This window comes from Spea bombifrons, chromosome 2, assembly GCF_027358695.1.
Source record: "Spea bombifrons isolate aSpeBom1 chromosome 2, aSpeBom1.2.pri, whole genome shotgun sequence".
NCBI classification, from domain to species: Eukaryota; Metazoa; Chordata; class Amphibia; order Anura; family Pelobatidae; genus Spea; species Spea bombifrons.
Window position 1 is genome coordinate 114,650,166 of NC_071088.1, and position 281,657 is coordinate 114,931,822.

The window sequence follows — 281,657 nt, forward strand, 5'->3', positions numbered from 1 at the left end:
TTGGTTTGGTTGGTCGGTTAGATGGTTCCCAGTCGCATACCAAATGTAGACTTTCTGGAACTGTGGTCAGCAGCTCTACTGAGAAAAACGCAGTAGGCTAAATAGGGCTGGGCATTGTTATTCAGGTACCAGCTGAAGCTGCTACAAGTATTAACCCTAGAAGCTGTGCACTTACCAAGAGCTGACTTATGTACCTGTCCTCAACTAACCTGCCACAATATATATATATATATATATATATATACATACATATATATATATATATATATATACACACATATAGATATACACACATATAGATATACACACATATATATATATACACACACACACACACACATTCTACATTCACTGGCCACTTTATCAGGTACCAAAATTGACAAGTGATGAAAACCAGTGTAAAAAGGGTATTTTAAGGAAGTTTACATATACTTTCCTTTCTCTTGTTTGCCGGATACCCAGCGGCAGCCCGTAATAACACTAGGGGGCGCTCGTGTATACCGGTTAATAATGAAAATAAAAAGAGAAAAATAATAAGTGTAGTAGTTCACACAGATGATCCTATGGTGGGTCCATTTATGCACTTACAGTGTGTATGTGTTGGTCTAGCCTCGTGTAAGTCAGAGCCTCAGGGTCCGTACGTGGGATATATGAGGAGGGAAGCATAAACATACGAAAACACAATGGTGTAGTATTATAATATCCTGGGACACGCCAGGGTGGATGTGCGATGTGCACTTACAGTTCATGAAGATAAACAGTGCCTGTAGATACTGGTAGCCTTTTCAGGATGTTTCTCCCCTCTTTCCTCCGGATTCCCTGGATCTTTCCTGGCCTTCAGCCGGTGTAGATGTGCACCAAAATGGTGAGTAAGTAATGATACACCAAAAGAGTGTATAAATAAAAAATCAGATTTATTCCGGGCACGTGCCCCACTGATAAAATATAGTGATTAAAATAGTATTTATCTATAAATGCTATTCCTCAGTAAGAGGATTCTAAAAGAATATTAAAACGTCCAGTGAATAAAAAAGAGCTCTCAAAAGTATTTAAAACTTTCTCAACGCGTTTCGCCGCAAAAGCGGCTTCTTCAGGAGTATCTTCTGTGCTTCTTCGTGATCTTTTCATCTTGTGCGTGGCGCCATCTTGATTAGTCGACGTTCCTACGTTCGTGACGTCAATAGTCTGATGCTGTTGTTCGTTGTCCCGATGGTCTGCGGATCTTCATCGTAGGACTCCAAGGTAAGTGAAAAACATTTATTAGTGACGGTAGTAAAATTGTGTCCAATATAAACATAGTAACATAGTAACATAGTTCATAAGGTTGAAAAAAGACCAAAGTCCATCAAGTTCAACCTATATACATATTGTGTCCCTACCGTGTTGATCCAGAGGAAGGCAAAAAACCCTTATGAAGCAGATGCCAATTGCCCCATACCAGGGGGAAAATTCCTTCCCGACTCCAAATATGGCAATCAGAATAAATCCCTGGATCAACGTTCTGTCCCTATTAATCTACTATCCATAACTTGTGATATTATTGCTTTCAAGAAACACGTCCAGGCTCCTTTTAAACTCTTTTATTGAGTTTACCATTACCACTTCCTCTGGCAGAGAGTTCCATAGTCTCACCGCTCTTACTGTAAAGAACCCCCGTCTGTGCTGGTGTAGAAACCTTCTTTCCTCCAGCCGTAGAGGATGTCCCCTTGTTATAGATACAGTCCTGGGTATAAATAGGTCCTGGGAGTGATCTCTGTACTGCCCCCTTATATATTTATACATAGTTATTAAGTCCCCCCTAAGACGTCTTTTCTCCAAACTAAATAACCCTAATTCTGATAATCTTTCTGGGTACTGCAGTCCTTCCATTCCCCTTATTACTCTGGTTGCCCGTCTTTGAACCCTCTCCAGTTCCACTATATCTTTCTTGTACACTGGTGCCCAGTACTGTACACAGTATTCCATGTGTGGTCTGACTAGTGACTTGTACAATGGTAGAATTATTTCCTTGTCATGGGCATCCATGCCCCTTTTGATGCACCCCATGATTTTATTTGCCTTAGCAGCAGCTGCCCGACACTGGTCGCTACAGTTAAATTTACTGTTAACCAAGACTCCTAAGTCCTTTTCCATGTCAGTCGTCCCCAGTGTTTTCCCATTTAATACATATTCCCAGCCTGGATTTTTCTTCCCCATGTGCATAACCTTACATTTATCCGTGTTGAACCTCATGATGATTTCTTATCCAACCAGACGTACAGACGCGGAAGGAGAGAAGAAAACTGCCGTTGGCCATCATACAGGGGGGACCAAAAAGATCCCGTATGACACCTCGGGAGGAGAAGACACAACGAGGTGTCAATGATATTCGGGAGACATTCAAAAGAGTGTGGGAGACAATGACGCTCTATTTGGTGCGGTATGAATAAAAGTAAGAATAGGTTTTAAGAGATCCCGATAGGGTGACAGAGAACAAATAAAATAATAATGTGCTATGGTGGAGTAGATGGGAGTAGAAAATCCCAGACGGAGAACGGACAGAACGGAAAGACATCCTGCATTTAGCTACATGGTATAAAAATAACTTCTTGATCTTTTCTACTATTAGTATTTGTGATAGATAAAGATGTAATGTGATTTTCCTGAGATTTCAGTTTTATTGAATGTGTAATTATATGTGTTTATTCAAACAGTTTATACAGTAATCCATTTAGATGTTATGCATTTAAATGTGTTGCACTTATATATGATGAATATTCCTTCTATCTATGTTTATACGTATTCATACATTGGTATTTTTTATGTAATGTTTTAATAAAAAATCATCAATTAAATCATTTTGGATATCATCAATAAAGCGGATTGTATTTAACCCAATCTCCTGATTTTTATTTCTGTTACTGGTCTATTGCTTTTTCACACAAATAGCTAATCAACCAATCACAAGGCAGCAACTCAATGCATCTAGGCATGTAGGTATGGTAAAGACTACTTGGTGAATTTCAAACCGAGCATCAGAATGGGGAAGAAAGGGGATTTAAGTGACTTTGAACGTGTCATGGTTGTTGTTGTCAGGCAGGCTGGTCTGAGTATTTCAGAAACTGCTGATCTGCTGGTATTTTAACGTACAACCATATTTAGGGTTTACAGAGAATGGTCCGAAAAAGAGAAAATATCCAGCGTCAGTTGGGTGGATGAAAATGCCTTGTTGATGTCAGAGGGGAATGGGCAGACTGGTTCGAGATGACAGAAAAGCAACAGTAACTCAAATACGTTACAAGGAATGCAGAATACCATCTCTGAACGCACAACACGTTGAACCTTGAAGCAGATGGGGCTACAGCAGTGGAAAACCACGCCGGGTACCACTCTTGTCAGCTAAGAACAGGAAACCGAGGCTACAATTCGCACAGGCTCAACAAAATTGGACAATGAAAGACTGAAGAGCGTTGCATGGTCTGATGGGTCTTGATTCCAGCTATGACATTCAGATGGCAGGGTCAGACTTTGGCATAAACGACATGAAAGCATGGATCCACCCTGCCTTATATCAACGGTTCAGGCTGTTGGGTGTCATGAAATGGTGTGGGGGACATTTTCTTTGGGCCCCTTAATACCAATTGAGCATCGTTTAAACATGGCATCCAACCTTAGTATTGTTGCAGACCATGTCCATCCCTTTATGACCACAGTGTACCCATCTTCTGATGGCTACTTCCAGCAGTATAATGCACCATGTTACGAAGCTCATGTCATCTCAAACTAGTTTCTTGAACATGACAATGAGTTCATGGATGTGCAGCCGACAAATCTGTGATGCCATGGACCAAAATCTCTAAGGAATGTTTCCAGCACCTTGTAGAAAGTATGCCACAAAGAATGAAGGCAGTTCTAAAGGCAAAAATGGGTCTAACCTGGTACTAGAAAGGTGTACCTAATAAAGTGGCCATTGAGTGTATATACACATACACTGCCCTTTCTCCCCATCTCTTACCTTTCTCATCCTCCAATCCATTGTGGGAGTGTGAGGTCTGTCATTTCAGACCTCTGCTTTAGTGCTCCCTAATCACTATGCACCGCGTGGGGATGATGTCATATCCTGGCGCTCAGCATCATTTGCCAGCATGTAGTGATTAGAGAGCACGGAAGCCAAGAAGTGAAAGACCTAATGCTTCTTAATGTTGGACCGGTTAGAGGGGGATTGTGATCTCCCCAACCAGACCTGCAGGCTGCAGCTGCTGATCGGGAGGCATTGCGCCCCCTCGCAGCTGCACCCAAGGTGAGTGCCACTCTCTCCTTACCTTTCATTCGGCCCTTCTTTAAAATTCCCTTTGAGTACTTTATTTTTGAGGTTTTGGATGGAGTGATCATTCTGGGTAAAGTGATGTCCTACTAGGGTGCTTCCTTTTTTCCTTCTGTGCAGATTCACTCTGAGATGCAGCTTAAAGCTAGTTTCCCTGATGCAGCACCCTTTGTCACATGCTGAACACTGTATCATGTACACCATTTTGCAGATGTGCATGAGTATTATTCCTTAATGGTGTGTGTTTTGTTGTTGTGGCTGGCTGTGCTATTGTCACATATATGTTGGCAAAGTTTGTAGCGGGATTTGTTGCATCGTTCTGGGGTCAGTTTGCTGCGGATCAATCCTTTTTTCAGGTTTAATGGTTGTTTTAATGCCAGTATCGGGGGCTGAGGGAATTTTTTTTTAAGTATGGGGACCTCTGAGAGTATTGACAGTAGTTAATAAAAGTGCTTTGAGTCCCACCAGGACAAAAGCGCTATATAAATACTTGTTGTTGTTGTCTTTAATAATTTTGCCGATTTAGTCTGGAGTTGGGTTGTAGGTAACTACCAGATGGATACTGGTTGTGCTTTTCTTTTTTTTACCTGTAGCCCTTTATCGGAAATTACTCTGAGCTCAGGTGATTGTCTCAGCCCTCGATGTCAGAACAAATGCAGTGGTATCCGATACTCTGGCTGTAGATGACACCTTGTTTTGTGTGATTGGCATGAACGCTCATGTTATCAAACAGCGAGAAAGCTTGTGTATGTTTAAAGAAATACCTGTATGTTTCTATGACGCTGCATGCTACAGCCACCTTTCTTTTCCTGTCAATCAGTTGGTGGCATTTCACTCATTATTAAATGGTACATATTGACAAATCTTAGTTGGTTTCCTTAACAGATCAACTGTCTGAAAACACGAACTGGAGTAAAGGCAATGCAAACTAATGAAGTGAGGCCTTAGCAACTTTGGATTGTGTAAATGTGGCCAGAAGGAGTAGGAGATACAGCATAACAATTACCATATTTGCTCGATTATGAGGCGACCCTCATTATGAGATAACCCCCCAAAATCTGAATATTAATTTAGTTAAAAAAGAAAAAGCCTGAATATAAGACGACCCTATAGGAAAAAAGTTTTACTAGTAAATATTAATTCATGTAAACTTTTTTTTTCATATTTAATAAAAGCTATGATTAAGAAAAATATTTTGTTGTTGCATACGCGTATTACGTAGATGTCCCCCGCAAGACACCCGGGAGTCTGCTCCGGTAAGTCGGGGGGGGGCTCAGAGTGGCAGCATATCGCGGGGGAGGGGGACAGTGGCAGCATATCTCGGGGGGGAGGAGAAGGACAGTGGCAGCATATCGGGGGGGGACAGAGTGGCAGCACATCGGGGGGGGAGGAGGACAGTGGCAGCATATCTCGGGGGGGAGGAGAAGGACAGTGGCAGCATATCTCGGGGGGTAGGAGGACAGTGGCAGCATATCTCGGGGGGACAGTGGCAGCATATCGGGGGGGACAGAGTGGCAGCATATCTCGGGGGGGGGCAGAGTGGCAGCATATCCCGGGGGGGTAGGAGGACAGTGGCAGCATATCTCGGGGGGGTAGGAGGACAGTGGCAGCATATCTCGGGGGGGGACAGTGGCAGCATATCGGGGGGGACAGAGTGGCAGCATATCTCGGGGGGGGTCAGAGTGGCAGCATATCTCGGGGGGGGACAGAGTGGCAGCATATCTCGGGGGGGGACAGAGTGGCAGCATGTCTATTAAAAAACTTTTCTTTAAAAAAGCACCAAACTTTTAGGGTGCGGCCTATATACGGGGGCGGCCTATATCCGAGCCAATACGGTAATTATTTATTATTTGTCATGCTTAGCGTGCCTGGCTCATCAATTTTCATCAAGGGGTTAAAAATGGTACATATATAACCAATTCTCCAAGGGTATACAAACTTTTGATCACAACATGCTGAGGGTCCTTTAGAAATGCTCATGAAATCAAATTTTCACAACCAAATTAGTGTAAAAAAAAAAAAACAATAAAAAATCAAAAGAACTAATTATACAAGCACCCCAATGTAGGTATGCAAAACTGTATTATAAAAAAATATTGAGAAATACATTCACAAAATAAAACACTTTAAGACCAGTAAAAAGATTATAACATCAGTCCAACAATAGATCTGATAGTCATCTATATTGTTCGGCACACTGGGAGCCAGATTGTTCAGCCTATGGAACCTGAATACAATGAATAGCTGGATACATAGCCTGTATCCTAGCCAGGACAGCATCCTGGTGGATGTCATGCCCAAATTACTTTGCCCCTGGTGGCTTCATGAAGGACACTATCTTAGGTTTAGGAAAACCGTTTAAATGCTGTGACCAATACAAAACAAAACTATGCAAGTAACACAGTGGGGTCTCCAGCTTTCATAATTAGGGGGGGCACATTGGGGGACAGGGACCAAAGGGTGGGCAATTATAAAACGCTACATATACACTATATATATATTTGTATCGAGTATAAATTTAAAAGTTTTACCAGTAAATGTTAATTCATGTAAACTATGTGAACAATTGTTTGTTAACCCCTTCAATCCCCTATAGACGTACCGGGACGTCCAAAAAACGCCCACAAAGAAACCCCTATGGACGTCCCAGTACGTCCAGCCCTTCGTGCAGCGTCAGGGACACATCCCTGCCGCTGCGCGGGAGACCAGGCTGTCGTTTGACAGCCTGGACTCCGCACTGACAGCAGAAGCCGGCTTTGCCGGCTTTCTGCTGTCCGATCGCCCGTAACAGCTTCCGGCATGAAAGCCGGTAAGCTGTTACCGGTAAACTTCCCGATCGCGCGATCGCGCAGTTGTAAACGCGCGATCGGGCATTCCCTTCCGGGTTACGTCACTGCTGACGTAACCCGGAAAGTCATCGGAGGACAGGATATCCCCGCAGGGCACAGAGACGCTGCGATCTCTATGCAGGTCTGTGAGGACCTGCATAGAGATCACAGTGTGATCGGTGCAGGGGGATCGCGGGGAGGGGAGTGAGAAACCACCTCTCTCACTTCCCCTCCCGTCCTGTAAGAGAAAAGCAGAAAAAAAAAACGTTAGCATTTAAAAAATAATATTAAATAAATCATTAAAATAATAATATAAATAATACTAAAAAAAAATATAATGTGAGCTGTGATGTCACTGTGACATCACTGGTATGTTCAGGAGGTCCCTAGGAGGACCTCTAACCATTAATGTGTAAAAAAAAAATATAAAAAATACAAAAAATGTAAAAAAAAATAAAATAAAAAAAATATTTTAAAAAAATATATAAAAAAAGATAATAAAAAAAATTCTTAAAAAAACCTTACATCCCATTGCCCTAGCATAACATCTAGCCAGTATAACCCTCCTGCCCCCGTTCACAACCCCCAAACCCGTTAAGCCATAGGCATAAAAATTATACAAAATTGTACACCTAATAGTATGCTCCCTGGTGCTGGGAAAGTCTAGAAAATCTATATAAATTAGGTATTTCTGAAATCAGGACACCTGAATTGATAAACTTGGAGGGGATTTTCCATCACTTTACCTAATTTTGTGAGGATTCAGAGGGAAAATGTAAAAAAAATTAGTTTATTTTTCTAATCTTCGCTAGTTTTTACTAAATTTCTCATTCTAAATTTTCAGCTAATCATCCAACTATGGTATCAAACGAAAGCTCTATCTCTCCTTGAAAAAACAATATATAGTTTACATGGGTACACTATTCACAGGAAAAGAGAATCATCGCTAAACTGACATACCCCAAAAATGGCAAAATTGCTCTGGGCTTTGAGGTACCAAAAACCCCTGGGATTGAAGGGGTTAATAAAAGCTAAAATTGAGAAAAATATTTTGTTTTTATTTCCTTTTTTTTTCAATCTGCCCCCCTCCCAGTTATGCACATCTGCCCCCAGGCTTGCCACTCTGCCCCAGAAATGCCTTATACCCCATATATGCCACTGTGCCCCATGATATGCCTTTTAACCCTCTAAATGCCACTGTGCCCCATGATACACCTTTTAACCCTCTATATGCCACTGTGCCCCATGATACGCCTTTTGACCCCCTATGTGCCACTCTGCCTCCAGAAATGCCTTATACCCCTATATGCCACTCTGGCATTTAGGGGGTTAAAAAGCATATTATGGGGCAGAGTGGCATATAGGGAGGTATAAGGCATTTCAGGAGGCAGAGTGGCGTATAGAGGGTTAAACGGCATTTCTGGCGGCAGAGTGGCATTAAGGGGGTTAAAAGGCATTTCACAGAGCACTCTGCCTCCAGAAATGCCTTATGCCCTCCATTTAACACTCCCTCCCCCTCCCTCCTCCAAACTTACCAGAGTTCTACACGCTGCCCGGACTAAGCACCGGGGACTCAGATGCAGGGGACCTGGATCTTCCTGTGTTATGCCACCCCCCAACTTACCGGTGCTTCTGAGAGGTCCTCTCCCCCATAATCATCCCCCGAGACCCTTTGCCCACTAAGCCACACCTTTCTTTTACTTCCTGCAGTTCAGGTATAGATCAAATAAACAACACATAGAACAGCACGTGCATGTATAGATCAACGGAATAAGACATAAAAACTCTGTATTTGCATGTATACATAAATAATGTATGGAAACATAGCATTGCAGGTATAGATCAACAGAACACACAAACCCAGCATTGGAGGTATAGATCAACTGTTTTGTTTGTAACAAAGCAGGGCACCTTCTTAATACGTGCCCAGCTAAGAGGAAGCCTGCACCCCCATGTGGAGAGAGTCGCCCCTCAGGATCACCATCTTCGGTGTTGTTCGTCTCAAGTGCTCAGAACACCCCAAATGTGAATATGCAACCTGTCACCATGGGAAACAAGGTACCTGTGGGGCTCAGAGACACAGGGGCAGAAGTGACTCTTGTGCGTCCAGAGCTAGTGAGCTCCAAGGACTTTATTCCTGACAAGACCTTAACAGTGACAGGAATTAGGGGAGTATGTCCTGCAGTGGCAATGGCACAAGTATTTTTGGATTGGGGAGCAGGGAAGGGTGTAAGAGATGTGGGGGTATCAGATAACATTCCTACTAATGTGTTACTGGCTACTGATTTGGGTAGGCTGTTATCAAAATATATGCCAGAGGATGATACTTGTGATTTATCCAGGTCTTCTAGGGGCTGTACCATAGAAAGGGCAGTGTGTAAAAATGTACCAGGGCAGCCTCATGGGGAGAGTAGGCAGAAAGGTTGTGCGTGTCTGTCTGTGCTAGAACCCAGAATGTCTGAGGTTCCATGTGAGAATGTAGAGGTTTTGTATCCTCGGGAGGGAGGGCAGAGCAAATCTGTGCCAGAACCAGGTGTGTCTGAGGTGCCGTGTGAGAATGTGGAAATTTTGCTTCGCTGGGAAGGAGGGCAGAGCAAATCTGTGCCAGAACCAGGTGTGTCTGAGGTGCCGTGTGAGAATGTGGAAATTTTGCATCGCTGGGAAGGAGGGCAGAGCAAATCTGTGCCAGAACCAGGGGTGTCTGAGGTGCCGTGTGAGAAGGTGGAGGTTTTGCATCACTGGGAGGGAGGGCAGAGCAAATCTGTACCAGAACCAGGGGTGTCTGAGGTGCCGTGTGAGAAGGTGAAGGTTTTGCATCACTGGGAGGGAGGGCAGAGCAAATCTGTGCCAGAACCAGGGGTGTCTGAGGTGCCGCGTGAGATTGTGGAGGTTTCGCATCACTGGGAGGGACGGCAGAGCGAATCTGTGCCAGAGCCAGGAGTGTCTGAGGTGCCGTGTGAGAATGTAGAGGTTTTGCATCACTGGGAGGGAGAGCAGAGCAAATCTCTGCCAGAACCAGGGATGTCTGAGGTGCTTTCTGAAAGTGTGAGAGGACCACCCGACTGTGAAGAAGGGCAGAGAACGAGTCCGTCTTTGCTGCAACCCAGAATGTTTAAGGTGCCGTTTGAGAATCTGAAGGTTTCACATCACTGGGAGGGGGGGCAGAGTGAATATGTGCCAGAACCAGGGATGTTTGAGGTGCTGTGTGAAAATGTGAGGGGGCCACCCGACTGTGAAGAAGGGCAGAGGGTGAGTTAGTGTTCCTCTGTGTCAGGATTATCTGGTTCCCAGGGTCCTCTATGTATGCCTTCTTGGAGTGGAACAGGTGGAGTGACAGATGTTTCAACCATAGCTGTGGTAACCTGGCAGTAGTCTCCCCAGAATAAAGGGCAGGGGCTAACTTGGCCTGTGGACTCAGAGCATTTGTCCCCAGGGAAGCACACTGATGGTAAGACCAGGGGAACTGGCCCCATGTTACCCTCCCCTCCAGCAGCTCAGGGGCAGGAATCTATTGCAGAGATGCTGAAACTGAGGCATAGAGCCCCGAATTCCAGCAGGCCCAGCAGACAGATCACACATTAGAAATACTCAGGGAAGTGGCCTATGCCACTGTAGAAAATGAGTGTCTTGTTATCGTTTGGGCTTTGCAAAGACTACAACCGTACCTACATGGGTGCCAGTTTACTGTGATTACTGATCACAACCCCCTACACTGGTTACACAGGGTGTCTGGGACAAATGGGAAGCTTCTAGGATGGAGCCTAGTTCTCAAGCAATATGAGTTTACCATACAACACAAAAAGGGGTGTACACATGGCAACCCCAATGGTCTGTCACGCCAAGGGGAGGTTCCCATCTAATACGCAAGGTAGAGGCATGTGAGCCTCCTCCCACTGTGACTCTTATTTGAGGGAAGTGTCACACCAACTGGTGTAATGCATACATGGACCTGCTACCTGGTAGAGATGGTATGGCCAATTTCCGCATGAGAGGGGTTAATTTGATTATATAGGCATATGGTGGCCTTTTGAAGCTGGGACTCCAACCAGGGCCCTCTGCAAGGTGTGAAATGTTACAGCGGCGGCGGTGCCTTTACGGCACTAGCTGAATCATTCACCATATGCTTGTATCCCCTCATAGATAGGGGATTCCTTTGATATTCCTTTGATAAGTGACCACTAGCAGTCAGGAAAACCATTGCTTCCAGGGTCATATCCAACACATATCAATAATAATAATAATAATCAAAAATAAGACAAACATGGCCAGTACAACGTAAGCCGTTTGGGAGAAATTGTGAAGTCTGTGGTATAGCAAGTGTGACATATCTATGGACTTCATAATTTACAAGAAATTCATAAATGCAAGAAGTATTGCTCTGGCGAGCACAGGAGGGAGAATAAGATGAAAATGAGTTATTTTGATTGATTTGGTTCCACCACACAAGGGGGGGGGCAATTATGGTTCCTATGGGTACACCTTCCCTCCACTTATACCACCTCTGGGCCGGCTTGGAAACGTGAGAACTGGGAAAACGCATAAATTTTAAAGTTTTACCAGTAAATGTTAATTCATGTAAACTATGTGAACAATTGTTTGTTAATAAAAGCTAAGATTGAGAAAAATATTTTGTTTTTATTTCCATTTTTTTTTCAATCTGCCCCCCTCCCAGTTATGCACATCTGCCCCCAGGCTTGCCACTCTGCCCCAGAAATGCCTTATACCCCATATATGCCACTGTGCCCCATGATGTGCCTTTTAACCCTCTAAATGCCACTGTGCCCCATGATACACCTTTTAACCCTCTATATGCCACTGTGCCCCATGATATGCCTTTTGACCCCCTATGTGCCACTCTGCCTCCAGAAATGCCTTATACCCCTATATGCCCCTCTGGCATTTAGGGGGTTAAAAAGCATATTATGGGGCAGAGTGGCATATAGGGAGGTATAAGGCATTTCAGGAGGCAGAGTGGCGTATAGAGGGTTAAACGGCATTTCTGGCGGCAGAGTGGCATTGAGGGGGTTAAAAGGCATTTCACAGAGCACTCTGCCTCCAGAAATGCCTTATGCCCTCCATTTAACACTCCCTCCCCCTCCCTCCTCCAAACTTACCGGAGTTCTACACGCTGCCCGGACTAAGCACCGGGGACTCAGATGCAGGGGACCTGGATCTTCCTGTGTTATGCCACCCCCCAACTTACCGGTGCTTCTGAGAGGTCCTCTCCCCCATAATCATCCCCCGAGACCCTTTGCCCACTAAGCCACACCTTTCTTTTACTTCCTGCAGTTCAGGTATAGATCAAATAAACAACACACAGAACCAGCACGTGCATGTATAGATCAACGGAATAAGACATAAAAACTCTGTATTTGCATGTATACATAAATAATGTATGGAAACATAGCATTGCAGGTATAGATCAACAGAACACACAAACCCAGCATTGGAGGTATAGATCAACTGTTTTGTTTGTAACAAAGCAGGGCACCTTCTTAATACGTGCCCAGCTAAGAGGAAGCCTGCACCCCCATGTGGAGAGAGTCGCCCCTCAGGATCACCATCTTCGGTGTTGTTCGTCTCAAGTGCTCAGAATACCCCGAATGTGAATATGCAACCTGTCACCATGGGAAACAAGGTACCTGTGGGGCTCAGAGACACAGGGGCAGAAGTGACTCTTGTGCGTCCAGAGCTAGTGAGCTCCAAGGACTTTATTCCTGACAAGACCTTAACAGTGAGAGGAATTAGGGGAGTATGTCCTGCAGTGGCAATGGCACAAGTATTTTTGGATTGGGGAGCAGGGAAGGGTGTAAGAGATGTGGGGGTATCAGATAACATTCCTACTAATGTGTTACTGGCTACTGATTTGGGTAGGCTGTTATCAAAATATATGCCGGAGGATGATACTTGTGATTTATCCAGGTCTTCTAGGGGCTGTACCATAGAAAGGGCAGTGTGTAAAAATGTACCAGGGCAGCCTCATGGGGAGAGTAGGCAGAAAGGTTGTGCGTGTCTGTCTGTGCTAGAACCCAGAATGTCTGAGGTACCATGTGAGAATGTAGAGGTTTTGTATCCTCGGGAGGGAGGGCAGAGCAAATCTCTGCCAGAACCAGTTGTGTCTGAGGTGCCGTGTGAGAATGTGGAAATTTTGCATCGCTGGGAAGGAGGGCAGAGCAAATCTGTGCCAGAACCAGGTGTGTCTGAGGTGCCGTGTGAGAATGTGGAAATTTTGCATCGTTGGGAGGGAGGGAAGAGCAAATCTGTGCCAGAACCAGGGGTGTCTGAGGTGCCGTGTGAGAAGGTGGAGGTTTTGCATCACTGGGAGGGAGGGCAGAGCAAATCTGTACCAGAACCAGGGGTGTCTGAGGTGCCGTGTGAGAAGGTGAAGGTTTTGCATCACTGGGAGGGAGGGCAGAGCAAATCTGTGCCAGAACCAGGTGTGTCTGAGGTGCCGTGTGAGAATGTGGAAATTTTGCATCGTTGGGAGGGAGGGAAGAGAAAATCTGTGCCAGAACCAGGGGTGTCTGAGGTGCCGTGTGAGAAGGTGGAGGTTTTGCATCACTGGGAGGGAGGGCAGAGCAAATCTGTACCAGAACCAGGGGTGTCTGAGGTGCCGTGTGAGAAGGTGAAGGTTTTGCATCACTGGGAGGGAGGGCAGAGCAAATCTGTGCCAGTACCAGGGGTGTCTGAGGTGCCGTGTGAGATTGTGGAGGTTTCGGATCACTGGGAGGGAGGGCAGAGCGAATCTGTGCCAGAACCAGGAGTGTCTGAGGTGCCGTGTGAGAATGTAGAGGTTTTGCATCACTGGGAGGGAGGGCAGAGCAAATCTCTGCCAGAACCAGGGATGTCTGAGGTGCTTTCTGAAAGTGTGAGAGGAACACCCGACTGTGAAGAAGGGCAGAGAACGAGTCCGTCTTTGCCACAACCCAGAATGTTTAAGGTGCCGTTTGAGAATCTGAAGGTTTCACATCACTGGGAGGGGGGGCAGAGTGAATATGTGCCAGAACCAGGGATGTTTGAGGTGCTGTGTGAAAATGTGAGGGGGGGCACCCGACTGTGAAGAAGGGCAGAGGGTGAGTTAGTGTTCCTCTGTGTCAGGATTATCTGGTTCCCAGGGTCCTCTATGTATGCCTTCTAGGAGTGGAACAGGTGGAGTGACAGATGTTTCAACCATAGCTGTGTTAACCTGGCAGTAGTCTCCCCAGAATAAAGGGCAGGGGCTAACTTGGCCTGTGGACTCAGAGCATTTGTCCCCAGGGAAGCACACTGATGGTGAGACCAGGGGAACTGGCCCCATGTTACCCTCCCCTCCAGCAGCTCAGGGGCAGGAATCTATTGCAGAGATGCTGAAACTGAGGCATAGAGCCCCGAATTCCAGCAGGCCCAGCAGACAGATCACACATTAGAAATACTCAGGGAAGTGGCCTATGCCACTGTAGAAAATGAGTGTCTTGTTATCGTTTGGGCTTTGCAAAGACTACAACTGTACGTACATGGACGCCAGTTTACTGTGATTACTGATCACAACCCCCTACACTGGTTACACAGGGTGGCTGGGACAAATGGGAAGCTTCTCAGATGGAGCCTAGTTCTCAAGCAATATGAGTTTACCATACAACACAAAAAGGGGTGTACACATGGCAACCCCAATGGTCTGTCACGCCAAGGGGAGGTTCCCATCTAATACGCAAGGTAGAGGCATGTGAGCCTCCTCCCACTGTGACTCTTATTTGAGGGAAGTGTCACACCAACTGGTGTAATGCAAACATGGACTTGCTACCTGGTAGAGATGGTATGGCCAATTTCCGCATGAGAGTGGTTAATTTGATTATATAGGCATATGGTGGCCTTTTGAAGCTGGGACTCCAACCAGGGCCCTCTGCAAGGTGTGAAATGTTACAGCGGCGGCGGTGCCTTTACGGCACTAGCTGAATCATTCACCATATGCCTGTATCCCCTCATACATAGGGGATTCCTTTGATATTCCTTTGATAAGTGACCACTAGCAGTCAGGAAAACCATTGCTTCCAGGGTCATATCCAACACATATCAATAATAATAATAATAATAATCAAAAATAAGACAAACATGGCCAGTACAACGTAAGCCGTTTGGGAGAAATTGTGAAGTCTGTGGTATAGCAAGTGTGACATATCTATGGACTTCATAATTTACAAGAAATTCATAAATGCAAGAAGTATTGCTCTGGCAAGCACAGGAGGGAGAATAAGATGAAAATGAGTTATTTTGATTGATTTGGTTCCACCACACAAGGGGGGGGGGCAATTATGGTTCCTATGGGTACACCTTCCCTCCACTTATACCACCTCTGGGCCGGCTTGGAAACGTGAGAACTGGGAAAACGTATAAATTTAAAAGTTTTACCAGTAAATGTTAATTCACGTAAACTATGTGAACAATTGTTTGTTAATAAAAGCTAAGATTGAGAAAAATATTTTATTTTTATTTCCTTTTTTGTTTTTCAATCTGCCCCCAGGCTTGCCACTCTGCCCCAGAAATGCCTTATACCCCATATATGCCACTGTGCCCCATGATATGCATTTTAACCCTCTAAATGCCACTGTGCCCCATGATACACCTTTTAACCCTCTATATGCCACTGTGCCCCATGATATGCCTTTTGACCCCCTATGTGCCACTCTGCCTCCAGGAATGCCTTATACCCCTATATGCCACTCTGGTATTTAGGGGTTAAAAAGCATATTATGGGGCAGAGTGGCATATAGGGAGGTATAAGGCATTTCAGGAGGCAGAGTGGCGTATAGAGGGTTAAACGGCATTTCTGGCGGCAGAGTGGCATTAAGGGGGTTAAAAGGCATTTCACAGAGCACTCTGCCTCCAGAAATGCCTTATGCACTACATTTAACACTCCCTCCCCCTCCCTCCTCCAAACTTACCGGAGTTCTACACACTGCCCGGACTAAGCACCGGGGACTCAGATGCAGGGGACCTGGATCTTCCTGTGTTATGCCACCCCCCAACTTACCGGTGCTTCTGAGAGGTCCTCTCCCCCATAATCATCCCCCGAGACCCTTTGCCCACTAAGCCACACCTTTCTTTTACTTCCTGCAGTTCAGGTATAGATCAAATAAACAACACATAGAACCAGCACGTGCATGTATAGATCAACGGAATAAGACATAAAAACTCTGTATTTGCATGTATACATAAATGTATGGAAACATAGCATTGCAGGTATAGATCAACAGAACACACAAACCCAGCATTGGAGGTATAGATCAACTGTTTTGTTTGTAACAAAGCAGGGCACCTTCTTAATACGTGCCCAGCTAAGAGGAAGCCTGCACCCCCATGTGGAGAGAGTCGCCCCTCAGGATCACCATCTTCGGTGTTGTTCGTCTCAAGTGCTCAGAATACCCCGAATGTGAATATGCAACCTGTCACCATGGGAAACAAGGTACCTGTGGGGCTCAGAGACACAGGGGCAGAAGTGACTCTTGTGCGTCCAGAGCTAGTGAGCTCCAAGGACTTTATTCCTGACAAGACCTTAACAGTGAGAGGAATTAGGGGAGTATGTCCTGCAGTGGCAATGGCACAAGTATTTTTGGATTGGGGAGCAGGGAAGGGTGTAAGAGATGTGGGGGTATCAGATAACATTCCTACTAATGTGTTACTGGCTACTGATTTGGGTAGGCTGTTATCAAAATATATGCCGGAGGATGATACTTGTGATTTATCCAGGTCTTCTAGGGGCTGTACCATAGAAAGGGCAGTGTGTAAAAATGTACCAGGGCAGCCTCATGGGGAGAGTAGGCAGAAAGGTTGTGCGTGTCTGTCTGTGCTAGAACCCAGAATGTCTGAGGTTCCATGTGAGAATGTAGACAGGGCCGGCCCTACAATGGAGCCGACTGAGGCAATTGCCCCAGGCGGCACTTTAGAAGGGACGGCACTTTGCCGCCCCAAGCGTTTTTTTTTTGTTTTTTTTTTGAAGCGGAGAAGAGAGAGAGAGGGGTGCCGAGTGGTTTTCGCTTACCCGCTCGGCGCCCCTCTCTCTCTCCTCTGCGGCGAGTCTCCCTGTTCGGTCTCGGTGCCGGCTTGTAATGCAGAGCACCGGAAGTGACGTGAATTTCCGGCGCTCAGCATTACAAGCCGGCACCGTGGCAGAGCAGGGAGACTTGCCGCAGGACTGTTTAAAGGGAAGTACCGGGGGGGGGTAGATAATGGTGTCGGCGAAGTTTAAAATGCCGCCCCCCCCTGGTGTCGGCGGGGGGGGGGGTCCGGCATTTTAAACTTCGCCCCAGACGCCGTTATGTCTTTGGCCGGGGTTTTGTATCCCCGGGAGGGAGGGAGGGCAGAGCAAATCTGTGCCAGAACCAGGTGTGTCTGAGGTGCCGTGTGAGAATGTGGAAATTTTGCATCGTTGGGAGGGAGGGAAGAGCAAATCTGTGCCAGAACCAGGGGTGTCTGAGGTGCCGTGTGAGAAGGTGGAGGTTTTGCATCGCTGGGAGGGAGGGCAGAGCAAATCTGTACCAGAACCAGGGGTGTCTGAGGTGCCGTGTGAGAAGGTGAAGGTTTTGCATCACTGGGAGGGAGGGCAGAGCAAATCTGTGCCAGAACCAGGTGTGTCTGAGGTGCCGTGTGAGAATGTGGAAATTTTGCATCGTTGGGAGGGAGGGAAGAGCAAATCTGTGCCAGAACCAGGGGTGTCTGAGGTGCCGTGTGAGAAGGTGGAGGTTTTGCATCACTGGGAGGGAGGGCAGAGCAAATCTGTACCAGAACCAGGGGTGTCTGAGGTGCCGTGTGAGAAGGTGAAGGTTTTGCATCACTGGGAGGGAGGGCAGAGCAAATCTGTGCCAGTACCAGGGGTGTCTGAGGTGCCGTGTGAGATTGTGGAGGTTTCGGATCACTGGGAGGGAGGGCAGAGTGAATCTGTGCCAGAACCAGGAGTGTCTGAGGTGCCGTGTGAGAATGTAGAGGTTTTGCATCACTGGGAGGGAGGGCAGAGCAAATCTCTGCCAGAACCAGGGATGTCTGAGGTGCTTTCTGAAAGTGTGAGAGGACCACCCGACTGTGAAGAAGGGCAGAGAACGAGTCCGTCTTTGCCACAACCCAGAATGTTTAAGGTGCCGTTTGAGAATCTGAAGGTTTCACATCACTGGGAGGGGGGCAGAGTGAATATGTGCCAGAACCAGGGATGTTTGAGGTGCTGTGTGAAAATGTGAGGGGGGGCACCCGACTGTGAAGAAGGGCAGAGGGTGAGTTAGTGTTCCTCTGTGTCAGGATTATCTGGTTCCCAGGGTCCTCTATGTATGCCTTCTTGGAGTGGAACAGGTGGAGTGACAGATGTTTCACCATAGCTGTGGTAACCTGGCAGTAGTCTCCCCAGAATAAAGGGCAGGGGCTAACTTGGCCTGTGGACTCAGAGCATTTGTCCCCAGGGAAGCACACTGATGGTGAGACCAGGGGAACTGGCCCCATGTTACCCTCCCCTCCAGCAGCTCAGGGGCAGGAATCTATTGCAGAGATGCTGAAACTGAGGCATAGAGCCCCGAATTCCAGCAGGCCCAGCAGACAGATCATACATTATAAATACTCAGGGAAGTGGCCTATGCCACTGTAGAAAATGAGTGTCTTGTTATCGTTTGGGCTTTGCAAAGACTACAACTGTACGTACATGGACGCCAGTTTACTGTGATTACTGATCACAACCCCCTACACTGGTTACACAGGGTGGCTGGGACAAATGGGAAGCTTCTCAGATGGAGCCTAGTTCTCAAGCAATATGAGTTTACCATACAACACAAAAAGGGGTGTACACATGGCAACCTCAATGGTCTGTCACGCCAATGGGAGGTTCCCATCTAATACGCAAGGTAGAGGCATGTGAGCCTCCTCCCACTGTGTCTCTTATTTGAGGGAAGTGTCACACCAACTGGTGTAATGCATACATGGACTTGCTACCTGGTAGAGATGGTATGGCCAATTTCAGCATGAGAGGGGTTAATTTGATTATATAGGCATATGGTGGTCTTTTGAAGCTGGGACTCCAACCAGGGCCCTCTGCAAGGTGTGAAATGTTACAGCGGCTGCGGTGCCTTTACGGCACTAGCTGAATCATTCACCATATGCCTGTCTCCCCTCATACATAGGGGATTCCTTTGATATTCCTTTGATAAGTGACCACTAGCAGCCAGGAAAACCATTGCTTCCAGGGTCATATCCAACACATATCAATAATAATAATAATAATCAAAAATAAGACAAACATGGCCAGTACAACGTAAGCCGTTTGGGAGAAATTGTGAAGTCTGTGGTATAGCAAGTGTGACATATCTATGGACTTCATAATTTACAAGAAATTCATAAATGCAAGACGTATTGCTCTGGCGAGCACAGGAGGGAGAATAAGATGAAAATTAGTTATTTTGATTGATTTGGTTCCACCACACAAGGGGGAGGGCAATTATGGTTCCTATGGGTACACCTTCCCTCCGCTTATACCACCTCTGGGCCGGCTTGGAAACGTGAGAACTGGGAAAACGTATAAATTTAATGAGAGGAAATTGGTCAGTGTGCTTACTAGGGACCAAGATCTAATTTTGAGTAAATTGCCATCTTTCCTTGCTGGAGCCCTACAGACTGGTACTTTACCATTCTAGTGAGTAGTTAGGTTTTCTGTAATTTCTCCTTTTTATTTTATCTGTTTGGTGTAAATAATCTGTTTATCATCTTTTTTGTATGCACTGTGACTATTTTTTGTTCATAATAAATATTCCTTTATTAAGTTCTGCCTTTGTATGGTAAAGACTCACGTTACCTGATGAGACCATTTTATTGGGACATACTAAAACGAATGACAAAATGGAATGCCCATAGACTTTAATGGGGAGGAATGCCCATAGACTATAATGGAAGGGAAAAGAATAATTGATTTTGAAATAAAAGCTTAAGAAATAGCATTTAGATATTTGGCACACATACTCCCCTAGCACACACATGTGATCTAAAACTCAGATTACGTTGGATTATAGCTGTTTTCTATGGAATGACAGGTGAATGACAGTATTGATGGAATGCCCATAGGATATAATGGGAGAAAAATCAAACCTGTTTTTCAGACAAAACCCTCTGAAATATCATATAGATCTTTGGCACATATACTCCCCTAGTACAGAGACAGGATCTAAAACTCATATTATGTGGGATTATAGCTGTTTTCTATGGAATGACAGGTGAATGACAGTTTTGAGTGAATGCCCATAGGATATAATGGGAGAAAAATCAAACTTGTTTCTTAGAGAAAACCCTCTGACATATCATATAGATCTTTGGCACATATACTCTCCTAGTACAGGTATAGGTTATAAACCTCATATTAAGTGGAATTATAGCTGTTTTCTATGGAATGACAGGTGAATGACGGTATTGATGGAATGCCCATAGGATATAATGGGAGAAAAATCAAACCTGTTTTTCAGACAAAACCCTCTGTCATATCATATAGATCTTTGGCACATATACTCCCCTAATACAGAGACAGGATCTAAAACTCATATTATGTGGGATTATAGCTGTTTTCTATGGAATGACAGGTGAATGACAGTTTTGAGTGAATGCCCATAGGATATAATGGGAGAAAAATCAAACTTGTTTTTTAGAGAAAACCCTCTGACATATCATATAGATCTTTGGCACATATACTCCACTAGTAAAGAGACAGGATCTAAAACTCATATTATGTGGGATTATAGCTGTTCTCTATGGAATGACAGGTGAATGACGGTATTGATGGAATGCCCATAGGATATAATGGGAAAAAAATCAAACCTGTTTTTCAGAGAAAACCCTCAGACATATCATATAGATCTTTGTCATGTATACTCCCCTAGTACAGTTATAGGTTCCAAACCTCATATTAAGTGGAATTATAGCTGTTTTCTATGGAATGACAGGTGAATGACAGTATTGATGGAATGCCCATAGGATATAATGGGAGAAAAATCAATCCTGTTTTTCGGACAAAACCCTCTGACATATCATATAGATCTTTGTCATGTATACTCCCCTAGTACAGTTATAGGTTCTAAACCTCATATTAAGTGGAATTATAGCTGTGTTATATGGAATGACAGGTGAATGACAGTATTGATGGAATGCCTATAGGATATAATGGGAGAAAAATCAAACCTGTTTTTCCAGACAAAACCCTCAGACATATCATATAGATCTTTGTCATGTATACTCCACTAGTACAGTTATAGGTTCTAAACCTCATATTAAGTGGAATTATAGCTGTGTTATATGGAATGACAGGTGAATGACAGTATTGATGGAATGGCTATAGGATATAATGGGAGAAAAATCAAACCTGTTTTTCAGACAAAACCCTCTGTCATATCATATAGATCTTTGGCACATATACTCCCCTAGTACAGAGACAGGATCTAAAACTCATATTATGTGGGATTATAGCTGTTTTCTATGGAATGACAGGTGAATGACAGTTTTGAGTGAATGCCCATAGGATATAATGGGAGAAAAATCAAACTTGTTTTTTTAGAGAAAACCCTCTGACATATCATATAGATCTTTGGCACATATACTCCACTAGTACAGAGACAGGATCTAAAACTCATATTATGTGGGATTATAGCTGTTCTCTATGGAATGACAGGTGAATGACAGTATTGATGGAATGCCCATAGGATATAATGGGAAAAAAATCAAACCTGTTTTTCAGAGAAAACCCTCAGACATATCATATAGATCTTTGTCATGTATACTCCCCTAGTACAGTTATAGGTTCCAAACCTCATATTAAGTGGAATTATAGCTGTTTTCTATGGAATGACAGGTGAATGACGGTATTGATGGAATGCCCATAGGATATAATGGGAGAAAAATTAAACCTGTTTTTCAGACAAAACCCTCTGAAATATCATATAGATCTTTGGCACATATACTCCCCTAGTACAGAGACAGGATCTAAAACTCATATTATGTGGGATTATAGCTGTTTTCTATGGAATGACAGGTGAATGACAGTTTTGAGTGAATGCCCATAGGATATAATGGGAGAAAAATCAAACTTGTTTTTTAGAGAAAACCCTCTGACATATCATATAGATCTTTGTCATGTATACTCCTCTAGTACAGTTATAGGTTCCAAACCTCATATTAAGTGGGATTATAGCTGTTTTCTATGAAATGACAGGTGAATGGCAGTATTGATGGAATGCCCATAGGATATAATGGGAGAAAAATCAAACTAGTTTTTTAGAGAAAACCCTCTGACATATCATATAGATCTTTGGCACATATACTCCCCTAGTACAGAGACAGGATCTAAAACTCATATTATGTGGGATTATAGCTGTTCTCTATGGAATGACAGGTGAATGACGGTATTGATGGAATGCCCATAGGATATAATGGGAGAAAAATCAAACCTGTTTTTCAGACAAAACCCTCAGACATGTCATATAGATCTTTGTCATGTATACTCCCCTAGTACAGTTATAGGTTCTAAACCTCATATTAAGTGGAATTATAGCTGTTTTCTATGGAATGACAGGTGAATGACAGTTTTGAGTGAATGCCCATAGGATATAATGGGAGAAAAATGAAACTTGTTTCTTAGAGTAAACCCTCTGACATATCATATAGATCTTTGGCACATATACTCTCCTAGTACAGGTATAGGTTATAAACCTCATATTAAGTGGAATTATAGCTGTGTTATATGGAATGACAGGTGAATGACAGTATTGATGGAATGCCCATAGGATATAATGGGAGAAAAATCAAACCTGTTTTTCAGACAAAACCCTCTGTCATATCATATAGATCTTTGGCACATATACTCCCCTAGTACAGAGACAGGATCTAAAACTCATATTATGTGGGATTATAGCTGTTTTCTATGGAATGACAGATGAATGACAGTTTTGAGTGAATGCCCATAGGATATAATGGGAGAAAAATCAAACTTGTTTTTTAGAGAAAACCCTCTGACATATGATATAGATCTTTGTCATGTATACTCCTCTAGTACAGGTATAGGTTATAAACCTCATATTAAGTGGAATTATAGGTGTTTTCTATGGAATGACAGGTGAATGACAGTATTGATGGAATGCCCATAGGATATAATGGGAGAAAAATGTAATTTGTTTTTTTAGAGAAAACCCTCTGACATATCATATAGATCTTTGTCATGTATACTCCCCTAGTACAGTTATAGGTTCCAAACCTCATATTAAGTGGAATTATAGCTGTTTTCTATGGAAATCAAACCTGTTTTTCAGACAAAACCCTCTGAAATATCATATAGATCTTTGGCACACATACTCCTCTAGTACAGGTATACGTTCTAAACCTCATATTAAGTGGAATTATAGCTGTGTTCTATGGAATGACAGGTGAATGACAGTATTGATGGAATGCCCATAGGATATAATGGGAGAAAAATCAAACCTGTTTTTCAGACAAAACCCTCTGAAATATCATATAGATCTTTGGCACATATACTCCCCTAGTACAGAGACAGGATCTAAAACTCATATTATGTGGGATTATAGCTGTTTTCTATGGAATGACAGATGAATGACAGTTTTGAGTGAATGCTCATAGGATATAATGGGAGAAAAATCAAACTTGTTTTTTTAGAGAAAACCGTCTGACATATCATATAGATCTTTGTCATGTATACTCCCCTAGTACAGTTATAGGTTCCAAACCTCATATTAAGTGGAATTATAGCCGTGTTCTATGGAATGACAGGTGAATGACAGTATTGATGGAATGCCCATAGGATATAATGGGAGAAAGATCAAACCTGTTTTTCAGACAAAACCCTCTGAAATATGATATCGATCTTTGGCACATATACTCCCCTAGTACAGCTACAGGTTCTAAAACTCATATTAAGTGGAATTATAGCTGTGTTCTATTGAATGACAGTTTTGAGTGAATGCCCATAGGATATAATGCGAGAAAAATGAAACTTGTTTCTTAGAGAAAACCCTCTGACATATCATATAGATCTTTGGCACATATACTCTCCTAGTACAGGTATAGGTTATAAACCTCATATTAAGTGGAATTATAGCTGTGTTCTATGGAATGACAGGTGAATGACAGTATTGATGGAATGCCGATAGGATATAATGGGAGAAAAATCAAACCTGTTTTTCAGACAAAACCCTCAGACATATCATATAGATCTTTGTCATGTATACTCCCCTAGTACAGTTATAGGTTCCAAACCTCATATTAAGTGGAATTATAGCTGTTTTCTATGGAATGACAGGTGAATGACGGTATTGATGGAATTCCCATAGGATATAATGGGAGAAAAATCAAACCTGTTTTTCAGGCAAAACCCTCTGAAATATCATATAGATCTTTGGCACATATACTCTCCTAGTACAGGTATAGGTTATAAACCTCATATTAAGTGGAATTATAGCTGTTTTCTATGGAATGACAGGTGAATGGCAGTTTTGAGTGAATGCCCATAGGATATAATGGGAGAAAAATCAAACTTGTTTTTTAGAGAAAACCCTCTGACATATCATATAGATCTTTGTCATGTATACTCCCCTACTACAGTTATAGGTTCTAAACCTCATATTAAGTGGAATTATAGCTGTGTTCTATGGAATGACAGGTGAATGACAGTATTGATGGAATGCCCATAGGATATAATGGGAGAAAGATCAAACCTGTTTTTCAGACAAAACCCTCTGAAATATGATATCGATCTTTGGCACATATACTCCCCTAGTACAGCTACAGGTTCTAAAACTCATATTAAGTGGAATTATAGCTGTGTTCTATGGAATGACAGGTGAATTACATTTTAAGTGAATGCCCATAGGATATAATGGGAGAAAAATGTAATTGGTTTGTAGAGAAAACCCTCTGACATTTCATATAGATCTTTGCCATGTATATTCCCCTAGTACACACAAATGATATAAAACTCAGATTATGTGGGATTCTAGCTGTTTTCTATGGAATGACAGGGGAATGACAGTATTGAGTGAATGCCCCTAGGACAGTGATGGCGAACCTATGACACGCGTGTCAGTGCTGACACGCGTAGCCATTTGGGGTGACACGCGCAGCATTTCCTGCGATTCATCCTCGGCTCCTGCACGGCCGCCGAGGATGAAAGAATCTGTGCTGGAGGACCCGTTCCTCCAGCACAGATTCTTTCATCCTCGGCCACCGGAGACCACCGGCTCCCTTGAGTGATTTTAAGCCGGTTCAAGGATCTCCCTTGAACCCGGCTTAAAATCACTCAAGGGAGCCGGAGGTCTGTTAAAGACCTCCGATACCGCTCCCTTGCGATCCGCGCGGCAACAGCTGTTGTGCGCCGGGGTTTGTTGTCAGATCCCGGCGCACAACACTGAAGCCGCGCCCACCGCTGTCCGTGCCCTCTGAACCCCGTGCCCTCGGAAGAAGAACTGAAGAAGAAGAGGAGCGAAGAGCAGGAAAAGGAGCTGTAAGGAGAAAAGAGGAAAGGTAGGAAAGCATACAGTGAGAGTGGATTGGTGTATGTGTGTGGATTGGTGTATGTGTATGGATTGGTGTATGTGTGTGGATTGGTATGTGTGTGTGGATTGGTATGTGTGTGGATTGGTGTATGTGTATGGATTGGTGTATGTGTGTGGATTGGTATATGTGTGTGGATTGGTATATGTGTGGATTGGTATGTGTGTGGATTGGTATGTGTGTGGATTGGTATGTGTGTGGATTGGTGTATGTGTGTGGATTGGTATGTGTGTGGATTGGTGTATGTGTGTGGATTGGTGTATGTGTGTGGATTGGTATGTGTGTGTGGATTGGTATATGTGTGTGGCTTGGTATGTGTGTGTGGATTGGTGTATGTGTGTGGATTGGTATGTGTGTGTGGATTGGTGTATGTGTGTGGATTGGTGTATGTGTGTGGATTGGTGTATGTGTGTGGATTGGTATGTGTGTGGATTGGTATGTGTGTGGATTGGTATGTGTGTGGATTGGTATGTGTGTGGATTGGTATGTGTGTGGATTGGTGTATGTGTGTGGATTGGTGTATGTGTATGGATTGGTGTATGTGTGTGGATTGGTATGTGTGTGTGGATTGGTATGTGTGTGGATTGGTGTATGTGTATGGATTGGTGTATGTGTGTGGATTGGTATATGTGTGTGGATTGGTATATGTGTGTGGATTGGTATATGTGTGGATTGGTATGTGTGTGGATTGGTATGTGTGTGGATTGGTATGTGTGTGGATTGGTGTATGTGTGTGGATTGGTATGTGTGTGGATTGGTGTATGTGTGTGGATTGGTATGTGTGTGTGGATTGGTATATGTGTGTGGCTTGGTATGTGTGTGTGGATTGGTGTATGTGTGTGGATTGGTGTATGTGTGTGGATTGGTATGTGTGTGTGGATTGGTATGTGTGTGTGGATTGGTGTATGTGTGTGGATTGGTGTATGTGTGTGGATTGGTATGTGTGTGGATTGGTATGTGTGTGGATTGGTATGTGTGTGGATTGGTATGTGTGTGGATTGGTATGTGTGTGGATTGGTATGTGTGTGGATTGGTATGTGTGTGGATTAGTATATGTGTGTGGATTGGTATGTGTGTGGATTGGTATGTGTGTGGATTGGTATGTGTGTGGATTGGTATGTGTGTGGATTGGTAAATGCGGATTGGTAAGTGTGTGAGAGTGATGGGTGTTATGCTGTACCATTTCCAATGTATTTTTCATTATATAATTATGCTCTAAAGTACATCATAACCAGGGGTTGCCCCCCAGGCCGCCCTAAATCCGGGCCGGTGGGCCAGACAGACGACCGGCAGACAGGCATTCAATGCGGCTGCGGCCGCAAAGTTAAAAACTAAGCGGCCGCGAGCAGGATTGAATGCGGCCGTCATGCGTACCTGGTGGGGGAGGGAGGGGGGCGGTCCGCCCCGGCTGCCGCTCATCTGAGGGCTGCCACCATGCCGGCACGCCTCCAGAAACGGTGCGCACGGCAACTGTGACTGTGCGCCGGGACTTGATATCAAATCCCGGCGCACAACACTGAAGCCACGCCCACCGTCTTCCGCGCTCAGTGCACAGGACAGGAAGAAGAAGAAGTAGAAGAAGAAGAGGAGGAAGAGGAAAAGTGAGAGTGAAAGAAGAAAAGGTAGGAGAGAGTTGATTAGTAAGTGTGTGAGAGTGATGGGTGTTATGCTTAATGTAAGTGTGTGAGAGTGATGGGTGTTATGCTGAATGTAAGTGTGTGAGAGTGATGGGTGTTATGCTGAATGTAAGTGTGTGAGAGTGATGGGTGTTATGCTAAATGTAAGTGTGTGAGAGTGATGGGTGTTATGCTGAATGTAAGTGTGTGAGAGTGATGGGTGTTATGCTGAATGTAAGTGTGTGAGAGTGATGGGTGTTATGCTGAATGTAAGTGTGTGAGAGTGATCGGTGTTATGCTAAATGTAAGTGTGTGAGAGTGATGGGTGTTATGCTGAATGTAAGTGTGTGAGAGTGATGGGTGTTATGCTGAATGTAAGTGTGTGAGAATGATGGGTGTTATGCTGAATGTAAGTGTGTGAGAGTGATGGGTGTTATGCTGAATGTTTGTGAATGAGGGTTTCAGATAGCATGGATGTGTAAGTGTTGGGGGATAGCGTGGCATAGGGAGTCCGTAATCACATTCCTTTCATGCCCAGATTCCAGCATGTAGTGGCTGCCTAGGCATGATAGGAGTGTGATTGCTGTTATAAATTATTTTTTGGTCCAACTTCGGTGTGTTAACACTTTTATTGGACAGAATAATTCAATGACAGTATTAATATATATATATATTTATATATATAATTGCAAACAGCAATCACACTCCTATCATGCTAAGTCAGCCAGCACATGCTAGAACCTGGACATGATAGGATTGTGATTGTTGTTATATATGTGTGTGTATATATATATATATATATATATATATATATATATATATATATGTGTTAATATTATTGTTGATTTTTTTGTCTAATTTTGGTGTTACTTTTAATTAAAAGTATTTTAAAGGTTTTTTTTTGTTTTTTTTTGGTTTTTTTTTTCAGTTTTGGCCAAGTGAATGCTGAATTTTTAGTTTCAGTACAGAATTTTCATTTCGGTGCATCCCTACTATATACTATGCCAGTCACTAAAGTGGTAAGCCTACACCACATCAATGTTTGGCTTAGTATATAGTGATAGGGGTTGTCAGTGTCTGGCTCAGTGTATAGGCACACATTGACGGTGGTACCGCGTAATCCCTAACTATATAATGATAACAGTTATGCTGTACCCCTGTCAATGTTTGCCTAACCATAGAAACTATGCAGTGTGTGTGTGTGTGTGTGTGGGGGGGGGTGCCACATACAGGGTCTGCCACAGGTGCCAAATACTCTAGGTACGCCCCTGCATCATGCGGCTGTCAGACCCAATGGCCATGCCTCAGCTCCTCTTCCCACGTCTTAAAAGGGGTGTGATGAAGAGCTGAGGCATGCGGTGTGTGCGCGCTGGTGGAGTGACTGCCGCACGACGGCCGCTTTCAATGTCGCTCGCAGCCGCTTTGATGGTGCAATGGGCCAGTTGACTAGACTTGCCCCCCAGGCCTTAGGCTGCCAGCCCTCCCCTGATCATAACTCCCATCACTCTATACTGTTCCATACAGTGGCAGAGCTGGGAGACAGAGGCCTTGCACCCCCACCGCAGGATTCCTGAAAGGTAAGTAGTTACTAAGCAGGTATGTTAAATAATTTGTTTTTGGTTTATTAAATACAATTATATATTGCAATTATAAATTTTTGTAGTTTAAACTATAAATTGCGCAAAATTATGTTTTTTTGTCGAAGTGACACACCACGCGAGTTATGCTCGATTTTTTGCCGATTTTTGACACACCACGCCAAAAAGGTTGCCCATCACTGCCCTAGGATATAATGGGAGAAAAATCAAACCTGTTTTTCAGACAAAACCCTCTGAAATATCATATATATATTTGGCACATATACTCCACTAGTACAGACACAGGGTCTAAAACTCATACTATGTGGGATTATAGCTGTTTTCTATGGAATGACAGGTGAATGACGGTATTGATGGAATGCCCATAGGATATAATGGGAGGAAAATCAAACTTGTTTTTCAGAGAAATCCATCTGACATATCATATAGATTTTTGACATTTTGAACACTGGTGACACTTGTAATATGTTGGTCACCAGAATGAGGAATCTGCACAGACACCAAAGGAACTCTGGTGCTTAACTGTGCCAGGAAGGGCCAGCTCCCCAGTAGATCAAAATAAATAAAGGCCCCAGGCACTCAAGGGTTCCAGCTCAGGCAGATTTATTAAAGAAAGACAGCAACAACGTTTCAACCTTACAATGAGGTCTTTATCAAGTTGATAAAACTGTTATTTTGTTTTATTGAGTCCTCACACAAGTATGCCTTCCACTCTTCTCTGATAAAACATAAGTTTGCCAGTTGGTAACAAGCAGCTGCAATAGACAATAATATGTCACAATTTTCTTTTGCTCTTTCTTTTTCCTTCATGGAATCTATGACTATCACCTCCCCGGTATTAAAAAGGACTACACCAAGGCACCAGTGCTGTCCGGAGCCCCAGGAATCCGTGTTAAAAGAAACCAACAAAATGTCTTTGTTTAAGGCGACATTTTCCCCCAAGAAGCTGTGGAAAATGTCTGCTCTTCCTCGTACCAAACTTTGGTAAATGTAGGTGGGGCACATCAAAATCTTTTCTGTAAGATTTCTCTGGCAGATGAAGTTGCTTATGGCTTCTTCAATAGCTTCATCACAAAGCCATTGTCCGGGATGAAGTGTTTTCAAAATCTGTTCTTTTACTGTTTCTAGCGATTTGTTATCTGAATCTGTTGGTGGCAGGTTCCAGGGGGTTAAGTCATCCCATGCAACAATTTCATTCATTTCATGCCCATCCTTCTTTGGTGTTGAGTGTTTAGGCAGTTGGCCCAAGGATTTGATGGAAATATCAAACTCAGGCTCCTCTTCGGTATTTTTGCCCTCCCTCCCTTCTCCCTTGTGCTTTTAATCACTCCTCGTGATCCGTCTGAGGCCAGACTCCACCTCACCAGACGGGTTTCAACACCTGCCACTGAGCTTTACCCTGGGAAATTCTATAGGCATGCTCTTCTACCCCGGCCAGCCCATGACCTGCAGATGATGCAGCCACCTGGGCCACAGGGCAGAGGAATGCCAACAGAAATCCTGCAGGCACTGCAAAGTGGTGGGGCACGAGACCAAGGACTGTCCACGAAAAAAGACCTGTAACCTGTGCGGCGATCCTGACCACATTTACAAGGATTGCCCCAAGAGATCGAGGTCATATGCAGCGGTAGCAGCAGCCAAGGCCCCAGCCATGGTCCCCTCAACGGCCCCGACTAAGGCTCCAGCCAAGGCACCGACACCACAGACACTCCCTTCGGCAACCCTGAAAGCGGCCCCCAGGAAAGGTAAGAAAGCAGCTCCCCCCTGCCAAGACAGTCGTGGCCCCGCCAACTGTCAAGGCTCCCTCTCCCCTCCCAGAGGCAGCACCATCCCTCCCCTGTGTTGCCTCCGACCCCCCCACTTCCCTCCCTCCCCCCTTCCACTGCAGCAGCTCTAACCCCGTCCCCAGCTGCTGCAGACTCCGACCCTTTTCCCCCACTTGTTTCCGCTGCAGACACCCCCCTGGAGAAGCCGCCAAAGGGAGCCGGAGCCAGAAAAAGGAAACATATCGACAAAAGGAGGAGGAAGAGGACAGCGAGACTGAGACGAGCCCTACCAGGATCTCTGTCCAGAAGAGGGGCGCCACCACCAGCCCCCACCGTTGAACCTGCGGACCCAGATGACCACCACCAGGGCCATAGTGATGTGAGGAGACATTAACTGCTGCTCAGAGAGATTGCCAAAGAGGCATCCTTAAGGGACACTATGGGCTCCATCGGGACCGGCTCCGTGAACTATTCTTGGAGCCGGGAAGATCATCAGCAGTGTTCCATGGTGCCCTGCTACTTCTCAGTAGAAAACCGACTTCCTAAAGATCCTGGGAGTCTGGTTCGGCAGAGACGGCGCGGCCCTGAAAAGCTGGGAGGAGAAACTCAATAAAAGTAAAGCAGAAATTTGGGCTGTGGAGCCTCAGAGACCTTACCATCGAAGGGAAAGTGCTGGTGCTGCGCAACGAGATTCTTCCCGTGCTGCAGTACATGGCTCAGGCCTGGCCCTTGCTGGTCATTCACCGAGCCATCAACCGAGCAGTTTTCCACTTCATCTGGGGCTCCAAAATGGACAGAGAAAAGTGCGCAAAGATGTACAAGGAACCCGGCAAGGGAGGCAGAGGCGTGCCTGGACTCGCAGAGACGTAGTGAAAGGCTCTGCTGGAAACTCCATGTCTCGCTTCTTCCTGCTTCCCCTGTGGAGGCAGCTCAAGTGGGAAAAGTGGGACAGCTCCGTCCCTTACAATTAGACTATGCCCTGGTTCTACTCGGACGTGGGCAAATTTGTAAGGGAGCACCAACTGGAGGGAGTTAAACCAGACCTGTGGTCGCCCCGTGTGATCCACAAACTCATCAGAGCCAACGACACTATCGAGAACATGCCAGGGCTCCCCGATGCCACAGTCAGGACTGTTTGGGCTAACGTGGCGTCGAGCAGGCTAACCAACAGGCATAAAGACATTGCATTCAGGGAGGCCTCCTCCTAAGGACATTTATGTATGCCAGGGATCTGTGCAGATATAGACACTGCCCACAGTGCATTGTGGAGGAAGAGACTTCCCTTCACTTGTTCTGGGAGTGCCCATTTGCACAGGCTTTGTTCAGAGCCCTGGAGCTGGAACTCGAGGACTCTAGATAAAGTACCTGCCCTACCACTCTATACTTTATGGACTTTTTCCAGGAACACACACAGAGAGCGCCACCAACGATGCTTGGCGTCTCATGTGCCGTGTAAAGGGCGGTCTATGGTTTGCCAGGAATCGCCTGGTGTTGAGGAGGGAGCAGGTCACTGTCCGTGACTGCCGCAGGCTTTTCCACAGCCTGCTGAGAGACTACTCTCTCAAAGACAGTCTAGAGGCTGAAGACTAGCCCCATTTCCCTTGGCCCCCTTTACTCCTCCCCCACCCCCACCACTCCTCTCCCCAATTTCCCCAGGCTGTTTCCATTAATGTGCTAACCATATGTACCATGTCTGGAAATGCGATTGTACACTGCTTCTACTGAGCTTTCCGTAAACTGAAGTCTTACTGTAACGTGTATTGCCCTGCCCTTCGTCGCAGTACTGCTTATCTGCTATCTGCATAACTGTACTAGGGGAGTATACATGACAAAAATATATTTCTCTGAAAAACAGGTTTGATTTTTCTCCCATTATATCCTATGGGCATTCCATCAATACTGTCATTCACCTGTCATTCCATATAACACAGCTATAATTCCACTTAATATGAGGTCTGGAACCTATAACTGTACTAGGGGAGTATACATGACAAAGATCTATATGATATGTCTGAGGGTTTTGTCTGAAAAACAGGTTTAATTTTTCTCCCATTATATCCTATGGGCATTCCATCAATACCGTCATTCACCTGTCATTCCATAGAAAACAGCTATAATTTCACTTAATATGAGGTTTGGAACCTATAACTGTACTAGGGGAGTATACATGACAAAGATCTATATGACATGTCTGAGGGTTTTGTCTGAAAAACAAGTTTGATTTTTCTCCCATTATATCCTATGGGCATTCCATCAATACCGTCAATCACCTGTCATTCCATAGAAAACAGCTATAATTCCTCTTAATATGAGGTTTGGAACCTATAACTGTACTAGGGGAGTATACATGACAAAGATCTATATGATATAGAAACATAGAAAGCGACGGCAGATAAGAGCCAGAAGGCCCATCCAGTCTGCCCAACCTCTGAGTACTCTCCTTTAGTACTTGCCCTTATCCTATATCTAGCTTGGCATTATGCCTATCCCATGCTTGCTTAAATGACTTTACTGTATTAACATCTACCACTTCCACTGGGAGGCTATTCCATGCGTCCACTACCCTTTCCGTAAAGTAATATTTTCTGATGTTACCATTAAACCTTTGCCCCTCTAGTTTATGCTTGTGTCCTCTTGTTGCGGTTTTATTTCTTCTTTTAAATAAACTTTCTTCCTTTACTTTGTTGATTCCCTTTAAGTATTTAAATGTTTCTATCATATCCCCCCTGTCCCGTCTTTTTTCCAGGCTATATAGGTTAAGATCCTTTAACCTGTCCTGGTAAGGTTTATTTTGTAATCCATAAACCATTTTAGTAGCCCTTCTCTGCACTTTCTCCAACATATCTATATCCTTCTGGAGATATGGTCTCCAGTACTGTACACAATACTCCAAGTGAGGTCTCACCAGTGATCTGTACAGCGGCATGAGCACTTCCCTCTTCCTACTGCTAATACCTCTCCCTATACAACCAAGCATTCTGCTAGCATTACCTGCTGCTCTACTGCATTGTCTACCTACCTTTAAATCCTCAGAAATAATTACCCCTAAATCCCTTTCCTCACACGTTGAGGTTAGGACAGTACCAAATAGTCTATACTCTGCCCTTGGGTTTTTATGCCCCAGGTGCATTACTTTGCATTTATCCACGTTAAATGCCAATTGCCACAGCTCTGACCATTTTTCCAGCTTACCTAGATCGTTTGCCATTTGGCTTCTTCCTCCAGGAACATCAACCCTGTTGCAAATTTTTGTGTCGTTCGGCAAATAAACATACCTTTCCATCAACACCATCTGCAATATCACTAATGAAAATATTAAAGAGAATGGGTCCAAGTACAGATCCCTGAGGTATCCCACTGGTAACAAGACCTTGTTCTGAATATACGCCATTGACTACAACCCTCTGTTTTCTGTCACTCAGCCACTCCTTAATCCATTCAACAACATTGGGATCTAAACCCAGAGATTGCAGTTTATTTATAAGTCTTCTATGTGGGACAGTGTCAAAGGCCTTACTGAAATCCAGATACGCAATGTCTACTGCACCACCTTGATCAATTACTTTAGTCACCCAATCAAAAAAATCAATAAGATTTGTTTGGCAAGATCTTCCTGAGGAAAACCCATGTTGTTTTTGATCTTGAAAGCCATGTGACTTCAGATGTTCAACAATTCTTTCCTTTAACATTGTTTCCATTAATTTTCCCACTACAGATGTAAGACTAACTGGCCTGTAGTTGCCCGACTCCTCCCTACTGCCTTTTTTGTGTATAGGCACAACATTCGCTACTTTCCAATCCCCAGGGACAACTCCCGTTACCAATGATTCGTTAAATATATCAGTTAACGGTTTTGCTAGTACACCCCCAAGCTCTTTTAATAACTTGGGGTGTATCCCATCAGGCCCCATCGACTTATTTGTCTTTACCTTAGACAACTGAAGTAAAACCTCCGCCTCGATAAACTCACATATTTCAAATGATTCAGTCTTTTTTCCCAACTGAGGTCCCATTCCATCATTCTCATCTGTAAAAACTGAACAGAAATATTCATTGAGGCAGTCAGCTAAACCTTTATCCTCTTCTACATATATGCCTTTTGTTTTTAGTCTAACTAATCCTTGTTTAACTTTCCTTTTCACATTTATATATCTAAAAAATGTTTTATCTCCATTTTTTACTGATAGGGCAATTCGCTCTTCTGCCTGTGATTTGGCAGTTTTTATAACTTTCTTTGCCTCTTTCTGCCTAATTTTATATATCTGTCTATCTTCCTCACTTTGGGTATTTTTGTATCTACTAAAGGCTAACTTCTTGTCTTTCACGATTTTGGCCACTTCTGCAGAGTACCACAGCGGTTTCCTTAATTTTTTACTCTTACTGACCAACCTAATACAATTTTCTGTTATCTTCGATAAAACAGCTTTTACAAAATCCCATTTCTCCTGAACACCATTTAAATTGTGCCAGTCTGATAATGACTCCTCTATACATTTTCTCATTTTAGAAAAGTCAGCTTTTCTAAAATCTAAAACTTTTGTTTTTGTGTGGTGTGACTCAGTCACTGTTTGTATATTAAACCACACAGACTGATGATCACTAGATCCCAAACTTTCACCTACAGAAATATCTGTTAACAAATCTCCATTTGTGAACACTAAATCCAATGTGGCCTCCTTACGAGTTGGTTCCTCAACCACCTGTTTTAAAGATAATCCCAATAAGGAGTTTAGAATATCCGCACTCCTGGTACAACCAGCTACTTTCGTTTTCCAGTTCACATCAGGGAGATTAAAGTCACCCATGATTATAACATCCCCCTTCACTGTCATTTTAGCTATTTCCTCCACTAGTAGATTATCGAGTTCTTCTACTTGTCCTGGGGGTCTATAAATCACACCTATGCGAGTTACTTTACTTTTGCCAAATTGTACTGTAACCCAAACCGACTCTAAGTTCTCTTCACCAACTTGTATTAAGTTAGATTTTATGTTATTTTTCACATATAGGGCCACCCCTCCCCCTTTCCTGCCCTTTCTATCTTTTCTATATAAAGAGTACCCCGGTATTGATATGTCCCAGTCATTTTTCTCATTATACCATGTCTCAGTAACAGCCACTATATCAACATTCTCAGTTGCCACAACTGTTACAAGTTCATGGATCTTATTCCCTAAACTGCGAGCATTTGTAGACATGACCTTCAGCTTGTCATTTAACACCGATGCTGCAATCACTTTCTGTCCTTGCTTTGGGGGGCAAAACATATGCTTCTCCCTATTATCTTTATAGACCAAGCCCCCAGATCCACCCACCTGGTTACTAAGTAAATCGCCTTCCCTTTCTATACTGTCTAACCCGGTATTTATTCCCTCCCCCCCCCATTCCTAGTTTAAAATCTCCTCCAACCGTCTAACCATTCTCTCCCCAAGCACATTGGACCCTCTTGCATTTAGGTGCAATCCATCACGACTATAGAGATTGTACCCCAAAGCAAAATCAGCCCAGTGCTCTAAGAACCCAAAGCCCTCCTTCTTACACCAAGACTTCAGCCATGCATTTAGCTGCCTAATCTCCTGCTGCCTTTCTGGTGTAGCGCATGGCACAGGTAGTATCTCTGAGAATACTGCCTTGGAGGTCCTTTTCTTAATCTTACTACCCAAGTCCCTAAAATTATCTTTTAGGACACTCCATCTTCCTCTTACTATGTCATTGGTGCCAATGTGCACCAAGACAGCTGGATCCTCACCAGCCCCTCCCAATAATCTATCCACTCTGTCCGCAACATGCCGAACCCGGGCACCCGGGAGACAGCAAACCATTCGGTTGCTGCGATCAGAGCTACAGATTACCCTGTCTGTTTTCCTGATTATTGAATCCCCTACCACCACAACCTGCCTGGGCTTTCCTTCCTTTCGGATCCCCTGCACATTGGATGAGCTGCTCTCCCGGCTGTTAGGGAGAACAGCTTTTTCCGCAAAGCCTACCTCTGAGTCTGCCTCCCCAACATGCTCACTTAAAAGGGCAAATTTGTTGGGAGGGAGAGACTCTGGGCTGGCTTGCCTCTTCCTCTTCCCTTCCCCACTGCAACCACGTCTTACTGTCACCCAGCTATGTGCCTGACTCCCTTCTGACTGATCTCCTCCCTCATTGCTAGGGGCCCCATCTAAACTTTGCTCAGTGAGCAACAGACTCCTCTCAAGGTTGTCAATCTCTCTCAGTGTTTCAATGTGCCTCTTAAGAGCACCAACCTCAGCTTCCAGAGAGACCAATTGATCACACTTACCACAGCGATATGGACCCAGGAACTGCTGTTCCAAGCATGCATACATATGGCATGATGTGCACTGAGTGAAATCTCCAAGCTTGCTCATTCTTTATAAAGGGACGCGAGTATAGAATTTAAACAGTTGCTTTATGTCACTTACCCTCCTTGCTCTTGCACTCTTGTGTTGCACTAACTGCTGTGGTGCACAAACTGGTCACTTACAGAAAGCAAGTCACTTAGAAAATGCAAGCCCCTTACAGTGAGCAAGCTCTGTGAGTTTAACCACTTCCTTATATACAGAGCAACACAGTTAATTGATTATAAACCCCACCCTTAACTAATTACACTATAGAAAATGGGAGAGAAAAAAAAACCAAACAGTTAATGCAAAACACACAGTTTTTTTTTGTTTTTTTACCACAAACCCTTCAACCCTCTTGTTGCTGGTTGAGATACAAACCCACTGTTGGTATACTTATAATACCACTTCTCTGCCGCTGCTGTGGTGCACAAACTGGTCACTTACAGAAAGCAAGTCACTTAGAAAATGCAAGCCCCTTACAGTGAGGGTTTTCTCTAAAAAAACAAGTTTGATTTTTCTCCCATTATATCCTATGGGCATTCACTCAAAACTATCATTCACCTGTCATTCCATAGAAAACAGCTATAATCCCACATAATATGAGTTTTAGATCCTGTCTCTGTACTAGGGCAGTATATGTGCCAAAGATCTATATGATATGACAGAGGGTTTTGTCTGAAAAACAGGTTTGATTTTTCTCCCATTATATCCTATGGGCATTCCATCAATACCGTCATTCACCTGTCATTCCATAGAAAACAGCTATAATTCCACTTAATATGAGGTTTGGAACCTATAACTGTACTAGTGGAGTATACATGACAAAGATCTATATGATATGTCTGAGGGTTTTGTCTGAAAAAAAGGTTTGATTTTTCTCCCATTATATCCTATGGGCATTCACTCAAAACTGTCATTCACCTGTCATTCCATAGAAAACAGCTATAATCCCATATAATATGAGTTTTAGATCCTGTCTCTGTACTAGGGGAGTATACATGACAAAGATCTATATGATATTTCAGAGGGTTTTGTCTGAAAAATTTTTTCTCCCATTATATCCTATGGGCATTCCATCAATACCGTCATTCAGCTGTCATTCCATAGAAAACAGCTATAATTCCACTTAATATGAGGTTTATAACCTATACCTGTACTAGGGGAGTATACATGACAAAGATCTATATGATATGTCTGAGGGTTTTGTCTGAAAAACAGGTTTGATTTTTCTCCCATTATATCCTATGGGCATTCACTCAAAACTGTCATTCACCTGTCATTCCATAGAAAACAGATATAATCCCACATAATATGAGTTTTAGATCCTGTCTCTGTACTAGGGGAGTATACATGACAAAGATCTATATGATATTTCAGAGGGTTTTGTCTGAAAAACAGGTTTGATTTTTCTCCCATTATATCCTATGGGCATTCCATCAATACTGATATTCACCTGTCATTCCATAGAAAACAGCTATAATTCCACTTAATATGAGGTTTATAACCTATACCTGTACTAGAGGAGTATACATGACAAAGATCTATATGCTATGTCTGAGGGTTTTCTCTAAAAAACAAGTTTGATTTTTCTCCCATAATATCCTATCAGCATTCACTCAAAACTGTCATTCACCTGTCATTCCATATAACAGAGCTATAATTCCACTTAATATGAGGTTTAGAACCTATAACTGTACTAGGGGAGTATACATGACAAAGATCTATATGATATGTCTGAGGGTTTTGTCTGAAAAACAGGTTTGATTTTTCTCCTATTATATCCTATGGGCATTCCATCAATACCGTCATTCACCTGTCATTCCATAGAAAACAGCTATAATTTCACTTAATATGAGGTTTGGAACCTATAACTGTACTAGGGGAGTATACATGACAAAGATCTTTATGATATGTCTGAGGGTTTTGGCTGAAAAACAGGTTTGATTTTTCTCCCATTATATCCTATGGGCATTCCATCAATACTGTCATTCACCTGTCATTCCATAGAACACAGCTATAATTCCACTTAATATGAGGTTTATAACCTATACCTGTACTAGGAGAGTATATGTGCCAAAGATCTTTATGATATGTCAGAGGGTTTTCTCTAAGAAACAAGTTTCATTTTTCTCCCATTATATCCTATGGGTATTCACTCAAAACTGTCATTCACCTGTCATTCCAAAGAAAACAGCTGTAATCCCACATAATATGAGTTTTAGATCCTGTCTCTGTACTAGGGGAGTATATGTGCCAAAGATCTATATGATATTTCAGAGGGTTTTGTCTGAAAAACAGGTTTGATTTTTCTCCCATTATATCCTATGGGCATTCCATCAATACTGTCATTCACCTGTCATTCCATAGAAAACAGCTATAATTCCACTTAATATGAGGTTTGGAACCTATAACTGTACTAGGGGAGTATACATGACAAAGATCTATATGATATGTCAGAGGGTTTTCTCTAAAAAACAAGTTTGATTTTTCTCCCATTATATCCTATGAGCATTCACTCAAAACTGTCATTCATCTGTCATTCCATAGAAAACAGCTATAATCCCACATAATATGAGTTTTAGATCCTGTCTCTGTACTAGGGGAGTATATGTGCCAAAGATCTATATGATATTTCAGAGGGTTTTGTCTGAAAAACAGGTTTGATTTTTCTCCCATTATATCCTATGGGCATTCCATCAATACTGCCATTCACCTGTCATTCCATAGAACACAGCTATAATTCCACTTAATATGAGGTTTAGAACCTATACCTGTACTAGAGGAGTATGTGTGCCAACGATCTATATGATATTTCAGAGGGTTTTGTCTGAAAAACAGGTTTGATTTTTCTCCCATTATATCCTATGGGCATTCCATCAATACCTGTCATTCCATAGAAAACAGCTATAATTCCACTTAATATGAGGTTTGGAACCTATAAATGTACTAGGGGAGTATACATGACAAAGACCTATATGACATGTCTGAGGGTTTTGTCTGAAAAACAGGTTTGATTTTTCTCCCATTATATCCTATGGGCATTCCATCAATACCGTCATTCACCTGTCATTCCATAGAAAACAGCTATAATCCCACATAATATGAGTTTTAGATCCTGTGTCTGTACTAGGGCAGTATATGTGCCAAAGATCTATATGATATGTCAGAGAGTTTTCTCTAAAAAAACAAGTTTGATTTTTCTCCCATTATATCCTATGGGCATTCACTCAAAACTGTCATTCACCTGTCATTCCATAGAAAACAGCAATAATCCCACATAATATGAGTTTTAGATCCTGTCTCTGTACTAGGGGAGTATATGTGCCAAAGATCGATATGATATTTCAGAGGGTTTTGTCTGAAAAACAGGTTTGATTTTTCTCCCATTATATCCTATGGGCATTCCATCAATACTGTCATTCACCTGTCATTCCATAGAACACAGCTATAATTCCACTTAATATGAGGTTTATAACCTATACCTTTACTAGGAGAGTATATGTGCCAAAGATCTATATGATATGTCAGAGGGTTTTCTCTAAGAAACAAGTTTCATTTTTCTCCCATTATACCCTATGGGCATTCACTCAAAACGGTCATTCACCTGTCATTCCATAGAAAACAGCTGTAATCCCACATAATATGAGTTTTAGATCCTGTCTCTGTACTAGGGGAGTATATGTGCCAAAGATCTATATGATATTTCAGAGGGTTTTGTCTGAAAAACAGGTTTGATTTTTTTCCCATTATATCCTATAGGCATTCCATCAATACTGCCATTTACCTGTCATTCCATAGAAAACAGCTATAATTCCACTTAATATGAGGTTTGGAACCTCTAACTGTACTAGGGGAGTATACATGACAAAGATCTATATGATATGTCTGAGGGTTTTGTCTGAAAAACAGGTTTGATTTTTCTCCCATTATATCCTATGGGCATTCCATCAATAACGTCATTCACCTGTCATTCCATAGAAAACAGCTATAATTCCACTTAATATGAGGTTTGGAACCTATAACTGTACTAGGGGAGTATACATGACAAAGATCTATATGATATGTCAGAGGGTTTTCTCTAAAAAAACAAGTTTGATTTTTCTCCCATTATATCCTATGGGCATTCCATCATTACCGTCATTCACCCGTCATTCCATAGAAAACAGCTATAATCCCACATAATATGAGTTTTAGATCCTGTGTCTGTACTAGGGGAGTATATGTGCCAAAGATCTATATGATATGTCAGAGGGTTTTTGTCTGAAATACAAGTTTTATTTTCCTCCCATTATATCCTATGGGCATTCACTCAAAACTGTCATTCACCTGTCATTCCATAGAAAACAGCTGTAATCCCACATAATATGAGTTTTAGATTTAGTCTCTGTATTAGGGGAGTATATGTGCCAAAGATCTATATGATATTTCAGAGGGTTTTATCTGAAAAACAGGTTTGATTTTTTTCCCATTATATCCTATGGGCATTCCATCAATACTGCCATTCACCTGTCATTCCATATAACACAGCTATAATTCCACTTAATATGAGGTTTAGAACCTATAACTGTACTAGGGGAGTATACATGACAAAGATCTATATGATATGTCAGAGGGTTTTCTCTAAGAAACAAGTTTGATTTTTCTCCCATTATATCCTATGGGCATTCACTCAAAACTGTCATTCACCTGTCATTCCATAGAAAACAGCTAAAATCCCACATAATCTGAGTTTTAGATCTTGTGTCTGTGCTAGGGGAGTATGTGTGCCAAAGATCTAAATGATATGTCTTAAACTTTTATTTCAAAATCAATATTCTTTTCCCTTCCATTATAGTCTATGGGCATTCCTCCCCATTATAGTCTATGGGCATTCCTCCCCATTAAAGTCTATGGGCATTCCATTTTGTCATTCGTTTTAGTATGTCCCCATTTTATTGGTAATTTGAAATCACGTAATTATTGTGTTAAAGTATATTGTGTGGGTTTTATAGTCTAGGGCAGACAGATAGTGAATTTTAACCCTTTTACCACCAGAACCAAGCCACGCGCACGCTTGGAGTAGGGTGCGTTCGTGACATTCACATACCAAGTTTTGGTAAAATCTTGCACCTTGCCAAACCCCCTTTCCCCCTTCCCAGCTATTCTGCACGCGATCAATATGTTGGGCAGAGGGATTACTCTGGTTTGCAGAGTACTTTAATATGCATCCTTTAGAGGAAGTGTCAGCGACATTAAACTGTCTCTGAAATAAATGACTTTTTTGAATTATTTTAGGTGTGTTCACTGCTAATCATTAACAGACCAGTCACAATCTTGACAGGTTTAACCTGTAAATGTCAAAACACAAAAAACTATGGGGTTAACAACAATTAAAGAAGTAAAGCAAATCTCTTTGAGCTGCTGCTTGTTTGCTCTATGCAGCCATATATTGCCCAGACCTGCCCAAATGACACAAACACTTGTAAAGCTAAAGCAGGCGGACCTAAAAAGCTATGTGAATACCACACCTATTATCCCTCCCCCTCCTCACTATAATACAATAGAGATGAGGTTCACCCACCTCAACCGTCTGCAAGCAAGGGATATGAGCAGCCAGTGCCTCTGAGGCAGGACAAGGTACTCTTACTATTAAGTATTCTCTATATTATATATATATATCTGCCTAAGAGTAAACATACCTAAATTGTTATGTTATTTGTAATTAGCAAAGTCTGGAGGTGTTTGAAATCATCAGGTAGGCATTGACGTATTCATGTTTTAGTTAATTGCGTAACTACTACTGCCAGTGACGAGGTCTGAGACAGCTGGTGAAGTGGACTGCATCTCCCACTTCTCCTGCAATACTTTTACTAGTGTGGCTGGTCCATCCTTAACGGCAGCACTTTTATCTATTGTGTAATACACCCTAAATCCCTCTAGACTGTAAGCTCGTTTGAGTAGGTCCCTCCTCACCAGTTGTCTCAGTAAGTCAATTTGTTATGTTACATACTACTTGTTATGTCCTGTCTACCCATTGTACAGCGCTACGGAACTTGATGGCGCTATATAAAACAATAAATAATAATAATAAATAAATAATAACTTTAAAGGGAAACTCCTCACCATTTTTCTGTATGTGGCATGTTTATGATGTCTGTGGAATACCTAGCAAAGTAGTATTTTTGTTAATTAAAATAGGAAAAATAACAAAAGTTTTGCATTGGTGATCAGATGTTCCTGTTTTTCACAGAATGATTTACAGGCAGTAAATCCAATGTTTACTACAGCAAGTTGGACTTGGGGCACTAAAGGACGATACTAGCTTGATCTGACATCAGAAACACTCAGTGGCGTAACTAGCCCTGCGACCCCTTGTTCCTCTCGTCTTGTACCAGTTCAAAGTTGTTCAGAAAGGGCCCTTCCGACCAGGACCACTCCATCAGAGTGTATGTTGAAAGGGGGTGGCAAGGGGCAAAGAAGGTACACACAAGCTGTTTGAGGGCAGAGGTAAGCTATTTGGGGACAGATATGGTACAGACAGATTTTTTTGGGGTTAGGATAGCACTGATAAGCAAAGGCACTCAAGCTGTTTGGGGCAAAGGTGGCAGTCACAAGCTGTTTGGTGATGTTGGGGGCAGGGTGACCACGTGTCCCTCAATGGTTCTCGGGCAGCCACAATCCGGGACAATGCCTTGTCTGAGGTGTCTGAGTGAAGGAGGTCTCAGCCAATCAGGAGAGACTTCTCAACTCTCCTGATTGCCTGAGAGTTCCGGCAGAAGTGCCGGCAGCAGCTGCGGAGGTTGTTGTGGTTTCTAGTTATGTCCCTGGAAACACCGTATGTTAAACCAGAGTATTGTCACAAATACAAGACAAAATTAAGACAATAGAAAAGACTGACAAAACCATGATGGTCTGGGCATATTTAGATGGAGTCCAGGAGAGATGGAGCTATTTAAGAGATGTCCTGCTAAAGGCAGCAGAACATTGCATTAAAGTTGTTACCAAGAGTAAAAGAAAAGGCAAACCACTGTGGTACTCCGCGAATTTGGCAAATATATTGAATAAGAAGAAGTGATGTTTTAAGAAATATGAACATACTTAAAATGAGGAAGCATTCAACACTGCCCCCCCCCATATAAGACTTACAAATAAATTACAGTCTTTGGATGTAAAAATAGTTGAATAGATAAGGCAATGGGTGAGTGACAGGAGGCAGAAGGTTGTAGTTAATGGTGTATGTTTACAGGAACTTGTTACTGATCCCCATAGTTTTCAATATTTTTGTTAGTAGTATTATAGAAGACCCAAACAGGGTAGACATTCCAGGTGGAACAACTCAAATGGCAAATAAATTAAGTATGTTAGAAGAATGGTCGAGAGTGTGGCAGCTGCAGTTTAACGTTGAAAAATGTTGAATAATGCACTTGGGACGTAAAAATCCCAAGCAAGAATTTAGCATTGGTGGCACTGTTTTACCAGTCATTAGAGAAGAGTGGGTCTTCTAAAAGGCAAATGCATATGTCAGCATCTGCGGAAGTCATTTGCAAGGGAGGCATCACAAAAAAGTAAATGGATCGCTAAGCTAAGTGCATATGATGGCTAGATTGTTTCTTTAATAACTGAAGCCACTACCTTTCCCCTTTCTGAAAAGTCCTATGCAAGGATTGGCCCTCCAATCCAACTAACAGATGGAAATAACGTGATTTCTTTATTTTAAGCATTCCTTGGCGAGCGGTCTTTGGAATGCAGGAGTTTGAATGGTACATGACTGCTCAGGCCTTTACCTGGTGAAAAAAACTCACCCAAATTACCTGCAGGTAAATAAACATGCAATAAACAAATCAGTGTTGATAGGACTTTGGCCGCAGCTTTATTTATAACCCCTATGACAAGTGGAACATAATGTGACCGCCGCGGGTCCCGTCGCATACTATCACCCCGGGTTCCGTGGGCTGCGGGCGTCCCCCCGCTCGCGGTGCACGGATGCCCGAGGCGCCGGTCCTCCGGTCATCTGTCACTCCTCTAGGGGCGCGGCTTAGCTGCAAGGCAGGACCCGGGGAGTTGATGTACAGCTTGAGGCGTGGCCATGACGTTACTTGGAGGTGGGGCTTGAGAGTGGCGCCAGATTTAAAAGCCAGTCTGTGCTACACTCAGGCACCCTGTTGTGGTCTTTCATGTGTTACAGTGAGGTTTAGGGCTGAAACAACTAATCAATAAAATCGATAATAATCGATTATGAAAATCGTTGGCAACGAATTTCATCATTGATTAATCGAATCAATTTTTACCGATTTATAAAAAGAGGTTTTTTTCAGAGCAAATGCTCTGAAAAACTCCTCTCCTTATAATAATCCGATCTCAAACAGAGATCGGATTATAACACTAGAATTCAGATCCCCCGCAACGCTGCAGGGGACCTGGATTCCCCTCACTGTCGGCCGGTCTCTCACTTCCGTCTCTGTGTATATATATATATATATATATATATATATATATATATATATCTCTATCTACGCATACTAACATACGCCTGTCCATACATACACATTTATACGCTGCCCTCACCACACACCCCTGCCTTTACACACACATATCACGATCTTGCACCTACCTCGGCGCAGCCCGGAAGACCCTCCCAGGGAAGGCGGCTTCTCTGCTCGCCCCTCCCCTAGAGATACGCTACGTTTAGGGGCTTCGTGGGGAATCGTGATTCTCCAGTCCAGCTCGGTAAGTAAGTATACCCGGCGTATAAGACGACCCCTGACTTTTGAGAAGATTTATGCCTTATACTCCTTATATGCCAGTGATATGCAACTGAGCCCCCTGATATAACTTTTACCCTCAGATATGTCTTATGCCCCCCCCTGATATGCCTAATATCGATATGCCTTATACCCCCTACATGCCACTGTCCCCCGATATGCCTTATACTCCTAATATGCCATTGATATGCAACTGAGCCCCCTGATATACCTTTTACCCCCAGATATGTCTTATGCCCCCCTGATATGCCTAATATCGATACGCCTTATACCCCCTATATGCCACTCCGCTCCCATAAATGCCCTGCACCACCCTGAAATTCATTATACTCCCATACACCACTCTGCTACCCTGAAATTCATTATAATACACCACTATAACTCACCCATACACCACTCTGCCTCCTCCCCCCTCCCATACACCACTCTGCCTTCTCCCCCCTCGCCATACACCAATCTGCCTCCTCCCCCCCTCGCCATACACCAATCTGCCCTCCTCCCCCTCCCCATACACCAATCTGCCCTCCTCCCAATACACCACTCTGCCTCCTCCCATATACCACTCTGCCTCCTCCCCCTCCCAATACCACGATTTATTTGTAGTCCACGTATGCAGATATATACAGCATTTCATAGTACACAAATTCCCTACAAACAAAAGCCTAGCTCGTCTGAGCGCTTACTAACATATAACTCCCTCACTACTCAAGGTCTAAAACTAAACAAAACGTAATCCCACCAACCTTTTTGATGGTCTCTTTTGTGCATAGCAAGCCCTGCTGCTTCCAACCAAACTCTCTCTCTCCCTCTGTCCAACAGGTCAGGTTATCTTGCAGTCAGTGCAGCTAATTACTTGCAGCTGACCAGTGCATTGGAGTCAGCTTAAACTCCTGGCCTGGATCCTGGGTCAGTCCAGGTGCATGTAAACTGCGGGGTGGAGCACCAGCCTGCCCTGTATGTCATATAAAACCCTGCAAAATCGAGGGGGAATGTATAACCCTTCCACAACAACACCCCGCACCTTGTTACAATATATATATATTATACAGCTGACCATATTGAAAGATTTTTTGTATAGTCCTTGCCATGTGGAATATAAATTATTATGCTAAATTATATCACTAAATAATATACGGCCACTTAATACTGTCAATTATTTTGATGTTTTGCCCCGAGTTTAAAATTAAAATTCACAGTAATTAACATATATACGAGCCTTGACTTTTGATAAGGCATCATATGACTATGCACTAATTATATGGGGGCATCTCACATAGATCTCCCTATCGGCACATATTTATATTACACTGACTATCTAGTTAATGCTAGTAAACGTTGCTTCTCATTTCCTTAATTAAACACAGTATAAATGCTAAACACATTATTCCTCTGTTATGTCCTGATGAAAGTCTAAAAATAAAAACGTTGACTTGTAAAACGTTGACTTGTAACACAGAGTTTCGTGAAATTATTTAAAACCAAGTCCCACGAGTGCCAGCAACTACATTTGGAATTTATATAGCTGGCAAGGAATATACAAAAACTCTTTCAATATGGTCAAATGACTCCAGAACACATTGAACATGAGCTGTACCTGTTTCAGGAAGAGAAAGAGGGTGACCCCCTCTCTCCCTCCTTATAACCCTGTAAAGACTGTTTACGCACGCCAATGATAATGAAGGCGAATGCCTTCTGAAGCTACAGCATTGGCTGTCGGAAAAGAACAAGATGCAAATGGTGAGACCTAAATCCTTAATTACACACCTCTTGAAAAGGTGCACTTGCATGGAGTATCTTTGTTCAGCTGTCGGCATTGTGAGTATTGTGAGTACGTTTCTGGGTGTCGTTTAGAATGTATTTGTCCAGGTTGACGTTCATTGTTAAAGTAGACCAATAATATATACTAGTAATACTTGATTTTCTGTTCATGGGGTTTGATAAAATTACAGTGCCCCATCTCTATATTTAGGTTTTAGTATTGGGTATATGACACACGTCTTATCTTTGAATTATTACATTGTATTCTTGGCTTTATATTTTTATGGATTAGTATAAGGGAAAGATTATCCCCTTATTGTTGCTAAAGTAGAAAAGGAAACCTGTAATATTATAAGGGACCTTGCTAGTTTAGGAATATAAAAGCAATACACATGTAAGAGCATTTTGGATTTAGAAGATGTGCTTGCATTTTGTTTTTGGTAATAGCATTAGGTAAGGAAATAGTTAACAGGCTAAGTTTTTACAGATAAATCATAAGATTTAAACATTCAGGGTTAACGCACGTATGAAACTCAGACAACTGGGATTGTGTTAAGGAAGGTTGCGTTTAGGGAAGTCTAAGAATGCTTAAGAAAATTTTTTATAATAATAATCATAAAGCAGAAGCCATATAAGCTATTTCTATATGCGGGCAATACCCCCCCCCACACACACCCTTTTCAGAGATGCAGAATATCTGGGGGGGGGGGACGAGTTTAACCATTGTTGATATTGTTTTAAAGAGTACTTGAGACCTGCAAATTTTTGTTAGCTTAAGCTTGATAAGTTATATTTGTTTCCATTTAATTTTGTTACTACTTTCGTTACCATAGACTTTTGAATACACGTGAAATCCAGTGCTTTCAGAGGTCACTTAGAACCATTTTTGGACACGCCTCCAATATATATATATATTTTTTTAAACCGAGACAAAAGCTGCATTTAAAAGGTACATTTGAAAAACGCATTGGTCGTCAATAAGATGCATATGAAAATACAGAGTTCCTAATATCACTGTGGCCTATGATATCATGTGACGGCCCAGGACCGACTGAGAGCACAGATATAGTTTTGTATTTATAAAAAATTACTGAAAACAGTTATTTAACCCCTTGATGACAATTGTCACAGAAATGCATCCAATTAAAAATTGATGTGCCAGGTGTGAATGAGCGCAGATTGCTTTCTTTGCTCAGCTGGTGTTGCTGCAACGCATGTGTACGCTTTGTGTTTCTGTTACCATGAATATTTGTGTATATATAAGTAGTGTGAGGGGGAGTGTCTGTGTTATGAGTGAGTATGAGTAAGTGTATGTGTTAGCATGTGTAAATATGTTTATGTATCTGTGCCAGGACGAATGTTGCTAGAGAAGAAGAAAGCACAGACAGGCTGTTTGAGAGCAATGATGGTTCAGGCAGATTTTTTTGGGGGTTAGGATGGCACCGATAAGCTGCTTGGGGGCAAATGTGGCACTGTGGGACATGTTGCCTGGTGAAGTTAGGGGGAGGGTTTAGGCTATTTGCGTACATGGGACCTGTGTTTTCCAGTTACGCCCCTGAGTGCAACATTAACCCCTTCAATACGTCGACGTTGTTAATATTGTAATTGACTATTGTAGCTGGAAACAGCTAATTTTTAATGGAATGTCTTCATAACATCTTGCATAACACAGGGCAAGTACTTTATAGGTTGTCAGCAACATGTAAGAAATAGATGTGTTAAGGGAAAAAAATGGATGACACGTCAGCCCTAATCCCCTATAAAAATGTGTGCAGGGATGGTTCAGTTTTTTTATAGGGAAATAATATGTGTTTTTTTTTTTTTTTTATGTAACTGATTTATGTTGTGACGGTTGCATTCCAGAAAATATTGTCACAATATAATTTACAGGTTGACTCATGTTTTATGATGCTCCAAAATCCGCTTATTGCAGCTGCATATCTGCTCTTTAACATCTAGATTGGGGTATAGGCTAATTGTTATAAAAACCCAAATGTCATCAATTATGAGTTCAGAAGTGCTTTCTTTTTCATTTATTTGTCTGTTTGTTTTCCCCTTAAGAACAATTAACAACGAAAAGCTGGATTAATGGCTGTAGTTTTATTAATCTTAAGGAACGTTTTAAAACATTGCACATAATTAATTGCAAGCTTTCCTGAATAGTGTTTGGAGCTCAGTAAATTGCAATATCACCTTAATAAGATAATTAAAGGAACAGGGTTATAAAATATTGCTGTTTATTCTTTAAACAGATTGGGGAAAAAGGCATTTTAAATCTATATCTGTGTTGCATTTTTGTTTTAAGTGTTAACTGGTGGTTCTCTTTATTCACACAAAAATTTTGGTGTCAGATCCCTGTATAACATCGGACTAAAACCAAGAAATGTCCTCCCCTTTCTTGCCAGTCAGATAGTAAACTACAGACCATATTTGCTGGATAAACAAAAAAATCAAACCGGCTGTCTGGCATATTCAAATGAATTCATGCTTGGAACCTACACCCAATCAGTGTGTGATGAATACATCTTAGTCTCCCGGGTAGAGGTAGGGGAAATTCTTTACACCTGCTGCCACAAACTATATTGACATAGGAAAAGAATCTTCCAAGCATAGTCATTAGTGTTGTTGACAAGAAACACTGCCCATCACCCACTGTTAAGCTACATTAACAGTCTAGGTTATATTTATTTTATTTAGATTTAATAAAAGACGCCCAGCTTATTGTGCAGGGCAGTCCTGCATTATACATTGGAAGTGTCCTCAGTTTTTTACTTAAACCCATAAAGGACAATGCGTTGTGAGCCTGTACATGTATGGGCTTTGTCGTAAAGGGGTCAGCATCACACCGACCCCTAAGGCTGTCTAGCAGGCAAGCAGTGGGTAAGGTTAACTGCGTGTACACAATGGTTTGCAAATCAAACACTTGCACCCATGTGGTATACTCATTTATTTACTTTATGGTTACTAAATCCAGTGAATAATTATCACCCTCCCCCAAAAGCCTCTAGGGATGTTGCTTGCCTGCTTTAAAGAAAAAGCAGACCAAATAATAAAGATCTTGTTTTGTCTGTATCTGCTTTTCAGATTTTTTTGTGCAATGTCCCTCCGTTGTGCTTCAGCCTCGTCGAAGAAATTTGTCATAGGCTTCATTGTAGGCTTCTTTACAACTTTGTATTTGGCCCACCATATTTTGGAAGTCTACAATGCACCACAACCGCTAAGAAGGAGGATCGTCAGGCCTTTGCCAAAACCAGGTAATTGTTTTATACATCTTGTTTGGATAGCCCTGACTCAATTTAGAAGTCAGGGCAGCATGTGGTTGTGGGGATAAGGGGTCAGATAGAGGTCATGATTAGTGGTAATAGGTTAGGTAGGTGTTATACAATAAAAAAAATGTTAGAAGCTTCTAGTTGCGCTCGCGGGTGCCTCACGCTGCGCAAAGGGCAGGAATTCGCCCTATAAATATCACCTGCTGAGGTGCACTTTACTTACGTGTGGTGAACTGCAAGCTGTCTGCACTGACCTCTTTGAGCGTCTGGTGAGCAACAGCATAGCGGGAGACCCAAGGGATGAACATAGAGGAGCTGTTTCTCACCCTCCCACCCATATAATAATAATATTTATATATATATTTACATTTAATCTTTTGTCGTGGCTTTTATTGGGTTAAGGTTGCCCCTTTTTTGTAAAAAATATAAATAAATATATATATATATATCAGGGCTTGACAAATTTGTTGTGAATCTAGGCGCCAGCTAAAAAGGTTATGAGCCAGGATTTTTTTTTAAAACTAACCGTTGGTCGGGAGTTATCTGGTCATCATCAGCCCACTTACTAAAATCACAGCATTTGACCTGGAAGCACCCTGGACTTTCAGGTCAGTGCTGGTTTTTTTTTATTTTTTTATTTTTATTTATTTATTTATTTATTTTAACTCTTTCAATGCTGATGTTCCATTGGAGCACAGCATTGACTGATATTTAGTCCCCACAAGCTTATGGGGACAAATGTTAACCCCTGCAATGCCACGAATGTGTCATACACATTACACTCATGTGGAGACCAAAGAACCCTCTCCCCCTGTCCCTGAAGCTGCCTTTGGCAGCTGGGATGCAATTGCTGGTCTATAGACCAGCCATTGCAGGGGGAGTCTCTGATGACTGCTGTAGGCTTCCATGCCTACAGGAGTCATCAAAGGGCTTGTGGGGGCTCGTTTTTGCTGTTGCTGGGCTTCCAGGCAGACCACCAGCAGCAGAGCCCCTTTACAAAATGGGAATTAACCCCTAAAATGCAGCGATCGCGGCATTGAAGGGGTTAACGCTGCACTGTCGCTGTCAGGGAGCGATCAGGCAGCTGGGGGGTGTTGGGTCAGGTGCCCACACTTGTGTGGGGACCCAATCAACACTCAACCCCCTTCCCTTCAGCTGAAAACGTGATTGCTGGTTTTCCTGCAACCGCGTTTTCAGCCTACAGGATCACAGGCTTGGGGGCGGGCTCGGAGTGGCTGTGCTGTGGATATAACAGGCTGACAAACACCTAGGCGCCAGGACAAAATTCTCTGTCGCCATGGCGACCAGGATTTGTCAAGCCCTGGGGGATCTTTGGGGCTCGAACAACCCTTTCACAGGGGTCGCCTAAGACCATCGGAAAACACATATTTCACAATATATAATTACATAATTTTATGGTTGGGGGTCACCACAACATGAGGTACTGTTTTAAAGGGTTGCGGCATTAGGAAGGTTGAGAACCACTGTCCTAGATTGTAAGCTCATTTTAGCAGGGCCCTCCTCACCTGTTTATTTCTGTTTTGTTGTTGCAATCAGGTACTGTGGGTGCAAGGGATGTTCGGGCAATAATGTAAGGAGGGCAGGAGAAATCAAGTGAAGGGCTCTGATATAGATAATGCATGTTACTGTGTGATATTAACTGACTAGGGCTCTGATATAGCTAATGCATGTTACTGTGTGATATTACCTGGCTGGGGCTCTGATATAGATAATGCATGTTATTGTGTGATATTACCTGGCTAGGGCTTTGATATAGCTAATGCATGTTACTGTGTGATATTACCTGGCTGGGGCTCTAATATATGATAATGCATGTTACTGTGTGATATTACCTGGCTGGGGCTCTGATATAGATAATGCATGTTATTGTGTGATATTACCTGGCTGGGGCTCTGATATATGATAATGCATGTTGCTGAGAAATATTTTCAGCATAAGTAGCATGGATTAGTACCAGTGTTAAGGCTTATCTGCCTTTGCTGTTGTACTTGATTAATTTAAATATATATATATTTTCTTAATAAATTGGTTTGGTTAAATTCAAGGTATTTTTTGCATGACTGTGCTAACAAAAATGAAACGTGTTTTAAGTGGCGATGCGAGCGCGACATTGTAAAGTGCAATGGCTTGTATTGGTGAGTTCTGCGAGAGCGATTTTGTTGGGAGGTACGGGATTACAACATAACATTTGTAAATCTGCTTTTGGCAAATTGGTCTGTAATCTTTAAGGGATATAAAAACAGAGGTGTTAACTCTACTGATGTAATTAGCAGTAAACATAAGAATTAGCATATTACTGACAGACATTGGGTGTGTAGAGTCAGAATTTTTTTTTACTTATTCATTATGTAACTAGAAAACATTTATATCAGTCGGTTTTTTTTTTCTCACCATGTGCAAGATCTCATGGTGAACATTCTGTGTCTTTGTGTGCACCTTGCTAAGGTCATACTCAATTTAGTTATTAAAAATTCTGATAAAGGAGGAACCATCCTGTGATGGACAGACAACATTACACTAACAAAGCCTTACGTCGACTAGAGGATCCACAACATTATATTAAATTTCATTTTAATGCTCCATCGGAATTGTAGGAACAAATCAGAATCCAAGTGAGGTGTGGGTAATTTCTATTAGCAACCATTTTAAGATTAGCATTTGCTCTTATGCTTTTAATGTTTAATGGTTTACTACAGTTAACAATGTTTGGTTTGCTTCTCACTCCTAGTGGACAATGTTGAGCTAGAGAGGTACATATATATCTTGCATTGGTTAACTTGAAAGGGTTAATTTTGCTGGTGTATATGAGGAGGCACTTCCCTCATGGTTACTTACCAATTTTAATATAAGATCCCAGTATCCTGTTATTTCTTTTCTAAAAATAGTTTTCGGTTATTCCGAAGTCTAAAGATACATCAATAATTTTACTTTAATGGGTTTCATTTAGTATTGATGTGTTTGAGATCATACGCACAAACCCTCCCTTATTAACCATTTGTTATGGGGTTGGGTGTGTGTACCTATGACTAAATCCAACAAAATGGACGAAACACGTCAAATATGGCCATCTTTGAGGTTTTTTTTATTTATGTCTTGTTATATACTAAATATGAATCTTTACTCTTTATTATGAGGGATTAAAAGTTAAGTTTTATTATTATGTATGGTCCCACTCGCTACCTTTTTAGCTGTTATAGGCAATGAACATACCTCTGAGCTCCAGCTACCCGGATCCTTCTTTTTGCGGGACGCGGCCAGGTCTGCCAACTGATGTCTGCGGGCAGTCCCGCTGACATCACCAGAAGCACCCTCGTTTAAAGGAGAAATGGGCGGGGAGCAGTCACGACCCCGCTCCCTCAACCCGGAGGATTCAGGTGTTGAACCCTGTAGCCCTTCTCCAGCATATCTATATCCTTCTGGAGATACGGTCTCCAGTACTGTACACAATACTCCAAGTGAGGTCTCTTCGGTGATCTGTACAACGGCATGAGTCTCCAGCTTTCATATTTAGGGGGGGGCACATGGGGGGACAGGGATTATAAAATGCTACATACATATATATATATATATATATATATATATATATATATTAGGGCTGCAACAACTAATCAATAAAATCGATAATAATCGATAATGAAAATCGTTGCCAACGAATTTCATTATCGATTAGTTGAATCGATTATCGATTATAAAATGAGGGTTTTTTCAGAGCAAACGCTCTGAAAAATCCTCCTCATTATATAATCCGTTTCAGTGACTCACCGTCTCACAGCAGCAGCTCCAATTTACTCCCCCTCCCTGTGATCACTGTGACAACTGGCCCCGCCCCTTCCTTCTCCAGGCCAGAACCACATGGCTGTGACACTCATCTAACTGGAAGTATAAAATTAATATTTGGGCTACTGAAAGTTAGGGGAGGTGGGGGTTAATTTAGGGGCAGTTATGGTTAATGTGTTTAGGGTTAATTTAGGGGCAGTTATGGTTAATGAGGTGTTTAGGGTTAATTTAGGGGCAGCTATGGTTAATGGGGTGTTTGGGGTTAATTTAGGAGCAGCTGTGGTTAATGGGGAGTTTAGGGTTAATTTAGGGGATGCTGTGGTTGATGGGGCCTTTAGGGTTAATTTAGTGGATGCTGTGGTTAATGGGGAGTTTAGGGTTAATTTAGGGTAGTTGTTTTGATGGGGTATTTAGAGTTAATTTAGGGGCAGTTATGGTTAATGGGGTCTTCTCTTCAGGGTTAATTTAATGATGAGAACTGAGGGTTAATTTAATTAATTTAATAAAGTTAACTTGAGGTGAAGTTAGAGATACAGGGGGGCAAACTGAGGGGAATCTAAATCCTGGGGCAGTGAAGTGACATATCTGGGGGTATAAGGCATATACAGCATATAAGGCATATGTTGGGAGGGCAGTGTGGCATGTCTGGGGAGGATGGAGTGGTGTATCAGGGGGTATAAGGCGTATCAGGCACAGTGGCATGTGGGGGGTAGAGTGGCGTGGCAAATGTGGGAGGCAGCGTGGCAGATGTGGGAGGCAGCGTGGAGTGGTATATGTGGGAGGCAGCGCAGAGTGGCATATGTGGGAGGCAGCGTGGCAGATGTGGGAGGTAGCGTGGCATATGTGTGGGGCAGCGTGGAGTGGTATATGTGGGAGGCAGCGCGGAGTGGCATATGTGGGAGGCAGCGTGGAGTGGTATATGTGAGAGGCAGCGTGGAGTGGTATATGTGGGAGGCAGCTTGGAGTGGCAGATGTGGGAGGTGGCGTGGCATATGTGGGAGGCAGCATGGCAGATGTGGGAGGCAGCGTGGCATATGTGGTAGGCAGCGTGGAGTGGCAGATGTGGGAGGCAGCGTGGAGTGGCATATGTGGGAGGCAGCGTGGAGTGGCATATGTGGGAGGCAGCATAGAGTGGTATATGTGGGAGGCAGCGTGGCATGTCTGGGAGGCAGCATGGAGTGGCATATGTGGGAGGCAGCGTGGCATGTCTGGGAGGCAGCGTGGCAAGCCTGGGCTCAAATGTGCATAAATTGGGGGGCTGGTTGGAAAATAAAGACAAGAAATGCATTTTATCAAAGTTTTTTTTATTCAGCTGTTTGTATTTAACATCATTTGTTTATTAAATTATTTTAAATAAATGAAAAATTTACATTCATTTTTTTATCCGATTAATCGAGGAAATAATCGGCCAACTAATCGATTATGAAAATAATCGTTAGTTGCAGCCCTAATATATATATATATATATATATATATATATATATATACGCATAAACGCTACATATACACTATATATCTCTTTGAAGTAAAGACCTTTGATTGAAATATTATTTAAATTACAGCTGAACTGGCAGTTATTTTTCATGCTTTAATATTAGACCATGCTGCTGATATATAAATAGCCCCTGCAGCCTATATATATAAATACCGTATTGGCTCGGATATAGGCCGCCCCCGTATATAGGCCGCACCCTAAAAGTTTGGTGCTTTTTTAAAGAAAAAGTTTTTTTCTTTAAAAAAGCACCAAAAAAACATACTGCCACTCTGCCCCCCCGCCCCCCGAGATATGCTACCACTGTCCTCCCTCCCCGAGATACGCTGCCACTGTCCTCCCTCCCCGAGATACGCTGCCACTGTCCTCCCTCCCCGAGATACGCTGCCACTGTCCTCCCTCCCCGAGATACGCTACCACTGTCCTCCCTCCCCGAGATATGCTACCACTGTCCCCCTCCCTCCCCAACTTACCGGAGCGGACTCCCGGGTGTCTTGCGGGGCTGGCGGGGGACATCTACGCAATACAACTTCCGGTGCGGCACATCCGGCACCGGAAGTTGTATTGCGTAGACGTCCCCCGCCGACCCCGCAAGACACCCGGGAGTCTGCTCCGGTAAGTCCGCGGGGGGTGCAGAGGTAAAACGCATCCGCACGATGCGCTTAGACAACCTCCTGTGCCGGCACCCCCCCCGTGGGAAGTGCTGGCAGGGGAGGCTGTCTGAGCGTATCGGGGAGTAGGATGCAGGTCCCCTGCACCGCTGCGGGGGATCTGTATCCTAACCCCGCTGCCTGCCCGGCGCCCGGGACTGCATGTCCCGGGCGTCGGGCGCTAGACCCCGAATATAGGCCGCACCCCCACTTTAAAGTCTTAAAGTGGGGGAAAAAAGTGCGGCCTATATTCGAGCCAATACGGTAATAGCCCCTGCTGCCAATATATATATTATTAGCCCCTGCTGCCAATATATATATAAATATTAGCCCCTGCTGCCGATATATATAAATACTGTATTTGCTCGATTATAAGACAAAAAAACCCTTGTCTTATAATCGAGGTTGTCTTCTAATCAGACCTCAGATCGAGGTCTGACTATGAGACTAAGATCCAGGGGACCTGGATCCTCCTGTCTGGTAACCTAAGCTGCTGCCGGCACTTCTACCGGGCGTCTATCACCAAGCTGCGCTGCAGGGAATTATCTTCTCTGGCAGCCAGGGAAGGTATGCACAATGCGCGTAGACAACCTCAGCTGCTGCCCGCACATTCCCCGGGCTTCTATGACGGAGCGCCGTCACATGACCTTCCGGTGCTCAGTCATAGAAGTGCCAGATGAACTAACTCTGGCCTCCACCAGACACCAGGGAGTCAGAAGCACTGGTAAGTTGGGGGGAGGTTATATGGTTGGGGCATAAGGCTTTTCTGGAGGCAGAGTGCCCCATGATATGATATGCCTTTTTACCCCTTTATGCCACTGCCTCCAGAAATGTCCCATGATATGCCCCTGGCATTTAGGGTTATAAGGCATTTCTGCTGAACCCCCCCCAATTGAAACCGTATTTTTTTGTATGTGCCATGGCCCCCTCTGCCCCCCCCACCGATGCCACTGCCCTATACAACCAAGCATTCTGCTAGCATTTCCTGCTGCTCTATTACCCACCTTTAAATCCTCTGAAATAATTACCCCTAAATTTCTTTCCTCAAATGTCCTAGGTGCATTATCGTGCACTTATCCACATTAAGTGCCGGTTGCCACAGCTCAGACCACATTTCCAGTTTACCTAAATCATTTGCCATTTGGCTTATCGCTCCATAAACATATTAAAAAGAATGGGTCCAAGTACAGATCCCTGAGGTACCCTACTGGTAAAAAGACCTTTGCTCTGAATATACTACATAGGCTACACCCCTCTGTTGTCTGTCACTAAGCTACTGCCTTGGATTATTCAACAATGTGGGGATTCAAACTCAGAGATTGCAGTTTATTTATAAGTCTTCTATGTGGGACAGTGCCTAAAGCCTTACTGACATATAGACACCAATGTCTACTGCACCATCTTGATAAATTACTTTAGTCACCCAATCAAAAAAAATAATCAATAAGATTAGGTTGGCATGAGCTTCCTGAAGTAAACTCTTGTTGATCGTAAAACCCACATAACTTTAGATGCTGTGCCGGGAAAATTGTATTCCGCAGTAACTGGACATTTATTTACAACCACATCCATCAATTTTGCAAGAACACACATTTCACATGTTGCTTACAAGCACATTTAAAGTGTTGCCCTACAGTTTGTGGAACGTAAAACAGTAATTGATACCATCAGAGCCGGCCTTAGGTGTTCCGGCGCCCTGTGCGAACTACTCCTCTGGTGCCCCCCCTCACTACCCCCCCTGTGCCTTCAAAGTACCCCTCTGCCCCTTCAAACTACCCCCCTCTGCCCCTTCAAACTACCCCCCCTCTGCCCCTTCAAACTACCCCCCCCCTCTGCCCCTTCAAACTACCCCCCCTCTGCCCCTTCAAACTACCCCCCTCTGCCCCTTCAAACTACCCCCCCCTCTGCCCCTTCAAACTACCCCCCCTCTGCCCCTTCAAACTACCCCCCCTCTGCCCCTTCAAACTACCCCCCCTCTGCCTCTTCCTTCAAACTATCCCCCTGCTCTCCCTACTTCTCCTTATCCTAACTTACCTTGAGGAGTCCTGCCGGCATTTCATGTTGAGCGCCGGCACCGCGACGGAGTCACGGAGAGTAAGGGGCGTCGAGCGGTTGCTGAGAACTTCACGAACAACCGCTCGGCGCCCCTGCCCGGGACATAAATGAAAACATTGTTGTTTTTTTTTGTTGTTGGTTTTTTTAACTTTATTTAACATCCTCCATGTTAAATAAAGTTAAAAAAAACTTTATTTAACATGGAGGTTGTTAAATAAAGTTAAAAAAAACAACAACAAAAAAAACCAACGTTTTCATTTAGGTGCAGAGGGGGCGGCGAGGAGGAGGACCCTGCGGCGGCAGCAGCGGCGGAGGACCCCGCGGCGGCAGCGGCGGAGGACCCCGTGGCGGCGGCGCCCCCTGGAGTGTGGCGCCCTGTGCGGTCGCACAGGTCGCACACCCCAAAGGCCGGCCCTAGATACCATTCTGCAAGTTTATACATCGCGTTTATTGGGTGGCAGCACTTGGAGCTGGTCCATAACATGTGAAATGGAAAAATCGATTGATGTGGTAACATCTATGGAAAACAAATTCTTGTGTAAGGCTAGGTTTCCATTTGGTTTTTTTTTGCTAAAAACGCCCATAAAAACGCCAATAGCGCCACCTGGCGTTTTTTTAGTGGAAAAACGCAGCAGCCAGATGTTAGCTGTTCTTCAATAGGAAATCGCAAAATGCCATTTCCACTTGGCGTTTTTCTGTCTGGCGTTTTTTCAGTCCTCTTTGGCGTTTTTCTGCTTTTTTGGGCTCTGTGGCAGTTTTTGAAAATCGCAGCATGTTCACACTCTGGCGTTTTTTGCAAGGAAATCATGGCGTTTTTCTCCAATAGAAGTCTATGGGAGAGAAAAAACGCCATGAAAAAGCCATGTGAGTTTATTGTCTTGGTGTTTTTTATGGCGTTTTTTCCACAGTTACAATGCAGAGGATGGACCCAGTATCTGTGTGTCCTACGAGAAATAGGCTGAAAACAACCAGTTTCACACAAAACAAAGTCCTGGTTCATATTGAATTTTACACCATTTGGAACTAACATGCCATTACAAACAAACATACCCGACGCATCAACTGGATCCTGCGTGCCAAAAGCAACAGCAAACAATTTGCACCATCATTTGGGGCCAATCTTCCCAGAGGAGCAGACATTCGAAATAAAGCATGCCTTACAAACCACAGAAAAGAGACAAAAGGGTCTACCAAGTAAATGACATCAGGAGAGGGCAGACACTTGCCATTTATCCTAATCCCTTTTTGCTGGGTGAAACTTCTAAGTTGTAAAGGCTGGAAAAACTGCCTAAGGTCAAAAAAAGCAATTTCCACAGAAAGGCTAAAACGCCAGAAAAAACTCCAGAAAAAACGCCAAAACGCAGGTAAATGCAGTGGCAGTTTTCTTGGCGTTTTTCTTGGCGTTTTTCCTGGCGTTTTTCATCAAGAAAAAAACGCAGGACAAAAACCCAAGTGGAAACCTAGCCTAAGTCTGTCGAGAAATATCATGGAACAGAAACAAACTATTTGTACTTAGATTTCAATATCTTCTGCCCCTGCTTTAGAGAGCGAATAGTCTAAAGTGTTAAGGGAAATGAGACATTAGGGATGGAGGCACATAATGCCTCTGTAAATTTGTGTTTTTTTAAAAGGGGTTTGAGGATTATGTGGCTAGTCTAATGTAGCAATTTAGAGGATTCCATAGACAGGCAATAGGGAGAAGGTGTGCTACTGAAACAATAAAGATGGCATATTTACTCTTATTCAGCTTTTTTTATTGTTGTGCATCTTGGACAACATATTCTTATTTTAGCAAGTCTTTATAGAGCGAGAATTTGATAAAATGGCTGGCACTTTTAGGCGTCCGTTGAAATCCAGGTGATCCGATCCATACTCGCAGCCTAACATATTGTTAAAATGTACTCCAATCCATCAGCTCTCAGTGTGCTATCAATAAGCAGTCGGCAACCCTGTTAGCTAGTAATTTATGCCTGTTACAGGGACACATTTATGGTTATTTTTTGTTACCACCATGCTGCTGTTTGCTATCATTTCATACAGTCGCTTTGTCATTTTTGATGTTACGGTTTATTTAGGCAAATTGGAATTAAACGTGTTGGCCTGTGAGCAAATTATAATATATGCTGGTATGTAGGGCTGCAACTAACGATTATTTTCATAATCGATTAGTTGGCCGATTTATTTTTTCGATTAATGGGATAAAAAAGTGTAAATGTTTAATTTATTTAAAATAATTTAATAAAGTAACGTAGGATGTTAAAAACAAATGGCGGAATAAAAAAACTTTGATAAAAATGCATTTCTTGTTTTTATTTCCCAACCCCTAGCTATACACATTTGAGCCCAGGCTTGTCACACTGCCTGCCAGACAGGCCACACTGCCTTCCCCACATATGCCTTATATACCCTATATGCCTTATACCCCCAGATATGTCACTCCGTCCTCCCCAGGTATGCCGTATACCCCCCTGATATGTGGACGCTACAGGGAATGGGCGGAGCCAATCAGCCATTTAGCCCCACCCCTTTCTCCCTCCCTGCAGTCACTGCTGATTTTCTCCGGCAGTGACTACAGGGAGAGACTGGTAAGTAGGAAGTGCTGCTGTGAGTCACATGATTATAAAACGAGGGGTGTTTTTCAGAGCATTTGCGCTGAAAAAACCCTCATTTTATAATTAATAAAAATCGATTCAACTAATCGATAATGAAATTCGTTGGCAACGATTTTTATTATCGATTTTATTGATTAGTTGTTGCAGCCCTACTGGTATGCACTTCTGACCTTATATATATTATATCTCTATATAAACATGTTAGCAGGTTTTGATACTAAATCAACTGTTTGTACCCTTGTCCCTACTAGTATTAACTGTCTAACTTTTGTATTCCAATATTATAGACAATAGCAATGTGAGTGAGGAGCTTTCACAAAAAGTCAGAGTGCTTTGTTGGATAATGACGGCACCAGTTAACCTACAGACCAAAGCTATTCACCTAAAATACTCCTGGACTCGACACTGCAATACAACTTTGTTCATGAGTTCAATTGACAGTGACTTCCCAACTATTGGTCTGGGTACAAAAGAGGGGAGGGATGCACTTTATTGGAAGACTATCCGAGCCTTTCATTACATACACGAACACTACTTTGACCAAGCTGATTGGTTCTTGAAGGCAGATGATGACTCATATGTGGTGATGGAGAACTTACGTTTGCTGCTTTCAAATTACACACCTGACCAACCTATCTACTTTGGCAAGCGTTTCAAACTCTTTGTTGACCAAGGCTACATGAGTGGAGGAGCTGGTTATGTACTTAGCAAGGAATCTCTGAAACGATTTGTGGACGGATTTCGTGCTGGGAACTGCACTCACAAATCTTCTGTGGAGGACCTTGAACTGGGGAAGTGCATGGAGACTATGGGCGTTACAGCAGCTGACACAAGGGACAGTGAAAAGAGAGAGAGATTCAATCCGTTTTCTCCTGAGTACCATCTAACTACTCACTTTGAAGCAAATGACCTCTACAAGGATTACTGCTACTATCCTGTTGTTGAGGTAAGTTCTTAAAATGTTCAACCATGTCAAAAAATAGAATTGGGTTTAACACCTTACAGTATGAACTAAACCCAGGAAATAAATCTTTGTTTAACCCCTTAACGACCAGTGACCTGGCAGGCACGTCATGGAAAAAGTCAGTTAACGACCAATGAGATGCCTGGCACGTCATGGCATTAAATAAGAAAGTGATCTAAATAAGCTTGAATGCCTCGATAGCCTGAGAAACCCATGCTTGGGGGCTATCACTGTACTCGGGAGATTTTGCTGAACACATATTGCAGTGTTGTTTGACAGGATCTGTAAATTCATACAAAAGTACAATTTGTGTGGAAAAAAATTACTGCCACAAAGTGGTAGTATTTGCCATGGAAAGGGTTAAGATACCAGCATTTAAAATACCTTGTGGTGTTTAGTTTTCAAAAATATATGGTTTAATGGGTGAAATTGCATAGACCAGTTTTAAAGATGTTAAAAAATAGCTTATCAGGACAGGATTACCAGATTTGGGAAAAAATGGTTTTGAAACAGCAAAACGCTGTACTTTTTGCACTATAACTTGCACTATAACATAAAAGCATTGGGAATTTCTAAAGTCAGGACAAATAGTGGAATTTAGCACGGTTTTTTTATTCATTATTGTTTGTAGATGAACAAAAGATTTTTCAAATAAAAATTAGTGCATTTTTAAAAATTTTTTTTTACCATTTTATTATTTTTATAGGAAATTAGATGTGATATAAATGGTATCGGAAGAAAGCCCTTCTTCTTCTGACAAAAGCACAATATCTCTTGTGTGGGTACACTAAAAACATTAAACACAAGCTCCGCAAAAGTGTTAAAACAGCGTTGGTCACGAAGGGTAAAAAATGAAAAAAAAACAGCCTGGTCCTGAAGGGGTTAACCTTTCTATAGAGGCATTCCCTTTTGGCAAGCTTTATTTGGAAAGTTCTGCTGTAGACCAATCCCGTATTAGCGCCTTAGCGTTGGCTTTACCTGTTGAGTGCCAGTTTGCTGTGCAATGCATAACATTAATCTGAAATGCTCGCTCGCCTCTCGGATACTCAAAATAATAAAATAACTTGTCAGAGACATCAGTCATCCATATTTTAAAAATACGATAGTTAATTTCTCATAAATACTAACTTAAATTAGCTTTATTGAATGAAACATAGGTAATAGCCACCTTAAGTGGACCATTTCCTCTTTGGTACGTAGCTTGTTAAATAACCTCAGTCTTTTTTTAAAATGTTTCTCTCCAGGGTCCCCAGTGCTGCTCAGACTTGGCCATATCTTTTCATTACGTGAATGCTGAACTCATGCACACGCTGGAATATTTCACCTACCACCTGAGGCCTTATGGATATCAGTATCGTTACCAACCTCCACTTCCTGAGAATGCAGAAAGACTCCCTAATCAAAGTCTCCACAAAAATGCTACAGATCAGAAACTAACCATGAAACCTTGTACAGCAACCAGAAGCTTAAAAGCAGGACTTTAGACCGTCTCTATACATTAAACCAACAAGCCAAAGGTGACCAATAAAATAAAGAAACGCGTTGCCAACGCAGGCTTTATACCAGACGTGTGAGCAGTAGCCTTGACTAAAACCTGGCTTCAAGCAAGGATTTTACTGCTAACGTACAGAAACCTTATGCAGGCACTGTGCATACACAGTATAAGTATATGTTGCCACCTGATGGTGCTTTACTTTACAACAATGGGGCGGTAAACCGATCAAACATTTTGAGCAGTGCTGTCTAATATATTTGGTGTGCGCTTTGCATCTTCCACACTCTTACGCTCTGGGCCTGGGTACAAATGATCCATTCGCCAGATATATCACGTCCACTGAAGAACTCCTTTTAGCCTCAACCAGGCCAGAGACTATACCTGTAAAATAGGACTTTTCTAATTTATTTGTAACATGGCATCTGACTTGTGTTTGTGCTGTCCTCAATATTTATTTCCCCCCTTTTATATTGAGAGGGTTTTATAGCTGTATCTATATTTATATCTATTTACGAATTCACATATCATTTACATGAGATACCTTTCTATGTATGTTTTGGCTTGGGGCCTGGTTACCTGCAAGTTAAAGGGGAACTACCATCCAACGTGTTGTGTAGCTCATATATTAGATAACTTGGGCTTTTGTTGGTGAACAAACCCCTTAAAGCTGAAATAATACCGATTGGTAAGATTTTTTCATGACAATACCTTTTTTATAGAGTACAATCCTTGAGTAAATTTTAGGAAATTATATAGTTCAAATCTTAAATTCCATTTATTTATTGCTGTAATTTCCATTTATTTATTGGTGTATAATACTTCAAGAGCACAATACATAGCTTCCCTCGCACTTATTTAGTTTATCTACTAAACTTACCATACTAACATTTATTTTCAGATGTTCATAACTTTTCAAACTAGATGTCTTTAATAAGGTATTAAGTTAATTACAGTATTCTAAATAGCACTCTCAGATTGCAAAACTGCCCAACAAAAGTATGTTTTTGAAAAGTAGGCAGTCTAGGTGGCAAACAAAGGTAATTCTAAATTGCACTCTGTATTCACACTTTTAAAAAGTTTTTTATTTTCCATTTTTTCACTTTGTCTTTGCACTGCTGTTTTAGAGAGCAGTGTAATACAATCAGAAATCACTTGTTGTCTTTGTAGGACACAGGGATCATTGTTGTAACTAGCAAGTAACCCATAATGATTTCCAAGTGACATCATGGGATCACTTCTATTTTTGGGACATAGTAGGAGAGGAACTGCTGTTCAGGCATTCAGTCATTTACAATGTACCTAATGCTCAATGAAAGTGCTTGCTACGTTCTCTCAATCATCTCACAGACTGCCATCTGCAGCTTAAAGCAGAGAGATCATCCAAATCTCCCTGCTGATGCTAAATAGCAGACGGTGAAATATTATGCCTTTTGCTTTAAGTGCTGGTTTTGCAGGGACTTTTTATATCCTCCATCCCTAAGGAGGTGAATTAGATCTATGGTTATCACAGGCTATCCTCTGACAAAAGGTTTAGTGACCAAACCATTTGGATATATAGAGTATTATTCCACAGTTATTCTTGGGCATCTAGAAGTATTTGCTTTATTATATTGTTGTTTATTGCAGGTTATGTTATGTAATAGGATATTGTGTAACTTAATCACATATTAAATAAAGTTGTATTTAATGAATGTATGCCTTGGTATGTATTATTTGGCATCCAACGTTAAACTGCATATTCTAAGTGAGGCCTAACTAATGCTTTATTTGGAATAAAGAAACTCATTTCTCCCCTCTTGCATCAGTAGCCTTTTTATTTGTTTTGTTTTAATACTAATAGTTTGAAGGCTGTAACTTTCGACTATGTGTGTCTAACTTCATTAAGTTCATATTAAGGTTGCACACTCTTATTACACAAATATACAACTTGTATTGGTGTTGAATGCCATTTGTCAGTTCTCTGATCATTCTCACGTTTATCGAGTAATCTGCAAAAACTATTTTGAACGGTTGGGGAACCGTTCATCTTTCATAGTCTGCCAGTTTTCTACCAGATAGAAAATCATATTAGCTCTTCTATAATCATTTTTAAAACAAAAGAAATGTAACCACACATATAATGCCACTTGGCTATTCATAATACAGTTTCGTAAATGAAAATCTAACTTTTTTTTTTTTTTAAGGATGGATTCACTGAAGTCTCTTCTCACTGAAGGTGTATTGAGAGTTTTTGCAAGTTGCTCAAAGTTTGGGAAGTCCACTTAGCAAATGAGGCCCATAGTATAGGGACAACTGAAACAGTTTATAAAGTTTTGGATATTATAAACCAGTACTTACTTACTATAAGCTATATGACTATCGTCTTAGAAAAAAATACAGTCATTATTATTAGTACAGACGTTATTATTTAGCATAATAATCTCCAAGATGGTCAAAGTCATAAAGTGTCTTCCGAAATGACAGCAAGTTTTTGCTAAGGCGATAGTCATATAACTTATAGCACCAAGCATTTGTGATGTATATGCAGTGATAACGAAAGGAGGTAATGGAGTATTCCATGTAACTAAGCTGCTTATACATTGTTTTAAGGAACCTTTCATCCCTTCATATTCTGCTCATGTTGTGCCCTTACTGGCCATTTCTAATGCATAATTACTTTTAACACAAATTGCCTTATGGAAGAAATTAAATAAAACCACAAATATCAATGGGAGTACATTTTATACATGCGCACAGGGGGTGTCTCTTGTCACCACTGGAACTGAATGGTGGAGAGTATACCAAATTGGCACGGACAGCAATGGGTCTTCTTCAAGCCAAGGAGCTCGGGGGAAATGGAAGAGGCACATGCATTAAGAGACAAGAAATGGCAAGAGAAGTTGCATAAAAGGAGACTTGGACACAGAAGTCGTGTTGAAGAAGGCTGGGAGTCCTTGAGAGAGTGAGTAAGAGTGAAAAAGAAAACCAAAATTTGTAGCTCTCTGCTTTGTCTACATTTGTTTCATTGGTGTTCCTCCTCATTTTTGGACATTCCTATGAAATGGCAAATTTCATTAAAATTCGTATGGGGAGAGGGTAGTAAAGGGATAGAGAAAAAGGAGGGGGCTTGAGAAAATAAGTAAATAAGAGATGTGCGAAAAAATTGCATGAGAATTAATCAGGAAAAGGGAGATGAAATACTAAAAGCAGAGAGGTTAAAAAGTGGAAGAGAGGCCGTAAAACACAAGATACTTTTATCTTATATTTGCAAGATAAGATTTATTTTTAGTAAGTATGTTTTTTTATTTGTATAGAGTTAATATAACATTTTCTAATACTACAGGCTTAGGGGGTTCTTTGGGGGTTCTTATTTTTGTATTGTTTGCACAGGTCCTAGTGCAAGATGGATAGAGATCCCTTTTGTGACATCACCGAGCTCCCCATAAAGTTTTTTTTTTAATTTATATATATATTTTTTTAAAATTTTTAATATATTATTTGTTTTACATTTTTGGAAGGGACGCCCTCTGATCACTTCTGTGCTGACCAAACCATTATTAGCAAGCAGGGCTCCATAACCCTCCATTGCTGAGCATGATGTGTGCTGTCAGCCAGCAGTGGGAGCCATCAGAGAACTGAGAAGTCTTCATTCCTCAAAAAACCTTCTGGCAGGTGCCAGGGAATGCCCGATCGCATCTGCAGGAAGTGAGCAGTTCTTGCTTCCACTGAAAGGGGAACGTCCAGGCTGCCTGTCACTGTTTACTGCTGTAAAAGGGGCCATCCTGCCACCTTTTATGGAAGTACCTGTACATCTATAGGGACCTAGTAAAAGATAATATAGCAAACAAATGAAAATGTCCACTGTAAAACATATCTGCGCCTATCCCTGCTGGCACCCAACCTTAACTGTAATAACATAGAATGTTAATTTATAGCATCTAGCTGCCCATAGTCTTTTTCTTTTAAAGCCAACTTCACACGTTCACATGTAAATAAAAAGGCCAGCCTAAGTTTAGGAAATAAGCTCCATTAACTTACACATACACACACACACATCAAAAAAATAAAACAATATGTAAAAAATCTACAATAAACATTTTGACACTTTATTGTATAAATCTTATATTACATCAGTTAATTGTTGCAAAATAAACCTGCCAATAAAGCATAAACACAAATAATTTCATTTCTAATTATTGGGACTTAAGGGTGGGGATAGTGGGTGGTCTGCCAAGACAGCACTGTATGTTAAGCTCTTCACTGTAAGAAAAAGTGACAGAGGTTTCAGGATCTTCTCAGGGTTACAGTCAAGGGCAAAAGAAACCATCCAACACAACAGCTGGTTGGTAAATGGTCAAAACCCTACAAACCGATGGGGAACTCTTGTTTTGACTTAATACTAAAATGGGTACACATCTCAAATCTAAATCTTTTATCATGGGGTAAGATTTTAGCAAGAGTGTGCATCGCCATCCCAAAAGTAATCATTTTGAGGTACTTAACCTCCAAACAAATCCCTTTCTTGTAACAATTTAGAATGCAATATGCACCAGAGAGCAAACTTCTACTTAATGAATCTGTAACAGTGATTCCAAGCAAGAGAGAAATCAGGATTGCCACTTAAATGTATATGAGGATAACTATTCTGGATTTTTTTATATATATATATTGCTATGAATGGACACTATATATATCAAGCTTTTTGACTGATAAATGTTCAATAACTAATTTTTATTCTTTCAGTGAAGGTGTTAGCAGGCAGTGTGCCGTCCTATCTAAGGGAGGGATTGCAAGAAGTCAGTCACAATCACAGCTCCTACAGTGTCACAGGTACCACTGGAAAAATGAAGAAGCCTGAAAAGCCAACATATATAAAAATACAATGCTGCTATATCTTTCAATAAGATGTTTTTCTCCCTTTTTTAAATTTTGAAACATTTTTTATTGTTTTTTTTATTTATTTTTTTTTACAACGGCAGTAATTCTTGTTTGAGTAATGGACACATGGTTATGGGTAGTCACATATACCAAGATCATCCACCAGCATGTTCCATAATCCAAATGTACACAGTGTATTCCAATACCAATTCTCAGAACCAGGGGTCCAGATATTGCAATGCAGTAATAGTGCCTTTGGATATCTAGCATGGTTGCAATGATTCCCAATTACCCAAGAATGTGATTCAAATTATTTTAAAAAACTATGTCAAAATGGTCCCTTTTAAGTAGTGGGAAGGCCTCAATAGAATTGCTTTCTGTATTAAAAGGCATCGTCGGTGCCTGTACATGTGTGAAATATTTTGTAAAAAAAACCTATATATTTGTGATTGAGCCCACTATTTTGCTATCATTTGAACATAATTCTATTTTGAATTGAAGGGGAAAACCATATCAAGATGTCTAACATTCTCAATTTTAAAGGCAAATGTTTTATTTGAAAGAGAAGTTAGCCATTCATAACTGTTCTTTTTGAGAGTTTAATATTCCCTCTTTATCACAGCACGTTTCTGGGGTCAAAATCCCCATCCACCAAGTGCTTTAAGGCTCTTCTGCTTACACTGCTGGAATCCCATACCTGTTTTGATAGACAACATAAGTTATTAATGCCATTTAATCCATGTGTAAAAATTGGGAAACAAAATGGCTCCTTTTATCAGTAAATACTGGAGGGCTGCATTACACCGTTTTTAGAAATGTGCCCCCAGCCATCTAGGCACCCTGTGTAGAAGGAAACCATGTCTTGCCTTTTGAATCAAAATTACCATCATCAAACTAGATTTGTTTACACATGGATTTCTTAATATAATGTATGTAGTATACCTATAATTGATCAGAGTAATGAAGGGAGATGTTTTAGTACTTCCTAGAGCGGGTGAGGAGGTGCTACCACAAAGGTCCTCTTCAATTTTTGTAAGCAAATGCATACAGTAGAGGGGCATCAGGGACAAATTATGCCTAGGGTCAACTAAATTTCCAAGAGAAATTGTGGCAGGCTCTGAGAAGGCATTTTATGAACGTTAATCTTACACCTAAAAAGAGTGAGAAGAGGCTCATTGATAATTATCAATAAAATCACTAACAGAGATATCTCGCCACAATTTGTTTTACATGACAGTAAAATGCAAAACTTCCTTCTCCAAACTCTAATTCTGCCTCTGAACCAGACCCCAGACCCGATGGCACTACAGAATTGTACAATGTTGGGCTACAAATAGGGCCAGCCCTATTATATAGTGAACCTAAGGGACTCCCTAGGGTGGTTTCCTGGTGAGATGACCACCACTAGGATCTCTCATGTGTTAACAAGCAAGTGTGAGCATAGTTTCCTGGGGGGCCTAGAAACCTAAAGGCCTACCATGTTAAACCGTGATACAGACGAGTGGAATTTGGCCATTATACAGGAGAGCCTCAATCAAACTATTTTGTTGTAAAATATTTTAACCCTTTACGTTTCTAAGGGTATGCTTTGTTGCCTTTCCCAACTGTGGCATATAAAGTAATACAACTTTTATTCTCAACAGAATATAGCTAAACACTGCTCACCGTTTTGTCACTCAATAGTTTAAAGTAAGGTAAAACACAAATGAGCTGCTTGATCTCCATCCCATATTTTTTTTTAACGTTGGGAATAGTCATTTACTGCAGCTCTTAAATATTCATCACTGTCTCGCACACCACAACATACATTTTGTAAAGATTGCTTAAAGCTGGGCCACTCCACGCAAAAAAAAATGAAATAGTCACATCCAACCAATGCCTTACTGTTCTGGAAAATCAATAAATTAAAACAACTCAGAAAGATCACAAAATATATTGTCATGTGTACAGAAACACAATTTCACCACTTTGCACCTGGGCACAGGCTGAATCTAATATTTAATAAATCAAACATAGACATTGATTTGCATTAAAAACGTCTGTTCTCATACATTCAAGGACAGTGAGAATCCACTGTTTGCAATGCTTCATGGGTAATTTAACAAGTTTTACGTCATCCATGCTTCCATTCAGTCGCATTCAATTCCCATTGATTTCATCTGCTTTCTTGCATGGGGGACTTATCCAAAATAATTATTATAATATATTATTTTCAAAATAAAGCTGTTCAGAATAAATGAACATTGGTAAATAAGACCGATAATATTGAATAAAAAGTAATATGATTGGTGATCTACCTGTCTAAGGGTAGAGGTAAATCTTTTACAATGTTTTATTTATTTTGAGGTATGATCACTGGAAAAAATATGAATCTTGCTTGAATAATGTAATGGTTACTGATATAAAGAAATAGTGATCCTCAATTTGGCAAAAAGGTAAAATAAGATCGAAGTGTTACACACCTAGTGGAGCAAAAGAAAAAGAATATTCTGAGTACCTGATTAAAGTGACAAATTATGAAAATCAACATCACTTTTGTTACTAGGATGTAAGCAGCTTTCTGAAACATGGAAACAGGTTTTGTGTAAGGTAATTTATAAATGGTGATCCAAAATTTAGATTATTAGCTAAAAGGGCAGAGCTATAGACACTATTGTCCATATGTTACTATGGACAATAAAAACTACACATGACTGCATTACATAAAATGATTTCTTTATATATGGGAAAATGAGAGGACTTTTTGTTAGCTCACCATATTTAACATGGGATTATTAACTAATTATAGACTATAGAACATGCTTCACAATGAAGTCCCTTTTATCGTGAAGGCAGATTTTAAATGGCTGTGTGGCCTCACATGACTTACAGGAAGTTGATGTGCCAGGTATAGCCAATCAATTGAAAAGAAGAACTTTTCACTAGAGAAAAACACTTTGGTCAATATGGCTGCCCAATTATATATTGTTGGGAATAGCACTTACACTGGAAATTCAAGCTTTTAATTCCCTTACATGGAACTTCCCCTTTTAAACCCATTTTTAATTTAATGTCACGGTAGTGTTCAGAGGCTTTCACTGTTCTAACAGCAGGAATTGCCCTTTTTTTAATTCATTTAACTGCATTAAATTAAATTAATTTAAAAATACTGGAGCAACCTGCCATATAATTAAGATGGTAAATTAAGGTTGCAAATTCTATTCAAAGTTTATATCACCAAAAATCTTCACTGACCCCATCATCTGTACCTTCAATGCTCATCGCTATTAACAGAACTGATGGCAACACCTAAAATTACATTCTTTCTGAATTAGGCAATGTAGGCAAAATTCAGTTTTCATTATTGTAAGTTTCGTTTTTGATGTGGCAGCTGTTAGAGAGACCCCACTAACACTGATGTGTCCAAGGCATGGTCTTAATGTGAAATGCAACTGTTTACATTCTGCTCCATAACAATTCCGGTTAGATGTGTCAGTGAAAAACGCCTGTTATTAACCATGTCACCAAGTGTGGGGTAGAGATAAGAGGTAGCATTATACTCCCTCAATGGCCAACACTTCTTCATAAGAGCTGGGCACTCTGAAAAACTGATTTGAATCAATTGACAGAAAAAGCATTTTTTGTAAACCTAATATTAAAATTGACTCATTCACTGATCAGTAAACTGATCGAAAATAAGGTGTTAATATAACTTAAATCCAAGAATACGACCCTCTCTTCTCTGGTTGACCCATTTCATACATTTTTCGAGTCAGATAACAAAAACACAAATCTCTACCTTAGTCACTGAAACTTGTTCTAGAAAAGTAGCACACTGCACAAAGATGAGATGAATTTAGCCTGTTGTAAACAAGAATTGTAAGGTTCAAAACGTTCCTTCACTAACAAAAGGGTTAAGGCATTAGATACTATCACACTGGATAATTGCGACAAAAAAGGTTGGAAAAAAACTTGAAATGGGTGAAGATCTTTAAAATGGCTAGCTATTCTTTTTTTTCTTCCAAAATATACACATTTTATCTGTATATACACTTTTTAACTTCTGCTTATCCATCACAAAGACAATCACATGTTGGCACAGGAGAGTAACTGGACAAGCCTGTCACTGGGAACATAGTCATTTGATTCCAGCCATATTGTCATTGATACTGACATGATTGGCTATACAAGGGCAGTTCGAGAATCAGTTCTTGGAATGCTGGCCGAGCTGCTTTTTCTTCTCAGGATGGGAGTGGCGAAAGCACTCGAAGCTTCATTGGGGCAGCCATGTTGCAGTAGGATTTCCACACACTCTTGGCTTCCAACTTTCTTGGCATAAAATAGGGCTGTGTGGCCGTTGCTGTCCCTAGATTTGACATCAATCCCATACTGGAAGAAAATCAAACACTTCTATTATTGGTGCAGGTTAATTATCTCTTTGCTTATATTTAGGCTTTACAACTAATTATCCCATATGATACACAAAAAACACTCAGTGAGAAAGATCATTCTAAGCATTTTGTAATGTATCTGACATTTTTTTGATGCAAATAGAAATACAAGGGTGAACTCACTATGGTTCAGTTCACAGTTATGGCTAAGAAAGAGGTGAGCTATAGAGAAAGTTATCAACCACTTCCTTAAAACATGTCTGTTATAGATGAATGTGTTATAGATCACATCTATGTCCTAGTGAATGAAATCAATGTGGTTTAGAAGTGGTAAGGGATACATTCTGCTATAAATTTTACTTTTTCTTCACACTTTTTGTAGACAGTAAATATTGTGCATAATATCACAATCTGTCTCCTGGGGGGGGGAGCACTGAAAGGTGAGTGTAGTCTATTAAGCCTAAAGATACAAAAAATACAAAGCTTCACCATTTCACTAACTCACATGCACCCTCTATAACATCATGATCTGACTCATCTGCTTGACATGTGTTGGGTTGAAGTTGATGTTTACTTCATCTGAGTTACGAGTCATCTTAAACCCATCTTGCCAACTCCCAAGGTGACTGTAGTTCCTTACATTTAACTCGCAGCCACTCACATTTACAAAACAGCAGCTCAGCTTTTAGCAAAGTTTAGATACTGTTTCTTTTGGGGTTGTTGAGTGTTGCCGAGTTAAGTCACATGAATTACCTCTCTAACATGACTGACAACATTTTTTTTGTGTAGCTCTAGACTTGAAACCTATCACTATATCTAAAAGAGAGAGAGCTCAGCGTTTATCTCTATCCATTTAGTTTTGTGCATACAATCCCAAACGTTAGCTTTCCCCTTAAAGACTGTTAATAAAATGCATGATCGCATCTATATCGCTTACCCACACCAGTAGTTGCGTGATCACCACATGAGGGAGCTCACAGGCCACATGAAGGGCTGTGCGTCGGTCCCTGTCGCCAGTGTTTCCATTGATCTGCTCCTTATTGCTGTGAGCCAGGAGTAGCAGTACATTGTAGAGGTTTTTCTCTTGCACTGCTCTGAAGAGTTGCTTAGCCAAGGTGACACCGGGGCTCTTTAAAGGAGCCAAAAATAATCGCTGTTCATACTTTGCTCTGATCCACGATTCTCTCTCTTCTCTATAGCAGAAAAAGTACACCAAAAAGTCTTAACTCAAACTATGTCTCCAATGATAAATGAGATAGAGTAACATATTTCGTTTAAACTAAACAGATAAGCCTGTATTAGTTAGTATTCACATGCTAACATCTATATGAATTATATATAAATAAATATATAAATAAATGTATTCTTTGGTGAGCATATGCCTTTTGTGGACAATATAGTTTATTACGGTTGTTACATTGACAAGTTATTTTGTATTTGGGCAGAGGAAATGTATAATACCTCTGATTTTTTACATAATAAGGGAGAGCATGAGTTAATGTGTGGATGAATTGTCTGAATGAGGGAGAGCATGAGTTAATGTGTGGATGAATTGTCTGAATGAGGGAGAGCATGAGTTAATGTGTGGATGAGTTGTCTGAATGAAAGTGTGAATTAGTGAGTGACTGTAAAAGTGTCTATGTATCATAGATGTATAATTGTGGAAGGGCAAAGATGGCACTAGCAGGAGGTTTGAGCCTTGGGGACCAAGATGGCACAGGCAGGGTGTATATGGGACAAAAATGGCACAGGCCGGACTGTTTGGGGACAAAGTTGACTTGTGCTGGGCTATTTGCGGACAAAGATGGCAAATCTTATGTGTGTTATCTGGGTGCTGGTCAGGTTCTATGTGGGCAGTGTGAATGCCAGGGCTGACTTTGGACTTCTGTAATTTAGGGGGTTTTAAATATACATTTAATGCCGTGTTTTTATGTGAATTCCAATTGATCTATACCTGCAAAGCTGGGTTTTTGTGTTATTCTGTAGATCCATATCTGTTATGCTATGTTTCCATACATTATTTATGTATACCTGCAAATACAGGGTTAATATGTCTTATTCAGTTGATTAATACCTGCAATGCTGTTTCCATGTATTTATTTGATCTATACCCGCGATATACCTGCAAATACAGGATTTGTATGTCTGATTATGTTTATTTGATATATACCTTCAGTGCTGAGATCACAAGTGAATTTCAATTTATCTGGGTTTGTGTGTTGATCTATACCTATAGTTATTTGGACCAGGGCGCAATTTCACTGCTTGCCATAGGCGGTATTTTCATTAGATACGCCTCTGCTAGCTCAGTAGCTCAAGATTATGCCAGAAGGAAGTATTTTGGATATTTGAATTGCGCACACAACACCCTGATTGCACAATTTGATGTAACAACTTTTTTCTTATTATGTTATTTATTTTATTATATAGTATTGGTATTTAAGTTATACTATTTAGCTTGCCTCGATGAGGGATATTCAATATACTGCTATATATTAATTATTAGTCTCTTCTTCATTTTGTAGTCATAATTATTTTGTATCATAATAATAATGATCTATTTGTAAATATTATATAAATAGTATATATTTATATAATAGTTACAAATAGATCATTATTATTATGATTGGTTCATATCCATGTAGATTCAATTTGTGAGAGATCCATGATTTTTTTCATTGCATTTAAAAGTTCTTGTTATATTTTGCTTATATTTACAATCTTTACAATATTTACGATCTGTTATATGTATGTTTAATTTTTAAAAGGGGTTGAATTTATTACATTTATTATATTTATTTTCTTTTTTCATCACTTTTATTTTATTATAGTTTGACATTATTAAGTATTAACACAATATTAATATTCACTTCATTACATTATACATTGTGTTTACAGTGTATTCAAGATATCACATGTTTGATCTATTTACCTAAAAGGAGGATTTTTTTTTTTACTATTTTTATTTGGTTCTATTACGTGGAGATTGTTTAGGATATTAAAAATGTGCTTCCTGGATTGGACACTTTAGTTTATGACTAACCATCTATGTCTGAAACGTGTTAAGCGTTGTCCGGCTCTTGTCCTTTTGGATACTTGATTGAAAATAAAAGAGATTTATACTATCTTCATTGGAGTCGCATACATTTATGGATAATTTGATTAATGTACAGATACATATTTTACCCTTATCCCCAGTGATTCAGTTGTACCTGGAGGCATCAGGGTGCGGTTTGGTCCTTCCTTGTGTTGTCATCTCCCAGATGCTGTTGGCCATTTCATTGCCGATAGATGTCAGCACAAGTGTCAGCTCCAGAGGCCAGTCATCTAGGTCAAGCGAGCGGACCCGGGATAAATGTGTACCAAGGTTCCTGTGGATTCCTGAGCACTCAATGCAGATCAGGGCACCCAGGTTCAAACTGGCCCAAGTTGGGTCTAGGGCGAGCAAACATTTCTATTAAAGAACAACCTTAATCAGGCTTCCCTTATCGTTAAAACATAATCCTCAAACTGAACGAAATGTAAGATGGGAAAAAAACAGTATTTAAAGGGACACTCCTGTCATTTCCCATGTTTACTCTCTTCTTTTACTGAAGTGGGCTCAAGTAATGGGGAGAATGAGATGTTCATATGAAATATTTCTGATAGATAATTCCCTTTAACAGTGTATATATATATATATATATATATATATATATATATATATATATCTGTAGCCTTTTATAGTCTATTTCATTATTTCAATTTCAGTGTTTTATGTGGTCATAAACAAGAGACTGGGTGTCTTATTAGTTTTAGTACATTTAATACCCGTGATACTTTATTAGTTTTTAAATACCTATAGTACTTATGTACCTACTTGTTTAGTATCTATAGTACCTATGTAAGTTTGTGTTCCACAAAGAGCAATGGTCGTTTTAAAAGGTGCCAGGTAGAAAAAAGTGATCTAAATTATGCTAACACAATTTAAGTATCTTCAGTATGTTGGGAAAACATGTGACACATACTTGGTGCACCACAGTCCACACAGAAGGCATTCCCTCTAGCATTTCGAATGGCTTGGATAGCTACAGCTTCACTTTGGCTGTCCATACGTGCCTAAAACAAGCCAAAAAAACACATAAAGTAGTGAATAACCTGCTAATCAATGCCGCTACGGCTAGCCGCTCATTTTGTGCCCGAGGCAAGAATGGAAAATTGTGCCCCCCAGCTATTTTTTTTTTACATAGGTCATTTTATTTACACTGCCCTTACACTGCCCTTACACACACCTGCCCATTAACACGCATATACACATACACTGCCCTTACACATGACTGCCCATACACACTACCTTTACACACACCTGTCCATAAACACACATATACACATACACTGCCCTCACACACGACTGCCCATAAACGCTGCCATGCACACACCTGTCCAAGCCCTGCCTCCTTGTTTGCAGTCATGCTCCTTCATGAGCAGGGGAGAAGGAACTACCTTGATATTTTTCGAGATACGCTACATAGAACTACAACAACTGCAGAAAGTTGAGTGACAAAAGGGTCTGGTTTTATGACTGTGAATATTACCTTGTTTTTACTGCTTTCACAGCACTGCAAACTGGCAAGGATCTGGCTTTCAATGGCCTGTACCCAAGAGTCTCTTTCTTCAAAACTACTTGTCTCAAAATGCCATGTTTGACCGGTACTGGAGACAATGATGAATTCAAAGTTCTCCTCTTCTGGAAAATACGAAAATGATTAGGCACCAGCATTGCTTGTCTCAACCCACTGTTTATGCCTGCTTATACATCGCTCAATAAATTGGCTCTAGTTTGCACAGTATTTCGTTTTCTACAACTATATGTACAACTATATATGTATATGTATTATATATCAAAAAGCATCAACTAACATCCAAACCTGAACCAAAAAGTGCAGACACAAGTAGATCATAGGAAAGTACCAGCAGGCCCATCTTGCTGGGCCACCCAGAAACCAAGTTTACTTACCACTAAAGGCATCTACCTATCTGTTTTTGTAAATAAGAATAGGACATATTTACAGGATATAAAATTAAATTTTCAAAAGAAGATGCAACTGAATTCAATGTTGTATAAGGCAGAGGATCATGGGAGTAATGGTTTATATAAGAATACAAATAAGCTGATTAAATTGTGTTTATATGCCATTTATACATTTTAAGGCTGTAGCAACTATTTGGTATAATTTAATTAATAATGTAAATGCTTGATTACAATTTTGGCTTGAAACCAGGTCAACTTCTTCTAAATTGGATTTGAACCCCCGCAATCTTTACATATTATTTAAGGGCAAAATATGTATTTGGGAAAAACTAACAGGTACGTGTAAATTCCAGACAAAATACTTACCAGAATGCACTTTGACCTCATATTTCTGGGTGGTAAATGTTTGCAGTTTACATGGGGTAATGTTTAAATGCTGGTCCAAAGTGATAAAGGTAGTGCAATCACTATGACAACCAATGGCATTCTCCAAGTGCCTATTGCTCCCATTTAACCACTCTGCATTATTGATATTTTTTTCTTTTAGGTGCAAGCCGGATGTAAAGCAAAATAAATTTTACATACTGCACAGTGCTCATGCATGCACACACATGCAAACATTAACACACAAATTATTCTGCGTTCTTTTACCTGTTTTATAAATATTTCTTAAACTACCAAATGTTTTTAGCTTCCACATTTTGCGTTTGGCTGGAAGAGAGTCCCGGACAGCGAAGCAGAGAGAACCAAGGGAAGAAAGTAAAAATGAAGATGTCCAGGTCAAAAGATAAGTTAAAAAAGAGGAGTGGACAGAAAAGAGATTGTAGAATTATTTCAGACACTAACAGTCTTACCACCTTTCCATTACCAGTTCCTCCTGATCATAATAAGATTCTAAGTATACCCCATACTAAACAAATGATGATAAAGAAAACTCAGCAATGACTTGTGCCGAAACAGCCTTAAATGTTGGCCAGTTTGTTGCTTCCCAGGATCAATCAGTTGTACATTTCAGGGAGATTTTAGAATCTTTTCTCTAAAGGGAAAGTTGAGAGGAAAGCTTGCAGGAGAGTTGTAGTTTCAGTCTACATGCATTATTACAATTGAAATCAAAGATTCTCCAAAGTCATCTCACTTATTGAATTATGCATTATGCAGAATCAGCACAGGCCTTCATACTGGAGAAACGCGTCAGGCCTTCATCCTCCTTCATGATAATATGAAAAAGGTACCTCAACACCTCCAGGTTGTGATGCTGCCCCACTTCACTACCTGCCGCTTGACCCTATCACCTTGCATCTCATACCTTCTCTTTACAGTCTCTTTACACCTTCCCAAAGCCATCTCTTCAACCTCTCGCCTTCCACTGGTGTGTTCCCACTCCACCGTCAAACAAGTTCTCATCTCTCCCACTTCTAAAGAAACCTTCCCTAGATCCCACATCACCTTCAAACTATTGCCCTGTCTCTATTCCCTCCCTGGTCTCCAAAATATTGGTAATTTTAACCTACAATAGCCTAATCCACTTTCTTTCCTCTAAGGCTGCTTGACCCTTTACAATCCAGGGGCAAGGGTAGCAATGTTTCATGGGTTGATTTAAATATGTTGGGCCCTATATTACCTGAAGCTGATTTACAAAAAGGCATTAAGGGCAAGTTATATAATGTTTATAAATATATTTCTATTGGTTGCAGGGGACCTGTATCCTCCTCTCTGGCAGCCGGGGAACTTCTGCGCGATGCACGCAGACAACCGCTGCTTCCACCCGGCACTTCCACTGGGGCTTCTATGATGGAGCACATGTTTAGTCATAGAAGCACCGGCGGAAGCGTCGGGTAGCAGCGTTGGGTAGTGCAAGCCTGGGGGTAGATGTGCACAACTGGGGGGCAGGTTGGCAAATAAAAAGGAAATAAAAACAAATGCATTTTTCTCAATCATAGCACTTATTAAATATGAAAAAATAGTTTACATGTGAATTAATGTTTAGTAGTAACATTTTTTCTTATAGGGCGGTCTTATATTTAGGTTTTTTCTTTTTTTCCTTAATTAATACTCTAATTTTGGGGGTGTTGTCTTATAATCAAGCAAATATGGTACATGTCATATTCTGGAGATTGGGTTGGATGAATACAATAAATGGTATAATGTAAGCACTAATAAAGACTGCACGGACAACAAAGGTGCATGTAAAAATACGTATATTTGTAAAACTGGGTGCAATAACATCAAAGTGCAAAATGCATACATAAAATATATAGAATAACATACTAAATGCATTACAAATAGTACAAGCACAGCACAGGCAGACACCCGGTGTGAGATCCCCCAACGTTTTGACTGTATAAGCCTTATGTTGGGTGAGCACATATATATGTTCCTTTTACAAGAAAACCACAAAAGTGCTCTCATCAACAAAGAAGAGATGGGTTTAAAGGAGAAGGGACAGGGTGTTATTGGCCTGGCATATTCGCCAGGCTAATCTGCTTATATACCAACCTCTGGTATTGTTAAACTCCCTTAATATTACATCTAAGCATCTGACCCTAGCTTTAGATGATGGTCTCTTGTTCTAACATTTCATAACATAAAATAAAATAAAAAATAATAATTCATTTCTTCATTTATAAAAAATAACATAATATTTCATGAATAAAAAAAATATCACAAAATAAAGTTGCCTCTTGTACTTTGTTAAATACCTTCAAGTATGTTAATGTTTCTATCACATTCATTCACTCCTCCAAGCTACCGTGTGTGATACATCAGAGATGATGTATCATTGATGGTAAGTATTAAAGGCATCAACATATCATCTCCTACGCTAGACTACTCTTTGGTCACTGGTGAAGTGGTAAGCACACAAAAGATGCATTAGTTCATAGAAAGAGGGTATGCATGTGATGCACTGGTCAACAGAGAATACATTGTTGCCACTTCTAGAGAAATGCATGGTCAAAAGATAATAACAAATCCACTCTATGTGACGGGTATACGGATATTTGGATAAATGCATTTCAATAATGCATTTTGTGTTTTAAAATCATTGTATAATAAAGTTGTTGCACCACATTGGTTTTTTAACTGCTCTTTAGGAGGTATAAACATTGACAAGATGTCCCCGACTTTGGGAAAGATTTTTGAATAAATTAACCATATGTAAATAAGGTTTATTTTTTTATTTTTCATTATTTTTAATTATGTTGATTTTCTCAGCAGTGTCCAGCTGTGTCCAGTGTAAGTAAAAGCTGCTGGATACAGATTCAGAATGGATGTCTGAATTTCGAGATACTAATCCTTCAAGCATTTTGGAGCAAAAGTCTGCATTTTCTAATGTATGAGGGATCAGAAACCAAGCCTTTTGAAAAAATCTAATCATTGTGTATTACATTTTAATTTACTTTTGGGGCTGTCAAACAAGCATGTTAATTACGGACCATAGCTGGTGACAATGATGTCCCAAGGGCTCACAGGTAACATCCTCAAAACACCACTTTGATGAACATACAGAAATCGTTGCATTAAAAATGGTCTGGGGATTTATTTCAAGCTTTATGTAAGGACCATATCATTTATTCATACACAATAGTGTATTGACATCTGCCGTGGGGGTCAGTCTATACAGTGCAATAAAGTATATGGATTATGGGTAAAAGCATATAATATGACACGTACCATCTGCCTGTCCTGTTGAACCTTCTGTTTTGGAAGGAGTCATGTTTTTCTTTTTCCTGTTTTTCTTTTTGTCGCTCATTGGGGAAGGCGGAGGCTCCTTGTTACTGGAAGGACTAGATATCACATCCCCTGTGGAATTGCTTTCTGGAAGAAAATGATACATAGTGTAGGCACTTAATGCTTCAATATAGTGATATACCATCTGTTTATCTTACTTTTTGTTAATGATGAGCACTTTGAACAAAATAATGTCAACAGATTATTCATCTGTGAGACACATCTTTCTAACTAAATACAACAACACTCAAATACTAATACTATTTTTGCAACAAATACCGTATTTGCTCGATTATAAGACAACCCTGATTATAAGATGACCCCCCAAAATCTGAATATCAATTTATGAAAAAAAGAAATAGCCTGACTATAAGACAACCCTATGGAAAAAAGTTTTACCAGTAAATGTTAATTCATGTAAACTATGCGAACTATTTTTTTTACTAAAACCTACGATTGAGAAAAATATTTTGTTTTTATTTCCTTCTATTTTCCAACCTGCCCCCCAGTTATGCACATCTGCCCCCAGGCTTGCCACTCTGCCCCAGAAATGCCTTATACCCCCTATATGCCACTGTGCCCCATGATATGCATTTTGACCCCCCTATGTGCCATTCTGCCTCCAGAAATGCCTTATACCCCTATATGCCACTCTGGCATTTAGGGGGTTAAAAGGCATATTATGGGGCAGAGTGGCATATAGGGAGGTATAAGGTATTTCAGGAGGCAGAGTGGCGTATAGAGGCATTTCTGGAGGCAGAGTGGCATTAAGGGGGTTAAATGGCATTTCATAGAGCACTCTGCCTCCAGAAATGCCTTATGCCCCCCCATTTAACACCCTCCGGCGCAGCGTGTAGAGGTCTAGGCGATTCGCGTAGACAACTTCCGCTGCAGCCGGAAGGAAGTGCGGTTAGCAGCGGGGGTTGTCTGTGTCCATCGTGCAGACCTTCCCCGGCTGTCAGAGATCAGAGTTCCCCGCACTGGAGCTGTCAGGTGTGCACTGGGGAATTCTCTCTGACAGCCGGGGTAGGTCTGTGCGATGGACACAGACAACCCCCGCTGCTAACCGCACCTCCTTCCGGCTGCAGCGGATGTTGAGTACGCGAATCGCGTAGACGTCTACCCGCTGCCCGGACAACACACCGGGGAGTCAGAAGCACCGGTAAGTTAGGGGGGGGACAGGAGGATCCAGGTCCCCTGCAGCGCTGCGGGGATCTGGATCTTAGTCTCATAGTCAGACCTATTTGAGATCTGATTATAAGATAACCCCGATTATAAGACAAGGGGTATTTTTCAGAGCATTTGCTCTGGAAAAAACCTTGTCTTATAATCGAGCAAATACGGTAATTAAAACATGTATTTCTCTGGTGCTGACACAGCTTCATGTAACAACACACCTGATAGAATAACTTTACTGAAAAAGTTATATCACAAAATAAGTCAAGATCCATTTGATTATTTCATGTGTCATGTTGTACCTTGAGCAAGATGCCTCTAGACCTAGATGATGTAGTCTATTCTTTTTATATGAACTACCCTATATGACCAAAGGCCTATATGGTCTTGTTGGGCCATTTCAAACCCATGAGCATTGATCTGGAGTTCCCCCACCCTTTGTGACTATTGCTTTCAATCTTCTGGGAAGGCTTTCCACAAGTATGTCTGCAGGAGTTTGTGCCTGCTCATCGAAAAGAGCTTTTGTGAGGTAAGACAATGATGAGAAGGCCTGGTTGGAAATTGGCATGCCAATTCACCCCAAACATGTTCAATGGGGTTACATTCAGGGCTCTTGGGTTAAACTAAGCCCCTTCACTACCCTTCACTGTAACTAAGGGGCCTCCTCCACCACACTTTGCAGTAGGCACTATGCATTCCGGGAGGTAGTGTTCTCCTGGCATTCGCAAAACCCAGATTCATCCACCAGACTTCCATATTGTGTGATTCATCACTCAAGAGAACACATTTTCACTGCTCTAGAGTCCGGTGTACTTTACAGCGGTCCAGACGATGCTTGGCATTACGCATACTGATCATCAGCTTGTATGCAGCCACTCAGCCATGGAATCTACGGAGCTCCTGACACACAGTGCTTGTGCTGATTTTGCCACTAGGTGCCACTGTCATTTTACAAAGTGAAGTAGCAGTCTAAGAGTCAATATTGTTTTTTTGTTTAATTACTAAGTGCCAACATATTATGTGATGCTGTATGTATAATATGCATGCTAAATTAAATAAAAAATGATGGCTATATACACAGTCAACTAAGGAATAAAGCTATGCTTTAATACAGGTATTCTATGAATTCTTCCCAGTGGTGTATTCTATGGATTCTACATTGAACAGGTTGAGTGGTTTCAATATTCAGACAATTAGCCAAAATTATGTATTAGGCTTATACAACATTTTGTTACTTTTTACTTTGTAACAAAGGATTTACATATATATATATATATATAAATATATATATATATATATATATATATATATATATATATATATGTGTGTGTGTGTGTGTGTGTGTGCATATATATATATGTATATGTATATGCAAATATAATATGCAGTGTCTAACATGTTTTGCCACATATAAATCTATGCAATATTATTGAGAGATTTGAAGTCCACACCTACCATCTCAAGTGTTTACAAATCCGATAGTGCCACATAAAACAGGTTGCATAAATTATCTAATAAGTATTTTCAAAAGTTGTCATATATATTGTACTGTACTCATTGTGTAACAGTGTCCACTTACTTGTCGTTGGCGTCTTGGTAACTGTTGTATCTGCTACTGAGGGGCTCACATCTTTCAGAAGACCATTAATGCTGGCTGATGGCCCACAGGCTGAGATAGCTCTGGGTGGTCTTTTACCTGGGACCTTCACTGTGGTTCTCAAGAGATCCATCTCCTTTCCATGTGTACTGTGTAGGTAATCCTAAAAACAGAAAGAAATATTATTAATGTCATCTTTGCGTGATAACAGCATGCACTCCATAGATACATGGACCTTAAACTAAAAGTTCAAAAACATGAACTAAACTATGGAGGCATAATCCTAAACAAATTAAAACTTCCTAAAATTGATGACTCGCTTTGAACCGTATCTATAATATTCGTTAACTTTAAGCAAATGTAGTTTTAGATTTTTTTGGATCAATGTGTAAGGGAAATGCAATTTTATTCTGGAAACAGCAGAGGCTTCTACTCTCGACATTTGAAATAACCTAGTTTTAGATTATCAGCTGTACCAGTTACTGGTTGGGCACATCGGTAGTACTGTGTGTTTGTGATGGAAGGATAAATTTGACTGCTCAGACTTTACAGCTCCTTACAAGAGAGCATTATATTTGTATTCAAACAAAGGATTTTTTAGCAAGACACAGCTATTAACTGCAGAGTGGGTCAGTCAAAAATATGTAAATTTGTGATTCTATTGTCAAGAGTCAATCATGTTGGTTAAATAAGCACACATCACTAATATCACTAATAAAAGCAAACATTTTGTTCATTAATTATGTAGAGTACAGAGAAACCGAAGGGAACATGGAACAGGCACTTACATTAATGCTGGGGTGGTAGAGCAGTACTCCATTGCTTGTCAGGGTAACATACTTCTTTTTCCACTCCTTATTCAGAGAGTTGCCGCTACGTTTCAAAAGAAAGCTCTGAAAGAATCATTTTACATGTGAATGTCTGCTGTGTTTCCAAACACAATTCTTCATCTTACAGACATAGACTGACCAAGATCACATAGCGAAACATTGTATAGTTATGTTATACACAGATTGGTAGAAAGATCAGATTATTAAAGGCATTACTAGCAGTCATGGAACGGTCACTGCATTCTCAATCAACAATCTGTAGGCCTTTGGAATTCTAAGGCCCTCCACTGAACTTGTTACTGACTCCAGCCTGGCGAGATCTAAATGAAGATGCGGTTATCTAAAACAGTTCCTAATGTTACTAGTTGGCAAGTTACATAAAAAACAATATACGTATATGCAACTAAAGACTTACTGTACATTATGTTGAACCCAGGGAATTGAGTGGTTGCATTTGATACTGACATTGAATGGCACGTTCACTATGCTAGTTACATGAACTAGATGTCAACATGAAATGTCATAAATATTGCAGAATAACCAGGATTTGAATTTGATAATGACATGTCCCAGATGGAAACAGTGACAGATTTTAAAGAGGCCTGCCTGGATCAGGCAAAAACAAGAAATTTGGAGCATTTGTCCTACATTCAGATTTGGCAAAGATACATTGAGGATATAATAGCCTCAATGGGGGCTCAATATTAATGGCCACAGTTTTGGAATGGGATGTCCAACAAGCTCATATAGGTGTGGTGGTCATATAGTGGAGTTCCCAACTTTAATACTGCTCATCTCCTTCTAATATTTATATATTTTATTTCCCTCTCCTGTATCATTACTTCTGTTTACTCTTCCTTTTTCTGCTCTTCGTTCCCACATATTAATATCTTTCGCCCCCTCAGCCACATATATTTCTTCTGTCTCTCAGCAAAGGACCTTTTAGGGTTGGTGCTCCAGCCATGATAACTTGCCAATCTCTTTATAGATGGAATCAATAGGAATTGTGTGTGGGTTTTCGGTGCAGCGACTCTTCCCACAGGAAACAGTAGGGAGCTGCTGTATGAAAGAATAAACTAAGGCACTCCACTGTGCCCTAACATACTCCTTACATCTGACATTATTTGCAGTATGGAAATGTAACAATTAAGGTGTTCACTTAAGAGTAGCTGTGTGGGTGTTTGTCATTTGCAGCCAGTGCATTAGCTAATCAAATAGTAGCGAATTAGCATGTTCTAGTGGGGACATTAATCCATACTCAGCAGGCATACATTAACCCCTTTCACATATTTGTATATATTTATGCGTTGCAAAAGAAACATTTATGAGGACTGAAAAATCCTCTACTTTCTACTTTCGAATCAGATACAAAATACACATCTACAGTCCTGTAAATGAAAAAAAGAAAGTATGACCCCACTTTTTTAGATTTATCAATGACATTGGTAATGTCAAACCATGACTAGTTATAACCAAATGCAAGGACATTTTAAAAACAAAGGCAATCAGCACTTGAAATGAAGCGGTACACACTTCAATCATATACCTACTCCACGGATTGCTAATTTATTTAAAGGCAAATCAGGTTAAATACATAGCTTAGTGCATAGGAATAAATGATACCTGATATGCATGTCTATATCTTTCTCTGTGAATTTTGGTCCACAAACAGGCAATACAGAATATAGGTCAGATTGACAACCCTGTGTAGAATTCAGGAGCTGGACAGAAAAATTTAGGATCTTTAGCTTTCCTAAGGAGCCACAATATGGCTATATCTAGAAAATGTATTGTAAAACTATCCAAAAGACACAGTTCGACTTTCGCAAGCCCTGTTACAGTGATGGATTGTTTTGTAGAATGTATCCTTTCAGCACATGAGCAAAGCGGTCCATCTTACCTGTTTAATTGGCAGAGCTCGGCCACTGGTAATGTGCTCCCCTCGACCATCAAAGCTTCTCTTCTCCATGTCACTTCCCCTGCGGTTCTGCAAGAAATATTATGAATAGTGAATAAACAAATAAAGCTGACCTTTGTGACCATATATAAGAAGTTACTATCACCGCCTTATGTTGTTTCCATCACAATAAATGCAATGATGAAGGTGGGAGTCATTAGAATGTATTCAAATAAAGAATATGATTATAAACATAAAAATACCCATAGTAATAAAAAGTCATATGGACTTATTCACTAAAGCTGGAACTTTAATAGGCATTATGAAGTGCAAACCACAGTCAGGTTCTTCTGCACGAGGCTTTGTTGGTCTTGTATAATCCACACTAATAACAATCACATTTCATTATTTTAATTAAACTATGCAATATGCAGAATTAGTGCAGTCATTCAATCAAATACAAAGTCCCGTTCTTCCCTGATCTTTATATTGCTGCTGCATTAGACAAATAATTCACTGTTGCAGGCTATCTATATGTAGACTCTTGTCGTATATATATTTTTAATTAAATATGTAAAAAGGAAATAGATTAATTGTTTGTTTTTAGAGTACACATACAAATTCAATTTGTATTTACTCGTTGCCCCATCAAATAAGATTAGCAAAAGTGGTAGACATGCTCTGAGGCTGATCTGTTGTTGGGAGCAGTGCGTGAGAGTAGGGAAAATGCAGCTCGTCAGATACATTACTGTCCCCATTCATTGCTTCACACCAAAGGACCAGAAATTATAACCAAGAGGCACAAACAGATTTTTTTGTTTGTCAATTAACATGCAAATTTAATTACCTGCTTGATGGAAAAGCTATTAATACATTTAAAGTTATTATCGCAAGCATATTTTGTAATTAAAAGTTATTGTAAATATGAGCTACCACCATTGTCTTTTATAATCATGTTTCCATTTCAACAGAAGTAGAAAGTAGTAGCAGTATAATTTTCACCTCACACTATTAAGGTGCCACTGTTAGGGGAAGGACCAGCCACACTAGTATGAGTATTGCAGGAGAGGGACGAGGTCAGAGAGATTGAGTTCTAGGAAATGTGCAGACATCCAGTTAGAGACAGATGCAAGGTAGTTAGTTACATGATCTAAGACAGAGGGAGAGAGATTGGGAGAGGATATGTAGATCTGAGTATCATCGGCAAAAGGCTAAGATTAGTTTGCCAAGTGAGGTAATGTAAAGAGAGAACAGAAGGTGTCCTAGAACTGAGCATTGGAGTACAATGACTGAGAGGGGAAGTGTTACTGGAGACAGACACTGAAGGTACAATCAGACAGTGAACCAGGTTAGAGCAGTGTCACGGAGACCAAGTTTGAAGGAGAAGAGGGTGGTCCACAGTGCCGAAAGCAGCAGGAAGGTCCAGTAGAATTAGCACAGAGTAACGGCCCTTGGATCTACAAGTGAGTAGGTCATTAATAACTTTGGGAATGTCGAGAGCAGAAAAAAAAATTGAAGAGGGTCAAGTAAGGAGTTGGAATCAAGAAACTTAGTTAATTGGGTGCAAACAATTATTTCAAGAAGCTTGGAGGCAAGAGGAAGAAGAGGAATGAGACGGTGGCTGGACAGATCAGTCGGGTCCAGGGAGGGCTTTTTCAGGATGCTTGAAGAATAATGATACAGATCCAGTAGAGAGGGAGAGGTGGAAGATATGAACTTTAGTAGGGACAAGAGTAGATGAAAGAGACTTGGTAAGATGAAAAATTCTATTTTATTTTTGAAGTATGTGGCAAAGTCAGAGGTAGTAAGGTTAGTGGAAGAGGTGGAAGGTAAGGGAATTGAAGGTACGGAAGAGACATTTAGGTTATGAGACAGGGAGGAGACTAAGGGGGTGAAGTCGGTTTCCTTAGCAAGGGTGGGAGGAGAGCAGTAGGAACGTCACATGAATTTAAAGTGCAGAAAGTCAGAAATCGAATGAAACTTCCCCAACTACATAAGCTCAGAAGAACAAAGCCCTCTTCCCATTATATACCAATGTGTTACTGTTGATTTTGTATAATTTTTTGCATAGTTAAAATTTTCAAAATGTTAATCTTGTAACATGGAATCTACTAGTATTTTTAAATAAAATGTAATGCAACATACTAAGCATAAATGTCTAGATCTGAAATAATCAAGTGTGAGCCTAGGGTTAGCAGCATCTGGGTACAGTATCCCCCCAATAATAAAACACATGCACATTAACCATGTAAAATCACTCTAACATCTACTCACTCTAACATCATACACACATGCTCACTCATACACCATACACCTACACATACAAACACTCACAGAGATCCTTAATGATTACGGTCTCAGTGTAGGGGTGGGTCAAGATAAATACACCCCTGCTGTGCAAGCTGCTTCTCTACTACTGCATGGTCATGTGGCTGGAGCACCTGCCTTGGCACCCCCTGCAAATCATTTCAGGATATCACTCATAGATTACTAAAATACAAATTAAAATAAGCAATCTGGTATTTCAGCTTTCCTTACATATTAAATGAACAGCCATAATACTTTATGTATTAAGAAGAATTTAAACATATTACAGTTTACGTTAAAATAATAGATAGCGAGATAAACAACATTCCTTCAGTCTGTTAGTTTAGTGATGTACGTCATAATAAAATAAGTAAATGTAATAAAAAAGAAAACAGAAAACGCCAAGCATCTTCTATTCTAGATAATGATGATAGCTCTCACGTTCGAGGTCCTCTTTCTCAGTATCTGTTGTTATTATACTATCATCATATAAAAAGTGCTTAATAAAATATACCTGCTTTGGTCAATGAATAAAGCATTCTGGATGAAGTCATAACAAAGAGCTTTTTCAAAAACTTGTTCTCATAGTAACTTACTGTAAAAAGGCTTGTGCGACGCTTAACACTACGGTGAAGGGAGCCAGGAGTGCTAACGCCTATAGACACTTCACTCCGGAGCTCTCTGTGACTTATGTTCGGGGTGGACGGTAGAGAAGATGAATAGTCACCCGCTGGTCCTCCATTGCTGGCCTACAACAAGCATTGGTTATAGTCAAAAGGCACCATTGTATATGAAAATGCTCTCAGAATGACAAAATGAAACATTCATGTGGGATTTGGGAAAAGTTTACGCATAGTAAGTACCGTATATTAAATACATTGAAGGTATCAAAAAGTATAACTGTGTGTGTATTAATCATTTCAAATGCAGGATGTGTATTAGATAATTAAAAGCATAGGATAGCCAATAACTGAATAGTGTGTATTGACCTTGAACGGCTGCTCATGTACCTGTACTGATATTGGAGTGGAGCCTGCAGAATGGCTGGGGGAGCTCGGCAATGATTTGCAGGACAGTAGCTGCTGCTGCCTTTTCAGAGCAATGGTCTTCTGAGCAACTGGAAAAAAAGAAAACAAAACATATTTTGAATGTCATCCATGATTCACAATTGCTAGAGCTCTGTGCAATTATACATATATATGTATATATGTATAACCATTTACATCCTGTTTTCAGAATATATGAACGTGTAATTTTATTTTGTTTTATAAATGAATCAAACATTAAGCTGTTTAGTATTTTAGTAACATTTTCATGACAGGTGAACTTTAAAATACTCTTTAGCAATGCCCCTTACTTAAAGGGGATGATTGACTGAAGGGACGATTTTGCAGTTTCAGCTTCTTGACTTAACGTATTTTGAAGGACCAACCTCAATGAGCTTCTGCTGCTAGAAGAGCTTAGTTGGCCATCTATAACGTTCAGGCATACCCTGCTGTAAGGACCTTAATTTTATGGACACTCGCAAGGTAGGACATACTTACATAGTTTCCCTGTTCATGTGCACTCGCTTCTCGAGAAAGGACACATAACAGCATGACGCCAGCACGTCAGTTCATACGTCTTTTGAGCGTTTTGTGGTGTAAATGACGAGACAATTACAGTGCAGTTCATGCATTGATAAGTGGAAAAAGGTGCTGCTTCACTTTAAGTACATTTTCATTTTACATACATGATCTGAACTCATTGTATACGTTAATGTGGGGTATGCCTGTATAGTTAAATCAGGAAAACATGTTGAGTCACCTGACGATTAAACTATGCATTAGGCAGGTCCTGCTTGGCCCTTCTTGTGCGATAAATGTGCAGAGGTTAGGCCTTTGTAACGCATAATGAAGTTAGTGAGTTGCCAACATCAGTTTCGGCAAAAATCGCCAGTAATCAGTAACCCTTTAACGTCCATTGACGGGTCAGACACGTCACGCAAAAACGGTCACTTAACAACCAATTTAATTAAAATAATTGGGGTGTTTGAAGCTACAATTTATGGATGCTTACCTTCATTAAACACACGGTCCACGTTGAGTCCATAGGTTGCGCAGGTTTCATAGTACATACATCGCTTCATGTCATTGCATAGACCTCTAGCCCGAACATCTTCTACCACCCTTTTGTTATTAGCGCTAATTTTATCTAAAAAAAATAAATAAAAAAAAATAGAGCCAATTTATGCCATGTATGTTTGAAATTAAATTATAATACAGTAAAAAGGTGAAAGTGCAGCTTGTTAAAACCTTTCCATTCTGTGGTTTGCTGTTATTTTCCGTAAAACTTATGTCACTTTTTCTTTTATGGGATTCAGGAGAGATGTACAGTCAAAAAAGAATAAAATAGTTAAAAATTCTGCACCAGCAGTAGGTTTTTTTAAGCTCTGGCTATGTTGGGTCTACTTAATGAAGGTCAAGTTGATGCATGTTGGCAGCCCAATGCAAATTTGCAGTAGTAAACTTATATATTCACTACTGCCAGCTCAACTTGCAGTGAACTCAACTGCAGTAATTTAAGAGATTATTTACCCATGAGTTGCTTGTGAGCTGAAACAAGTGAAATGAGAGTTTCCCATCCCTCATCCAATCTTCACAATTAATATAGAAAAGGTTTACGTGAAAAACAAAGCAATAAAGACAGCAGTCACCAAGACCCCCAACTAACCCCTCAACCCCCAACTAACTAAGTTGCCTTGGAAGTTGTAACATGCAAGTGCATTCAGCCTTAGTTGAATCATGTCAGTCTAGTTAACCCATCACTGACAACTCGCTTATTTAATGAAGACACCTTTGTTTCCTGTTACTTTGCTGAGTTACATAGAGTTAGCAGCAAAAAAGGTCAGAAACGTTACAAAAACCAGCAAAAAAAGTTTTGTCCCCAATGATGAGAATGTTTTGTTTTTTTATTGACATAAATTTACATTTTTATCATTACAAAATACATTTTTCTGGCCAAGACTACTGTTGCTGGCAACTAACTATTTATCACTTGTAATCTTTGACTTTAACAAAATGTGATAATGAGCATATCGAGGAGGAAAACACATTTCAAAATTCACAATTCGTGATCTCACAATAGACAATCATTTACAAGATCAAGCAAAGTGTCAAGGCAGAATATTTTATGTCACAGAAAACCTTTGATTTTATATATATACCGGTATGTATATATATATATATGTATATGTACTGATACTCAAGCACCTTTTATTGGTGGGTTTGCTCTGTATAGAATATTGACGACAAGTCTACAAGGCAAGTACACTTTAAACAGATCATTTATAGTGACTGATAATTAATATAAATAAAAAAGCTTACCCTGAGTTCCCACCAGTGCCACAGCAATGTCACAGACACTGCGATAGTTGGCCAAGAGAGCATAGTACTGAAATATATCTTGAAAGCTTGCCTCATTCTCCAGGCTGAACACAAAGATGACGGCATCCACCCAGTTTGCGAACTAAAAGGTTAAATCAATAAGCAATCTGTCAGGGAATAAGAGGCACTGCTGTCTACCATCCTAGCTTTCCACTGGGAATCATTTGGCTACCGTGTGTCTATGTCTAACTATTAAATACTTTTCGAAGGATTTAATCCATAAAACCATTGTGTTCAGCGGCTGGCCGCTCGTTTGTGGTTTTTTTTTATTGTAACTGGAAAAAGAAAATGGATATAACTGTATCGGCCCTAGAGAAGAAGGAGTCTGACGTGGAAGCTGATGCCTTTAATTGGGCCGACATGTCATAAAAGCTTTCTGGACTTCAGAGAGAAAAAAAAAAGATTTACTAATGTTTTCTCTATTTTATCTATGATTTTCACATGAGTAATACATCTATCTATTATCTATCATGCAGATCTACAGTATATTGTACAATTTGCAAATGGACATATGGGGGCTGACATTAATACTTTAATGGCACACTACAACAGAACACATTGCATTTTTAAAGAAAGAAAGATAAAATGCAACACAATTGTTCCTTCTTATCGCACGAGCATCTGACATCTTCCCTGTGAACATTTGCAAAAAGCAGAAAAGTTGAATGTTTATAGTATCAAATATATTGCAAAAAAATGTGTATTTTTTTTTCTTTAACAAAATGTATACTGGAAGAATATGTACTGAGGCATAGCAGCACTGGGGTCATTATATATAATATATACCTTGGCATCTGGAGCCCCTGCTTCTTCACGGATCAACAGGAGATAGCCCTGCCCTTCCACACTGATCTCTTTCTTAAACTGAGCACCTGGATAATGGAATAATAAAAGGGTTTTATGGGTCTGTAAATGTTGAATAATGGAGTCTTTCAATAAACTATGCAAATAATGTCCCAATTCCTAGAAAACATGGAGCTTTTTAAGCACGCCTTGATGTTATCAACTCACGCCTTGCAAAGTGTAATCTAGATTGCACATCTCATTTTCTTCAGGTTTTATTTTTACTTTCTTTGCCCTCTTTTGTAGATAGTATAAACAAGACACTTAGGATGTGCTACTTCCATCTGCCTTCATTCAGACAGAATCTGTTAATGACTTGCCCTTAGGCGCTGGCTGAGAAAGAAACCTTGCAATGTGATTATGCACGTAGTAGAACAGCCATACAACTAAGCAAGATGTGCTGTGGAACTTTAAAAAACTTGCAATCTCACATTAGCGCTTTCAGAGTTAAGCTTCTAATTAAAGCTAGACTTAAATAAAGAACACAAGGTCAAATCAAGGCAGGTATGATAGGCTTGATTTCATGCAGAAGCTAGATGTATCACAAGACAATCCTTTGTATCCTAGATACACATTTTAATATATATATATATATATATATAATATTATATTACGATATTATTAATATTAAATCTTAAAGATTAATTAACAGAGATGAAATGCATCATTGCTTTTTACATCAATTTTTTCATATGGGAGCATTGGTGATTTTCTCAGGGATTAAAATCAACTCAATGTAAGGAAAGAAAGACGTATAATGTGTATACTATGGGAATGGTGGTTCATGCTGAAGTAAGCACTGAACACCTGTCACTATACAGAAATTCTTATTCTTCTTATTATTATTATTATAAGTTATTGTTTTATATAGCTCTATATAATACATATTTTGTAGCGCTGTACAATGGGATATTATACAGAAATGTACAACAATGCATTTATATATATATACATATTGTAGAATACTAATAATCAGAATAGAATTTGGATGTGGTATAATTTTGGGTCACAATGTGATCTGTTTTTTTAACCCCCCCCCCAAAAAAAAACAGTGGGCAACTATCTTTAATATGTATTTTTTAGCATATTATGTGTTAATAATATTAGTTTAACTTTTATTCAGTCAAATGATTTTTGGGGAGTTGAGTTCACATTGACAATAATTGTGGTAGATAAATTATACAACATTGCAAATATTTAAAACAGGTTACATTTTGAAATACATTTCACCTTGGGGAGAGTTAGGACTGCCTTCATGGTTTGTGGGGCCTGGAGTAAGGAAGATTGCAGAGGCCATTTGTCCTTATGAAGGGACATGCAGACCTCCTGCTGTCCCTTACACTCTTGTGCTCTGCCTTGCTGAGAGAAATAGAGTGCTGGGTTATGATGTCATATCTCATATGTAGAGACACGAGCATAAGGGAGAAATCAATAAGCAGTAGAAATAGGAAGGCTGGATAGGAAGATCTTCTTGGCCCTGCTGAAGGGCAGACCGGGGGTTAATTCCAGGGCTTAAAACCAGGGGTCAAAGGCTCAATCAGTAGACCTTTACTTTAAATATCAGGGCATCTAGTCTAGTCTAGTCTAGAATTACAGAAGCGATTTGTAAAAAGGTAAGTACAGAATTACCTTAATAACAGCAAAGCCTCATTTTAGTAAATGGTACAAATTATTACTTTTTAAATGCTCTCATATTTTTTCCTGTTAGTTATATGAATTTCAGAATACAAGCTGCATACACTGAAAAATTGTGATGCAAAGTATTGAAAGTGGAACAGAAACACTTGGATTCTATGGTGACTCCACAAATGTTATCACTTTACACTAGACTCACACATAACCCCTGTCCTGCTTTGTGTATTTTATGTTTCTAACTAATAGGGTTCTCAGCAAAAACCGAATGAATCTGATGTGATATTGTGGATTGGAGAACACTTACTGAAGGTTAAGTAGCAAACACGATAAATAACTACCTGACACATTCATCACATTCATATTTACAGAAAATCGAATCCCTCGCACTGTTCTTGTTTATAATATCATCTAAATTAAAGATCATTTAAATTAGGCCTTTACTGGCCAGCTGACAAACTAGGCAAAGGCCTGATGGCCATTGGCGCTGCAAATTTATCTTTAACATTGCCCTAATGTTATATTCTGTCTTTTAGTTTGTGGCCCGCAGAATGGATACTCGTAGCTGCATGCTGAGAAACTGTAAGAGCCATACATGCAAATATTAGCGGCCGCTAATTCAGATACCTAAACCATAGTTAGTACAAACGGAAGCATAACATTTATTTATATAATAACATTTTGTACATTTAATCATTGTTAATTCCTTCAAAACACAACACAGAGTTAGGGCTAGCCCTAGGGTTTCTAGTGCCATAAGCACACTATGATTGCAGCAATCCTTCCTACAGACCTTTGCTTGTGCCTGCTTTCAAACCAATTGTGGATTATGATTGGTTCTGGATGCCAGTAGATGGGTAATATTGAATGGGATGGTTGGGGGTCATTTTTGTTTCAATGATTGCTTAAGACTTAAGAAGTATATCTCTTGAAAGTTTGGTTGGATATGCCCCTTTAACCATAGAGGGGCTTCTCTGGAGAACCTGGCTAAATATGAAAATGTATTTAGTTCTATTTTACCAAAGACACTTTTAAGAGCAATGGTCCATTTAAAAGATGTCTTCAGAGAAGATCTCCAGAGATGCATGGTTTGCTGATGAATGCTAATCTACAGTGCAGTGTAAAAAATGTTTGGTATTTAAGAGACAGATCTGTCATGTTATTAACCATTAAGTAACCATGAGGATAATCTTTTATATATAAAAAAATAACTCATTGAGAGATTTACCTTCATAGGCTAAAGTTTGATTATGTTCTGGGTAAAATCATGATACGGTTATTTGCACCGTGTAAAGCCTGTCTATTTTGGTGTTATTACCATAGTAACCAATGCAATGGTTCAATCATTGCAATGGTGATAATACCACATCTGCACCAAAATAACCTGAATGCCGCAACCAGCATACACTTTGAAGAAGGACTGGTTTGGCTAAATTTATATAAAATTAGGTTATTTTTGAAGCTATTACAAAAATACATATATATGTGTAGTGATTGCATTGTTTTTATAATAATATATCTAACATTATGAAGATTTGTTTTTATTGGGTCAATTCTTCTTTTAAACAACACCACATCTTATTGTGATCTTTAGTCGATATTACTGAACTACATACGGCAAAGTGGATTGAATAAATCAGGGGATGGGAAAGTATATTTAATGACACACAATGTTTAATGACACAGATTTAAAAAGCAAACCTAATACAAAGGTCATAACAATGCATCTTCTTTCATAGATTCATGTTTACATCTGGAATAGTCTGTCACAAAGCTGCGGTGTTGAAAATGGATTTTAAAAGTAATTGTATGTCTGTATTATAGCTCCCTCCCTTGCCATAGCCAGCTTGTGGTGACTTCATCCTTTTGTGTCCTTCCATCCATGACTGGTTACCTCCCAACTTCAGAGGACTTCCTTATCTCCATGGTTACTGAACCCAGAGACTAAGAAGGGATGTTGTCATATCGCATCCAGTGTTCGGTAACCATGGAAACTAACAAAAAAAAAAAAAGAAGCCATAAAGGAAGAAAATGAGATGCGGATGAGTGGGGACCTCCAGACTTGCAAGATTTTGGGTCAAGTGAAGTGTTGTAGAATGTGTAACCTTTGTAAGCTCTTGGAAAGAGGTCTACTTTAATTTAAGTGAATTACGTTAGACATGAGGCTCAACACAGGTCTAGATAAGTACTGATTCATCATGTTTTTTTTCTATCTTTTGGAAATGTAATCTTTTTGCAACTGTATCAATTATAAAGGGGAAAAAATGCAGTATTCTATAGAAACACAGAATTTAAGAGCAGATAAGAAATATTCGGCCCATTTTATCCTGCTTTAAAATTCGAATGACCGATTACTGAAATACTGAAAACTTCTACCGCCAGCTCAAAGCATACTAGTCAATTGCAGTGAGACGTCAGAGTTAACATGAACACACTGATTTCATTTGATTTAGGTTTGTGCTATTTATTTACAATGGATTAAAATCATCCAAAAATTCAAGCTTAAACAAGAGTAACTCTAGCATCAGCAGTGTTTCAGCTACAAATAGGTACTGTAAAGAAAGTAAAGTTATAACCAATATTAAAGATACTATTTAGTTAACCCCACGAGTTCCTCTCCCAACGTAACGTGAATTCTATATTCTTTTTCTCCCTGCAGTAAACACAAGTTCTTACGAAATAAGCAAAAACAAATGTTTTCTATAAAAAAAACTCAGCTGATATAATAGCAAAATGTTATAACTTAATTTCTTTTCACATAAGAAATTCAGCATTAAATTCACGTGAAACAATGATAAATCTGTTCAGAGGTTTCAGCACTAAGCTGGAGGGACAGCTCCCACTGGAGGCGTTAGGAGATTTGACAGTCTTTGTTCTGTGTTACAGATGCACTTGTGTTGTGCAGACGAGGAATTGAAGACAGATTTTCATGCTAGTTTTGTGACAGGTGCAGTGTTTAGAAATAATTGCACCGTGAAGTTTTACAGTATGAGTGAATATTTCGTGCTGATGGGCTTGCTAGATTTGAAATGGACTGTTCATTGTGGTTGGGGAGTAGGAAAACCTGAAGGAAAGCAGGAGAGTAAAGTGTGTGTTTCTTTTATACCATAAACTGACAACAGTGTAAGAGAAATAATTATATATACATATATATATATATATATATACATACACGGTATTTTAAAAAATAGAGAGAGAAATTTCTTTTTTTATAGTTGCCGGAAATAATCAGGAGATATGTGACTCCAAATTTTACAATCCTCTTTGTTTCAAATCAGGTTAGAGTAATGTGCCAGGGAAAGCTCCCCATGCCCAGGCTCCATTATTGTTCACATTTCTAAATCCACATATTCAGGTCTTAACTCTGATTGTTACAACGTGCACATGTATATATTTATACATAAAACTTAACAAAAGAGAAATGCATACATTACCCCTTATAGAAATGCAAACATTATAGCCGAACAAGGGAATGACTGCTTCTGATTAGGACGCAAACAATGAGAAAAAATCCTATCCTAAAGGGCTTTTATTCTAACAATGGTTTCTCCAGGACCGTGGAAATACTTGCTTATAAAGTAGCAATTTATATATAAAATCAGTGGAAATAGTCTTTTGTAACAATGCAAACACATTACACTTAAATTACCCTGTCTTTTACCTATGTTTTTTTATATATTAATAGCAGTTCTATATGTTACAAAAATAATACTTAACTAACTTTTTTCATACCTCTTAAGTGTTCCTTATGGGTGTCCCTATTTCCTATGACGATGTTCTATAAGCTCTGAATGTTTATGAACGTATCAAGGTGTTCTACAGTCCGATAAAACACAATAATGTGTGAAGAAACAGCAAGGAAAAATGGTTTATAGGTTAAACCATGTAAACAGGGTACATTGGGAGTAATGTATTGTGCTGTTGTCCTTCACTTTTTTATGTAATCTCAACAATATGTCTTATTTTGATAAAAAATAACTACAAATAGGTCACATAAAAGGCTTGATACAGCCAGAACCCCTCGCCACACATCTAACCACAACCCCTAAAACCAAAGGAGCTCTCTTTGGCCATTTCAAATGTTGGGAAACGGGCCAAGTTTTTTCTTTCCAAACTAGATATGCCAGGTTAGTTTTGTAGCGAATTAAGTTCAATGCGAGTTTGCACTCTTGTAGCCACAGTAAGACGCACAGTTTCTGTCAGATCAGAGCACTAAAAACAACACTGTCAAAACAACTTTCAAAGGCATTCATATGCACAGAAAATAAATATAAAATTCTGTGACGCTTTCAGCTTCTGTAGCTAATTTTTCAACAAAACATCAAAGACCTTTGATTTAAACCTTTAATTCTGTTACAGGTTCCTGTAACTACACGTAAACTTTCCAGGGTGTCTCCTTAAAAGGTCAGTAAAATGTGTAAGGGACTACCTGTTATTTAAAGGTTCCAGTTAAACATCACTAAGCATCACATTGGAACCATCGGCCCTGTAATGTTTCACTGCAATTAAAACTAATTCCCCATTATTGTGTTTCACATACATTGTTTTTTGGGGTAAGGAGGGTCGCAGTATTGCATTGTACTTCATCAACAGAACAGATACCACTGCGGAACAAAAACCCAATTTACGTTCAGCTAAACCACCTACTACAGTAATATCCCACATTCATTTTGAATTAAAATATTATTATTTATTTTTTAATACTTTTGGGTTGAGAGGCACTATTATGGTATTGGGACACCCGACCATTACACCAACTTTTATGACATCCCATTCTAAATACATAGACATTTATATATAGTTGGTCCCCCTTTTGCTGCTACAACAGCCTCCGCTTTTCAGGGAAGGCTTTCCACAAGATTTTGGAGTGTTTCTGTGGGAGTTTTTGCTGGTTCTGATAGAAAGGTGTCAGAACACACAGTGCATCGCAGTTTGTTGTGTATGGGACTGCATAGCTGCAGACCAGTCTGGGTGCCAATGCTGACCCCTGTCCATTTCCAAAAGCACCTACAATGGGCACGTGAGCATAAGAACTGGACCACGGACCAATGGAAGGAGATGGCCTGGTCTGATGACTCACATTTTCTTTTACATCGTGTGGATGGCCGGGTGTATGGCACCCGGATGCGAAAATGGTTCAGGGATGCTTTGAGGAACACAATTACGTGTTCAAGGTGTTGCCTTGGCCTCCAAATTCCCCAGATCTCATTCGAGCATCTGTGGGATGTGCTGGACAAACAAGTTCGATCCATAGAGGCTCCACCTTACATGATCTAACATCTTGGTATCAGATACCACAACACACCTTCAGAGGTCTAGTGGAGTCCCTGCCTTGATAAGTCAGGGCAGTTTTGTTTTTCACATTAAAATGTAACTGTTTTACTTTATATTATTATTGGGTTTCTGTCCCTGTTAAACATAAGTTATTAATCTTGCTTTTTGTGTGCTTCAGAAAAAAAAAATATTAAATAAGATTAAATATATTGTTCTCATAATGACATCGTAAATATTTAAATTTCCATAAGATATCTACTCCTTACTCACTTTATGTTGTTAAATGCAATACAGCTCATAAAAGTATTAATAAAATTATATATTTGTTTATCTGCAATTTACTGCAGTATTTGCAATATTTTTACTATTATCTGCACATTTGTTTGACATTATCACAATGACCTTGATAAGTGATTTCAGTTGGATTTGTATAAAGATACAGCGTTATTTTCTTAACTGCTTTGTGTTTTTCTGATTCTAATTCATACACTGTACCTGGCTAATTATTAAAAATAAGTCTTTACATTCACATGGGTCATCTGTAGAAAGTCCATGTAGTTAATGTACATTTAATACAGTCAAGTGAGTGCTTGTCATAATCACTATATAATTAGAGCAAAGAGTGAAGGAGACTTTGCAAGAAGACATGACATTGTTGACAGCTTTATACAGAAAGACTGACATGGCTTCTTATTTGTTTGGGCACCACTCTTTTAGTCAATTCATACTATATGATATTTAAGTTGATAAGGGGTATCATATAAACCTACTTTCTTTCATAGGATTACCCTGACATTTTCCACTGGGCTGTTCTGTGTGGTACATTTTACCTGAAGATTGAGAATCATTATAGAGATTGGTGTTTGTGCACACTGTGAGATCAAAGGTTTTGATTTCACTGTGATCTTCAACTACCTGATGAAAGGTTTACAAACATGGAAGAAAAACAATAAAAAACTGAAAAGGAAGGAAAAAGTGAAAAAAACACTACCTACTTAATAGTGGATAGGGAGTTCATGAAAACTGATGAAGGTAAAAAAGGAGATCAAATAGAATACAAAAGTGTAAAATATTTAATCACCCTATGCCATGAGTGATTCACTTGATAGAAGGATATGGAAGATAGCGTTGATAAAGGAATGACACTACAATGTTAATGCATATGAGAGCTAACTGGTCCCTTTGAACTTTTTTGTGGCCCCCTTGCAAATGCATGGAGGGATTCTGCAGAAGCATTTGCATCTTTCCCATTCAGCTTAACACATCTCCTACTGTCTGTGTCCACGTGGTATACTCACTGCCAGTCAGTGTTTCAATGGTTCTACTTTCCCGCCACTGATTGGACCTGCAGCTTCTCCCAAAGGTAAGCCTAATTTAATAAAATAAATATTACTCCTTATCTAAATGACTTTGTCCTAAAATGGTTTTGTTGCTTTTTAATACCTGTGACAGAGCTGTTGGCTTTTATATTTCACTGGGTGGCTGTGATTATTTTAATTAATAGCAGTTTTGTCTATAAACTGGCAAACAAGCATAAAAAGTGGTTGAGTGAGCAAATGGACTGACTGTGAAAAGTGTGACAGTGACTGAAGCTCAGAAGCTGGATTTGATGATCTGTACTAAGCTCTTAGTGACCTTGAATAAGTCTCTTGATCTCTCAGTGCCTCAAGCACATAAACATAGCTTGCAGTCCTGTCAAGACCATGCTAGAAAATTAAAATGTATGCATTATCCTTTCCTGTACTTAAACTGGGAAGCTTGGATAGTTTCCCTGGCAGAAAATCGTGATTATTAAGTAAAAATTTGTACTTATTCGTACACTTTACTCAGATAACAAAACGCATTATGAAACTGGTCTCCTCAACATATTAAAGAGAAGTCTTGCAAAGTAACTAGAGCTTTACTGGAAATGGGATTTATGACTTTGGGCAGGCAGGCAATGTACCAGAGCTGTGGAAAATGCTATGCTGTGTATAGGCAGGCATTAGAAGTAGAACTATATATATATATATAATGTTAAACTGCACCCAGATTGTTAGCTTTAATGCCTAGAGTCCATTGAATGTAAGGAATAGCCTTCTAGCAGAAGTGGTTAATACAGTATCAGATTTTAAATATGCATGGGATCATCATTTGGCCATTCAGAACATAAGGGAAAGCCAAGGGCCAAAAAACAATTAAAGCAATAATTAGGAAAATAAGCATTTTAGATGGCCCAAATGTCTGTGGTTCAATTCATTTTTTATGTTAATACAGTTTTTTTTTTGTAAAAGAAAATTTGTCCTCCTGCTAACAAAGCATAATCCATTTCATCACATTAAACAACAGTACGAAAAGAACCCATGGGAGTGAGTGGGTGTTTTCTTAAAAGGAAACCAGGAAATGAAAGAACTAGAAAGTACTTGTTTTGTGTATAAAAAAAAAAAACCCTGCCTATTATCAGAAAATTTTAATTTACAATGTACTGTATATCTTCAAGTTAACTCTGTAATAAAGATGTGATTGATGTAAATGGCAAAAATCATTGAGTTTTCATTAACACTTATAAAAGTTATATTGAGATGCCTTGCTTAAGTAAAAAGTCAGTTATAAAAAAAAATATCAAGAACTTACTTTCAGGTGCTTCTAGGGCCTGGTAGGAACCTGTGATGAACCGATGCACAAGGGCCGACTTTGCACTTTTAACGTTCCCCACAACTCCCTAAAAAGACAAAACTTTTAGAATTCTACAAAAACCTAAAGCTCTAGACACTGAGCTATCAAAGCAGTTATTGGTTAGAACACAATAGCTCTCGTGATTGTTTTTGGAGTATTCTTTCACTAAAAAAACAAATGGGTCATTTGCTATTTAATATTATAAATAATGTTAACAGAAAGTAAAGCAATTACCTTCAGTTCTAAATAACATAACTTGGAGTCCCGAAGGATAGATAATAAAAATTAATTATATGACTAGAAGTTTGCCAAGACTGCATAGCCCAAAAGTAATATAGTACAAATGCCAGAGTCCAATTTTCTTTAAAACATAGACGATTACGAACAGTCGTCAAAGACATTGTGACCTCTAGCAACTGGAAAATATCTGAAACTGGTTCCTAATGCTAAAAATGATCCAGACAACTCAGACAGACAAAGTGTTTGGTTACCAATAAACTGTGTAAATTGACCAGAATAAATGAATACATTGACGAATTTGGCTAATCCCCTCCTGCAGAGCAGATTGAAACGGAATTTTACCCACATGCTAAAAAATACATATCAGGCTTTGATCATGCTTTAACCTACAGCATATTTATACTTCGGTTTCAATAATCACTGGGTAGTAGTTAAAATAATTGTACAATAAATGCAGTTATATTGTAGGTCACAAAGTCATATATGACAAATTATTATAACATAAGTATTAAAGAGCAGTTTTCTTGGCATAGTATGTAAAAAATACTATAATTGTATTGCAGTACGATTTTTACTGGACAGATATACCAGTATTAGTTGTCAAAGAAAGACAAACATAACATTGTATTGTTAAGTTATTTTCTCTTGATCTGATATTACACTTTTTTGTCCCAGATATTGACAAAATCTCATTAATTTTAAAGAAAGCAAAATAATTTTCTGCACATGATTAGAAACTCTTTGGATTGTGTAGCCCACAGAGAACTTCTTGTAAAACTTTACTTTTACATTATTTTTTTTGTTCATTCTTAAAAAAGTAGTAAACATTACTTTAAACATAAAAGCATATTTACTACTAGAAGATACTTCAAGTACCATCCATGTTTTAGTTTGTCTTTCTCATATGGCCCTTAAACAGGACCTGCACTGGATTTTTTAAAAAAAAGCCAAAAATATAACTCTAGGTATATGTATTAACAAACTGATTTGCAGTGCAATCATAATACTTATAAAATAACAAATGTTTTCAATAGAAGCACAGTTAAAACCTCTTGGACCATTCCAATGGCATTTCAGTGACAATATAAGCAACACAGTTACCCAAGTCATCAAATCTGATATTTGTATGAATGCCATGATATTGCTTTCGCAAAAATAATGATGATGAGGGTCCTTAAATGAGAGTATAGGAAAAGTACTCACCACTCTTATTTCAGGTATAGAGCGACTTAGCGTCCATTCCTGGCTGTTCATCACACATTCTAGAAGAAGAAGATAATATTTAGAATATTAGTGAGTTATACATGTTTTTTAAGTTTTAAAGAGTGCATTGGAAGTTGTACCCAATAACACCATGATCATTTTGTGCAATGTGTTGACATTTCTTTGATTTGGGAAAAGCCCTGAATTCCCCCTGGCCTGTTTTTATTTCATCTCTAATAAATGTCTTAGTAGGCCACATTAAATATAGCCCTGGGCTTCTAAACACAGGGTTAGACAATCTTGAACCATTATAGCAGATCATAGTGTTGTCTGCACTTTTATTGTGTGACAGGTTGATCATATTTCAAAAGAAAGCTTTTTCTTGTCTCCCCTGAGAATTCAGTTAAGGGCATGCATCTGCTTTGTACCACAGGAGTTAAACAACTGTTAGATCTGATTAGTCTACTGCCATTGGTGAGTTTTGTCTTTCATAGAATCCAACGATGTTACCAAGAATGCAAAGGAGAGATATGATTAGATAATAGCCAGCTTTTACCAAACTCTGGAGTTTCTGGTTTGGAATTTTATGACAATGATTATGATCATGAGGTGATCTACTGATCTATTCACAGTATGAAATAACTAAAAGAATAAATATATGTTGCATGCTAAAATTATAATTATAGTACCAACTATATAATATTAATATAAACAGTGTGTATATGCTGCATGGATATAGGTAGCTTGGTACAGATTCAGACCTGGGAACAATCAGGGTTTTTATGTCAACCACAGGGTAAATGGCTAGATTCTGGGGAAAACCTTTTCATATTCTACTCTTATTTAATGATATGCAACCATCTTATTGGCTAAAAGCTAAAATCTACTGGTTTACTTTTCTGCTTTAACTGGCCTAATTCATAATATCTTTACCTCATGACAAATAATTGCTTTTATAAGGATCCTTATTAGAATAAATTGGTCACCACCTAGTCAATGAAGTAAAACCTTTTATGATTTACTATTAAAGTGTTATTATTTTTAGTCTTGGGATAAGCTTGTTTAATTTATAACTTGAAATTTGAAATGCGTTAGTCTAGATTTTTGTTGTTGTTGTTCTGTCTCTCACTGTTAAATAAAACTACCATTAAAATTATAGACTGGCTATGCCTTTGTCAGTGGGCAAACGTACAAAATCAGCAGGGGATCAAATAATGTTATCCTTCACTGTATCTACATCCATTTTCTTGAATTATCAGGGATCCACATCACATAGACAACGTAAGCCTTCAAGTCGTGGGCTTGATGGAACTTGTAGAAGAAAAATGGCAAAGCGACAATCTTCATGTTTAGTAGTCATGTTTTAAGTCTTAGACTTAAATCGGGTGTAGTCAGCAACAGGTTTTGTAGCAGATGTTTCACTAAAAGAAAGCGCTGACGCTATAATCACAAAAGCAGCATGGCTATAGTTATCTTCATCCGAGTAAATCCATACTAATACCTTGAACTGGTTAGAATTCAGTCATCTGTATATCTAAGCTGTATAACTATATAATTTTTCACGTACTTGTGAAGTTTGAATTTTATATTTTTTAGTCACAGCTGCAGCAGGATTTGACAGAAAATGGGAAGAGGATTATGGGTAGAGGCGGGGCTTTTACTCCTTGGAGTACAAACATTAATTGTAGAACATCAGCACGTAGTAGAGTAGAGATTTATTTTCTGAATAAATCTTGTGGCTATTTCTATCCCCATTTTTTGTCTATATGTATTAATGCATCATGCAGAAATATTTTTTGCAATTGATTTTAGGTAATTCATGTTTAACAAAAACATAATAAAGACCACAAGTCTGTTTGTTTCATTTCAAGTTGTCAGTTGAGCTACAAATGTATCTTGATTGATAAACCTTGACAGCTTTTGACATCAAAAGTCAAGTTGCTCCTCATGGGAGTTGAGCACTGCCAAGTTGCTTGTTGAGCTGGTCATGCAAGTCGATGGTCAAGTCTGCCATGCCAATTTTTAAGTTAAATTTGCACTTCAGTTGGCTGTCAGTTGTGTTAATCTTATTGTGTTTAATTTCGTTATAGGTCAAATCACCTCCTTCTGAGGTGCTGGTTGAGTTTAAGTGTAGGGTTCAAGCATTCAACTCAACTACTATACATGAATAATTAAGTTGCTACATCTTCCATTGCAATTCAGCTTGGGTTTAATGTGTTCTGAGTTGAGTCAGATTGATATTTGTGGATATGCTAGTTGGGCATTTTTCCACCTTGTGACAATTTGCCCCAGTTGTGAATAGATCCCTATGTAAAGGCTAAAATAACAGGACAAAATATTTAATTGAATGATATTTTTAGAGCTCTTTAACTCTTTCCACTCATGAGGAGTGTACTTGTTTGCATACACATACTTTTGTTTAAAAGAAAAACTCAAACGAAACCAGTTTAAAAAGATAGAAAGCATCATGTTGACTGCTAGTGGATAAGCTTGGCTAATTCACAACAATATTCTCAGAGTTTTCCCCTTTTAGTTTATATTTTAAAACAAAATGTCTGTTAACCCCCGAAGGTAGAGAATAATTACTAAATTCCACTGAAAGATGAAAAGCATTTGGACCATAAACATGCACGTGCAAGGTTTGCAGTTTGGGGAGGCTTGTGTTCACAGCCAAGAACTGCTTCAAAATCTGGAAAACTGAATAAATTGCTAAGTGTCAGAAGATCTAATTCACTTCCTTTTTTCAAAACCCAATGGAACACACATTTAAAAGCCTGGAAATTATTAGTTTAACAGTGTTTTTGGTGTAAAGTTTATTAACATCCATAGGCTTTGAATGGTTCACTGTATGCTCTTTCTGTCACTGTCTTCTCTGTATGCTTTCTCTGCTATAATAGCCTTTGTGCTTTCATATAATTTCAGACACGTTGCCAGGAAAACCTGCCTGGATACTGCCTCTTTTCAACGCCGACTAAGGACAAAGAACGGAGCTCTGGAGACATTAACCCACAGACCACTACAGACAGCACCAGGCAGAATAATGAATGTCGGGTCGCTTCTATTTGAATTTGTTGTACAGTAGGTGAAAATAATGCTGTAACAATTATGAGTAACATTTCTGCTAATCAACCTTAGAGGGCACTTCTTGAATATATATATATATATATATATATATATATATATATATATATATATTTAAATGCTTGGTAATGAAAGGACATGATTACTAAGAAGTCCTCACAAATGTAAGAGGTCTTCAACGATGATGTGTTGACCTCTGGCATCTCTCACGGCTCCGGTCTTGATTAGGATTCTTAGATAAGAAAATGGAGTGTTTTGTATTTGACAAAAAGATAATATAAAACTTAGAGCAACGATTATCATTTATGACAAGCCAGTTTAATAGAAATACATGGTTAAGTGGTGTGAAAAGCATAAGTGCTTTTTTGTAAAAATATCACATATTTAGTGTTTTACTAAATTGCATGTACTCAACTAAAGAATAATTTAAATACATTTGGAATTCTGTAATATTTAATATTACTGTGCTGCAAAGTTTATCAACATGTGGAATATATACCTCACTGAATATATCTGGTCAGCAAAAGAGATACTTTAATGGCATTTATTATACTGTATATGAGACAACTGCTCTTAGGGGTATACTGTACTTGAAAAGAAAAATGGTGATGGCAAGTCACAGGAGAGTGACATGAAAAATGCACTTAAGTGCTTATCAGTATTATTATTACCTTTTATTTATATAGCGCCAACAATTTACACAGCGCTCCTTACAATACATGTATTCAAGGGGACGAGACAAAAATTGACAGACTAAGACAAACCGATACAATAGGCGGAGAGGGCCCTGTTTACAAGCTTACAATCTCGAGACTTACATCAGTTCATAATTACTACTACTGTTGACAACGTTTTACAGAGCCAGTAATCATTAACAACCAAGAGCTACTATGAGCCTATAACTGAATCTGCCACAAACGGCCCTCTTTTCCACAAGCTTACATTCTAAGTGAATAGGGTTAGTAAAATAAAAAGGAATAATCCTTGTGAACCACAAGCACAGTAGAGAAACAGAGGTGAATGTGACATATCATGGACAGTTAAGTTAGAAAGAACAAGCTGTGTATGGGATTACAGCTCGGCAGGTAGGTAAGAATAAAGCCATATGCCATTCCAGATGGCAAAGCTGCCTTAAAAGGATGGCCACAGCTTTTACAGCAAAATGTATTTGGATAAACAGCCATGAGCCACTAATTGTCCCTTGACATATCACTTCATCAAATTTCTGTTTATTTACTCAGTGGAAGGAGCCATGTGATGCAATCTGTGACCAGTCTTCCCATTTGAGAAAAAAGACTAGCTCAGTGGGACAGCATCTTAAGGAAGATCTCTGATAACCGCACGGCCCATTGAGCAACAGCACACCTGAGAGCACAATCTCTCAATAGGCAGCAATTATTTAGCACCGGAGCAGCTGCCTTACTGTACCTGACACCCTTGATGTCCTTGAAATAGAGACCAAGTAGTCATTTTTTATTGGATAGCCTTGACTTTATGCGAACAGAGGCTACTTTAAATTCAGAGCCAAGGGAAATGCTCAACATTTAAAATTATGTGTAGCATAAATATGGCCTGGCACTATGAAAATGCATCAATAAGGATTACAGTAACATTTAAAAGAGTAACGAGAGACTGTGAGGCTATATGAACATTCACTGTTTTAAAAAAAATGATCATGGGCTTTTGGAAACGAATTTCAAGGAAAATCATTGTACTCTTGCTCAGAAAGTTAGAAAAGATAAACAATGTAAGTAAAACAGACATAAATCCTGTGATTGCAGGTCTTATTACTTATAATTAAAACAATAAAATGTGGACAGATCTTTAGATTATTCAAATGATAAATCTACCCTTCATGTTTACTGTTAATATCAGAAAACCTCAGAAAAGCTAAAAGTTATCTCTATTATATAACATTATATGTGAGTTTTTGTCTTACGAGATAAACAAACTAAAATATATGCAGCGTGTGTTAATAGATATCCATTTTATTTAAGGAAAGTAGAATGTACAGGTGAAATTGTGTTAAAATAAATATTATGCCCTGATTTGTCACCTGTATTCATCCATGTTTTTTTTTTTTTTTTTAAATCTCTTTGGCCAAAGTAAAAGATGATATCATGGCTTAGTGAATGTCTGCCTTGATACCAGGTGCAAATGCAATTTATTTTTGGCACATCAGCTCCTTAATGCTGTGTTCTGGAGGCACAAAGTATTGTTGCCTGGCAACAATAGAAGGACTGACACACACACAGAATAAGCAAGCCTCGCTGTGCACAGTCAGGTAACTAGGGAAGGTGGCAGGGTACATCTCTGCTGACTAAAGATGTAGGTGACTGTGTTTTATTTTCAGGGCAGCAATAAATAAACATACGCTGCTATTCCAAACTTCCAGTGCCCTCATTGTATTTCCATAGTTGACTTGGCTTAGTGGAACTGTGATCTGAGTGGCTCTTAGCACGTACTGTTAAAAGATATTTCAGGTCCCGGTGGTGGAATACAGGAGAGTAGAGCAGTTCTGTGCTTCATATTACCTTTCGGGGAATTCTTATTACTGGAATATATTGGCGGTAATTGGTTTACCTGCATCTTGTTAGGTAATTACTTGACTGTAGAGCTGAACTGCTGCAGGGCCTTCATTCTGCCCCATCAGCAGAGGGCAGTCCTGCTATGAACATACTTGGGAACGCTTTGAGTTTTGCCTAGAGACTCCGTGTGAGGCTCTGCATCTCCAGGTCATCAAAGAGATACTCCGGGTCACAGGAGCAGCCTTGTGGCACACCCTACTCCCCCATCAACAAAAGCATGTGGGGCCACCCACTGATGTCATCAAGACCCCCCCATCTACGTCAGCGAGACACACCCTACAAGAGGGTCACCGGGTATACCTGGTGCCAGAAAGTTCCCAGGTGTGAATTTCCTCGGTTCACAGGTTTTGTAGGGTGTAATTGTCGGTGCCTTGTGGTTTTTTTGTAGCCATTTGACTATAGATACAATGCTTTCACGTTCGACATGGTTTATATTCATTTTCTCTTTTTTCAGTAATGCAAGTCCTATTTTTACTAATTAAACAGGCACTTTATTTTTAGCACCTTTGTATGTTTTCCCTGAAACAATGTTGTAGCTATTGAAGAACCCAGAGACAATAAGCTCACAATATTCCACATTGAAAAACAACAGTTTTTATCGTTTTTTTCTATTTTATACTAAAATCTTCATCAATTTTTTTGGTGCAGTACACCATATGGAGTCACAGTGATCTATTTTATTGGAAATTGTTGGAACAATTGGTAGTCTCCTCTCACATAGTCAAGTAACCTTCATGTTAAAAGTTAGTCTCATCACCATAACAACCAATGAATCACTCCTGCTGATTGGACCATTCTATTGGTTGCCATGGTTATAAGACCACATTTGAAACTTTGCACTGGTGTTCCCCTTATGAGTAACTTTCGTTCTTCTATAAATGTGTGATACTGATACTGTTCAAATAGGGAAACTATTTCAAAGTTATATAATGCTTAATTCATTATGTATGTTCTGCTAATGAATCTTTCAGCCATTGTGCCTCCATCTTTCGGAAACTGAAACTTTTTTCAAGAAACATCATTCTTCTGTTTGCCAGTTGTCAAAATCTACAATATTACCTGTCATTTTGCTGTTATGTGTGACAAAAATAGCCGTAAGCTTGGAACAAGAAATAATTCTGACATGGAACCATCTGTTCTCATTAAACAAAAGAAAACACGATTCACATCATATGGGCTATCAGACCCAAAGAGCATTTTGTCATTCCTTCCATCCAGATGATGGAATCCAGTTAAAAGCCACTGTTTAATTTAGGAGATAAATATACCACAAATAATTGGAATAGCAATCCTCCCATAGACATATATGGGGGAAATTAAAAGAAACAAGGATATATTGGCCAAGATTAATTAACTGAAAAAAAATAATCATTGTTTTTTTTCAGTATCCATTGACTCAAAATGCGTTGTTTTCAATGGGTTTAGGGACCGCCCATTGTCCTTAAGGGGTTAATAATAATAATAATAATAATATTTGCAGTTCTATATATATATATATATATATATATATATATATATATATATATATATATATATAGGTACATGTATTGTGAATTGTGGTTGCAGACATGCCTGTTGAAAAATATTTTATAGGCACAGTGTGAGTGTATAGACTGACTTTGCTATCAGTTTCAAGTAACAAGCAGTATATTCTGCCCAGGGTAGCAGGTCCAGACAGCCCTTTCCCTTCATCACCAGGGATTAATTGCCCTACTGGGCCCCTATGTGGACCACAGCTGGTATCCCACCAATTTATACTATGGCGCTCTGGGCCTAGCTGGAACAAACCTCTGTAAATTATCTTCCTCTGTATAGTGCAGCACAAAGAAAATGACTTTGCAGGTAGGTCCTGTAAGCCTTTGGGGGTACGAATGGAAAAGTTCCTTTATAATTAAAAAGATTTGAAATTCGGGTCACTATATGGAAACTCATATCACTATATCACTATGTATAAAATACAATGTATAAAGTGTAAACATTCTAATTATATACTATTATTGTTAGATTAGAATATGTTGTGGATGTGATACATCCACTTCATGCGTGGCAGTTTAGTGTCTTTTTTTTAAAACAAAAAACATATCCAGCAGCCATCCAGCAGCCATCCAGCAGCCATCCATGTAAGTACTGGTATATTTTGTATCTGGAGTAGACAATATTATGTATGTATTAGGACAGCCCTGCTTTAAATACCGGTAATATGTTACATTGTTACAGTTCTTCTCATACAGTGCTTACTGTTTTCTTCTATTTGAACTTGAGAGAACTCTGCTCTACCAAGAAGCAAGTGAGCTTTAATATTTATCTTCACAGATCAAAAACATTCGCACATACAAACAAATAAAAAAGAGATCAATTGAGATCAATTCACAAGCAGAAACATTTTTTATGAATTCATTGTACAATGTGATGACTTGAGTAAGGAAGTCTGTTTGTTATTGTATGTGTTTTTGTATGTGAAATTGTTCTACTGACTGTAACAGCACTGCGTAATATGCCGGCACTTTATAAATACATGTAACGTACATATATAAAGCTGTGTATAATTAATATACATGTAAAGCTGTGAATAAGTATGTTTTTTTTTATTTGATTCATAAAAAAAGTTTTACATACATTGTGGGATCACAAAATGAAGATAGTTGATCTGGTCCTGTAACTTAAAAAAGCCCTGGTCCTTAATGGGTTAAGGTTCTGTTCTAATTGATATATACATTCTGTTAAAAACTTTATTTTCTAAAAGTTTTATAGATAAACAATGGCAAGATACACAAATATATTTTGGATGGTAATCTTGTACAAAGTGGTAAACAGAACAAAAACAAAGATAACAAAGGAAAAAACAAACAATCTGTAAAGCCCACAACACCATCCCAAACATTTGTATATCAGGCCATACAGAGCGTATACGAGGAAAGAATATAAAGGAAGGAATTCCTTACCCCTAAATGACAGTTCAAAGACCCCAAGCAAACATATATGATTGGTGAAAAGTCACCCACATAATCAAGGCACACTCTGCTTTGATTTCTTCTTTAGATTCTGTGCCGGGGAGGGGCTTTAATTAATTAAAATGTTCAATGCACAGAATAAAGTGAGTAGACAAAAAAAAAATATTTCAAAATCAAGAAGTCTATTATATTTCACCTTTCAGCAAAGCAATATTAATTAGTACTTATGTCAAAATATAAGTCAGAAGCTTATGTTAGCCCATATACACTTTGGTGCTCTCACGTATATAAATGCTATGTTTACCGCATTTGCCATTTGTCTTCTGCTCCCTAAGAAAAGAATACATCAATAATTTGCAGTTAAATTATGCTCCGCTTCTTTTATGTATAAATCGCCTCCTACTTCAAATATAATTTCAACCCCGAACAGAAAATGTGACAATAAGCCTCCTACACCTAATAGATTTAAAAATGTAGAATATATATAAATTCACGGTACTCTCATGTAGGATTTCCCACACATAAAGTTATATAATAGTCAATAAAAACGACTGGTCTCAGGGTTTGTGGGGCCATGGGCAAGGAGGATTTTGGGGACCCTTTTCATGTTTCAATCATGCTCTTGGTCTTTGCAGGTCTGATGGGTGGACCTCTGGTATTCGACATCATATCATTGTAGTTCATCAAAGGACATTTGAATCTTAAGGTCTTTTAATGATGTGCGGTTTTTAAGGGCAAACAATAAAGAAGGAATATGAAATATATTTGCTGTAGTGTTGAGCCCTTATAGTAGGTCAGGCGTCAACAAATTCCTGTAATAAAAAATGAGTAGTAACCAGGCTAATTACCCTGTGCACTTTATAGGTAGCCCTTAGAGAGACTTTTTGTTTTGTAGCATGTACGCTGGTAAATTAACAAGGTGTACGAAACCAGACTGAACAGTGGAATTTTTATTCATTAGTTTAAAGAATATATTTATAAATAGGCAACTTTAAACCAAAAATTCAGAAACCACTCATCAGACTCAATTTGAGTTTCCAATTAAGATGCCATTTTCTATTTATTTTTAGACAGATATGCATATTTAGGATGTTGCCTGACATTTATATTTTTATCCCCTTTATAACTTGGCCACAAGGCTAGATTTGCCCTCTGATGAACGTTGTCTGCAGTTTTGCAAAGTGGGTTTTACAGGGATATTTAAATAAAGAATATGCGGTATTTACGCATTATAACTGTAAACATATAAATAGTGTAGAAATGATGCGTTGTGCTGCACCCGATGTGACGTATGAAGGAATGTTTAGCTGGCGTTGTGTGCCTGCCACATGGGTTAATACTGTAGGTAGATGCACCAGTTTAGACTCTCGCTGGAAGGACTGAAAAGGCTTAGGGGAAACCATTTCACAGTTGACCGAGCTCTAAGTCAGTACCAGTAGCCTGTCTATGATTTGATGTCCTCGCATTTTTCTTTTCTTTCCAACTTTGCAGTGTTTGGCTCTATGCCTGAGGTGTATCATAACAAATTAGCCATTTCTATCTAGATGCAGCATCTCCTCTCAACTGAGTTACGATTAGTGATTTTATTTTATTTTTTTTTACAGAAAAAGGGAAAGAGAAGAACTAACATATTAGATCAATGTCACAACCCCTGCATATTTGCAGTATTTAGCAATCTTGCCTGAGGCTTAATTAGTTGGTTAACAAAACCACAACTACATTGCAAATGCTATTAGCATGTGTAGTCCACAGGTTACACGTACCCAAACTGTTCTTCTTCTGTAGCATGTATCTTAGCAAAGATGGTGGATAGTGGTACAGTTGTTAAAATACCGGTATATCATACATTTTATCAGTATACAAAACAACCAAACCATCATAACAACAAACATATCATAACCATCATAGTCCGCTAACTCAAGCCTAGACTGAGGATGACTGAGTGGTCTGGAACTTACATACATCTTACCGCCAACTGAATATGTGGGGCTGTACATTATGTTTCCATGCTCCCACAGGGTGCAGCCACCCACTGAAGGACATAGGGTCCTTCAGTGGGTGGCTGCACCCTGTGGGAGCATGGAAACATAGAGGCAGTATCTGTAATTATAAAGCACTATTGGCTATCGGTATGCCAGATGGCCAGTACATTCATACGGAACAACACGAGACAGAGGTAAATGTTAGGGCCAGAATGATAGTTATCTGGCTCCTGACAAAAATCCCAATTGATATCCTTTTACATTAATATATCTACTGTATATTTTATTATCTACACCTTAAACATAGGTCTGATTTTCTGAATTTGGGACATCTCTTTTTATGTTTTAGTGGCCTAGGCTCCCATTATAACCACTTATGTCCCCAGACATATAATTACTTCTTTTTGAAAGGTTTTTCCTAAAGCAATTGGTTTGACAGCCTTCTGTGATACTAATAAAAAAATAAAAATTATCAAGAAAGCATTACATTTTTTTTGCATTACAATAGGTAATTAATATTAATGTCATTAACATAAAGAAACCTTTGTTATGTCATACCCTTGATAGCTCTGGTCATGAAGTTCAGTCATATTTCTAGTTAAAAAAATAAAAGCAGCAACATGCAGAACTTATCTACAAAAAACATATAGCTCCAGACAAAGCAGGTTTTTGACTTCTACCTTTAGCTTGTCAGTGGGCAAAGTAGTATAAAGATGACAACCAGAAATGTCTTGCTAACGAAAGAATCAATGTCACAGCACCAATTATTAGGGAGTATATTTGACGGTAAAAATAAGAAAATATGGTTCATGATGAAGTGCCTGCTAAGCCTCTAGATCATATTGACATATAAGAAGAAGCGAACTCCCCCGTACCTGAAACAAGGTAAGTTTCAAACAGAAGTCACACTGTGAGTAGCACCAGGCTTATGAATGTATAGGTATTTGTGTGGGATCGAAACAGTATGGCTAAGTTCCTAGCATGCCAAATTGCGAGATCTAAGAAATGACTGTAAGTCATGCTGACAGACCTCAGAAAGAAAGCTGTCACGTCCTTCAAGTTAAACAGGCAAATGCGTACAATATTTAGATATGCCACATGAGATGACTAATTGAAGACTGATAAACCAGAACATCAATTTATCCTCCTGTCATACATACCTGTAGACATTAATACACTCTTGGGGCATTTTCAAAACAACAATAAGTATTCTAAGCTCGGTGCTGGGGAAGCTTGGTGAAAGCGAGTGGCGTATGGATGAAAATGTGCAGGGCTACTGGTTAGCCCCTCCCCCCTTGATTCCTGTGTTAGCCCTAAAAACATGGTGTCCTAGGGTGAATACTTAGTTGGCCTTGTGGGTAATCCAGTCCTAGCAACGAAAACAAAACCAAAAATATTTAAAGGTAGTAGAAAGTGTCAACTACCATACCAGTATGCAATGGAGTTGATTTGAAAAATAACTTAACCATATACCTGAATTCTCAATCTCCATTAACAACATGATTATCTCTCCTATTAACCAGGCCTGATGCTTTCAACTTAACCCCCTCCTTCATCCCCTGCCAGATCCTGCAGGTTGCACCTTAATAACATCTCTCGCTTCTGTCCATTCTTCAGCCAAGCTCCTTATTAAGTCAATTCTACTAACATATAAACTGCTCCCCCATACATTTCTGCCCTCATATTCCCCTACTCGATCTTTACGGCCTTCCCGTGAGCTAAGGCTTTCCTCCTTGCTTATCACCTTTTCACACTTATAACAATCCACTCGTGCCGCATCCCACCTCTGGGACACACTTCCACGTAAACTCTAGCTTTCACCGTCCTCTCAATAATCAAGGGGAAAAAAAACTTTTTCAGAGAAGCATAACATCTTTGCAGCGGGAATGTGTCTGCCACTAATACAACCCATACATCGATCTATGACACTATCTGTCTCATTTCTCCATACCTTAAGTTTCTCTTTACCCCTTTCTCTGTATATTAGAAGCTTGCAAGCAGGGCCCTCCTTATCTGTCTATCAATTCTAGTTTTATCAGACGCCTTGAATATACTTATTTTAAGAAGCACTGCCTAAATGGTTGGAGCTATATAAATATAAGATAATAATAATGTAATTCTGTAACTTCCTGTGAACAGATATCTGATTTCCAGTAGTTTTAAGTGCTTAGTGGCGTAGTCCTTAATAAGACCACGTGAGGTTTTCATAGGAGTGGCAGTGGATGAATTAACTGTAACAATAACAATAGTGATACAAGAATATGGGGAAAAAATACATATCTAAAAATTGCATTGGGTTTTTTAAGCAGTCGGGTCTTCGTTACAGGTGCAAATTACTCTTTTTAGTTTTAGATACCATGAGCTGGGCATGTAAAGCTTAACTGTTTCAGTACCATGGTTGCAAGCAATGGTCTTACCTTTGCCAGTCAGAGAGTTGATTTGCTATAAAATTGGCATTTAGTCGGCTAATCAGGCTATGTAGTTATTTCTCTTTCTATTCCAAAGACTGTTGTCTCCAAACTAAAATCAGTTTTACTGATGTTCTAAGAAGCCGTGATTGCAAAGCAATTTCACAGTCATTTCAGCTCCATCACCGCTGGATACTGACAAAGTATTGTAGGTCACTCCAGCTGTGAAAAGCTTAAAGCCTTGTTTTCTTCCAGTAGAATCATATATTAGCATACCACAGTAATGGTGCGCTTTAACAGGGGTCATTGTGTGCATAGGAATTGATTTTTTCTAGTCTTATATAAGATTAATCTTTAATTCCGAATGAGGTTCCAGTACGCTGAAACAAAAGTTGATGGCAGATAAAAACAAACCAATCAGTTCACCTAGTCTGTCCATTTCTACCTGCTGTAAAAACCTCAAACCTTAATCAGTTCTTAGTCTTGCCTTCAAGTCAGGAAAATCGTATGCCTATCCCATGTATGTTTACATTTTGTGTACATTACCGTATTAACATCTAAAGGAAGGCTTATCTACACTTATCTATCATAAAATATTATTAAATGAAAGGTAATAATAAAATAATAATACCAACTTCTCAGTAAAGTAAAACCTTACATTACATCTAAACATCTGACTTTCCAGCTTAAGACAATTGCATCATGTTCTTACGTTTGTCTTCCTTTGAAATTTACTTCACTCTACTTTGTTGAACCATATTTATCATATTTGACCACCATAGATCCTTCCTAAGTATTATTTCTGAGTAGAGTCATGTATTTATTTCTATCACATATTACAAAAAAACCCTATGTGAAGGAGGTGCACAATTCAAGCATGCCTAGAGCAATATCACTCTTACAATAAGTATTAGTAGTCAATAAAATATGGCTAAAAGGAGAGGCTTTATGTTTGGATTAAAAAAAATGGGATATGAGCAGCTACAGTAATCTAAGAGAGAAACGATAAGGGCATACATAATAGTTTAATAACGCAAGACAGATGAAGACTATATGTTGGGTAGAAAGAAATGAAAGCTATTGTGTAAATGAAAGTGTAGATGTGACTGATGAAGGAGATGGAAAACTGAAATGCCCCCCACCCCCAGGCACTAAGCAGTATAAACTAGGTTAATGCTTATTCAATCAACTGTGATTGTGAGACTCATACTCAGTAAGTGGGCAGCTGCTATGGAATCCTGTTTTCCGTTGATTTACTAGTTGTACCAAGTATCATTCCTTGGAAGTTAGCTTCAGTATAAAAACCTTACTTTAAAAACCCTTAAAAATGTGCTCATAACATAACTGTTACATTACATACTGTAAACAGAATAAGCAGCTGTTTATGGCATCTAGTAAATCTATATTGGGCAACCAACTGGGCACTGGAGAAAAAGACATGCAAACATGACACATATTAATAACAATGTTAGATCACTATTTTTTTTTTCTTAAGAACATGACATTTGTTGTCATTGCATTTATTTGTATATCCTTTTTTGGTGATGGAACCACTAAATCGATCAATACCCCAATGTTTATACCCATACTTGCACGGAACAGTGTAAGCCGATCACACCTTCTATGCCCCACGAGAGCACAAAAGTAAAAGCAGAACAATTAATTAGATCCAGTGATATTATTATAAAGTATATACAAAAATTATAAAGACAATACAGAGTTACAGACTTGACAAACTGTAACAAAACTAAAGGTGTTTATGAATGGATTGTATACATTTTTATATAGGGCTCTCCACATACAATCATTTTCTAATTTGTTATAGAGCTTGACTGTGCCCATACCAAAGGTATGTACAGGTGTGCTCAAAAGTTTGCACACCCTGCCAGAAATTGTTAAATGTTGGCATTGATTTTGAGTGTATAAATAGTCAATGAGCTCTCACGTGGATGCACTGAGCAGGCGAGATGCTGAGCCATGGTGAGCAGAAAAGAACTGTCAAAAGACCTGCGTAACAAGGCAATGGAACTTTTTAAAGATGGAAAATTATATAAAAAAAAGATATCCAAAGCCTTGAAAATGCCAGTCAGTACTGTTCAATTACTTATTACAAAGTGGAAAATTTGGGGATCTCTTGATACCAAGCCAAGGTCAGGTAGACCAAGCACAGTGTGGTTGTCTCAAGGAGTACAATACGGCGATACTTGAAAAATGAGCTGCATGGTCAAGTTGCCAGAAAGAAGCCTTTACTGAGCCAATGCTACAAACAAGCCTGCTTACAATATGCCCGACAACACCTTGACACGCCTCACAGCTTCTGTCACACTGTAATTTGTAAACGCTATGTTTGGAGAGGAGTCAACAAGTGGATAGAATACCATCCCCATTAACAACAATGATAGGTCATATGTCCATTTAGAAGACCAGCAGTTGGAAAATTGCTAGTTTACTGACAGTGGAAACTACGAACACAAATTATTATTTTTCTCATATTCTTTTAAGATGTTATTTTTTACACTTTTCTGTTATAACCTACAGTTGAATATGAATCCCATAAGGAATAAAATATATGTGTTTTGCATGCTTACTCATGTAATAAATGGTACATACCAATTCTCCAAGGGTATGCAAACGTTTGATCACAGCTGTATATACCTCTCAACACTTCACAATGACAGAGATTGATTCTTTTGTCTTAGCTATGGGGTTAGAAGCATGGTTATGAACAGGGCTGTACAATTTTTTGTTATATTGTGATCTATTGATTAATACAATTTTGTATATGAGGAGTTTTTATATTGTTCATTTTTACTCTATATATGAATCAAATGTAATGTAAAGAGATGGGTATGGATCCCTTTGTGAAACATTTGGGAGTTAGGTTTCAAGCCCTGCATATTCCATTCCATCGCTTCTGGCATTCCCTCCACTCCAATTACTGGGTATTGAGTTCCGGAATTTAATACTGCAACTGCCCATTATGCCACGGGTTAAAAACCTGTGACACAGGCTTACAGTACTATTACAGGGCAATGGTGGGTTAGGCTCTATTTTGTGATGTGCCTTTTTGCAATAACAACAACTTTGGTAATGATAGGGACTGCAATGCATCTTATTTGTTTTATATTTCCATTAACAAAAATGATAGGTCATATGTCCATTTAGAAGACCAGCAGTTGGAAAATTGCTAGTTTACTGACAGTGGAAACTACGAACACAAATTATTATTTTTCTCATATTCTTTTAAGATTTCATTTTTTACACTTTTAAAACAAAATATTTGAACTGACAAAAGCATTGATTAGGGCAGACTGGCCATGACAAGGGGGCCCTGGCACTTTAAGACCAGCGGCCACCTGATGATGAAACTGTGGGCGTCGTGTAAATGTGCAGCTGGACACTAAAATTTTATGTTGAAATATCGTGCAGCTGGACATATCCAGCCGGTGGCACACACTACAGCACCTGATCAGCCTCTGGAGTGGCAGACCGTCTGAGTGTATGGCACTGTTGGTGTGCCAGATGGGAAGTCCTGGTCTGGCATTATCCTAAATCATTAATTCTTAAACTGTAGTCCATAGATCACAGGTAATGTCCACATCCATTCATAGCAGTCTTATCTTGGACTTATCTAGGACTTTAATTGTTGCATTCAGTATGAAGTGATTATATGCGATCCTTTACATGAGGCAGATATCAAAGTGGATCCTAGTTGAGCAACAGTGGAATATATGCTGCAGATCATACAAATCATGTTGACATTTCCCTTTAATATTCATAGAAATAAGCAACAAGAGACTCTGAGGACATAAAAAAGATTAGATAATGCTCCCACAGACAGCTTCCATGAGGTGGGTGTTTAATCTAAATATCTTCAAAACAATTACTAGACAAACAAAAATCTCAAGTTGTAGGTAATTTAATTAAGTCATTAAGTTATGGCACAGTCCTGGACTGCCCTACATCCTAAATATCCCATAATGATTTGATGACAGTTACCCATTAAGCCTTAAATGTCGTAAAATGTGGGCACAAAGCCCATAAGGCACATATAAACTGACCATGTCAAATAGCCCTGGAAATCAATATGAATAACAAGTCCCTTGGTTCAGAAAGGTTAATGTGGATTAGCTAGTAATTGTTCAATTATATGCAATAAATTAAAAGATCAATATATGCACATCTATTTTCTATGTCATTACCAACATGAATTACCAACTACTTCAACATTTCATGGCTGCAGCTTTCAAGATAGGAATCATGAGTTTGCAAATCATGTTCCCACTCCGAGACTTCAATATATGTGAGCTTCCCTCGTAATGAAACCCACTAATTTGTATAATAAAGTAAATCTGTTTTACAAAATAGGTGTTCAGAAGCTACTTTACTTTATATTCATATATAATTCATATGATGGCTATAAGGTTAATCTTATAATTATATTCTTATACTAAGAAAATTAGGAATATTGCTCTTAGTAGAATAATATTATTTTGTTGTCTTCAAGAGGGGAAACTAGTTAACAGCTGCTAAATATACATATACTTTAGTGGGTGCTTCGTCATGAACCAATAACATCTAATATCTAAGCAGCTTTCAAAAAATGAGTGAATCACATCTAACGCTAACTGTATAGAAATACATTTTACTGAGCTCGGAAAGCTGCCATAGGATGGCTTAGTTTCCTTTCCCTGGGATGAGATTTTGCTCACGACCCGGCAGACGAAATCTCACAGCTAATTTGAAGTGCCAGCAGATATCCCTCGCTATATCCTAATACAAGCTTTACAGGATTTTAACATCAAACTTACATGCCTGCAACATCTACTTGGACAAGTCATTTGGGAACAGTATGCCTTTAGAAGACAGCATAATACCGAAGTGTTACAACAAAAATAAAACGCATATCCGCAATAAGGACATACAGTTTATTTAAATGCATAACAAACAAATTACCCAGCGGTCAAGTATGAGATAGAAGCGGGAAAGGGAAGGATTTCTGTAAGTACTGGCAAGGACAGTTTACAGAGGATTACATTAACCCCTTAAAGACAATGGGCGGTCCCTAAACCCATTGAAAACAAAGCATTTTGAGCCCGTACATGTACGGGCTTTGTCATTAAAGGGTTAACATAGCTGTAGAATAGCAATTGTGCTAAGTTTAGAAGCAATAATAACAGCCCTGAGATCGGCCCATTTTAAACATGAAAACACAGATTCCTCAAGACTGAGATGGAATTGGGAGAGATGCACCTCACCGAGTAATAATGTACTATTATGATAGTTGTTACAAAATGTAAGAATACATAACATAGCATAAGTTATTTGGGGAGAACACATAGTTTGATATGCCCCTAGATTGCTTAAGAAATACTTTAAAAAAACCAAAAACAAAGAGGATTTATATTGAAACAATTAAAGTTTATCATTGATGTCTGTACTTATATATTCCATGCATTTTACATTAAGCAAAATTATACAAAATATGCAAGATTTAAAGGCAAAAATAATAATCTTGTTATAAACATTAAGTGAAACTTATAGACTTTAAGAACATTAAAAGTCTATGTTGTTTATAAAAACTTCCATATATAAATAAGTTAAATAATTTGCTCACTATAAGGTGGGACTCTAAAACACAGATATATTTGATATTAGTCCGCAAACACAATTATATAGGTTTATTAAGGGTATTAAACTGTTCAATGTAGGATTTGAAAAAAAGTAACAAGAGTAACACAAATCTGTAAGCTCTGGAACCTATATTTTTATTTAACATGTATTCGTTTCCAAGCAACGTTGCCTTTTTGATTCTAAACAACATTCGGGGTATGTTCAGGGAAAAATGTCTGCGGCAGTCCCTGTAATACACTACACTAATCACTACAACTTCTCCAAGCCACCCTACAACAGCACATATTCTGCAGTAAAATAAACTATTAATTAACTTGCAGTACGGTAGGTGAGCGATGAGCATCAATTTCAGCCTCTGCTAAGCTAGCTGTCATTGTCTCACACTCCAACTCTCATCAGCCTGTAACTGCTGCTGACGAGTTAAAATGGCATCAGCACACTTGTATATCTAATGCTTGTCCCTTCCCTTGTAAATGCTGATTGGCCAGAGTGAAAAAAGTAAGGAAGAACTCCCACAGGTTTTTGGACCCATCAATCACAGCCATAACCACCAATGAGACCACCTCCCGCTTTTTTTACCTAATCAACGAGAATTAAAACAGCTTGTAATGGCGCCAAAGCGGCATGTAATGGCAGCAGCTACATGTAGCGATGGATGGACGAATTCGTCGGAGATCACCCTCGAACGCGTTAAAACGGGTAATTTTCGTTAAAAAAAAAGTTTGTACGAAAACAAATGGACAAGTCTTATAGATATTACTACTGAAACATGTTTGAAGGATTTCACCAGAAAGCTGTGTAGAAAATATAAATAAAAGCAGAGTTAGGTTATATACTTAGGACAAACGTGTGGATTCCCTATTCACAGAAAAAAATGTATTAGATGGAAAACAAAATTCTGAATAATGAGTGAAACGTTGTTTTTGTACCGTCAGACACAGCTTCCCATCTGTACGTCTGAGTATGTTAATGTCCTGACATGCTTTTCTCTTTTTTTTTCTACTGTACACTGACATCCCCAAAAGCTAGCCTTGCAATGATATGTTAATTTTGTTACTCCAAGAAAATAGGTAATTACCACCTTCTTGTCTTCTCTAGCGTCTTACAGTTTTTTTCCATCCTACAATAAATAAAAATGATTGCTGGATAAAATGTTCAGCAATTTTCTGTGATTATCTGTGCTGGCTTTTACTGCATGTACACTGCTACCATCCTCCAAAAGGGTGTTGTGGTTGGGTGATCACAGACATTTACATTGTAAATCTCTTTCTGCATGAGTCTTCATATTAAAAAAAATCTAAAACAAACCGAGCATTGAAACAGACAATGCAGCTTGTGTGTTTTCAATATTACTTTAATTACACTAATGTTAATACCCAATTATTCCTTTTTGTACATTATGTTATAATGCAAAGCTACTCCACTTTGTGGTTAGAATATTAACCCCTTAAGGACAATAGGGGTTTTTACTCGTAGTATATTGTGGGACAATGGCTCTTTTAACGTTTTTCAGTGTTACTGTTTAGCTGTGATTTTCTTCTCTCTCATTTCATGCTCCCACACATATTATATATTGTTTTTTTCAGGACAAACAGGGCTTTCTTTAGATACCATTCATTTTATCATATCATCTAATTTACTATAAAAAAAATGATAAAATATGGGGATTTTTTGTTAAAAAATTACTTTTTCTCACTTTTTAAACAGAAAACTTTTACTCATCTGCAAAAACTAATGGAAAAACCTACTAAATAGATTCTACTATTTGTCCTGAGTTTAGAAATACCCAATGTTTTTATGTTTTTTTGCTTTTTTCTGCACGTTATGGGGCAATAAGTACAGGTAGCGTTTTGCCATTTCAAAAACTTTTTTTCCAAATCTGGTAATTCTTCCCCCCATGTGCCATTTCGGGTATCTTTGAAGCCGGCCAATGCAATTTACCCCATCAAATCATATATTTTTAAAAACTAGACACCCCAAGGTATTTGAAATGCTGGTATTTTAACCCTTTCAATGCACTAATTTTACCACTACCCTTTGTGAAACTTTATGGTAGTAATTCTTTTTGTATTTTTTTCACACATGTTGTACTTCAGGTATAAATTTATCGCTCCTGGTGTATGTCCGTGTCACACAACACCCCAATATGTGTTCAGTAACATCTCCTGAGCGCAGCGATACCCCCCATGCATGGGTTTGTTGGGTTATTTGGGAGGTAAAAGGCCGCCTTTGTGAGGTGTGTATTTTTTTGCCATTTAGACATCTGCCCCATGTCCCATATTTGGGACATCTTTGAACCCGGCCAATTCAATTTACCCCATCAAATCATATATTTTTTAATACTAGACACCCTATGGGCATTTGTAATGCCAATATTTTAACTCTTTCCATAATGGAATTTTTGTAAAGATAAAAAATTTTAGGACTTGCTTATTAAAAACTTTTTTTTTTTTTTTTTGGTGACAATGGGTATTTTTACATGTTACCATATTTTTGACATTTTTTAATTTTTTTTTTTAATTTTTTTTTTTTTTTTTTTTACTAGTCACTCTCGTTAGTGAGCTGGGCTCCATTGACCTTGCATGGTTGGATGCAGTACCTGCATTCAACCTGCAGGAGGAGCTCGAGAGTTCTCAAGAGGGTCTGGATTGACCCTCTGTGAACTCATATCTATTGTTAATGCCATCCTGTGAATGACGGCAACGTCATTCACAGGATGGCACTTGTGGTTGCTCCTCGGAGCAATCACAAGGCGATCGGGGGTCGGGGGGTTGTGTTGCTGACATGCCTCGATATCGAGGCATGTCAGTAACACAGTTTATGCTTAGGAAGCGATTCCGATCGCTTCCTAAGCAGCTTTAGCCGGGCGCCGCCGCGATCATTGATGATCGGTGCGGCGGCGGCCATTTTTCTTCCGGGGAGGGCTGCCGAGGGCTGCCCTCCCCGGATCCACGGTCAGCCTCACTTGTGAGGCTTCCGTGGATGCTGCAAAGCCGCCGATCGCGGCGAAAACGCCGCGATCGCGGCGATGCAGCTATTTAACGGCAGCCCGTACATGTACGGGCATTGTCGTTAACCCGTTGCACGGCAACCCCGTACATGTACGGGGATTGTCGTTAAGGGGTTAAAATCTTAACCATGTAAGAACCACTGTTCATAGGATGTTAGCAACACACTTTGAAGGAAACTGTCATGCCATCAATTTCATCATTTTTACATCAATATATCCAATAAATCAAAGACTCCCAATGCCCTTCAGAATGTTTGTATCAGAGAACATTTGCAAGACACCTAAGCCTCACTCCTTTAAGCAATATAGCACTTTGGCCTCTAGCATCATCCCTTTAAGCAATATGGCACTTTGGCCTCTCTAGACGCCTAGCATGACAGTGGCATGGAGGAATCATGGGTGGTTTTGGTTCTGAACTCAACCACCAGGGGAGAATGGGAGAAACAATGCATGTATGCTCAGGACACCTGGCACAGATGGTAGTAGTCAACTAATGGGTACATGGATTTCCCTGATTTGGGGATCAGTTGAGCAAAACATTTCCTTTTATAAGAAAGTGATAAAGGAAAGAGTGGTCACCACTTAAATACTTACTTATTATACTCCAAGATCATGTCTAACGTTTTCTACATTTTAACAAATATCTGCTGGATTGTTAAAAACGACATCGCTATTAAAAACTATTGATTTCTCAAAATGTAATATATCCAATAGGAGTAGAAATGTGGAAAGTTTTGTCAAATATGATATTAATAAGCATTCAACAAAGTCTCTGCCTATTTACCTCAAGTGCAATCAATTAAAACCCAACATAAAGTCAGGTCAGTATTTAAACTTCAACACTCAAGAAACTCCACTCTCTTAAACTGCAAAGCAGGGTAAGAGTTTGCCACAACTGCCACAGGATAGAACACTCAGATACGCTGAAGCAAACTCTTCCAAACATAATTGGGCCTGTTTCATGTCTACTCATAGGCAGGGCCGGCCGAAGACTTAACGCCGCCTGGGGCGAAGTTTAAAACGCTGCCCCCCCGCCGACGCCGGGGGGGCATTTTAAACTTCGCCGACGCCATAATCTACGATCCCCCCCCCCGGTACTTACCTTTAAACAGTCGTGCGGCGAATCTCCCTGCTCTGCCACCGTGCCGGCTTGTAATGCTGAGCGCCGGAAATTGACGTCACTTCCGGCGCTCTGCATTACAAGCCGGCACCGAGACCGAACAGGGAGACTCGCCGCAGAGGAGAGAGAGAGGGGCGCCGAGCGGGTAAGCGAAAACCACTCGGTGCCCCTCTCTCTCTCTCCTCCGCTTCAAAAAAAAAAAAAAAAAAAAAGCGCTTGGGGCAGCAAAGTGCCGCCCCTTCTAAAGTGCCGCCTGGGGCAATTGCCCCAGTCTGCCCCATTATAGGGCCGGCCCTGCTCATAGGTATAACTATGTACGTGTGGTAGTATTTCAAGAAGAAATCCATTAGTCAACCAGGAATTCTGTTGGGCAACACTCTCCATACCGCAAATTATTACGACCAATTCTTTGTGCAGAATAATAAGTCTAAATGTGATGGGCCTTAAATTGTTCTTTGATTATTTCTTCCGCACAACTAATGGATTTGGTAATCGATTGAAACTATATAATATGATGACAACCAAAGAAATGAATGCCTCAGTTCACTAGTTAAAATGCTAAGCAGCAGCACCACAACAGAGAAGTGACCTTATATAAGTGAGCAATAGATGATGGCATTAAAAAGACAGTAGTGACCCATTTTGCCAAGCTGTAACTCATTTACTTCCAGTGCGTTCTCCTTTAGGGTCGGGACTAACACAGTCAGCACCCACCCAGCCTCACTGCATGCTATGAAGCTAAAGAGGCTAAAAGGCCATCAAGTAAAAAAGGTTTTGGACTAGAGCTCCCTGTAGAGTGCTTGACAAAGAAACCCTCTTGTGGTGATAGTAAGTATCAGAAGGGTAAAAGTTACTGGACTGTATACAACTAAATTGTATGCATTTAAATAGTCCACCCACGCAAGTGTCATGAACCTCTTCTAACTGAAGACATTTTAGCTCTTATAAATGAGTCATTAGTGTATATACATCCGATAAAGAAAATATGAGTTTACTGATCAGCCCCAATGTGTGTTAAAATAACATGCTCACTGACAGTGTGATAGGAGAAAAGAAAAGGGAGTAATTTTGTGTACAGCGTCAGTGCAAGAATTGTTTAATTGCCACCTTGCCTTCCACCCACACGGTCAAAGTATGTGGTTTAACTCAGGGCTTAGAGTTTTACTAGTTTACGTTTCCATTGCTGATCACCCTCCCCTGATGTTCCGTCTCTGTCAGCCGTGTGAGGCAGTCGTGGGTTGAACTGGATCTGACTCACAAACAATCTGTTTCTGCATGGCCCAAGAGCACAGAGGCAAATGTACAAAGGGAGCCAGAATAGCTTCCTGTCATCCCAAGCAATGCAAGATGTTGTGCTGCATTATTACTAAGCTTGAAACATTCTTAAATGTATCAGTATTTGGAAACCACAGTCTGTTTGCAGAGATAAGATGGAGCCCAGGGCACAAAATGAGACACCTTCAGGTTTCCCCGAATACCAGCTGTCATAACTACTCACATTGAGGCATTCTAAGGATTAAGTCTAAATAAAGTTAAACTGAAACTGTTAATCACATTTGACCTTTATGGAGGTAAAGTTCCTTAAATACACACATTTATACAAGAAACAGAAAAATGATCTGAATTCTGCAAGAAAGACTTATATTAAGTGAATTAACACGTGGTGCATCCATGTGGTTGATGAAGGTATTTAAATAAGCTGCCCCTACTATATGAACACTCACGTTTATTGGCATGACCCTTAGTTGCATTGATAAAGTCTCTCCTTTACAGAATAATGTGTCTTGATTTAAGTGAGGAACCTGAGAAAGCGTTACGCATAGAATCTAATCCAATTACGCAATGGAATGTGTTGAGGAAAATTACTGATTGCAGATAATGCCAAACAAATACCGGAAGTGTTTCCACTTCTAAGCGATATTTCAATGCTGCTACTGCCCTTGGACTTTCATAAAGTTCTAATAATGCTTCTGTTCCCCATTTCCAAAAATAAATCCGTATTCAGCTGCCAAGGACGATAGAACAAAAACGGAAAAAAGAAATACATATATATATATATAAAAAGAACAAAAATAATTTGAATTAACTGCTCCAAAATGCACTGATAGATCATTATTTTTTTAAGAGTCACTTTTTATTGTTATCTTTTTTACAAACGTAATGTTGTGAGCATTTACATTTACAATTTTTTTTGTTAATTAATTTTATTGGAGATTTGGTAAATGTGTCTCCTCCCCAGTGTCTCCTGTAATTGGTGTTGAAGGTGGTTACTGGCTAACCACTACTTTTATTGTAAAAAGGAGATGTATCTGACGCCATATTTACATGCTCTGCTGATCAGGCAAGCAGTTCTATTTTGAGAAGTACAGGTACATGATGCTGAAATTACAACTTTTACTTACTTGCTCTACTGGTTTTATCCAAGCCTCTACTGAATAAAAGTAATTAATATAATAACATATGGAAATTCAACAAAGCTACTATCCAGAAGGAAAAAAAAATATGGCACACAAACTGCTTATGGTAGAACCCATGCATTATCAAGAAAAGCACCTTAATGATTAAAATCACTTAAGCTGAGCTCCCCTTGCCTTTTGTTTCTGTCCGAATTGTTATATGATTGACTGTTTGCGTTGTCCTTTTACACCACTATACAGTGCCACAAAATATGAGGGTATTGCATGAATCAATAAAAGGTAAGAGAAGCCAGAGAATGTGTGGTTGCCCAATCAAGATATATTATTCATAAAGTTTACATTAATTTGTTATTTTATCCTTTCTCAATTTCACATTCTTGTTAATTTCAATCTGGGATGAACTGGTAACAGGTAACCAAAATATTATGTCTAATAGAAAAGTTGAAGCAAGGTGTACAAACTCCTACACGATCTACTAATACATGATCTACAAAAGCAAACTCTCTTGAGAATTAACTTGTCTGCTGCTAAATGAAGAAAAAAGTATATTTTTGTTTTGACTGAAATAATGTTTGGCAAACCTGGAAAGTGAAAAAAAAACCTGATAATTTTACAGCTGTGAAAAATATAAATATTTTATCGTTTCTATAATATATCTTACAGATTCTTGAGAAATAAATATTCTGGAGAACCTGTCCATTCTTTTGAGCCAAACCCTTCTGTCATTTTCCGCATTCTACAGATGCACTGAAAAATGTGATTGCTGTATGTGGGTGAGTGTGGACGTGTTCTTTCAATTCAGAAAATGTTCATATGGTTATGAGTTACAGCTTGTATAAATACAATATGTTTGCATGTGTATGAAAAATTTATGAAATTGACTAAATGATAAGGTTTTCATATCTCTTGGTTATAATAGCGAATGCAGCTAATAGGTAACTTCTTAAACACACTGGGGCGGGAGGCAGCGCGAGAGAATCCTAAACGGTGAAGAAAATATTTTTCCCCAAAATGAGGAAATTAGAACACTGGGAAATTAGATTTTCAGCAATCTTAAAAGAACATGTCGGCCCTGGCTGTTTAAAGTGCATATTGTAGTCGATATTGAATGGACTCCGGTGCATTTCACTGCATTTTGGTGCAGGCATTCACTAGTTACTAAAGTTAGAAAATGAGACTTCTGTTTTGTTCTGCTTACAAAGCATGCAGCTAGGCCTATCCAGCCGCTGCTCACGCGCTTCCGCACCCAATCTGCTGCTGGAGCATTTGCCCAGAGTGCGCCAGATGGCTAGTCCAGGCCCGTCGCAGGTCTTTCAAAGCTGGTTTTGGTGCCTTGTGACACAGGGATTAGCAACTATCCATACATTTTAAAACAAATATATCCAAAACAAATCCTTGTTATGGATTTGTTGTCCGACGGTTCTTCCCACTGACAGCACAACTACTGTAATTACAACAAGATGGATCCTCAAAGAGAGCTGACACTTAGATTCTTCATTTATTGGCTGACCAAGGCCTTTAATGCACCCATTACAAAGATTCAATTTTAATAAGAGGAACAGTGTCTATATTAATTCATTTATTGCTCGTCTAAAGTGTATTTATTTCAAATACTGATCACAACTAGAAATAAAATAGTTATTTTTTGTAGGTTGTATTATTTACTATAGGTACATTTTATCATACATGTCTTGGCAAAAAAAAAGGTCAGAGAAGCCAGAGAATGTGTGGTTGCCCAAGCAAGATATATTATTCATAAAGTTTACATTAATTTGTTATTTTATCCTTTCTCAATTTCACATTTTTGCTAATTTCAATCTGGCATGAAGACTTTGAGCTACAAACAAGCTGTGGAAGCTAATGATGACCTTGGCAATGTTACAATGCCTTGGGTATTGCCAGAAGTTGGCACGTGTGATTCTTCTGCATTTATTTACTGGTACATTCTCTAAACACCCAGTTTTATTTCTTAAATGATCTAAATAATATTAAACAGATATTGCAAATGTGATTCAAAGGCAGTGCTTTTCCACAAGTGGAAGCAATACATAGCAGGTCCTTGCAGAACGTATCCAATGTTAAACTTACATAACCATGACCTATAAAATTAAATACAATAAAATCTACTTTTTTTGTATACCCTACGCCAATATCATATAAAAAGTAATTGGTGTCTCGGCTACTAAACGCTCATTTAATTTCGTTACGCTGTAGAAGCACAATTCATGAGCAGAAAAAATGTAAGCAGAAAAAAGTAGCGTGTGGCTATTAAGTCATTTGGCTGCAACCACCATGGCCACCAAGTGCCAGGGCCTTCTAGTAATAAACAGTCTAGCCCGGCCTATTAAAACACATCGAGGTGAAGGGAAATTCAGATCATTTCAGAACATAAGCCAGTTATTTTGATTTTCAATAACTGTGGAACATGTAACCCTACTATACATATTCAAAGCATCATATTGTACAGTGCATTGGCTTCCAATTTGAAATTCAAATCGTTATTACAACGATTACACCATAAATATTACAGCATCATTAAATTCCATTGAAGACCCGGCTTCTAACTGCAAAAACCCCTCTTTATAGCATTTATACATGCAAAATAATGCATGGTCTCAACAGAATATAAGAAAATGGTAAAAAGAGCCAATGACATGTTGCGAACATCTTTTTTTTTTTCATTAATGCCAATGGACAGAAATCAGCTGACAAAGTAAAGGACTATACTAGAATAGTAGACAATACTAAAAGCTGCATTCCTGTCTGGAAACCAAAGGACAAATGGAAAAACCTATTGCACTTTTAAAATTTCCTGATAATTTTGTGATGTTAAAAAAAAATAAACCCTGAGAAATAATAATAGTGAAACACTCTTTAATCTTTCAGTTGAATCTCTTCACAGCATGGAGCAAACAAGACATAAGCAAAGAGCTGCACAGTGCTCAGTTGACTGCTGTGAACGGTGAGAGACATGACTAGAGGATTAAATAATGAGCTGTTATTTAAAGCCAATCTTTCCCACAAAAGGCACTGGCTACAAATGAAATCGCAGATGCACGCAGTTAGCACCTGTAGTACTATTCTTCTAGTAAAAGATGGGAGGACGTTGGACTCTTCTAAATATGTTCATTAGCAAGGACAGCAACAATAAAATAATAGCTAATAAAAATGTATCATATATAATGAGTTGTTGATTAGACAGAGCTCAGCAAATGCCAGCATAGGGAGATTGTTGCTCACAAAAGGATGTCACGTCCTTAGTTCTTTATTGTCCTTAATAAAAGCTTCTACAACTGGTTCCAAATGACAGTGTCATATTTAAAGCCAACTTCTAATACTGATATAGCATTCAAGGATGTAGACTTATTTCCTAAAGATTGATAAATCAGAAGTGACTTTATTTTGTAAGAACTAACCAAAGCATGAATATTTTCTTTGACTTGTAGAGAACTGTAAGCAGGGCTGGTCTTACTGGCAGGCGGCCAAGACATAATCAGGGGAGCCCTGTGTGCCAAAGGTTGGTGCAGGGCGTTGGGATAAAATGTCATATGCATACCAGGGAACTCTCCGGGTTTGCGTGGAGATTGCTGGGTGAAGCACCGCTTCTCCGGTTCTCCAGGTCAAGACCCAAATGCTCCGGGTTGCGCCCATTTTCCCTGGTATGGTCATATGGCGGCGCTAAACACTGAAAGGTTCCTCATGGAGCACTGAAACAAAGGTCTGTATGAGGGAATCAAGATGACAGAAAAGAAGAGGGGTAAAGGTAAGAGATGGGAAAAAGAGGAGAGATAATAGTAAGAAAGAAGAGAGATGGAGAGAGGTAGGTAGAGATAAAGAGAAGACAGTGTGTGCTTTTTTAAAGTGTTTGTACGTTAAAGCAAGTGCATCTACGGGCAAGTAAGTGTATGGCTGCAAGGGCAAGTGTAAACTACAATGTTTGTGTGTAAGGGCAAATGTGGGCATGGACAAGCATTTGTAAGGGTAGTCCATATGTGTGTATTTTGGCAACCTATCCATTACTATTGCTATTTTGGGCCTAAAAGTAATAGACTGATTTAAAGTCATACATGTTTAACCCAGTTTAGTATTGTTTTTAGATAGATAGATAGATAGATAGATAGATAGATAGATAGATAGATAGATTAGTTTAGCAACTGTGAAAATATCCCCTTCAATCATGTCCATGCCTATCCCTGGTTAAAATGGGTGTGTATGGTGTACTGTGTTTGTCACTGTATGGTGTTTGTGAAGTTAGTGTCAGTGAACAGTGCTAGAATGACTGTATTGGTGTGCAATGCTAGATTGTGTGGGGTGTAAATGTACGGTGTTACAATTAGTGTGATGGAAATTGTCAGGGTAAAATGTAAAACTATGTGCATCAGTGTAAGTTTTTGAGTGTGTGTCTTTTGGGAGATGGCAGTGTACAGTGCTAGACTGTGTTGGTGTATGATGTCAGAGTGAATGTGTAGGGTATCAGGGTACATTAGTGTGTGAGGGTGTCAGTGTAAAAGGGATTGTGTATGAGGGTATTAATGCATAGGGTTAGACTGTGTGGAGTGTCAGTATACAGTATTAGACTGTGTTTTAGTGTCAGTGTATGGTGTGAATGTGTGTTAGCGTATGGTGTTAGACTGAGTGTGTGTTAACATATAGTGTTAGATTGCATGAGCCATGTGAAGAAGCTGTACAGCTCTGCAGGGGACAGAGCAATTATTTTCTGTGCCTGAGTGTGATGCACCACATGTACCTGGCTCAGCTGCCCCTGCATTAGAATTAATTTCTCTGCAATAATTGCTCAGCTGCCCCTGTACCCAACTCTGTATAGCTTTTTCACTGCTTGATCCTACTAGGCTTTAAAAATATTGCCATCTATGTAAAAGAATGGGGGTGCAAGAGAATATTCTTGTCTCTTGTGCCACTTGATCTAGGACTGGCCCTGTACCAGTATGTCTTAACCCCCTTAAAATCTTCATGGCTTTCCATGCCACCACGAAAACATGTTACAGAAAACCCATTACGGAACTTCTTGAATAAAGTGGTGGTGTGCATGCAAAAAAGATCAGACATTGTGCCACAACCAGCCACCCCCTTCACTTGCAAATAAAATTAATAAAATCAGTCACATATAAAAACAAGTAATAAAAATAAGAAAAAATATTCCACGCCCAAATGTTCTAAAACGTTTTTAATTGGCTGTGTATTTTGAGCTGGTGGGCTGCTAAAAGCCCCAAATGAGAAATAGGCTGAAAATGTCAACTTTGGAAAATTGTACGGGGGGGGGGGGATTGTGCTCTGTAACTTGCAAAACCCATTAAAAAAAACCCTATGTATGTGGGATATTTCTTTAATCTGGAAATGCAGCTGAATACACTGTGGTGGGTTTTCTGCAGTTGCATGTAATCTGTGTAAACAATCCTAAGAAATATGAAAAGGTTGTTGGGAAAAAAGCAACAGAAATTAACGTTACAAAAGTTTGGTGACCAAGTGGCTACATGATAAGTGTCCAACTGCTCCTGGTGAAATATCTCGAGTTGTAATCTCTCCAAAAGTATTTACTTGTGTGGGGGTATTTTGGGCTGGTAGGCCTCGTAAAGTAAAATTGAAACATTTCATGTTTAGAAAAGGGAACGGGCATGTTTCATTTTTCGGTTCTGTAATTTTCAAAAACCATAAAAAAAAAAAAAAACGGACACGTTTGGTATTTTCAAAATCAAGGCACTTCCATTAATATATTCTGGTCAACCTAACTAGTTTAGGGACAATTAACATGGGGAAATATTAGAATATTCGTTTTTGTTAAATATTTTGAGTATTTTAATGTATTCTGCATACTTAATGTTGGACTATACATCTAAAATGGTATCAGAAGAAAACTCTATCTGTCCTTGAAAACACAATATATCGTTTGTGTGGGTGTATGAAAAAATAAAAAGGAGAATCAAGGTGAAAGCCCCAGGTTTTTGGTACAAAATACCCTCAGTAGAGAACGGGCCTCAGCCATTATTTTCTGAGACAGGTAAAATTAATAGGATCATTCCCAGGTATGCATTTATTTAACAAAAATGGTAAGAAATACACTGGTATTCACATTAATGCCAGGTTTAACTGAAAATTCTTTGCTTACGACATTTAATTCCTCTTCATGACAGGGATATCCCCCTTTATTGTGTAGTATTCATTTAGAAAAGTTTTTATGCAAATACAGAACTCATAATAGTAGCTCTCGGTATGTATCATTAATAAAAGATATAGACAGACAGATACATCCATGACTTTCACATCACAAAGTCATATATAAAGACGGAAACTTTATCATATACCTTTGCTTTTCAAGATATATGAATAAAGCTTATTGTGAAAGAAAAAGCAGTGGCATATATTTAATGTACATGAGCCCCTGGACAATACTTCGCTGGCAATACTCTAGTTTCTTTATTCTTCCTCCATGTCAGTACTACAAAATAGACTTGGGCGCCGGCCAACTCTTAGTGTTCATCTATATGGGGGGGGAATCTTCGTATTCCAAGAATATTTGCCCGTTCCTGTGTTCGGTTTGAGCGAATATTCGTTTACATTCTTTGTGTTCTGTTTTTTTCTTTGCTTTCTGCCGTTTTTTTAGAAGGAGTTAATACGGGGTTAACGCGCCTGCACTTCATTGGTTGATGGCAGACGAGCCCCCTGCCAATAGAGTCGCTCGTACAGACTTTTAAAAGCCTGGTGCCGAAACTCGGCCGGGGGAAACTTCCTGCGAGAGTCGCTCGTACGGACCTTTAACTCTTGGAGCTAGGAGACCATGGTCTCCCCAGGCCAAGTTCCGCCATGAGGAGTTAAAGGTCTGTGTGAGTGACTCTATTGGTCGCCTCCAGGGGCCTCCTCTGGCATCAACCAATGGGTTGATGATAGAGGAGGCCCCTGCCGTCGACCAATAGAGATGCTCTTATGGACCTTTAACTCCTGATAGCGAACCTACGGATTTCCGCTCCCGTTAACTCCTGCGATGCTGCGTAGATAACGGGAGTGGAAATCCTCCTCTAGCATCAAACCTTCGTGTTAGTTTTCATGTTCGCCCAAATACGAATGCACAAGTCCACTACAAAATACCAACATTCCTTCTCCACTTTGCCCTCTATTTCAGTCAAAAATGGAAAACAGTCTCGGTTTTATAACTCAATGTTGCATTAGATATATTCTCATTATTGTGTTTTGCTCAAACCATATTTTAATCATGTCAAATATTGCCATCATTTTCTCAAGGAAAGCTTAATTTTGGTTTCTAATCAAGTAACACAAAAATGAAGGTGCTGACTGAGAGTGCCAACTCTTTGTTGCCCGAGGAACAAGAAGATCTTAAACATGTATGTATTCCTTTTATGTAATTAAATATATTGAAGAAATAATACAATATTAATTGAAATTACATAGGCATCAATGAGTTAAACACTGTATGTATCCTTGATGCCCTTCATTCTGCGATGAGAGGTATTTCAATTATATACACCACTTATTCAGTTTTCTTACAGTGGCTGCCTGCTTCCTAGTAGGAAGCATCTCCGGTTCTACTGTACATACATGTGCAATGCTTTGCATACAGGCAAAAAAAAAATGGGGGCATCCATTTTGGCATCAATACTTTCTCGTCTGGATGCAGGTCTCACGATTGAAACCTGTCAATGGCACACTGGCATGCTAAACTTGGCTAAATCAAAACGACTGATTCACCTCTACAGCCCACACAAACATATTCAAGTGTTCGCAGGATTTCACCTTGCATTTTTGAAGGGTACCAATTATGTATATCGCAAAGCAGTTCACTGTCCATGCAGCAAAACATAATGAGGTAAACAGAAATTATGTTAAATATTTTTCGATTATTGTCTTTTGTGATGTATTTGTTTAAATTTAGCAAGGGTGATGCAACGTGTGAAGTTTGGACAAGCTGTGTAGGTGACTTCAAGGAGCAAATACATATTAGAACAGTAAAAGATAAATACCAGACTCATAGTGTACAGTATGAGCAATATTAAACATATTTTTGAGCCAATATCTGCTAAACTAAACATTATCTCTCTTATGAGCATATGGCATTGTGCTGCCAAAGTAAAGTAATACATTTGCAGGATACATAGGTAGCATATATCCCAGGTGTCCCTTTTTAAGCTAGACCATCTCGGTTTTGTGGGCAGTGGTGGTCATGGGCCAGTGAGGAAGGTCAGAGCTCCCAACTGCCCACTGACCTGTAAAATCAATCAAGATCTGTGCTTTTGAAGTACAGACCTATTACACCCCCCACGTGGCCACCTCACGATGTATTGAAGCTGAGTAATATGTAGTCATATCCCAGCATATTGCATCAATACAATTGTGAGGTGGCCGGACAAGTAGGCCCTACCTGTAACCATCACCTGTCCCGCCTATTAACCATGTCCCAACGTGCCCCGCTTTAGGCAACCGAAATGTTGCCTAATTTAGTCCACTTTTGAATCACTTTTTACTTAATTTTTTACGATAGCTTTTTTGCACATCTCAAGCTTTCCTTAATATCTTTAATAGGAAGATGGATCAAGAATATTTCCTAGCAAAGCCTTTGTTTTAATCATATCAATGTTAGAAGCCCCTTACGTCAGTCTGCTAGTGTCAACCTTTATGGAAGATAACTTGAATGTCCCGCACCACACCGATTCCTCAGATAATATTAAACTATTACCAAAAATACAACAACCGCACAATCATATTATACTAGGAAAATAACTTACTGTGCAAAGTATCTCTCTCATCTCCAGGGCTCAGTACACTTGGGGACACAGAGGTGGCCACAGAGGCTGTGTTTTTGGCAAAGATCCCACTGATGAACTTGAGCATCTTTCTATCCCTAGCAGCTGAGGATCTGGACTTATCCCCGGATGGGGAGCTTCCTTCACGGCCCTTCTTGACCTCTTCTAGTTGAGGGTCTAGGTCACTGTTGTCCACAGTCTTGCTTTTGTTCTTCCTAAAGCCCTTGGGATCGCAGGACGAGGGCGAGAGCAGGTTCTTGCTTGTCCCAGATAGTTTGGGGGTTTCTGCCCTAGGGCTGCTCTTGGTTGAAGACTTGGAGCGGCTTTTGACTCCCTCATTTTCTGGCCATGACAGGCGGTTGGAACTACCCTTCTGGTTTTTTTCCTGTGGTTCTGTAGATTTCTCCACTTGGCTCTTGGAGGCCTTGCTGAGCTTGAGAATCCTGTTGCCTTTCTCTTTACATGGTGTGAGCAAAACAGATGGTGGCTTCCCAAGATCCGGAGCCCCTGAGGAACCAGAAAGCACTGAAGTTTCTAAACCACAAGAAGGAGGCACTTTGGCCTTGGGTTCTATCCCTGCTGGGTCGGGATTTACTGCTAAGGACACAAATGCTGGGGCTTCTCGGTACGGAGTGCCAGGTGCAGGAAGCAGTGGGCTAGCGGGGGAGCTGAAGGAATAACGGGGCCCAGAGAAGAAAGTAGGGCTCGACTGTTGCCGAGGGCTTCCGCTGGGCCTACCAGGGGAGGTCTGCAGGAAATAGTCTGAGGTGACACTGGTGCTTATCCACATAGCATCCTGGCGCTGGAAGAGCCGCTCCTGTCTTTTGCTCTTAGCTGCATCCTCACTGTCTGGGGTGAGGTCTTCCTCTTCTCTGGGGAAAGAAGCTGGGGCTCCTGAGGTGAGTGGTAATGCTAACATGGCTGAGGGGACAGGAGGTAGCTCTACTGGAGCATGTACTATACTTGGCTGTTTCTCTGTAAGAGGCAGCTCAAGTCCTACTCCATCTGCTTTACTCCCTGGGGATTTAGTTATCCCCATAACTGGAGCTTTGGCCCCAGGATATGTCCCAGTACCAGTCACTGGCATTTTTGCTGCCGTTGAAGTTTTAATCCTTGTGGGAATGGCTGGGACATTCTCACCAGAAGAGCTTAAAGGTCTGGGAGCAGTGATTGATGTTTTTATTCCTGTGGTTTGTGTAGCCCCGAATGTCTTGTGTCCAGGGACATTGGCTTTTGCACCAGGATATGTACCAGTATCTACAGTATGTGCTCTTTCACCCACCAACCCAGAATTTGGCACTTTGCTGCCTGATGAGTCGATGGCAGACACCCCTGCGGACGCTGCTCTTACTCCCCTGGCTGCATTGCGTGCTGCATTGATCTTGGCCTCACTTGGTTTGGCAGCTATTAGAGGCCCTCCTCCAGACCGAGATGCATTGAAAAGAGCGGCAGCAGTACGCGCAGCACTGATGGGGGGAGCAGTGACACGAGGCACACTGGTCACAGGCGTACAGGGTTTCTCTAAAGATTCGGTCCCAATGCTTGGTTTATCTGGTAGCACAGGGGGCCCTGAAGTCCGAGAAGTTTCGGTGGATGATGCTGGTATCTTTAAAGCTTTGAAACTCTGCAGAACCACCTTAGTTTCAGTGACTGGTGTATCTGTGCTGAAACCTTTTTTGATCCGTGCACCTTGCACTGGTACTCCAAGGCCACTGACAAAATCTCTGGATACATCTGAATCCAAGGCTGGTCTCCTTATGAGGGACCCTCGAATCACTCTAGCTCCTCCAAATGGAAAATCTCTTTGACCCATTGGTACTGAGGTTGCAGTACTGGATGTTCTGGCCTCTCTTGGGACTGAAGTGCTTGACGTCCAAGAGTCCTTTGCTCTTACTGCTGCAGCAGTAGTGCTGGAATTGTCATTTGTTGCCGATACAAAGCTGGATTTCTCTTTGTCCAGTATAACTTGCGCACGGTCAGCAATGTTGGCAGTACCGCTCACTTCAGATACCTGGGATGTAACGCTGGAGGTCACTATGCCCTGACCTGCAGTGGCACAGGTCACAGTGTCCCTTACTCCAGATTCCAGGGCTATAGTCGAGGTTACTTTGTCAATTGCATCTGATTTCAAAGGTGCTGTGCCAGATTTCAGACTTTCCTTTATACCAGATTGATCAATAGCAGTGTTGAAAGCCACAGTGTCTCTAAGTCCTGATGCTGTGGGTGAAATGCTTGATGTCACAATATATCCTGCTCCAGACACCTGAGATGTAGTGCTGGATTTTACATTCTCCTTCACTTCCTGTACAGATGGTGTTGTGTCCAGTGTCCCTCTGCTCTTTACATCAAGTGCTGGAGCTGCAGGTTTACTTTCCCCTGTGCCCCTTCCAATTGGTACTGGGACTGTGGTGATGGATGTTCTAGCATCTCTCACTGGTGGCACTGGGGCTGGAGTTTTGGATGTCCTAGATTCCTTTATTCGTGGTACTGGGGCTGCTGTGCTGGTTTTACTGGTATTAACCACTGATGTTACTTGGGCAACAGTGCTTGGTGTCCGGATTTGCTTCTCACCCAAAGTTCCAGTGCCAGATGATCCAGTGTCTGTAGTAACTGGTGTTAGGTTGGCAGTAATGCATACATCTTTTTCCTTACTTCTTAGAACAGGAGCTACAGTACTGGATGCTTCAGTCTCCTTACAGTAGGTGAAATGTGTTCCTGTTTCGGGTTCATGTTTCTTGGTGGATACTGAGGCTGGTACATTGCTGTTCCCTTGGGTCCCAGTGGTTCCCGCTGTTATGTCTGCATTTGCTTTGTTACCCAATGTACTAGCTCCAGAGTCGGACGTATCCTTCACCCCGGTACCAGGAGAGGGCCCTCCCCACGCCCAGACATCTGGGAACTCCCTATCCAGTGAGAGGCAGTGGGCCAGCCCTGGGGTACTGCCGAGTGAGGGGGTGTCATGCCTTCTATATACCTCAGTGCTTTCTCCATTCTTTTCCTCTCCCACAGCCTCAAGTTTGACCAGGGTCAAGGAGATATGGTAGGTGGTCCTGCGCTGGAGGGTGGCTCCTCTGCTCATGGGGGCCCTGGGTGAGCAGACTGTATTGATAACTCGGTCTGCAGACTACACAGTTTAATCAACAACACTACCGGCTTTCAATCAGCTTTACATATCCATCTTCATCAAAGGTCCCCTTTTTGCATGCAAGCGTCTGTCTCCAAAGCATATAATTCAATCCACCGACAGAAATTCACACTGGGAAATGTCAGTCAATAGCTCTCTGCAAATAATGCAGAACGGCAGAGAGGGACAGCAACCGATCAGAGGTGAGATTTCATTGATATCTCATTGTGAAATAGCATCACTGCACAGATTCACAGCTGCATCCCCACTGCTGCTGCTGGTGACAGCTTCTCTGCATCTTAGGCTCATGGTTTTCAGGTGAAGAGATGGGTAAGCAGGTACCACCATAAGATTCTTGAAAAAGCAGGATACTTGCAATCTCCTCAGCGAAGCAGGGTCTTGAATTAGATGCAGCAGGGAGGAATATCAGGTTACATAGCGACTGGAAACTGCCTTGTTACAGATATCCACTCACAGAGACACAGGCAGCTATTCTTCTCTCTCCTCTCATGCGCTGCTACTGCAGCTTTACCGAGCACTTGAATTTTGCATCTCGCAAGAAGTGATTGGAAGGGAGGGGGCTAGGAAGTGCTGTAATCGCAGAATGATATACCACCCAGCCTCATTAAAAAGACTAGTCAGACTAACTATTCATTCTATAGAAATAGGAGGAGCACCAGTCAGTGTGTGCAACACCCATTGGTGATCCTAGAAACCTATAGCATACGTTGAAGGATGTATTTTACATCCAGGTAACAGATCAATGCACATGGAATATGTATGATGCGTCTTCAGTCTTGTTTTAGCCTTCCTGTGAACCTCAGTCTTTGTTCTTCTTTGATTTAAAAACCAGCTTGAAAGCTGCATTTAATTTATTAAAACACGAACAAAGACACACCCTCCGTTTATAGCACATTATGCATCAGAGCATGACACAAATTATCTAGATGATACCGGTAACCAAAACGGAGTGTGAATTTCATTGTGATGTATATAAACCAGCAAAATCTGACAGAGGAGCTCACAATAAATTTCAAATGTTGATTTAACCTTTTCTAGTTCTGGCTGTATGCAATGCAGAGTAAGATTCCACTATAGAACTCAAAGCTTAACATTCAAACAGAAGTTCCTTGATACTTTTCGTTTGCGCTTCCCAATTAAGTCTATATATCTTGGGAGGGCAGACCCTCTCTTCACCACACTCGAGTAACATTGTAACGTAGCATGCTCCAGAAAGTGACCAGCTGCCCCAAGGCAGCAGGAATGTGTAACCTGCAGAATCAATGTAGTGTGTTCCTAACCTATTTCACAACGGTGCATGTGCCATATCTTATATAAAAAAACAAAATAGTAGAGGGATAATTTTTTGATCTGATTAAGTTAATGGAAGGCACAAGCGGTCTAAGTAAAAGAACAAAAACAGAATAAAGCTATTTAGATACATGCATTGGAAGAGGTATTAGTTAAAAAAAATGGTGATTCCATTTTCTGTTGTACTTGTTCGATCTTATAACAATGTGGTTTACATATGAAGATAACTTCTTATGAAAAAAATGGCAAAAGTTGAGAAATCTGCAGAAGCATTCTATTTGGTTGCTATGGTGACTGCTTCACTTACTACTTTGCACCAGAATTGCTCTTTTTTTACATAACTCATACTGTGCAAGATAAATTTACTCTGGATGAATTTATCTCTGGCATGTGAATACCAGTTCACCCAAAGACCACAAAAGAAAATAGTAAGGTAAAAAAAAGGGCTGAATTTTAATTTACTTAATAGAATCTAACAATTATTTTAAAGAAAATGCAGTCCTTTTAAATTGTAATAAATGCACATGGTTATTCACAAAAACCGTGTTCAAGCAGTAATACTTGGTCGTTTACTTTTAGCTTTGCCTCTCCTTCTATAATGGGATAAGAAAAGAAAGTTAATCCTTCCCATATAATTATCACAATCTAATAAAATCCTCTCTCTCAATGCAATAAAATCTTCTTTTCAGGAATCCAAATAAACAAGTTAAGATTATAGATGAGAAATTCTGTAAAACCATCACCATATATATATATATATACACACAAACAAAAGAACTGAGGTTTTGGAATTATCCAGTATATTTAGATCAATGACTATGCTGTCCTGCTAATTGAACCAACATGTCTATACACTGCAGGCAAGGCATCAGGTTTACTATAAATTTAGAAATAGAACACGTTTTACATGTTAACAGAACATAAAAGTGAACAGAAGCAGTTATTACCTATACATAATCTTATAGGCACATTCTGAGAAGGGGGTTGACAATTTAGAAAGCCGAAAGTTTAGCAAACTGAGAACTCGAGGCAAATCATGGATACCATGAAATGCAGCTTGGTGTCTACCATTCCCTGAACTTTCCTTCAATTCAGTTACCAGGGCTTGCCTGGAAGTGTGTGTAAGTGTGTTTGTTTGAGTGTTATAGTGTGATAGAGTGTGTGTTAGTTTGTGTAAGTGCATGTGGTAAAAGGAATAAGAGTGAGTGTGTGTTGGAGAGTGTCGTAATGTATGTGTGTTACAGTGACTGCGTGTTTGTTAGTTTTAGAGGGTGCCTTTTGGCTTTACTTGCCCTTAGGCAAGGAAGTACCAGAATAGAACTTGGGTCTAGATTCCAGGATTTTAAATACAAATCACAGAGAATTTTTAGGTTCATGGGAAAAACGAGGAAACATAGTGAACATTACATATCTGAGCTAAGTAAAAAACGCATATGTGTAAACATCAACACAATATAAAGCTTGCCTACTGGTAGCAAAAAAATTATACGAAAGCAAATAACATTAGGGAGTCACATACCCTCATTGCAATATATATGCCAAAATAAAGCAAATACATGGTCTGCCTTCTCAACCATGATAAACAAAAAATGCCACCGCACAACAGTTAATTTGCTGCACAATAACTTTCAGTACAACACTTTGCATCCTAGCAACTAGGAAAACCTATGATTTCAGAACAGAAACTAGGATTAAATATAACCTATAAATTATGTCCATCCCCAGGTATGCTATAAAAAAGCAACATCAAAAAGTAACCGAACAATGAAACTGCTTTACTCATATAGACATCAGAAAGATTGCAGTGGGTCATTTAGTTTATCAGTGAAATATTTTTTTATAAGCTGTAATATGTATATTTGACACACATATTTAAAAAAATCCAGGTAAAATCATAAGGAATGTAGTTGGCTTATTATTTGTTTAGAAAACTATGTATAGACATCTAGAGTGGGAATTTAATAAACAGTGATAGTATTTTCTCCTTTATAATCAGCCTAAGTAAAGTGAAGAACCTCCATCCCATATAACATTTCTATATCATTTATAAAATACTTTTCTGTCCACGTCGTGAAAGTGGCTAGGAAGGACACCTGAGCCCCAAACCTGGTTGTCAGGACCGTTTCAGCAATTAAGGACTGTGGACACCTATGCCTAAACATGGCCATATGCTGATAAGCGCACTCCAGCCTGTCAAAACATCAGAAAATAATAAAGTAAATAATGTAAATACAATGCTACCCATATTCTAAATGCCTTACTCATATAAATAGCTATTAATAGGTTGAAAAATCACATTATGTGAAGTCCCACCATTTCCTTACCTCAAACCACACCATGTCCTTTTTGACTGATTGAAATGTTGGGAGGAATGGATCAGTGAAGTGAAGTCAGTGGCAAAGGCAGTTGGATGTATAGAAAAATTGAAAATGCTCCTAGATTGTAGAGTTACATGTTCAGTTGAGCATACCATTATTTACTTCATCAATTCGTAGAAAAAATAGCCGATTTTACAAAACAGTATTTGTAGTAGTAGATTCTAGGGTACTTTAGAACAAATACAGCACAGGCTCCAAAAATGTCTTCTTACGTTAATTTCTTTAATATGATTAGGTGCATATGCAACATATTAAAGATGAGCGTCAGACTTGGGATGATTAGGCAGCTCTGACACTTTAAGGCTGGTGGACATCAAATTAAAGAAGTGTAGGGGCACTGAAAGCAATGGAAGCAGCAGACACATTAGGCACTAGCAACTCACTGCTGGCCCTGTCAAATAGAGCTAAACTGCACATTGTAGTTTAAGCAATATTCTCATCTCATGGAAAATATCTGATTTGTCTTGTTTAGATAATTGCATTTGCCCTATAATTAAGTAGGGGTATATTACCTAAACATGTGAGTGTGGTTGAATATACGTATTGTATGTACTGTAAAGGAAATTATCAAAGTGTCTAATCACATTTCCCACATGGAATGCAACATCTAGCTGTAACAACTAGTCTATCAATTCTTCAGGATTTGTTACAAATAATAATAGGATTTGTTCCATCAATTGTTATGTTTCATTATATTTCTCTATACATTGATTGATGCTGGAAATGTTCTACTAAGAAGTATCAGTGTTCAGTAATCACTATGTAAAATTATACAGAAGTTGAAATTACAGACTGCCCTTATCATGTTTGAGACAAGTCTTCAGAGTGTAAAGCCTGAAAACATGTAAATCTACGTTTGGCTGAACATATGTCATCACTCAAGTGATTAAATAGCTACTTCATTATTTTACTTTTATAATCATATTTTTATTGCATTGTCACAAAGCACCATTTTATTTATACATCCTCTTTTGCTCAGTGGCGTCGGAAGGGGGGCATGGCCCCCTACAACATGCTGTGCCCCCCATGTCGCCAAGCAGTCGCTCAGGAATAAATTTTCAGCAACCAACCGCTCAGCGCCCCTCACTCTCCTCCACGAGGCCTCTGTCTCCATTGCGGTGCCGGCATTTCATGCTGAGCACCGGAATATGATGTCATATACTGGCACTCAGCAGTAAAGCAGTGTAAACCGTGGCAGAGCAGCGAGACAGGGGCCTCATGCTCCCACCGCAGGACTTCTGCAGGGTAAGTGAACTACAATGGGGGAGAGGGGGTAGACAGTGAGAAGGGGGAGAGGGGGTAGATAGTGAGAAGGGGGAGAAGGGGTAGATAGTAAGAAGGCGGGAAGTGGGGGTAGATAATGAGAAGGGGGAGAGGGGGTAGATAATGAGAAGAGGGGGAGGGGTAGATAGTGAGAAGGAGGGAGGGGGTAGATAGTGAGAAGGAGGAGAGAGGGTAAAAAGTGAGAAGGGGAGGGATAGATAGAGAGAAGGGGGAGAGAGGGTATATAGTGAGAAGAGGGGGAGGGGATAGATAGTGGGGAGAGGGGGTAGATAGTGAGAAGGGGGACAGGGTAGAAAGTGAGAAAGGAGGGTAGTAAGAATATTGAAATAAATAAAGAGTGAGAATGAGTGAGATTATGATTTAATGTGTGGATGAATTGTGTGAATGAGTGACAGAATAAATGATTGTGTGAATGAATTGTGTGGATGAAAGTGTGAATTAGTGAGTGACTGTAAAAGTGTTTGTATGTATCATAGATGTATAATTGATTTGTGGAAAGGCAAAGATGGCACAGGTAGGGTGTTTATTGGACAAAGATGGCATAGGTAGCGTGTTTATGGGACAAAGATGGCAGGTCCTGTGTGTGTAATTTGGGTGCTGATCAGGTTTTATGTTGGCAATATGGACGACAGGACTGGCCTTTGGGGTGTGCAACCTGTCATCTATGCCTGTAATTTAGGGGGTTTTATCTATACATTCAGTGCTGAGTTCACATGTAAATTTCAATTGATCTATACATGCAAAGCTGGGTTTGTGTGTTAATGTGTTGATCTATACCTGCTATGCTATTTTTTCATCCATTATTTATGTATACCTGCAAATACAGGGTTTGTATGTCTTATTCAGTAGATCAATACCTGCATTGCTATTTTCATGTGTTGTTTATTTGATCTATACCTTCAGTGCTGAGTTTACATGTGATTTCCAGTTGATCTGTACCTGCAATGCTGGGTTTGTGTGTTCTGGTGATCTAAACCTGCAATGCTATGTTTCCATACATTATTTATGTATACCTGCAAATAAAGAGTTTGTATGTCTTATTCAGTTGATCTATACATGCACATGCTGTTTACATGGGTTGTTTACTTTATCTATACCTGAACTGCAGGAAGTAAGAGAGAGGTGTGGCTTAGTGAATCAAGGTACAAAGGGGCTCAGGGGATGATTACAGGGGAGAGGACTTTGCAATGTCATGGTAGGGTCAGAAAGAGGGAATACTGCACTGACTCTCACAGTCTTCCCCTAATCTACAGTTAGTATGTAGATTGCATGCTAGGGAGCGAGGAGGGGGTGCCAAAGAGATGCTTTCCACCGAAATTCTGGACCAAAATCGAAACTGAAAATGCAGCATTCACTTGGCCAAAACGGACCTTTAAAAAAATTAAAAATAACTATATTAAAATGTATATAAATGATTAACAGCAATCACACTCCTATGATGCCCAGGCATAACCAGATTCCAGCATGTACTGATCTTCTCCTGAGAACTCACAAAAGCCCTCGGACGTCGTGTATTATTTGCATATATTTCTAATTGTCTGTGGAAACCTAAATTTGTTCTGCAGGTCCCCAAACATTTTTAAGAAGCCCCTCTCAAAAAAATGAGAGCACCGTTATTGGTGAGGCATAAGAACGTATGGGCAATTTTGGTGTATTGATGTTTTTTATTATTCGTGGACTTATATGTTGAATGTCTCATTAAAGACCTGGCAGACTATATCATTCAACCCTCTTGCTGCTATTTAAGCAACGCAACTTTAAATTATCATCTTCTGGGTTCCTTTATCATGCGGTAGGAATTGGAATCACCTGTACTTCTTTGAATACTTTCTATCATTAAACAATTTCCTAGGAATTGGTTAAAAGAAAGTAAAGTTTTCTTTTTAAATCAGCAGATTTGAGGTCTCAGTAACTAAAACTCACTTAGGTGTAGATTATTGGACAAAGACCTAGTTGAATGGACAGAAGAAATATACTAAAGGCCACATTGGAAGCCCTCAAATGGCTTCTGTTATCAACACACCAAGAGATGACCTACAAAATTATCCAAGCAGGTTACTAATCCCCTAAAAGACAACATCATAATACACGAGTCATAGAGGACAGCAACCTTCCAAAACATCAGAAACTGAGCGCAGATTTTGACCACACTTCATGGTCCTGCCCAGCAATAAAAATGCACAAGATAGACAATTAGCTAAAAAAGGATATTTTTTGGGCCCAGAAACAAATTACTTTGCAGCACTGGATACAAAACACTGCACAATATCTGGCGGTATTTAAACAGATACTGCACCCCTTGTTCAGAACGCTTGGGTAGATGTGCCCCTATCTAAAGAAACCCATGCCAACCATTTCTTCTGATCCCAGTCTCCCTATAGCGCAAGCCGTCGACTTATGTCTCTATATCATAGTAACACACAGAAATAAGCATAAGTCATCCTAACAATACCTGTGAGAAAACATGGTACATGAACGAGATCTCTAAAATGCTTCTCCCAGGAGAAAAGTGGCTGGTTGTCTTGAAAAGTTTGTTGCTACTTTATATGGGTTACATTTGGAATATAGATTGCTTGAAATCATTTATAATAATGTATTACTGAATGTCTGTTCATATTTGTTATATGTACTGTATGGGTTGTTGTTGAAAATGTGGTTTGCTGTATTATTTTATTTCATATAAGCCCTGCTATACCCACCTGTGAAAGATGAAGTGCTTCAATAGGGAGGACAAAAAACGTGAAAGTTGAGAAAAGATGTCCTAAAGGTGCAAGGAGCAAGCTATATGTTGACTGTTTCATTCTGGATGGATACCTGGGCTGGTTCCCAAAAACAATTTTCTCTTTTACCATTAAAGCTTTTAATGCTGTACACTATTAGTTTCCTGGCTCATTCTGTTCGGTCAGAATAAGAAGTCACTGACTCTTGATTACATTTGGCCATTATCCTTAGTTGATTGTGAGTGCATTGAGTTAGATATTATTGATTATTCTGTATGATTTCATTTTGTAGCATAGGTTTTTTATTATTATTTTTTCTTTCCTCTCTATATGTGGACTATGATCTTTGGATCCTAGAGCTAAAACCAGAACAGTCTTACAGTTCTGTCACATCATACTTGATACACTACAAATAGACTGTCCTGTATTGTTTTAAACTTTTTTTCCAATTGGAATTATGATAAAATTATTCATCACTTTAACAGGTATGACAAAACAAATGATCTCCATCTGCTGATGCTAGCATTGTTCAGGGTCATTTTGCTTATAATCAGCAGTGAAGCAACAGCATTTAGTGGCTGATTTTGTAAACATACAGCAGAGAAAGAGTTAAAACTAATCCTTTCTATGTGAAAATTGTGGAAGTGATGCCAAAACCTGCCAGACTTTTCTGTTTTCTTAATTTTACCTCTTTATTCAGTCGTCATGACAACCAGAGTGCTGAAAATGTTACAAAACAGCAGGAATAATTAAACGTAGTGGTGTTACAAATTCTAATGGAAGAAATACGTAGCATGGTTCGTATACTGGGAACAAGAAACAGTGGTTTCTTTCAAAGACCGAGAGTACATTACTGTAATTTCATATCTTGATATATATCATCCATTTGTTTTATTCATGCCAACAAAATAAGCCATAACTATTACATTGCAAAACGATGTGTAGTTCAGTAATCTGTTGTTTGTTGTCCTAGCAGAGTACATTAACAAACAAATTAAACCTATAGTAACTTGACAATAGCAATTTATACCACAGACACTCAAGTCTGTCGCTAAGTACAAAAGACCTGGCAATATTGCATCTCTTCTTTAGTAACATTAGGTGAACCTCTTCCTTTTGGTAAGCAATGTCAATATTGTTTCTAGATCCTATATACCGTATATTCTTTTATTTCTTTTTAATATATACCTCTGCAAGATACTACAGATTATATTATAATCATTACTAATTACACAACCTCACTAACTATATGGTGTATTAATTGTTAACATGTTTTCCCATTAAATTACTTATGTGATTCATAAGTAGCAGAAGACAGTCAACTGTGCGTTTTTTTTTAACCAAATGTTTTTTTAAGACCCTTTCAACAAGCTTTCTTCAAGACAAAAGATTTTCAAAAAGTGACCCTTAATGGACTAAGGCATTGATTTGCCTCAATAAATCATTTGTGAAGAATGTCCATGTGAATGCCTTGCTACATCTTCTGCTCTATTTACCATTGTCCAGAAAGGAGAATGTCTGCCTTGATCAAAAGTACCGATTCCACTGAATATAAAAATATTAATAATGCTTGTATAAAAATGTTATTTCAATTAAAAAGGTTTAAGCACAATGAGAGCAATGCAGGGCAGTTCTCGGAAATGACAATATAATGCTAAATTCATCCTGTAATGAAAATAAAAAGAATGATCAAGTTATGATAATTTAGGAGCCAGAAATGTATCTACAGTTAGTTTTAGGATACATTTCTATCTCGCTAAGAAGGATTTTGTACTAATAAATACATGTACAAATTTATATATTAAAGGATATCCAATAAAGTTACACCATGTTGGGGTTGAAAAAAATATTTTGTGGGATGTTTGCACATTCGAGAGACTGAATGGTCATAGGTAAAACATAATTATTGCAAAAAAGAAGGGCTGCCACCAGAGGGGTACAACCAGTACAGGGGTAAGGGAACCAGCTATCCTTGGGGGCCAGCTCATGGAGGCAGAGTCTCAGTATTAAAAAAAGCGCTACACTGGACCACTAATAAGAGGGCGCTGGAGGAGGAGCCCTCACTAGGATGAAGGAATGTTAATGTTACAGAATACAAAGACATTTATACAATTGAAAGCATCCAACTTTTTGCCACCAGTTTGGGGAAGATCCTTTCCTGTTCCATTATGACTATGCCCCTGTGCACAAAGCAAGGTCCATAAAGACATAGTTTCACAAATTTGGAAATAGAGGAAGTAGAGTGGCCTGCACAGAGCCCTGACCTTATACCCATTGAACACTTTTTGGATGAATTGGAACTCTGATTGTGTTCATTGGATGAGGCCTTCTAATCCAACCTTACAAATGCCTGACTGAATGGGCATAAATTCATGCAGAGATACGCCAAAATCTTATGGAAAGCTTTCTTAGAAGAGTGGAGCTCACTGGAGAGTTGAAACTACAACTCTCCTACAAACACTCCTTGCAACTCTTCCTTCAGTGGATAGACCCCTCTCACTAACTTGCTATGCTCTTAAACACCTGTTTACATTCCAGAACACAGGGCCTATGTATAAACATGTTTTAATCAGCCTTTATACCTACATATAATGCAGATATAATTCTGTGTTAAAAATGATGTACAGCTTATAATGTATTAAGTCCATCATGAAGTACTACTGATGTAGAATATGACACAGCAATGCTGAATTTATTGTATGCTGAACTTTGGTTTGAGAAGATGGCAGCACCTGTAGGGCATGATCGATAAACCATATATCTTATAATTTTGACCAGTAAGCACTAACATCATAGATATAGGTAACTCCAGGAAGCGGTGGACTCCTTTTGGAGGATAATTAGAGGTGGTGCAAAAGATAGCTGACTATCGTTATGAGAGACCAGGGACATAACCAATTAAATCCCTTATAAATTCATATAACTATTTTTCCCTCAGGAGCATCCCTCTGTGAGCTCAGCTAGAGACCATTATCACACTAGCAGACTTCCTATTATTGTCTGTTTCACTTGGTACATAACTGCTGAACTGTGTCTGCTCTCGTTCATTCGCTAAAAAATTATCCCTGACCCTGACAAACTTATATCACTTACATTGAAAAAAATGAATTAATATTGACATGAGTATATTACTATTTACAGGAAGGGAAGGGTTTTGGTACTTGACAATATAAATAATAATGGGCTTAGTTCAGTAAGTTATCTAAACCTTAATTGGATTTAACAGAGATGGAAAATGCATGGTTAGCAATTTAATGACCGATATAAAAACAAGTTTTTAATCGCAGAATCCAAACAATAAAAAAGCTACAATGAAACTTAGTGAAAACATCTGCTCTTGAGTGATTCAAATGGGTCCATAGCAAATGAGTGCATAGTAAAATGATACATCTTCCTTCGATTTTTCTAAGCAAAAAAGGTCTAGATGGGTCTATACTGATTTAGTGCACCATTAAAGGCAAAACACACTGCACATGCTAAGATGAGGCCAAATACTACTAAACACAGTCAAATTAACCCTTTTGTTGTCAAATTAAATGTATTATATGCCCGCACATCGATTCAATGGGGGATACAACGTGGTTTGTTCCATGACTTGCTACAATGTATCAATGTCACACAAGCTATTTTTCCTAACAAAGATTAAGAAAATTCTGGCATGAGGCCTGGAGAAGTGCGTTTTCACATTGCTGATATTTTTTTTTAAAAAAAACATTAACCTTCTCCATGATTTGACAAATCTCGCAATCGATTGGCTCATTGAAATAAAACGGATTAACACAGACTATGTAAACAGAGTCTTCCTGTGTTGTATGGGTTCCTGGGGTGGAGCATTTGGAGAGCAGGACAGTCCAGTGCTCCAACTCCACTTTTCCAACACACTGGATGTCTAAGCTGGGTTTGCATGATTCAGCCTGGGATTTCCATGGAGCCTACAACAGATTCCAGGAGGGGGCATTTAAACTCCCTCAAGCCTCACAATCAGGGAGACTAGGGAGGGCAAGTAGAGTCATTAAATGAAGATCCATGAGCCAAGTGTGGCAGTACCTGCCAGGACTTGTATGTGTATTGTCTGGGGAGGCTTAGCCTGGCTTAGCTGGGACTGTCAGAAATAGGTTAGTTACTACATTGTCAAGACCAATATCAAACTCTACTAGAGTGACTTAATTACACATAACCACCCTCTTATATGAGGTGCTATACATGTGTTTGAACTTCTCATCCAGCAATATATAAATGTATTTATTTGGTCTACATTTACAGCATTAAGGTGATAATGGAGAGAAAAAAAAAACTCTTTATAAATTTCAATTGCCCATCATCAAGCCTAATTATTCCTTGTTTATACACATCTCTCATTTACCTAGTTCAGACACACAAAAGAATGATGATCAAACCTTTGCAGGGATTTGAACTAGGTCATTGATTTATTGCTACTAAAACACCTCTTTGCCTTAGATAAGCTTTAGTCACTCACTTTTCTTCAATATCAAAAAGTCTAATTATGCAGAACTATTTAGAGGGATTTACATGGAATGAGGTTATAGTCACTAAGCTGGGCTATTGCTCATCATTTTATATTCTATGCAATATTGGCAAATAGACTAACACTGAATTAATCATTGCATTTAGGTCTTTTCCATCGGCATACATTTAGTCATATTTTCCAGTGTGTTAAAGCTAGGAAAGTTTCTTTTTTTGTTTCTGACATTTTTTAATCTATCCTTTTAAGGGGCACCTTAAATAGATGTCATATTCAGTAGGCTACCAATCAATGTGTCCTAAGTAGATTTTTTTTACTTGAAGCAGAATAGCAGAAAAACATACATCATGCATGGGTGTCCTTAGTTCCAGTTGCTCCAGTATGATTCAGCTACGGTAAATCTGGTGGTCACCTTATTGCCTTTCCGAGACGGATTTTAGACACTAAGAGATGGTGTTAGGCTGGCAACTAGCTTCACAAATAACAGTGCATGATTGGAAGGGGAGGACTCACATAAAACAGAAATACATGAAAAAGTTACTATATATATTTGTTTCTGTGTGACAAATGTTACATATATATATATATATACATATATATATATATATATATATATATATATATATACATATATATATATACATATGTACAGTGCTGCGAAATCTGTGCTATATAAAACAATAAATAATAATACAACCTCCATAAAAAGTAGAGTAGAAGTCCCCCTTTAAAATGCATTTTCCCTACAAGAATAGATAATGTAATAATATCCTGTCAAATGAAACATGTAAAAGGAAGAAAGAGAATAAAAAAAACTGGATCGCAGTAATAAGGCCAGGCCAATATACTAAAAGTCAGGCAAAAAATGGGCATTCAGTTACGGTGCTTATCAAAAAGTCTCTTCTGCAAACTACAATTAGAATTATAAAGGGGGGTAAAAAATGGAAGAACTTGCCCCATAATTACCCTCATAAAGAAGGAACCCAAAGGATATTTAACTAGTTACAAACTAGTTCAGCCCTTGGTAAACTGCTTGTCATTTTCCTTATGTTAGAAGGTAATTAAGAAAACATAATTTTCTTTCTTCCTTTTGTAAGTTTACATTATGGTATTGCAGGGATTTAATTCCCTTTAAGGATGATACATCAGCTTAGTGTTTATATGCACATTATTGTGGTATTTAGGGCTGTAGAACACTTTGATACCCTCATACCCAGTTGCTAGAAACTGATGAGGGCAACAGGGGAGGAAAGTGGGGCAGGGGAATTTTGGTCCCAAAGTGGGACATTTGGGTAGTGTGCTATCCTAGTGTATAGGCTATTATAAAGCTAATATGGTTAGTAAATTGTTCCTTTCACTTACATAGCATTAGGAGTCTTCTCCTTATATAGTAATCCAAATCTTTTAGAGATTTCAGCTGATTGTTCTGCTAAAAAGAACAGGCAGCTTGAGTTCTTTGAATCAAAGGCAATGGAAAACTCCCACTCAATCTTCATGTTCCTAACTTGTGTTAAAATAGCATTTCTGTAGGTGTTTGCTACACAAAGCCCTTAATTAGAGCAGATACAAATGCAACATCCTCACATACACTTATAAACAGATAAATAGATAGATAGATAGATAGATAGATAGATAGATAGATAGATAGATATTGAGAAAAAGGTCTGAGGTGTACAATAGTATTTATGCTGCATATAACTGTGTTCATATGACTTACGTAATAAAAAAGCAACATGGTAGGAATGACAGCTGTTCAGGCCAAACCTAGGTCCCCCTTGCAAATGCATGGGAGGATTCTGCAGAATCCCCCCATAAACATTGTCCCCTTTTCCTTACCCCACAGTTATTTGCAGTGCCGCTGAAAACATTTCCTGACACATGATAAACTTAACAGCAGTCAGCTGTAATGCTGGCTCAGAGAACACTGTAAAGTTCTAACAAGACCACCATGCTTAGAAATTTCTACCATGGACTTTGACTTCAAGCAGCTTACATTGTTCATGGGCTACATGGGACGCTGGGATGTCCTTTGAAGGGATACTCATTTCTCACAATACTGCAGACTTGAGTTTCCACCTTGTCCATTTTAGACTTCACACCTATGATACAGGTTGTACATGTTGCAAGATCAGTCTGGCAGGAACTGTCCTAAAGAGGAATACTTGGTAGGTATGCTTTGGTGGAGGTTGATAATTTTTGATTGCCTCTGTATGGGCATTGCAAAGAAAAATGCCCCCGGGGGGGCACAATGGGCAATAGTGGGCCCTGGCTGTTATGCAGAGGAGGGGTAGGCTTTTGGCGGGTATTTAGGGGGGTGGAGTTGGGGTTAGATTATTTAAGTGGCTGTTTTCCTAGGCTTGGGAACCATTGTTTGTGGTCAGCTTACCTGGTTGCGTGTACCACCTTCCCTCCCCTTATGTTTGTATTCTAGCTTTGGGTTTGTGGAATTTTTCACTGTGTGTGGGGCGGCAGCTTTCCAGGTATCCAGGGGGTTAATGTGGTGGGAGAATTGTTGGTCACAACTGGTGGGAGGTTTGTGGCTGTCAGTGCTGGGAACCTTAGGTTTGGGTGGCATATCCGGGTATGTCCCTTCCTTAGGTAGAGCTTGGCTCTGGTACATGGATTACTTGGCAAGCTTTGTGTGTTTGTTGTATATATTTACATGTTTGTGTTTTGAGACATTGTCCTTGTTAACGCACCTATGTTTATTGTTTCAGGTTTTGGCGTGACAATGACTGTAATAAATAAAATTGGCTGTGGCCTTTTTTATCCATATGCAATTGTGTGTGGTGTTGTTATTTGAGTTAATGGGGGGTCAAGCCTAGCCCGGAAGTCAAGGCTACAACAGTCAAGGGAGAGCACATGTGTTGTCAAAGTTTCCCTGATTTATTGTAATACCAAAAAACTATTTCACGGGATAATCAACTTACAAATGCAAAATTGTGGAAGCGACAGTTCCTTTTAAGCAAAAACAGGACAATCAAACTCAAGAACAGACTGGGGGCAAAAATGTTCCTGTCATCTTAAGGGCATTTGGCATGCATGTGGTGGCTGCTTTCACGCAGCTGTATGATACACTCTTAGACTTTTGCATCCAGCAGGTGGCTACACGCTAAAACCACTGGATTGGCAGCATGTAAATTGAAGCTAATAAGCGTAATTGGAATGCGCTATCATGCACTAGTAGACTTGTGCAAATGGACCAAAAAGATTCAGACTAATTTTTCCCTTGCTTTGTAGTCCATTCGTTTTTAGTCACAGAATTGGTTTCCTGCCATTTCAGTTAGGAAGAAATTCTGGACAACTCCGGAAAAAACAAAATGTGTTGTCAATCACGCTAACTCTTACACACTTACTCACTCTCACACTCTTTTTCAATGTCTCCCTATCTTCTCTGTAGACTGCTTCCAAGACCATCCCTCCTGTTCCACAGCTCTGCTTCTTGTCTTGCCTTGCCTCTTCTTTTTCTTCTGTCTTCTTTACTTCTGTTCTCTTTTATCAGCCTCCTGGATCTCTTCTGCTATGGCAAGTACTCAATAATGCAGACAGATCTGCAGAGAAAGAGAGGTACAAAAACACATCTCTCTCTCTGCGGATCCCTCTGTTTAGAGTATTATGAAATAAGTAAATAAACAAAGCTATTGGCCTGACATTTGCTGTGGTCATAGTTAAGTAAATATATTTTGTAAATTAATCAAAATAAATCCTATTTTCCTATAAGTAACAGTTAAAATCAATTGATATATTTATGTAGGAACCGCTTTTTATGTTGGGTAGAGAGAAAAAGAAATGCTGCAATAGTTACTACAGTCGTACAGATATGTCTGACAAACAATCCATTTCTTGTTGAAAATCTTCAGACAACTTAATTATAATAATTATTTTCTGGAGATTTTGAAGGCATTAATTAGTAAGTTTTAATGTATTTATATATTCCACACTTAACATTTTTGGCCCTAGGTGGAATTGCACAATTAAATATTGGCTGCGTTCCCAAATCAGTTAAGTTCTTAGTTTACTTGCAGCAGCCAAAGTTTAGTATTGTGACGGTATCTGTATTTACCAGATCATATGGGCCAATGTGCAAATTAACCTAACATGGTATTTAGGATTGCTTCCGTTTGCCAAGCTACTTCCTGCACGCACATTCATTGAAGGGTTGCTCCCGGGGTTATGGCAAAGGTGTGGTGCAGTAGATTCTCTCCATGTTAGTACTGACATGAGTTTTATTTATAGACAAAATTAACTGTACTAGTTAAAAAAACTAAACACTGTGATCAGTGTGAAGTGATGTGTGAACAAGGCACTATGCTACAGTAGATTTCCGCTGTTTCTCTTTGGAAGTTGCATTCCCTACTTCTATATCTAAAATGATAAGGGATATTTTTTTCTGACCTGGGTTATGATTAAGTATCATAATTTCTATTGGGGTAAGTACATTCCGTAAGTAAACTCACTGTACATAAATCCCAGTGTACCTCAATTCTCATATTCCGCTTAAGTGGACTAACAGCCCAGAACATACTGTAAATAAAAATTATGGATACCGCACAAAATTTCAGATATTCGAATCGGGACTCCTGTGCTGGGGGATGTGGCTGGAGGGAAACAGCTTCAGCGTGTCATATAGAGACCACATGAGAGCCGCAATGGAGGTTTGTGCTGCTCCATTGATTTGAGAGCTCCTTGGCCCAGTCAGGGAACCACAGAGGATCTCTCCAGTTGGCCCATGATCCCCATTGCCCTGAAAGCGAGACAGTGGGGCAGCTACATGGACAGGGAAACAGTGCCTGAAAAGTGACCCATGAAAACTGGGAGGTATGGTTATGTAGATTTATATATATGCATATAGTGTGTATGTATATATATATATATATATATATATATATATATATATATATTACATACATATATTTAGTTGGACAGGTGAGAACTTCTTTACTTAACTTGTTAATTTTCTGATTTGGTATAATTCCTTTTTTTTTTATAAGAATTGGGTCGCCCTAACTGTTCTAATCCCACTGACAGCCTTGGTACCAGCTGTAGCCCTGGACTCAAAAACTCTCAAAGTGTGAGTTGGCAGGCATGGAGAATGCACACTGTCCTCTTGTTTCCTCAGCACTATAGAGCCAGAGAAGAGAAAAATTGCCATAGCAATCAGCCCACACACTTACAATGTGAAAATATGCTGTGGAAGTTCTTATTTATCCTTCATTTCTCCTTCTGCATTGCCACAGAGATCCCAGTAATTGTATGAAAGGAGAAAAATGGAAAACACATGATGCAAAGCATAGACATAAATGCTTGGGATGTAAAAATAACACAAATTAAGATAACTTGCTGTTAAATGAGTACAAGGTACACTATGAAATTCACCTAATACTGTAATTATGATGGGGCAGGTGGAACTGCAGCTCACGGTTCAATGATCAAAATAAACCAGTTTTAGATGCCTTTAGGTGTCTTAAAGACACATTAATGTTAACGTTATTTATATATTGGAAACCAGCAGTCCAAAGCAAACCTTAAGAGCTAACCAGAGCTAATGTACAATTACCTACAGGGTTACTTAGCCACTAGAAGGCATTTGTATTAGGGAAGGAATTTGTATTAGAGAAGGAATGTATATATTTTGCTATTGTGATTTTAAATTATTCCACTGATTGTAACAGAGCCACAGAATCTGCTGGTGCTATATAACTAAATGTAATGAATATCAAGAGACTCAAGATTGCCCACTTGGCACAGTATATAATAATTATAATTTTTAATTTACTGCCTCTAGGTTTTCCTTCTTACTGTAACCTTTGAGCTATGCTTATATTAATAGCAAGCCCCCCTCGCTTTTTACCTTACCTTATCTGCACCCTCTTTACAAAGACTACGGTTGTATGACAATATCCTACAGACCAGTAAGTCTTTGATCAGTGGTTGGGACCATGAAGGCCATGTTAAGGGAAAGGATTGTTAAATATCTGGATGTTAATGGTTTGCAAGATCACAAACGGGCACTGGTGTGGCAGATGCCCCACAGCCTTGCCAAATCCCCCCCCCCACACACTGAAGGCCGTGCATAGTGGATAGAGCTGGGATACAATGTCAGTTCCCGACACACAGATATAGCCAGTGTGTAAGGACTGCAAGGAAGCAGAACTCTGGAGAACAAACGTAGAAGGGGTTAGATAACTTTGTTAGTGTGTGTGATTGAGTGAGTATGTTGATTGAGTGAGTATGTTAATGTTGGAGGATCAAGAGGTGGGGACATCAGCGAAAGTGCTGCAATTTTGCCCTGAGGTAAACTTCCACCAAAATGGCGGCACTTTTGCTGATGTCCTCTCCTCTCGCTCCTATAACATTAACATACTCAGTTAATCACATTCACGTTCGGTGACGTTCACTTTCCCAATTACAGGATCAGGGAAGTGGATGTCACTGGGCACACCATCATTTGGTGATGACCATCATCATTCGTCTTTGTGGGGGGGAGCTGGCCTCGTTTGAGTGCCTTTGTACGAAATGCCGAATTTGCCGAAATTCAGTAAATCTGCAATTTGTACAAATCCGAATGCACAAGTCTAATAAATGCAATTATATAATAAGTATAGTAGCCTATAGGCTTTTAATTGAGGTATAATAGATATGAGTACATAAAGAAACAAGGTCCCTACTCCATACGGCTTATCAGTTAATCCATGTGCATTATTATATGGATAGCCTCCGTCTTTCTCACATTGAGGTATAAGAGAGTCTGTCTGGGCTGTTATATCAACTCTACTTACAATCAAGGGCATCATGGCACCTTCTGCCCTGGGGGGTTGGCAGGTACAGTTGAGTGGCCCACCAGTGCTTTCCACCCACAGTAATTAACATACGCACTAGCACACACACACATTCACTATAACGGTGTCAAATTACAGTATAAAATTAGACTGAAGGAAACACAGGACATGTTCTCTTTTCTGCCCACTAGATGGCAGACAAAAAACAGTAGTTTAACTCATGCACTGCCACTGAATGCATTTCATGCTTAATAGAAGGTACTATAAAGTACTATACAGGTGTTAATTTAAGCTAAACAAAACTGGAAAGTGTTTTTTCCCTGCCATGCACAGCACTACGGAATAAAATGTGTGGTACAATCACATTTTTAAATGTTAAATGCAGGTGTAAAGTATTCATTATATAAACTTTTTCCCGTGAAAACATTAATTTAAAATGCTTGTGCCAGTCTTATTCTTCTCTGTTGTTATTCTCCTCCTTTTGGTTGTACCACACTCTTGTCAATAACTTGTGCTTTTACTAGATCACCAAATTGTGAAGAAACCAGCTGCACCTAGATTTTAGCTCTGTTTCACAGGATTCTATTCTTACCAGATTAAAAAAATAAAAAGCACAGAAGTAAAAAAAAAAACTAAAAAAAACCTCCTCATTTCAAATGTTCAGCATCAACGTCTGTGACTCATTGCAATAGAAAGTGCGCAGATATTCAAAACACCATGGAAACAGGTCTATTTTTGCTAGGAGCATATGTACAGTAAATGCGGGCAAGGAGTTTAGCCATAATTCAGATACATTTTATTTAAAGCTACAATTGATTTTGCAATTTGCTACACTTTTACAGTTGTCATATGACTCAAGAGATCCTGACTCCTCCAGGAAGTAGAATGAAGTGTATAACAATTTTATTTGTGTAAACTAAACACAACAATGTAGCCAAAACACGATAAATCGTTTTAATATAAATAGTAAAAGATGTCCCCCATCTTTACTTCTTAATTCTCTAGGATAAATGTATAAACCTCCTAAACCTTTCTTTCAGTAAAAACTTACGAACTTATAACACTATGTCCAGGTGTTCTGCAAGAAGATGTCCTGCAGGGGAGGAAGAGGTCCTCTTGGTAGGTCTGATTAGACAGCAGTGGGATGACCTGGGACAGTGAAACCCATGAATAAAGCACTGGTCTTAGGTGATCTACAGGGTGGCAGTAGAACATCTTCCTTCCTGTTACTGGTACCTTTTCGTATATGACCCACCATCTTACCGGCTTAAAATATATAGTACTTCATGAAACCAGGCATATTTGCCAACACTTGTATAATGAAACAAGTAACCACAAGACTCCACTTTGTCCCACTACACTGTATCCACCAGAAAAAAAGGACAAAGCACACCTCGTCAGTGGAAAGCAGGTGACGTTTTGGTCTTCCTGCATCCTTATCAGGTCATGGCTCGATAAAGGTCTGTGAGGACCGAAATGTCACCTTCTTTTTGTTGGAATAAATTACTATTTCTATAGAAGAAGTGTGTTTTTTCTGGTGGCTACATTTTTAAATCATGTCAATGAATAACCCACAAGACCCTTTTATCTGGTGCAGTTATCTGCAAATTAGCAGCAGTGGAAAAAGTGTAGAATATTGGTCCGGTTCATTTAAATTCTGGTGCAAAGATTAAAAACACAAGCTGTTTTCACCATTCCTTTTGTTAAGACTTTCCAAACATGGCACCAAGATCACCTTTTTTATATAACCAACTAAGCATATTGTCTGCTAAATGCTGCTTGGCATACTATATTCCTGTACACTTAGATAGTCTTGACACCCCCTCCCCTGGCCTGCAGGAGCAATATTGTTGAATATTGTATGAATATGAAGGGGGCATGCTAAGGGGAGGGTATTAAGATGATGGAGGAGATAGAGAATGGGCACAGAGATGATGAGAAGTTATGTTATGGGACACAAAGGTAGAGGTGGATGATTGTGGCAAAATATGGGGTGATAATGGTTAGGAATGAAAATGATAGGGGAGGGATATGATGATGGTGGTTTGGCTTATAAATATGCTGGTTTGGTATTGGAATGAATTAGGATGTTGGGTTTTGATGATGGTGAGGGCCAGCTCTACACTAACAAATACATACATAGAACCACTCTAACACCATAAACGTACATGCAAAGGTACAAACCCACTAACACTTTAGCCATACATGCATACACACTTACAGTTACACATACATACATACAGCCAATCTAACACCATACACTTATACATACATATGCATAGCCACTCTAACACCATGCACATAGACTGTAAACATACACTGTAAACATACATGCTTACACGCACATACACACTCTAACACCATAAACTTAAACGTACATGTACACACAATATAAAACCATACACTTACATACACACACAGCCACTCTAACAATATACAATTACACATACGGTATATACATATACACATTCACTCTCTCTTATAATCCATGCAGCTCACACACGTCCCGCTCCCTCAACTCTAAATCTTTTTAGTAGAGCTACAAGTTCATTTGCAATGTTTATCACCTACTGTCGAAGTGATGTCTCAGTTTTAAATAACTTTGTTTTCAGTTATGTTCAAATAAATTTGAAAACGGTTAATTTCATATGTTTTTCGCATTATACAAACTATATCGGTGCTCATTCAGTTTGTTCCAGCCCATCACATGATGTCATGGGCCACAGATATATTAGGAACTGTTTTTATGTGTATCTTTAATGTTTTTTCAAATATACTTGAAAATGCAGGGTTTACAAAAAATATTGGAGCCGGGACCTGACATGTGCAGTGTGCCCAAAAATTGCATATTTCATACTTTGACCATTATGAAAATTACTCATCAGATTGAACTGGTCACATGATGTGACGCTGCCGAGGGGAGGGGGTGAAACTGACAGTACAGACTGGAGATGCTAGCTGGCACCTCTGTTATGTCATTGAATGCATCTCTGCTGGTGTTGGCAGCAGCTGTAGAAAAAGATACAACAGTTTTTTTTTCCTGCTGTGGGGGCTTTAACCCCCTGAGTACAATTTGTTACCACCAGACCTGTCCATCAGTATAACAATTAAGAACATAACCATTGGGCACTAAAAAAGCAACATCATCATTTCATTAGAATTTAATGTTCACTTCAAAAAACAAATAACCTAACCCTACTGCCCATCCAGATTGAATAGTTAGGAAGAACTGTTAACCTCCATCAATTTTTTCGTAGTCATGTTTGACATTTTTCTGTCACTGAAAATTCCATAGTTGATCCCAGTAAGCCTGAAGATGAAGCCTTTTTTTTGTTGGGTTGGTGGGTCTTGATCATTGGATGACTCTACCTCTGCTGCAGTCCCTGGAAAAGATCAAATATTTCTTCTGGCCTTCTGTGGGGTACCACTAAAGAGGGGAGCCAAAGCACCTACCGCCTCACTGGCCTTCAGGATACAAAACGGGAGGAGAAGACTTGGGCTCAGTCCATCAGGGCTCTTAATCTATGAGTTTGTTAGGGAACCTTTTTCGACCTGGGACAAATTAGTTCTCCAGACTCAATACAGATACTACATATATTAAATGCTTCAATGTGTCCCTGATTTGAATGAACAATCCCTCTTTGGCACCTAAATCTTTCTGCCCCTCTTTTTCTTCCTGATGTTCATTTTCTATGAACACAGAATGCTTGGTGGGTGTGAGTATATCACAGTCTTACTTTATAACTGTAATCAGGACACAGATATGTATCAACGGTCTTGGCAAAGCCCTGCCTATTAGCTTCACTTCTAACCACAACCCCTAAAACAAAATCATTGCCATCTAGCCATTTCAACGTATGATGCTGAACAGATTTGTTTAAAAGTATACTCTTAAACAGCATTTTAAAGGTTTTTTTTAGAAGGGCAGATTGCAAACTCTTTTAGGCCTTGATCCATACACAGATCTCCACTTCCCCCTCATTGAGATCACAGACTTCCCCTGAGGTTCACAAAACAGCTTCAGTGGCAGAAAACTGTAGACTCCATACAAACATAAATAAATGCATTTTGGAAGCTTGCTGGGGCCTGGTAGAAATATAATCATAAAAAATGGCTTTGATTCAATTCAATCTTTACAAGTTCTGCTATTTGTTATGCACGATGCATTTATTTTTATTTTCAATTTTCCTTTTTCCTCCCCACAAATGTAGCCAATATAACAGTGTTATATTGGATACATTTCTTGTCTCTGGGATTCTGAGCATTGCCTCCTCCACATTTTCTTCCTGTCAGTCAAAGGCATAATTATATACTGCAGACTCTGCTGATTGTGGCTTCTGTTCTTATTGTGCTACACTTTGCTAGCCCCCGCACCTGTGACTCATCCAGCACTTTGGCACTGCTGGATTTGGGTTTTCATCAATCAAAGCTTCCAAATATATTGTGGTAACTGAAGCTGAAAAGCTTTGCTCCATACCAATGCTTTTATTTCAATAAAATAAGTATCATTCATGGAATTATTAGTGGAAGGTGCACTGAAATGACTTTTTTTTCTCGTTTATCGCTCTCAAAACTAAAGATATTATTTACCTTGAATGATTACATGTTTAGCTACTGAAGAAGAGTGTGAGTGGATGGTGCATTTAACCCATGATATAAAATCCATTGTGCAGTGTAGCGATGTTCTGATGCAGCTCCATGCTATACATTTTTCATATGAGTATTAGGTTACAAAGCCACTCAGCTTCAAAAATAACTTTGGCTTGTCTAAGAGTGTTCGATTAGGAACATTTCACAAGTGGAAAATCTAGCTAAGATCATGTTTTTGATGATCTGTATTAAAGGTGAGTCACTCACCAGCAAACAGGCACTGTTGGTTTGCCTGAAACAGTACCTTGTAACTTCTTAAGTACAAGCTGCTTTCTAAAACCTTTGGGGGCACTGTGTCTTCTTCTCAACCTGAATGCATGGGGCTGACCACATTGGTCATGTTTGCCAGGACATATAGAATTTTCTCATATTGTTGACCAGCACATTAAAAGCACAGCCCTGCAGTAAGTGGGATGTATAAATATCTCACGTAATGGATGGCAGCACTTTCGCTGAAAATGATGTATGTTTTGGAAAACATGGTAGATGTGGTCACTGTGTTCAGTGGTATTGCTGAAAGGCAGTTTACCAAATATATGAAACATGTGGCTGGATTGGGACTGACTCATGGTGGTGGCCATCAGGAGCAATGTATATATGTTCAGCACAGCCCTATGTTTGACCCAGGGCAGCACCTTCAGCCAATCTTTCCAGACCTTACTATCACTCCACCTGTTAAGGACACGTAGTCTGGGAACAGTGTGCTATGAAGATTAGGCACAGTCCTCCACAGAAACACAGAATTCGACAGCAGGTAACCCCAGATTTACTGGGGTGATTGTATTAGATTCAGGGTAGCTTTGTGTCTATCCCATGCATGTTTAAATTTCTTGCAGTTTTAGCCTCTACTACCACTAATGGGAGGCTGTTAAACATACATCTACCACCCTTTCAGTAAAGTAAAACTTCTTTTCATTTCATTTACATTAACGTTACATTTATGCCTCTAACCATCTAGGTTTAAGTGTATTATCCTCTACCAATTCCGATAGGATATAGCTAGTCAAATGGCTATCCTAAATCTAAGATGAGACTAAAGATTCTGTCTCTTTATCAAGAAAGACTGGCAGACTAGATGGGCCAAATGGTTCTTATCTGCCGTTGAATTATATACATATAGAGCTGCATATAATTATCCTTTTGAAGTGTGCACAGCATTGTCTAAACCTAAGGAAAAACTACAACTTTATAAACAATGTGATTTGTGGGGTAGCAGGGGATGTTGCAAACACCTGGGTGTTTTATTAGAGATTATGACAAAGGCAATTTCCATAGTAAGAAGGAGGCCAAACCACATTTGTCAGATGAGTCTATCAGGAAAACCACACAGAGATGAACACATAACACTCTAAAACGTTAAGTTAAACTCATAAGGCTCACATATGTAGTTGACATACCAATATGTACAATCATTGCACACAATTCCCTAAAACAGCCAACAAGCTGGATTTTTTTTTTACCTCCAAGCATTTGTGTTTAATTAAAAAATACTTCAAATAATACCTACTTATCATACTACTTTTCTTTCACTGAATAATTAAAAGAAACATGCATTCAAACCAACATTCTTTCCAAACATCCCTCCCGATGTTCCAAATGACCAAAGTGGGACATTGTTGTGACTTTTAGGGCTGTAGAACATTGTGATCCCCTCATACCCAGCAAAGCATCTCAGTGAATAGAAAACAGAAAGGGACTGTCCCTCGTAAAGTCCGGGATACTGTTGGAGCAAGATTTCATATTGTGCCTAAACTTGTTTTATACAATGCCCAGGAAGAAAACAAAGGAAAGCTCAGATTCTAATCTCCCACATTGATGCGAGCTCCTTTCCAAAAGTCTGCAATGGTAGCCCTTTTGAGACTAAATTACTTTATTTGTTTAGTTGTTGCTGTTGCAACTTTAACAACTGGCAATCTGACGCATTTCAATATACGGTAATAAGATGAGTATCCGAGGAACTGATCGTTTCTAGCAAAATGGTTACTTTTTAGCATTTTGGCGCTTTTCAGCAATTGCAGCTTTTTAAAAAAAATTCTGGGTAAATGCTGCCATTAATGTTAATGATTAAACTCTCATTGAGATAAATACAATATTACAATTCCTTATTAATACAAACACCTTCTTTTCAATTATATATCAATAACAGTAATATTTTAACTCCCTTTTGAGTGTAAGAAGCACAATGTTGTAGTTCTGCTGAGGATGATGGGAGTGCTTTGATGTAGTGACAAACTAAGCAAAATATGGCCACATAATGTGACACCTTTGGTGTTGGTGCTTTTAAATAGTATTTGCTGGGTGTGTGTGTGTATATATATATATATATATATATATATCCCTCACCTCATTCGCATCATAAATGCTTCACCATTTTAAATTCTGCTGGTTGAGTGATATGGTTTTTGATGTTTTCAAGCCTTCTATATACCACACAGGAATGAACATGGCCACTTCCTGCAAGTCCTTCCCTCAATAATGGCCCACAGACTTTTGAAATTAGTCATTTTACTATGATAAACTTTAGCATCACAGCACTGGAGAATACCATTAGCAAAATTGTCTCTAAACAATTGTTTCTATTGCTTATAGCCTAGAAATGTAAAAAGTTCTGTCATTCATTTCTGGAAATATACATATTGATTAAAGACTGGTGAATGTCAGTATGGCTACTTAGAAAGTCTACTTTTTGGTTATAAGTTAAGGTTGATGCGGTAAAACTGTGGCAGGGCCCTTTTAAACCAATGGAACTGAGTGGAAATTTTTTTTTAACTCATTGAGTGCCAAGTCTCGAAGCACATTTTCCACATTTCGGGATCAATTTTCATGATTTGAGGTAAACCACAATCTGTCTTATGCTTGTGGCCTCTCCGTGTCTATGTTCAAAGACAAAGCGTGGGTGGGATCCCACTTACCCCTTCAAAGGGGGCCCTACACATAATTCTTGCACTAGGTCCTGGATATCCTGAGGGCAACCTTAGAAATAATCATACAAAGCCAGTAAACCTGAAGATAAGATGACTGCTCTCGGTGGTATACAAATAAAGTGGTTTTCTAGTACCACTTCGTAGAATTATTTGCTGTGCTGACGAAATTTAGGAAAAGTAGCGGATCCACTTTAATGCTTGTTTATTGTTTAATCTACATGTGAAGCAAACTTGTTTTCAATGTATAAGTAGCCATTTCAGGTTATCTTTGCTTTTCTACACAGTGCCCTCAAGTGGTGAGCTTCTGTTCTGCAAGCAATAATAAAGAGCTATGGTATGGAAGTGAATAGGACGTGGCGTCCCAAACCTGTTCTGCTGTTGCTTGTACCACTGAAAATTGTTCAAATGCCTGTAGTCAGCATGAGGAACTCATCAAGGTCTAGGCACTGGCCTGTGTTACAGATAATCCACCCGTAGGTTTAAATTGTTCCATCAATTTCAGGTTACAAACTTGATGGTTAACATTACTGCAACTGAATGGAGAGTTGTTGTTGTTTTTTTTTTTTTGCATGTCTCTTTAAGGGCTAATGTCTTCCAGGATTAGGTCCCACTAAACATGCCTAAATGTGGCCATAGGCACCAATACCACACTCTTGCTCATTTAATGATTCTGTGCATGTGGACAGGAATGCAGCATGTCTTTAAGTCTCTCAGTTATCCTGAGAATGTCTGTATATAGTGTAACTGCCCCTGCCCCTGCCCCTGCTATTTTTTCAATACTAATTTATATTCTTTTTGAGACCAAAATCTTCCTGCTCCTCCCCCTCAATATTGTATTCCCCTTTTGTGGGAGCTCTGAACTTCAAGTTACATGCTGTGCCACAGATCCCAGGAAGATAAATGTAGAGTTAGTTTTAAAATCAGAGTACATTCACTATTTCCCTCGCTCCCTTCTGTTTCATTAATGTCCATACCTGAGAACTTCACAGGCTAGTCTACATGGAGCTCTCCCTCATCTGGGGGAGTGGCTTCATGAGGGGTGGGGCTAACTCCATCTAGCCTTAAATAAGTTAGGAGTGGGTGGGGACATAAGGTGGGGAGTAGGCATAAACACTTGGGGAAGAGGAGATTGACCCTGAGACCCAGATAAACAGTGCTTCACCTGAAGGTTCGGGGTTAAACATGGAGAATACCCAGGTATGCGCATGCTGCTCACGTCTTCATTCTCTCTGCTCACTTACTATGGAACAGGTAGATGCAAGGAAGAAATGGATACTATTTTCCTCTTTATCACCAAATTCACTGCATTCCTCTCTTCTAGTAACATCCTGGCACGTGTAGGGGCTGCTGCTAGGCCATTGAGAGACAATCATCGGGGAAAGGGACAATTGTCAATGTGTCCCTGAGATTGTTTGGGTCCAGAGGAGCTGATATTTTACACTCTTACTCATATAGTGTTCCTCTTTTGAAAGATCCCCCATCCTTTTTTTTCCCTCCACCAATAGCTCGGACTGTGTGTTGGGTATGCGTGTATCACGGTGTCTACATCCCTAAAGGTCATAATGTGTATGGAAGAAGTAGGAAATGGGTTTATACAATAAACTATACAAATTAAATACAGTTCATCTTCTAGTTGGTTACATAACTATCTAGAAGATACATCTATCTAGTTAGTTATCTAGAGGTCACATTAAAAAGTCTTTCTAAAGCCCTGCTCCTAGCCCCAATTCTAACCACACTCTCTAAAGCAACGGTGTCCCTCTTTGACCATTCAAAATGTACGCTGGTATGCCTGAGGTAAAGATGGTTCTGTGTAATACCAAGTTCATGACTCTTGGCTTAATATCGCACATCTAAGGTGTCTGGCATTCTAGCCAATCCATGATGGTGCACAATACTTGTCACCATACCGCTAATATCCCAACAGTTTTCTGCAGCATATTTACTTAAATTAGAGCGAATAATGAAGCAAGGGTGACAGAACATTTAACAAGTTAATGTTATGGACACAGTGCACCCTGCATGTCTATTCAGCACCATCTGTTCCACCCCTAATTAATCATGCACAAAAACACATTTCATTAACACACAAGTATTACACAATGTACTCTGCACAAAATAACAATGTATGCATCAGAGATGTCTTTCAGCGAAGCATAGCAAAAGCCATACAAAGATGACAAAATCCTATTTTGGTTTATCTGGTACATAAATAAAATAATTATATATATATATATATATATATATATATATATATATATATATATATATATACATTTTCAAAATCCTAAATTGTGTTATCTCCCTGGATCACCCACAGCCACATGGGCAATGGAATGATGTCATGATATTGTCTGACTATGGACCTTCTTTCAATCCATCTTGCTCATGCCTAGTGCCCATAATGGCATTGTGCATGACCAATTGTTGATGGCCCAGAATCAGTATGCTTACAGAATAAAAAAAAAATGCTAAATGTCCTCAACTATATTGTCAAAACAATTCCTCCAACAACCTCCAATATGCCAGATATACTTGGTTAGGCATATATTTACAAAACATATTATAGTACATATACAATAGTAGTTATATACACTGTATATTCAGCAGATATCCACACAAACCTGGTGCCACATTCTAGTGGAATTAGCATGTAATTGACCAATTATCTTTTGGTCTCAATGAACATTTTTAAAAGGAGAGCCTGAAAAACAGGTTGGTTTCTGACCCCTGAGAACTTAGATCATCCAGCCCTGTTTTAGACTTTGCACTGAATGGGAGGCAGGGCCACATACAACTACAGACATCTTTCATGCGGCAGAGACCCACACTAATGTAAAACCATTAAGTCAAAAAGTTATGGTTAGGAAATACCTTACTACTACCTTAGTTATTTCATAAAGAACAGCATACTTTCCAGTTTCTCTGTTACTAACTTCCTAGTGACCCTATTCCTCTGCCCATCTTTCCACCCCTGGTCTTTGTTTTTCTATGTATATAAAGAGCAATGTGTTTATAAATTACATACGATATAATAAGTCTGTATAATTTGATACTGTACTTCTGGATGGCTTAATTATCTAAATAACTATTAATCACAAAGTCACCTTACATGAATGTGGTAAAGTCTTGCCTCGTAACATGCCTCTAAGCACACCCCATGTAACCATGTGCTCCCCATTATCCATCTAAACATGTTGTGAAGTATGATGACATGTATTGTCCTTGGGCTCAGAATTCTTGGTGCGCATGAGTATTTAACAGTTGTTGAAGGCAAGTGGAACTCTATAATCCTGGATGGATAAATATTACCCTTCGTCTCATAATACATTGAGAACCTCCTGTTGTTTTTTTGGTGGAGGGCTTCTTATTCTTCCTATATGCTAAATCCATAAATGTATGTAATATACATTCATTGAAATTAATTTGTTCAATTCAAATCACTTCTTATCATTGCACGTATCATTAGCTACGTCAGCAGCGACTCCCAAAGCCAGAGGTGGCCCTCTATGACATATTGGAAGCTATTAAAAAGACTCCCAGCCTACCAGCCGCTTGTGGAGTAATAAGTAGGACACAAAGTGCTGTGCAGTGATCTTAAAGCACTTTTGCCTTTCATATCAACATTTGTAGTAACTAATAATAACTAAACTCCTACTACATTACAGGTCTGCATAGTGGTTATAATCATTTATAATAGTGGTTATAATATCCATTTGAACTCGTTTTTCCATACGCATCTACTTATAAGCATGCAGGTATTACGTGGAATGATGGCATATATTTATCTGTTTAAATGTGACCTGCTTTCTTTGTTATGGTGAATCATAAATCTAGTGATGCCTATAGGATATTTATATTAAAGGAAATTCTATACTACAACAGGTTCAGACAGATATACCAAGTTATACTAGTATAAATGCTCTTACAAAGGACCTGGTTTATAATATATGAGAACACAGGCATGATGGGCAACGTGATTGGTGGTAATATTAACCCCACCTTAGCACATCTTACAACTTAAACAAATAATCAAATGTGCTTTATAGGAAACATTATATTATAATGGGAGTTGTAGCAGTGCCTATAAGTCAACAACCAATAAAGAACATTTTTTGTACTAATAGAAGTTTCCAAAAGCTGGCATTAAAACATGGTCCAAAAATAATTTATCAGTATATTTTGTGAGATTTAGAACTGTTCCTCATGTGTATCCAGTTTCTGACTAATTCCAGGGCTCTCGTCTCCATGTGTCTGTATGTGTTAATGTATATTTGTTATGTATGTGTTAACTGTCCCATTACAGCGCTGCATAATGTGTTGGCGCCTAATAAATAAAACTTCTTTGAAAGTAAGTTTCTAGAATCATATCAACAACGCATATTTCCTCGGATTTCATTTTAGGAATTTGGTTGGCTTAAACAACCACAAACCTGAAAAGTGTGTGTGTTTGACAGTCATACAGATTCAAGAGCTTATTCAAGTATGTCGGTGGCCTTCCTGTTACTGTGAAGTTATCCGGTAAATTCATTACCAGAAGAACTACAATGTTTCTGCCACACTAACTATACACTGCCTGCTGAGTATTGCTCCAATATTGGACTACCGCTATTCATACACAAGCCATGCTCACTGTTCCATCTAAAGTGCCCACACCAGCAGTGGCCCAGTTAGGCTGTATATGTGGTTAACCACACGCCGACCCCAGTTGGGCAGATTTGTAGCCAGGGGCGGGCTGGGCAGGGGGGCAATTGCCCCCCAGGCCGCCCTAAATCCGGGCCGGTGGGCCGGACGGACAACCGGCAGACAGACATTCAATGCGGCTGCGGCCGCAAAGTTAAAAACTAAGCGGCCGCGGGCAGGATTGAATGCGGCCGTCATGCGTACCTGGCGGGGGAGGGAGGGAGGTGGTCCGCCCCGGCTGCCGCTCATCTGAGGGGTGCCACCATGCCGGCACGCCTCCAGTTTCTGGAGGCGTGCCGGCATGGTGGCACCCCTCAGATGAGCGGCAGCCAGGGCGGACCGCCCCCTCCCGTTTCGGTGCGCGCGGCAAAAACACTGAAGCCACGCCCAACATTTTCCGCGCTCAGTGCACCGGAAGGACAGGAAGAAGAAGTAGAAGAAGAAGAAGAGGAGGAAGAGGAAACGTGAGAGTGAAAGAAGAAAAGGTAGGAGAGAGTGGATTAGCAAGTGTGTGAGAGTGATGGGTGTTATGCTGAATGTAAGTGTGTGAGAGTGATGGGTGTTATGCTAAATGTAAGTGTGTGAGAGTGATGGGTGTTATGCTAAATGTAAGTGTGTGAGAGTGATGGGTGTTATGCTAAATGTAAGTGTGTGAGAGTGGTGGGTGTTATGCTGAATGTAAGTGTGTGAGAGTGATGAGTGTTATGCTGAATGTAAGTGTGTGAGAGTGATGGGTGTTATGCTGAATGTAAGTGTGTGTGAGAGTGATGGGTGTTATGCTAAATGTAAGTGTGTGAGAGTGATGGGTGTTATGCTGAATGTAAGTGTGAGAGTGATGGGTGTTATGCTGAATGTAAGTGTGTGAGAGTGATGGGTGTTATCAGGGGCGGGCTGGGCCGGGGGGCAATTGCCCCCCAGGCCGCCCTAAATCCGGGCCGGTGGGCCGGACGGACGACCGGCAGACAGACATTCAATGCGGCTGCGGCCGCAAAGTTAAAAACTAAGCGGCCGCGGGCAGGATTGAATGCGGCCGTCATGCGTACCTGGCGGGGGAGGGAGGGGGGCGGTCCGCCCCGGCTGCCGCTCATCTGAGGGGTGCCACCATGCCGGCACGCCTCCAGTTTCTGGAGGCGTGCCGGCATGGTGGCACCCCTCAGATGAGCGGCAGCCAGGGCGGACCGCCCCCTCCCGTTTCGGTGCGCGCGGCAACAACACTGAAGCCACGCCCAACATTTTCCGCGCTCAGTGCACCGGAAGGACAGGAAGAAGAAGTAGAAGAAGAAGAAGAGGAGGAAGAGGAAACGTGAGAGTGAAAGAAGAAAAGGTAGGAGAGAGTGGATTAGTAAGTGTGTGAGAGTGATGGGTGTTATGCTGAATGTAAGTGTGTGAGAGTGATGGGTGTTATGCTAAATGTAAGTGTGTGAGAGTGATGGGTGTTATGCTAAATGTAAGTGTGTGAGAGTGATGGGTGTTATGCTAAATGTAAGTGTGTGAGAGTGGTGGGTGTTATGCTGAATGTAAGTGTGTGAGAGTGATGAGTGTTATGCTGAATGTAAGTGTGTGAGAGTGATGGGTGTTATGCTGAATGTAAGTGTGTGTGAGAGTGATGGGTGTTATGCTAAATGTAAGTGTGTGAGAGTGATGGGTGTTATGCTGAATGTAAGTGTGAGAGTGATGGGTGTTATGCTGAATGTAAGTGTGTGAGAGTGATGGGTGTTATGCTGAATGTAAGTGTGTGAGAGTGATGGGTGTTATGCTGAATGTAAGTGTGTGAGAGTTATGGGTGTTATGCTAAATGTACGTGTGTGAGAGTGATGGGTGTTATGCTGAATGTAAGTGTAAGAGTGATGGGTGTTATGCTGAATGTAAGTGTGTGAGAGTGATGGGTGTTATGCTGAATGTAAGTGTGTGAGAGTGATGGGTGTTATGCTGAATGTAAGTGTGTGAGAGTGATGGGTGTTATGCTGAATGTAAGTGTGTGAGAGTGATGGGTGTTATGCTGAATGTAAGTGTGTGAGAGTGATGGGTGTTATGCTGAATGTAAGTGTGTGAGAGTGATGGGTGTTATGCTGAATTTAAGTGTGTGAGAGTGGTGGGTGTTATGCTGAATGTAAGTGTGTGAGAGTGATGGGTGTTATGCTGAATGTAAGTGTGTGAGAGTGATGGGTGTTATGCTGAATGTTTGCGAATGAGAGTTTCAGATAGCATGGATGTGTAAGTGTTGGGGGATAACTTGGCATAGGGAGTCCGTAATCACATTCCTTTCATGCCCAGATTCCAGCATGTAGTGGCTGCCTAGGCATGATAGGAGTGTGATTGCTGTTATAAATTATTTTTTGGTCCAACTTCGGTGTGTTAACACTTTTATTGGACAGAATAATTCAATGACAGTATTAATATATATATATATATTGATATATATAATTGCAAACAGCAATCACACTCCTATCATGCTAAGTCAGACAGCACATGCTAGAACCTGGGCATGATAGGATTGTGATTGTTGTTATATATATGTGTGTATATATATATATATATATATATATATGTATATGTGTTAATATTATTGTTGATTTTTTTTGTCTAATTTTGGTGTTACTTTTAATAAAGTATTTTAAAGTTTTTTTTTTTTTTTTTTTCTGTTTTGGCCAAGTGAATGCTGAATTTTTACTGTAGGGGACAGCTCACGCATGGGGCGGCAATGACAGTTTCACACAGGTTTCCAACGTAAAAGCGCGTTTATTTAGATGTTGTAGTCACAGAGCACCTTGTAAACAAAACAAACTATAAGCCTGTCCGGCTCTAACTAAACAGCAGGATACCTCTCTAGCAGCCTAAGGTCTGACGCAAAGCAAAGTAACCAGTTTTGTATGGGGTAAAGCTTCATACCTGGTGAGCTGCAGCGCTGGCTGTAGCTGCTCCTTCATTCAGTTTCTCCTTTTCACCTGCAAACTTAACAGCCCTCTCTTTTAAGGCTTCCTCCCCAGTAACGAGCTTAGGAAGCCTCACCTGAGAGCACCTGGGTTTGCTACCATGCCTGGCAGAGGTAACCAGGTGAGATATATATACCATCAACCACGCTCCCATACACTTTACCACATATCCCCCCCGTCGACTCCAGACCAGAGGTCTGGACAGCGTCAGCAACCATACAGTACACCCTGGACAACGCATCCGCATTCCCATGTAACTTCCCTGGTCTATGCTCCACTGTAAATCTAAAATTTTGCAAGGAGAGAAACCATCTGGTCACTCTTGCATTCCTCTCCTTATTCTGTTTTATCCATGCCAGAGGAGCATGGTCAGTCACCAACACGAATTCCCTGCCCAGGAGATAATATCTCAGGGACTCCAACGCCCACTTGATGGCGAGACACTCCCTTTCCACTATGGCATAATTTTCCTCGGCTGGGGTCAGTTTCCTACTCAAGTACAGCACTGGGTGTTCTTCCCCATTAACCACTTGTGACAAAACTGCCCCCAAACCTCTAGCAGACGCGTCTGTCTGAACCAGAAATGGTTTCCTAAAATCAGGGGAAACGAGCACTGGCTGGTCACACAGGACAGACTTCAGACTCTGAAAAGCCCTTTCTGCCTCGGGGTTCCACTTTACCATCACTGACTTACCACCCTTTGTTAAGTCTGTCAATGGTGTGGCCATGGAGGCAAAATTGGGCACGAACCGACGGTAGTACCCGGTTATGCCAAGGAAAGCCCTCACTTGTTTCTTTGTTACTGGCCTAGGCCAGTTCTGTATCGCCTCAATCTTATTGATCTGGGGTTTAACCAGCCCCCTACCAATGATATAACCCAGGTATCTTGCTTCCTCCAGACCCACTGCACATTTTTCAGGGTTTATGGTTAGGCCTGCATCACTAATGGAGTCTAACACGCCCTGTACCTTACCGAGGTGACTTTTCCAGTCAGACGAAAAAATTACCACATCGTCCAGGTAAGCAGCGGCATAATCACGATGTGGTCTCAAAATCAGATCCATCAGCCTCTGAAAGGTAGCAGGGGCCCCATGTAACCCAAATGGCATCACAACATACTGGAACAGGCCCTCTGGAGTGGAAAAGGCAGTCTTCTCTTTAGCCTCCTCAGTTAACGGTATCTGCCAATAGCCCTTTGTAAGGTCAAGTGTTGTAATGTACCTTGCCTTCCCAAGCCTCTCAACCAGTTCATCCACTCGGGGCATGGGGTACGCATCAAACTTTGAGACCTCATTTAATCTCCTGAAGTCATTACAGAACCTCCACGTCCCGTTGGGCTTTGGGATTAGCACTATGGGGCTTGACCACTCACTAGTAGATTCCTCAATAACACCTAATTCAAGCATGCGCCTGACCTCCGTGGATACCGCCTCTCTACGGGCTTCTGGTATCCTGTATGGCTTCAGGTTCACTTTACTGTGAGGCTCAGTTTTAATATGGTGTTTTATGAGGTGGGTACGGCCAGGTAGGTCCGAAAACTTTCGTCTGTTTTCCTGCAGGAACTCCCTCACCTCCTGCTTCTGGGGCACTGACAGTGCCTCTCCTATGGTTACTGGGGGAACTGGTTGCCCCACTTCTTTGACCCCTGCCTGGGTCGCCCCCAAAGACTCCCGCTCTTTCCACGGCTTGATCAGGTTTACGTGGTAAACCTGGAAGGGTTTTCTCCTGCCCGGTTGATGGACCTTGTAGTTCACCTCACTCATCTTCTCTACAACCTCATAGGGACCCTGCCACTTGGCTAAAAACTTACTTTCAACGGTGGGCACTAAAACCAGGACCCTGTCCCCAGGATTAAAGGCCCTCAACCTGGCAGATCTGTTATAAATTCTGCTCTGGGCCTCCTGCGCTCTTTGCAGATGCGTTTTAACTATAGGCATCACCGTCGCTATTCGCTCCTGCATCTGAGCCACATGTTCAATAACACTCTTATATGGGGTGGCCTCGGTCTCCCAAGTTTCTTTGGCAATATCTAACAAACCCCGTGGATGTCGGCCATACACTAACTCAAAGGGGGAAAACCCTGTAGACGCTTGGGGCACCTCCCGGATAGAGAACATGAGGTAGGGTAATAGACAGTCCCAATCCCGACCATCCCTTTCTACCACCTTTTTTAGCATATGCTTTAGGGTTTTGTTAAACCTCTCCACTAACCCGTCTGTTTGAGGGTGGTACACTGAGGTACGGAGGTGAGTGATTTTAAACAACTTACACAGGTCTTTCATGACCCGTGACATAAAGGGCGTACCCTGGTCAGTAAGAATTTCTTTAGGGATCCCCGTGCGAGAGAACATGTAAAACAACTCCCTAGCAATATTTTTGGAGGCCATGTTTCTTAAGGGTACCGCCTCTGGGTACCGGGTAGCATAATCCAAGACAACCAAAATGTATTGGTGTCCCCTAGCAGATTTGACAATGGGCCCTACCAAATCCATGGCAACTCTCTCAAATGGTACTTCAATGATGGGAAGTGGCACCAAGGGGCTACGGAAGTGTGGTGTTGGGGCACTCTTCTGGCATGTGGGGCATGACTCACAATACCTTTTTACTTCTTCATATACCCCAGGCCAATAAAACCTTTGGAGGACCCTCTCTTGTGTTTTATTAGTCCCCAAGTGCCCCCCAAACACATGGTTATGGGCTATGTCCAGCACCAGGTGTCGGTATGGTTTTGGCACCAGAAGCTGTTCCACAATTTCCTTGTTAACTTTGGTGACCCGGTACACTAGATCCCCATTCATGGCAAAATGCGGAAATTTCTGGTCAGCTTTGGGTTCCTGTGGTACCCCATTTACTACCGTGACATTTGCCCGTGCAGTTCCCAGAGTGGGGTCTCTCACTTGCTCGGTCCCGAAGTTACCCCGAGACATTTCTAAATCTAAGACCTGTTGGCCGGGTAGGGAAGTTTCTTCTTCTTCCTCCCCAGCTAACACCTGCAAGGGGAAAGAATCTTCACTATACATTTCAGGTGGGCCTAGATCCTTTTCATCATGCCCCTTACTGGTATCATTGTTCCCAATGGCCGTCTCACCTGACCCATTATTTACAGGGAGGGTTACAGACTCTGCCGGAGTTTGTTCCCCAGCTGCAGAAACGTTCCCCCTTCTCCACAACTCCCAGAACAAGGGGAAATCGCGGCCTAAAATAACCGCATGCATAAGTCTTTTTACAACTCCGACTTCGTAGGTCACAGTTCCAGATGGGGTCACCAACTTAATGGGGGCCACAGGGTAAGCTACAATATCCCCGTGGATGCATAGCACTCTTATGTGCTTGTTCGGCACGTAGTCCATAGTCACAAGGCCAGCCCGAACCAAAGTCACCAGGCTACCCGAGTCCAAAAGTGCCTTCACGGAGCAGTCACCTATCTTCACCATACAAAAATGCGGCTCAGTCTCTGATTCTGGAATGGCTGCACAAACAGGTTCTGCAAACAGGGACTGACGCCGACTAGCGTCACACACCATGGGCTCTGAGTTAAGAGGGCAATAGGCGGCTATGTGTCCCCACTCATGGCACCTCCAGCACTGGGGGGTCCCTGGCCTCCTTAGTAGGGAGCCCTTTCTAGGATTGTGGGGTCCCAGGGGTTCAGGATCAGTCTTTTGCCCTTGCCCAAACTCTAGAGCCCTGCTCTCTCTCACATTTTTCCATACACCTCCAGCTGGAACTCTCTTACCCAAAGATGTCGCGGGTCTGACAGTCTTGGAAGGTGTTGGTGCCGCAGGGACCTCACGGAGGAAGTCCTCGGTTGCTATGAACCTTTCCACCATGTTGACAAGCTGCTCAGCAGTTCTGGGGTCTCCATGCCCAACCCACCGTTGTAGCTCCGCCGGGAGGGCGCGGAGGTAGTGGTCCACTACCACCTTTTCCACAATCTGGGCTGGTGTAGTGGATTCTGGTTCCAGCCACTTGCGTACAAGATGAATCAGATCATACATCTGGGACCTGGCAGGCTTGTCCATGGTGTATTTCCAACAGTGGACTCTCTTGGCCCGAACAGCGGGCGTAACACCCAGGCGAGCAAGGATCTCCATTTTTAGTTTTGTAAAGTCCCGGACATCCTGCTCCCCGAGGTCATAGTAGGCCTTTTGCGGTTCACCAGTCAGGAAGGGTGCAATCACTTCTGCCCACTCTGCAACTGGCAGTCTCTCTCTCTCCGCCACTCTCTCAAATACGGTGAGGTATGCCTCAACGTCGTCGTCGGGTGTCATTTTTTGTAAGCCCCGCTGAACGGCCCTCCTCACGTTAACAGTCTCAAGGGGGCTTGCCTCCACTTGTTGGGACTGAGCCACAACAGTCTCTCTGAGCGCAGCAATCTGCTCCATTAACAGGCGATTCGTTTCCTGTTGTTGGGCCATAGTCTGCTGTTGCGCATGTTGCTGGGCGTGAAAAGCCTCTGCATGAAACTTCCGTTGCTGTTCCAAGGCCTGCTCATGTCTCAGGTTAGCCTGTATCAGCTGCTTTATCACTTCCTCCATTGTGCCGGATGGGCCTTACAGTGCTGCAGCCTTCACTCAGGACATATGCTTCCGGCCCTTTAAATGTCCACAAAATTCAGATGCTGTGTTTTGTCCTGCCGTTGCTCCTAGCACCACTGTGCCCGCGTTCTCCACCAATTGTAGGGGACAGCTCACGCATGGGGCGGCAATGACAGTTTCACACAGGTTTCCAACGTAAAAGCGCGTTTATTTAGATGTTGTAGTCACAGAGCACCTTGTAAACAAAACAAACTATAAGCCTGTCCGGCTCTAACTAAACAGCAGGATACCTCTCTAGCAGCCTAAGGTCTGACGCAAAGCAAAGTAACCAGTTTTGTATGGGGTAAAGCTTCATACCTGGTGAGCTGCAGCGCTGGCTGTAGCTGCTCCTTCATTCAGTTTCTCCTTTTCACCTGCAAACTTAACAGCCCTCTCTTTTAAGGCTTCCTCCCCAGTAACGAGCTTAGGAAGCCTCACCTGAGAGCACCTGGGTTTGCTACCATGCCTGGCAGAGGTAACCAGGTGAGATATATATACCATCAACCACGCTCCCATACACTTTACCACATTACTTTCAGTCCAGAATTTTCATTTCGGTGCATCACTACTATATACTATGCCAGTCACTAAAGTGGTAAGCCTACACCACATCAATGTTTGGCTTAGTATATAGTGATAGGGGTTGTCAGTGTCTGGCTCAGTGTATAGGCACGCATTGACGGTGGTACCGCATAATCCCTAAGTATATAATGATAACAGTTATGCTGTACCCCTGTCAATGTTTGCCTAACCATAGAAACTATGCAGTTTTAAAGTGTGTGTGTGTGGGGGGGGGGTGCCACATACAGGGTCTGCCACAGGTGCCAAATACTCTAGGTACGCCCCTGCATCATGCGGCTGTCAGACCCAACGGCCATGCCTCAGCTCCTCTTCCCACGTCTTAAAAGGGGTGTGATGAAGAGCTGAGGCATGCGGTGTGTGCACGCCGGCCACTTTAATTTCATTAGGCGCTGGTGGACTGACTGCCGCACGACGGCCGCTTTCAATGTCGCTCGCAGCCGCTTTGATGGTGCAATGGGCCAGTTGACTAGACTTGCCCCCCAGGCCTTAGGCTGCCAGCCCTCCCCTGTTTGTAGCTATTCTTTGAGGACTATGCAATGCAAGTTGGTGAACCTGGCTGGGTCTCACTTACTACTAGAGTGTTGGAGAAGAGGGAAGAAACAACAAAAACACCATAATAACATTTTCTTTGCTCTTATACATCAAAGTAGTAAATACAAATTGAGTTGCTGTAAAAAAAGTTGGTAAGGACGGCAATTAATCGACTGATATAACTCCAAATGTCATAACAGACTATTAAAAGCGCAGGATGCAATTCTGTCTCTTCCTAAAACATGACATCTGTGTCATTTCAAATTACCCACGTAGCCGTTGCTCGAGAACGTATTTCTAGTATTTAGTACTGTTGCACCTGGTGCCTACAAGCAGCACCTGGTGACTACAAGCAGCACCACGAGGCAACAGGGTTATCTCACTTTACCCAAGGATTCCTAAATATAAAGAACTGGAAGAAAATAAATCCTCAATGCTTGCAGATAAAACAGGCACTACATCTGAATATAAACCAACAGGACACAAGTCTACATATCTAGCCATATTAAAACCTAGTACTCTTACCTTGTAGGCTGTGCAGGGATGCTGTCAATTTGTCTTTCAGTTGGAGGTCACTCACATGTTCTACCAAGCTGAGTAGCCTGCACAGCTGGGCTTTGCATACATCATGTCTCTTCACTTCACACCTGATAGCAGCGGAATTCTGATGCTTTGACACACTCATCCTCAGGCTCCCATGGATGCCATCTCTACCTCGTCCAAGTTCCCCACTCATTCCGCTTTACTGTGTCCTTTAAAAGCAGCAGCAGCATAAAAGAAGTTGCTAAAAAGATAATTCCAAAACTAGTAGATGCAGTCCATTACCTGTGTCCACATATTTGCTAGTCTGTTCGCTAATTTGTAAAGTATCTTTCTTTTTTTCAGTCCTTCTCAAGTGTGTTTTAACTTGTGCCGCCTCTTCTAGGTTCTTCTCTTTCGTTCTGTCTGTCTCGCATCTTTGTTGTTCACGTGTGCACTTCCTGGACTCAGAGTAGAGTTTCAGATCTGTGTCTGTGCTGTCTAACAGTGTCCCTCCCAGACTTTTACAGTCACAGTTGAAAAATTACAACTGGTTTCAACCCTGTTGGCTGAACTGGAGGCTAAAATCTCTCTGTAAGACACTAAACTCTTTTCAAGTGTTAAACAACCCAAGTAAATAAGCTAATAGTTTAGGATGTTTAACATATTTTGCCCCAAGCAACGTATTAAGATAACATGCAGGAAGTAGGTAACCACTAAACACAGAAGGTTTTTTTTTCCACTGAAACATTTGTCTCACGCTGTTTGCCTTTTTTCTTTTGCACACATGTATTTTCAGCCCTAAATGTAGTAAATGCAGTTTTTAATTGTATTGAAATCCTTCTTTATTCTTATTCATACCCATATGACAATAGGTACAATGTTTCTGTTAGTACAATAGTAATGTACGTATTGATACAGCGCTCATAAACACAGTACAGCCACATTTAGAACAACTGCACCTGTCTATGCTTGAACCTTACTAAGAGCCAAACACACTTGGTAGGGAGTGGTCCTTTTACATCAAGGGAGGCAAAAGAACTTAACATGACGTGCACCTAGCGTTTACTACAAGACCATACACTTATTATTGCAAATGAAGACACCTAAACAAATACTACATTTAGACATCCTTCGCATCATATAAAACACAATATTTCACAATAAGGCTGCATACTTTTCTATAAAAACAATCGCAGAAAAAAAGTGTGAAGGTCTACAAAGGGGATAAAAATGGGCTTCCCTAAGGTAGGAAGAGATTCACTGGAATGGGGCAATGGTATTGGATGCATTAAAAAAAACACAGGGCTCAAATCCAGGCAATAGGGTGAAACAGAGAAATAGTACATTATGGGCGCCAAAGATATGTGATGAATTTATGCACAAAGAAGCAACATTTGGTGATCATGATATCATACATACCATTCATACATTAAGCTCTCTCTCTGTAAGCTTTTTTGCAGTTGAATTTATATAAGATAGAGGGTCAAGTCCGGGTTCTAACCCTGTTGGATTGTTTATATTACACTAGGTGGCAATTATCAACTGAGTCAATCTTTTCTGGGGGGGTAATTAGCCTAGTAATCACCTAAATGCACCCAAAATAATACAAAACATTTCTTTTATATTTATAACAAAATATATTTATATTTCTTTTACACACGTGTGCCACTACACAAAAAAACAGATACTTCTTTGACTAGAAAATCATAAACCAAGCACTTGTGAAACTATTCATTAATAGTGCGCATATTATGCAAGAGTAAGTATGAGTGAAGTGGTCAAATTTTCCTTTGGCAACTGCAAAAACCAGTTCAAATCCAGTTCAGTGTCCCTTACCCTGTGCTAATGACTTCCAACTCCATCCGTTCATAATATGCGTGAAAGCCCTGGAACTAACGGGTGATAGATGTATCTGCAGTAAAGTTAGCTAGGAACAGTTGTGAAAGGCCACAGCCTTACTGTTCCCTCTTACCATTTCCCCTGACAGCAGGGGAGGTCTGACAACCTTTAGCCTAGGAAGGTAAGCGCTAGATAGCTAAGGTCTAGTAACATCAATGGCTGTATGGTATTGGGTCAAGCACATAACCCAAAGAGGGCCAGAAGTAGTAAATAGAGAAACAGTCTACCAGGTAGGCTAGCAGAGGGTGCTCCGCAGTTGGCAGGGCCAGAGACGTAGCCAAGTGTAGAAGTAGTGACAATCTGCGAGGGAAAGTATGAAGCAGGCAGAACTAGAGGCGAGAGCAAGCAACTAACAGAAGTCTAAATATAATATAGTAGAAGTGGGGTCCGAGTTGGCAAGATCAAGTAGCTATGGAATAGTGGGTCTCATGCAGGAAAAGGTAGGCAGCCAGGGACAGGTAGACGGCAAGGGCTCATTTACAGGTGGTATGCTAAGTTGTAGCCAGGGTAGCTAGACAAATAGCTGATCACTTTTAAAAAGGTTCCTTCCATCTGTTTTCCATGCCTCATTTGGCACTTTTTTTGTTGAATGCACAAACCCTGAAATAAATAAGATCATAAAAAATTATACCTCATTCATTCATATAATTGTCATGTGACAATAGGTTTTTGCCATAGGTACTAAAACACTTCTTAAACATTTTTGTGTTGACTGAAAGGTCTGAAAACCAAAATAAACTGAATACAGCTGAAAGCACACAACTAAAACCAAAATTCTACTTTTAAAAATTATTTTGGTTTAATTTTTTTATGTTTTTTTCTTTCATGTTTTACCATATTGTATTTGGTGTATTCTTTTAACTAAAATCATGTTAATATGTACTATATATATTCTCCTTAATTTTAAACTAAGTTCTCCAGTCAGACAGTATGCTTTTATTCCCTTAATGGGCCTAGTAATACGGTGATTGCTTACAAAATTGGTTTAGTGGCATTAAGTTTGGAATTGAATTTCCCAAGCATCTATATCTGCATTATTTGTGTACAAATGTTCTTTGTTTTGTGGACCAGCATTTGTGTTGTTCATCACTAGCACTGCCGCTGTGGGTAAATGACCAAAGACAAAGATCTTTTTGGTAGTGTTGGTGGGTCTGGCATCCACCACCCTATGGCCATATTATTTATTTTTTTGCTTGTAGGAGAAAGAAGTTGTGCAGGTATTCAGTTCTAAAAAAAAGTGAAGACAACAGCAACCATAGTCATTGGAAGCTAAATGGAGTTTTTGTCTTTGCGAGTACACAATGCAGTGTAACAGGTGTGCCCACTTCCAGCTCTCTACATACAGAGCACAAGCAGATGAGCAGGTTTATGCATCCTTGGTTCCTTACACGGCTCCACCTTCCTTTCTTTGTAGAACTATGGGTATAGAAAATAATAAAGCACCCCTCCAGTATTGCAGAGACCTTAGATGACATGCTCAGGCAGAAAAAGTCAGAATATTTACCCAAACATAACATATGTAACGTAACCTTGTATCTGCTTAAATGTAATTGAAATTAGGATTCGTGTGAATTCTGCAGGATGCAAAAGGAAGTTGCAGGGGGTCTCTGGGAGAGTGGTTTTAAATAGTGTCAGCTTTGAAAGGCATCACACAGAGCTACAATCATCTGGAAACTTATTATAAAATAATTTACTGCTGGTACCTCACTCCTGCTAGGCTCCATAAGATGAACTCCTCTGTAAATGATAGATGCTGGAGAGGGTGTGGGGGTGAGGGAACCCTGTCTCATGTTTGGTGGCACTGCATGAAGGTTCAGAGGTTTGGAGGAATGTTTATAAGCTTGTGAGTGATATAGCACCTTCTATAGGCCCTTTTTCTCCCAAGCTTTTGGTACTTAAAATGCTACCGACCACAATAACTGATAGGATACTAATAGAACATGTGTGAGGGCCCGGGTGATCAGGTTGGGTAGGAGCCTCATTGCAGGGGATACCTAGGGTTCTGTCTGCACACGGCGATGCATGGTAACCGAAGGATAAGACAGACAGGCACAAAGGAATACACCACAGGCAGAATTCCAGGTAATGCTATGAATTGTATATTATGGTAGGAAGCCCACTTGGAAGGGCTGAAGTCAGGGACAATACAGGATCAGGTACACAGGAAGCCAGGAACGAGTCAGGATCAGGGACAGGGTCAGACCAATTGGTTGATGCCAGACGAGCCCCTGCTGGCGACCAATAGGGTCTATCGTACAGACTTTTAAAATCCTGGCCCAGCAACTTGGCCGGGAGAGACCACTGGTCTCCCTGCTCCAACAGTTAAAGGTCTGTACAAGCAACTTTATTGATCTTTTAACTGTTGGAACAGGGAGACCAGTGGTCTCTGCCAGCTAAATTAGCCCTTGATGGCGAACCTACGGATTTCCCCTCCTGTTATCTACAATAAGGTAGGCTAGATGGGGAAGGGACCAGGGAGATTAGTAGACGAAGACGAGCACGAAGATTCTTCGTGTTGTGTGTCTTCGTCTTCATGTACATTTTACCGCCACTATCTTCACTTCTTCGGGAACAACGAAAACGCACTCTTCGTGTTCATTTTCATGTTCGCCCGAAGATGAATGCACAAGTCTAATGTGTGTGTATATATATATATATATATAAGTATTAACCTCCTTTTTTTTTCCTCTCCCCCATGGATGATATTATAGATTCTTTTAACTAATTTTTTTCTCCTGTGCTCATGGTAGACAACCATGTTATTTTAATACGTATGTTTACCTATATGCCTAAGACGTATTGTGTTATTACATTTAATCACTGTATTTTATTATCATTAATATGTATTAATGCTTATGTTTGATGGATGGATACTACAGTACCATTTCCCTTCCCCTCCCCTGTTTAGTCTTTTTGATCCCCTTATTTTATTATTGTTGTATTTTGTAAACTTTAATAAAATATATTTGAAAGAAGTTGCAGGTGGCGGTTTCTATCACCTTTATCTCACCACAGTTTACCTAGAATGCATAGGAATCCTAATTTCACTCCCAAATACAGTCAGGTTTTGAATTTAGTCACTTCAGACAGTCACTGGCCTTTTCTCTGCACACACAATTTAGCCATGCAGAAAAAGACAGTTCACTAGTTGTCCTTGGTCAAGAGGAAGAAATGCTCTTATTGTGAAATCCTTGGTCGAGTTAAACATTTTTGCATAGGGTCTTGATTTAAGTGAGCGCTCAGACCCCCCTGCCCAATAACATGTTTGTAATAATTTCTGAATGCTTTATGTTGAATCTTGACATCCTTGAGATTGCTTACATTTATATTTCGCACAAGAACTCACCTATCCATGGCCTTTGTCAACCTTCAACCCTCACAAAGTGGAAGCCTCCTGAAGGTTTCAACACAGCAGCAATAATTGCAATAATCTAAGGATGATGCAAATCCTGGCCAGCATCTCATAAAAAAAAGCTTCATATTGCCAAGTAGGCTGCAAAATTCAGACTTCAGGTCTGAATGAAGCAGAACACTGGGATGTATTGTATCCAGGCGTTGTGCTTCTCTCGAACCTGCAGACATCACAATCAAGTTCTTTTTGTCATGAGGTATGCAAATCCAGAAGGCAGTCATGCTCACCCACTATGTATACCATGGATGCAGCCACCTAAACGTTCTGTTCTGGATGATCTGCATGACTATTCTTCTGCATTAAGTTATTATTCCCCTTTTGTTACTGCTGTTTGCAAGTGATATTTGCTTTATAAAGCCAATGTAATGGTGAATGGAGAAAAAGGACATCTTTACGTTTCTACCTTCTAATGCATGTTAACAGATGTGTTTAAATTAATTTAAAAGTCTGGAAGGTGATTTTTTTCCTTTAACGTTTACCACACATTAGAAAAGTAGATTTTATTTGCTTTATTAATCCATGAAGAATATGTCGTTTAGGATTTAGAGGCCATACCTTTAGGGACAACACTTGTCATCTGTCACCAGGGCCGGACTGGGCCACCGGTTTCCCGGTGGGCCGGCAGGTCCATGGGTTGCCTAATTAAATTAAAGGGGCTGGCGTGCATGCACCGTGCCGCCCAATGGCCGTATAAGGCATTTCTGGAGGCAGAGTTGCATATAGGGGGTATAAGGCATTTCTGAAGGCAGAGTGGCATATAGGGGGTTAAAAGGCATATCATGGGGCAGAGTGGCATATAGGAGGGTATAAGGCATATCAGGGAGGCAGCGTGGCATATAGGGGGGTATAAGGCATTTTTGGGGGCAGAGTGGCATATAGGAGGGTATAAGGCATTTTTGGGGGCAGAGTGGCAAGCCTGGGGCAGATGTGCATAACTGGGGGGGCAGGTTGGCAAATAAAAGGAAATACAAACAAAAACAATTTCTCAATTATAGCTTTTATGAAATATGAAAAAATAGTTTACATGAATTAATAAAGAAATAAAAGTTTCTTAGAAGAATATCCTGTTTTGTTCCACTGAATAGAATGGAACTTTTTCATCTAAACATTTTTGCAGTAGCAAATGTTTTGATTCCATTATGTCTAATGTATTTAATTTATTAGGGCCTTTTAACACTTTAGCTTTTTGGCATTTTAATAAAATAATGTGATAAAAAGAATGTTTTATAGTTATTTGTATGGCAAATAGTGTGCCTCTGGTATGTATTAGGGGTGTGTGTGGGTATAAGAGCTCGACCGCGAGATTAACTATATGGGGCTGGTCTCCAAATGTTTACAGGGCTGCTTTTCAGTCCCAGTCCGGCCCTGTCTGTCACTATCAAGTCACATGCAAGATGGAAGTGTAAGTTTGGCAATGAGGTCAGACTAGTTTTGCAGGTTGTGATGTCATCAGTAACTGTGTGCACAATGTTTATATAATCAGTGAGCATTATATATGAGTTGGCAAGGAATAAATAGTGCTTTCAGAATCTCCTTTAACCCACTCCTCCCAAAAACCTTACATATACAAACAGATTAAAAAGTATTGTGGAATTAACATCATATCTTATCTTAGATAAAGGTTAAACTACTGTCGCTGCAAAATGTTTGGTTACTTTCCTAAATAAATAGCCATGTAAATTTACGTTAAGGTTAAAGTATAAAACTATGAACAATGCATAACGTTTTGTTGGTTACCCAAGGAACTGGTGTCGATTTTTGTATCTTTTTATTTGACATTTTTTTATGTTTTTGCTGTGGTGTTGTTAGGGACAAAGTTGCACCAGCTTGTTACCTTGCAGCTCACTATAAGCATACTAAAGTATGCTTATACTACAGGAAGTAGTCCCAGAGCAAGTTGGGAAAAATTCAGAGAGCGTCAGAAAGTTTACTCTCTAAATGTTTTCCTACTTGCTCTGGCGACCACTTCCTGTTCTGCTGAGAAGTTAGAAGATGAAGATGCGGGAGAAAATGCGGGAGCGGTCGGCAGAAGCAGAAGTGGTCGGCAGAGAAGGCAGGGAAACATTTAGAGAACGTGAGAGAGTGTGAACAAGAATGAGTGTGAGTTAATGTGGACCCACAAATTAAAAAAAAAAATTCTGAGGGAGGTCTGGCATTATTTGTGGGGCGTCGTACGAACCTCTGAATTTACCAAAAGCTGGTAAATTTGCAATTTATTAGAATCCGAATGCACAGGTCTAATATCAAGAAACGTTCAGGTTACAAAGCTGTCATCGTGGTTTTCCACAGAAAATTGCATTAACTAACTTGCATCAAATGAATAGGAAAGCAAATCAAAATCATCCAAGCAGCTCTTATTCCACATACTTTTTTATCAATGTTGGAAAATGACATTACCCGATTAAACATACAAATATATGTATGCTCCCCTGGACATTGGAAACATTTAATTATGAGATATGCAGATGAATGTTGACCTCATGTTTCCACTTGCAGTGCACTTTCAAATGTCTGTTAGGGGAATTATTTGGTTACTTGTAAGAACATGGTCAAAAGGTAGGCAAAAAATCCTCCCTCCAAAATAATTAAATTGTCTATGGTAAAAATGCTTTTTATAATCAGAAAGCGATTCTGAAAATTATTTCAATATACCAGGAACATAGGGAGTGGATTCTGTTTTCATGAAATGCCTCACTGGCCTTGTCCTAACTAGTAAAGGAAAATGGGCAAGCAGTAGAATAATGCAATAGGCAGTGTCAGTAGGTGGGTAATTAGGAAACATGGAATAATAATAAGGTCATAGGTTTGCAGATGACATATCCTATCCATGAATGAACATACCTGGAAATGTGACAGCTGATTACAGTGCCTTCAGAGATGTCCTTTGATCTCTTCCTATACCCTGACAGGTGACTCCCACATTCCTGATGACACACGTGTAGTCATACCACTCGGTGTGCCTTGTTATGTCACCTTCCAACCAAATTATACTCTCCAGGCCACCAAACAGGTAAATAATCTCTGGGCTGATATATAAGGCATGGTAATAAAGCCAGTGGCAGACTGATATGTATCAAAATCAGTCCACTCCAAGAGGCTTCAAGAATATTTCAAAAAGTGTTATGTGTATATAGATTAAAACTGTGAGTTCTATTTCTGCAACAGACAGCTGCTCCTTTATCAGTGGGCCAGGAGCACCTGACATTATGTAAGTTTTTTTATGGGGAGGAGATAACCATAGCAGCAATGATTGGCAAACACAAATCTAATTTTAAAACAGACTTTACTACTCCCAGCAGCAAATAGTTAACAGAGAAAAAAACGGTTGAACAAGAAATCTATAACACAGGTGTGCAATCAAGGTGAACATAGGTAACCAATCAATAAACAGCAGGTAGAATAAGAGCAAGGCCCCCCCATATATCATCCTCTTTATTTGCTGCTCCCTGGAACAGATAAGTATCCTGCACATTTACTAAATTACTATTTTGGCATTTCCTAATTATATATTTTTCACCTACATCTGCTAGTTTGTGAAATACATATTCACATTTCCTTCTCTTCCACACACTGACCGGGCTGACCCCCAAGACTGTTATACCTCTTTGCGGTCTGTATTTTGGTTTCCCTGCATGACTTACATGACTGCAACACACCTGGTTCCACCCCTCGTACTCACGAGCGTTGCGGACCCGCCCCCCTTCCCCAGCTGGTTGTCAGCTGTTCTCCCGCTCTTTTTGTTTTCCCTCACAGTACACAGTCAGAGTTTTGGGATCACCTCAGGATTTAGTCATTCTTTCTCCCTACTCACCCATTCTGTAACTTAGTACCCCTATTATATTGTTTCCCTCATGTCCAAAGATTGCTCTAATATGCCTTCTGAGGACATTAACCCCTCTCCTTCCCCTGAAGGGGATTCTGTAAATGAGGAACACTTCCAGAGGATTTTAGACTCAACAGTTAATAAAACGGTTTCTTCAGCAATTGCCTCTGCCATGGCCTCTATGCAGGATTCCATTGCCCAATCTGTGGCATTGGCCATTGCCCATTCCACTGCAGGTACACCTAATACCTCACATACTTCACACCACAGGACCCCCTCTGACCATTTCTGGTCAGCTGAGGAGTCTGTACGCCAGCTAGCCACTGGCATTAAGAGGTCTGGGAAGGCCACCCAGAAGAGACGTCATTGTTTTAGTGACGCACCCCAAGAATCGCCTAAAAAGCGTAGGGGGCAATCTAAAGATGACGAACAGACCTTACGCTCTGAGCGTAAAACTACCGAAGGTGTCAAACAACCCTTCACACGACCCTCTACCCGTGAGGAAGACAAACGGGCATGCAAGGCTGCTTTAAGGAGCAAACCTGACTCCTATTTCACCTCTTCATCTACCGATTCTAACTCAGATTCAGACGATTCGGAATACAAGCCTCCCACTTCATCAGACTCGGAGGCTCAAGAGACTGACCCTCATAATCGGGAAGATAAAAATGCACCAGTTTTACTGGATTCAAAAGGGCAACCATTGTTTGACCCAGAGTTAATTGCTCACCCTCGCTCAGCAGAGTGGATTCCGAACACTCATATTTCCAAATATTTCATGACCTGGCTAAGAAAGCCTCTAGATAAGGCAACAAGTAACAAATTAAGGGCTGAATGCCCCAGGCCTACCTTACCTAATAAAGTCGCGCAGACCCCTGAATTGGATCCTACTATGGTCCGTTTCCTGTCCAAATCAGGAAAGAATCCTAACAAAGGCCTGGACAGGTCTTTTAAATCATGCCAGGACAAGGTGTTGGACATAACAGGGCCGCTGGCAAAAATGTTTGAATTAGTTGAGGAAGCACAGAGGACCGATACATCTGTTGACAACAGCGTTATCAAAGGATGGCTCCAAAGGGCTATTTGTTTCCTAGGCAACGCAAACTCCTCACTATAAGTCGAGCGTAGACGCTCAATCTTTATGAAGATTAACCAACAACTCACACATGTGGCTGAAAATGAACCGGGCCCCTCTGCGGAAGGTCTCCTATTCGGGGACTCTTTCATAAAAGATATCGGGAAATATGTGAATATTTTTACATCCCTCGATAAAGCCCAAAGTTCTATTAAAAAAGTATTCAACCCAAAGGTTTTTGGGAAGGCTGGGAAAGGCAGGGGCCACTTCCCCAGCCGTTCATCTCAGAGATACGGCTCCAGAGGCTCTCGATCCTCATCGTACCAACAGTACAAGGAGACCTCCGAAACCTCACCCTTCTTTCCTCAAAGAAGCCGACCTTGGCGGTCCCGAGGATACCGAGGGGCATCACGATCCAAAACGTCGACCGGTAGGTCCCATAAAACGTCCCCTTTCTTCCCCAGTAAACTTGGGAGGCAGACTGGGTCATTTTTTCCATATATGGGAACAGATTACATACGATCCATGGGTTTTAAACACCATCAAAGGTTACATGATAGAATTTGTAACCGAACCCACCCAGGTGACACCCCCTGGTCCCATTCATTTCTCCACACACGACCAATTATTAGTTGACAGCGAGATTACTGATCTGGCATCCAAACAGGCCATTATTCAAGTCCCTCTTGCCACTCCAGGCTTTTTAAGCAATATCTTCTTAGTAAAAAAGAAGGATGCAGGCTACAGACCTGTCATAAATTTAAAACATCTAAACAATTATGTCAAATACCAACATTTCAAAATGGAGGGAATACATTTTCTCAGAGATTTGTTAATTTTCAACGATTGGTTTATCAAGATAGACCTAAAGGATGCTTACCTGACGGTACCCATCCATCCCTCACACCAACACTTCCTCCAATTCATTTGCTAACGCCAGAAATGGCAATTTACATGTTTACCATTTGGTTTATCTTCAGCACCATGGTGCTTCACAAAACTACTCAAACCAGTAGTCGCTCTTTTGAGGAGCAGGGGCATACGACTTATAATTTATCTAGACGATATCCTCATCATGTCCCAAGACTGCCAGACACTACGCACTCATATGGGGTGGACCATTTCTCTACTTACGGACCTGGGTTTCATCATCAACGAGAAGAAATCAGTTTTGATTCCTTCTCGGAAAATGGAATTCTTAGGTTTCCTGGTCGACTCTCATTCTGCCACACTCAGTCTTCCTCCTCGGAAACTAAAAACTATTCGCAAAGAGATACGTTCAGTACTCAACAAATGTTTAATTTCGCTACGCAATCTAGCTCGCATTGTGGGTCTCCTCTCAGCATCCATTCAGGCTGTTTTCCCGGCCCCGCTACATTACCGGGCCCTTCAACGTCTGAAGGCCCAACATCTGCGAGAGGGCCTGGGATATTCAGACGAGATCCCTCTGACGACAGAAACACGAGAAGAACTCTTGTGGTGGCTTCACCACATCTGCAAATGGAACGGGAAAGCAATTTTCTGTTGTTTTCCAGATTTGGTCATAGAACCAGACGCCAGTCGACTGGGATGGGGAGCCCGTTGTGGCGCCATGTCTACCGGAGGGAAGTGGTCCCCACACGAACTTCTCCTTCACATAAATTGTTTGGAATTTTTAGCCGGATTTTTCTCCGTCAAAAGCTTTGTGAAGGACAGGACCCATTGTTGTGTCCTTCTCAAACTAGACAACATCTCTGCGGTGCAGTACATAAACCGATTGGGAGGTACCAAGTCCAAAGCTTTAGCGGATATTGCCAAAGAATTCTGGCATTTCTGTTTAGACAGACACATCGTCCTTCGGGCCGAGTACCTACCCGGTTTATCAAACACCATAGCCGACTGGAACTCTCGTTTCCTCTTGGACCTCAGCGATTGGATGTTGGACCCAAACATTTTCCATCGCATATCTTCCCTGTGGGGCCCATTCAGCATAGATCTCTTTGCATCGAGACTGAATCGCCAACTCGAAATCTTTTTCAGCTGGCGGCCAGATCCCGAGGCAAGGGGCCAAGATGCCACTTGTGGTCGGAGGGAACCAATTATGCTTTCCCTCCATTCGCCATGATTCCCCGAGTTCTCTTTCACACGAAATCCCGGAGAGCGACCATAGCCATCATAGTACCTCTCTGGCCAATGCAACCATGGTTTCCCCAATTGCTCAGCATGATGATAGACGTACCCAGATTGCTCCCGTCACACGACCACATCCTCCACGACCCTTGCGGGAGACCCCATTGTCAGGGTTTCGGCCTACCTGCACTGGCTTTCCTCCTCATGGCTCTCTGTTTGTTAGGCCGCGCCCCCTTCCTCTTCCAACTTTATGTCCAAGTTAACCCCTCCTCTTCCTGCAGGCTGTGACTATATTAACCAGCTAGTTCAGTTGCTGGTTGCCCTTTCGTGGTTCTGGACCTGTGAGTGCATGTTTCCTTCCAGTGTTTGATTCTTGTGTATGACCCGGCCTGTCTGACTCCCATTCTGGTGCTGATTCCTGCCTGCTTTTGGACTACGTGGATTTCTGGACTCCTGACCTTGGCTCGTATGACTACCCGTTCTGGCTCCTGACCTTGGCTTGTTCTACGACCACCCGCTTGTCTTATGTTTTGGATTCTAGTTATTTTATTTCAATAAACATTTTGACCAGTACCTTTTTGCCTCCGTCCTGATTCACTGGTACCCTGACACCCATCCACTGATTCTATCCAATCATCTACATCTGATGGCATGCTTGATTTCGGGTCAATCTCATCTAATCGAGACCTTTTGGACTCGACTAAGAACATCCTATCAGACGCCTGGGCTCCGGGTACCCGTATCAATTACGGATCAGCCTGGAAACTTTGGGTTCGTTGGTGCTTGGAGAGACACGTGGATCCCACACATGCCACTATAGCCAACATACTTAATTTCCTTTCCTTTCAATTAGATATGGGTAAGGCATATTGCACGCTAAATGTATATCGATCAGCCATTTCTGCCAAACACACTCCGATTGACTCTCTACCTACTGGTCAACATCCCCTGATTTGTAAACTTATGCGAGGTATTCGGTTCAAACGCCCCCCTCAACCTCAATACACCTGCACATGGGATGTTAATATTGTACTGCAACTTTTGAAATCCTGGTGACCTAATGACTCTCTTCCTCTAAGACTACTGTCTTTTAAGCTCACCATGCTCCTTTGCCTGATTTCCTTCAAACGAGTTTCTGATGTGAAGGCATTAGACCTCACCTCCCGAAACTTCTCTCCATCTGGAGTTTCCTTTTCAATTCTCAGACGTACTAAAACTCATACCTCATCTGTATTTTACCTGTCTTTTCCTGACCACCCTGACCTGTGTGTAGTTCACTGCCTTAGAACATATGAGACCGCAACTTCTTCCCTTCGTAATCCTACTCTTCCTCAACTTCTTATCTCTTTTCGCAAACCTTTTCTCCCTGTCTCTACGACGACCCTAGCTAGATGGGTTAGAACTACCATGGAGATGGCGAACATCGATGTCTCTCTATTTGGGGCTCATTCCACTAGGAGTGCAATGTCTTCTAAGGTTTTCCGAGTCGGGGGATCTTTAGCTGACATCATTAAGGCCGCTGATTGGTCTTCAGACTCCACTTTCAGAACTTTCTATTTTAAGCCTGAGGTCCATGTTTCAACTGTAATTTTGTGACATAATTGGCTAGATCATAGCATTGAACATGCATAATATGAAGCCTCCTGTCTGTTTTAAAATTTTAGATTTTCCTAGCTTTGCGTATGAAAATATAGATTTTATTAAAGACAGGAGGCGAATATTATCCCACCCTATTAACCCAAACCTGTTTTTTATACCACCACCTAGTCTGCTTAAGCCAGAATATGTCACTAGCACTAGATACCTTTGGTCCTGCCCTGAACTGAAAGATATAAATACAAAAAATTCTCAATACTTTTATATGTATTTATTATTTATATTCATTTGGAGATAACCTCAGTCCACAAGGAAAACTGCACGCACAAGTAGAAGACAGACAACAGATGTGTGCCAGGGACAACTTTAATTACATTTAAATGCAAATCCCACCAGTTTTTACTAGACACTGGGGTAAGCTGATGCTACATATCTTTTGCCATTTCCATAGGAAGAGTTGGCCCAGGTCCAGGTTTGGATTTGCAGAGTGATACCTCCATATTTGACAGTGCACCTAGAACAAAAATAATTTATTTCAATAATGCTAAAGAATAGGGTTGCATGAGAAAGAAAATATACATCAAACTTCAGTCCTTGAGTTCCACAAAAACCACATGTTTTCTATATGCTTAATGCCAATTGCTTCATTACATGTTACTTAGACACTTCCTGATATAGGGCGATACTCTTCAAGACAAAACTGTTCTGGGTCAAAACACTAAATTCTCATTATTCAGGATAAAAACAAATACATTTTGTTGCTCATAGCAAATTGAATTGTTATATGCACATAATACAGGTAAAGGGGCCAACAAGTGCTAAAAACAAAAAACTATCATGCTGACCATATGTCAGCAGAAAAACCATACTCCCAAAACTAGTTTTTGATGGCAATTGCTATAAAGTTCCTACAAACATGCTAAATCGGGAATCACATCATGAAGGGGAAACTACATTATTTATTTTAATTAAAATATATTAATAAGGTTAATGCATATGTGGCTCCACCCAGTACAATACTGCCCTCTTCTGATTTATATTGGTATATAATGTTATTCTGAGCAAATAATCAGATTTCAATAATATTTTATTTATAGCACAGAATAGCCATTTTGCCATCAATTATACTATTGATTAAATATTAACCCAGTAACCACCAGTTGCGACTGACACATTTCAGTAATTAAATACTTACAGACTATCAGGGCGGGTTACATAGCAAAGAGTGAACATTGCTACATCAAACTCTGGACTAGATCCCAGAAAAAATGAGCCAAGAGTTTTCAAGTAGGTGGACCATTTGAACTGGAATCCATATACATCAGGATATGAAGTCCACTGGGAAAAAAGAAAAAAGTGGGTGAGTATGTCTAGTAGCCATTCAAAAGTTATACAAATTTAAACTTACAGGTAAACATGCCTGTCTAAAGGCTCTTGCACTTTAAACCTGCCACTGATCACAAGATAATAGCTGGAATCAGGCAAAAAATCTAAAATAACAAGTTGATTATCTCCTCTAAAGCTTTTGTTGCAATGTACCATATGTTGATGTTACCATGACACTCTAAGCACTGTACCGTTAATAATTCCAGAACATGAGCACTGTTCTGCCGAGCCAGCATATAACAACACCATTTTTTTATACCTTCTACATGGTGTGTCTACCTGGTGTTAAGTTAGCCTGTATTTTATAAATGAAAACAGAATAAAACAACTGAAAATGCTAGAGGGTAGTTTAACTTTTGCACATAATATTCCTCTGTGTAATAAATGTAAGGTATTATGAAGGTATGTATATTACACTAGAGGTTATTCCCTCGTTTGCACATGTCCAGTGGTCCTGCCTTGATAAGGTGGGACATAATGTGATGTCAACAATATATATGAACAAGGTGTGACCTCATGAAGGAATGTAGAGGAATCTGCAATAAACCATTTTCTTAATTTTACATTAATTATTAAATTGTGTTGAGGTGGAGAAAGATTTGGCCGCAAGAAGAGAGGGGTTCTTTTGTATAATTGCTCCAAGACTTCAAACTCCTCAATCTGACCTTGTATATATCATATGACTTTTACTCACTGCTCCATCAGCGCTGTAGCTGAGGTAGTTGACCTGGCCAGACTTCTCCTGCAGGTAGAGCTGTACCCAGTTATGGAATCCTGATATCTTTCCACTGTGAATCTCACCTTTTTGAGATGAAATATCATTAATAAACAATACATTTGTCATAAAGTGATACTATTACTCCATCATTTCTGATTTTCAGCATGATCAATTGAATAGCTAGTATATTTGACATGCCTAGAAAACAAAAAACTTCTCCTTCCTTCCACTGGCATGTACCCACCCAAGACCATCTTGTTCCTAGATGTCACATTTTACTATGCCACTGCATAACCTTACTCTTAGCACATTAAGTCCCTAACAAATTTTGGTACAAAGGCCACCTCAGCCCTACACTATCTCATAAGATTTTTGGGGACTTGATGGACAGATTGTTTGGAGGGTCTGGGATACCTCCTAACAATCCCAGCTTTCATGCGACGGTCCCGATTTTCAGGGTCTGCCCTACTGTCCTGGGTAGCTGCCCCACCATCTCAGTTTTGAGGAGTATAGGCTGGTTGGGGATATCCTCTGATCTCATCTGACCGGCCCAAGGAGGTGTTAAATCAATGGTGGTCAAGTTGGTCAACACAGGTTCTTTAAGGTGAGGTTCATGAAGATGAAGAAAGTTAACTCAAGTCATAATATAATTACATCCCCTTGTAAATGTATTAGCCACATCATCTTACCATGGAAAACATGCTCAAAGCCTGAAGAATCCAAAGGACCCCTAGTACGCGTGTACAGTCCAAACCACATCTCCTTTAAGTCAGCCTTAAAACTGTCCACTGAGGTGTAATAACCTGTTAACAAGACAAATCTCAGAAACGGCAACGGACAGAACTTTTTCCGCGATTAACACCCCACAGACTACTATACCAAGGGCTGGACTGCAAAAGAAAGGCAGCCACCTGGGGCGCCTTAATCAGGAGGAAGGGAAATGCAGGGTCTGTTGATGCTGAGTGTCAGGATATTATGTGGTATCCTGGCACTCAGCACTGAAGCCAGACAAACTGCAAGGAAACACCTATTGTGTCAGGTCTTACCCTGTTATAGGCAACAAAAACCATTTGTGAGAATCAGTCCAGGTTGGATATTGATATATTCTGTAACATATTATTGTACATTATTGTTGACAATGAGTGGAAGAATGTAAAAGCTATTCCAAAGTAACAATAAACTTTATGAACTTCTCAGGGGGGGGGGCAGTAAAAAGAAAAATGTACAATGCCCTCACAATTATGTTATGAAGAACACTGAACAGTTCCATATAAAGTTAGATAAAGTGTATTGCTTTACATAAAACATTTAACTATGGGGAAAAAGGAACATGAGGCAACATTGCTTTTACATGTGAAAAATATAATAATGAGTAGTACATAGAATGTCTGAATCCACCATGATTTACAGGTCTAAAATGAAAACATGTACGTGAATTGCTGCCGATAGCATTACTTTGATGTCTAATTCCCTGCCACAGTGGATTCAGCTAGGATCTTTAACACCTTCCTATGGTGTCTAGGGACAGTGTAGGAATTTCACTAAACAGTAGCTCTGCAGGACATGCTGCGGTTGTATGTGCTTTGTATACAAGCTATCTAAAAAGAGATAGCTATATATATCTATAGCATACACATGCAATTAATTACAAGCTTACAAGCTTGCAATTGGCTATAACAAGTCTCCATTATGTGTGTTCTCTAGTATCCATGAGTGCAGTGAACAGATAAACAGCTGCTTAGGACATTGAAGGTTGTTTATAAAAAGTGACCTTGATGCAAAGTTTTAAAAGTGGTAGTATCGCTTTAGCAACAGATTGAATGATCCAATCAGAGGAAACCTTCCATTGTTTGCTAAGGTGATAAACCAACTTTTCAAATGCACCAAGGTCACTTTTTATACATAATCCAATAATGGGGTCCCTCTTAGGGGAAGAAAGAAGGAGATGAAAGTGTTACAGTCATTTGTTACCAATTCATTATAATGTAATTTAAAACATTGTTTATAGCAGAACAAAATCAGGTAACCACTGGCCTTAGGATCTATACTTTGTACTACTGTCAAATTTGATTTCAAAGTGAAGCTTCACCTTTGGAGATGAGGAAATTAGACAATGTGGTTATGACTGAGGTTCTGAAGATCTCGTCTATGAAGGCGGTTTGTTCCTGCAGCTCTGTACTAGAAACGGACTCTGCTGTCCCTGTTGTCTTGGCATAATTGTCAAGCAGATTGAGAAGGCGGGCAAAGGTTGGGCGGGCAAACAGCTTGGCTTCGTTGACATAGCTAAACAGCCTAAAAAAAGCATCCATTTATTACAAAAAGCAAAAAACATGAATGCAGAAAGAAGAGGCAAATAGAATAGAATTCTATGATTAAATTGAGTACCACAGATGCTGGACCACTACAGCATTTAATCTTAGATATGTAAAGAATACTACATATTCCCAATTTAAATGGCAGATAAAATTCAATCTAATTGAATGTGTTGTGCTGGCAGAACTGCTCAAACTGATGTCCTTCTTAAGACATTAAAGGTTTAAAAATGACTTCTCACCCATTTTAAAATTTCTAGTGGTTGTCCCTCCTCTATGGTTCAGTTTACCCTGTCTTATAGTAGAGGAGCAGGGGAACTGTAAACTGGAAAACAGAGGGCTTCCACAGAAAATTCCAAAACTAGCCTTAAAGCTCTATGAATCAATGTATCCTGTGCAAGAAGTGCTTGTGGCATTACATAAGACGTCTTGAGACTGCTCATGATGTACATTAAATTAATATATGTTTAGAACTCCTTTCCTTTCTGCCTTCACATCTAATTTGTTGCCACCAACATAGCGGGAACTCTTTGGCCAAGCCATTGAGCTTCTAGGTATGTCAGGCTATTTTTGGTCATTGCTCAAACATCTTCAATGACCTGTAATCCATCATTCACAAAGGAGATCCTGTATATACAAGTCGACAGCCCCTGGGAAGCCGATTGGTGGGTGCCAATTCTTAGAAGCTGGGGTGGGGGTTTGCTGTCCTGAGCAATGTTGCAAGGTCTTCTGATTTTTAGCCCTCATTAAGGTTTGCATAGACGTAGGTACACAACTTGTTTTGAGGCATGTTAAGAGCATTGAATGTGGCATTCAGGCTGCAGGGAAAGATACCGATATCCTTCAGCTGCAACCTTTCCCAGACTGTTCCTGAAAGGAGCTATGTTTGTAAAAGGAAAATAGTTGTCAACCTGCTATGACCCTGCTTATAATCCAGTCACTTGTCTCCTGTTCCCATCAGGCAGGGCTATATCTAGTCACAATATAAGAGTGAGAGAACCTACCACTCATGCTGTCTTATAATGTCAGTCTCTGTGTAGATATTGAAAACAAGTTAGGTCCCAGGTTTATAACACATGGCACACTCCAAACTTCATCTGAGGCAGGTGCACCTGCAGAGACCCCCAGTTCTCCGAACGGATCCACAGGAAAATGGGCACAAAAACCACAGTACTCCACTCCTCAAAATCAGCTCTGTGGTCTGTTTACGTTCGGTGTTTGCTGTATTCTACAGCATTGCAAAGCTTTCAAGGAGTGGAGTGCTGTTGTTTCTGTGGCCGTTTTTCTGTGGATCTATCTGATCACAAGCCCTGATCTAACATGATATCTGCACACTTGCACTCCAGCTTCATGAAACAAAAGAGCATAGAATCCAAAGTAATCCAAAATAATCTTTAGCAGATTTCTCATTGTATTCTTTCCTCTTAATGTTTCTTTGTGCTTTGACAAAGTCCCTGCTTTTATGACAAGTGTTTCCCAGAAAAAAATGAAATGCTACAACATTTTACATAATAAAAAATGTTTTTAGGAAGGGTTTATGAAATTAGACAGAAATCATGGAAAAAGCAGCATGTTGAAAACAAAGGTACAGCCATAGGTAATGTCTTGCATAATATTTATAATTAGTTGATTTAGACAATTGTATGAATCAGTATCTGGTTTCAACTACCAAGTATTATAAATGTTCAAAAAGATTAACTGCACAGCATGTTAAAACTAAAAGCTTCAAATGCTGATATAGCTAGCTACAGCCAAGTAAAAATGCATTATTTTAGGGTAATTTAGTGCTTTGCATTATTGTCAATCTACAAATTCTAGCTATGCTACAACATATCACTTTTTCATAAATGGGAGTTTATAAAGTAGGTTTATTTTTCACATTTCAGTAATTCCTTTGTGTGTGTATATATAATATATGAAACAATATATATATAGATATATAAGACCCAAAGTCAAGTAAAATTGAGGTCTTACAACAGTGAGAAAAAAATTAACAATACGATCCATTCATATCTACTATTTTCAGCTTACTTTTGGCTGGAAAAATCCTGTCCTGAGCTGGTCTGGGAGCTGGATGCTCTATACTGCAGGTTCAGAGTTATGTCAGCATTCGTGGCTCTGTTTACATCTGCCGCATACAACTGCTCAGAGATAGTTGTAATCTCAGAATTGGTAGCAGAAAATAGTGATTTGCCATTATTCTGTCCTAGTAAGAAATAAAAGATTACAAAGAATTATTTAAGAAATATACAATTTAACGCCCCGAGAAAGATGAGCTAGAATTACCATACCATATGTGCTGTAACCAGAAAATATAAACCTTTAACACCCTGTCACGTCCAAAAAATAAAGTGAAAAAACTGAGAAATCAAAAATAAGTTAAAAAAAGTAAAAAATACTTCCCTATTTTACACTGCCGCTGCCCAACAAAACAGTCCTCTCAGTGTTCGGAAAACATACAGAAACAGCAATCGGGGCGCATGTGTATATAGTAAAAAGAGAAAATATATCTGATAGTGTTATAACGTTTGTGAAAATCAATATGTGTAATGAGTATATGCACTCACAAACTTAGCTGGTAAAAGAGGCTCTTCAAGGGTAAAAACCGATTCCTTATTCTTTAAAATCTATAGATATAGAAATGTAAACAACCACATAGTGCAGTAACTTCCTGTGATGTAGTAATCAGATGTGAATGCAACAGAATGGTTGAATTCCGCTAATACAGCGGATTATTTTGAATTGTTCTCCTGAGGAAGCCCACTAAGAGGCGAAACACGTTGAGACAGTGACCACACAGAGGAGGATTGGTATTTCCTGACCAGAGACACGTATCCACGTGAAGACTACCTTTTCTTCTTCTGAAAGTTGAACACGCCATTTGAATTCAACCATTCTGTAAGTGCATTCACATTTGATTACTACATCACAGGAAGTTACTGCACTATGTGGTTGTTTTCATTTCTATATCTATAGATTTTAAAGAATATAGAATCGGTTTTTACCTTTGAAGGAATTATAGTAGCTTCATGAAAAGTAAAAAAAAAAAGCAAAAAATATTCCACAAGTTGAGCATGCCCCTGAATGATAAGGGATACTTGCTTTTAACTCATTAAGCTCTGTATTATTATAAGTATTATTACAGTATAAGTATTAATACAGAATTAAATACTGTAAAATCTCACATATAATAAATTTTTGTAATTATGACAGCATGTGCGTATATTATTTAGGACTTGGGTCCTAAATAATATGACCTCTATGTAACATTATTCTAAAGATTTTGTCCCTAAGTAAGTATGCATAGTACCCATGAGATATTCTGGTATTTATCTCTATTCTACTAACTATAATATGTATGCCAGTTCTATAATATTCTATAGTATTCATGCCAGGATTCAGCAATCAAGCAGTAAAATCCAATTTTAAAAAGTACTTGCAGAAAATATAAGCAATTTACAAAATAGAGAAAGCTTTGAGAAAAGAAGTAATTGCCCTCTATGATATGTAAAATTATTTATAGTTATTTAGTCCATCAGTACTGTAGAATACCACAGATATGTTACTCTACTGAATGGTCTACTTTCATACTTCACCGTTAAGACATTTTCTTTCAGTTTACTGTTAAATCCTGTAAAGAAAAGGTTACTGTATACTCAGTCTTACCAGCCCTAGGCAGGCGTGCTGCAAGAACCACACAGGGTAAGAGCAACAGCACAATACATATGTTCTTCATGGTGGACCAACAGGAACAGAAATGAGTCTGCACAATGTGCTTTTATAGTGTTAGTGTGATGAAGGGGGCGGTAGGGACACAAAATCAGCAGGTCACACAGCCTCGATGAACTGCACTGCCGATGTGATAATGTCTAAAGAACTTACTGAACCTAATTACCTTTTTCATCTTATTTAACACATTGGTTACAGGGCTACAAAAACAAACCTGCATTTATAAAGTAACTTAAAACTAAATGTGTGAGGCAAAAAGGACAAAAGGATCAAAACACCTTCTACAGTAGATCCCATAACGCTGTTACAATAAGAGATTGAAAAATAACATTAAAAACTGACAATAACATTATTTATGTTAACAATATACATTAACACGTCTTGGTATAGGAGAAGAGAGCCTTGGTCTTGTGAGTTTACAATACATTACATTTCTATTTCATTTAAGAACAAATGTGTCTTGTTTACTATTTAGATTAACAAGAAAAATCACTGGCACCAAAAAAAAATGAAAACAAAGTCTTTATAGAAATCGTACAATTCCCCAAGTGTCTGCAGTTGCTCTAGCTGGAGGTTCGTTAATATAAACATTTAAATTAGATTAAGAGCAAAATACTGCATCAATAAGAATATTAACTGAAAGGGTCATGTTTTCCAAGGAAACATTGTTTGTTGCACTGGTTTATGTTCCAATGGAATCAAGGAAGCTATGGTGACGCCTGGCATGATCCCGATTTAAATAATTTAAGTGAGGGAGCGTGAAATGTGGAAAAATGTTTGCATGAAATGCCCACAGTATATCGTTGGTGGAGGTGGATGTTATATCAGTGCTGGCAAAAGAAGCTCCTACCCCGAGATTAAGCCACCTCAAGGCTACCTCCACAACTGCCCATTTTCCCCACTTAATTTGTTTCAATTATCTTACAGATCCATGTGTACCAGGGTTGTGAGAGGCACAAGAATTGCAGCGGAAGTTAAGGAATACTGAGGGGAACAGATCTATATTTTCTCTGCTTCCTCGAGCAGTTTCTTCTGTAATACGGGCTCAATGGAGTCTTCTGTTTTCTTCCTAAAATGCCCTTTTTGTGTGTCCAGAAGTGAATGAGTGCATCTGGGGAATACACTTTTATTTTTGCTATTATAGGAACCCTCATGGAAGTTGAGATAAGTATGTAACATACTTGCAAAAATAATATTCTCAATGTTCCTTCCTTTATTCTCATCAAAGATTTTCCAGCATGGGTAGAGGTTTTTTTACAAAGCAACTGGTTAGAAAAATGCCCCTCTTCTTATATTCAAGGTTTTCTTATAATCCAACCTCAATTAAAGGTCTGAATATAAGACTAAGATCCAGATACTCCACAGTGCTGCAGGGGACCTGGATCCTCCTCTCTGGCAGCTGGTGGATGTCTGATACGCGTTGACAACCTCTGCTGCTGCCTGGCACTTTCGCCTGGGCTTCAGCGCCGGCGTGACATGACCTTCTGGTGCTCCGTCGTAGAAGCCCCGGACGGCAACAGAGGTTGTCTAGATGCATCACACAGACGTCCACCCACTGCCTCCAAGGAGTATGGGGAGACAAGTCGGGGGGGCAGAGTGGCATATCTAGAGGGCAGAGTGGCAAGCCAGGGCAGATGTGCATAACTGGGGGGCATGTTGGTAAATAAAATAAAAACAAGAAATGCATTTTCCTCAATTATAATTGTTTTTATTAAATATGAAAAATTCCTATAGGGTAGTCTTATATTCAAGCTTTTTCTTTTTTTTAAATTAATATGTAAATTTAGAAGGGGTCAAGCAATTTGTTGTCAACGCCCACATTTACTCTCGGTCTCTAACATCCTCACTCTTATATCTGTTGACTCTCTCATCCTCTCTGAATATCTCCCTACCTTCTCTGCCAAGCGCTTCTGCATCCTTTTGTTCTCCTCTCGTCTCTCTTTTTTCTTAGTCCGCATCTCTGCAGACATAATCCCCCCAAAGCACCCCCCCCCACGGCAAACTTTTGGCCAAAGTTCATAAGGGGTTATCTCAGGGCAAAACGGGAGGTCATGTCCGCGGAGATCGGACGAAGAGAGAAAAGAGAAGAACAAGAAGATGTGAGACACAGAAGTAGACTTGCGAGGCATGGAAGTGGTCAGCAAAAAAGGTAGTGGGAGGGAGTGCGAGTGATTCATACAATTATTGTGTGTTTATAAACAGACAGTGATAATGAGGTTATATTTCTAAATATTTGGCTATATGGATGGCATCATTGATAAAATTGTCTTAAAGAATAAGTGAGTACGGTGTGTGCTTTTCTTGGCAAATAGATGAATAGATATTAGGATGTATTTGTAAACTGTCATTGGTGCTTGACTATATATCTATGATATCCAGGAACAATAGTTTTCATGTGTTCCAAAGATGGGCCTAATTCAAATAGCCTAAAGGAAAATAAAATATTCTGTGCTCAGCTTTTACTTTTGGCTTGTCCACCTTGGTGGTATACACGCTGGAATAACTGGAACATGGTTTTGCTTCTGACAATGTCCCTTTTTTAGGGACAACTAAGATTCTAGGCAGAAAGGGTATGTTTTCCTGATGACCAATAGTCAAGTAAAAAACTACCAAAAAAATCACTTTGGTGGTCCAATGCATCATGCTTGAAGCAGCTCATCAGTGGCAGGAAAGTGCTTCCATTGAAATAAATGGGAATACTTTATGCACATGGCCGGGGAGAGTTTTGTTAGAACCTCACTCCCAGAATGGTCGCCTAGCCAGTGCTGGAGCTGACTGTCAGTAAGTATATCATGTGGCAGGAGATGTTTTGCAGAACACATAGCCTGATTCAAAGGGGGGCATAGAAAGGAGCAAATGCATATAGGGAGATTCTACAGAATCACCCAAGCATTTACCAGGAGACCACCCTTCTTGCATATGATGGCTTGAGTGAATCTTTAACTGCAAAGTAAGACTAGTTTGGTCCTACTTCTGAACAAGGAAGCATGTGTTATGTCTATGGGACCCTAAGGAGCTGCTTAACTTTCTTACTTGGTAATGCCACCTTTGCTGATATTTCTTTATAGAAAAAAAACAGTTGCATGATTTGTAAAATTACTAATGTTTGAATATAAATATTTGACTATAAAAGTATTTTTAGCAGGCTACACAATAAAAATGCAGAGGAATATTATTTGAGTGTGATTCCCGAGGCCCACTATAAATGAATTCAAAACACTAATTTAAAACGGTTTTATTGTGACGCTAGTTCTTTGTGCCATAGACTGTTTTTTGGTTTTTTTTGCCATAGACTGAAACCGACTTGCTTGAACTATGTCCTCATGAATTACAATATTAGATTACTCTGTCAAAAACATCTGTTCTATTCAGGGATAAAAAATAGCTATGAATTTACTTATTTTTATCTTACTACTGGAGAAAAATGTTTACTGTGTTTTTATCTTGGTACTTTCCACTACAGTTTGTTGATTGCATAGGTGCCAAAACTCCTGTGGCAGACAACAACCAGGGTTAAGTCCCAGCTGTTGTTTGTTCTGGCAAATGTATGTATTGGGACTGTCCTCGACTTAGAATGCACACTGCCATAATTCTATTGTATCTTGCTATATGCATAGGTATCACCTTTAAATTTACTTTTTTCCCTTGCAAACGCATGCATCACACTTCCCCCATATGCATTTGCTCTGTTTCCTCACCACTCAATGTCTAGGCATTACAGGATATGCATTTGGTCGAATGCATCTCATGTGCTATAGTGAGAAGACACAGATACTTGCCAGTCATCTCCAGTGCTGGATCACATGAGTTCTGCAGAGGGTCTATGTGCAGAAAGTGATGCCTCTGATTTCAAGAGGAGCAATCTCCTGTCAGTAATAATAATAATCATTCTTATTATTATTCTATATAATATTCTGAGTGGTAGAAGGAAAACTCAGTGAGGGTAGTTGAGTAACAGGGACCTTGCACAGTTTGGGCAAACAACATCATGCATGCTCTCTCAGCCACACAGACACCATTAATCAGCCACAGATATCACTCTTAGCCACATGCACCACTTTCAACCATGCAGATTAATTTTCTATATTAGTGCCTGTGTTTTAAGAATTACTTCTAGGAAGGCTTTGGACATTCAGCAGTACAAGAACTGATGTTTGTAATGAGTACAATAATTACAATTGTGCATTTCTCCACCCACTTTATTATATAAACTTTCATATTTTTGTTATATACACTAAGGATTAATACAATGAATCAACCTGCTTTTATTTGTGATCTTGAAGATGTTTGTCTTATAATGCTCAGGTTGCATTGTTATTACTAGACTTGTGCATTCGTATTCGGGCGAACATTAAAACGAACACGAAAGGTTGCATGTGGTTGTATGGTATAAATGTTTGTAACCAACTGTAACCAATAATAAATAAATGACAACTGAAACAATTTTGGATGAACAAAGGCCGTGGTCTTTTATTTAGCTTATATACCAATTTATTATACAATAACCATACAATCAGAACAATTTGTATCAACAAGTATCAAACCAAACAGCAACTCTTGGCCCAAACCACAGAGTAATCAAATAATTTAAACCAGGCCAACTGCCCCAAAGCCGTTCAGCCTGACACCTATAAAAAAAAAACCCATTGTTCACTCCCTTTGCAGAGAGCAACTTAACTCCGATAAAAGCCACGACAAATAAAACAATATTCACTCTTTTTTTTTTAATAAGCTTTTTTTTTTTTTATATATAAATAAAATGGGAGGGCGGGCGGGCGACAATTCAGCAGCTCTTCCATGCTGCTCCCCATGGCCTTGCTGAAAACCGCCGCTCACCAGACTCTAAGGTCAGTGCAGTCGGTTAGCGCACGCCAGGGGTAAGTGAAACGGTTAAGCTACACAAAGCATAAAAAATGCTTTCCACAATGGTTTGTTGTTTGTGTATTTTCCCCCTTGTGTATTGATCCCCCGCCAGGTCCCCCCTTTAGTTTTAATATATTACCACCACACACCCTTGTGTATTGCCCCATATGTATTTGTGCCCCCACCCAGCCACCTTTGTTCATGTACACCCCCACACTCTTGTGTATTGATTTATATGATGTCCCCAGCCAGCCCCCTTAGTATTGATTTATGTGATGTCTCCAGCCCCCCTCACTTGTGTATTGATGCCCCTTTTTGTACTGGTTAATGTGTACCCATGTGTATTGCCCACAGCCACCCACCCCCTTTTGTGTATTGATTTATGTATTATTTAATTGTTGGGCCAAGGCAGCCCACCCCTTTGAATATGGGTCCCCTTCCACCCTAATTTTTTTTTAATACTTACTTTTTTGCTGGCTTCTTCCCTTGCAGACTGCTCTCCTCCAACATGTTCTTCTCCCTGTCACAAGGAACTCTTCGGCTCATCGCATCTTTAAAGGGGCGGGACGAAGAGCCTCACTGAGGCAATGGGCGGCATGGTGCAGGCACGCTGGGCGCTTTAAAATCATTAAGCGGCCGGCGGAGGCACTCTAAAACTTGCACCCATCTCGACTGCAATAGCATCTTGGTGAGCCGGAGCCGGACCACAGACCGTATCTCCAGAAGAATAAAGATACTTTGGAGAAAGTTCAGAGAAAGGCTACTAAAGTGGTTCATGGATTGCAGGATAAAATTTTACCATGAAAGGTTAAATGATCCTAACATATTTAGCCTGGAAGAAAGACGTGACGGGGGGATATGAATGGTTCTTATCTGCTGTCACTTTCTATGTTTCTATGTCACTAAATATTATATTGTTCTATGAACGTTAACATAATTATCCTGATATTGTGCAGTCTTCTGGATATACATTGGTGTGAAAAAGAAATTACGCTGTTTTTGAATTCTATTGTTTTACATATCAGGACATAATAACAATCATCTGTTCCTTAGCAGGTCTAAAAATTAGGTAAATACAACCTCAGATGAACAACGCATGACATTTTACACAGTCTCATGATTTATTCAACAAAAATAAAGCCAAAATGGAGAAGCCATGTGTAAAGTCCACCCTTACTGCTTCCATAGGAATCAAATGCCCTTGATTAAGTGATGATTAGCAAGTGCGACCACCTCTATAAAAGCGGAATTTTTAGCAGTTTGCTGGTCTAGAGCATCCAGGTATGTGTTAACACAATGCCAAAAAGGAGAGACATCAGCAATGATCTTAGAGAGGCAATTGCAACACCTTAGATCTTAGAGAAGCAATATGAAAAAAGACAGAGGGAGCAGTGAATTCTCCCAAGCACTGGTAAGGGAGGCCCCACAAAAAATTAAAGAGACCCCTCACCTGTCACTTGAATTAAAGTCTGCACCTTTAAATGTAAGACAACAAAAAACACTGGTCTTTAGATTATCAAATTAAATTACAAGATTCAACAGTAATGCTGATTTTTGCTTAAAATGGCACACATTTTATAAATGTAAATGTAATATTAAAATGTACAAATAATAAAACAGCTTAGATTTGAGCCTTGTTTGTACAATGTACATCATGAAAGTTGCTGCCACCTAGTGAATATAGAGTTTATTGCAGCTCATAACCCAAATTACAGTAGATAATCTTATTTGACAAATATAGCAAAGTCCAAAAAGTCTGAGTGAGGAACATCACAGCAAGCAAATGCATACAATTGTATACAAAAAATATCTTGCCATATATACACTTCACAGAACACATGATTACAACCAATGACACATAACTGTAAGCACAAACCACGCTGGAAATATACCTAAAAATCACTGGCAATATAGTTAATGGCACTCTGGCTCCTGGTACCACTTGACCATGTCGCAGTAGGATGTGTGACTGTGTTTCTTCACGTGATCACTGGAGTGTTAACTGATCCCTGCTGATAAGTAGGATAAGTTAAAAAAAAAACAAAAAACCACATACTGGTAATGAGTTTCAGTGTTGATCCTGTCATGTTAAATGTACAGTTGTGCTCAAATGTGTGCATACCCTGGCCGAAATTGTAAAATGTTGGCATTGATTTTGAAAATATGACTGATCACATGACTGATTTATTTAAAACTACTGATCATATGAAGCCATTTAATTTTCACATTGATGTTTGGCTCCTTTTTTAATCATAGTGATAACAGATATTACCCAAATGGCCCAAATCAAGTTTACATACTCTTGACTGTTTGGCCTTGTTACAGACACACAATGTGACACACACAAGTTAAAATGGCAATTAATTTAATTTTCATGCCATGGGGAGCAGAAAAGAACTGTCAAAAGACAGTAACAAGGTAATGGAACTTTATAAAGATGGAAAAGGATATAAAAAGATATCCAAAGCCTTGAAAATGCCAGTCAGTACTGTTCAATCACTGGAAAGTTTGGGGATCTCTTGATACCAAGCCAAGGTCAGGTAGACCGAGAAAGATTTCAGCCACAACTGCCAGAAGAATTGTTCTGGATACAAAGAAAAACTCACAGGTAACCTTAGGAGAAATATGGGCTGCTCTGGAAAAAGGCAGTGTGATTGTTTCAAGAAGTACAATACGATGATACTTGAACAAAAATGAGCTGCATGGTCCAGTTGCCAGACAAAAGCTTTTACTGCCCCAATGCCACCAAAAAGCCCAGTTACAATATGCCCGACAACACCTTGACACGCCTCACAGCTTTTGGCACACTGTAATTTGGAGTAATGGGACCAAAATGGAGCATTATGGTCACAACCATAAGTGCTATGTTTGCAGAAGGGTCAACAAGGCCTATAGCAAAAAGAATACCATCCCCATTGTGAAGCATGGTGGTGGCTCACTGATGTTTAGGGGTGTGTGAGCTCTAAAGGCACAGGGAAGCTTGTGAAATTGATGGCAAGATAAATATAGCAAGTTATCAGAAAATACTGGCAGACAATTTGCATTCTTCCGCACGAAAGCTGCGCAAAAGATGCTCTTTGAATTTCCATCCATTTCCAACACTCACCCTAAGCACAAGGCCAACTTGACCCTCCAGTAGTTACAGCGGAAAAAGGTGAAGGTTCTGTTGAGATCTCAAACATGCGGTTCATGCAAAATGACATTTTGCCATGACTAATAGGGGCAGCTATTACCACCTGCAATAATTTGGGGCCTCGTAGACAACTATTATAAAAGACTGCACACTGTCGCCAACGCTCTACTGATTCCATAGCTGAAGAGTTCCAAACTTACACTGACTGGCCACTTTATTAGGTACACTGCTAGTGCCAGGTTGGAACCCCTTTTGCCTTCAGAACTGCCTTCATTCTATGTGGCATACTTTGTACAAGGTGCTGGAAACGTTCTGCGGAGACTTTGGTCCATACGGACATGATGACATCACGCAGTTGTTGCAGATTTGTCAGCTGCGCATCCATTATGCAAATCTTCTGTTCCACCACATTCCAAAGGTGCTGTATTGGATTAAGATGTGGTGATTATGGAGGTCATTGGAGTACAGTAAAGTCATTGTCATGTTCAAGAAACCAGTTTGAGATGATGTGAGCTTTGTAACATGGTGCATTGTCCTGCTAGAAATAGCCATCAGAAGATGGGTACACTGTGGTCATAAAGAGATGAACATGGTCAGCAACAATACTCAGGTAGGCTTTCACGTTTTCACACTGCCTTATTGGTACTAAGGGGGCCCACCATAAATACAAAAGTCTGACCCTGCCATCCGAATGTCGCAGCTGGAATTCACGGTTCGACGTGCGTTCAGAGATAGTATTCTGCATACCTTGGTTGTAACAAGTGGTTATTTGAGTTACTGTTGCCCTTCTGTCATCTCAAACCAGTCTGCCCATTCTCCTCTGACCTCTCACATTAACAAGGCATTTTCATCCACACAACTGCCGCTCACTGGATATTTTATCTTATTCGGACCATTCTCTGTAAACCCTAAAGATGGTTGTGCGTGAAAATCTCAGCAGATCAGCAGTTTCTGGAGCGGTGGAAACGTGTTCTGTGGAGTGACGGATCACGCTTCTCTGTTTAGCAGTCTGATGGGAGATTCTGGTTTTGGCACATGCCAAGAGACCGGTTACCTGACTGAGTGCATTGTGCCAACTGTAAAGTTTGGTGGAGGAGGGATAATGGTCTGGGGCTATACCAGTGAAGGGAAACGTTAATGGTTCAGCATCCCAAGACATTTTGGACAATGCTATGCTTCCAACTTTGTGGGAAAAGTTTGGAGAAGACCCTTTCCTATTCCAGCATGACCGTGCCCAAGTGCACAAAGAAAGGTCCATGAAGACACGGTTGGACAAGTTTGGTGTGGAAAAACTTGTCTGGCCAAAAAGAGCCCTGATCTCAACCCCATAAAACACTTTTGGGATGGGACAATAAGTCATTTTCAAAGAATGTGTGATCACTGTACCACCATCTTTGAAGACAGGCCTGCTCAGGATATTATTTCTGACAGTAGCCCGATTTCACCAGATTTAAGGACAAAATCTACTCCGTTCTATACCTTCCAAAACTTCTCCTGCAAAGTAAAGTAGCTGGGAGACAAGGCACCATAGCAAACGTACAGTGACAAATCCTTCTAAGAATATGGATTACTTAAAAACATCAATTAGAAGGTAATATTCGCTTTAATGTATATTAGGGCTAGAGTGTACCGTTTACCAAAGGCATTTATGAATATCTTGAAATGAAAATCATTTTACAGCAAAAAACTTACAACATTCATAGGAAAAAAAGCAATGTGCTATAAAAATGGTGTAACTATATTCGTTTTCTAAATGCCTAAATGACTTTTTATATATGGCTACCGATAGGGAAGAAAAATAACAAAAACTCTCCATACTAACCACATAAAATTGACCCTGTGGCAAACTGAAATGTTGGGAGGCGTATGGGCCACACTTGTTAATTTGTACATATCCAAGCTTATCTCTCCTACAACTCTGTCATAGTAATGTTACCTATAAAAAAAAGTCAAACTAAGTGAAGCCACCACAAAGCACATCTACAGGTGACCCGGTTATCCGTCTGACTCGAACATTGCTTGAAAATGTATTTTGAACTTAAAATGGGCAAGTTTTTTGGGGTTTTTTTTTACAGGGAATAATTAAATACAATGTGGAAAAAAGCTGTCTGTGAACACGCAGGCACCACATGACCGGAATCACTAATAAGGGAGTGGTTGGGGGGAACTAAGATGGCCGCCGAATCCGAAGGCCTGCCGCTGACGTCATTCATGCGCCTGTTCTGGTTGGCCGGATAGGGTCTGGCCGCATTCCAGCGCAACTAAGGAGCATGCGCAATTTTCTGCCGACCGACCAATCGTAAGGGTTTCATGACGTCGCCGGCTAGCGGGGCCCGGACGAAAGAAGAAGTGATACTAAAAATTTAAAGATATATCACTGCTGTTCGGTGAAAGTCGGTGCTGAAAAGCGAGAGCGTGTCCGGTGGGAGAAGGATGGGTTGTGGCGGCTTCACCTGTTACAAAAATGCGCTTTGTGCGCTCAACGTGGTGTATATGGTGAGTGGAAACGGCATGGTTTTAGAGACAGCCATGGATTATATGAGACGCTTTCGCGTACTCCACACGTCACCAGTGAATATGACTTGCATTCCACTGTTCCTCTTTATCTGTTTAGGGCAGCAGCGGCCTTCAGCTGCCTTCAGCTGCTGGTGGACTACAACTCCCATCACGCATGGTCAGTTGACTTTGCATGGAGGGTTCTGGGAGTTGTAGTTCATTAAGGCCGCGATTACCTAGGCTTGGCTATATGCTCATTGATTTCACAGGGTTCTACCTTCTGGCCTCCTTTGAACATCCCGGACGCCTATCTTCCCCTCAGGCTTTCATCAAATGTGTGTTTCCCCTCCCGTGATTTGTCCTCCGGCCATAGTCTCAGCCTGTCACTGCCTGCTTTCAGTTTAAATGCCCTTCTATTGCATTACATTTACAAAAGCGAGCAAGGAACAATAACATTAAAACTGAGCAGATTAACACAAGACATGAGTCTGCTACAGAAGGAGTCAAGGGATCTGCTGCTATTACCTTACAATCTATTAGGAGATTGAAAGGGGAATAAAAAAGCTTTACAAATGAAGTAAGGCTTGTGTCGATTTTGTAAGTTGTGAGTATTAGTAAAATGATGTGTAATTTACGCAACGCTATCAATTACAATGTAGATTTTATGAATGGCAGGGTGTGTCATCATCTAACAGGGAATGGAACTGTGCCTTAAGAAAGAGATATGCCCATAATAACCGAATGCGTGCATTCATTTATTGTCATTGGCTTTACGTGCCTCGGAATTTGTCTGAGCTATAAAAGGCATCTGCTTGTGTTAATGATAACATTTATTACACGTATTTCAAAAGGACATTTAAATATTCTTTGTATTTAGGCTTTATACTGTGTTTTATTAAATCTAGATGTCAAAGGAAGATAGATTAATAGTCAATTAGATTGGTAGCATTTAGAAGCCAGGCAGATATATAGCTGCCAACCGTAGGAAAATGCTAATGCTGTTTCTATAGGTCACTCTGCGCTTGCTCAATGGCTTTGTCCATCCTTGATGTAGCAGCAGGTTCATCTCATTGGTGGTGTCTTCAGGAAGGTTACGTATCTCTAGTGGATGCCCCCTGTTTTATTCAGCATTTTAAAGCATGTCTGCGTTTAAATTGCCTCCAACTTTGCATTTTTGTTATGACCCATGAGTCAGCATTGCTCGTGTGGACCATGACCTCATATAACTTACTCTCTATTTTGTTTGTTATAAAGCCAACGTTCCTAATCACGGGGATTGCTGGGCACCATAGAATGCGGTTTCAGTGAAATCAATTGGCCTATAAACAGAGAACTGATATTGTTCTTCTGGAGATGTTGTGATTACCCATAACAGATGGCCATTTTTACGTAATCGTATTTTGTGCAAATTTTCTTTCTAGTTATCCTACATATTAATGTTTACAGCCCTTCTGTTTCTTGCCGTTAAGAAAAGCTACTCAATTCCCACCATGCTACAATGGTAGATGCTGGTTTTAATTCACCAAGCTGGGAATTTGCTGAATACCCAGAGCTACATTAATTAAGGTATATTAAATACATTTAACTATGCGAAGAGACTTGTGAAGGTCACAGTTCGTCTTTAAAGGCTGTCTTTTGGCATTTGACATTTATCCTGTATGACTGGCCTTGATAAAACTGGCAAGGGCTAACATTATGAAGCTGGCACTCTACGCTTTCTTGCCTGATTCACAATGGCAGAAGATAGGCAGCAGTGTGGCAGGTCTATATGAGGTGAGGGGGGTAGTGTATCTATATGTAAACTGTAGTATCAGTCAGTATGTCTACTGTATTGTGGTGCTAACAAAGTGTGTGTATGTGAGTATGAATGTAGAATAATGGTTAAACGTACAATCATGACTCTTTATGGTGTAAAATACACCTTGTCATGCAGGGAATAGCACTGCAGTACAGTACAAATTGTCGCAGCACTGAAGAAAGGTATGTTTTATTGCCCCAATAAACATCCTTTAACTGCAGACCGATAATATGTGAAAACGAATACATGATTGGTTCCTGATTTTTTTTTTTTTTTTTGGGGCTGGCTCAGGGATGGGCACCAACATTGCTCATGGTGGATGTTTACTGGTGTCTTTGGTGGACAACTTAATGTCTATGGCCCTTTACAAGACTTGTCACAGACACTGGTGTCTTTGTATGGACACTTTTCCTATCCCTAGGCTGGCTCCTAGATCCAAGCCAAATTTGTTGACCCCTGCTGTAGGCATAGTTTATGAAACATGTACGAGTTAAATAAGTGGCCTTTGAACCAAGCAGATATTGGATACACATGACCTTGGGTTTTGTTTTTGTAATGTAGCACAGCAAATACAAGTCATGTTACCAGCAAATTAAGCAGTCCTTGAGCAGTATGTTCAATAATGAATGGATTTTCCACTGGAACTATCAGAAACCTCAAGAGCGGTGGCTACTTACTGTTTGTTCCTTTCTATCCTTGTATAGTATACGAAGGCTGGTCAAATGAAAAGGATAATACACTCAAAAACAAGTTCCATCTGTGTACAACCAGACCAAAAACTGTGTAAAACCAAGCAACACGATACATATATGTGTATATGTATAAAGCTGACCGTTTGTGCAGATGGGAAAAATTGTGTTAATAAGATGACTATTCACACAGAAGAAAATACCATCTTAATTAATTAGAATTGTGTAAATGGACCCATAACTATTTGGACACATTTTCTGTTTAGTTGTTGGGAAAACAAAGTTTGTTTCTTCCCCTTTCATTTCAGACAAAAAAACTCTCTCCCTTCCTTCTCAGTCGATCACTTCTGTGCCCCTGTCCCCTTGCCGCACAGCTCTGATTCTTCTCTTGCATCTCCTTGTTCTTGCGTCTTCTTTCTTCGTCCGCTTCTCAGTGGACATGGCCTCCCGTTCTGCTAATCAGGGGGCACAGTGTGCCCAGAGGCTCTGTCCTTTTGTTCACCAGGAGGCCACGTCCACAGAAAAGTGAACGAAGAAAGAGCACGCCAGAAACAGTGGACAAAGAAAGAACAAGAAGAAGATGAAGGAGAAGAAGCGGAGCTGCATGGCAAGGAGGCGGACACAGGAGCGGTCGGCAGGGTTGGTAGGGAGACATTCAGAGGGAGCATGAATGAGAGTGTGAGAGAATGTGAAAGAGAAGGGGCTGTGTGTGAGAACAAGGTTGTTTTTGGTAATTTGTGTGAATTGATGAAATTGACAAATTTTGTTAAAATTTAAATTTGTTCAAATCTGAATGCAAAAGTCTACAATTAATCATATTAAATATCATAGTATAAATGTTCTGTTGAAACTGGTGAAACACCATAAACCAGGGGTGTCCAAGTTTTTTCTGCAGTGGACCACTTCATCAGAATTGTATACGTGCGAGGGCCGCACACATTTTTCACTGTGAGAAAATATGGCCTTTAATAAAACATGCAGATTAAAATAAAGTAAATGACACAAAACCTTTACTTTTCCTCTCACTGATTTCTGGGCCTAGAAAGGTTTGTGACTGCAAATTCAGGATAATTAAAAATTAAATACTTCTATTTATTCTAGGGATGCATCAAAATGAAAATTCTGGACCAAAACATTCACGGTTCACTTAGCCAAAACCCAAAAATAACCCCCCACCTTTAAAAATAATAATAAAAACTCACATTTTTAATAAAAGTAGGTAACACACCACAATTAAAAAAATTAGCAATATGACTTGGCATGATAAGAGTGTGATTGCTAACAGCAATCACACTCCTATCATACCCAGGCAACCAGTAAATGCTGGTAACTAGGCATGATGGGACTGTGCTTGCTGTTAGCAATCACACTCCTATCATGCCAAGTCAGCCAGTACATGCTGGTACAGGGTGGCTGTAAGTGATGTGTAGACACCATACTGCTGGCAGCATCAATACACAAGGGGGGCAGCTAGCTAGGTTTCAGCATATACTGGCTGACTTGGCATGATAGGAGTGTGATTGCTAACAGCAATCAAAGTCCCATCATGCCTAGGTTCCAGCACTTACACATCCAACCAGTAAATGCTGTTGGCAATCACACTCCTATCATGCCAAGTCAGCCAGTACATGCTGGTACAGGGTGGCTGTAAGTGATGTGCAGACCCCATACTGCTGGCAGCATCAATACACAAGGGGGCAGCTAGCTAGGTTTCAGCATGTATTGGCTGACTTGGCATGATAGGAGTGTGATTGCTAACAGCAATCACAGTCCCATCATGCTTAGGTTCCAGCACTTACACATCCATGCTATCACACACACACTCATTCATATACTCATTCATCCACAGATTCATTCCCTCAATCATGCATACTCATTCAAACACCCTCCCCACCCCCTTACCTGCACTCCAGCTCCTCGATGCCGCTCACAGGCTTCAGCAGAGGGCACGGCCTCCCTCTGCGTTCTCTGGTACTGCACAGAGGAAGCAGGACTGGAGCAGAGTCATGTGATGTCACGTGAACTCTGCTAGGTTCCGCTTCCTCTATGCAGTACAGAAGACCCTCCCACAGGTAAGTAGCAGGGCTCGAGGTGCGGCCCACGTAAGATCGGTTGCCCTGGCTGCCGATCTTACGCGGGCCGCACCTCGAGGTCTCATGCCGCATGTTGGACGCCCCTGCCATAAACTTTGCTACGGTATTTTATCAACATTTGCGCTCTGTGCCTTCTATGTTTAGCATGCACTTGATTTACATGTTATATTTTTGAATATTTGCATCTTTTTTTTTATTTTTGTTACAGGAAAAAAAGGCAATATAAGATTTTTGATGGGACGTATTAAAATTCTTAAGTCATCTAAGGGCTGATAAAAGTGTTGAGCTGTGTGTGTATTTATACATAATGTAAATTCTTCATTTGTTTATAGCTGGTGGGCTTACTCCTGATTGGCGTGGCAGCGTGGGGCAAAGGATTTGGAATAGTCTCCAGCATTCATATAATCGGAGGAGTCATTGCCATTGGAGTTTTCCTTCTGCTTATTGCAATCGTTGGCTTAATCGGGGCAGTCAGTCACCATCAAGTGATGTTATTTATTGTATCCTTTGTCCTGGAATAACAATTTTATGTATATGTCATTTTTTATGTATAAAAGTGACTCTAGCAGCAAATACAATGGCCCATTCTGGAGAAAAATGTTATTGGTTTCTGTGGCGACGCTTAACCCTTATTCCCGCTGACACATATAACTTAAATATATTAAAATATAAAATAGGTGTTTGTATAAGACAAACTCTATATCCATGCCAATTAAACACATATGCAAATACCCTTTTACATGTTGTATACCCATTCCCTTGTTTGTATTTCAGATACTTTAAAGGTACTTTTTAATGTCCCTGAAACCCCTACTACAGACCCCCTAAAGAGACCCCTGCATACAGTGTTCAGCAGAGCCAGTGCTGGAGATGACACAAATGCATCTCCTGCAGGGCATTTAACTGGAGGCATGGGGAAATGATCATATTCATTTGGGGGGATTCTGACCCCCCCCCCCACACACACATTTCAAAAAACTTAATGAGACCACACAGATGTTGTGACCACTAAATGCAGTTTTAGGAGAAATACTGTGTCCCATAATATATGGTAGTCGTAATAATTCCTGTAAGTTGTTGGTTTCCTTAACTGTAAGATAGTACATGGTTGTTTTGATTCTGGTCTTTATATTCCAGCTTGTTGTGTCATGCTCATGCTTGGCAATGAATACTTCACAACAGGTAAGACTCTCTTGACACACCAATTCATATTTAAACAATTCACTTCAGTGTTTGCTGCCTCTTGCAAAGAAATCATATTCTGTATACCCCACAAAATAACCTATGAAATGTGCCAATGCTTCCATGTCTTCAGGTGCACTTGTTAAATGTAACTTGGAGCCGGATGAGCAACGACACTCGTATGGAGTTGGAGAAATCCTTAAACTGCTGCGGGCTGCTGAATACCACAGAGAGCAGGACACAGTTTAACATGGATTATTCTCTCTGCAGATCGGTGAGCAGCAAACTGTAGATTTAATGACAAGAAAAGCTTGGCTCACATCCTTTCTTCAGTTTGAAAAAGAAATACAGCTTGTTGATTATTCTTCATAATTTAATAGGGGAGAGTAGATATAATACGCGTCTATTCTTGCGCTCCCTACATGTTTGCGGATTTATATCAAAAGTAGAAAGAGATGTGCTGACATAGGCACTGAATTCTCTGTTCCATTTCTAAACCACCAGTTATGTGAACACATCATACAGCCAGGCAAACACAAGGCAAGTTAGGATGAGTTTGGGGGGAGCGCTTCAAAACATATCTTACAATGGAGGCACAGCAAATGTATGCATCTGAAATATCCCTTTGGTTACCATACACTTATGACACTTGGCATGGTAAGGTAGAACCATATATCAGTTGATAACAGAACAAAATGTATTAGTATCATCCCTTTAGAATCTGTGAGTGTTCCTCTTCGGGATTCAGTAGTCTTTTCCATCCATGCAGGAATGTCTACTGCAGGACCAGAAATGTCTCACGTGTGGTGATAAAATGCTAAAGCATGCCGATGAAGCCTTAAAAATCCTTGGAGGAGTTGGGCTGTTCTTCAGTTTCACAGAGGTAATGGGGTGGGATATTCCTTGTATGTTTTTAAGGGGGACAACTGGAAATCTACAAATATATACTTCAATCGTTTTGATTAAATTAAGCAAATGTATCTTGGATTTTGTACTGTCACTAAAAATGCAGTGTGCCAAAGTCACAAGGGTTATAATTAGGGCTGCAACTAACTATTATTTTCATAATCGATTAGTTGGCCGACAATTTTTTCGATTAATCGGATAAAACAAATGACTGTAAAGTTTTCATTTATTTAAAATAATTGTTATTAAAATTCGATTCAACTAATTGATAATGAAATTCGTTGGCAATGCTTTTTCATTATGGGTTATTATCGATTAATAATATAATATGTTGGAATTCCACAATAATTAAATGACAGTAATACTGTGTTATACTGTGTGTCACAGTAATATTGTTTGTAAAAATCACAAAAGACATCCTTGTGTCACCACTGGTAGAGCTACATCAGTATGCGTCCAGTTATTAATTTATGTCTGGCTTTCAAGCCTCCTAATGCATATAGTCTTTCAATTAAGGTGTACCAAAAATAGAGTATTTTAGACTTCATCAGCCTCAGTCCTGACATTTATGCCTTTTGAAATGTTATGGAAATAGAATTAAGTGCTCACTTAGCTTAAAAAAAAAACCCAAGAGAATAGGCCAATTGAACCTCCTTTTGAAATCAGATGTATTTAGATTTGACACCACTCATGTTACTTTGGGGTTTATTCGTTAAATCAAGATGTTAACATCACTATGCATTATGAAGGGCCGACACCGATGAGCATCTCCTACCGGAAGTTTGGTTTTATAAGGCATGTTTTAATCAGTAAGCTTTATTGTAATCTTGTTATCTCGCTGACTGAATTGCGTCTAATGTAGGACCTGCTTAACCCTACGTTAGAGAACGTACTTTTTGATGATTGTTGTAGATGGGGGGGGGGGTCTAGTTTCCATTTTAGTTTAACAACAACCTACACATTCTGTCTTTCAGATTTTAGGAGTGTGGCTTGCCTTCCGTTACAGGAACCAGAAGGATCCCCGTGCAAACCCCAGCGCTTTTCTATAGAGACACAGAACCTCGTCGTGCAATCCCTCAGTTATGCATTTTACTTTACAGTACCTGTCCCATCTCCTAGCAGCTAACTTATTATCCTGTGGATTCTATGTTCTGTTTGGCAAAGAGAAGGGACATGTAACAGAACAAGATGTCTGAATGAATGTGGCTGATTAAAACTCATTATGTAGGCAGACGTTGAGGAATGCAGTCAAACCATTGTAGGATCTTTCAGCGTAAGATGCCTATTGGACATTCCATGGTATTTATTTCCAACCCCATTCAGAAATGTTATTTTAATTTTCAGGAACGTGATCCAGTGCCCATCTGCCCTTACATGAATTTCTGTTGTCCACGGTCTCTTAAAGATGGATGCCCAGAAGAGGCACCTCCTTATTGCCATGTTTTTAAAGAGCTGAATGAATGATAGGTAGTTTAATGTGTACATATATATAAAAATACATACCGATCATTCTTGATGATGTTTTCTTTTTGTCATGGCAAAGGTATAAATACTTGGGATAAATAAGGTCGTTCACAGAGGCATTATGGGAAAGGTGGTGGAGATAGCGTGTCTTTTCTAGTAAAACCATGTGTATCTTTCTAATGACAGTGCAGCTACAGACGTTTAAAGGTTCTGTCCCACGTCGACAAAGCAGCAGTAGTGGTGTGGCACTTGAAGCAAAGAAGCCTAAGCAGGTTGGCTATTTCAGCCATTATTATTGCAAAAAGTAAAATAAAGACGTAAATAAAGCTGCTGAATGTGGCAAGTATTTTTCAGCATATCAGTGACCCCCTCGTTGTTCCACCTTTTATAACTAAGAAATTATGAAGAGAGTAAAATCTAGCATGATTATTTTTGGACAGTTTGGTAATTCAGCCTTACCAGTTAGGGAACTTTGAATGCTATATTTTACTTCATTGATATTTAGACAAATAAGTGGAACAGCACCTTTTTAAAATATTTGTTAATCAACGAAGCCGATAAATTCAACTTCAGATAATTCTGATGACACCTGAATGCAAAAGCAACTTTAGAACTGGTGGGTCTTAGTTTAACCCTCTATATCGCATAATTCATACAGGTATGTGTCTCTTTTTGTGTATGTATTATACCCTGGTGGGACTGTCTTATTGATGCCAGCTTCATACCACCTCGCCGCTGTCTTACAAGCTTGTACATCCAGTAGGCTCTTACTTTCTGTTTTAGCTTTTATGTTATACAAGTAGGACTCTATACCAAATTAACTGTTGCTTAAAGGGAAATCCTGTTTTGTGCATTTAAATATGTCATGGTCAAATATGTTTTGATTTAGTTTTCTGGAAATGCCCCCCCCACACACACACACACTTTTTAGCAAACCATGTGGAATGTTGCTCCATCCCATCTAAAAATAATTATATAAATAAAACATAGAAATGACTGCAGTTTTATGAGCGTGTTTGCGTGTTTTTCCTAGAAGCGATTTTGTCTGTGAAGGATTTGACCAAACTTTAATTCATATAAAGAGAGAATTGTCTCCTTTTCCAAATTCATCCTCAGCCGGTGTACCCTGAGGTGCATTCTTAGAACCCCTTCAAACTACCTCCCTTGGCAAACATTTTGATCTATCACTTACAATATCACCTGTATGTTGATGACATACAAATGTACTTTTCTTCAGTGAATAAACCCTTTTTGATTGTGTGAATTGTCTCACCTCTGTGTCACCATTAACTCCAACATCTCATTGACTCTTCATGTTCATTCTGTGTCCAAAACATACAGCCTACATCTTTAAAATGTTCCCATATCCACTCCTTAACACCTAAAGCTCTTGCTCATGCACTCGTTATCTCCCATTTTGTCTACTACTGTCTCCCTCATGATGCTGCCAGGCTTATCTCCATCATCCATCACAACTTTCCTCTCCCACACATTAGGTTTTGTATGCAGTTTAATGCATGCATTTTTTTACACTTGTTTTAACACCAGTTTTGCATTTATCAGCAGTGGCTAGCATATGAGAAAATTAGTTCCAATAAGTTCTACTGGTTTGAAAATACTTGCACGTTATAGCTCTCTATATGCCTGTAAATCTTAATATTGCATCATTTTAAAATCAAACAAAGATTATCAAATGTTAGGTTGCTGCGCATGGAAATATGTTCGAAGAACATTTGGTTTATGGTATAATAACATTTTGCCATCGTTCTTTTGAACTTATTTGCATGATGGTAATATCAAAAATCTATTTATATTAAAACTTTGGCTTGTTTTTGCCTTCTAGTTCGGACAAAATTTGGAGCAACACTTTTAATGCAAAAGCTCCGTGCTACCTTATGCTAACCTTTAGCCTACAACAGGAACAGCTTCTTAGGGCTTAGGATTTTGCGTTACATGACCACCACCAAGCAAAGCCAGCACTACAGAGATAGATCCAGCAGCACGTCACGGGACCTAATTTCACTAAGGATTGGGCTTTTTTGAGAAATTGATCCTTCGTCGTATATATTAAAAAAAAAAAAAAAGTGCTAGAGCAGCAGTAGGGTACTGGCTAGGCACAGGCAGACAAAGATCCCTATTACCTTGGAATTAAAGTTACACAAAAATTGGATAATTGTGAGGAATGGATCCCTCAGATAGGTGAAAGTGGCAGCAGTAGCACAAGCGAAAAAAATCAGGACAGGCTCTGGCAGGGACACACATCCATTCCCAGGTATAGGCCTGAATTTCCACCAAAATTGAACAAGTTGGATGAATTGATGAAGTAAGGAAGGTGCTGTACAAAAATGAGGCTTTGGTAGTTCAAGTGCATTACAGAGACACAACCCAGGCACATTAATTTAAAAAAAGCAGGTGCCAACCTCTGCTAAAATGGAGACACTTCCAGGGACGTCCTCTTCCCTGATCATACAATGGGGGAGAAGACTTCAGCGAAAGCACTGCAATTAGGGAGTTCACCTTAGGACAAAATGGTAGCTCTTTTTGTGACATCACCGGAAGTGCCACCATTTTGGCAGAAGTTGGCACCAGGTTATGACCGCTGATATGCGGAAGAAGAGAGAACACAAAAGGAGAGAAGATGATGAACCAGGTAGAGGCGTAAGTGGTCAGCAGGGAGGATAGGAAATCCTTTACGGCGTTTGAGTGAAAGGGACCGTGAATTTCAGATGAAAATTCTGAGCATTTTGTTTTTTTTCATGCGCTTTGTGTGGGTACTGGCCTAGTTTTCGTGACTTTGTACGAATCGCCACAATTCAGTAAGCTTGGAGTTCGTATGTATCCAAATGCACAAGTCAAATATCAATAATTTGTTCTGTACCCTCCTAGACAGAGTCCCTTCCCACTTTCTTGTTTGTTTTATTAAAAGTTCCCAACTCATTCTCAGAGATTCCACAAATCTGTGAATTAGGCAACCTTTGTTAAAACTTAATTTTACACAATGCATAATTCCATCAAACACTACAATTAGCTGTGTGAAATTACTGAGTTAACATCACTAGTTCAAAGTCAGATGCCGAATCCAATGGCTCTTCTCACTGTCCATACACACTCTAGACCAGAGGTCGGCAACCCTTGGCACGCAGGGTACAAATGAGTGGCACGCAGGGTTGCCAACTGCTTGGAGAGAGAGGGGCACCAAGAGGTCGCTCAAGTTTTCAGCAACCGCTTGGCGCCCCTCACTCTCCTCCGCGAGGCTTCTGTCTTCTGGCACTCAGCAGCACGCACCACAACGAAGACACTGAAGACAGAAGCCTCATGCTCCCACCACAGGACGTCTGAAGGTAAGTGAACTACAAAGGGGGAGAGGGGGTAGATAGTGAGAAAAGAGGGTAATAAGAATTACCCTTAATTTGTGTATGAATTGGGTAAATGATTTAAGAGAATAAATGAATGTGTGGAAGAATTGTGTGAAAGAGTGAGATAATTAATGATTGTGTGAATTAGTGAGTGACTAAGAGTCTGTGTATTATAGATCTAATAATTGATTTTTGGAAAGGCAACGATGGCACGGGCAGGGTGTTTATGGCATAAAAGGTGGCGGGTTTATGGGACAAAGATGGCACAGGGTGGGCTGTTTGGGGACAAATATTGCAAATCCTATGTGTGTTATCTGCGTGCTGGTCAGGTTCTATGTGGGCAGTGTGGACCCCAGGGCTGGCTTTGGGGTGTGCAACCTGTGATCTGTGCCTGAAATTTGGGGAGTTTTATCTATACCTGCGGAGATTTTGTGTGAATTCCAAATGCTCTATACCTGCAAAGCTGGGGGTTTTGTGTTATTCTGTTGATCTATATCTGCTATACTATGTTTTCGTACATTTATGTATACCCGCAAATACAGGGCTTGTTTGTCTTATTTTTTTTTTTGAGGGGGTAGGTAGAAGGTTGGTTCCAGTGTATATATAAAATGAAATACATTTTAAAAAAAAAAAAAAAAATGAAAAAATGCACCCAAACAACATTTCCACCTTCTTCAGTGCGGCGGTATTCTGAGAAAGAAAAGCAGGTTTTCATGATGTTCCTTTTTGTTTAAGGAATATTTTTTCCCAAATATTTACTTTCTCAACCATTCGGTCCTCTTTGAAATTATTGCCGGCACACCAAGTGACTTGAAGGCTTTACTTTGACACACCACTACCAAACGGTTGCCTGCCCCTGCTCTAGACAATGCACTGATTCACTCTAGCCAATTTACTAGAAAACAGGGATCGTTGAATAACCAGGGATTGTATACAATCTCTCTTAATGTATTGCTACACATACATTAGGGAAAGGCAGCAATTGTTAAGATGTAATGTAGCAGTAAGATGGCATATTTGAAACCAGCAACAGAAAAGAGCAGTTTGTATTTTAATAAGAGAAAATAATTTTTTAGGTTTACCCAGTCTTACCTCATTTAAACTCACTGTCAATACATAAAATACTGAAAACTAGTAAGATTCCTAAGACTTAATTGTAAAGTTCAACATATCTCAAAGATCACATATAGTATTTATTTTCTTTCCATAAGTTTGTGGCAGGCAACTGTGCTGTTACTATTGGCTGACTATCTTGTATAATTCTTGAAATATACAAATACCCATTCACTGGCACTCTCAATTGCAAAAGAGAACTTGTGACAAATTAGTCATCTACTCTCCTCTAAGTCTATAAAAGAAAAAAGGAAGTCACCCTTCCTTAAAAACTATGGATCTAATTTAACCAGCTTTACAAGGTACTTTGATAGATTATTTTTTTTTTAATGTATGTAGTACTATTAAAAAAATGCCAAATGAAAGAGGAAAAAAAGTGATATCACTCAATACAATATTTAAAGTGACTTTAAGAATCTTAAGATGCACAAAGATTCAAAGGCCTCTTCTGGGTAAACAAGTAATTCATACACTATATGTATACTATATGTATTTTCTAATACAGACAAAATGTTAATGAATGTCTTATTTTAGATGAAGTTGAATAGTGTGAACCCATAAATAAACAGGCCATACTGCGAAAGGCGAAATAGTGAAAAAAGCATAAAAACACAGGGGAACTTCATGAAACATGGGGTATTTGCTACTGAACACAAACTATCAAAGCTAACGCAATAGTATCTAAAACAGGTCTGAACAACCCCCTTCCACAGTTTTTATATATATTGTGGCAAGGTAATGGAGTCCGTGTATATCAGTAGCAGGTTGGAACGCTCATTATTCCCATGAGGGGGTTAATTGCTGGCAGGTCAGTAGGTGGAACCAATTAACCTGAACTGAGGTGTTTAACCCCTTCAGGACCGGGATTTTGATACTTAGGTGTCGCTAAAGGACCAGAGCCGTTTTTGTGTTTTTGCTACGTCTTTCCTCAACTGTAATTTCTCTCATATCAATTAGTGCATCCACGCAAATCATATATTGTTTTTCTCAGCACAAGTAGAGCTTTCATTTGAAACCATATTAAGCTGGGTAGTACATTGTTTTGTTTGAAATAAACTGGAAAAAGTGGGGGGGGGAAAGAAAAAAAAACGCATTATTTTACAGTTTTGTATGTATACAAATTGTACACACATTGAACTAATGGGAAAAAATTATCCAAAATATATTCATTAACTTGTCCTGATTTGGAAACCACCCAATAAAACCAAGATTTTCATCTGTTTTGATCAGTATAGGGCAAATATTGCAAGGCATGCAATATGGGCCCAGTAAACCAATTTCTAAAGATTCCAAATTTGAAAACTAAAATGCGCATGTTCCAGTTTTGCCCTCATAGCTTCCTCAAAAAAATGCATGAACCATGCATGTGAGGCCTTGTTGGAACCGGGGGATGTTGGTGAACACAATTTGGTGTTTTTTTTCTGCAGTGGCACATATTCTATACAACATTTTTAAAATGTAATTTTTTAATATAGTCTATAGTCTAATAACTGCAATAGTTGCCACAGATACTGATTATCCCCCCAAAATTATAGGTTTATGAATAGTAGATAAGTCAAGGTGTACAACTAGGGTCATTTTGACACTTTTCAAACAGGGATTTTATCGCCAATTGCTGCCAAATTTTGAGGTATTTTCATATTTTTGGGTTTTTTTTTTTTTGCATATGTTGCAATGTTGCTTTAGATTTCATATTATGTTTTGTATAGAATATGTGCCACTGCAGAAAAAAAAAACACCAAATTGTGTTCACCAACATCCCCCGCTTCCAACAAGGCCTCACATGCATTTTTTGAGGAAGCTGTGAGGGCAAAACTGGAACATGCACATTTTAGTTTTCAAATTTGGAATTTTTAGAAATTGGTTCACTGGGCCCATATCCCATTTGGGAGATTTTGGAAGCCCCCCCCACTGTAAATTACCCCATAAAAGTATATATTTATGAACAGCAGACAAGTCAATGTGTTCAACTAGGGTAATTTTGACAGTTTCCAGGCAGCCATTTCTTCATTGATGTCTGCCAAAATTTCACGGAAAATTTATTTTATTGCGTTTTTAATGCATACATTTCAATGTTGCAATTTATTTCTTGCACAGCATATGTGCAATAGTGGAAGAAAACACCGCATTTTGTTCACCAACATCCTCCGGTTCCAGTTTTGCCCTCAAAAATAGCTTCCTCAAAAAAATGCATGAACCATGCATGTGAGATGCATAGCTCATGCGTTTTTTGAGGAAGCTATTTTTGAGCGCAAAACTGGAACATGCTCATTTCAATTTTTTTACTTTTTTAAATATTTTTTTTTTTATCAGATTACTTGTAAGTGACGGGTTTAGGCCGCTGACATCAATCAGGGAGACCGATCAATAATCAGCGACTTAAAATGTCACTGACAAGTGATCAGGTAATAATTATGTTTTTTTATTTTAATTAATAATTTGTGTTTTTTCATAATTACCCTAGATGACCCCTCTCTCTTTGTAGGGCAGGGTCATCCATGGGCTGCCATAATGATCCGATCACTCCTATTGGCCAGGAGTGATCTGATCATCAGCAGCCCAGCATTTGACCTGGAAGCACCCTGGACTTTCAGGTCAGTGCTGTTATTTTTTTATTTATTTTTTAATTTTTAAATTTTATTTATATATATTTTTTTTAACCTTTTTTTTTTTAACTCTTTCAATGCTGATGCTCCATTGAAGCACAGCATTGACTGATATTTAGTCCCCACAAGCTTGTGGGGACTATTATTTACCCCTGCAATGCTGCAATGGGGGTCATACACAATCGCAGCATTGAAGGGGTTAATTGAGCAAGAGGGGGGTAGGGGCTGGTCTCCACACACGTGTGGAGACCAAAGAACCCTGCCTCCCTGTCCCTGAAGCTGCCTCTGGCTGGACTGATAAAAGGGCTTGTGGGGGCTCGTTTTTGCTGTTGCTGGTCTGCCTGGGCTTCCAGGCAGACCACCAGCAGCAGAGCCCCATAAAAAACGGGAATTAACCCCTTCAGTGCCGTTGTCGCGGCATTGAAGGGGTTAACGCTGCACTGACGCTCTCATGGAGCGATCAGGCAGCAGGGGGGTGTTTTGTCAGGTCCCCACACTTGTGTGGGGACCCAATCAACACACCACCCCCTTCCCTGAAGCTGCCTGTGGCAGCTGAAAACTCGATTGCAGGTTTTTCTGTAATCGCGGTATCAGCCTACAGAATCACTCAGTGGGAGTAATCGTAGGCTTGGGGGCGGGCTTAGAGAGGCTGTCGTGGTCTGCCCAGACTCCTGGGCAGACAGCAGCAGCACCCCCGCAATCACCGAGATTATGGCGATGTGGGAGCGGTTTTTGGGGATGACGTACCTGGTACATCCCGGTCTACCGGTGACCTGTAACCAGTAAGTACCAGGTACGTCCTGGTCCTGAAGGGCTTAAAGGGCGGCCGTCAGAGGCATTAGTTGTCTGGAAACAGGGAGAGAGGCAGTCAAGCCAGAGGCCCTCAGACTTTATAAAAAAGGTACAGTCCAAAAATACTGTGTTGTGCTGCTACTACTTTTATGACTGGGACTGGATTAGCTGGCGAGTTACTGAGGTAAGAACCTTGTATAGTTAGTCTTCAAGATGGAGTAGGATTTGTTTTTTTGTTTTGGTTTATTTATACTGTAAGTGCAACACTGTGGACCATACAAAGCTGCAATAAACCACATATTGCTTTTATTCTGCTGGCGTTTGGAGTTTCTTGTTTTGATCGGGCCATCCTGCCACAATATATATATATGCCAGCTTGAACAAGAACATTTCAATAATAATAAAAAAAACCCATTAAACTACTTGTTTTCAGGTAGGCATTCACAGACTTCCAGGCCTGTCTGTGCCCTGAGGAGTGGAGTCATGTACTCCTGGTCCAACATGTTTGTTTCTTTGCTGTAAATTATAGCACTAAAACTATAGATTTTTTTGCCAAGTTCTGCAAAATGCTATACTTTCCAAACATTACCACTATCGGTAAAAGAAATAAATTTTATTAACAGAATATTACATTCTGCTGGAGGCTACCTCTTCATAGCTAGTATTTAGAACAGACCATTACTTGCTACCACCATGGACATCATAAATATTAAACAAAAGAGAAATCAACGTGTAAGCGAGAGTGTTTGGATATATTAGTGATATGAAGTACGTCCCAGTGTTTGTGTCACAGAAACAAAATGAAAAACATCACACCCAGCCAGGTATCTAAATATCTGCTCTCAGAAAGATAAAATGACAACACAACGCCCAGCTTGTTTGACTTCATCCAGCAGGGTGTCTGGTGCTTCAATGCAGGGATGCCATTCAACGTTTAAAACATTTAACCAACATATTAAAATAAGAAAAAAACATAACATAACACACTTAGATCTGCAAAAAGAGTTGTAATACAATTTTAGAAAACCAACAAGTACATCTACAACTCCTAGCTTCTGGTCAGTTAAAGACTGGCTAAGGATCATGAGTGTCCAAAAGTAGTTATCGCATTATTAGTTGGCTAACGATATAGCTGGTAGATGGAAAACAAGTGAATATATATCAATCATCTGATAGAGCTTCCGGGTACAAGTTATGGTCATTACATATCTAACATAATGCAAAACAACCTAGTAAAAACCATTTGGAATTACATTTCATAAAACAGACTTCTAAAATGAAAGAACTGTATTTCAGCAAACTTTAAATCCAGTTCTTCCGTTACAGGTCGAAAACATTCACTTGACTTCCGATAGGTGACCTGATCATATTCATTGTTACGCAATGGTCCGTAGTGGATTAAATCCATTCTAGAGACATAAAAGGTTGCAGCATATAAACTAAAAGTATGGGAATCTGTCCTTTAACTATGGACAACGTGTCCTGCTCACAACACTGCGCGAGATTCCTACATAGTGTACACGATCCCCAAATATGGAGACTTCCACTGGATCCAAACTCCACAAATGTTTATGCATCATCTGTGGTCCTTCGAAGGAATTAAATATCTGAAATAAACTGAAACTATGCCTGCTTAAAGTGGGAAATTAAGCAGCAAACAGAGAACATTTGAGGGTTCTCAGATGTCAGGAATGTAATTAGACATTATCAGGAATTGCACTTTTGTAGCCTAAATTATGCTTCTGGAATCAAATTTAGATTTTGTTATTGTACGTTCCAAATAGAATGATGTAGTGTGACACTGGTCAAGACTGGTGCTATATCAGTCTGCATCACTCTGGCCTTCCATACTGTAATCTGGAATGAATATAGGCAGGCTCTTTACACTGGACCACGAGACTGCTAAAACAAACTCAAGCCTCCCCAGAATGTGCACTGGAAATGGTCATCCAATTGCCAGTCCAGCAGGTGCTACTTGAGCTCAGATAATTTTACAGATACAGTCAGGTCCCACAAGAGTAGATTCAAAGTGGTTCAGAGACTTGCGGTAAGGCAGAAATGTGAGTATGCCATACGATACTTCCTATTTTTAGGGCAGTGATGAGAATCAAGGAGTGATGCTTGTGTAGCTCACTGATCGTATAAGTAGATCTGAAGTCCAGGGCTGATTCAGTTAAGGTGGGTATAAAATATCCTCTGGTCTGATTCAATTAAGATGGGGATAAGAATATCCTCTGGTCTCTTCTTCCTCATCTGCTTCCTACACAATGTCTCTCAAGCAAATGGAGAGCAGAGCGTGTTTACTGTCCACTTTTGCTCCGCTTCTGCTTGTTGAAGCCCTACTGCACCTCATCAGCTGTGACATGAGCGAAGGGTTCTTTGTTGGGGAAAGTCTCCATGTTATCTGTAAAAAAGGGATGATGTAGAGCTTGGGATGCAGAGATTCGCCTTTCGGGGCTGAAGGTCAGCATTTCCTGAGGAGGGAAAAAGGAAAAACGTAAATACTGGTCTTTCCCAAACGAAGTACAGCGTTAAGAAAGTTTAAGAAAAGAAAAAAAATCTTAAGGGACACCCCAAACCCCTAGATGGCGTTTTCTGTGCAAAAAGGTGTAATTTATAGAATTATAAAGATACACACTTTATATTGTATGCTACTGTGAAATAATTGCAAACATATTATTGGGGCAGTTATTGAAAGGGCAGTAAGAGATTAGCAAACCTCAACACCACTGCCACCTTTAAACATAAAACATGTAATGCATACCAGCAACAACTGCGCCCCCGTGGCATCGATTTCTGGGACAAAATCCTCCACTGGCTGCTGACTCCTTGGTGAGAAGGCAGAGCGCGACAATGTGACATCCACTGGCCACTCTTCCTCGGATGGTAGCCCAATCATGCTGAAGACAAAAGACATTTAATAGCACGCCACGACATTTTCCATTAACGCGCTTAATTGAAACTCTAACATTTCAAAAGGGACCCATTTGGTAAAGAAAAAGTTGCACACCAACTGCAAATGAAACAAACGGTAAACAATGCAGAAAACATGTATAGTACACAGCAGACCAAGGCTCAGAAACAACTCCATAAAATGAAGGTCTGCACGTTTAGAAATGTTAGTATAATATGATAAATGTATTTTTTAGCCTAATATTAGGCAACATTTATTATCTAGATTTTGAAGCCTCCCTCTCCAGCCACCTTCCTTGTTTTCAAATCATGTTTTCCATGCGTCAGAGCGTCTAGACCCCTCCGTATCTCATTTGTACTGCCGCTGCGTCTGCAAACCCTTTTTAATTTGGCCGCTTATAGACAAGTTCTTTGGGCCAAGCTTTGTTATCATTGTTCCCGAGCTTCATAATGAGGAATGACCTTGTGATCAGAAACCTCAAGCATCAGCTCGCGTTGTTGAATAGCATCTCACACAGAGGCTTCCATTCATATGTTTGAACATACGAGTCTTGCAAAACATGTATGCACAAGTTGGGTTTCCTGTGGCCGACACAGCGAGACCCTTTGTTTCTAAAATTTAGTTTCCGATGTAAAAAGCAGAAAATTTAAGATGTCTAAACTGAGCTTTTATAAATGCTTCTGATAAGCAGTTTCGGATTTGGTCAGGCTCAAAGACATTTGCAGACTTTGATAATAAGGAATTCCCCTACATACTTTTTACACTATTCGGGAGATAACATTTGATGGGGTAGTCATACAGTCAGTTATATCTACTCATGGTATTGGGTTTAACCACTAAAGAAAGTGTCTGCTGAAGTTTCAATTACCTGACCTGTTGTCTCTAAGTCTAATTGTTATGTTACATACTACTTGTTATGTGCTGTCTACCCATTGTACAGCGCTACGGAATTTGATGGCGCTATATAAAACAAATAATTCATTATGTGTGATGGAAGGGCTTCTCCAGGAACAAGGACTCTGCATAATTAAATAATTGATGCCATAACCCTGCATTGAATTTATTTTGTATATTCTATATTACTTTAAAGGGAAATTGTGACTTTACATTAAAGTCTTCTTGTGGTTAATACCATCATTACACCAACGCTCTAGTAAATATGCCCTATTTGAAAATAGCTACTAAGCTCAGAGGGTGGGAGTAGAGGTCACACTTAAGATAAGTACTGGGGAAACTCCCACTGTGCAGTTAGACTAAACCAAGAATAAGAAAGAAAACAAACAAAAAAAAAGAAACAAAGAAACACAAGTTCTCTAAAAATGTCAAATTAAGAGAATACTTACTCAAAAATTTTGCACAATTGGTCTGCTTCTGAATTTCCGCAAAAAAGGGGCCTGAAACAATAAACCAAATAAGTAAGAAAAAAAATCCACATTTTGTTAATTTTTTCCAGCTTCAAATCTTGTGTACTTGGGCTGAGATCTTACTGGATATTTACTGTTAAGTCACCAAACGCCAAGTATGTGCCTGACAGCCTAGTGTGTGTATACGGGTCTCAGACACTACAGTCTCTTATATCTGTCTGAGTGCGTTCTTAATGCTCAGCTGATATGGAAAATTTAACAAATATTCAAAAACGATGTGCTAGTTTACAAGAAGAAACTTCTTTAACATACAAGATGATCCAACGTGCTTATGTATACTTACTTTCTTCTGAACATCTCAGCAAATATACAGCCCACACTCCAAATGTCAACCGGAGTAGCATATGTGGATTGTAGCAGTACCTCGGGGGCCCTGTACCACAAAGTCACCACCTGCACAGAAAATTTAAATACCAATTAAAATACCATAAACTTACTACATATACCAGGGGCGTCCAACATGCGGCCCGTGAGACCTAGATGTGCGGCCCGCGTAAGATCGGCAGCCAGGGCAACCAGTGGGAGGGTCTTTTGTACTGCACAGAGGAAGTGGAATGCTGTTAGCAATCACACTCCTATCATGCCAAGTCAGCCCGTACATGCTGAAACCTAGCTAGCTGCCCCCCTTGTGTATTGATGCTGCCAACAGTATGGGGTCTGCACATCACTTACAGCCACCCTGTACCAGCATGTACTGGCTGATTTTGCATGATAGGAGTGTGATTGCTAACAGCAAGCACAGTCCCATCATGCCTAGGTACCAGCATTTACTGGTTGCCTGGGTATGATAGGAGTGTGATTGTTGTTAGCAATCACACTCCTATCATGCCAAGTCATATTGCTAATTTTTTTTGTCCAATTGTGGTGTGTTACCTACTTTTATTAAAAATGTGAGTTTTTATTATTATTTTTAAAGATGGGGGGTCATTTTCGGTTTTGGCTAAGTGAACCGTGAATGTTTTGGTCCATAATTTTCATTTCGGTGCATCCCTAGAATAAATAGAACTATTTAATTTTTAATTATCCTGAATCCTGAATTTGTAGTCACAACACTTTCTAGGCCCAGAAATCAGTGAGAGGAAAAGTAAAGGTTTTGTGTCATTTACTTTATTTTAATCTGCATATTTTATTAAAGGCCATATTTTCTCACAGTGAAAAAATGAGTGCGGCCTGCGCACGTATACGATTCTGATGAAGTGGCCCACTTCAGAAAAAACTTGGACACCCCTGACATAGACTATACTACCCAAACTCCACCAGATGGGTAGGTCCATATGATACAATTATACAAGATAAATAAAGAATCCTTAAGCCAGGTTCAACAAAAATAAGGGTCCCTTATAAGGTTGAGTAGCTTTCTTTACGAGATGGCAAAAGTAGATTCCTTGCGGTTTTACAATGGACACCGGGACCTCCTCCATACAATAACTCGGAGGCGTAAGTATCAGCCAGGAGCATCAATCCAATTACGCTGAGAGGACTCTAAAGAGGTTAGGTACGTCAACATTAATTATAACAAATATAGCTCCTTACCAAAGGTTAATGTTACATAAATGGGCCAATCTGTGTGCCTCGGAGATTCAAGAATAAGTAGAAAAACAAAAACGTGAACCTGGCCAGCTGAAGGACAATCTCACTCTTATTGAAACGATTGGTGAATTTGGCGGATTGATTTTGAGATCTTGTTCTGACTGCGAATTGCAATTTTTTTTTTTCAGCTTAAAGACAATTCCAATAAAATTCTGATATTGCTTCTTAAAAAATTAACAACAATGGAGAGGCAGACGACTCAAACTACCTAAAACTTTAGAGGTGGTGAGCAGAGAGGGCCAACAACATTTTAACCTCAAACTGTGCAATTCAAAAAAAAAAAAAAAAAAAAAAAAAAAAAAAAAAAAAAAAAAAACACGAAAGGACAAAGTCTACATTCTACCACAAAGGAAGACTACATGTGGTTTCCTTGATAAGCCTCAAGAGCATGTGACAAATAGCTGTTTTACTGGCATAGCAGCATCTACCCTAAACAGAGACGCAGAGTGATTGTTCTGGGACGCTATGCGACGATAAGGAGCTCCGTCCCTGAACTTTTATTCCGGCGGTGGATTAACCTTTCCGAGAACTACGAGTTTACCAAATTATTCTGGATAACGAATGATTAAGACATCCACTGTCCTTGGTGGTTGTAGAGGATGGGGAGGAAACCCCCCAAAAAACAAAAAAGTCCTCCAGTTAACATGTTACGCACGCAAGGCACTTATATGCATTCGATTGGAAACAAAAAAGCATGCTTGGATTTCACAGATGTAGGTCACCATTAATTAGAATGTACCCTCCGTTACATTGGGAACATATAAAAACGTGGCATATTATTACGAGTTTGGGCCAGCCGGCGTGTGCTCGAGACTTTGGCTTTTCTTTGATTACGCCGACCCCTGCTGCTCTGAGCCAGCTGCAGGCAGGACAGCTGTGAGGGAAGCAAATAAAGCGGGGAATACACAGCCGGACATTCTCTGGAAAAAGCAGGTGAAAAGCCTGCCAGACCAGCACTCCGGAAAAGGGTCACTTCATTTCTATTCGCTAGCCTTTCTAGTAAAGGGTAAACATGTTTACTGATGCATTAAAACAATGGGAGACCTTAATCTACAAGGTCTGCAAAACAGGCCCGAACATTACTTTTAGTGTTCGCTCCCTTTTTTTTTTTATTGCAGATGCATTTAGAAAGCAAAACACGCTTGTGCCTGGTATTTATACACTGGGGCACGATCGGGGAGAGACGGCGTCACAGACAGAGAGGCACGAGAAGGGAAAGAAAGCCTCAGCCTAAACGTAACCAGAAGAAAGGAGGGTCAGCGTGCCCTTTAACTATCCGAATTCCAACCCCAAAAGGAGGTTTAGATTTATTGAATTATGGGGCATCGCAAGTTTTTTTTTTAGCACTTAGCAGAGCAAATAACTAAACTTCTCATTCATCAGCTATACATGTATAGTTCCTCTTCACTGCCCTGTATTTTCACAGTTAGTGAACAAAACCCTATAAGCTACACGTCAAGACTGCACATGGGACACATCCACGATAAAAAGAGACACAACTGTCTTCGGTGGGACACAGATATTTACTATTAATCACGCGAAGACCGTGATCATAGATTGCATTGAACAAAGCACTTCCTTAAATCTAGCCTAGCCAACACATTTCATGGGATCACAAAAACTATTAGCAAAGTTCTAAAGCTGGTAGCATGCAAGTTATGAAGATTTTATGGATATTGAATTTCTAATGTATGGACGGGGCAGAAAGTGCTCACCAAGCTTGTGCACGTTGCACAAGACAATGATGTAAAAACACGCAGAGTAATACTATACGATGTGATGTATACGAGTGACATGACGATGTGATAGTCAGCTACCAGGAACTATTGGACACAAAGCTTCACCAGAAACCAGATGAGTGGAACGTCTCTAATTATTTATGGGGAATTTAATGTGCCTCAAATGTATGCAAATGAGCAATGAGCCGGCCAAAAGCACAAGTGGTGGGTGTCAGAAAGAAGCAGAAATGAATCATTTAATGGTGTGAAACAGACCTGAAAATTCCCAGCAGCAGATTTGTGCAGCGAGTTACACACATTCTTGCCAATTTTACAAATTTAGCAGCATGAAAATGGTTAACGCTAGCGATGTAACATTCAATATACAGTAAAAGCATTTAACCATACGAAGGGGACGGGGGAAATCACAACGTGGCGTGATGCAAGGGTCCAAACTCCAGGGAGGCCCCTCATTAAAAAGCCACAAATCTGTGGCAGGAAAGCACTTGCCACATGCGCACCAGCACCCCAAACCCCCAGCCTTCACCGAGCTGTAAGTATACCACGCACTGGGAGAAGCATTTGGTCATCCCTGGGGGGCAGGGAGGGGCAAATGGATAAGGAGGGATCCTTCAGAATACCCCCATCCCTTTGCAAAATCACTATGTAAAGTTAAAGGGACCGCGCAGCTATCTTGTGCATTAAAGTGCTCTGCTTCCTTCACAGTGTGTTTTATTTTGGTGCCCATTTATAGCTGTGTCCTGCCGTAAGAAAGCAGGCCAGCGGAGGATGGAACCCGCTTTATTCACGGAGCCGCACTCTGACTCTATGATAAACATATCAGAACTGGAATGCTGGTCCTAGAAAGTGATTTCAGATAAAGCTGGAATGCCGGAAATTCCAGCGGGTGCCAAATAACAAGGATGGCGTGTAAGGGTTACATGCGATCATTCATAGTAACCGGGCACGACAGAATAAGAATACTGCCCAGCCCCTGAACGGCTTGTTTTGGTATTTATTAACATTGTGTTACAGCGGATTCTTACCACAGGAGTGAGAGCCATCTGACAGCTGTAAATTCGCGCCAGGCCAAAATCTGCAAGTTTCACCTGCCCGGAACTCGTCACCAATATGTTTTCTGGTTTCAGGTCACGGTGAACAATGCAGTTTAAATGCAGGAACTCCAGGCCACAGAGGAATTGCTTCATTAGGTCCTTAAAACAAACAATTATGAAAAAGAATTAGAGATACAAGTTACCAGAGCACAGAAGCAACAATTTTGGCCACAGGATTTTTAGAAGTTATATGAGGCATATTATGACTTTAAACATGCTTTGTCTCCAGCCGGTCTACTTTGATGTCATGCCACCAGTGATCTCAGTGTCAAAACTTTATAAAGCAGACGGTACCTTAATCTTCTCCAGAGGCAGGCCAGGAGGAGGAACTTTCTTCAAGTAGGTCTTTAAGTCTTGATCCACATGTTCAAAAACAAGAGTCACTTTCGTTTCACGGTCTGTGCGGGCAGAAGCACAAACATCCATCAACCTGGTAAAGGAATATAATGGCATAGGTTATAAAACGAGTACTGTGGGAAGAGGAATAAAAACAGACCCAACATTCTAGATTTGTATTATATATAATAATCATGTTTTTATTTTCCTGACACCCAGGGGTTGTTGAGACTTGCCATAGACTAACATACATTTACACAGGCCAACACCATACAATTACCACAGGCACACACACACAGTCTTTCTTGGAACCTTCTTTTGCATGTCATTCCCTCCCTTGAGAGAAACAAAGAGGGAAAAACTGTTTCCCTGAGATAAATTCTCCTTTGATACAGTATGGCTTCATTATGCAACAAGGCAAAAGCAGACTTGCCATGCAGATGAAAAAAAAACAAAGAGCAGGTTACCATCTGCCATGTACAGAACATAAAAGAATTTGAGGTGTGCACCTGCGCAATTTAGTGAATGAATGCGTACGCTGACTTTCACGCAAGTACTGATGTCACCAAGTTGGTGGTGATCCTGCACAGTAGTGAGATCAGCTGCTGATCACAAAACATCCAACACAGCAGCCACCATATCCATCTCCAAACCATGCCATAGTAAAACCAGGACCATCGCCAGGAGTTCTAGATCTCTAGGCAAACACCCTTCAGCGTGCATTTACATAAAGAGACATTGGACAGCCTTAAGGTGGGACCTAAACAACACTTTAAATCACCTATATGGTAGGGCGAGCCCAGGGTACAACAACGGAAAGGGATTTATGCAATATACGAACACATACACCATAACAGTATCACAGCTCAGTGAAATGAACATGTTTTTTTTGCAAGGGTCAGTAAATGTCATTCAGACAAGCAATTTCTTCATCTCAAACGGAATGCTGAGTCAGCCATCATTAACTGCCTGCTTAAAGTTAAAAACCTCAATTTTTTTTAATTTTGCAACTAAAACAGACTATATATAAACACCATTGCCTTATTTTTAACTCCTTGATGCCACATGAATGATGGGGGCCAAACAATACATTCTGTGGTATAGGTTTGGAGATCTTAAAGCGGAAGTCCCACGTGATATTTTGGGCGACTCAAACACCACACTGAGCAGATTCCTTATGGCAATGCTATATAGTCCCATCCTCCGTAGACTCTGACTTAGTCAGCGCATCCAGTTGGGTGATAAAGTACTGCCTGTGGTAAACAATATGAAGACTCAGTCTTAAAGGAGTCAGGGGGTTTGTCTAGTAGACTGGGCTAAGATATGGCTAACATACAGCTGTTTGACCACATTATGCAAAACTATAACCGTTTACAAATATGTTAAAAAGAAGAAAACAGAACTTTGACATGACAGAAGTAAAATAAATTGACAGTTCACCTTTAAAATGAACCAGGAGACAACTGTAGAACAGAGATGGACAAATTCGGTTTGGATCTAAGAGCCAGACAAAGAAATGTCGGAGCTAGCCCCCTAGCCCTAAGTCATGTTTCCCCTTTCATTCTCTCTTTTAAGGTAATGCTCTACCATCACATTTTATATACATTTGGGATGCACGACCGTATCAAATTTCCTGTTGGTTTGTACATCCCGCAGAGCAGCACATTAAATTTGTCTGAACAAGGTTGATGTCACCCCCCCTCGCAATGGAGCGTCTCAACTCAAGAGTTCAGTTCCCACCGATAAATGGAGGTCAGATCAGTGAATCTCCAATATGAGCAGGTTCTGAACCACTGGATGAATCAGCCATGTCCTTCCTATAAGAAAGGGCAATTGGAACCTTCTACCATTTTAGTCAATATCCAGAGATGAAGATTCTTAGCATTTGCCAAAGAGACCTCACAAAAATGTAAAGAGACCCCTCAGCTACCATATGCATTAAGACACATAAGATGGATCAAGTATCCTTTTAAACACTTCAATGGCAAGGCTACCGAGCATGTGTAGGATGATTACATACAAATTATTTTTGCTGAGATAGAGGCAGCTGGGGATGAGTTAACTTACCTACAACTTTCATCTCCGAACACCAATAACTAAAGAATTTATACACCGATTTGCATGTAGTAAATGCATTTTCTCACCAAATAACTACATTGAAAGGCATACTTGTCTCAGCAACAAGCTCACGAGCCACCAATTTCAAGTCCTATCTCTCTCTATCCGCAATGTGTTTACATATTCAAAGACATACATGATCAATGCCACTGGAAATGTTGGTCTGAGTGTAATAACGCACTTGCGTTGTAGCAGAACCCTACTGTTACTCTGTCTGCTATTACATAGCTTTTTATAGATTTAGGTTTAGTTATTCACTCAGATTCCAAAAACTGAATTCCAGCAACTGAACCACAATCTGCGTGCGTCGGGTGATACAGAAACAGACACATTTTTTGGTCACCAAGTCATAACTTCCCTTCTTTTCTCTGTGGTCCTCACATTCCACAACCAACAGAAATTCTAAAGTGAAAATACGACTTTCCATCGGAGTGCTGTATAAAAACATTTAAATTGTTTAAAACACCATATGCAATCCAGCTGGTTTTGAGTAAAGACCTCGGCATAGGCGCGTTCAACAAGAAAGCTCTTGGAATATATCAGGAAAGAGTACACATATTCAAGGTTCAGACTGCACATATACGCCGCGGTTTTACCAGATAAATCCCAAATTTGCAAGAGTCATTGTAAGATAGAACGTCAGCTCATTTGATTCACTATGCGTTATGAATAGCCAACACCAATACGTTCACAGATCTGGGCCTTTTTCTCCATCGTACCAGTATACATTAATGTACGTGAGAGTCAATATTCAATTTTAATGTTTAAATATACACATGCTACAGAAGCTGCCGGTGCTCTTTAAATGTAATGTGATGCAAAAGCTTCTACCAGAAGACGACCTTGGTTGGTAAGTTTAGTTCTTCTTCCATGAGAAACCAACCCCACGTGACATGTAGAGTCTTCCAAAGAATCACACTTTAGCAAATCAACACCAAGAAGCTCCTCCAACAACATGCAGTCTGGTCCAGCATAAATAAATCAAGCCTTCACGTTTTACCATATTAGCACTTCATAATGCAACGTGATCGGAGGAGAGTTCCAGTATTTTCCCCCCACTCGTGTACAACGCTACATGTTTCAGATATTTCTATAATGGATTATTTTATGAATCATGTGATATTAATCAACATAACTAGTGACTATGAGTGCATATATTTCCCATCAGCAATTATTTGTTAATAAGTACCAAGCTAATGCCCAGCCAGACCACAAGATGAAATCTCCTTCAAAGCATTGTTACAAGGTGAACTTTGGGATGCATCATCAATCATCTATGAATAAAAAAATATGTATCATTATCATGGAGTCTCACCTATTAAAGAAAATTGTTAAAAAACAAAACAAAAGAGAGAATTCTTACCTGGGAATTCCTTTTCCTTGTCCATTTCCAGGTGGCACATGAGAAGTAGGCTCCGCCTACCAGGTAGGGCAGGAAACACTATAAAAAAAGGATACCTCCCCCTTCCTCCCCAGTGTGGTTAAAAAGAAAGACTCAGACAAATAATAGCAAAAACCAAATAGATTTTAATGGGCGGGGAAAAAGTGTGCCACCTGGAAATGGACAAGGAAAAGGAATTCCCAGGTAAGAATTCTCTCTTTCCCTTGCCATTCCAGGTGGCACATGAGAAGAATTAGCAAGATAGGGAGGGAAGGATTCCAGTCTGAAGGACACGACGACCAAATTGAGACTCGTCTGAGAGATGAAGGTTCAGCCTGTAGTGCCTTACGAACGTATGGATCGACCTCCAGGTCGCTGCCTTGCAAATGAGAGACGGAGACACCCCGGAGAGTTCGGCCCAGGAAGTTGAGACGGATCTGGTCGAGTGAGCCTTCAGGCCGGAGGGAGGTACTCTTCCCGCGGAGACGTAACATAAAGCGATAGCGTCCTTAAGCCAGCGGCTCACGGAAGCCCTGGATACTGATCTGCCCTTGCGGGGCCCCGCAAAGGACAGAAAGAGAGAATCGGATTTCTTCCAGGCCGACGTACGTGAGAGATATGACAGGATACATCTCCGCAGGTCTAGCGAATGGAGTTCCAGTTCTTTGGGATTCTTGGGATCCGGACAGAGTGTAGGTAGGACGATCTCCTGATCCGCATGAAAAGGGGAGACCACTTTAGGGAGAAACTCTGGAGGCAAACGAAGGATAATGCAGTCCGGCAGAATCCTGAGAAAAGGTTCAACTCTGGAGAGAGCCTGGATTTCGCTCACCCTCCTAGCGGAAGTGAGGGCTACGAGGAGGACAACCTTGTAGGTGAGCAGCTTAAGAGAGGTATCTACTAGAGGCTCAAATGGAGACAAGGTGAGTTGATGCAATACGAGATTAAGGTCCCAAGGAGGGACCGACGGCCGGATCCTAGGGCGAAGTCTACACATTCCCTTAGAAAATCTGGAGATCCACGGATGAGAGGCCAGATTGAAATCCAAGAAGTTACTCAGTGCTGAGATCTGGACCTTGATAGTAGCAGGTTGAAATCCTTTATCAAAGCCATCTTGAAAAAAGTGCAGCACCTCGCGGATAGATGGAGTGGATACTTCATGCACATTGCACCAGGCGATGAATGTCTCCCAAACCTTTTGGTACTTGGTGGCCGTAGAAATTTTGCGGCTGGAGAGAATGGTGTTCACCACAGATGCAGCTAATCCTTTGGAGGACAAGATCTCCCTTTCAGAAGCCATGCAGAGAGGTTGAGTCGGAATGGATCTGGGTGGAGAACAGGACCTTGAATGAGAAGATCCTTCACCTGAGGAAGAAGCAAAGGTTCGTCTATGGACAAGGTGGTAAGGTCCGAGAACCAGATCCTGCGAGGCCAGAAAGGAACAACCAGGATGACTTTTTGAGGGTTTCCCCGAATTTTCCGGAGTACTCTGGAGATAAGGGGAAGCGGAGGAAAAACGTATGCGAGGTCGAAATCCCAGGTCTGCGAGAGTGCTTCCAGTGCTCGGGGATGACCGACTGGTGAAAGAGAAAAAAACTCCTTTACCTGAGCGTTCAGGTGCGTGGCCATCAGGTCTATCTGAGGAGTGCCCCATTTCCTTGTAATGAGGGCGAAGACTTTTTTGTTTAAGGACCATTCTCCTGGAGGTACTGATTTCCTGCTGAGGTAATCCGCCTCCTGATTCAGAGACCCCTTGATATGAACCGCAGAGAGAGTGCAGAGATTGAACTCCGCCCATCTGCAGATCTGAGCAGTCAGGGTCTGCAGGCGTCTGCTTCTGGTGCCACCTTGTTTGGAAAGGTAGGCCACCACGGTGATGTTGTCTGAAAGGATCCTGATGGACTTGTGCCGCAGGATTGAAGACCAGAACCTGAGAGCCCTCCAGACCGCCAGTAGTTCTAGAAAATTGATGTGTAGGCTTGATTCTTGGGGAGACCAGGATCCCTGGGCAAAATGGCTTCCCATGACGGCACCCCAGCCTGTCAAACTGGCGTCGGTGGAGATTACCACCCAATCTCTCGTCTGCCAAGGGAGACCCTGCGAAAGATTCTTGGTTGACAGCCACCAACGGAGTGACTCCCGAACGAGGGGAGAAAGCCGGACCTTCTTGTGTAGGGATGTCTGGGAGCGATCCCAGTGATCCAGTAAAAATTGTTGAAGGGGTCTTGCGTGAGCCAGTGCCCAGGGAACCGCCGGGATGGAGGAAGTCATGAGACCGAGCAAGGACATGACGGATCTGAGGGACACTGACTTGTACTGCAGGACTGTATGTGAGAATTCCCGTAACCTTAGGATCTTGTCCTGCGGGAGAAACGTCTTCTGTACTTCTGAATCGAGGATCATTCCCAGAAAAGACCGACGTCTGTTTGGCAGAAACTTTGACTTTAGGGGGTTCACTAACCATCCCAGTTTGTGGAGCGTCCTGAGGGAAAATTCTAGATGAGATTGGAGCAATGATGCCGAAGCTGCTATCAGGAGCCAATCGTCCAGGTATGGGACCACCTTTATGCCTCTTTGCCTCAGGAAGGCCACGACGACTGACATGAGTTTTGTGAAGATTCGTGGTGCTGAAGCAATCCCAAAGGGAAGCGCCCGAAACTGAAGATGCCGAATCCCTTGAGGTAGTGGAACGGCCAGACGGAGGAATCTTTGGTGGTCTTCTCTGATGAGGACATGTAGATAGGCGTCTCGCAGGTCTATAGTGACCATGAAGTCCCCCGATGAAACAACCTCCGTGGCGGACTTCAGGGATTCCATCCGGAACCTGTTGTATCTGATGCAGGCATTTACCAACTGTAGATTGATTATTAGTCTGAATTTCCCGGATGGTTTTGGTACGACAAAGACGTGGGAATAAGTTCCCTCTCCTATTTCTTGAAGAGGCACCGGGACCAGAGCCCTTTCGTGAATAAGGTTGTTGAGTGTGGAGAAGAATCCCGCTCTTTTCCAAGGATCTGTGGGAGGCATGGACAGCAGGAATCGCTGGGCAGGTAGGTGAGTAAACTCCGGAGCATAGCCTTGATTGATGATGCGAAGAACCCAGGGGTCTGAGGTGATCTCTTCCCAGGCATGCAGGAAACCGGATAGCCTGCCCCCTACCTGAAACCTGCTGGCGTCAAAACTTCCCTGATTTGCCGTCCCTGCCTCTGCCTCTTCCTCTCTGGAATCTGCCTCTCGCGTAGGGTTTACCCCGAAAGGACTGGTACTCTTGATAGGATGTTGAGGGCCTGTAGGACTCCCTGTCTCTTGGAGCTCTGAAATAATTGGACCTGAAACGCGGTGGTCCCTTCCTCTGAGGTAACCAGTGCTTATCACCCGTGGTGGATTCCAGAATCGTGTCAAGGTCGCTGCCGAAGAGGTGGTTCCCCTGGAACGGAATGCTGCACAGCTTGTGTTTGGAGGCGTTATCTGCAGACCACGACTTGAGCCAGAGCGCTCGTCTAGAAACCGCAGAAAGTGCCGTGGCTTTAGCAGATGTACGGACAGATTCAATGGAAGCATCGGAGATGAAGTCAATAGCTAGGCAGGTGTCGGACAAGTTTCTTGCGACCTGCTCAGACCCTGGGATAGCTGCAAGATCTTCCACCGCTTGTTGGAGCCAGATCTTAATGGCTCTAGAAGTTGACGCTATTGCAATGGCTGGACGAAAGTTCGCCGCTGCTGCCTCAAAAGCCCTCTTGGCGGCATTCTCAGCCCGCCGGTCCATGGGGTCTTTGAAGTGGGACGCGTCCTCCATCGGAATGGCTGTTTTCTTCGTAGCCTTGGCTACTGCGGTGTCTACTTTCGGGACTTCCCAGGCCTCAGAATTCTTGCCATCAAAGGGAAACAGCTTTTTGGTTCTGGAAGACGTGAAGAATCTCCGGTCCGGATATTTCCACTGCTCCGTGATTATGGCCGAAAGCGAGTCGTGAACTGGAAAGGTCTGCGGCTTCCTAGAGTGACCCTGAAAAGGATCCGGTTTTGAAACTGGTATATCATCCTGTAGATTTAGAGTAGATCTGACTGCAGAGATTAGCTTCCCTGTTTCTTCGACTGGGAAGAAAAAGGTTTCTTCTTTAACTTCCCCCTCCTCATCCGAAGACTGGGGGTCATTAGACTTGTAGTCGTATTCAGAAAAGGGTGCCGAATAATCTTCCAGGGTATCTGGTAGAACATTTGGAGGACCCTGCTGGAAAAGATGATGCTGAGACACCGGCCCCTGAGCGGAGCTTGCCATGGCACGAAAACAGTCAAAGGTGGACTGCAGCTCCCCCTTCAACCAGGAGGTAAATTCTGAATTGGAAACATCTTTAGGCCGAGAGCAGGAGCTGCACATTTTGGCCGTAGGATCGTGTAAGGTCTTTTTACAAGATGAGCAGGCTTTATGTTTCGTTTTCCCCACAGACTTCCTATGTGGGGAGGCCTCAGAAGGAATGTCTGGATTTTTGTCTGACATAACTGAGGAGAAAACACAAAAATTATAACATCAGAAAGCAATGGAATAGGCCATAGAAATCTCTCTCTAAACTAGGAGAGAAAACACCTACTTGAAAAGGCAATATACAGTCCTCAGGCACAGGCAGGCAAAAAAAGGAGGAGTAAAAAATCCAATAATACAGTACAGGTCGAAGAGCATGGAAAGATCTTACCCATTCTGGCGTTTTTATAGAGGCATTTAGGCGCCAAGGCCCGGAAACCGTCACATCCGGAAATTCCTCGTCAATTGACCTCTCGTGACCCCGGACGGAAGCCGGAGTAATTGCAGAGAGGAGATAATAAAACCGGGTGCCGAGAGGTCGGCACTGCCGGCTTAAAGAAAACTGCTCGCGCCGGAGCGCTCTCCTGCCGCCGCACGCTGAGGATTCCCCCTCCCCGGGACGGAGAGAACCGGAGCCCGGGGATGTACGTCCCAGTGAGCCCCCTGGGCTGTGGGCAACGTATAACGAGGACTGAGCCTCGTGTTACCGCGATTACCGCGGAGTTTACAGCCTCCGAGGCTGCCGCATCACCCTGGATCCACCGGGACCACTACCGGGTGTCGGGAGAGAGGATGCCCCCCCGGGGCTCCAAGAAAACAAAAAAAGAGGTAAGCTTCAGCCTAACCGCTACCTGAGTAGGGCAGGAAACAACACTGGGGAGGAAGGGGGAGGTATCCTTTTTTTATAGTGTTTCCTGCCCTACCTGGTAGGCGGAGCCTACTTCTCATGTGCCACCTGGAATGGCAAGGGAAAAATAAATCTATTGACCAATCAAAATACGAGCTTGTAAGCAACACAAAGACTCTGGTTAAGGATGATGGGTATTTTAGCCCACAAAAGCACATGAGCCCTTTTTTAATTTAAGCTCCCATACCCTGCTGCCTGCTCCAAGGACCATTTCCAACCTAAAAGGCAGGGATGGGAATTTACATTATTTTCACTCTTCTGTCTCTGTAGAGATGCCCCTGGGGTAGAAACCAGGAGGAATACCCTCACCTACCACTTATGAACTGTGTGAAATAACGCTCCTTTCTCTAAACCATTGACAAAAAAAACAAAAACATCAATGCTGAACTCATAAAAAATATAGTTACGACACTGAAATCTACATTATGTTTATTAATTACTTTTACAAGGAACACCGACAAGCAAAAAAAAAAAACCACGTGCATGTAACCTGATCCCTGTTAATTTTGTGAAATAAGCTTTAGGTATAGAGGTAAATGTCACACCTGACACACACAGGATGACAAGTTATGCGACATTCAAGAAGTGTGACTTGCAGATTGACAAAATACACCAATATAGCACGACGGGGAGAATCCTGAGCAAAGCCCCACGCCCTGCAGCGCAAATAAAATGATTCACTGTGTAAAAAAAAAAAAATCTTCACATAACCCTAAAAACCAATATACTTACTTTACAATGTTGGGATGGTCAAAGTGCTCGAGACGTTTCAGTAAAGCCACCTCTCGGACAGTGGAAAGCGGGAGCCCGTTCTCATTGGTCTGCACTCGTACGTTCTTGAGGGCCACAAATTTCCCACTCTGGAGATCTCTCGCCTTGTACACCGTGCCATAGGCCCCAACACCAATCTCCGCCACCGGCTCATACTGGCCCCGCATCTCTTTAGCCATTTTGCAGGGTACTTCTGCTGCTCCTCTTCACCCTGCGGGGTAAAGGAAAAATAATTTCTATCCGTAAGGATTACAAGAATGTCAATAGGATCCCAATATAGAAGTCGCTGATTTAACAGGAACTCTTCACAAACTTGGACACAAAAAGTTGGTTGGAGCACCAGGAATATATTGTAATATATTCTTCGTTTGTTAACATGTTATAACATCTCTCACAATTGGAAGATTTGGTTACAGTGGAAGTGTTGGAGAACACACACACACATTATATATATATATATATATATATATATATATATATATATATATATATATATAGCGCAAATATTTTCTGGAAAAAACAGACATATCCTCAAGAAAATTTTAGGCATTCCTCATGTAGAAATTTGTGGAATTAAAGGGAAACACACAAAAACTACTTCAAAGGACTTTTCCCTAATCATGAATATAAAAAGGTTGTAACCACGGTTTGCCCACACTCAGGTAAATATTCGAGATCAGTTAGTGAATCCCCTGCGGGAGGGGGAACATCCTGCTGACTCAGTACAAAAGACATCTGAATATACACAATCAGACACATGTTCCAACAAAACTGGATTTAACAAAAGAATCGTGTTTGTATGATGAAACATCTTCTGATTTGCACCAAGCAAGTATCAATTTGGATTTACTCAACGGACACGAATACCATATTATGTGGTATACATATAAATACGACGCCTGGGAAAGACCTCCTGGTCCAGCTGCACAAAACAAATGGGACATTAGTAGCAGAATGCAGCTTTATTAACCCATGGGTTTTCCATTAGCATGACTTAGACTGGCTTTGTATGAGAAGCGAATGTAACGCAGAACGGAGTAACACATGCCTCGATATATCTGGATATCGCATAATTAAAGCTGCTATTTTCAATGTCTAATGGGCTCTATGACATCATATTTGCAGCGAGTTTCAGGGCCAGAGAAGCTTACAAAACACATGTGTAGCACATTATAAATCCCGTGAGCACTCAATCTCAAGTTATGTTTTCCTTTAATTGGGATGCATCTCTAAAATGGTAAAATGAACACTTAGCATGCCAGTTAGCCATAACTGAAGTATATGAAGCAGAAGATCTGTGCTACTTAAAGGGCAGCCATCATATTTACCAGCAACAGTTTTCACTTCTCAACTCCCTCGCTTCCTGCGTAACTTTGCAGAAATCAATGTTCTCATTTCTGCTAAAGATGTGTTGTTACTGAACACAATCTGGCACCGGAAGTAGTCTGTGTAGGAGTGAGTGTTGCCACCAGGAAAGTCCTCCCTGTAGAAGCACTTTGGAGAGAGAGTGTCCCTTTAAATAAAGTGAAAGTGCTCCACGTGGTAGCAGCTGGGAGAAGCTCTTTGTGCTGCACATGTGCCACCTTATGAATGGAGAGAAGGGAGAGGAAGCCAGGATGTGTTCAGCCCCCTCCCTACAATAATGAAGTGTCACTTTTTTTTTTTTTTTTTAACCATGCCGACCTCTTTTTTCCCTTAATTTCTCCTCCCCTTCCTGCCAAGTTTTTTTTTGCCTTTTCATTAGGTCAGGGCTTCAAAGTTTCCAGGAATTAAAAATAATAATAATAATAAACAATATAGATTCTGGCAAACGCTGTGGATTTTCAGGATTCTCTTCTTTCCCATCAGATCTGTGCCCCCTCCAGCTTTTAAACATTTGCCCCTCAACACATCAGGCTTATTTCGAGGTCTAGGACAGAAGCATCGCTATAAAGCGACATTTATACACCACCGACCACCTATTGTTATACAAACCAACACCTCCTAATGTGAATCCAGCCACAGAGACACCCCCCAACAAAGTGCCCCAAAACCCCCCGCGCCCCCCCCCAAAAAAACAACCCAGCACTTTACCCAAATGTGCTAAATAAAAACTCTGTTATTTCCAAAAAGCCCCTAAATTCTGGCTGATGACCGCATATAACATAGCAGATGGTTAACCGATAAACCGACCCTCTACAGGTCCAACGACCCCCCCCTTCCATTAAAAGAAGGATCAATGTTAACCCTTACCTGTCTGCTTTGTTAGCGGACGCCGGTAAATCCACTCATGTCTCGAGTCCCCAGCCTTCTCGATACTCGGCACCGACTTATCTGGAAAAAAGTTCACATTCTGAACCATTCGATCTTTAGAGGATCACTTCCTGCACTTCGTCACTCCCACTCGCGAACTGGAACTACCCCCTCCGTGTTCCTCCTACTTGAATTATGTAACCCGCATCAATGAATAACCTTTACTTCTATTCATTTACATCTCATCAGCTCCCGTAATAGTCTCTTATAATACAGCAGTCTTTACATGCAATCAGGTGCTGCGCTGCGATGTGTATTTTCAGGAGAAATATTGTTTATTTGTAAGTTATTAATAGATAGATAATTAATAGATGTGTATTTGTGGGCAATGCTAAGCACCTTGGGGGTCACATTTCAAACTTTAAAACCCTGTAAAACTGGAGGGTCAGAGGCTTAGATGTAATATGAGGAAGATATATTGACAGCGGCTGAAGTGAATAAGAATAAGTGTATGAATAAAAGCAAAAAAGGACGATTTTTACATGCAACAAGCTTTTGGGTTGGAGTATGCGACTAGGTCCTCAAGGACTTTAATCCAACCAAGGGGTCTATAAGTCACCCTATAGCTACAGTAACACGGCATTGTATGTATAGGGAGTGTAAGCTATACATCTGGCCAGAGTCCTGACGCAGTCAGACATTGACTCAAGAAGAAAGAAAAATAAATACTCAAGGCACCCAAAGGCTCTTGTATGACCAGTCGTGAGATCCTGGGAGTTGGGATCCCAAGTCAAGTGAGTACTGTTGGGCACAGCTCACCTCACCACCCAACGGACACTTTAAAGGTCAGTGGTGATTATGGGTTGGTTAAGGAGATCAGAACATATTCCCAGACCATTCCATTGTGCTGTAGAAGCAATTAAGGACGGAGCTCAGACCTATATCACAATCCCTGCCTTGCTAGCGGAGTGCTGGGATATATAATAGGACATGGTATATTTTATGGACTGTAAATGAAAAAGACCAGCCTATTTATGAAATATGGTTTAACTTTAGGTTGTCAGGAGACACTTACACTGGAAAACAGAAAGTGGGACATTGGGTCACCCTAGGCCAAGAGGCAACTACTCTTAAACTCTGTTTACCAGCCCACACCTGACTGCAGGAGAAACTGGAGTCGTATCATGGACTGTGTTTATAGGTTAGCCCTGAATCTCCATATATTTCACAAACTATTGCTGGTAGCTTTACGTTAAATCAGTGACTTATCAGAGAGTGTTCCGTACGGTCAAAAATATGTCGATTTTATACCCCCTTTTTTTTTCCTTAGGAATCACCAGCATAGTAGGTATTTGTGCTCATGTGAGCTTACACTCTAACAACAATACGTGATGATAACAGCACATTCCTACATTTCTCAGGGCGTTCCAGAAAGGAAGGAAAACTGAAACAATAGCAAAAAAAATGTATCTAGATACATGGCTACTGAAATGGTTCACGGTGAACTAATTAAAAAGAGAAGGTAAATTCAATGTCCGGATGCTTGTAAGAAAGTAAATCTTACACGTAAATAACATGTTTATAATATTATTATATAATACTATTTAGATAATGACAATGGATTTAACCCGCATCCTTTGTATTTGTTATTAGAATATATATATATATATATATATATACACACTCACTGGCCACTTTATTAGGTACACCTTGCTAGTACCAGGTTGGACCCCATTTTGCCTGCAGAACAGCCTTCAATCTTCGTGGCATACTTTCTACAAGATGGCATCACGCAGTTGCTGCAGATTTGTCGGCTGCACATCCATGACCCAAATCTACTACATCCCAAAGGTGCTCTATTGGATTGAGAGCTGGTGGCTCTGGGGGCTATTGCAGTACAGTGAACTCATTGTTATGTTCAAGAAACCAGTTTGAGATGATGTGAGCTTCGTGACATGGTGCATTATCCTGCTGGAAGTAGCCATCAGAAGATGGGTACACTGTGGTCATAAAGGGATGGACATGGTCAGCAACAATACTCAGGTAGGCTGTTGCGTTTAAATGATGCTCAGTTGGTACTAAGGGCGCCCCAAAGTGTGCCAAGAACATGTCCCCCACACCGTTTCACCACCACCACCAGCCGGAACCTTTGATATAAGGCAGGATAGATCCAGGCTTTCATGTTGTTTACGCCAAAGTCTGACCCTGCCATCTGAATGTCGCAGATGGAATCGAGACTGTTATTCCAGTCTTCAATTGTCCAATTTTGGTGAGCTTGTGCAAATTGTAACCTCAGTTTCCAGTTCTTAGCTGACAGGAGTGGCACCCAGTGTGGTCTTCTGCTGCTGTAGCCCCATCTATTTCAAGGTTCAACCTCTTGTGCGTCCAGAGATGGTATTCTGCATACCTTGGTTGTAATCTCTAGTCAGTCTGCCCATTCTCCTCTGACCTCAGACATCAACAAGGCATTTTCGCCCACACCACTGGATATTTTCTCTTTTTCGGACCATTCCCTGTAAACCCTAGAGATGGTTGTGCATGAAAATCCCAGTAGATCAACCAGCCCGTCTGGTACCAACACCCATTCTAATGCTCAGTTTGAACTTAAGAAAGTTGTCTTGACCACGTCTACATGTCGAAATGCATTGAGTTGCTGCCATGTGAATTCCAGAATTCCCTGTTACATGTGCAAGCTCCATGCTAGTAGTTTGGGGTCACATCACATTGCTCTGCATGACCTTTCTCAGCGCCCACCCCCCAGATTTTCGTTATTTGAACTGAAGCAGGGAGCAGCAGGCAGATCCACAGAGTTGGCATCTAGGATTCCTCATTTGAGGCACTTTGGGCTCTATTTAAACTTCCCCTTAGGTTAAAAAACGCCAAGCGCACATAACAACAAAAGCAAATAGGCTGTTCTCTATAATCAGCTGTGGAGACATTCCAGACATTCTACCACTGGCAGCACTATACCTCTGAGAAACACATAACCTACAAACGAAAATACAAAACGCTACTAGTCTAATAAGTACATATTGCAGTAATGGAAGATTCCAAGATTCATATGGTTTTATTATGTGAGACTGAAGTCAACCTCTGTCTCACAAGTGCTCAAAACTGACATAAGATATTTTTACTTTCCCCTCCAGAATTTAAAAGTGAATAATTACTTACGTGAACCTCTGTTATTAAAGGTCCTGTTTCAACTACTCAAACTCTTCCCAGGAATAATTCCTTAGTCATTTAAATCTGTACAATATGGTGGCGCTCTGTTAAGTCTGTAACAGACCCAGATTTTGGTATTGATTTCGCTGATTTTGATGTTATATTGCAAAGGAGACTGTACTCTGACCCAACAAGCCCTCGTACGAAGGTGTGTCTCATACATACTGTACATTTTTTCCATGGGAATAGGAAAGCAGATCCAGCTGTTTTTCTTCTTTCATTCAACATGAACTGAAGCAAAATGTATGATCTACCTTTCGATCTATACAGCCCAGATTTAATCAGGGTGATATTATCCATGGGCAGGACACTTTTCAACAGGTTAACTGCCACTTATTGCATAAGATAACTAGCCAAACAGTACGATTACTTACAGAATGTAATGATAGACTATTCTACCTTAGGTTAGGCGGCAGAGGCAGCAATATTTGCTCATTGAGAGTTTCCTACCCAGTGGTGAAACAGGTGGGCACTGCGGCCATGACAGGACATGGACTACATTGGAGCCAAACCACTTACATGCAGGGATGGCTAGCACTTTCTGGCCTGGGGGGCATGTAAAGTCAAGTGGCCCCTTAGCTCCTCACCGACATTGTAACTAACATACACTTACCTTGAGCGGAGTCTGAGCCTGTCTTCTCGCACATATCCCTGTTTGAAGAATTAGCATACCTGGGAACTCTCAGAGTTTGCCCCTGAACCTCAGGGTTTTTGCCTCAATCTCAGGTTGAAGGGGCAGATTCTGATGGTCACACAATCTGGAGCTGATTCCTTCCTATTCTACACTGCTGTGGACATACATAACACTGATGGTTGTGCTCCCACTATGTTATGGCTGATATCCCTGGTTGAATGCAAGTGAATTAAGTGTATCTTTAAATAATGAAAAGTCAAGGTTTCCATGATGACCCACATTATAGCCATTTGGATAATACCGTATTTGCTCGATTATAAGACGAGGTTTTTTCCAGAGCAAATGCTCTGAAAAATACCCCTCGTCTTATAATCGGGGTCGTCTTCTAATCAGACCCCAAAAAAATGCTGGCGCCATGCTGCTTACCGGTCGCGAGCAGCGTCTCTTCTGTTAGAAGCAGGGCAGGAAGCTTGCAGCGTCCTCACAGAACTCTATCTCCCCCCTCCCTCCTCTGAGGGCGGGGCCAGAGAAGTTGCTACAGCCGGTCCCCTGCAGAAGTCTGCGAGTGGGAGATCTGCAGTTCAGGTGAGGGGGTGGGGGAGGGTTTTTGAGTATGTGTGAAGTGTGTGTGATTAAGGGAATGAATGAGTATTTAAATGTTTGTGAATGAGTGTGAGTGTGTGTGTGATAGCATGGATGTGTAAGGGGGGTGGGGGTTGTAGCATGGCATATGGAGGCTGTAATCCCACTGCTATCATCCCCAGGTTCCAGCATGTACTGGCTGCCTTGGCTTGATAGGAGTGTGATTGCTGTTAGCAGTTTGATATATATATATATATATCAAACTGCTAACAGCAATCACACTCCTATCAAGCCAAGGCAGCCAGTACATGCTGGGTTAAAAGGCATATCATGGGGCTGAGTGGCATATAGGGGGTTAAAATGCATTTCTGGACCTCCAGAAATGCATTTTAACCCCCTATATGCCACTCAGCCCCATGATATGCCTATATACCTCCAGAAATGCTTTATACCCCCCTATATGCCACTCAGCCCCATGATATGCCTTTTAACCCCCTATATGCCAGAGTGGCATACAGGGGTATAAGGCATATCATGGGGCAGAGTGGCAAATAGGGGGGTATAAAGCATTTCTGGGGGCAGAGTGGCATAACTGGGGGGGGCAGGTTGGCAAATAAAAGGAAATTTAAAAAATATATTTTTCTCAATCATAGCTTTTATTAAACATGAAAATAATTTACATTAATTAATATTTACTGGTAAAACTTTTTCCCTATAGGGTAGTCTTATATTCAGGCTTTTTGTTTTTTTCCTAAATTAATATTTTGATTTTGGGGGGTCGTCTTATAATCGGGGTCGTCTTATAATCGAGCAAATACGGTATGTTTGACAAGTCACTACATAGAATCTTCATGATTGGCTATTAAAGGTTTAATATTTCAAAAGTCTCAGGGTCAACTCATTTAAAAAGTTCCCAGGTAGGAGAATTAGGACCGACACTCTGGGCCAGTCCACCCTCGCTTGCGTATTCTTCGTGCTGCTTGAATACTGCAATAAATTGTAACTTATTCCAAACCAAGACACCTAATGATCATGAATTGAGGTTTCCAGGGACACAGGACAGATCCCTAAGTTCTACAAATGATTTGGCCAATCAGAAGCAAGTGGTCACATTAGGTATGAGTAGTTTTGTAGGAAACAAGTGACAGAAAAAAATAATGTATATACAAATAAATAGAGGGGTTTCTATCAGGGCCGGACTGGCCCACCGGGATACCGGGAAATTTCCCGGTGGGCCGGAAGGTCCGGGGGCTGGGCGGCCATGAAGACAGCCGCTGAGCTGCCCCCCAGGCTGCCCGAAATCTAATCAAAGCGGCCGCTGGGTGCTGATGCGGCCGGCCGGCATCAGCACCCAGCAGCCGTGTGCGATGGCCGTCTAGTGATGGGAGCAGTGTGAGGGGTGAAAGCTCCGCCCTCTCGCACTGACCTTTCACCCCTCACGCTGCTCCCATCACTATGCGGCCATCAGATTGCTGGGAATGTAATCTGAACGGCCGATGCGTGCTGATGCCGCCGGCCGCCTCTGCTTTAATACTTTTTTTTTTACTTTATATGGCGAGCCGATCCAGCTTACCACATAAATAAAAAAAAAAAAGTGTTAAAGTAGCTCCGGCCGGCGGCATCTGCACGCACCGGCCGTTTAGATTACATTCCCAGCAGCCTGATGGCTGCATAGTGATGGGAGCAGCGTGAGGTGGAGGCTCCGCCCCCTCGCGCTCAGACTGCTGCAGCACCGGATGTCAGGTCAGTGGCATCCTGTCAGCATAGAGGAGAACAGTGTGCAGCTGCCAAGAAGTCAAGAGAAGTAGAAGGTGAGTAAAATAATGTATTTTTTGTACTGTATGTTTTTTGTATTTGTTAAGAACAAAAAAAATCGGCATGTGTGTGTATGTAAGTGTGTCCCCCTATATGCCACTCTGCCTCAGAAATGCCTTATACCCCCCTATATGCCACTCTGTCCCATGATATGCCTTTTAACCCCCTATATGCCAGAGTTGCATATAGGGGTATAAGGCATTTCTGGATGCAGAGTGACATAGGGGGTCAAAAGGCATATCTGAGGCAGAGTGGCATAAAGGGGGTTAAAAGGTATATCATGGGGCAGAGGAGCATATAGGAGGGTATAAAGCATATCAGGGAGGCAGAGTGGCATATAGGGGGCATAAGGCTTTTCTGGAGGCAGAGTGCCCCATGATATGCCTTTTAACCCCCTTCATGCCACTCTGCCTCCAGAAATGCCTTATACCCCCTATATGCCACTCTGTCCCATGATATGCCTTTTAACCCCCTATATGGCAGAGTGGCATATAGGGGGTTAGAAGGCATATCATGGGACAGAGTGGCATATATTATTTTTTATTTAATATGGCAAGCTGGATCGGCTTGCCATATAAAGTAAACAAAAATGTCCCATGATATGCCTTTTAACCTCCTATATGGCAGAGTGGCATATAGGGGGTTAGAAGGCATATCATGGGACAGAGTGGCATATAGGAGGGTTGAGGCATATCAGGGAGGCAGAGTGGCATATAGGGGGGGTATAAGGCTTTTCTGGAGGCAGAGTGCCCCATGATATGCCTTTTCACCCCCTTTATGCCACTCTGCCTCCAGAAATGCCTTATACCCCCCTATATGCCACTCTGTCCCATGATATGCCTTTTAACCCCCTATATGCCAGATTGGCATATAGGGGTATAACGCATTTCTGGATGCAGAGTGACATATAGGGGGTCAACGGCATATCTGGAGGCAGAGTGGCATAAAGGGAGTTAAAAGGGATGTCATGGGGCAGAGGGGCATATAGGAGGGTATAAAGCATATTGGGGAGGCAGAGGGGCATATAGGGGGCATAAGGCTTTTCTGTAGGCAGAGTGCCCCATGATATGCCTTTTAACCCCCTTTATGCCACTCTGCCTCCAAAATGCCTTATACCCCCCTATATGCCACTCTGTCCCATGATATGCCTTTTAACCCCCTATATGGCAGAGTGGCATATAGGAGGTTAGAAGGCATATCATGGGACAGAGTGGCATATAGGGTATAAGGCATTTCTGGATGCAGAGTGACATATAGGGGGTCAAAAGGCATATCTGGAGGTGGAGTGGCAAAAAGGGGGTTAAAAGGCATATCACGGGGTAGAGGGGCATATAGGAGGGTTGAGGCATATCAGGGAGGCAGAGTGGCATATGGGGGGGTATAAGGCATTTCTGGAGGCAGAGTGACATAGGGAGTAAAAGGCATTTCTGGAGGCAGAGTGGCATATAGGGGATTACAAGGCATATCATGGGGCAGAGGGGCATATAGGAGGGTATAAAGCATATCAGGGAGGCAGAGTGGCATATAGGGGGCATAAGGCTTTTCTGGAGGCAGAGTGCCCCATGATATGCCTTTTAACCCCCTTCATGCCACTCTGCCTCCATGAATGCCTTATACCCACTATATGCCACTCTGTCCCATGATATGCCTTTTAACCCCCTACATGTCTCAATCATAGCTTTTATTAAATATGGAAAAAAATAGTCTACATGAATTAATAAAGAAATAAAAGTTTCTTACCAGAATATCGTGAAGAATAATGTGATCAGTGTTTTGTTCCACTGAATAAAATGGAACTCTTTCATCTAAAAATGTTCGCAGTAGTAAATGTTTTGATCCCATTATGTGTAATGTATTTCATTTATTAGGGCCTTTTAACACTTTTGCTTTCTGGCATTTTAATACAAATAATACGATAAAAAGAATGGCGAATAGTGTGACTCGGGTGTGTATAAGGGGTGCGTGTGGGTATAAGAGCTTCACCGTGAGATAAACTATATGGGGCTGCTCTCCAAATTTTTCCAGGGCTGCTTTTCAGTCCCAGTCCGGCCCTGGTTTCTATTATCCCAAAATGTATTTAGGTATTTGACCTGAATTTGGAAACACCTCATATGCTTGGTTACAGACCCCCCCCCTATGACAGCTGCCACTGATGACAGGGGCATGGGTCACCAAGTGGTTGTTATAATGATCATAGCACTATTGGTCCTGTGGTCATCATCAGCCTACGCCTAAATAGCTGTTAAGTCCTATCTGGTTCATGGGAAAGGAGAGTAGGGAATCAGTAGCAGGTATGAGAAGAGTTACCCACAGTGGAGGGGTGCAACCTCTCATAGTGAGTAGAGCAGGGTCCAGTGGATAAGTAGAGGTCCACCAGGCCTTGATACACCAGAGTACTGTGGAACAGCAATCAGAGTCCAAAGGAATCAGCCGAGGAAACATGGTGGACTAGGACAAGGTATCAGATGAAATCAAGGTTGGTAGCCAGAATAACAAAAGCAGACTGAAGATGAAGGGATTGGACAGAGTGTAAGGTCAAACTACTAGCTAAGGTCAGTAACCAGGTAATTAATAACCAGGGGCCAGGGAGCAGGTCAAGAGAAGAGCAGAGGGATCAGGAACTAGGAACATGATTCAGGAAGCAGGTAACAGAACATTGCACTGCAAATATGCAAATGAGGCACAACAGCTGAGCAACTAAGGAAGACGCTAAACACCTTTATATAGTTAGTTGGTTAGCCTGGTTATTTGGTAGAGGTGCCTTTAAGAGGTTTAGCTTCATACGTGTGCCTGCCAGCAGTATCACTTATTCGTCACTTGGTGTCAGCAGAGGACCACCACCAACATCAAGATTTCCCTGCAGGTTTCATCCAACGAACGATGCTAAAGCCATAAAGGAAGATGAAGCCTGCAGGTGTGGAACCTGCTAAGAAGCAGAGGAGTGAAGACCCGATGGTCAGGTAAGTATTTTTCCTAACATTGGCTCTGCAACAGTTTAAACGGCAGCAGAGTCTTAACTGACAGCAACCTACCTGGATGCATCAGTGCTGGATTTTTTTTTACTCTGGGAGGCTCTGTCTTGTGGTTGCTGGCCTGCCTGGACCTCAGGCAGGCATTCGAAGTGCCCCTGTGATTGCCAAGTGGCGTGAGGCCATTTTTTACCATAACGTCACTGGTCCTCTAGGGAAATTCTCTCATGACCATACCTGGTAACTTCTGGGCTCCGTGGAGTTGCCAGGTATGCTCATGACGTACCTGGTACGTTAAGGAATTTTAATAATAAAAAAAAAGATTTGGTAAAGAACTTATAGGTCCACTACTTATCAGCTCCCATTAAAATGAAAGGCAGTAGCAGCAGTCAATCACATCTATGCTACTGTATATAAACACTGCTGCTACTCCCACTGGTTTTGATGTAAGCTTTGGCTTTAGTGGGAGTGCAACTGGGCAAGTGCCAGAAGTATTATTCCTGCTCACACTTCTTGGTTTCAGTACAGGCAGCCAGGGGAGGAATTTAATTAGATGAAAGTCTCTCCATACACAATGAACGTGTGAGGCCTGTAAATGTGAGAGGAGAGGGCAGGTCCTAAAACCACAGTCCATCATTGAATATACTAAATACATGGGGAGCTTAGATCTTTCAGATCCATGTTTACAGAAAAACAGAACACGGTATAAAAAGATTCCCATCTATCTGACCCAGGCTGCCATGTTCAATTTGTACGTGCTGTGCAAGAAATTTGGAATTGGAAAGGCCTACACTTTCTTGGTCTAATTTTAAAAGACATACACTTCGAGGAGTCCACACCGAGTTTGCACAATGAAAATGTCCTGGGTCTTACCGACAGATATTTTCAGGGTACCCTTACCCTTCCTGTCCCCCTCTTCATCAATTCTTCATCAATGTTTGTTTCATGGTTTATAATACAAAAGTATATGTAGGGTTTTTTTTTATATATCTCATATTTGTCTCGTTTATGTTCAGTAGGTGAGCCACAAGAAAAAAACAAAACTATGCACATGGGGTATTTCCATAATTAGGGGATGCAGCTGAACAAGTTTGGCTGGATTTCTCTGCCATAACACATAACCTGTGCAAAAAATCCTAAACACGGTCTTGGTAAAAAAAAAAGCAAACAGAATTATTGCTACTGTTAACTTTGGCACTGATTGGTGTCCATATGGTTGCATAAAAATGATCCTGGTGAAATACTCTGGTTTGTCTGCTTTACAGAAATATATACCTTTGTGTGTTTGTTTGGGTTCTTTGTATAAAATTAGGGTTGCAAACCCAGGATACTAAATGTATAAATTCAACAGTTTTGAAACCATAATGTGCATTTTATAATATCTGTTCTATAACTGCTGGGAAAGTATGGAAATTTTCTATATATTTTCTGTCAATTCAGCTAATTTTGAGAAGAAGACAGTATATGAAATATATGAAAGTTGCTTTTTTTTCTATGTTCCTTTAGTTCAAAGCACTCATACTGAATGTTTGGCTAATCACCATACCTGGGAACTTCTGAGCTCTGGCTACCCGGAGCCTTCCCTTGCGGGACGCAGCCATGACTGCCCACTGACGTCAGCATGCGGTCCTGTGATGTAGATGGGCGGTCCCGCTGACATCACTGGGCGTTCCAGATGATGTCGGTGGGCGGTCCTGATGACGTTGGAGACCCCCCCATTTAGAGAGGAAATGGAGGGGAGCGCAGTGTGTCAAGACCCCGCTCCCGCGAACTGGAGGATTCGAGTGTTGATTGGGAGAATCGGAGAAGCAAAGCTTCACCCGGAGTTCTCTGGGTTAAACCTGGAGTGTTCCTAGGTTTGCATATAACTATGGTATCAAAAGAAAGCTCTATCTCTCACTATAGTCTATGTTTATATCAGAAAAAAAGTTAATTTACCTTTGCATTTATAATGTATATTAAGTGCCATTTTTAAGTTTGTTAGTTATTTGACATTCTTTACATTTGTTGGTCAGTGTGCTTTTTGTTTTGTTTTTTAATGTTTTTCTTTTAATGTAAAATAAATCACTTTTAATTTTAATTTGAGTTAGCTCATGAAAACATCATTTTAAGAAAGTGCTTGCCCATTCGCCAAAACAAAGTGAAATTTGCTATTTCTTCAAACTTAATAAAGTAAAAGAAAAAGTTAGGAAAATTAGACAGGTAAAAATGTATTGTAGTATTCAGGGAAAAGCAAGCTGAAACAGTGAAATACCTATACCTTATGAATGTGCTACAATACTAGAATATGTCATGTTATAACAGAATATGTTATGATGACATCTACTGGTTATAGACTAAACAGCAACACGTGAACCCATGTCATATACTGTATGTTGTTATTATTTATTGTTTTATGTAGCATCATCATAATCCGTAGCGCTGTACAATATATATAATTTCATTAAAGCGATATTACCAAAATACAATGCAGTCCCACTGATTCAGCTCCTTGGTGAGCAATATGGCCATGGAAAATTAGATAGGACCGTACTTGTGGTACTTTGAATTAGGGCTGAAACAACTAATCGATAAAATCGATAATAATCGATAATGAAAATCGTTGTCAACGAATTTCATCATCAATTAATCGGATCGATTTTTATCGATTATAAAAAGAGGTTTTTTTCAGAGCAAATGCTCTGAAAAACTCCTCTCCTTATATAATCCGACCTCAAACAGAGATCGGATCATAACACCGGAATCCAGATCCCCCGCTACGCTGCAGGAGACCTGGATTCCCCTCACTGTCGGCCGGTCTCTCACTTCCGTCTCTCTCCCCCTCCCATCTGCCTCCTCCCCCTCCCATACATCACTCTGCCTCTCTACCCAGCTCCGTTACTGAAGGCACTTTCCCTGCAGCTTCATAGAAGCCTCAGTGTAAGTGAAGGGCAGTAACGGAGTCTGTCTGTGCGATGCAGACCCCCACCGGCTGACAGAGAATCATCCTCTCTGCATCGCACAGACAGCCTCCGTTACTGCACTTCACTTACACTGTGGCTTCTATGAAGCTGCAGGGAAAGTGCCTTCAGTAACAGAGCCGGGTAGAGAGGCAGAGCGGTGTATGGGAGGGGGAGGAGTCAGAGGGGTGTATGGGAGCCACCCTCCAATACACCACTCTGGCTCCTCCCCCTCTCATACGCCACTCTGCCTCTCTACTCGGCTCCCTGGTGTCTTGTAAGAAACGGAGGTTCACAGGAGGCAGAGTGGAGTATGGGAGGGGGAGGAGGCAGAGTGAAGTATGGGAGGGGGGAGGAGGCAAAGTGATGTATGGGAGGGGGCGGAGCCAATGTGATGTATGGGAGGGGGGAGGCAGAGTGGAGAATGGGAGGAGCCAGAGTGGAGTATGGGAGGGGGAGGAGCCAGAGTGGTGTATGGGAGGGGGAGGAGCCAGAGTGGTGTATGGGAGGGGGCAGAGTGGCGTATAGGAAGGGGAGGAGCCAAAGTGATGTATGGGAGGGGAGGAGGCAGAGTGGTATATGGGAGGGGGAGGAGGCAAAGTGATGTATGGGCGGGGGAGGAGGCAGAGTGGTGTATGGGAGGGGGGAGGAGGCAGAGTGGAGTATGAGAGGGGGGGTAGGAGCCAGAGTGGTGTATGGGAGGGGGAGGAGCCAGAGTGGTGTATGGGTGAGTTATAGTGGTGTATGGGGGGTATTATGAATTTTTAGGGCATATAGGGGGTATAAGGCATATGGATATTAGGCATATCAGGGGGGCATAAACATATCTGGGGGTAAAAGGTATATCAGGGGGCTCAGTGGCATATAGGGGGTATAAGGCATATGGATATTAGGCATATCAGGGGGGCATAAAACAAATCTGGGGGTATAAGGTATATCAGGGGGCTCAGTTGCATATCACTGGCATATAAGGAGTATAAGGCATATCAGGGGGCACCGTGGAATCTGGCATATAAGAGGTATAAGGCATATATGGGGGCAGAGTGGCAAGCTGGGGGTCAGATGTGCATAACTGGGGGCAGTTTGGTAAATAAAAAAATTTAAACAAGGTTTTTTCTCAGTTTTTATTAAATATGAAAAATAGTTAACATATGAATTAATATTTACTAATAACTTTGTATTAAAACCTAGTTTGAGAAACACCGTGTTTGGGTTCTTGTAGCTTTTATTATTATGTCAGTAAAATAAGAAGGTGAATAGAGAGAGGCCATTGCAATAAAGAGATGAAAGTGTAAATTGTACATTTTTAGTGCAATTTTTCTTCAATTTAAAATAATGTATGCTGCTTGATTTACTACACACAATTTCTTGGAAGATAAGGTTTTTTGAGGTACCGTTAGAATTTGTACCCATTCTGCCAAGGGTACAAATCAGTTGCTTGGTTTTCTTGGCTGGCTATCATCATTTACCTTTAAATATATCTTTTGAATATTTACATGCACATAGATTTTATTAGGAGAAGAGGCTATTCCTTCTTCATACTAATAAAGGGTGTTGATTTTAAAGAGCCAAATTCCTACTTTTACTGCTCTGGTCTAGTCGAGTTTCGGCTTTCTAGTTCTTAAACATCATGTTGTCCCTTAATGCTTCACTACTGGAGATTACCTAGAACCTTGCCTTTCTTTGTCCAAGTCATGTATCTCCATTTTAGTATGTGTTGGTGGTCCAGGCCGTGGAACCTCAGGGTAAATCTGCTGATTTTGTGCTGATTTTGCTTTGTATAATCTCACTTAATGCCCATTATTTGGGCTGCTGGCTTTAGACTGAAGAACAAAAGCTGCATTTTCCTTGTTAGTTTTGGTATCGGCATGGTAGGATGGTGAACTGATAAAAAATATCCTCACTGTTCTACAGACAATAGGTTGATACACAACCTCGAATGTGCTATCCATAAAGTTCTTCAACCATGATGTGACATGATCTGTGAGCCATGAATGCTCATTTGTCATCCAGCAAACCATATCCCTGTGACAAAAACTTTTCACTACATTAATATTTGATGTGACACCTGGTCCTGTTTTTACACTAGCAGTAATTATTCAAAGATGGCATTACTTTACTAAGTAAAGAAAGACTTGAATGTGTTTAATTATCTCTACGGTCAGTATTATTCAGTGATCATCAACATCATCAACAGATCCTCACCTTATTAATAGACTATACATGTTTGCCTTCAAGAAAAAGGAGTGTTTTTTTCTGAAAAAGTGCCCATGCAATGTAACAATTATACAGAAGTCTAAACTAACTGAGCAACAAAACATTGTTATGATAATCTAAAACATTAGTCTTGCTATTACTGAGAGGAAGCGGATGCTGTGGAAGGTGCAGTGCTGGTAGGTGCATATTTTGGTCGGCTTGATGGAAAGCCAGCTGATTGTCCCCATGACATTGATGTATTTTGTCTGGTTTAGTTCATTTTAGTTTAGTTACAGATACAGATATGGCTGTGCAACGGGCTTTGAGCCAACTAATGACCTTTAACCTGTCTCGTCATACATAGTGGTTTTCTTTAGGAATGTATTTGTCACGCAAAGTGGAATGCCAGCTTGATTAAATAGCCACTCAGTTACATTCAACCAAAGATGTAGTCCTCCTAAGAGCCTCATTGAACCCATGCCTTTAGAGATGTTTGTGATTGGCTACTGAGGTTAGTCTTCAACACTGAAATAATTCACTGTGTCAGCGAGTATGTGATGATAAGGATGACTTACTCACATAATCAAAGTATGTATTCAAACACAAATGTATAATATATAAATGGGGGGAGGGGTGAGATATCCTCCCCACCTTACCTCTCTCCCACCCCAATACCTCCTTACCTCATGCCTACTTTTGTTGGCTCAGGAGAGGGGTTTTCTGGTTGGATGCAACATGAGAACTTTAGTTTACAATAGCTGGGTGTTAAAAATTAGCCACCACTACCCTAGTCTAGATTGTAAGCTTACAAGAGCAGGATCCTCTTCTCCTTTTGTACCAGTTTCTTATGTGATTTTAAATTATTTCTCTGACATTGTTGTAACAGCACTACTTAATCTGTATGAGCTATATACATAAATGTAATGTAATGGTGTTCAGCCAGAAATGGCTGACTGTATATCATGGGAGCTGCAGTTAGTGTGTTATGTAGGTCATCACAACCTATGATTTCCAAGATGTTTAGCCAGCAGAATGGCTGCTCAATGTTATTGTATCCTCTAGCCCAATCTACTGTTAACAGCTACCATTCATGCTGGCTAAATATTTGGTACTCAAAGTGTTGTTACTACATTTGTGATGATGTTGAGAAAACAAAATGGATGGTTGAGAATCATGAGATGTGCCAATCCATAATGATATAAAAAAAAACCTTGACACTCCAGTGGTACTCACTTTCCCATGATGCTTAACATACCAGACTGGCTGAGAGTCATGGGAGCTACCACCCTGCTGCTGCTTCACTGGACTTCTTTGAATTTCCAGGGGGGGTGCCCCATCTTGCCCCCTCCAGATGCCCATGTATATATATATATATAATTCATTTGGTAGTTAGTATTACAACAGCATACCTGACAACCGTCCTAATTTATGAGGCGCAGCTTCAGCAAAATGTGGTCCCAGCATGTGTCCTGGCTTATGCGTCTCTCACTGCCACAGTCAGCATACCTCTTTAGAAGCGGCGGTCCTCTGACAACCTTTACTAATTCTCCTCAATAAAGCTGTAGCTGAAATGTGCATCTTCTGGTAACAGGCCTTTTGTAGTGTTTCCTCAAAGTGGCAGAGCCTCTGCATACACCTTCTTCCGGCCTTTTGAGGAAGTGCTCTGTGAGGCATTATTCCAGGGTGAAGAGTACAGAGGAAACAAGAGAGAAGAAAGAAGACAAAAGAAGAAGAAGCAAGAGAAGAAGTGGAGCAGCAGGAAAGGGATATGGGAGATAAAGTAAGGACACATTGAGAGAAACAGAATGTGTAAGAGAGAGTAAGAGTGTTAGAGAACATGAGTAAAAAATGTGTGAGAGAGCATGAGTGAGAGTGAATGAGAGACTTTGAGAGAGTGGGAGTGTGAGAGAGCATGAGTGAGAGTCTGAGAAAATGTGAAAAGTCTGAACGTTTAAGCTTGAGTTAGTGTGAGAGAGCATGAGTAAGAATGAGTGTGAGAAAGTATGTGAAAGAGTGAGAGAGTGTGTGAGTTAGAGAGCTTGAGAGAGTACGTTAGAGTGTGAGAGAGTGAGTGTTAGTGAGAAAGCAAATGCAAGAACTTCAGTGCGAGTGTGAGAGAGCATGGGTGAGTGTAATGGCAAGGGGTTCTTACCTCATATGAGGAGTCCAAATGCAGGAAGAGACACCACACACCCGTACAAATGTAAACACTCTTTCAGTTGGGTTATAATAGAAACACCAGCTGAGAAGGTGAATCTGTGCACAAGGGCAACAAATAGTCCAAAGGCAAAGCACAGGAGGGAAATCCAGAGACAAGGTCACAGGCAAAAGGTAGCCGGGGTCACAGGCAAAAGGTCAAGGCAGGCAGCCTTAGGTTGCTAAGCTGTTGCCATACACATTGGTGGGTCAGTAATACTTCCCTATTAGGCCACACCTCCACCACTGACCTCATCCAATGAGGGAACTGTGTCTTGTGAGATCAGCAGCCAACATCTTTGTTTAGGGCTGTGTTATGTTTGCGGTGTATGTGGTCGCCATATTTGAAGAAGGCTTGTTTAGACAGACAGAGCTCTGGTGTGTTGGCGGTATGATAGTGAGAGTGTAGGAGAGTGTGAGTTTATGAGAGAGTTGCGAGAGCATGATTATGAGTGTGAGTAAAAAAGCAAAATAATGATGGGAGTTATCACCATCAATGTCTGGCTCAGTAAATAGTCATGGGAGTTATAGTGTACCATTGCTGGCTTAGTAAATAGTGATGGGAGTAAAATGGCTCAGTAGATTGTGATAGGAGTTGTAGTGTACCACCATCAATGCCTGGCTCAGTAAATAGTGATGGAATTATAGTGTATCATCATCAATGTCTGGCTTAGTATATAGTGATGGGAGTTATGGTATACTACTGTCAATGCCTGGCTTAGTATATAGTGATGGGAGTTATTATGTACCACCAGTGCCTAGCTCAATTCATAGTGATGGAAGTTATGCTGCAACACAGTTCGTGTCTGGCTTGGTATATAATGATATGAATTTTGCTGTATCCCCATCAGAATCTGGATCACTATTTAATGATGGTAGTCAGGTTGTTCCACCATCTGTGTCTGGAGCACTATATAATAATATGAGTCATGCTATACCACCATATGTGTCTGCATCATTATGTAATGATGAGTGTTGTGGCATACCACTGTCAGGCTCAGTATATATTGATGTGAGTTATACTGTACCACTGTCAGGCTCAGTTATATAATGATGGGAGTAATTCTGTACCGCCCTTCTTATCTGGTTTACTATGTAATGATGGGACTGTTGGGATGGGATGCTGTATCAATGTAATTGTCTGGCTCAATATATATTGATTTTCATCAATGTGGTAAAACCATTGGTAAATAGTAATGGGAGTTATAGTGTACCACCGTCAATGCCTGGCTTAGCATATATTGATGGGAGTTATAGTGTACCTCCGTCAGGCTCTGTCTATAATGATGGGAGTTATGCTGTACCACCATCAGTATCTGGTTTGCTATATACCGATGGGAGTTATGCTGTTAAGCTGTCATTGTCTGGCTCAATATATAGTAATTCGATTTATGCTGTACCACATATGTCAGGCTCACTATGTGCTTATGCACACTATGAGTTGCACAGCTGTATCATATCCATGTCTGGATAACTATATACTGATGAGGGCTATGCAATTACACCTGCACATGCTTAATGGGCATTATAGTACACAACCTCTAAAGCGCCAAAGGCTACTTTACTGTACCATTGTTCCTAATGTAACATTAAACTCATGGAAAACACTTGCTCAGACCCCAGCCGGCACAAAATTTGAATAAATCACTAGGTTTGGGGAAATTTGTTTTACTATTACTTATTGAATTCTCTTCAGCTCTAATGTCATTTATTTCCTTGTTATTTATTCATCTACGTTCTTTAATATAATCTCTGTAAAGGTAATAAAATTCACCTGCCTCATATTGATGCTGTGCTGCAAATACATACATATGTACCACACACCAAGGGTGTATGGTAATGTTGATGGGAACTTGGTGACATAATCTTTGCCATAATAACTAGGCGGAGCTAAATTATGCTAATTATATGGATTGGGTAGAGTGGGTGGGACTTTGAAGTGAGTTTGTAAATTTTTACCTATGTAGTTGATTGCTGTGCTGCAAAGTGTCCCTGCATTTACTTTTTTTAAAAAAATGTTGGTAACTATGCAATGGTAATAACTGATTACTCTGTGTTTTAGAAAGAATGGTTTTAAAATGAGTAGAGTGGATTACTATAAATTCCAGTAATTCCATTCAAGTAATGACCTATATGAACTACAAGAACAAAAATAATTTTGATCATGTAATGATGAATGTTGTGGCATACCACTGTCAGGCTCAGTATATATTGATGGGAGTTATTTTGTACCACCCTTCGTATCTGATTTACTATGTAATGATGGGACTTATGGGACTAGTATTTGTCTAGTGTGCCCGGTGGCCGGTCCGGGCCTTGTACTTATAGTCACCTACCTACTAACCAAATATTCCTGACGGAAAAAGTTTTTCCTGTGATTTAAGTGTCTTCTTTCATCTAGAGTTCCTGATTGGTTGGATTGCAAGACATGTATTATATTAGCTGATTTACCCGTCATTAAAATATCATTAAAGTGCCCCATCCACTTTCACTTCAGTGTCCAATCATATCCATGTAGAGTGATTCTGTGCCTGTTCTTCCTTCCTGCAAACCATCTCAGTAGTGGAATTGCCTCTCCTTACAGCGCATCAGTAGGAGGGCACCTCATGCAGGGATGCCTGCAGAGCCTTGGGCTAATGTACATGTGTATCTGGAGGCCTGGCTGTATGGAGCATAAAGATAGAATGGATGGAGGGCAACTCGGAGAACCCAAGCACCAGGTCCGTTGCAGCACTGATCACCACTCTGTGTTTTTGAGGCCGTGACATCAGAGCAGCAACACAGCTTTTATATATATATCGATAAAACATTCATATATCACACTCTTCTGTCTGTGGTAGCATATGTTCCATTGTGATATTTGACCTGCAACTCGTGGCTAGTAGAAAAGTCCACTGGCCCAAAATCTAGCCTGTCAGAGTTAACCTGCAGCATTTCTTCTGCCAGTGGAAGTTGTAGATAAGCAAAAGATCCACCAGAGGGTGCTGTCAAAACACTATAATCAGGTCTTGTTCTTTTGCGAACTCAGTGATAAACATGTTCAGTCAGTATGACTTCAGACATTGGATCTTAAATAATAGGTGTTGGCCTCTACATTTTTATTCTGCCATAGTAAAAGGAAAGCCAGAGATTCTGCAGGGCCGAGCAAATTACATTCCTGGTATTTGAGCTGTTCATTCCTGACAGTAACATGAACTATAATGTATCACTAATGAATTGCCCTAAGCTATACAGCCATAGCTATGGCAAGATATATGTATTACAGCTAGCACTTTGTGTTTCCATTTCCAGAAAAGCCCAGCTGTGTAAAATTGCATGCAACATTATAGATGTTATATACATGGAATTATTCTTTACCCCTACATACCCAGAAATAAATGACCACAGTCACTGCAGTCTTATTGTCCATTTACCACTGTCTAGAGACCATATCTAGGGTGTCTTGCTCATAGTATACCCCTTCCAAGGCTCGGAGAAAGACAGGGGCATTGTTATGGGTTATTTGTATATTTGTTCTAAGGTTGGGATGCTGGCCGCGGAGTATGTTTTATATAGGGCCATTAGATTACGCAGTGCTGTACAAATGGTAGACAGTCCATAACAATTAGTATATAACATAACAAGATGACATACAGAAATAACAAGTGAGGAGGGCCCTGCTCAAAAAAGTTTACAATCTCTACAACAATGTATACTTTTTATGTGTGCTACTTTTCCATAGACCCAAACCAATTAAGGTTTTGACCGGTTCAGGGAATCAGAAATAACTCATGAGATAACTAGAGGGAATAAATAACTTTTCTTTTTCAGTGGTCATATGTTAATAGCAAAATAAAACACATAAGTATATCTATATAAATACATAAGTACCTGAAAACATTTTTTAAAGGTATTAACAGAAGCTTCAATGTACCATAAAGCCCCACAAACAAAGAATGCATATTAATGTACTTTGTTTACCCATGAAAAAGAAAAACACCCTTTTAGGAGAAGCTGCAGCTCCAAAGGCGCAGTGTATCACCACATGTCCTACAAGCCAAGAAGCCCTAGAGCTGACAAATACTGCATGAAATGGTAAATGTCCCTTTAAAATTATAAATATTCTCTAGACCAGATGGAAACTGGCACCAAAATAGCAACATTACATTTCAAGAAAAAGATAACGGCTGTTGGAAGCATTGTTTATGTACTTTATAGTATACACAGTAAATCAAATAGTAAATTCAGATTGTGATAAGGACTAGTTGTGAATAAGTCATATGGATGAAGCTAATGGATAGTTTTAGTTACCCACAGTGATGACTTTAGATAGTAGACTATCCCATAGCTTCATGGGACCCAAACACCCAGATAATAAAATAGGTAATTAACAAAGACATATTACTACTGTATTGTATAGAGGTATAGGTTGTGTCCTAAAATAACATAAGACTATATCAATACTTAGAATAGTCTTATTCAAGTGCCAGTTTATTTATTTTTTGGAAAAGGGAAGAGTTATAGTCACATTTATACTGTATATCAAATAGTCTCTTTGATATATGATGTGTGTATCTTCATATTGGTCTTGATGAGTTCTGGAATATCTGGACTGGATTCTGCGAACCTTAGTTGATCCAGAATTATTGTAAATGTTATTTGCTGGTCCTAATGTTTCCAAAAAAAATTTACCTGTTTACTTTAATGGCACCACCTAAGGAGAACCTTCACAGCCTGCTTGACAATAAAAAAACATAACCTAATATAGTACATATCATGATTGTTCAGTTTACTTTAGGATGAGCTGTTGAAATAATCTGTTTATCTCTGTTTAATCAGCAGATAGGCCATACATTCCTGTTGGCTGTCATACAATATCAACAACAAAATCCACAAAACCAGACTAGAACATTCAGTTCTTTCAGACAAAACCAATAGGCTATAATGTGTCAATTGTCTAATGTCCTTAAACATTCTCTATGGTAGGCTGGTACATGATAACCCCCTATTTCCTTCTACCTGGTTTCTAAGGTTGACTTTAGGATTTCTAGCTTTTTGTAGCACCCTGACCAAGCTTTTCCCAGTGGCCCCTGTTGCATGCACTTTTTTGTTAACATAGGAAAGAATATAATGACTGTGCTCCCCTACAAGCTCATCAACAGGTAGCTGCATGGTTTGCCTTTATGGTAGGGTCTCGCTTCCACTGTTATAGCTCTCTTTCTTTACATAATTTCGTCTCTTACGCTACCCGTAGAATTTTTGTCATATATAGACAAACCAGAACAATAAGTAAATGCATCTTAGTCACCTAACCTTTTACTAGAAATTGGTTTACTGTCGGAATTAATTTGATGGTCTTAGGCAAATACTGTAAAATAATAGAAAACATTTTAATCCATGACATCTCGGGGGCGGCAGTGTTTTAAACAGGTACAAAAATACTTGTTCTGCATGTAAAATTTTAAAGGGACCTGCAGTTTTTAAACTAAGTGGTCTTACCTGAAGATTCATGTTTTCTATGGTACTATGAGTTGCAATGTGATGAATATTAATGCAAGCCAGCTGGCACAAAACCACCTACAGATATAAATGACCTTTGAAATAATGCAACTCTAATCTAATAAATCTTATCATTACGCTTAATGTTTTTTAGTTGGAGCTGCCCCAATACTCCGTAACAGCCATCTTTTTTTGTTGAGTACCTCACTGCAGAAAGAAGCACAATGCTCGATAAGGATACTGCAACTGGGGTGGGGCGGGTTAGCCCCGGGGGGCAGAAAGGCAATAGCCACCGGTGCTGGCCCAAATTCTTTAAACAGAGCTGGTCTGCCTTGAGCATGAGAGACAGGAGGTCTCAATAATGTGGCTTTTCATGACCCCACAGCTGTGTGTGAGCCTCGCTCCATGCAAGTTAAATAAGTGTGTGTACAGATATTCGTTTTGGTGAGGGGCCGCTTGGATTTATTTGCCCCAGGGGAGAAGGTGTCACCCCTCCCTGATTACAAAGGAGATCTCTGATCTCCCCACCTCCCTGCCACCTTAGGCCTAGACCTATCCAACCTAGACCAATGAATACTGCAGGGATAATTTTAAGTAAATACAAAATGCAAATGCTAAGACACAATTAGCTCAATTCTACAACTACAACCGTCAAACAAATGAACAGGCAGTGATAGTTAACAGAAAACTGTACTACATCACATAATGTTATGTTTAAAGACATCACAACAGATTCCCATAATTCATTGTGCTTTTAAACCTAAAAAGATAATAGCTCTGAGCTGTATTGCTGTGTCCATCCCTGGAGCTGTCCTATACTAGATATAAAAGACTCAATAAATGGAACAAACTCAATAACATCCTAAAAGCAAAATAGATAACGTAACACAGTCGCCATATGGAAAATTATTCTATTACCCACAAGCGCTGCTCACCATCTGGCACAATGCAGCTAGAAAAACAAGGGAAAAAAATAATTCCATATCCCACTCAAAAAGAGAACTAGCAAGGATACTGAGGTGAACAATACTGCTGCTTAGACTGTGCTGTTCTTAAATGCACCCTGCATCCATCTTTAAGAAATAGAAACCGAGGAACCCTGTCTAATAGAGCTTATAAATTGAGTGTTTTAATTATAATTGAGTGATGAAGCAATAATAAGCAATGCCAATCTAGGTGTGTATATTCCAAAGCCCATATTTTGTTAAATGTGCAATAAAGTCCTCTTTTTCTTAGGCACCCGTAAGGCGAATAGTATTTTCCTTGATGATGACCTTCATTCACCTAAATGAGAGATTTTCCACTAAGGAACATGGCTTGTTTAGTTTATCAGTAGCTGCTAGTGGCCTCCTGCCAGGCAATAATAGATTTTCTGTGCTTGCGCACATATGCACTCTACCAATACTCCCTCCTCTAGTGGCAGAGATCCAGATTGAACTAGTATTCAATACAATGGCTAAAAGTGGTTGTCCCTTTAAATCTTAGTTCATTATTATTATTTTAAGAATGTATTTTCGCCTTGTTCCTAACACCCAAAGTGTATGGGTAAAAAAGTGTATGTCCCTGACTTGACAATGGGAAGTTGCCGGCACATTAGATTGGAGGTTCGAGATGAAGTTAATTGGCAGGCCTGTCACAACTTTTCGGTGCTGAGCTTGACAATTCAATCAATGAGTGACAAGGGGATTGAATCCATAACTGAGACAACAGCTTGTGTGAGTGTCAGCTGGGGCTATGGTCGAAGGAATAATATTGATTTTCTTTCTTACAAATATAACAGCCAGGGTGGAAATGAGCTAGAGGGTGCTGAGGGCATGGCACGGTTTGTGGAAGAACTGGCGTGTTCAAGAAGACCCATGCAAGGGCAGTTAGAGTGACAGGGGTTGGAATAGACTAATGATTTAGCCATGGGGATATTTGGCGAGTTCATTGTTAAATATGTAACTATTATTGTAACATATTCTCTTCTATTTTCAAGGGGAACGTGGTTAGAAACTCATAAAAGTTTTGTGTAAATCAAGGGAAGATGCATTTTAGAATAAACAATAAATACTGCATAATATGATTGCTCACTAGGGATAAGAGGCTACTATGACAAAGTCTTCAAAACAGAATAATAGGAATCCTACCTATAAAGCCTAACTTTTATTAAAATGGCCTAAAATAACAAAGTCTTGCTACCTTCTGCATCTCACCGAAAACCACATTGTGGCTGTGCATAATCCCTGAGGCTTAGTGTAAATTAAGAACCCCTAAATAGAGTTTATGGAAACTAAATTGGGTTCTGGCTATGATCAAATATATATATGTGAAATATTCACAAGACAATCTAAGCTACTGCATAGGGCTTCCTCCTAATCAGGGTTTAGCAACTGGCCACATCAAGCAATATGGCTATTGCCCTGACTCTCGGAGTAGCTGAAGTTAGATCTTTGGTATCAAACTGTGAAACTATGGTGAGAAGTGGTAGGATATTTTCAGAATCAATATGTATGTTCTGTGGGTATGATCGTATAATTGATAGCCAACTTAAGAATGTCCCAAATAATGTCATGCTGAATATACTTTCCAGGTTATTAGTAAGGTGCATCAGCTGGCACATTAGCCCAGTTGTTGGGACAGCTGGCATCCTTGTAAATGTAAACCTTTTGGACTATTATATTTTAAATAACAAGAGTACCATTGTGATGGAGGAAGAAGGCGATGGAATTGGTATGACATTTTTCTTTGAAAACAAAAGTTTTATAAATAGTAATTTTATCCTTTATTGCTGTGTTTCATGCAAGTACTTACTTACCCGTGACCTTCTCCTTTTTAAGAAGCTAGTTCTCATGACCTGAAAGCCTATTGGAGAATAAGACATGGCAATGATTAGGGCACACATGACACTGCATATAGATGCAGCAAGAGGCATCAAACATTTGTACTCAAGCTATATATTGTAGTGTGGCAAATACAGGAACATTTTGTTGTCCTCAGTTTCTGAACTTCTTGCATCAGCTCAGGCTAATATCGCCCGTTTATGGTCCAGCTAGGAAAGACAACACTGAATGCACTGCATGTAAATCACCCCTGGAAAAACAGGAACTAAGGAACAACCATGCAAAGCTATTCTACTTCAGGTAACAAAAGCCTACTTAACACACATACAGACAATATCTGTAAATGTGTCACACAAAGGGAGAAAAAAATAAGAATACGGAACACTTGAGACCCTAAGGAAACATCCATTTGTTAATAAACGAGATATAATTTTAAGAATATGTACACTTTATATATGTACTTTAAGTACTTTCTGACATTATGGGACCTGTACTGCTGGTGTCTCTGTTGTACCTGTTCTATTATTTAAGTATCGCTTTCCCTGTGATTAATCAGTGTGTTTTAACAAGCAGAATGTAATTAGGATTGTTCACTGTGCAATTAAAAAGAGAGTTAATTATTAGAAGCTATTCCATAATGCAATGATTGGACTTCATGAAACACAAGTCAATCTGTTTTTAGTGTAAGCGCCTCTTTTCAGACACTGGTGCCTCAGCTGCTTTGACTGTCGGCTGTAGAGGCAGAGAAGAATGAAACCTTCTTAAAATATACAAAAAAAAAATAAATATATATATATAAACAATAACATATACATTTCCATCCCTACATTTATGACCCTCTGGAGGGACACATACTTTTACAACATCTCACCCTCCCTTATCAAATCTGAGCAGTAAGCCCCCCTCCCCTGCCACACAACATTGAATTCTATGTGTCATTTTGCTCAGAAATGTTTTAGACTTGAGAAAGGGAGAAGAGCTCCCGAAAGCTTGTCATTCCAAAATTCTGTTAGTCCAATAAAAAAGGTATTATCACAAGATACTTATTGCATCTGTTATAAAATATAAACTATATATATATATATATATATATATATATACCGATCAGCCATAACATTATGACCACCTGCCTAATATTGTTTTGCCGCCAAAACAGCCCTGACCCGTTGAGGCATGGACTCCACCAGACCTCTAAAGGTGTGATGTGGTATCTGGCACCAAGACCAAGTTAGCAGCAGATCCTTTAAGTCCTGTAAGCTGTGAGGTGGGGTCTCCATGGATCTGACTTGTTTGTCCAGCACATCCCACAGATGCTTGATTGGATTAAGATCTGGGGAATTTTGAGGCTAAATCAAAGCATTCCTGAACCATTTTTGCTTTCAGGTAATACCGTACCCAAGAAAGGGTGCACATGGCCTGCAACAATGCTGAGGTAGGTGATACGTGTCAAAGTAACTACATGAATGGCGGGACCAAAGGTTTTATGGCAGAACATTGCCCAAAGCATTACACTGCCTCCGCCAGCTGGCCTTCTTCCCAAAGTGCATCCTGGTGCCATGTGTAATAGAAAACGTGATTCATCAGACCAGGCCACTTTCTTCCATTGCTCCTTGGTCCAATTTTTATGCTCAGGTGCCCATTGTAGGCGCTTTCGGCAGCGGACAGGGGTCAGCATGGGCACCCTTACTGGTCTGCAGCTACGCAGCCTCATATGCAACAAACTGTGATGCACTGTGTGTTCTCGCACCTTTCTATCAGAACCAGCATTAACTCTTTCAGCTATTTGAGCTACAGTAGCTCGTCTGTTAGATTTGACCACACAGGTGAGCCTTCACCCCCATGTGCATCAATGAACCTAGGCCGCCCATGACCCTATCGCCGGTTTATCGATTTTCCTTCCTTGGACCACTTTTGATAGGTACTGACCAATGCAGACCACTGGGAAAACCCCACAAGAGCTGCAGTTTTGGAGATGCTCTGATCCAGTTGTCTAGCAATCACAATTTGGCTCCTGTCAAAGTCACTCAGATCCTTATGCTTGACTATTTTTCCTGCTTCCAACACATCAACTTTAAGAAGGAAATGTTCACTTGCTGCCTAATATATCCCACCAACAGGTGCCATAATAACAAGATTATTAGTGTTATTCCCTTCACCTGTCAGTGGTTATAATGTTATGGCTGATCGGTGTATATATAATAAAATATATGACCATATAGTATGATGAAATCCCCAATATTTATGCTTCTGATTGTATTTGCTGGTTGTGCACTGATTTCTTTTTTGATGTGTGTACATATTGGCCAATTCAGCAGCATCCCAGAATCTGTATTTATATGCTTTTTATGGTGTGCTTCCCTTTCTGTTTTCCTTTTTAGATATTCATTCGGACATATACATTGGAATCAATGTATATGTTTCTCTTATTTGTGACTGAACGCTGTCATATCAGTGCTGAACCCAGCCATCATGTTGCAGTTCACTCGGAGAGATTGCAAATGCACTAACCTAAAGTGACTAAAGTGACTAACCCTGTCATTGTTAACCCAGTTTATTCACAGAGCAATGTTTCTCAAGAAATGCTGCTCAGATACTTAGTCAGACATGTGGCAGAAGGTAAGCAAGAATGGTTGAACTATTTTGGGACAGAGTTTACCACTGTGAGAGTTTCATCCAGGACCATAATTTCCACTGGGTCCCGAGATATGCTCATAGTTTGACATGGCATGATGTCTTGGACATTGTGATTATTTATGGGTTGCTATATTGGTCCTTTTCACTGGACACATTTAGTTTTGACATCTTGCTGACCAACACCTATAAGGCTAGATTTCCACTTGGTTTTTTTGCTAAAAACGCCCATAAAAACGCCAATAGCGCCACCTGGCGTTTTTTTAGTGAAAAACGGCTGCAGCCAGATGTTAGCTGTTCTTCAATAGGAAATCGCAAAATGCCATTTCCACTTGGCGTTTTTCTGTCTGTCGTTTTTTCAGTCCTCTTTGGCGTTTTTCTGCTTTTTTGGGCTCTGTGGCAGTTTTTCAAAATCGCAGCATGTTGACACTCTGGCGTTTTTTGCAAGAAATCTTGGCGTTTTTCTCCAATAGAAGTCAATGGGAGAGAAAAAACGCCATGAAAAAGCCATGTGGGTTTATTGCCTTGGCGTTTTTTATGGCGTTTTTTCCACAGTTACAATGCAGAGGATGGGCCCAGTATCTGTGTGTCCTACGAGAAATAGGCTGAAAACAAACAGTTTCACACAAAACAAAGTCCTGGACTGGTTCATATTGAATTTTACACCATTTGGAACAAACATGCCATTACAAACAAACATACGCGACTGGATCCTGCGTGCCAAAAGCAACAGCAAACAATTTGCACCATCATTTGGGGCCAATCTTCCCAGAGGAGCAGACATTCGGAATAAAGCATGCCTTACAAACCACAGAAAAGAGACAAAAGGGTCTACCAAGTAAATGACATCAGGAGAGGGCAGATACTTGCCATTTATCCTAATCCCTTTTAGCTGGGTGAAATTTCTAACTTGTAAAAGCTGGAAAAACTCCCTAAGGTCAAAAAAAGCAATTTCCACAGAAAGGCTAAAACGCCAGAAAAAACTCCAGAAAAAACGCCAAAACGCAGGTAAATGCAGTGGCAGTTTTCTTGGCAGTTTTCCTGGCGTTTTTCATCAAGAAAAAAACGCTGGACAAAAACCCAAGTGGAAACCTAGCCTAAGGCTGCCCTGTGGTTTGCTGGATGAATAAACTCACAAAAGGAATAAAGAGAGAATATTTGCGGGGGGGGGCAATTGCTTGGACTAGCCAACTTATAAGAAAGGACTGAGAATTCAAAATAGTAATTACTTATTTATTAAAAATAATAAAAATTACAGAAATCCAAAATTAACAGTATAACATAGAATGCCTGTTAAATCTTATATGCATAAAAAATAAAAATAAACATACCAGTCAGTCTTGATATGAAGTCTAGCTTCAGTATCTCGGTCTACCCCAGATTATAAACAAAAATATGCATATATATATAAGGTTTTGTAACTAGACCTGCGTATCGCTACCTCAAAAAGAGTGCTAACGGTCAGAAAAAAAACCCAGAAGAGAATCAGGACAGGAAAATCACCAAGGCCAAGCTGTTGATCATTTTTACAGAATAGCAAAAACATTCTAATCTTAAAACATAAAAAAATCTTATGTAACAGATCCTACTAGTTCTGCGTAGTTAAATCCTTAACCTTAACTTCTACTGAGACCTGTAACAGTCATTAACCTTAACGTCTACTGAGGCCTGTAACAATGCCTACATTATTATTGTTAAAATTTACAGACTTTCAACTGTTTGCAATGAACAAATCAAACAAAAGCAACTAAAATAGCTCAACAGAACGAATGCTTCAACTGGTGTCCCCAAATTCAGCTGAAACTGCAACTTATAATGACTTCTCCAGTCTAAAAATCATTCAACCCCCTAAATAGAATCCCTCACAACAGCACAAATATGTAAAACAGATGTTGTCTTATGAACACCTGATGCAACTAATCAAGGGCTTCATTAGTTGCACCAGGTGTGCTTGAGCTGAAGCACATGAAATACCTGAACTTCCTAGGGGTTTGTTGAGTTTTGCATTGGACTGCATGTTAGAAATAAGTCAAAGAATGGTCCAAAACAAAGTTAACATCACCATGACAACAAACAAGGAACAGAAAAAACAACATCACAGGCAAGGAACAGGATACAAAAAGATAGCAAATCACTGAATGTTCCTAGAAACACACGTTGAATGCATAGTTCAACATTAAAGGAACATTGATTACATTACCTGGACGGGGCAGAAAAAATTTGATGGCTGCAACCAGATTTCTGAGAAGGCAGGTTGAGAAAAACCCTCGAGTGACTGCAAAAGACTTGCAGCAAAACTTGGTGGCAATAGGCACCGAGGTTTCACTAAGCAAAGTAAGACGTATAGTAAACGCAGAAGGTTTCCATGCAAGAGTACTGACCCAAAAGCACAAGAAAAGTGAGCTCCGATACGCTCAAATCATATCAATAAGCCACTATATATACTGAAAAGAACACTCTGCCAGTTAAGCATGGTGGTGGCTCGATGATGCTCTG

General features: G+C 40.4%; 5 protein-coding genes and 1 long non-coding RNA gene across 7 annotated transcripts; 2 read left to right on the forward strand and 4 right to left on the reverse strand.

Moving 5' to 3' along the window:
- Window positions 1-35,012: 35,012 nt before the first annotated feature.
- LOC128473535 (uncharacterized) lies at window positions 35,013-35,395 on the reverse strand. The gene is made up of 2 exons (XR_008346285.1): window positions 35,212-35,395; window positions 35,013-35,170 (listed from the first exon to the last, which is right to left on the reverse strand). It is a non-coding gene; the product is annotated as an uncharacterized LOC128473535 (long non-coding RNA).
- Window positions 35,396-50,602: 15,207 nt separating this feature from the next.
- On the forward strand, window positions 50,603-63,934 carry LOC128473534 (glycoprotein-N-acetylgalactosamine 3-beta-galactosyltransferase 1-like). Its single transcript, XM_053455787.1, has 3 exons — window positions 50,603-50,757; window positions 61,667-62,325; window positions 63,588-63,934. Exons 2-3 carry the CDS (start codon window positions 61,723-61,725, stop codon window positions 63,825-63,827), a joined length of 843 nt encoding a protein of 280 aa, XP_053311762.1. The 5' UTR covers window positions 50,603-50,757; window positions 61,667-61,722; the 3' UTR covers window positions 63,828-63,934.
- An 8,200-nt stretch (window positions 63,935-72,134) lies between these two features.
- On the reverse strand, window positions 72,135-182,563 carry AGAP2 (ArfGAP with GTPase domain, ankyrin repeat and PH domain 2). 2 transcript variants are annotated; one of them, XM_053455776.1, is made up of 18 exons: window positions 138,829-142,333; window positions 104,885-104,943; window positions 103,400-103,487; window positions 93,824-93,909; window positions 92,978-93,119; window positions 91,671-91,805; window positions 90,623-90,729; window positions 90,209-90,361; window positions 87,309-87,395; window positions 85,367-85,471; window positions 84,561-84,741; window positions 81,749-81,892; window positions 78,728-78,787; window positions 77,640-77,788; window positions 77,073-77,163; window positions 76,278-76,500; window positions 74,003-74,258; window positions 72,135-73,063 (listed from the first exon to the last, which is right to left on the reverse strand). In XM_053455776.1, the coding sequence occupies exons 1-18, from the start codon at window positions 141,923-141,925 to the stop codon at window positions 72,857-72,859; spliced, it is 5,370 nt and encodes a 1,789-aa protein (XP_053311751.1). In that variant the 5' UTR covers window positions 141,926-142,333; the 3' UTR covers window positions 72,135-72,856. The 2 variants fall into 2 exon arrangements, with proteins under 2 accessions (XP_053311751.1, XP_053311752.1); XM_053455777.1 differs by lacking the exons at window positions 78,728-78,787; window positions 138,829-142,333 and adding an exon at window positions 182,328-182,563.
- Window positions 182,564-196,588: 14,025 nt separating this feature from the next.
- LOC128473532 (uridylate-specific endoribonuclease D-like) lies at window positions 196,589-204,439 on the reverse strand. Its single transcript, XM_053455785.1, has 7 exons — window positions 204,321-204,439; window positions 202,686-202,860; window positions 200,432-200,634; window positions 199,032-199,145; window positions 198,319-198,425; window positions 197,434-197,576; window positions 196,589-196,752 (listed from the first exon to the last, which is right to left on the reverse strand). Exons 1-7 carry the CDS (start codon window positions 204,388-204,390, stop codon window positions 196,641-196,643), a joined length of 924 nt encoding a protein of 307 aa, XP_053311760.1. The 5' UTR covers window positions 204,391-204,439; the 3' UTR covers window positions 196,589-196,640.
- A 10,198-nt stretch (window positions 204,440-214,637) lies between these two features.
- On the forward strand, window positions 214,638-223,054 carry TSPAN31 (tetraspanin 31). The gene is made up of 6 exons (XM_053455786.1): window positions 214,638-214,875; window positions 219,788-219,955; window positions 220,557-220,637; window positions 220,771-220,911; window positions 221,407-221,520; window positions 222,518-223,054. The coding sequence occupies exons 1-6, from the start codon at window positions 214,813-214,815 to the stop codon at window positions 222,590-222,592; spliced, it is 642 nt and encodes a 213-aa protein (XP_053311761.1). The 5' UTR covers window positions 214,638-214,812; the 3' UTR covers window positions 222,593-223,054.
- A 10,058-nt stretch (window positions 223,055-233,112) lies between these two features.
- Window positions 233,113-251,814, reverse strand: CDK4 (cyclin dependent kinase 4). Its single transcript, XM_053455784.1, has 8 exons — window positions 251,678-251,814; window positions 249,407-249,656; window positions 239,930-240,065; window positions 239,567-239,734; window positions 235,496-235,605; window positions 235,132-235,182; window positions 233,639-233,774; window positions 233,113-233,348 (listed from the first exon to the last, which is right to left on the reverse strand). The coding sequence occupies exons 2-8, from the start codon at window positions 249,622-249,624 to the stop codon at window positions 233,214-233,216; spliced, it is 954 nt and encodes a 317-aa protein (XP_053311759.1). The 5' UTR covers window positions 249,625-249,656; window positions 251,678-251,814; the 3' UTR covers window positions 233,113-233,213.
- Between the last annotated feature and the right edge of the window lie 29,843 nt (window positions 251,815-281,657).

Bases quoted from the DNA above. Each gene is read 5' to 3' on its own strand.
- LOC128473534 (XM_053455787.1), top strand. From the start codon at position 61,723: ATGACGGCACCAGTTAACCTACAGACCAAAGCTATTCACCTAAAATAC. The intron at 62,326-63,587 runs GTAAGTTCTTAA...GTTTCTCTCCAG, and splicing joins GCTACTATCCTGTTGTTGAG to GGTCCCCAGTGCTGCTCAGA.
- CDK4 (XM_053455784.1), bottom strand. From the start codon at position 249,624: ATGGCTAAAGAGATGCGGGGCCAGTATGAGCCGGTGGCGGAGATTGGT. The intron at 233,775-235,131 runs GTAAGTATTCTC...TTTTGTCTTCAG, and splicing joins CAATTGTGCAAAATTTTTGA to CATGATTGGGCTACCATCCG. The intron at 233,349-233,638 runs GTATGCATTACA...TTCCCTCCTCAG, and splicing joins CGGGGGCGCAGTTGTTGCTG to GAAATGCTGACCTTCAGCCC.
- LOC128473532 (XM_053455785.1), bottom strand. From the start codon at position 204,390: ATGAAGAACATATGTATTGTGCTGTTGCTCTTACCCTGTGTGGTTCTT. The intron at 202,861-204,320 runs GTAAGACTGAGT...ATTTCTTACTAG, and splicing joins AGCACGCCTGCCTAGGGCTG to GACAGAATAATGGCAAATCA. The intron at 196,753-197,433 runs GTAAGTATTTAA...TTTTTGTTCTAG, and splicing joins GTAACCCGCCCTGATAGTCT to GTGCACTGTCAAATATGGAG.
- TSPAN31 (XM_053455786.1), top strand. From the start codon at position 214,813: ATGGGTTGTGGCGGCTTCACCTGTTACAAAAATGCGCTTTGTGCGCTC. The intron at 219,956-220,556 runs GTATCCTTTGTC...ACTGTAAGATAG, and splicing joins ATCAAGTGATGTTATTTATT to TACATGGTTGTTTTGATTCT. The intron at 220,912-221,406 runs GTGAGCAGCAAA...CCATCCATGCAG, and splicing joins ATTATTCTCTCTGCAGATCG to GAATGTCTACTGCAGGACCA.
- AGAP2 (XM_053455776.1), bottom strand. From the start codon at position 141,925: ATGAGCAGAGGAGCCACCCTCCAGCGCAGGACCACCTACCATATCTCC. The intron at 103,488-104,884 runs GTGAGTACTTTT...TTGTCTTTTTAG, and splicing joins CTATACCTGAAATAAGAGTG to GGAGTTGTGGGGAACGTTAA. The intron at 84,742-85,366 runs GTAAGTGCCTGT...TTCTGTTTTTAG, and splicing joins TCTACCACCCCAGCATTAAT to GATTACCTACACAGTACACA.